The 288,358-nt window shown below is 39.7% G+C and overlaps 5 protein-coding genes and 1 non-coding gene across 9 annotated transcripts; 5 read left to right on the top strand and 1 right to left on the bottom strand.

Annotated features, from left to right (window-relative positions):
• The first annotated feature begins 1,162 nt into the window (after positions 1-1,162).
• On the top strand, positions 1,163-1,292 carry LOC136141573 (small nucleolar RNA SNORA11). Its single transcript, XR_010657748.1, has one exon. It is a non-coding gene; the product is annotated as a small nucleolar RNA SNORA11 (small nucleolar RNA).
• A 38,741-nt stretch (positions 1,293-40,033) lies between these two features.
• On the top strand, positions 40,034-66,116 carry C20H16orf87 (chromosome 20 C16orf87 homolog). 2 transcript variants are annotated; one of them, XM_065899235.1, is made up of 4 exons: positions 40,034-40,241; positions 46,299-46,395; positions 58,695-58,877; positions 65,087-66,116. In XM_065899235.1, exons 1-4 carry the CDS (start codon positions 40,176-40,178, stop codon positions 65,203-65,205), a joined length of 465 nt encoding a protein of 154 aa, XP_065755307.1. In that variant the 5' UTR covers positions 40,034-40,175; the 3' UTR covers positions 65,206-66,116. The 2 variants fall into 2 exon arrangements, with proteins under 2 accessions (XP_065755307.1, XP_065755308.1); XM_065899236.1 differs by lacking the exon at positions 58,695-58,877 and having other exon boundaries at positions 40,176-40,241; positions 65,087-65,205.
• A 47,973-nt stretch (positions 66,117-114,089) lies between these two features.
• Positions 114,090-158,074, top strand: MYLK3 (myosin light chain kinase 3). The gene is made up of 13 exons (XM_065898832.1): positions 114,090-114,560; positions 120,423-120,513; positions 121,277-121,661; positions 130,022-130,479; positions 131,890-131,995; positions 132,661-132,754; positions 133,175-133,284; positions 134,222-134,363; positions 140,772-140,842; positions 154,422-154,550; positions 155,720-155,872; positions 156,843-156,975; positions 158,015-158,074. Exons 1-13 carry the CDS (start codon positions 114,090-114,092, stop codon positions 158,072-158,074), a joined length of 2,403 nt encoding a protein of 800 aa, XP_065754904.1.
• Positions 158,075-165,429: 7,355 nt separating this feature from the next.
• ORC6 (origin recognition complex subunit 6) lies at positions 165,430-172,555 on the bottom strand. The gene is made up of 7 exons (XM_065899363.1): positions 172,475-172,555; positions 170,489-170,618; positions 169,081-169,244; positions 168,777-168,866; positions 167,473-167,585; positions 167,007-167,075; positions 165,430-165,975 (listed from the first exon to the last, which is right to left on the bottom strand). The coding sequence occupies exons 1-7, from the start codon at positions 172,537-172,539 to the stop codon at positions 165,848-165,850; spliced, it is 759 nt and encodes a 252-aa protein (XP_065755435.1). The 5' UTR covers positions 172,540-172,555; the 3' UTR covers positions 165,430-165,847.
• A 483-nt stretch (positions 172,556-173,038) lies between these two features.
• On the top strand, positions 173,039-214,591 carry VPS35 (VPS35 retromer complex component). Its single transcript, XM_065898619.1, has 17 exons — positions 173,039-173,093; positions 189,309-189,407; positions 190,732-190,828; positions 191,942-192,065; positions 192,554-192,736; positions 194,326-194,539; positions 195,407-195,490; positions 202,064-202,173; positions 204,601-204,697; positions 204,805-204,953; positions 206,398-206,605; positions 207,013-207,168; positions 209,047-209,169; positions 211,203-211,382; positions 211,890-212,129; positions 212,835-212,978; positions 213,620-214,591. The coding sequence occupies exons 1-17, from the start codon at positions 173,091-173,093 to the stop codon at positions 213,797-213,799; spliced, it is 2,391 nt and encodes a 796-aa protein (XP_065754691.1). The 5' UTR covers positions 173,039-173,090; the 3' UTR covers positions 213,800-214,591.
• Positions 214,592-226,289: 11,698 nt separating this feature from the next.
• Positions 226,290-263,969, top strand: SHCBP1 (SHC binding and spindle associated 1). 3 transcript variants are annotated; one of them, XM_065898842.1, is made up of 13 exons: positions 226,290-226,416; positions 229,929-230,096; positions 230,276-230,391; positions 231,832-232,040; positions 236,599-236,691; positions 240,278-240,511; positions 240,603-240,771; positions 241,114-241,234; positions 245,940-246,071; positions 246,746-246,864; positions 261,068-261,154; positions 261,522-261,663; positions 263,221-263,969. In XM_065898842.1, the coding sequence occupies exons 1-13, from the start codon at positions 226,308-226,310 to the stop codon at positions 263,544-263,546; spliced, it is 2,025 nt and encodes a 674-aa protein (XP_065754914.1). In that variant the 5' UTR covers positions 226,290-226,307; the 3' UTR covers positions 263,547-263,969. The 3 variants fall into 3 exon arrangements, with proteins under 3 accessions (XP_065754914.1, XP_065754915.1, XP_065754916.1); XM_065898843.1 differs by having other exon boundaries at positions 226,308-226,416; positions 229,929-229,982; positions 263,221-263,546; XM_065898844.1 differs by lacking the exon at positions 240,278-240,511 and having other exon boundaries at positions 226,308-226,416; positions 263,221-263,546.
• Positions 263,970-288,358: the final 24,389 nt, after the last annotated feature.

The raw sequence follows: 288,358 nt of genomic DNA, 5'->3' as shown, positions 1-288,358 counted from the left end.
CTGAGCATCTTTTCAGGTGCCTATTGGCCGTCTGTATATCTTCTTTGGAGAAGTGTCTAGTTAGGTCTTCTGCCCATTTATTGATTGGGTTGTTTGTTTTTTTTGATATTGAGCTGTAAGAGCTGTTTATATATTTTGGAAATTAAGCCCTTATCAGTCACATCATTTGCAAATATTTTCTCCCATTCTGTAGGTCATCTTTTCATTTTGTTTACGGTTTTCTGTGCAAAAGCTTGTAAGTTTGATTAGGTCCCATTTGTTTATTTTGCTTTTATTTCTATTGCCTTGGGAGACTGATCTAAGAAAGTGTTGCTATGATTTATGTCAGAGAATGTTCTGCCTATGTTCTCTTCTAGGAGTTTTATGGTGTCATGTCTTATATGTAAGTCTTTAAGCCATTTTGAGTTTATTTTTGTGTTTGGTGCGAGGGAGTGTTCTAACTTCATTGATTTACATGCAGCTGTCCAGCTTTCCCAACACTGCTTGCAGAAGAGACTGTCATTTCTACATTGTATATTCTTGTCTTCTTTGTCCAAGATTAATTTTAAAGACTTTTAAACAATTGAGGTGTAATTAAATGAGTGGTTACCAGTGGGGAGAAAGAAGGGGGGGGATGGGTGATATAGGGGTAGGGGATTAAGAAGTACAAACTATCATGTATAAATAAGCTACAAGGATATATTGTACAACACAGGGAATATAGCCAATATTTTATAATAACTATAAATGGAGTATAACCTTTAAAAATTTTGTATCACTGTATTATACACCTGTAGCATATAATATTGCACATCAACTATACATCAATTTTTAAAATTAAGGTATAGTTATATATTATATGCATAATTATATATTAAATACATTATTATAAATTTAATATATGACTAAGGAGAAAATTTTGCAAATGATGTGACCGACAAGGGCTCAATTTCCAAAATATACAAACAGCTCATACAACTCAATAACAGCAACAACAAAAAACACAGTTGAAAAATGGGCAGAAGACCTAAATAGACATTTCTCCAAAGAAGACATACAGATGGCCAATAGGCACATGAAAAGATGCTCATGATTACTAATTATTAGAGAAATGCAAATCAAAACTATAATGAAGTGTACCACCTCACAATGGTCCGAATGGCCATCATTAAAAAGTCTACCTGGGGTGTGCTCAGAGCACAGGGCCTGAAGAAATGGCTTCTCTGTTTACAACAAACCCAAGAGGAATCTGGGTTAATTGTGACAAGAGGCACAAAACTTGTGGCCTTCCTGTGAACAAATACCCAACACGTGTCCCCCTGCACCTCCATGTGGCTGCTGGGCAGGGCTCGATACTGGAAGGAAAGCTACAGTATTTAGTGGGGGAGTTTGCCACCTAGAGCCTATCTGGTCCACACATGGGTGGGCCATGAGTCGTCTTATAGACATAAAGGCTTTGAACCTCTCTTTTCAAGGAAAGAAAAGAAAAAGAAAAATAGATTCTATATGCCATTCTGGAAAAGGCAAAACTATGGAAACAATAAAAAGATCAGTGGTTGCCAGGAGTTTGCGGGGAGAGGGAGATGAATACACAGAGTACAGAAGTTTTTACGAGCAGTGAAAATGCTTTGAATGACATTATAATGCTGGCTATATGTCATCATACTTTTGTCCAAACCCATAGAATGTGCAACACTATTCACTTCATTAAAGTGAACCCTAAGGTGAACTGTGGACTTTGGTGATTATCTGTCAATGCAGTTCATCCTTGGTATTAAAAAAAAAAAAAGGGTGCCACTCTGTTGATAATGGCTATGCATGTGAGGGGAGAGGGTATTTGGGGGAATTTCTGTACCTTCCTGTCAATTTTGTTGTAAACCTAAAACTGCTTAAGAAAAAAAGTCTCAAAAGAATTAACACTCAGGGTAGAAGTTTTTGGCAAAACTTTTGTATACATATTATATGGTGTGTGTTGGTTGGATTGTGATGTAAAAATTTTTTTTGATCAAAAAAGTTTGCAGGCCACCATAGTTAAGTTATACTGGCAAATAAAAGCACAAATTAACCTAAAAAAATAATACAAATAATAAATGCTGGAGAGGGTGTGAAGAAAAGGAAACCCTCTTAAACTGTTGCTGGGAATGTAAATTGGTGCAGCCACTACGGAAAACAGTGTGGAGGTTCCTCAAAAACTAAAAATAGAGTTACCATATGATCCAGCAAGCCCATTTCTGAGCATATACCTAAACAAAACTATAAGTTGAAAAGATACATGCACCCCTACATTTATAGCAGCACTATTTACAATAGCCAAGACATGGAAGCAAACTAAGTATCCATCGACAGATGAATGGATAAAGAAGATGTGGTATATATATATACCATGGAATATTACTCATTCTAAAAAAGAATAAAATAATGCCATCTGCAGCAACATGGATGGACCTAGAGATTATCATACTAAGTGAAGTAAGTCAGAAGAGAAATACAAATACCATATGACATCACTTATATGTGGAATCTAAAATACAACACAAATATACATATCTACAAAAGAAAAACAGACTTACAGACATAGAAAACAAACTTTTAGTTGCCAAGGGGTAGGGGGGCTGGGGGAGGGAAGGATTGCGAGTTTGGGATTAGCAGATGCAAACTGGTATGTATAGAATGGATAAACAACAAGATCCTTCTGTAGCACAGGGAACTATATTCAATATCCTGTGATAAAACATAATGGAAGAGAATATGAGAAAGAATATATATATGTATAACTGAATCACTTTTCTGTACTGCACAAATTAACATAACATTGTAAATCAACTATACTTCAATAAAATATTTTAAAAATTAAGGTATAATTGATATAATGTTATATTAGTTTTATGTATTAGTTATAGCATATTAGTTTCAGGTGTACAATATAATGAATTGATGTTTGTATATATTGTGAAATGATCACACAATAAGTCTTTGTTTATTTATTTACAGCAGTTTTAGGTTCACAACAAAATTGAGAAGAGGGTACAGAGATTTCCCATATACCCTCTGCCCCCACACATGCATAGCCTCCCCCATATCAACATCCTCCACCAGACTGGTAAATTTGTTAAAATTGATAACCCTACATTGACACACCATTGTCATCTGAAGTCCATAGTTTACATTATGCTTCACTCTTGGTGTTGTACATTCCATGTGTGGACAAAACATGTATCCACCATTACAGTATCACTGAGTATTCTCACTGCCCTAAAAATCCTCTGTGCTTTGCCTGTTCATCCCTCCCTCCCCCTCCTCCCTGGGAACCACTGATCTTTTTACCATTTCCATAGTTTTGCCTTTTCCAGAATGTCGTATAGTTGGAATCATGCAGTGTGTAACCTTTTCAGATTGGCTTCTTTCACTTAGTAATACACATTTAAGCTTCCTCCATGTCTTTTCAGGGCTGGATAGCCTTTTTTTTTTTTTTTTTTTTAAACACTGAATAATATTCCATTTTCTGCAAGTTCCACAGTTTATTTATCCATTTACCTACAGAGGGACAGCTTGGTTTCTTCCAAGTTTTGGCAATTATGAATTAAGCTGTTGTAAACATTGTGTGCAGGTTTTTGTGTGGATATAAGTTTTCAACTCTTTCAGGTAAATATCAAGGAGCAAGATTGCTGGGTTGTAAGATAACAGTATGTTTAGTTATATAAGAAACTGCCAAACTGTCTTCCAAAGTGTCTGTGGCATTTTGCATTCCCACCAGCAATGAGAGTTCCTGTTGCTTCACATCCTTGTCAGACTTTGGTGTTGTCAGTGTTCCAGATTTTGGCCATTCTAATAAGTGTGTACGGGAATCTCATTGTTTTAGTTAGCATTTCCCTGATGACATATGATGTGGAGCATCTTTTCATATGCTTAAATGCTCTTGGTGACATGTCTTTTAAGGTCTTTGGCCCTTTAAAAAAAATTGGGTTATTTTTCTTATTGTTGAGTTGTAAGAGTTTTTTGTATATTTTGGATAGCAGTCCTTTGTCAGATATGTCTCTTGCAAATCTTTTCTCCCAGTCTGTGGCTTGGTCTTTTCATTTTCTTGAAAGTATATTTTGTAGAGCAGAAAATTTTAATTTTAATGAAACTCAGCTTATCAGTTCTTTCTTTCATGATTGTGCCTTTGGTGTCATATGTAAAAAGTAATCACCAAACCCAAAGTCATCTAGATTTTATCTTATGTTATCTTTTAGTTTATAGTTTTGTGTTTTACATTTAGGTCTGTGATCCATTTTGAGTTAATTTTTGTGAAGGATGTAAGATCTGTGTCTAGATTCCATTTGTTGTTGTTTTCATATGGGTGTCTCGTTGTTCTAACTAGACATTTGTTGAAAAGACCATCTTTGATCCATTGTATTGCCTTTGCTCCTTTGTCAAAGTTCAGTTGACTGATTTATGTGTGTCTATTTCTAGGCCCTTTATTTCTGTTCCATTGATTTATTTGTTCTTTCACCAGTATCACACTATCTTAGTTACTGTAGCTTTATAGTAAGCCTCCAACTTTGTTCTCCTCCTTACATGTTTGGTTGGCTATTCTGGGTCTTTTGTCTCTACATGTAAAGTTTAGAATCTGTTTGTCGATATCCACAAAGTAACATGACGGGCTTTTGATTGGGATTTCATTGACTCTTTAGATCAATTGGGAAGAACTGACATCTTGACAATATTGAGTCTCTTTATCCATGAACATGGAATATCCATATATTTTAGTTCTTTGATTTTGTTCATTATAGTTTTGTAGTTTTCCTAATATGGATCTTGTACAGTAAGTCCCCTACCTATGAACGAGTTCCATTCCAAGAGTGCATTCTGTTCCGAGTGCGTTTAAAAGTCTCATTTGTTCATTAAGTCCAACAGAGTTAGCCTAGGTACCCAACTAGCACAGTCAGCTATATAGTATTGTACTGTAATAGGTTGATAATACTTTTCACACAATAATACATAAAAAACAAACACAAAAAATAAAGAAAACATTTTAAATCTTACAGTACAGTACCTTGAAAAGTACAGTAGTGCAGTACAACAGCTGGGATACAGGGGCTTGTATTGAGTGAACAGGCGAGAAGAGTTGCTGGCTGGAGGAGGGAGAGGAGGGAGGAGATGGTAGAGCTGAAGGATTATAAGCAATAGGAGATGGAGGACAAGCTGCAATTTCACTCATGCCTGACGGTGATGGCACAGGTTCTGGTTCTTTGCTGGATTCAATTCTATGTACCTTCTTGAAGAAACAATCCGGTGATGTTTGGGTAGTAGCTCTTTTTTCCTTGTCATAGATGACACGATAGCACTGGATAGCATTCTGAACGGCTGCTGCAACCTTTGTGTACCATTCTACATTTGGGTCCTGTGCCTCAAAAACTAACAGTGCCTCCTCAAATAAAATCCCCTTGCCGTTTCCTGCATTGTGAATCTCTTTGGTTCTTCAGTTACTTCTTCTTCCTCTTGTCTCTCTTCATTCTTTCTCTTGGCCTCCAATTCCATCAAGTCTTCATTAGGAAGCTCCTTGTGTTGCTCAGCAAGGAGTTCAATGAAGTCGTCTTGCAGATCTCGCTCCAGCTTCGACCTCTTTGGACTCTCATCCACCTTTTCAAACCCACGAAAATCGTGAACAAACTGTGGGCAAAGATTCTTCCAAACCCCATTCATGATGATAACCGTAACCTCATGCCAAGCAAAGTTAATGTTTTTTATGGCCTTGTAGATGTTATAGTCCTTCCAAAATTGTTGCAAGGTTGTTCCTGATTCGTGTCACTCGCCTTTACCGCCTGACAAAAAGTGTGACCTAAATAATATTGCTTGAAAGTTGCTATAACTCCCTGGTCCATAGGTTGGGTGAGCGACATAGTATTTAGTGGCAGATGCACTACTTTGACGTTAGGATAAAAGTTGTCCACGAATGGGGGTTGGCCAGGAGCATTGTCAAGCAGCAAAAGAATGTTGAATGGGATGTCCTTCTCCAAGCAACATTTCACTACCTCCTGGATAAAGTGGTGGAAAAACCAGTCGTGGCAAATGGCCTGTGTAACCCAGGCTTTGGGGATACTCTTATCACACAACAGGAAGAGAGCCCTTGGCTATGTTTTTAAGGGCTCTTGGGTTCTCTGAATGATAAACTAAGAGAGGCTTCAGCTTCATATCGCCAGAAGCATTGCCACCAAACAACAGAATTAGTGTATCCTTTGTTGCTTTATAGCCTGGCATCAACTTTTCCTTCTTACTGATGTAACTTTGGTCTGGCATCCTCTTCCAGTACAGTCCTGTCTCATCCACGTTAAAAAGCTCCTCGGGTAAATATGCGCCTTCATCCATAATTTCTCAAAGCATTTCAGGAAGTTCCTGGGCAGCTACTGTATCTGCACTCGCTGCCTCACCACTTACTTTTATGTGCAGTGAAGGTTGGTTCTAGCCTTGAACTGATGAAACCAGTCATGGCTGACATTAAAAGATGTGCCCTCTGATTCTTCACTGTGTTTCTTCTTCAAGTCTTCATAAAGCCTTTTAGCTTTCTCTTGAATCAACATTAAGCTGAGTGGGACTTGACACTGATGCAGATCCTGCATCCACACACTGAGAAATTTCTGCATCTCCTCTATCACTTTACCATGCTTCTTCAATATTACTGTTGACATCACTGGCACAGCAGACTTCACATGTTCCATGATCTTGTCCTTGTTCTTTAGAATCACTGATGGTTGAACAATTCATTTTATAAGAATGAGCGTTTACCATCTTACTGCCTCGCTCCACTCTCAATTATTTTCACTTTTGTTTCCATCATTATTGCTTGGCGCTTCTTAGCAGTACCAGCTACATCACTGCTGCTTTTACACTTGCTTCTGGACATCCTGGGCTTGAAATAAAGATCCTGTACTCCTGTACTCTATACAGGACTGTAAAGTACACAAAAGCACAACCACTTGTCGAGGATGCACACACGTGACAATGTACGCCAGACAGTTGAACTAACTTACATGATTGGACATGTGAATGCACGTTCACGTCTTTGAAAGTTTGCAACTTGAAGGTTCGTACGTAGGGGACTTACTGTACATATTTTATTAGGTTTATACTTAATGAATTGCATTTTTTTGCCATGCTAATTATAAATGGTATTGTGCTTTTAATTTCAAATACCATTTGTTTATTCCTGGGATATAGGAAGGCAGTTGGCTTTTTTGCATTAACCTTGTGTCCTGTAATCTTGTTACAGTAGCTTATTTCAAGAGATTTTTCGTTGATTCATTTGGATTTCTACATAGACAATCGTGTCATCTGCAAAAAAGACAATTTTATTTATTCCTTCGTAATCAGTATGCCCTTTATTTCCTTTTCTTATTGCATTAGCTGGGACTTCCAGTATGATGTTGAAAAGGAGTGGTGAGAGGGGACATCCTTGTCTTGTTCCTGATCTTAGTAAGAATGCTTCTTGGTTCCCACCATTAAGTATTATATTACCTGTAGGTTTTTTGTAGATATCTACTATAAAGTTGAGGAAGTTCCCCTCTATTCCTTGTTTACAGAAAGCATTTATCATGAATGGGTGTTGGATTTTTGTTAAATGTTTTTTCTGCATCTACAGACATACCTTGTTTATTGCACTTTATTGTACAATACTTTGCAGATAACTGCATTTTTTACACAGTGAAGGTTTGCAGCAGCCCTGTGTTGAGCAAGTCTGTCAGTGCCATTTTTCCAACAGCATTATTTTTTAATTAAGGTATATACATTGTTTTTGTAGACATAATGGTATTACACACTTACTAAACTACAGTATAGTGTAAGCATTACTTTTATATGCACTGGGAAACAAAAAAATTCATTTAACTCACTTTATTGTTATATTCACTTTATTGTAGTAATCTAGAACTAAATCTGCACTATCTCAGAGGTATGCCTATATTGATATGATTGTGTGATTTTTCTATAGTCTGTTGATGTGATAGATTACATTATTTGATTTTTGAGTGTTGAACCAGCCTTCATACCTGAGATAAATCCCTCTTGGTTGTGGTATATGATTAGTTTTTTATATATTGTTGGATTCCATTTGCTAATATTTTGATTTTTCTCTATGGCCTGTTTTCTTTTTCATTGATTTCCTCTTTTATTATTTCCTTCCTTCTACTTGATTTTAATTTACTCTTATTTTTCCAGCTTCATGAAGAAAATTAATTTTAGACCTTTCTTTTCTAATATAAGCTTTTAAAGTTACAAATTTATCTCTGGACACTGACTAACCACATCCCACAAGTTTTGATATGTTGGGTTTTCATTATCATTTAGCTTATAATATTTTCTAATATCCCTTTTGATTTCTTCTTTGACCTGTGGGGTTTTTGTTGTTGTTGTTGTTTTTAAAGAGTAAATTCCAGTTATTTGGGGTTTTCTAGATATCTTATTTTTATTGATTTTCAGTTTAATTCTTTTGTGGTCATATGACATCTCTTGAAGATTTCAGTCTTTTAAAATCTGTAAGAATTGTTTTATGGCCCATTATATAGTCCACCTTTTTGAGTGTTCCTTGTGTACTTAAAAGGAGTATACATTCTTTCTGCTGTTGGGTGTAATATTCTATAAATTTCTATTTTGTTAAGGTGGTTGATATTGTTATGCAGATATCTTTGCTAAATTTTTTTTGTCTAGTTCTATAAATTACTGAGAGAAGTGTGCTAGAAATATCCAGTTATGATTGTGGATTTGACTGCTTCTCTTTTTAGTTCTCCCCATGTTTGTTTCATATATTTTGAAGCTCTACCATTAAGCACTTATACATTTATAATTTTGTATCTTCCTAATGTTTTGACCTTTCTGTTATTAAATGTCTCTCTTTGTCTCCAGTAAATGCTGCTTACCTTGAAATTTGCTTTGTCTGATTTTATTGCAGCCAGTTTAACCTTCTTAAACTGTTCGCATGGTTGAGTAGGAAAAACTTAAATTGTTCGCATGGTTGAGTAGGAAAAACTCACTTCTTCCTCTCCTTTACTCTTCCGTTACTACCACACTCACAACACTTCTGACAGCAGATGTGTAGGGGGTTTTCCTATACTAAGCAATTCTCTGTGACACCAGCTGGATGTCCTACAGTTTAACTCAGTTCTGACACTATCTACCTGGAGTTGCAAGTATTAGGTCCCCAGGTTATCCACAACTTCTGTCCGACTTGGCTACAAATCAGAGGTTCCTATGACCTCCATCCCCTTGGATTAGATTATTTCCTAGACCAGCTCACAAAACTCAGGGAAACACTGTGTAATAAAGGATATGATAAAGGATACAGAAGAACAGCCAGATGAAGAGATACATAGGGCACATAGGGCAAGGTCTAGGAGGGGCCTGAGCACAGGAACTTTTATCCCCATAGAGTTAGGATGTATCACTCTCCCAGTACTTAGATATGTTGACCAAACTGGAAGATCTCTGAACCCCGTACTTTTGGGATTTTTATGGAGGCTTCATCACATAGACATGATGGATCATTGACTCCATCTGGAGAATTGGGGGTTGGGCTGAAAATTCCAAATTTCTAATTCCAAATTTCTAATCATGGCTTGGTCTTTCACCTCATTAGAACAAAAGACACTCTATCACCCAGGAAATTCCAAGGGATTTAGGAACTCTGTATTAGGAACTGGGATCAATGACCAAATATTAGAACAAAACATGTTCCTAATGTTCTTATCACTTAGGAAATTACGAGGGTTTTAGAAGCTCCCTGCCAGGAACTGGTAAGGCAGGGTGGGGTAGACCAATATATTTTTTCTATTATCTTACGGTGGTGTATCTTTTTTCTTACTTTTTCCCTTTAACCTGTTAGTGTCTTTGTATTCAAAGTGTGTTTCTTTGTATTTAAAGTAAACAGCTTAGTGTTGGTTTTGCTTTGTTATCCATCTGACAATGTCTGCCCTTTGATTGGAGAATTAATCCATTCACATATGATGTAACTTACATGTTTGGATTTAATTTTGTTTTTTGCTGTTTGTTTTCTGTCTCATCAGCTTTTTATTCTTCTGTTTCTCTTGTTCTCCCTCTTTTGTCGTAATTACATGTTATTGGTACTATGTTTTAATTTCTCTATTGGCCTTTTACCTTTATTTGTTTGCTTTTGTGTGTGTGTGTGTGTGTGTGTGTGTGTGTGATTGCTCTAGGAATTACGTTATGCAGCTCTAACTTATCACAGTCTAGAGGCAATATTGGATTAGTTCAGGAAAAATATAGGAATTTTGCAACCATCTAGTTCCCTTTACTTCTCCTAGCCTTTGTGCTATAATTAGAGTGATCAGCTTATCTCCTGATAAGTTTTATTTCCTAGTTTTAGCACTGAAAGTTCTGTGTCTGGGCAAGTCCCTCAGTCCTGGGCAAATTGGAAAGGTTGGTCATTTTTGCTATTGTTATCATCTTTGTTACATCTATAAATGTTATAAACTCAACAATGCGATGTTGTACTTTTTGCTTTAAGTCAGAGGTGGGCAAAATATGGCTCTCAGGCAAAAATATGGCTCCCACACCAAATCTGGCTCCTGGCCTGTTTTTGTAGGACCCACAAGCTAAGAATGTTTTTTGCATTTTTTTTTAAGATCAAATATTTTGCATTTTTAAAGAGTTACTAAGAAAAAGGAAAAAGAAAAATATGAGACATGAACAGTTATGTGACCCATAAGCCAAAAATATTTACTAATCTGTGCAAAAAAATGTCTGCTGATGCCTTCCTTAACCAACCATATATGTCTTTAAAAGAAAATGATAGAAAAAATATATACATATATACTTATTTTAAATATGAGTAATTTGTAAAAACTGGAGAGCCCCCCCCTTTTTTAAAGGAGATGTTAGTACATTGTTTGGGGAGCAATCTTATGGACCAACCAAATCTGTATTGTGTTTTATACAAATATGGTTTATGGACAGTGGTGGAAATGTGATCAGAGAAAGATTAAACAAGAGAAATATAGTTGATGTTGTTCCAGTGCCAATAAACACTGCCAGTATATAGTATAAAAAGGATTTGGTGAGGTTTTCCAAAGTAAGGAAAACCTATTTAAACTCTAATTCTTAGCTTAAAATTAAATTTATTATGTTCTGACATAACTGACATGAGTAATTTTACTTTGGAAGAAAATATTTCAATATTTAAAACATTTTCATTTGTTCTGATTAATTGAGTAAAAGTTTAGGTTTACATTGTATGCATAGTATCTTCCAGTTTCTTCAGGTCAGAAACTATTGTAAATCCTGATCTGTTTCACCTGGCAGGAAATAATCTTTCAGGACAAAAAAATGCTTATTTTTTAATATGCTGGCTTAAAGGTGAAAAGAAAACCTAAGGACAACTAGAAGTTTTTGTCATTATAAGAGCTCAGTTTCATTTGGAGAGAGCTAATTATGCTACATACATTCTTTTGAATGTAACAAATATTATGTACATTGAAGCACATTGTTTCAATTTTTAATGTAAATTCTTAAGGGAATATTCATGAGGATTTAATCAAACTTGTTGATGATTTATTAAAAAAATTTATTTATTTATTTGGCTGCGCTGGGTCTTAGTTGCCACGTGCGGGATCTTCGTTGTGTCGTGCGGGATCTAGTTCCCTGACCGGGGATCAAACCCGGGCCCCCTGCATTGGGAGCACAGAGTCTTAACCACTGGACCACCAGGGAAGTCCCTCAAACTTGTTGATTCTTTTTTTTTTTTTTTTTTTGCGGTACTCGGGCCTCTCTCTGTTGTGGCCTCTCCCGTTGCGGAGCACAGGCTCCGGACGCGCAGGCTCAGCAGCCATGGCTCACGGGCCCAGCCGCTCCACGGCATGTGGGATCTTCCCGGACCGGGGCATGAACCCTTGTCCCCCGCATCGGCAGGCGGACTCTCAACCACTGCGCCACCAGGGAAGCCCATGTTGATTCTTAAATGTGCTATTTTCTCTTAGTAAAAAACTGAAGAAAGTAATATGTTATAGTAGAGGTTTTCTAAGTTTTTAAAGGTGAAGTTTTTTTTTCTAAACTTGATTAAGAAACAATTCTTTAAGATATAAGTTAAAAAAATCGGAAACCAGAAAGCCATGTTTTGTTTCTTACTTTTTTTTTGGACTACACAACAAATAAGAATATTAGAATATTGCATGAGTACTATGATGATTCTACAATACCTGAAGTATATTAAGTTTTTATATGTATTTTATACATAATATATAAAATCTTTAAAGTTTGAAGGAATTTTTCCATTTGAATATATTATCCTTTAAAAAATTTAGAAACATAGTTATAGAAATACTATAAACAGGAAAGAGGTAGAATATTTCAGTTTCTTTGTAAAATTCTCTGCAGACCTGTATTAAAAATGTAGTTCAGAATCATCTAAACCAGTAGTCCTGAACCAGGAGTGATTGTGTTTCCCTGGGGACATTCAGCAAAATCTGGAGACATTTTTGGTTGTCACAATTGGATGGGAAGTGCTACTGACATCTACTGGGAAGAGGCCAGGGATGCTGATAAACATCCTACTATGCAGAGGACAGCTCATCACAGCAAGTTACTGGTCACAAACAAAATAGTGCCAAAGTTGAGAAATATCCATCAACATCATTTATGCTTTTCATTTCCAAGGTGTGTCACATCTATTATTCATATAACTCAGAGTTGACCAAGTCACCTTGGTTATGAGTGTATAGTATTCAAAATTATTGCTAGCCTTCTAGCATTTAAAAAATTTTTAATAAAATCTACATAACATAAAATTTACCATTTTAACCATTTTTAAGTGTACAGGTCAATGGCATTAAGTACATTCACAGTGTTGTATAAGTATCACCACCAACCTTCTCCAGAACTTTTCTTTTTTTTTTTTTTTAACATCTTTATTGGGGTATAATTGCTTTACAATGGTGTGTTAGTTTCTGCTTCATAACAAAGTGAATCAGTTATACATATACATATGTTCCCATATCTCTTGCGTCTCCCTCCCTCCCATCCCCCCATCCCACCCCTCCAGGCAGTCACAAAGCACCAAGCTGATCTCCCTGTGCTATGCGGCTGCTTCCCACTAGCTATCTACCTTACGTTTGGTAGTGTATATATGTCCATGCCTCTCTCTCGCTTTGTCATAGCTTACCGTTCCCCCTCCCCATATCCTCAAGTCCGTTCTCTAGTAGGTCTGTGTCTTTATTCCTGTCTTACCCCTAGGTTCTTCGTGACTTTTTTTTTTTCTTAAATTCCATATATATGTGTTAGCATACAGTATTTGTCTTTCTCTTTCTGACTTACTTCACTCTGTATGACAGACTCTAGATCTATCCACCTCATTACAAATAGCTCAATTTCGTTTCTTTCTCTAGTAGGTGTCTATTCCCGTCTTACCCCTAGGTTCTTCATGACCTTTTTTTTTTCTTAGAACTTTTCTTATTATTCCAACCTGAAACTCTGTACCCTTAAACAATAACTCCCCATTCCCCACTCCCCCCAGCCCCTGGTAACCTCTGTTCTACTTTCTGTCTATGAATTTGTCTATTCTAGTTAACTCATATAAGGGAAATCATAAAATATTTGTTCTGTTTAGTATTTTTTGTGTATATGTTGTTTTAATTATTACCTTAGGGTTTTTTGGTGTGTGTTTGTATGTTTTTTGTTTTCTTATAAAGCAGATTTTTTTTTAAATTTGGAGAATGTTTTATTTGACACAGAGCAATCCCATTATGAATTATATGTCTGCTGACAGTGATTTTCAGTTCTCTTTGTAATAAAGGATTGGAATGATTTACTTATAATGTGGTTATTTTATAGCTCCTTTGAATCTAGGAAACAAAATAAAACAAGGACTTTTTCCTTGTTGTTTGTTTCCAGTTTTACTTAGAAAAATGTAAAAACAATCTACATTCAAAGAATTAATTGATGTAGTGTTCCCACAAATGATATTATTAGCAAGTGATACTTTGAATTAAAAGAAGATCCTGGAAATGCAGTGTTACAGCAAGTCATTAATATTTTTAATACAGAGTACAAATTGTAGTGTAATTAACTTGGATTAATAGTATCCAACTTGTCCAACCCATTTTACAGTTGTTTCTAGAGGAAGCTCTTTTTATAAATGAATTTGGTGGAGGTAGTAGTTGCTTGTTGTTGTTGTCTTGGAAGATAATTAGCTCAGTTGCAGGAATGTTACATTAAACATTTTCATTAAGTAATGGAAATCAACCTATTAATTGAATGTGAGTGTTTGTGTATCATTTCTCATTTAACCAAAACAGTCTTTGCTAGTTCTGAGTGAAGGCATATATGACTTTCTTGGTGATATGTTTAATTTTGAATAAATGAATTGATACCTTTGAATTTGATTTGAACAAAGATATAAACTGAAAAAATGACAAACATACCTATCTCTAGTATATTTTCCTCTTTTCAAAAATTAACATTTTTATTTGTGATTAGAAAGAACCACATGATATACTTAATAAAGTATAGACTTGGATGTATCTGGAGTAACAGTTGTGATTTAGAAGTCAGTTATCAAAGTTTTTTTCCTCTTAAATACAAGCTAGAGATCTGCTTTTTCAGTATTTTTACTGAAGAAAAAGAATTCTACCAGAATTTTAGTTAGCTTAGTGTTAATTAGTTTAGATAAAATGTTTATATTCTAGAGTATGAGGCATCTTAAAAATACATGAATGTAAAGCACTACAGCTAAGCTTTATGCAAGAAAAACGGTAGGAGAATAGACTTCTTTACATATGGAATTACAGTTTTCTGTCTGAACTTATTCTTGCTGGTATTTGAAAATCATTTCTGGTTTTTGGTGAATAATTCTTAATTCAAGGATCATCATTAGTGAGATCTTGGGGGCAGTGTCTCTTCAAAAGCTTTTTTTTTTTTTTTTGCCAGGGGTTGACATGCTAAAATATGATGAAATGCCTGAATAAGATCATGGTGGATTGTATCATATCAATATCCTGGAATTATACTCTACTTTTACAGAATCTTACTGTTGGGGGAAACTAGACAAAGTATATAAGGGCTCTCTCTGTAGTATTTCCTATAACTGCATGTGAATCTATAATTTCCTTTAAACAAGAAGCAATATGATGAAAGACCAGATTTATTTTCCCACCTGAAGAAACCATAAAAAGCAGATGAGGGCTTCCCTGGTGGCACAATGGTTGAGAGTCCGCGTGCCGATGCAGGGGATACGGGTTCGTGCCCTGGCCTGGGAAGATCCCACATGCCGCGGAGTGGCTAGGCCCGTGAGCCATGGCCGCTGAGCCTGTGCTCTGCAACGGGAGAGGCCACAACAGTGAGAGGCCTGCGTACTGCAAAAAAAAACAAAAAACAAAAAACAAAGAAATAGCTGTTGACTCTTTCACCAGTGTTCAAATAAGCCTAACATCTTTTGGGCTCTTGAAGACAACATATTCCTCATTTACAAATTTTACTTAAGCCCATTTATGCTATTACTTACAGATACCTTGAATGGAGACCCTATAACAAAATGTTCTAGAATTTGCCCAAATTGCAAAATACAGGCAGTCACATTAGTGCCCCAAAGACCTTCACTGTAGAGGCTTTAGCAACCTCTTTCTACACCTCCTGAAGTCTCTAGGCTACCCATTATGGCCATAAATTGTAAGCTTTTGATGCAAGAAACTGCTCTCCTTGATCCCATGCTATATACACCATTAGCAGTAATTGCTGGTTACATGCTGATTTTCCTGGAAATTAGAGGCTTTTATAGGCACTGAGCCCATGACGCTCCCTCCTTAGCTGCCTATTATGCCTTGGGTCATGGAAGCGGTACCCTGTAAACTCAGTACCTCATCAAGGCCTCCTTGCCAAAACAAAAGTAAACCTGAGCTCTCTGGCATATCCCACCTATAGGAGGGGTTGGTCTCCCTTGTCCTCAGTCCTTTGCCAGATGCCATAATGCTGGAGGATGTCACCCCTCTACTGGACCCTTTAGATACTTGGGGAGCCCCTTGCGATCAACTGAGTGAATACTAAAGGGAATTTGTACAGTTTTGTATGGCATCACAGTTGATGGAGCACATGGGAAAGCTGTTGTTGTTAATTCCTTAAGCAGGATGTTCCTGATCAAGGACAGGATCCAGGGGTCAGCACTACTGGCCAAACTTCACGTAATTATCTTAGCACTAGATGCTCTGGCCAACAGTTAGTTCTCTCCACATTTTTACTGACTTGGGCCACGGCCAATAGTTTGGCTGTCTGGTCTTGCCAGTGGCAGCAACAACTCCTTACCCAAGGTTGCCCCTTTGGGTAGAAAGACTTCTGGGAATCTCTTGCCTCACAAGACACCTAATATTAACCAAACATTTCTCTGCACATGCTAAAGCCACAATACAAGGCCTCATTAAGACATTCCTTATTCCTTCTGGAGTTCCATACATTATCCATAGTGACCAAGGCACTCATTTCACTTCTCAAAATACACAATGCTGAGCTGCTGAACGAGGCATTCAATGGAACTCTCCCCTTCTTTACTAGTCTCAAGCTACCAACCTCATATAGTGCCAAAATGGCTTAATTAAACAAGTTCACATTCAATTAAGTAAAATGTCGTCAGTTAAACATCAGTAGTGAATTGTAATAAAATGCCCAACTCCGTTTTTGATATTTGATTGTTAACAGCTTTGAAGCCCCAGCACTTCTTTCTCCTTCTGTCCCACATCTGGGGAAATTGATAAGAAAGCTCAGGTACTCTCTTCTTTAATGCCAGCAGAAAGTTCAAACCGTGTAAGCCACAGCTTCTCACATACAGGAACCCTCACCCCAGTCCTTTTCCCTAACTACAATAAAAACAGAGCCAATCTCCTTTCTCTGCTCTCAAGCCATTTTGGACCTCCTTGGGAGCCTTCCCTGTAAAAAGCCTTCCCTTCCCCAAAAGCCTCATTATGAAAGCCTTTACATACCCTCCAGGTGCATGGGTGGTATCATCAGGGTCAACATCTGAACCAAATTTTGGATAGGAGGTCCATTCGTCTCTGTAGGGTGAGGACAGTGGTAGAGAAAGGATATTTTTTTTCAACAAATGGTGCTGGAACAATTGGATATGCATATGCAAAAACCCAAAAAACAAAACTTTTTTCCCACTTGTTTTTATTGTGGTAAGATACACGACATAAAATTTATCTTAACCATTTTTAAGTATACGTTTTAATTTAATTAAATTTTAAACTATGAATCTTCTAGAAAATAGTAAAAAATCTTTGTGAACATGTTAGGCAAATGTTTGTTAATTACACACCAAAAGCATGATCCATAAAAGAAAAAAATGATAAATCCGACTTCATCAAAATTAAAAGTTCTGCTCTTTGAAAGCCACTGATAAGAGGACTTGTATCCGGAATAGTTAAAGGACTCTCAATGCTCAATAATAAGAAAACAATCTAATTAAAACATGGGCAAAAATTTGAATAGACACTTCACCAAAGTAGACATATAGATGACAATAAGCACATGAAAAAATGTTCAACATCATTAGTCATGAGGGATATTACCACAATGAGATCCCACTACCCCACTAGGATGGCTAAAATTAAAAACTGAACCTACCAAGTGTTGCTGAGGATGTGGAGGAACTAGAACTCTCTTATACACTGCTGGTGAGGATGTAAAATGGTACAACCACTTTGGAAAATAGTTTGGCAGTTTTCTTAGAAAGTTAAACACTTACCTACTATATAATCCAGCCAGTAGCTATTTATCCAAGAGGAAAGAAAGTGTATGTCTATACAAAGACTTGTATTTGCTACATACATAGCAGCTTTGTTTGTAATAGCTAAAAACTGGAAATACTCCATATGTACATCAGCAAGTTGATGGATAAACAAACTGTGGTATATCCTTACATGGAATAATATTTAGCAATTAACTTATTACATGCAACAATGTGGACAAATCTCAAAATAATTATGCTGAATGAAAGAGGGTAAACAAAAAAAAGAGCATGTACTTATGATTCCACTTACATAAAACTCGAAAATTCAAACTAATCCACAGTAACAGAAAGCTGATCAGTAGTTGCCTGGGGATTTTGAGGGGGGGATGTTAAGAGGGAAGGGTAGGAGGGGGGATTACAAAGGAGCATGAGGAAACTTTTGGGTCTTATGGATATATTCACTATCCTGACCGTGGTGATAGTTTCATGGGCATGTACACATATCAAAACATATCAAACTGTACCTTTTAAATATATGTAGTTTATTGTATATTATACCTTAGTGAAGTTGTTAAATGATATAATAGTTTTTTCACTTAAAAAATATGTAAAAATCATGGACTACTTCAGGTAGTAAAGAAATTTAGAAAAGAAACAGAAACCTTCAGGGCTTATGGGATTTGTTCAAGGTCTTTCCTCAAGCAGAGAATAGGAGAACCTATGTCTCAACACCTTTTCTGTAGTCTTCCATGTTCCTTTCCCTCAAACTGGCTATTGTGAATGGTCCTTTTGCTGTAATTGGCACTGACCCTCTTCCCCTCTCATGTTTGAATTCTTAGACTTATTTTCAGTTCTGTTTTATTATCAGTAATCTATTAGTGTCTAAGTCTTTTTCCTTCTTCCCTTTGAAATCTGTCAAATGTTTTTTTTTTTAATACATTCTCTCTGCCAGCACTGCAGAACGGGCTGTTGTAGAATGGGCCAAGAGCCTCTCATTCTGGGATAAATGTAATATTTTTCTAATTAATCCCTTTCTTCTCATCTAATCCATGTTGTAACTATTCTGAGATTGACATTTTAGGAAATGAATTTTGTACTTCACATTCTTCCCTTGGCCATTTACATATTGAATATTTACTATATGTGTGGAACTGTAAAGGAGAATGGGAAGGAAGTGATTCTTATCTCAAATAATTTTTGAGGAGTTGGAGTTTAAATATAAATGTGATTTCTACCTTCAAGTTACTATTGTTTAGCTGAAGAGACCACATAAACACTTGAGAAGTTTAATAAATAGTAAAATAATACTTTTTTTTCCATTTTTTTCCCCTCCAGGTACCTGTTGCATGTAAATCTTTTCCCTGTGGTTATGTATTTATTAATAGGAAACTTCTAAAAATAAAACACTCAGAGAAATCATCACCTTTTACAGGTAACCGTGAGAGTTTACCACCTTTTCATCTTTTATGTATCTATTATATAAATTTAAAATTAATTTTTGTGAGTTACAATTTTTTTTGCTGGTTAAGTTATAATATTAAAGTCTATTGAAGTATGCCTTTGGCTTTTATTGACACAGTATATCAATTTATGATGATTTGTTCTTTATCCAATTTAAATGTTAACTACTTCACAATACTGATAAACTTTGTAACAAATTTTAGTGAGAATTTTAAATTGAAAATGTTAACTGGAAGAAAGAGAACTTTGGTTTTATTATTAATATAATTTTTTAAAGTACCAGTTATTTTGTTCCATTTACTGATTTAGACTATCTAAAAACTTGCTGATTTTAATTTTATAGCTTTCTCTTTAAAGTTGACAAATCTAGATTTATTTAATAAATGTATTCAGAGAAGGTGGGTTTTCGTTATTCTTTTCTTTTTCTGTGATAAGATCAGATTTCTAACAGTGGGAGTAGATTTATCACAAAATTTATTGTGGCTAACATGTGCCAGGTACTGTGTATCTTGGGCATACAGCAAAAAATCTACTCCCAAAACAGGTTCAGTGCTATCACAGTAGAGGAAAATATATATAGGAATATACATATGGAATATATAGGAAAAATAGCAGCTAGTAATATAAGTGCTAGGTAGGAAATTAAAATAAGAAACTGTTTTGGAGGATAACTGGAAGGTGACTTTTGCTTGAGTAGTCAGTGGATGCATCTCTGAGGAAGTAATATTTTAGCTAAGATCTGAATAGATGAAAGGGCTAAACAAGAAAACCAGGGAAAAGCAGAGGGAAAAAGCAAAGGTAAAAGTTCTAAGGCTAGATTTATTCCAGGAGTGCAAAGTTGGTACTATGGGGGAGGAGAAATTTCCCCTCCTTCCCCTCTTTGTTCTTTTGTCTGGCAATTAAAATGATATAAGGCAGATTAATGGGAGAAAATCAAGTTTATTACATGTGCATGGGAATCTACATAAGTATAAAGAATTTCACAGAAGGCAAGGTGAGGTATGTATATATTCTGGACTAAGGAGAAGGCGGTAGGGGTCTGAAGCTTCAAGGGGAAGTAAGGTAATTCACAGGAAGATAGAAAGAGTTAATGTTTGGTTAACAAATGCTTGCCCAAAGCTAGTCCACAGAGAGGACTTTGATCAAATGTGCATTGCTAGGTTCCTCCCTCTACCACACCTAATACTTAACCATAGTTATCTATGGTGATACCTTCTTCCTGGGACAGGCTTCATATCTTAAATTCTTTTAGGCAGCTAAGAGGGAAGTTCAAAGGTTCTTCCTGAGTCTTTTGTGCTTTGATTGTTTTTAGCTCAAAATAATCCACGTCAAAGTGGCACACTTGGCCCCATCAGTATAATAGAAGGAAATCTATTAATATCATATGTCATATTAATAAGTATAAGGAAAACATCTCATCAGGTTATCTCTATAGTTGCTGAGAAAGTCTTTGGCAAAATTCAGTACCCATTCATAATAGAGACACTCAAGAAAGTAAGAATTGAAGAATACTTTAACTCAATAAAGTATATATCTTAGTGTTAAAGTTAGTGTTTTACTTAAATGGAAAAACACTACAGACATATCCATTAAGATCAGGAACAAGGCAAGCATCCTCACTGTCTCCACTACTGTTTAGTATTATATTACAGGTAAATTCGCCAAGGCAGTTAAATAAGAGAAATCAGTAAGAGGCATAAAAGAAGTAAAACAGGGCTTCCCTGGTGGTGCAGTGGTTGGGGGTCCGCCTGCCGATGCAGGGGACGCGGCTTCGTGCCCCGGTCCGGGAAGATCCCACGTGCTGCGGAGCGGCTGGGCCCGTGAGCCATGGCCGCTGGGCCTGCGCGTACGGAGCCTGTGCTCTGCAACGGAAAAGGCCACAGCAGTGAGAGGCCCGCGTACCGCAAAAAAAAAAAAAAAAAAAAAAAAAAAAAAGGAAATAAAACAGTAACTATTTGTAGGTCATAGTGTACATGGACCCCAGAGAATCAGTTATAAAACTAACTCAAACAGTGAAAGAATTCACTGAAGGAGCAGGATTTAAAATTAACAAACAAAAATCAGCTTTCATAATGCAGGCATACCTCATTTTATTTTGCTTCGCTTTATAGAGTCTTACAGATAACTGCATTTTTGTAAATTGAAGGTTTGTGGCAACACTGCATCAAACATGTCTTTAGGTGCCATCTTCCCAATAGCATTTGCTTACTTTGTGTCTCTGTGTCACATTTTGGTAATTTTTGCAAAATTAGAAGTGGTGCTTGAAGATGTAATTGAATTGCTGCAATCTCATGATAAAACTTTTTAACAGATGAGGAGTTTCTTTTATGGGTGAGCAGAGAAAGTGGTTTCTTGAGATGGAATCTATTCCTGGTAAAAATGCTGTGAAGATTGTTGAAATGACAACAAATAATTTAGAATATTATATAAACTTAGTTGATAAAGCAGAGGCAGGGTTTGAAAGGATTGAATCCAATTTTGAAAGAAGTTCTACTGTGAGTAAAATGCCATCAAACAGCGTTGCATGCTACAGAGAAATTGTTCATGAAAGTGTTAGGGGAACCACTGACCGAAACTGCCCTCCCTGGCCAGGCAAGATAGTAGACATTTGCGTGAATTATCTTACAACAGGAGGTCCTGGTAAGGAACGTGGAACTAACAAGCTACCACCAACCGGAAGAATTCGGGAAAGGTCAAAAGGAGAGAGGAGACTCCAGTCCATATGCCCTGCCAACCTCCCAGAATCCTTCTCACTGGAATCCATCTTGGCTGAACAATGCACATGCCACCAGGAAGGACCCTGAGTCAGAGTGATTGGCCAGAGACAACTGGGAAACTAACCCCATACCATAAAACCCGAGACTGCAAGCCATGTGACAGAGCAGTTCTCCTGGGTTCCCTTACCCTGCTGCTCTCCACCTGGGCGCCCCTTCCCAATAAAGTCTCTTGCTTTGTCAGCATGTGTGTCTCCTCGGACAATTCACTTCCAAGTATTAGACAAGAGCCCACTCTCGGGCCCTGGAAGGAGTCCCCCTTCCTGCAGCAAAAGGAAGAGTCAGTTGATGTGGCAAATTTCTTTCCTTTTTGTCTTATTTTAAGAAATTGCCACAGCCCCCCTAGCCTTCAGCAACCACCACCCTGATCAGTCAGCAGCCATCAACATCAAGGCAGGAGCCTCCACCAGCAAAAAGAGAATGACTGAAGGCTCAGATGATGGGTAGCATTTTCTAGCAATAAAGTATTTTTAAATTAAAGTATGTACATTTTTTATATATAAGGCTATTGCACACTTAATAAACTACAATATAATATAAACATAATTTTATAAACATGCACTGGGCAGCCAGAATATCTGTGTGACTTGCTTTATTGCAATATTCATTATTGCCACGGTCTGGAACCAAACCTGCAATATTTCCGAGGTATGCCTGTATACTTACAGTAAACAGAACATAATGTTAGAGAAAAGCCCATTTACAACAGCAAAATAGGAGATTAAATACTTAGGAATAAATTTAATAAGGTGCAAAACCTATACAACGAAACTTTCAAACACCCCTAAAAGATACTAAAGCAGATTTAAACAAATGGCAAGACATGAAGATGTCAATCCTCCCTAAGTTAATTTATAAAATCAATGCAACCTTAATAAAAAAATCTAAGTTATTTTTTTGAGTTAGACAGACTGATTTTAAAGTTCATATGGAAAAACAAACATGCAAAAAATAACCAGGAAAATTGTCAATTGACTTTCAGTAAGGGTCCCAAGGAAATTAAATGGGAAAGAAAATCTTTTCAACAAATAGTGTTAGTACACCCTGCTGGATATCTACATGTGAAAGAATGAAGTTGGGCCCCTATCTCACAGCATACACAAAAATTAATTCAAATTAGATCATAAGCCTAAATGTAAGAGCTAATCAAACTATAAAACTCTTCAAGGAAAACAGCAGTAAGTCCTTGTGACCTTAGGTTAGGCTGTGGTTTCTTAAATATGACACCAAAGCACAAGTGACAAAACAAAAAATAAATTGGACTATATAAAAATTTAAAACTTTTTTTGCTGCAAATGATATCATCAAGAAAGTGAAAAGACAATGCACAGAATGGGAAAAAGTATTTGTAGATCACATATCTGAGAAGGACTTGTGTCCAGAATATATAAAGACCTCTTACACCTCAATAGTGAAAAGAGACAGCCAGGACATGGAAGCAACCAAAGTGTCCATCGACAGATGAATGGATAAAGAAGATGTGGCACATACATACAATGGAATATTACTCAACCATAAAAAGGAACAAAATTGGGTCATTTGAGAGATGTGGATGGATCTACAGACTGTCATACAGGGTGAAGTAAGTCAGAAAGAGAAAAACAAATACCGTATGCTAACACATATATATGGAATCTAAAAAAAAAAAATGGTCATGAAGAACCTAGGGGCAAGATGGGAATAAAGATGCAGACCTACTAGAGAATGGAGTTGAGGACATGGGGAGAGGGAAGGGTAAGCTGGGACAAAGTGAGAGAGTGGCATGGACATATATACACTACTAAATGTAAAATAGCTAGTGGGGAGCAGCTGCATAGCACAGGGAGATCAGCTCGGTGCTTTGTGACCACCCTAGAGGGGTGGGATAGGGAGGGTGGGAGGGAGGGAGATGCAAGAGGGAAAAGATATGGGAACATATGTATATGTACAACTGATTCACTTTGTTATACAGCAGAAACTAACACACCATTGTAAAGCAATTATACTCCAATAAAGATGTTAAAAAAATAGTAATAACCCGATTTAAAAAATGGGCATTGGATTTGAATAGCATTTGTCTAGAGAAGATATATAAATGGCCAATAAGTACATGAAAAGATATTCAGCATTGGAGAAATGCAAATCAAAATCATGAGATACTATTTCACACACTGATGGTAATAACAAAAAAAGATGGCAATAATAAAAAAGACAGGAAATAACTATTGTAAAGAAAGTAGAAAATTGAAACGCTCATACACTGCTGATAGGAATGTAAAATGGTACAGCCACTTTGAAAACAGTCTGCCAGTTTCTCAAATGGTTAAACAGAGTGATCCAATGTGATCCAGCAATTCCTCTCTTAGGTATATACTTAAGAGAATTGAAAACCTATGTCTACACAAAAACTTATACATGAATCATGCTTGTACATGCTGTTATTAGCAGCATTATTCATAATAGATAAAAAAATGGAAAGATTCCTGATGTCTATTTGATGATAAACAAATGTGGTGTATCCATATAATGAGATATTATTTGGCAATGAAAAGAAAGGAAGTAACATACGTTACAACGTGAATGACTTGAAAATATATTACGTGAAAGAAGCTAGTCACAAAAGATCACATACTGTATGATTCCAACTATAGGAAACATCCACATAGGCAAATTTATAGACAGAAAATAGATTAATAGTTTAGGGCTGGGAAAGGGATAGAGAGAGAATGGGGAATAACTTAATGGGTACAGAGTTTCTCTTGTGGGAGGTGAAGCAAGAAATGTTCTAAATTAGATTCACAGCCCTGGGAATATACTAAAAACCATTGAATTACACTTTATTATTTTTTGTTCCATTTGTTTTTTTCTCAAGCCTTCCCAATAATTCCATGTGATCTGGCCAGCCATCTTCAGGATTAAATAGTCTTCTTTAAGGTAATTCTTAAATCTTGCCCTAAGTAAACAGCCTCTGAAGTTAGTGCAAAGTCTACTAGGGTTTATTTTTTTTTTCTTCCAGTTTTATTGAGATATAATTTACATACCACTGTGTAAGTTTAAGGTGTACAGCAAAATGATTTGACTTTCATACATCATGATATGATTACCTCAATAAGTTTGGTGAACATCCATCATCTCATATAGATACAAAATAAAAGAAAAAGAAAATTCCTTCTGATGAGAATTCTTAAGATTTACTCTCAACAACTTTCATATATAACATACAGCAGAGTTAATTATATTTACCATGTTGTACATCACGTCCCTAGTACTTATTTACCTTATAATTGGATATGTGTACTTTTTGTGCACTTCATCCAATTCCCCTTCCCCCCCGCCTCTGGTAACCACAAATCTGATCTCTCTTTTTTTTTTAATTTACCCCTCAAAGTCTAGAATTCTTTTCTTTTTTTTTTTAATTTTTGGCTGCGTTGGGTCTTAGTTGCGGCACGTAGGGTCTTTGTTGAGGCGTGTGGGTTCTTTTTTGTTGTGGCGGGCTCTTCGTTGTGACGCGTGGACTTCTCTCTAGTGTGGCGTGTATGTTTTCTCTCTTTAGTTGTGGCGCGCGGGCTCCAGAGTGCGTGGGCTCTGTAGTTTGCAGCATGTGGGCTCTCTCATTGAGGAATGCGAGCTCAGTAGTTTTGGCCCGTAGGCTTAGTTGCCCCGCAGCGTGTGGGATCTTAGTTCCCCGACGAGGGATGGAACGTGTGCCCCCTGTAGTGGAAGCGTGGAGTCGTAACCACTGGACCACCAGGGAATTCCCTATATTCTCAGTATTAATCTCCTGTCAGATATATGATTTGCAAATATTTTATCCCATTCTGTAGGTTGTCTTTTCACTTTCTTGATAGTGTCCTTTGATGCACAAAGTTCTTAATTTTGATGAAGCCCAATTTATCTAATTTTCATTAATTTTTATTGTTAATTGTGGTAAAATACACAACATATAAAATTTACACAAAATATAAAATTTACCACATTAACCATTTTTAAAAAACTTTTATTTATTTCGGCTGTGCCGGGTCTTAGTTGTGGCATGCTTGCGGGATCTAGTTCCCTGACCAGGGATTGAACCCCAGTCCCCCGCATTGGGAGTGCAGAGTCTTACCCACTGGACCACCAGCAAGTTCCTATCTTAACCATTTTTAAGTGTATAATTTAGTAGTAGTAAGTATATACACATCTTTGTGCAACTGATCTCTAGAACTATTTTATCTCCCAAATCTAAAACTCTATACCCATTAAAAAACAACTTGCCATTTTCCCCTCCCCCACAGCCTCTGGTAACCTCTATTTTACTTTGTATCTCTATGAATATGATTACTCTAGGTACCTCATATAAGTGGAATCATACAGTATTTGTCTTTTTGTGATTGGTTTATTTCACTTAGCATAATATCTTCAGGGTTCATTTATTTTGCAGCATGTGTCAGAATTTACTTCCTTTTTTAGGTTGAATAATATTCTACTGTGTATTTACCATATTTTGTTTATCCAGTCATTGTTTGATGGACATTTGGGTTGCTTCTACCTTTTGGCTATTGTGAATAATCCTGCTATGAATTTGGGTTTACAGATAGCTCTCTGAGACTCTGCTTTCAATTCTTTTGGATATAGTCCCAGAAGTGGAATTACTGGATCATACGGCAATTCTAGTTTTATTTATTAAAAAAAATTTTTTTTAAATAAATTTATTTATTTTTGGCTGTGTTGGGTCTTTGTTGCTGCGTGCCGGCTTTCTCTAGTTCAGTGAGTGGGGGCTACTCTTCATTGCAGTGCACAGGCTTCTCATTGTGGTGGCTTCACTTGTTGTGGAGCACAGGCTCTAGGCACGCAGGCTTCAGTAATTGTGGCACGTGGGCTCAGTAGCTGTGGCTCGCGGGCTCTAGAGCACAGGCTCAGTAGTTGTGGCACACGGGCTTAGTTGCTCCGCGGCATGTGGGATCTTCCCTGTCCAGGGCTCAAACCTGTGTCCCTTGCATTGGCAGGCAGATTCTTTTTTTTTAATTTTTATTTTATTTATTTATTTATTTTTTTTTTGAGGTATGCGGGCCTCTCACTGTTGTGGCCTCTCCGTCTCCGGGGCACAGGCTCCGGACGTGCAGGCTCAGCTGCCATGGTTCAGGGGCCATGGCTCACGGGCCCAGCCGCTCTGCAGCATGTGGGATCTTCCCGGACTTGGGCACGAACCCGTGTCCCCTGCATCGGCAGGCGGACTCTCAACCACTGCGCCACCAGGGAAGCCCGGCAGGCAGATTCTTAACCACTGTGCCACCAGGGAAGTCCTGGTAATTCTATTTTTAATTTTTTAAGGAACCAATGTACGGTTTTCCATAGCAGCTGCACCATTTTACATTCCCACCAACAGTACCCAAGGGTTCCAATTTCTCTTCATCTTTGCCAACTCTTGTTATTTTCTGTTGTTTTGTTATTGTTAACAGCCATCCTGATGGGTGTGAGGTGATATTTCATTGTGGTTTTGATTTGCATTTCCCTAATGATTAGTGATGTTGAGCATTTTTTCATATGCTTGTTGGCCATGTGTGTATGTTCGTTGGAGAAATATTTATTCAAGTCCTTTGGCATTTTTTAATCAGGTTATTTGTTTTTTGTTGTTATTGAGTTGTAAGAGTTCTTTATATCTTCTGGATATTTAACCATTTATTAGATATATGATTTTCTTCCATTATGTAGGTTGCCTTTTCACTCTGTTGATTGTGTCCTTAGCATGGAAGTTTTAAATTTTAATGTAATTCAGTTTACCTACTTTTACTTTAATTGTTGCCAAATTCAATGTCATGAAAATTTCCCCAAGGTTTTCTTCTAAGACTGGTTTAGTTTTAGTTTTTACATTTAGGTCTCTGATCCATTTTGAATTAATTTTTGTATATAGTGTGGGTTAGGGTCCAGCTTCATTCTTTTGCATGTGGATGTACAGTTTTCCCAGTACCATTTGTTGAAAAACTGTCCTTTCCCACTGAAAGGTCTTGACATGACCGTGTCAAAAAAAAAATATATATATATTTTTTGGCTGCACCATGCAGCATGCAGGATCTTAGTTCCCCACCAGGGATTGAACCTGTGCCCCCTGAAGTGGAAGCACGGAGTCTTAACCACTGGACTGCCTTGTCAAAAAATCAGTTGACCATATGTGTGAGGGTTTGTTTCTAGACTTCCTATTCCACTGGTCTTTATGTTTGTCCTTATGCCTATACCATAGTTTTAATTACTGTAGCTTTGTATTAAGTTTCAAAGTTCGGAAATGTGAGTCCTCCAGCTTTCTTCTTTTTTAAGATTATTTTGATTATTCAGGGTCCCTTGCAATTCCATATGAAAATGAGTATCTGCTTTTCCATTTCTGTGAAAAAGGCTATTGGAATTTTGATAGGGATTGTGTTGAATCTGTAGATTGTTTTGGGTAATACTGACATGTTAACAATGTTAAATCTTCCTATCCATGAACACAGTTGTCTTTTCATTCTTTAATTTCTTTCAGCAGTGTTTTCAGCATATGTCTTTTACCTTCTTTGTTAGATTTATCCCTAAGTGTTTTATTATTTTTGATGCTATTATAAATGGAATTGCTTTCTTAATTTTCTCTTCAGATTATTCATTGCTGGTGTATAAAACAAAACTGATTTTTGTTCTTGGACTCTACAACTTTGCTAAACTTGTTTATTATCTCTAGTGGCTTTCTTACGGATTCTTTGGAATTTTCTATGTATAGGACCATGTCATTTATGAATAGAGATAGTTTTACCTCTTCCTTTCCAATTTGGATGCCTTTTCTTTTCCTTGTTTAATAGCTCTGGCTAAAACTTCTAAGTACAACGTTGAATAGCAGCAGTGAAAGTGAGCATCCTTATCTTGTTCCTGATCTTAGGGGGAAAGTTTTCAGTTGTTCATCTGTGAGTATGACGTTAGCTATGGGTAAAATAGACCTTTTAATACTAGTGCAGGGACAAATGGGCAGCCATTTGGAAAATGATCTACTTTTTTCATGGAATAATGAATGATCTACTTTTAGCATTTTCCAAATGGCTACCCATTTGTCCCTGTAATATTATTTAAAAGTTCACCTTAATCTACTGCTAACATGAACTAATTCCTCTATAATCTTGGTGTAGAAAATACAGGTATTTAACTCTGACTTAAAATCCAGAAGCATTAAAAGAAAAGTGATAAATTTCACTAAATTAAATTCTTGCATGAAAAGAATCCCATAAAAAGTTTGTGGGGAAAAGTATTGACAATCTATGCCACAAAAAAGGATAATTTTTTTAGATGAGAACACTTCTATAATTCTTTTTTTTTAATTAATTTTTATTGGAGTACAGTTGATTTACAATTGTTAGTTTCTCCTGTACCGCAAAGTGAATCAGTTATACATATACATATATCCACTCTTTTTTAGATTCTTTTCCCATATAGGTCATTATAGAGTATTGAGTAGAGTTCCCAGTGCTATTGTCCTTATTAACAATATTTTTTATGTACAAAGAGGTCTTAAAAATTGAGAGAAAAAGTTATAACAACCAAGTTATAACAACCAGATATAAAAGTGAGAATTAGCCATGAGCAGACAACTCACAAAAAATAAGCCATAAACATGACTCTCAAATATATGAAAAAAAGTTCACATTCACTCATAATTAGAGAAATGCAAATTAAAACAATACCTGTCAATGGCAAAAATTTAAAAATATGACAGTATTCTTTGTTGGTGAAGCTGTGGGGAAACAGGTGCGTGCTCTCATACATTGCTGGTGAGAATAAAAATTGTTATAATTGTTGTAATTTTTTTTTTTTTTTTTTTTTTATGCGTTACGCGGGCCTCTCACTGTTGTGGCCTCTCCCGTTGCGGAGGACAGGCTCCGGACGCGCAGGCTCAGCGGCCATGGCTCACGGGCCCAGCCGCTCCGCGGCATGTGGGATCTTCCCAGACCGGGGCACGAACCCGCGTCCCCTGCATCGGCAGGCGGACTCCCAACCACTGCGCCACCAGGGAAGCCCTGTTGTAATTTTTATAATTCTCCTTCTGAAGGGAGATTTGGCAATACCTAAAAATACTACGTAGGTATTTATTTACCCAGCAAGACCATTTTTGGGAATCTACCATGAAGATATACCTCCAACAATATGAAAATACATATGCAGATATTCATTACAGCATTGTATGTAACTACAAAATACTGGACACAATCTAAATGCCTATACATAGGAAAGTAATTAAACTGTTGTGTATCCATACAGTGGAATAATGGAGCTATAAAAAAAGAATGAGGATGATCTCTATCAATGGAGATGTGGATATGGAGTGTTTTCAAGAATATACAGTTAAGTGAAAAAAGTAAAGCACAATAGTACTTATAGCATACGCCTTTTATGTAAGAAAGGAGATATAAGACAATACACATATATCTGTTAATCTGTGCAAAATCAGTACCGGCAGGTTAAACCAGAAAATGAAGTGACTGATAACCTGTAGGGGGTAGGTGGGAAAGGGGTGCAAGGAAATGGAGAGGCGGGAATTCGGTAGTAGGAATGAGGAAGGAGTGACATTGAATAGAATGGGGAAGAAAAGAACTAACCCAAGTAATTTTGAAAAATATCATCTTGACTGGATACTGTAATGTTAAAGACATAAAAGAACTGTGCATTAATGCTGTAATCTAGTCAGTAAATGTATTTCTAACAGGGGTATAGATTAGCAATTCTATCTATGCTTTATGTGTGTACTAACTGAACAAATAAATATGTTTTTAGATAATAAGAACTGGGTTTCTCATAAGGAGAGGAGGAGGCTAAAATGAACTCTGTTGGGTTAGATTGGAATCTGTGATATCACTATATGTGTGGGTTAGTATGCATACATATATTTCCTAACTCTGTCCACTGTGAGGAACTAGAAGTGATGACACCTCAGCAGTAATGAACAAACTTAGCATCCAATTTTTTATTTCTAAGGATGATTCTCCAATAAAAGGAACCAGGGCTCCTTAGAGAAGTGGTCGACTGCAGGACTTAGATGGGGTAAAGGTCCCTGGAAAATCTTTAGGTGTGCCAGATAATAACAAAATGCTTTAAAAAAAAAAAAAAAAGAAAAGGGGGAATATTGTTGAAGGAACATGGGAGCCAACCTGAAGGAGTTCCTAATGGCCAAAGCTGGAACAATTTGAGCAAAAGAAATAATGATATCATTGAATTAATAAAGTAAATATCCATGAGTCCTTACTGATATAAATTTTAAAATGGGGGGGAAGGGACAGTTCTTCCTTTATAGTAGAATTTCAATTAATAACTGTGGAAGAATTGCAGGAAGTAGAAAGCCAGCATTAGCTAAACAGTAATTATTGTTGCAGACAAGATGCACTGATGGACAGTAAAATTAGTGAGTTAAAATAAAAGTTTTGTATAGAATCTAAGTATAGTAGTTTATACAGATTCGGTTTTCTTTGATGATTGAGTTTTTATTGTTTATTTTCTCTACAGAAGTGAACAATACCATGTCTTTGAAAGATTTACGAATTTTTTTAATATGAATTTAAACTAGGACGTAGTGCAGCCACGGCAAGTAGAAACATCAATTCTGTCTTTGGAGAAGGCTCTGTTAGTGAAAGGACTATCCGATGGTGGTTTGAAAAATTTCGTTCTGGGGATCTGAGTCTGAAAAATGAGCCTCGAGGGAGACCCAAATCTGTTTTAAATGAAGATCAGTTGAGAGCCATGGTGGAAGGTAACCCCCAAACAGCAATTCGAGATCTTGCAGCAGACTTAGGAGTTTCTGCTACAACAATTTCTCGACACCTGGCTGCAATAGGAAAGGTGAAAAAATTGGACAAGTGGGTAGGTACCACACCAGTTAATGGACGATCATAAACTCAGATGGTTAGAGGTATGCTCATCTCTTTACATTTGAAAGAACAGAGACATATTTTGGAGAGGATCATAAGCTCTGATAAAAAATGAAATTGAAAGTGGTTGGGACAATGGTTGGATTTTGATGAAGTTCCCGAACATGTGTTCAATCACTGCAACCAAAAAAGGTTCTGGTAATGGTATGGTGGTCTACAAAGAGTGTTTCATTACCGCTTTTTAACCCAGGTATAACTAACAGTAGCATCTTAACTGTCAAAAAGTTGAAATTATATATCAAAAAAGGTGATCTAAAAGCACTCTGTATTGGTTAGCAGACATGGACCTATACTGTTGCATGACAACATTTGACCACAGAAATCACAAACTATCATAGAGAAGTTAACTGAATTGAACTAAGAAAATTTCCCACATTCATCATATTCACCTGACTTTTTTTCAACCAATTACCACCTTTTCTGTCATTTGGAACTCTTTTCTGAGAAACAAAACTTCCTCCAATTGAGAAGCAGTAATTGGAGGATTTGAATAAACATTAACAATGCTAAATTTTATAAATATGGTACATACCATTTAATATTTAGGGAATGCAGTTAATGCTAACAGTGCATACTTTGGTTGAATAAAGCTTTTCTTTTTCTCCAAAATATTTAACATTTTAATTTGACCCATAAAAAGGCAATTTCATGTGGTTCAACTTGATACCTTCCCGGACCCTGGCAGAATGTGAAGACTGAAAGATACCTAAGGTATGGAAAACTACAAGCTGCCCATGAGTTTTGGGCTTCTTCACTGGAGGAATGTGGAGCAACCCAGTGTATTTGTGTGAAAGATGCTTAGGAGTCAGCCATGCAAAGGTCTGGGTAAAGTGGGTTCCAGGGAAATGAGCTGCCTCATTAGAGGCTCTGGGGCTCTCAGGAAAAAAAAATTTTTTTTTAATTAATTTATTTTTGGCTGCTCTGGGTCTTCATTGCTGCATGTGGGCTTTATCTAGTTGGTGCGAGTGGAGGCTACTCTTCGTTGCAGTGGACAGGCTTCTCATTGTGGTGGCTTCTCTTGTTGTGGAGCATGGGCTCTAGGCGCGCAGGCTTCAGTAGTTGTGGCTCGCGGGCTGTAGAGCGCAGGCTCAGTAGTTGTGGCGCACGGGCTTAGTTGCTCCGCGGCATGTGGGATCTTCAAGGACCAGGGCTTGAACCCGTGTCCCCTGAATTGGCAGGCGGATTCTTAACCACTGCGCCACCAGGTAAGTCCTCTTAGAGAATATTTTTTGACTAAAGAAATGAAAGTATGTTTCTAACACTAGAAGGCATGCACACATGGCTCAGTGATGCTTTTGGGTGTTAATACTTACTCTGTCACACAGAGCCAGTCATTTCTTTCATATGTTTTCCATTCTGATTTTTTATTTTTTAAAAATGTAGGTGGTCTGTCAGAGACCATAATTAATGGCCTCTTTATGATTTTTTAACTAGATTGCAGTTACTCTTTGTGGCATTTAGGGATTAAGTTGGGATAAAGATACCAGGATGGTCCTCTTCCTGCCTCTTTCGCTCATGACAACATGCTATGTCTAATCCATGAAGGAGAGGAGAGTTAAGGAATCTTGAAAGGTTAAGAGGTGAGAGGACATCCTGGAATGGATCTTACCTGGAGGGAGAGAGAGACACAGAAAGGGAGGGAAGAAGGGAAATGGAGGGAGAGATGGAATGGAAATTCCCTAAAGTAGAATTGACTATGAGCCCAAGGATTAAGGACCATGGAATGGATTACTGCAAAAAAGAAAAAAAAAATTGTCCTTTCCTTTGGGTAGATGCAACCCTGCACTATGACACATGGCTTGGTGAGCAGAGCATAGGGTGCTTTCAGTCCTAATTTATTCCCTGGCTGGATGCCCTGGTTGGGAGTCACGTGTTCATTTACTACTCCATCTTTGGGTTTATCAAGGAATCTACAGAGTTTCTGTGGACTCTTGCTTACTCCCAGGAGAGTGAAGCTTCTGATTAGTTCAGACTGATAGGGTAAGAGGACTAAGACCGGAAGTGTGGGAAGGACTTTATTTCAAAGGCAGCACAAGGGTGAGGCTAAATAGTAACAGGGTGAGAGGCAGTGGCTTGGCCAATGGGAGAGAAAGTGGTGTTTCTGGATGGTAGTTGTTCTATGACCCATCTATCCTTCCCTCAATTCTCAGACCCCTTGTCAGACTTCCAGAGCTGGATGCTGAATTTTGGTCTAAAACAATCAGTGGATATCCTTGTCCAGCCCAAATCAGTGTTTCTGGGATGGGTAGGAAACCCAAATAGGAGAGTGAACATGATGAGACAGGAAAAGGAGCAAATATAGGATGGTGAGCTATCTTAGCCATCTTCCCTACCATCTCCAACAAGGGGTGTAGACCCAAGAGACAGAAACGGGCCCTGTGGTTCTTGTGAGGACATGGATCCAGTTGTGCCTGAAACTGGTACTACTTATCAGTGTTTTTTGGTTATGTGAGCCAGTAACCTTTTTTGCTTAAGCCATTTTGAGTTGGGTTTCTATTTGGGGAAAAAAAATTTCCTGACTGATAATGCTCCCTGAGCCTTACATTATTTAACTGTAACCTTTGCAGGGCTTGGGGAGGAAGAGGGACAATTAATGTAAAGGACAGGCACAGAGTAGATGCCCAATAAGTAGTATTTAATACTATGAGAGAAAAAGCAAAAGGAGGCAAAGCGAGGCGTAGGACACCTTTGGAGGCCCCTCTGTGTTCAGGGCAGGCCAGTGGGCTGAGTTCAGTGCTCAGCGAAGGCTGGTACCTGTCTCGTACTGTCCAGAGGTACCCAGCTGTAAAGGAGGGCTGGCTTCTTGAGTTGAGCCTGTGGCTTTCCTGCAATGAGTGTTCCCTGACCCAGTGTGTTACTGGCCTCACAGGAAGGAAAGAAAAGCTCTCTTTCAGGACAAAGATGGCATCTTCTTTGTTTGTTATTTGTATCTTTTTTTAAAAATCATAGACCGTTCCATTTTGGAAATATGGAGTATAATGTGAACAGAATCAACACAAAATGACTACATTTTCCTCATTGTGATGATCATCTCTCTGTTGCTTTGGAAAAGTAGGAACTACAGCTTTAAACTTCTAACTCTTTAATTTAGGAGCTATATTGGGTTTTCAAGAAAAATGAGAAATTTTATACACACCCAAGATCTCCCAAGCATCCCAGTGCTCTTGTTATCCTTTCCCAGAAAAGAAAGAAAAGCTTTAAAAGGTTCCTTGGTAGAAACTTTGGTTTGTTTTAGTGTCAAAATAAAGGAGTTGAGATGGAGGCTGTTACATCTCACCTCCCCTTACCCCCCAGGAACTTGGGTTGTAATTACAAAAGGGGATAAAAAATGGCTTTGAGAGAATTCCCCGATGGTCCAGTGGTTAAGACTCTGCACTTTCACTGACAAGGGTTTTGGTTCGATCCCTCGTTGGGGAACTAAGATCCCACAAGGCGAGCAGTGCGGCCACAAAAAAAAAAGAAAAAGAAAAAGGCTTTGAATAGCCATTTTGGTTTCTCAAGTACATAATACCTATATTAAAATAGTTCCTGGGGACTTCCCCAGTGGCGCAGCGGTTAAGAATCTGCCTGCCAATGCAGGGGACACAGGTTCGAGCCCTGGTCCAGGAAGATCCCACATGCCAAGGAGCAACTAAGCCCCTGCCCCACAACTACTGAGCCTGTGCTCTAGAGCCCGTGAGCCACAGCTAGTGAAGCCCATGCTCCTCAACAAGAAGCCACTGCAATGAGAAGCCTGTGCACTGCAACGAAGAGTAGCCTCCCCTCGCTGCAACTAGAGAAAGCCCATGCACAGCAACGAAGACCCAATGCAGCCAAAAATAAATAAATCAAAGGAAATTAAAAAAAAAAGTTCCTGCCTGGTCTAATTGCTTACTATGAGACTAGAGCACCTACAGCCACTTCAACAGCACACATGAGGATCTTGAGCAAAGTTAGAAGTAGCATCGAAAGCCAGTGGAAAGTGGGCTCTTCCAGCACCCATCCTCAGTATGTCAGATTCTCTCTTCCTCTTTCTTTTGGTGCTTCAGCCATAATAGCTTCCTTTCATTTCCTTTTACCTCAGTTAATTTGCCCATGCTGTTCCTTCTGGCTGAATATTTGCTACTCCTCTTTACCTCATTAACTCTACCCATCATGCATATTTCTTCCAGGAAGTCTCCACTTCCACAGGGAAGCCCCACCCTACCACAGGTCAGATCTCCTCGTCAGTGGCCTTAGAGCCCCAGAATAGTACCTTCATAATTGTGATCACTGTAGTTATATATTTATTTGTATAATAGTACGTGTTTGTATGAGATTCACAACAGCAGGAACTTTATTTTACTCACAAGATTGTATCCCCATCAAGAGCACAAGGTCCAGCACATAGTAGGTACCTAGTAAGTATTAAATGAATGAATAAGTGTCAGGGCCAGTATCATCCATTTTGTAGAAAGCCCTTGTTTTGGTAATGGTGTAAGTAAGGAATATGTTTGACAGCAGATAATTGAAAACCTAATGAAAAGTGGTTTAAAATGTAGGTCTTGTTTCCTATAATTTATGAAAAATTTCAGACATACAAAATACTTAAATTTTACAGTGGACACCTGTATGCCAACAGCCTAGATTGTACCACTGACATTTTACTATACTGTATTTGCTTTATCACTTATCTACCCACGTAGCCATCTTTTTTTATGCATTTTTTTTATGCATTTCAATATAAGTTGCAGGCATTGGCACATTTTCCCATAAATACTTCAGCATACATATCATTACTTAGATTTCAATATTTGCTTAAGGTTTTTGTTGAGATAAAATTTAAATTCAATAAAATGCCTAAATCTTAAGAGTAGTTTTCATTTTGACAAATGCCAGTACTTGTGTGACACAAACCCCTATTAAGATACAGACTATTACTATCAGCCCAGGAAGTTCCCTCATAACCCTTTTCATTTTATCCCCACCCTTATCCTCCAAGAGGCAAATGCTGCTCTGATTTTTTTCTACCATGGAATAGTTTTGCTTGTTCTAGGACTGCATATAAATGGAACTACAGTATGTGCTCTTTTGTGTAAGGCTTCTTTTACTGAGCATAATGTTTTTGAGATTCATCCATTTTGTTGTATGTATCAGTAATTTGTTCCTTTTAAAAGCTGATTCATATTCCATTAAGTGAATGTACTACAATTTGTTTATCTATTTATGTTTACCTATTGATAGACATTTGTGTGTTTTTTCCCCATTTTGGGTCCATTATGAATAAAGCTGTTATGAATATTCTTGCACAAGTCTTTTTGTGGACATATATTTTCATTTCTCCCGAATAAATACTTAAGATTGGAAATATGGGTCATAGGCTGTGTGTATATTTAGTTTTCCTAGACCTTTTTCGAAAGTAATTACAGTATTTTATACCCCCTTCCACTAACATATGATGTTATTAGTCTTTAATTTATCTATTCTAGTGGGTGTGGAGCTGAATCTTATTTTGAGCTATTTTCTGCCTTTCACATTATAGGGCATCTAGGGAGGCAGGTCACAACTGGGGTGCTACTCAACAATGAGCAACCCAGGCACTTTTTAGTTTTCTATTCATCCTTCTTAGTGGATTGATGATAATTCCATGCATGGCACCTAGGGTAGCCAGCCTCTAAGATGGCTCCCAATGATCTCTGCCTTTTGGTGTTCTTGCCCTTGTGTAATTTCCTCTCATTGAGTGTGGGCTGGACTTAGTGACTTGCTTCTAATAGAATACAGCAGAAGTGATGTGATGCCACTTCTGAGATTAAGTTATAAAAAGAATGTGGCTTCTGTCATTCTTTCTCGGATCACTCATTCTAGGGGAAGCCAGTTGCCATGTTTCGAGGCACATCTGTGAAGAGCCCATGTGATGAGGGACTGTGGCCGCCAACAATTAAATGAATGAACTTAGAAGTGGATCTCCGCCTAGCTGAACATTCAGATGAGACTGCAGAACCACATCTGTTTTAAGCCGTTAATTTTGGGGGTAATTTGTTATGAAATGATAGATAACTAATACAACACCTCATTGTCTCACTGTCATAAGATGGCTGCTTTACCTCTAGGGCCTCATATTCATGCTCCAGACAGTAAGAAAAGTGTGAAAGGCAAAGGACAAAGAGGTTTTTTGGTCATGAATCACTTCATTTTTATCAGGAACTCAGAGCCTTTCCAAAAATCTCACTTAGCAGACTTCGGTTTACATCTTATTGGCCAGAGATAACACCACATGACCCACTCCTACTTAGAAGATGGCTAGAGAGAAGGGGGGACCTGAATGAAGTTTGCATCAGACAGCTGTCAGTGCCTGCCATGTAAAGCACTTCAAAAGCCCCACAGAGATGAAGACCTCTTCCTTAACACTCACACCAGCCAAGTGCCCTTTTGGGAAGATTTCCATAAAAAGGACCCAGTCAAATGAAATTTTCAGAAAACTCCTCAGGGCCAGGATTGCTGGGCCTGGGTTCCCGATTCATGCCCTACACCATTCTCCTGGGAAAACTGAGGTACTATCTTCCTCTGCTACTTCTATTCCTCCATTTCTTTGCATTAGAAAATTCAGAGTCATCCTGAAAATGTCCATGACCGCCACTCTCTCCCAGCAAAATAGCTCCTTAAGTTTTGCTAATATTATGGCCTTCATATTTAAAAAATTCCACCCCTCTCTTTATTGTCCATCCTCTCCCCATGCCTCAGGTCTAAAACCTGAGGTATTTTTCTGGCTCAATCATTATCAACTTCAAATACAATCCTGTTACTCCCCAACTTAAAACCCTTACTGCCCCATTGAACTCAGTATGAAGTCCAAACTCCTTCCCATGGTAGCAAAGACCCTGCCTGCATAGCTGGATATGATCCACATCTCCAGCTTTAACTGTTTGCCTTGCACTTGGTGTGCTCACAAAGCTAAACTCCTGACCTCTCTGCCTTTGCTTACACTGTCTCATCTGCCTGGTGAGTTCTCACTTTTGATTGGGCAATTCCACCTGACTTACTTAGGGATTCAGTTTTGGAAATAACTCTTCTAGAAAGCCTTCTAGGACCACCAACACCCTCAACAGTGGGTCAGGTGACCTCATTAGCTGTGTACAAATCCTTTTCCCTTTTGCGGGGGTGGGGGGTCATATTAGGTTAACCTAGTAGAAAATTCAGATAGTACAATAGGATATGGAATATGTCTCCCTCCTCTTCCTGCCCTCCAGTTCCTATTACCAGTTTCTTAATGTATATGCAAGCATAAATAAATATATTTTCATATTATTTTTGCACAGTTAAACAAGGTGTACTATACTTTGTTTTTCTAGTTAATACTATTTTGGAGATCATTATATCACTTTACATACAGAACTATCATTCTTTTGAAGAACTGCAATGACATTTCGTTGTATGCATAACTTAATTTGCTCAAGCAATTTGTTGATGGACACATGGGCTGTTTCTGATTTTGTTTTGAAAAGCAGTGCTGCGAAGTGCAGCATTTTTGCACAAATCCATTTGAGCACATGGAGAGTATCTTTCCAAATTCTTAGGTATGGGATTGCAAGATCAAAGGCGAGGTGAATTTTAAATTTTGATATAACACTCTAGTCAACCGACTTATTCTTTCCAACAACAACCCAAATCCCCTGTATTCGAATGTTGGGCCGTCTACACTTCTAGACTACGTGTTTGAGGGCAGGCACCTCCTAGTATTCACATTTGTGTGGCAGAATTGGCCCTTAATACATATTTGACTTAACGAATTTTATACCTCGCAGAACCGAGTCCAGGGCTGGCATATAGCAGATTCATCAGATGTCTATTACAATTCCTCAATGATTAGACTCGCTAACATTTACTGAAGTTTATCAAACGGCAGGATCTGTGCCAAGCCCTCTGCCTCCCACCGCCTTTTTCACTCACGTTCTCCTTCCTCCGGGGGAGGGGGCGGGCTCAGCACCACGACCCGCCCTGTCTGTGCATTCGTTGGTCGAACCTGACGCCCGTTACTGCCGAGTCCCGGCCAAACCACGCCTCCACGCCGTTCGTCTGGCCCAGAGAGGGCGTGTCCATCGTCCCGCCGGACGAGCCAGTCGGTCTCCTCTCGTGAGAATCGATACGCCCTAGAGGACCGGAGCGGCGCGGGTGGGGGCGTGTCCCGCGGTCCCTCGGAGCCCGCGCACGCCGCGCCCCGCCCCCTCAGCACGCAGGCTCCGCGCGAGCTCGCGCACGCGCGCGCGCGCGCGCTCTTCAGAGCCTCACTCGGGCCTGCGGGGACCGACGGGCGGAGGCTGGGCTGCTGAAGTACGAGGGGCGGAGCCCGGGCCGCCGCCGCCGCCGCCGCTGCCGCCGCCGCCGCTACTGCCGTAGCCGCCGCTGCCACCAGAGAGGAGCATGTCTGCAACTCGAGCCAAGAAAGTGAAGATGGCCACCAAATCATGCCCCGAGTGCGACCAACAGGTGGGCGCCGGGGGCCGGACACCGCGCACACGGGCCGGTGGGGCGGGTGCGCGCGGGCGGGCGTCCGTTGCCGGCGGCCGCTGGTTGTGGAGAGGCCGCCTCGCCGGGGTCCCAGCGGCTGAGCGTGTGGGCCGGCCCTTGAGCTCTGGCCATCATGGGAGCCCGCAATCGGCCGGATAGAGCCCAGGGGTTGCCGGGGAAGCGCCCGGGGCCGCGGCCCGGCCGGTGCCCACCTGGCGGCGGTCAGACGGGCGAGTATCTTGCCCTGTGGCCAGCCGCGTGAGAGGGGGCGTGGATTTATCGTGAGCTGACGGGGCGCCCTGTTCGGACCCTCCCAGAATCGCCTGTCCGGCTCCGGTGACAGCGGCAGGAGTGTGGGGCAGCAGCCCAAGTGGACGAGTTCGGTTCCTCAGCCCCCTTCTTCCCCGAAGAGAATCCCCGATGTGTCAACTCTGAGTCTGGGCTCCTGGCTCCGAAATCCGCCTTCTGCCAAGCTGGGTTGCTTTGTTCCCGTTTCAGATGTGTACGGTGGACCCCCAAAACTGTCCCCCCGCGACCTGGGCGGATGCTTAAATGTGACAGACAGGCCCGCAGTGTAACAGTTTTAAGTTTTGGCGAAATATGGAGATTTTTTCTCTTAAATATATTTATTATATTTTTGACGTAAATAATCGTGAATCCTTTCTGTACATTGTTTTAAATGGAACGTTATTGAATGACGCCCCCATTGAAGCCCTTCCTGAGCGCTCCTCACTTGCCCCTACTCGCCGCGGTATCCACTGTAAAAATTCGGCGTTTTCTGCTTCCAGATCTTCTAAAATATATATATGTGGTTTTATGAATTTTAAATGACTGCTTTCTACACAGAATTAATGGTGTCATAGCTGTAAGTTAAAAAAATCTCATCTTACCGTTTTAGTTTAAGGATGCCTCATTTTTTACTAGAATAATAGAAGTTCCTCTAAACCTTATAATCGAATGAGTTAAGACTCGGTTAAAAGCATTAGTAAGGGCCCTATTTCACGCCAACATGCAGATCTGGGTGTGTTTTTTTCTTTTCCACTGAGAGGATTTTTTCAAAATGATTACCTCTTCTCCCTTTTTCATTCTCTCCTTTTTTTAAAATCAGGAGTAATTTGAAATGGATGAAGACTTTTTTTTTTTTTGCGGTACGCGGGCCTCTCACGGTTGTGGCCTCTCCCGTTGCGGAGCGCAGGCTCAGCGGCCATGGCTCACGGGCCCAGCCGCTCCCGCGGCATGTGGGATCTTCCCGGACCGGGGCACGAACCGGCGTCCCCTGCATCGGCAGGCGGACTCTCAACCACTGCGCCACCAGGGAAGCCCTGAAGACTTTTTTAATAAGCAGATTTTAGTGCATACTTTAAGGAGCAAGCTTAAAGGTTGATCAAATCTTTTAACAGAAAATGTTACATGTTTTATTCAGTATCTTTTATGGGCAATGATAGATATGCTGATCAGAGGAAGACTGTGCAAGGAGAATTACGGTTTATTGATTGTTTGAGTTTATTGAGTATGCATTCTAAAAACAATTTAGCCATATTTTCCAAAACAGAGTTAAATTTCCTTTCTTTTCTTTTAAAATTTTTGTTTGCGTTGGGTCTTTGTTACTGCGCGTGGGGCTTTCCCTAGTTGCGGCCAGCGGGGGCTACTCTTCATTGCGGTGCACGGGCTTCTTATTGCGGTGGCTTCTCTTGTTGTGGAGCACGGGCTCTACGCGCGAGGGCTTCAGTAGTTGTGGCTCGCGAGCTGTAGAGCGCACACACAGTAGTTGTGGTGCGCGGGCTTAGTTGCTTCGCGGCATGTGGGATCTTCCCGGACCAGGGCTCGAACCTGTGTCCCCTGAATAGGCAGGCGGATTCTTAACCACTGCGCCACCAGAGAAGTCCTAAATTTCCATTCTTACCATTAAACTAAATTTGTTAAATTCTGAAAAAGTTGGACTTTTCTATTTAAGTCTCCTTGTTGAAGATTATTTCAATATTTAAATCATTTCCATTTGTTCCGTTTAATTGTGCAGAAGTATAAGGTTTACATGGTATGCATTATGCATTCCAGTTTCTGTAGGGCATCAGTTATTGCAAATCCTGACCTTGTTGTATTTGGCATACAGTAACCTTTTGGGGAAAATAACCTGTTTTTAATATCCTTGTTAAAAAAAGAGGAAAGGATAGTAAACTTGTAGGAGTCCCTGTAACTATTCGACAAAACGTGATCAGCATTTTATTTGGAAATATCACATTCTGTTTTGTTGTTACACACACAACCTCCACTCCAGCTGCCATAACAAAATACTGTAGATTGGGTGGCTCAAACAACAGTAATTTATTTTGTCACAGTTCTGGAGGCTGGAAGTCCCAAGATCCTGGCAGAAAAGAGAGCTTTCTGGTGTCTCTTGCAGGGACACTAATGCCATCCTGAGGGCTCCACCCTCATGACCTCATCTAAACCTAATTATCTCATCTCCAAATAATACTATCACGTTGGGGGGTTGGAGCTTCAACATACGAATTTGTTGCTGGGGTGTTTTTGCGGGGTGGAGACACAATTCATTCCATAACAGGCCACAACAACATAATTTAAAATGTTGGTTTGTAGTGTTCTTTATTCTAAATACTTAAGAGAAGATAACATACATGGTGACTAATTCAAACTTTTGGTGATTCTTAAAAGCGATTTATCTTTTACTAAAAGTAACTCAATTGAAGAAAATAATAGATTAATTTTAGTTTTCTAGTTATTTGAAAGTACAGTTTCTTATAAATGAGAAAAAAATTAGAATCCAGAAAGCCATTTTTAAAAAAAGCTTTAGAATACTGCTGTTATTCTAAGTTGCCTGATGAATATTAAATTAGAATTTAGATATAGTTTATAAACATAAATATAAAATCTTTAAAGTTTGAGGAGATTGCCTCAGTTGAGTAGATTTACATAAGTTCTGTCTATGTGTAAGTTTAAAAACAGGTACAGAGATCAGCAAACAAGAAAGACCTAGATTTTCAGTTGCTTTATTACGTCCCCTTTTACATTCCCCCATTTGAAAATATAGTTCTGAAACATCTAAACCACAATACTTTTCATTTTCAACGGGTTTCACATCCACTAACTCAAGTTACTGAGCCATTTTGAGTGTAGTAGTAGTCAGGATTGTTATTATTTTTCTGGGATCTCTGGTGTATGTTTCTGTTTTTGCTTTTTTTTTTTTTTTCTTTATTACATCAGCTTTTTCCCCCTTTTAGGAAAAAATGTTAGGAAATTTTATGTGACATTTAGCAAATATGTCCGCTGTACGTAACTTTGATGCTCTTAGCAACAAAGAGTATAGATGGATTCTCTGTATTGTGGTTATTTTTGAGCTTTTTGAAGTCAGTGAAACAATATAGGGTCAGGATTTTGTTTTTTGCAGTTGTTTTTTTAAGCCTGTCTTACTTGTAAAACATGCCTACAATCTAAATACCTATTTTTCAAGGAATAAATTGATTCACAAGCCATCAGTAAACAACACTTCAAAGTTTTTTCCTTGCATTTTAAAATCCTGCAAATATAGCATTAGAACTTTCATTACTGTTGTCTTTGGCATTACAACTGAAATTTCATGGAAGTTTAGGTGTTTGTTTAAAATCCAAATTATACAATAATTTAAAGAGATTAATATAACTGAAGTTGTCTACCTCATTTAATAATTCTTTTTACAGGATCTGTATTGTGGTAGTGGTTAGTTGGGTTTTCTTCAGGGTTGGTGTGAGGGGAAGGAACTTTACATTTTCAAAAGGACCTTAGGGTGACTTAGCTCAGGCGCATGAATGTTCCTTGAGCATAAGACACTTTCATTAAGGGATGTAAATCAGCCTGTCAATTGAATTAGTCATCCCAAAGCCGAATGTACATTTCTCATCTAACTGTAGCACACTGTTAATTCTGGACATGGGTTGATATAATTTTTTTGTGTATAAGACAATTAAATTTCAATTTGTTGAGTTTCAATAGCTGAAAGAAAATGGTTGTTGAGTAGCAAAGGGTATGTTGAATAAGAACATCACGTTCTGTGTTTTTTTGGGTAGCATTAACTTAAAACAATTTATATTGCTGTGGATGCCGTTAATGATGTGTTTTAGGTATAAAGGAAATGAGTCAGTACCTTTGAGCTTGGTTTCTCTGAAGATGTGAAATTTTTAAAATGACAAAACATACCTATTTTAGGCAGATTTTACACTATTAAGAAATGTAACATTACATTTTCTGTCATGGTTTGGAAGAATCTCGTTACATTCTTTTTTTTTTTTTTTTTTTGCGGTGCGCGGGCCTCTCGCTGTTGTGGCCTCTGCTGTTAAGGAGCACAGGCTCCGGGCACGCAGGCTCAGCGGCCATGGCTCACGGGTCTAGCCGCTCTGCGGCATGTGGGATCTTCCCGGACTGGGGCACGAACCCGTGTGCCCTGCATCGGCAGGGGGACTCTCAACCACTGCGCCACCAGGGAAGCCCTCGTTACATTCTTGATAAAGCAAGCTGTTAGACATACCTGGAGTTTGATTATTTTTATAGATTCATTGTTATTTTTCATAAATACAAACTAGAATTCTTTGTTCAGTATTTTTATGCAAAGAAAAGGAATTCTGCCAGAATTCTGATTTAGCTTATTTAGATCACATATTTATATTCTAGAACATGAGGCATTCTCTACATAAATGGATGAAAGCTTTATAGTAGTGATTAAACTTTTACATAAGCAGGACAGTGGGCAAATGGAACTTATCTTACAAAGGGAATTGTAATTAGTATTCTGTGAGTACTTTTTGTTGAGATTAATTTCTGCTTTTCAGTGAATGTGCCCTGAGTCCAAGGATCATTAAGGTTAATATTAGTGAAACAATTGTGGAGGAAAAGCTAAAGCTTTTTTCAATGATTTTCAGTAATATTTGGTTTTATAAATTTATTTATTTATTATTTTTGGCTGCGTTGGGTCTTCGTTGCTGCATGCGGGCTTTCTCTAGTTGCGGTGAGCAGGGGCTACTCTTCATGGCCATGTGTGAGCTTCTCATTGCGGTGGCTTCTCTTGTTGCAGAGCACTGGCTTTAGGCGCTCGGGCTTCAGTAGTTGTGGCACACGGGTTCAGTAGTTGTGGCTTGCAGGCTCTAGAGCACAAGCTCAGTAGTTGTGGCACATGGGCTTAGTTGCTCCACGGCATGTGGGATCTTCCCAGACCAGGGCTCAAACCCATGTCCCCTGCATGGGCAGGCAGATTCTTAACCACTGTGCCACCAGGGAAGTCCCTAACATTTGGCTTTAGAAAAATATTGACAGACTTGAAATGGAGAAAGGAGACACTTGTAAAAATAGTTTACAGATTTAGAAACAGAAGCCTGAAGAGCTTGTGTTTTATCCGACGTCCTTCCTGGAGCTGAGACTGTAAGATACTAGATCTCAACTCCTGCTTTGTCCCACATTCTCTTTTGTTAGTACAACACTTTTGCCCCTCAAACGGGTTGTTGTAAACTTTTTTTTTTTCTATTGGTAGTAATCGGCATCTTACCTGCTCATGTTGGAACCTGGGTTGTTTTCAGTTCTTTACCCTTTTGAAATGTCTTGTAGATCTACCTTCTCTCCATTTCCATTCTCACTATTCCAGTGGGGCCCATAATATTATGCTGGGATTACTTTAATGATTTCCCAATCATGCCCCCTTTTCCAATTTATTCTATATAAACTGCTTTCAAACTAATATTTTAGGAAATGCTACCTTTTCCCCCATATATTTTCCTTGGCTCTGACCCTATTGTGGTTTTCTGTTGTTCACTCACATCAGCACATGTTTACCATGCATTTGCTACATTCATGGTTATTGTAGTGTGTTACTAGAATGTGAAGATTTAGAGGACACAATACCCATCTCATAATTTGTTGTCAGGAGGTGGGGTTTAAATAAATCCACGATTCCTACTTCAAGTAATTTATCATTCAGTTTAGGAGAGTACATAAACACTGAGAAGTTTAAGAACAGAAAAATAGTAATAATAAATTGTTTCTTTTTTTTGTCTACAGGTTCCTGTTGCATGTAAATCATGTCCCTGTGGTTACATATTTATTAGCAGAAAACTTTTAAATGCAAAACACCCAGAAAAATCACCATCTTCTACAGGTAATTGTGAGAGTTTACCACATTTTTAGCTTTTTGATGTAGAAATTTAAAATTAATTTTTGTGAATTTACTATTCAATTTTTGTTGAAGTTAAAAATTAAAGTCTATTGAAGTATGTGTTTGGTTTTTATTAGCTATTGGAAATCAGCTTATGACATTAGTATGCCGTTCATTCTATTTAAATGTTAACCCCCTTGTAATGCTGATAACGCTTGTAACAAATTTTCTATTTTTTATTTTTGGAGTATGGAGAGCCATTGAAGGGTTTTAAGCAAGGGAGTGACCTAATCTGATTTTTTTAAAAAAAATTTAAATGTTTACTAAAGATATAATTGACTTCCAGTAAATTGTGCATATTTAAAGTGTATGTTTGATAAGTTTTGTCATGTGTTTACACCAATCAGTCACCACAGTCAAGATAATGAACATGTCCATCATTCCCATAAGCTCTCTAGTTCCCCTTTGTAATCTTTCCATCTTGTTTCCCACTCCCCCAGATAACCACTGATCTGCTTTCTGTCACTATTTTAGAACTTTACATTATATAAATGGAATCATACAGTATGTAATCTTTATTGCCTGACTTCTTTCACTGAGCATAATTTAAGATTCGGCCATATTGTTGTGTATATCAATAAGAATTCATTCCTTTTTATTGCTTAATAGTATTCTTTGTGTGGATATGCCACAATTTGTTTATCTGTTTACTGCTTGATGGACATTTTGGTTTTTCCTCTCATAGTGCTGGTACAATGTGTAACAACTTTAAAGTAGGTTTTTGTTTTTTTTTTTAAACTGGTGACTGAAAAAATATAACCTGATTTTGGTGTGAATATAATTTTTAGATACATTGGTTATTTTTTGTAATTCCCTGATATAGAATATCTAAAAATTTTTTTGTTTGAATTTTACCTTCCCATTAATATAGACAAATTGGATTTGTTCAGCAGATATATTTATTAAGAAATGAAATGTTGTTATTTGTTCTTTGATAAAGTCAGAACTTTATATGTTCATGATCCCCAAATAAGAGTAGATTGATTGCAAGTGTATATATGAGCACCTGCTGTATGCTAGGACTGTTCTAAGCCTTGGGCCTAAAGTAATGAATGAATTTACTATCAAGGCGGGTTCACTGCTGTCATGGAGCTTAATGCATTCTTGTAGGCAGGAAATAGAGAACAGATAAACAGGGAGAATATCAACTTGTGAATAAACGCCTTGTAAGAAATTAAAATAGAGTGCTGAGGTGTGTGACTGGAAGGCTACTTTTGATTGAGTGGTTTGGAAGCTTCTCTGAGAGGTGACATTTTAGGCTGAGGCTGAATAGGAACAGGGGGGTAGTAGCCATGATAAGATCAGGAAGAAGACCATTCTTGACAGATGAAATAGCAAATGCAAAAATTTTAAGGTTGTTAAATTTTGGTATGTTTTAGGAACAAAAAGGCCAGCGTGGTTGCAGTGTAGACAGTAAAACCAGGAGAGTGTTCGATATGAGGCCAGAGGGATAAGCAGAGGCCAGATTATTTATTTAAGGCTTTGTAAACTAGAGTAAGATTTTGGTTTTTGTTCTTACAATGTGAGGAGAAACTATCCCTGGGATGTGCAATGAGGTGAGGGGAGGGTGGCATGCTCTGATTTGCCTTTTAGAAAGATCATTCTGACTTCTGTCTAGAGAATAGTTTGTGGGGTTACAAGGTGGAAGTGAGCTTTTGCAGTATGTTAACTGAGTGAGGATGCCGAGTTAAGCAAAGAATGGTTATAGTAGGAGATGATTCAAGAATTACATATATTTATGTCTGTGAGAGGTCTGTTTATCCTAGGTCTGTGGAGAGATGGGAGGAAAGCAGTTTTAATTCCATTTCTGCCTCTGAGTTTGCTCCCTTTCAACATGGTAATGGACTTACTATTAATTCATTAGCTCTTAAAGGCTGTTGCTGGATTGGTTATATAGGAGTCATCCAGAGAACTGTTAAAAATCAATTCCTCATTCTTGTTTCCTAAGAGTATGATTTGGGTATGGGAACCTTGGAATGATTCATTCAGTAGATTTGCTGGGGTGGCATGTCAACTCAGTTCTGAGGCTCCAAAATGAATAAGACATTGTCCATGCTATTAGTGGGACAATTGTGTTTATTAGTTTTTCACTCAACAAATATTTTTGAGACCCTTCTATATACCAACAATTCAGGTGAGAAATGAGGTAAGGAAGAAATGTAAATGAGGACAGAGAAAAGGGACAGATGCTACAAGTGTTAAGAATTTAGAATCATTTGAAGGAAAGGGAAGACTTTAGAATGACTTCCAGATTTCTGACTGGGATTACTGGTTAGAAAGGGAAGATAAAAGGGAAGACAAGTTTTGAGGGAAAGATGAAGAAACTATGTTTGGATATAGTTGTGAAATATCATCCGTGTGGATTTTTTTTTTTTTTTTTTTCCCAGTTGGACATACAGTCTGAAGCTCAGGGAATAGCCTCAGCCGGAGAGAAAGGTTTGAATCATCATGGTTGTTGATATCATGGAAATGGATGAGCCAGTTCTATAGAGTCTATAGGGTAGGAAGAGGAAGCAGGTTCAGGGACTGAACTCTGGCAGACTCCAATCTTAAAGGGTAGAAGTGGGTAGGGAGGTCATGTCAGCTGAGAAGAAATGTCAGCCGCAGGAGAACAGCCAACAGAGGTGGTGTTACATAAGTCAGTGTGATGAGTGAGAAGCAGTTCATTATTATTTTACGTTTAGACTTGCGACCTTGAAGTGAAGATGAAACATTGAAGCCTAGAAATCCTAGGGAGGAGGAAGAAGAACCAGCAAGACAAAGAATAGAAAGGACAGAGAAATATCAGGGATAGACTGTGCTGTAGAACAAAAGGAGGAAAGGGTTTTAAGAAGGATTAAGAGTACTGAAAGCCTGGAAATCAGTTTGGTATAGTACAGCCATGTACTATATGTTGTTATATATTATATGAAGATCTGGCTTCAGATTCAGATTCCAGTTTGGACACTCTCTAACAGGTTAATTAACCTCCAGGGGCAGCTGCTGTTTACTTGTGTTTATGTAGGTTTATAGTACCAACTTAGAGGATTGAAGTGTAGAGGAAGTGTATATGAAAATGTCTAACATAAAGAAAGCTTGGTATGTTATAGGTACTCAATAAATACTAATTTTTACAATTAAATTTCTTTTTAAAAATTTTTTCTGAAAAAAAAAAAAATTTTTTTCTGGCTGCATTGGGTCTTCATTGCTGCACACGGCCTTTGTCTAGTTGCAGCGAGCGGGAGCTACTCTTCATTGCTGTGTGCGGACTTCTTATTGTGGTGGCTTCTCGTTGTGGAACATGGGCTCTAGGCATGCGGGCTTCAGTAGTTGTGGCATGTAGGCTCAGTAGTTGCGGCATGCAGGCTCAGTAGTTGCAGCATGCACAGGCCCTAGAGTGCAGGCTCAGTAGTTGTGGCGCATGGGCTTAGTTGCTCCACGGCACGTGGGATCTTCCCGGACCAGGGCTCGAACCCATGTCCCCTGCATTGGCAGGCGGATTCTTAACCACTGCACCACCAGGGAAGTCCCCAAGGAAGACTTTTATTTGCATAATTAAACATTTAAAACAAAAAAGAAACATCTTTAAAGCTCAGATTGCACTTATCTTAAAATCAAAGCTATAAAAGATTATTTGAAATTTCAGTGGGTTGAAACCTCTTATTTAATTATTGTAACTTTGTGTGACATGCAGGAGGAAAATAATCTGTTAAGTCATAGATTTATCTAGATTTGAAATGTTGAAAACTCACATTTTGCAAATATACTAATCATCTTTATATCTTCATAACATACATGAAAATAGGGAGGTGGGACGCTAGAACAATATAGAACTTTGCTAGCTGAAAATATAGATAAATAAAATCTATTATGGAAGTTAATTTTAAATTGTAAAAATATATTAATTTCGGTGAGAGGAAAAGATGAGTGTTACAAATAAAGCTGTATTAATGCTCAGTGTTTTGTACAAGTGCATAGAATCTCAAGGCAATTAATTATTCTTTGATTGCTTTCTAAATGAGTTAGGAATGTAGTATTGTTTCTTTTATCCTTTTTAGGGGGTCAATATTAAATGGAGATAAATTTTTAAAAATTGACTATGTTGTTCATGTAGGATTTCATTTCTAAATTGAATGGTTGACTGAGAGTTTAAAAAGTAGCCTTGAGGTTGAGTCTTCATCTGTCAATTTGAAGAAATTTAAAAAAAAAGAAATTAAAGGAAATACTGTATTTCCTAAAATTGAAAGTATCTGTACTGTGGCCTAAACCTTCAGTACTGTAGTAGTAATCTATTCAAGTATTTGGTCAGTTACCAAATACTGACAGAAGCAGTTTTTGGTGAGAACAAACTCTGTTCCAAATCTTTAAATTTAGTTTTCCAAATGGGTGTTCTGGGTGGTTTAGTGACATCAAGGGTGCTATTTTGCATTTAATAACAATGGATATACCTTTAAAATTTTTTCATTATAAAAACTGTAAAGAAAAAGTAAACTGAAAATCTAACTGAGATACTAGTTTATACAAGACTTCCGCTAAAGGTAAGAAAAAGGTTTAAAGCGGTAAGAATTTTGGGGCTTTCCTGGTGGCGCAGTGTTTGAGAGTCCGCCTGCCGATACATGGGTTCGTGCCCCGGTCCAGGAAGATCCCACATGCTGTGGAGCGGCTGGGCCCGTGAGCCATGGCCGCTGAGCCTGTGCGTCCGGAGCCTGTGCTCTGCAATGGGAGAGGCCGCAACAGTGAGAGGCCCGCGTACAGCAAAAAAAAAACTGTAAGAATTTTGAATAGCTTATTAGTATTTAACTGTTAATTTCTCAGTATAAAATTTCAGAGTATAAACTTTGGGTTAAGCTTAGTCAAATAAATAACAAAATTAAATAAGTTCCATTTTTTATTGGGGGAAGGAAAAAGGGATAAAAATATTAAACCTAATTTTTAAATTATTCTCTAACAGGGAAAGGCTGATAAATAAGCAAAGTCTGTAAATGACATACTCACTTTTGTAGTTAAGGAAGAAAAATGGGGAAATGATTATCACCAGTACCTTTTAGAAACCCAAAATGATTGAACGTTAATCAGTAGTAAGTGATCCTCAACTCTGAATTACTTGACAGTGAAGATTTGGTTTTGTTATTTCAGAAAACATTGTTCCTTACATGCTAATCACTTAAAATTGCTGTACATTCATATATGGAACATAGTTTTTATTTTGCCTTTTGATGAAAAAATACATACCTTCATCTCTGTGCCTTTCTTTAAAGTTCTTAATCATATAGTTTATATAATGATAACTATATTTATCTTTAAAAGATATTTTTCATAAAATCCTCTGATTTCTTCTAATCAAGACTGATTTTAGGTCTGCTGCACAGCTGTCATGCTAAAATTTCTTTCCATTGTACTATAAGGATAATCCTACTTTTTCTTTTTTCTTTTTTTTAAAGATATTTTGATGTGGACCATTTTTAGTCTTTATTGAATTTGTTACAGTATTGCTTCTGTTTTATATTTTGGTTTTTTGGCCATGAGGTGTGTGGGATCTTAGCTCCCTGACCAGGGGTCGAACCTGCACCCACTGCTTTGGAAGGTGAAGTCTTAACCACTGGGCCGCCAGGGAAGTCCCCTACTTTTTCTTTTTTTTTAAAATTAATTTAATTTAATTAATTTATTTATTTTGCTGAGTTGGGTCTTCGTAGCTGTTCATGGGCTTTCTCTAGTTGTGAGCCGGGGCTACTCTTCATTGCAGTGCGTGGGCTTCTCATTGCAGTGGCTTCTCTTGTTGCAGAGCACAGGCTCTAGGCGTATCTCAGAGCACAGACCAGGGCTCAAACCTGCGTCGCCTGCATTGGCAGGTGGATTCTTAACCACTAGGCCACCAGGGAAATCCCAGAATTTAGTATTTTAATCGTTTTAAGTTGTACGGTTTAGTGGCATTAAGTACATTCATATCATGTGCTTAAGCATCACCACTGTCCATTTCCAGAACTCTTTTCATCTTCCCAAACTGAAACTCCATACACATAAAACAATAACTCCCCATTTTCCTCCCACTCCCCGCCCCCATCACGCCCCAGGCCACTACTATTCTTTCTGTGCTTGTGAACTTGACTACTGTAGTTACTTTCTGTAAGTGTAGTCATGCAATATTTGTCCTTTTGTGTCTGGTTTCACTTAGTATAATGTCTCCATCCACGCTGTGACGTGTCAGAATTTCCTTCCTGAATAATATTCGATTGTATGTACTTACTACATTTTGTTCATGCATTGAACAGAAGTTTTTAATTTTGATAAAATCCAAGTTGTCTATTTTTTCTTTTTTTGCCGGTACTTTTGGTGTCATATCCAAGAAATCATTGACAAATCCACTGTCTTGAAGTTTTTCCCCTAAGCATTTTATAGTTTTAGTTGTTATATTTAGATCTTCAATCCATATTGAGTTAATTCTTGTATACTGGGGTCCCCAATCCCCGGGCCGCGGACCGCTACCAGTCCATGGCCTGTTATGAACCGGACCGCAAAGTAGGAAGTGAGTGGTGGGCGAGCGAGCAAAAGCTGCTTCTGCTGCTCTCCATTGTTCGCATTACCTTCTGAACTGTCCCCCTGCCCCGCCCCTTCCCCCCCCTCCCTCGGCGCCGGGGGGGGGGGGGGGGGGGGGGGGGGGGCGGCGGGAGGGAATATTGGCTTCCAGGAAACCAGTCCCTGGTACCAAAAAGGTTGGGGACTGCTGTTGTATATGGTGTAAGATAAGGGTCCAGTTTCATTTTTTTGCCTGTGGATATCCAGTTTTCCCAATTACCACTTGTTGAAAGTACTGTTTTTTCATGGCTACTGTTATTGAAAATCATTTGACCATATATTAGAGGATTTATCTTTGGGCTATTTTATTCTATTGGTCTGTATGTCTCTGGTAAGGCAGTACTACTTTTTTTCCTTTTTTTTTGCGGTACGCGGGGATGTCACTGTTGTGGCCTCTCCTGTTGCGGAGAACAGGCTCCGGACGCACAGGCTCAGTGGCCATGGCTCACAGGCCTAACCACTCCACGGCATGTGGGATCTTCCCGGACCGGGGCACGAACCCGTGTCTCCTGCATCGGCAGGCAGACTCTCAACCACTGCGCCACCAGGGAAGCCCAGTACTACATTTTTTTGATTACTGTAGTTTTGTTAGAAAAGGTTTGAAATCAAGAAGTGTGATTCTCTGTTCTTTTCCAAGATTGTTTTGGCTATTTGGGGTCCATTGAGATTCCATATGATTTTAGGATGGAGTTTTCTATTTCTGCAAAAAAATCTTAATGATATAGTACTTTCAGAAGGTATGCTTTGAAATGTTTTAAGATTTTTTTGTTTCCTGAATTACCTTTGTTCATCATGTTTTTGTTTTTATTTTGTTTTTGGCCTTGACCAGGGATTTAACCCGGGCCACAGCAGTGAAAGCCCAGAATCCTAACCACTAGACCACTAGGGAACTCCCTGTTTTATCTTGCTCCTTCTCTCTCTCACACTTTTTATTTTCTTCAAATAGCTGGTAATCATTAATTGCCTGTTGATATTTATAAATGAAGGTCTTGGTTTATCAGTGTAGATAACTTGCATGAATATACTACACTGTTTTGAAAGTCTATTTTTTTTTTTGAAAGTCTATTTTGACATCTCTTTAGTGTACAATTGGAAGAAGCTTATTGGCAGGCTTTTAGATGTAAATTAGGTGAGCTGGGGAATGCTGTTGAAATCCATGATTGCCCAAATAAGGAAGGTTTCATTCTGGGACAGAATGTGAGATCCATTATAGTATTTCATTTTTATGAGGAACTGACTATTTTGTTTGTTTGTTTCTTCTTTCTGTGTTGTGGAGGTTCAAAGTCCCCTTGAACATCGCTTGATTCCCAAGAGCTTTACGTCTTTATGTGTTACTTTGTATACATAGGCCCAACTGTTCTGCAGTAGTTCTAGTTATTCTGATGATCACCCTGTGGCCTGCTGTTCCTTACTGTACTTTTCGTCCTGTCCTGGGAATATCTTTGGGAAGAAGAGCGATCCCTGCTATAGGAGATATTTCTTATTCTTATTTTGAATTTTAATTTTTTCTATTCTGGTTACTTAGAATCTGTCAGCTTGCCAGTTTGCTGAAATTCTGTAATTTCAGATCGTTAATAGCACCCTTTCCTGTTTCAAGCACTGCAGATTTATTTTCCTTTTTCCCTTTACCTTTTTACCCATGTCTGTGCTCATTTCAATAGGATTTTTGAGAAGATAGTGAAATAAATCATGTGTTCAGTCTGATTTTATTTATTCAGCACCACTTAACATGTGTAGGTAACGTTCGAGGTTCTGTGAATGAGACAGACAAAAGCACCCCAGCTTTCATAGAGCTTATATTTTGATGGGGAGACATATTGAGCATATAAATAAATGTAGTAGAAGTAGTAGTAGAAGAAAATTATAGAAAGACTATAGTAGTAGTAGTAGAAGATTATAGAAAGTAACTTGGGCTGGGAGACTCAGAGGGGTGACCTATAAATTGACATCTGAAGGAAATAAAGCCTGTCTCATGAAGAGCCTTGGGAAGAAAGCTCTAGGCAGAAGGATTAGCAAATGCAGAGACTCAAGGGGAGGAAGGAACTTGTTTTATTAAAAGGAAGGCATATCTGGAGAGTACTGAACAAACTGGCTAGTGGTATGAGATTAGATGGGTGAGAGGTAAATGTCAGGTCTTATAGGGGGACTTACAGTCTTTGGTCAGGAAATTTGACTTTCTTTTAAATAAAGTGAAAAGCTAATGAAAGGTTTTAGAAAGGAAGCTTATTTATACAATTTTTTTTAAAGATAATTTTGGCAGCTATTTAGGGAATGTGTTCGGTTGCCCGTAGAAGTGGGAGAAATGAAGAAATTGTGGATGTATTTTGCACGGAGTACCTATGGACTTCTATGATGATAGAAGAAACAAGCTGAGTCACAAATGACTACAAGTTATTTGGCTTTTGCAACTGGTTGGTGCTGTTTACTAGTATAATGAAGGTTGGAGGAGGGAAAATCAAGAGTTATTTTTTGGCACATCTGAAATGCTTGTGAGTCATACAAGTGAAGCTGTTAGGTAGGCAGTCTAGAGCTTTGGCAAGAAGTCAGAGCTGAAAGTAGAAATTTTGGAATGATTATAACAATAATTTTTAATGTTTTGGGTCCATGGTTTATCTGGCCTCAGGACAGAGTCCTAAGACTTTAATATTAAGAGATGGAAAAGAACCTGCAGGGAGGAAAAGACAGCAGAGGCGATAAAGAGGAATGGCTGGTGAGATGGGAGATTTGCAGAACCTGAAAATCAAGTAAAAAATTAATTTCAAGGAAAAGAGGGGGCTTCCCTGGTGGCGTAGGGGCTTCCCTGGTGGCGCAATGGTTGAGAGTCTGCCTGCCGATGCAGGTTCGTGCCCCGGTCCGCGAAGATCCCACATGCCGTGGAGCCTGCGCGTCCGGAGCCTGTGCTCCGCAACGGGAGAGGCCACAACAGTGAGAGGCCCGCGTACCGCAAAAAAAAAAAAAAAAAAAAAAATTAATTTCAAGGCAAAGAGTAGTCCTGTGTTGAATTTTTGAGAGATGGCATTAAGATGATTAAAGAGAGGTGTCTATTAGATTTGCTGACAGAGGTTTTTGTCCTTCTTGATGATCATTTTCGTTGAGTTGGGAGCTATACTGGAATGAATTGATGGGTAAATGGGAGGTGAGAAACTGAAGGCAGAAAGTACAGATACTTCGTTTTTGAGAAGTTGGCTATGAAGAAGTTTGCAGAGATGGGTGGGTAGCTGAAGGAACAAACTTATATTCAGTGTTAAACTCTAAAAGGCATACTATAAAAAGCTTTACCTGTTACTATTTCTTTCAACTTTTTTTTTGAGAAATTCTAAGCATACGCTGTCCCATCCACATCCACTCCTTCTCTTGTATATTATTTTAAAGCAAATTTCATATAATTTCAATTATAAATATTTCATTACATGTTTCTAAAAGACAGACCTTGGGACTTCCCTGGTGGTCCAGTGGTTAAGACTCCATGCCTCCAATGCAGGGGGCATGGATTTGATTCCTGGTCAGGGAACTAGGATCCCATATGCCATGCGGCACAACCAAAAAGAAATAAAATTAAAAAAAAAAAAAAAATAAAAGATAGACCTTTAAAAACTTAAGCACAATAAAAAATTAACAATAATTCCATAATATCAAATATCCAACTGGTGTTGAAATTTTCAGGTTTCTCATAAATGGTTTTTAAAAACAGATTCCAAATAAGGTCCACACGTTGCATATGACTGATATCTTTTTTGGCTCTCTCTTTATCTATTATTTTCTCTTTTATTCCTTGCAGATTATATGTTAAACTATCACTTGTCCATTTGGATTTACTGTTTGTGTCTCCATGGTGTATGTTAACACATTCTTTGAATGATTTCTCTTTTTCTTATAAATTGTAATTTGGATCTAAGGGCTTGATGAGATTTGATTTTTTTTTTTGGCAAGACTACTTAGGTAGGTATTCTATAAGGAGGCACAAAGTCTACTTATCTCTGTTTTTGTGATGTTAGCAGCTGTTGATGTTTACATTTAGTTCATTTCAAGTTGAAAATGGTAATACTCTTATTCCTTCTTCAGTTTTTTAGCCACAGTGATTCTAAAATGAGAAATCGCTCTTCATCTACCCTTTCATTACCCAGTGAGTGGTACAGTTTGAATAGAAAAGGCAGGGTAAATGCTTTATTCTTTTCCTTTATTTCACTTTTCAAAATAGTGAGTTGGTTCTTTAGGTGTTTCAGTCTATTATAGTTATTATTTTTATTGATACTCAAATTATAATAGTCAACAGGAGCCTCTTCAAGTTAGCCCTTGAGTCCTTTAACAAGATGCTGGTGATCTTAGATAACTTTCTTACAGTTTGGAATAACTAGGTATTCTTGTATTACCTGGTATATGTTAATCTGAGACCTGGAATTAACTAATTCTCCAAGGATATGGTATTTGGAAATAACTATTAATATTTTACTTAAATTTATTTTATTTTATAGTAGCCTATTAAGCATACTTAATTTATATAGCCTTTTATTTCATTTTATTTTTACTTTATTTATTTTTTGCTGCATTGGGTCTTTGCTGCTGCGCGCGGTCTTTCTCTAGTTGTGGCCAGTGGGGGCTACTCTTAGTTGCAGTGTGCAGGCTTCTCATTGCGGTGGTGTCTCTTGTGGAGCACGGGCTCTAGGCGCGTGGGCTTCAACAGTTGTGGTAGGTGGGCTCAGTAGTTGTGGCTTGTGGGCTCTAGAGCGCAGGCTTAGTAGTTGTGGTGCACGGGCTTAGTTGCTCCATGGCATGTGGGATCTTCCCAGACCAGGGCTCAAACCCATGTCCCCTGCATTGGCAGGCGGCTTCTCAACCACTGTACCACCAGGGAAGCCCTGTATAGCCTTTTAAATTGTTCTCTTTAGTTCTTGGGATATGAATTTTCTTATATGTTTTGCCCCTTTACCACCATGGTTTTAGGCATTTGGTGAATTTTCTTTCTTTCTTTTGAATTCAGGTACGTATTAAAGCAATTTTAAAAAATTGTTGTTTGTCTTATCCAACCTTTTGATCTGTTTGGAGTGAGAGGGGTGGCTCCTTGCATTAATTAAATCACCATGTTGAGTAGGGTTCCCCTATTGCTATTTATTTGGGATAAACATGCTCTTAGAATGTCAGAAATGACCTCTTCTGTGGATAAAGTGAAAACTGCTTACTTCCCTAGTATTTTTATGTTTTCCCTAGATACTTTCTGTTTGGTTTTTATTGGGAACTTTAATATAAATATTATGGCTAAGGTCAGTTTTGCTTCTGTGTATTTGACATATTTCAATCTGTAGTTTGGGTAGGGGGAAAAAGGAATGGAATATTTATTTTCCTTTTGTAATACTTCACCATTTTTAACTTGGATACAGAGAGAAGGAAAAAGGTTGCTGTGGAATTGTGTGAACTTGTAGGGGCTGAAATTAAAAGTATCAAATAAAGAAACTTGTCTTCTGTTATAAGATTCCTACTACCTCATGTGTTAATGTGGATCTGAATTCTTTTGAATTTCTTTTTTTCCTGCATGGGTGTGAGGGACATATAGATGTTATGGTTGTAGTTTTATAAAATATGCCAGGCAGCAAACTCTAGTGCTATTTAGAAAAAAAAAAGAAGAAAGCAATGAGAACATGGGCAAACAGTTCTTGCTAAGCCCTAAAATATATCACTTTTATTCATCCATACAGAAAACAAGCATGAGGCCAAGAGGAGGCGAACAGAGAGAGTTAGGCGAGAGAAGATAAATTCTACAGTAAATAAGGATTTAGAAAACAGAAAGAGGTCTCGAAGTAACAGCCATTCAGATCATATCAGACGAGGAAGAGGAAGACCTAAAAGTGCATCTGCCAAAAAACATGAGGAAGAAAGAGGTATGAGTAAATCCAAGCAGTTGTGTTTTTTTTTTTTTTTTCAGGTATTAAAGTTTTCTAACATCTAAATTAGATAGTAGTGAAGAAAGTGTTTGGTAGGCATTGAACTCCTGGACTTAAAATTCCAACTCATATTTTAGTTTGTAAAAGCATTTCCTCTCAGGTAGATGTTTGTTTTTAAAAAGTCACATAAATTTAATTCTTATTGGAAAATTAAAGGCTTAAATTAGGTAAAATTCACCTTGCTATAAACTGATGATAGTAAAGTTCAGAGATAATTTGTGTATGACATCCTGGATAAGTCTGTTAAAATAGTTATACTTTTTTAAAGGTAAATCTGAATTCTGTTAAAACTTATTTCAAACTATTATACTGTGAGTTTTAAAAATTTACTCTCAAGTGTTCTTCAGTATGAATTTTTAAATTACTCCTATTCTGTTTCCTATTTTGAGGCAGCTTTTGGATAGTAAGGTGAATTCTTCTTGGTCTAAAACATATTCATATTCTCCTTATAGATTTTCTCTTTTCTTCTGATAACTAGTGTGTCTACCAATAACTTGTTTGTAACCATCAACTAAAACTTCTCATTTTCTTTGATTTATACATCTTTTAAAAAACCTTTTATTGTGGAAAATTTAAAAGATTACACAAAAGTAAAAAGAATGGTATAATGCACCCCATATGCCCATGAATATCTTTTTTAAAGTGGGACTTTCAAGCCAGTAATTAAATGAAAAAACAAGAGAGTTGCTTTTTATAATTCTTTAAAAATCTCTCTCAAGTAAATCAACTATATTTCAATTAAAAATAAATAACAATCTTGTTAGACACCACAAAAACCTCTATTAAAATAATTTCTTCAGTGAAATGTGTTTATAACTTCTTATGTTATTTGTGAGTTATGCTTTGCTTTTTCAGGTATTCAGTCTTAGGTATTCAAATATAAATATTTTAGACATTGAGAATTTTTTACCTGTTCACCATTTCTCTCTGCTTTGTGTGCTTCTATTTGAATAAAAGTGCTACTGTTAGGGAAAATAACTTCACTGGTACAGCTTTTATCAAAGTTAAAGATTTTTTAATATTGTATGGTTAAAGGACTAAGGTTTATAATGTCTTTTGACTGTATTCTGTGAAGACTGTGCTTCTATACTCCTTAATTTCCTTGGGTAATTTTACTGCTTTTTCTCTTTCCTTCTATTATGCTGATCTTCCAGAGAGTTTGAGTTGTTTTCTCAACTTGAGGGTGCTTCTTTAACAATGGGATGATCAGAAAATATATGCTAAAGACTGTTTCAGAATGAAAACTAGGTAAAGAAAAGTCAACAGAGGGGCTTCCCTGGTGGCACAGTGGTTAAGAATCTGCCTGCCGGTTCAGGGGACACGGGTTCAAGCCCTGGTCCGGGAAGATCCCACATGCCACGGAACAACAAAGCCCGTGCACCACAACTACTGAGCCTGCGCTCTAGAGCCCGTGAGCCACATCTACTGAGTCCCACATGCCACAACTACTGAAGCCCGTGCACCTAGAGCCCATGCTCTACAACAAGAGAAGCCACCACAATGAGAAGCCTGCACACCGCAATGAAGAGTAGCACCCACTCACCACAATTAGAGAAAGCACAAGCACAGCAACGAAGACCCAATGCAGCCAAAAAATAAAATAAATACATTTAAAAAAAAGTCAACGGAGAAAAAAGAAAAGAGGGAAATACTGCTTGGCCCAGAAAACAGAACATTCTTTACAGTTGAAGTAAAGGGAATATAACCCAAAGAATGGAAAAGGAATGCTTCTAGTCAGAGGAGATGAGAGAATAGATAATGACAGTCTTTTATTTGGGGGAACAAAGGCTCTGTAGTTGTGGTAGGACTATATATGCAGGTTTGGATCTTTTATTTCATGTTAACTTGAAAAAAGTGTTTATTTGGTATAAGTTGGTTTCAGGTATTTTTAGTTTATTATAGAAAAGTTTTAAGAAAGGTATTTCTAGAGTAAGATATGCTTTAAATACAAACAGGGAGGATCTCAAGGAATTTTTGTATAATAAAATAGAATCTTTTAATGTAGGCCAGGGGCAAGGGCATTCAGCAAACTTTTTCTGTAAAGAGCCAGATAATAAATATTTTAGGCTTCGTGGGCTATAGGGTCTCTGTCATAGCTAGTCTGCTCTGTCATTGTGTCTGGAAAGCTGCCATAGAGAATACGTAAATGAATGGGCATGGCTGTGTTCCAGTAAGACTTTGTAAAAACAGGTGGGAGGCCAGATTTTGCCAATTGTATTTTACCAGTTTTGCAGGCTGTATTTTACAAACCCTTAAGGCAGACCATGTTTTCTAAATATAATACTGATAGAAAATATGAACTTTTGAAATGTCTATATATTTTAGAATAGACTTCTTTGATATGCTTCTTAGTGTTAAGTAGCTACTTAAATTCAGTATTTATTGATTCCCAGCTCATAGGGCACTTGAAGAATTTGAAGCAAGCTTTACCTTTATTCTAATAAGGAAAACCTGACAGTGTGTCTAAAAGCACATTTTTAATTGGCTTTACTGTTTCCTATGTTTTGAAAAAAATAGGAAGAATAAGGAATGAAAAGGAAATCTTTTTAGACATCTAGATAACAACATTATGATAAAAGCCAACCATTAAACTTAACAGTTTTGGATGGTTTAAAATAAGTCTTCATTTTATATGTGGGGGGTATGATTATTCTGGATATTAGTAAAGTAGGAGTGACATATTTTTTTTTTTTTTTTTACGGTACACGGGCCTCTCACTGTTGTGACTTCTCCCGTTGCAGAGCACAGGCTCCAGATGCGCAGGCTCAGCGGCCATGGCTCACAGGCCTAGCCGCTCCACGGCATGTGGGATCTTCCTGGACCAGGGCACGAACCTGTGTCCCCTGCAGCGGCAGGCGGACTCTCAACCACTGCGCCACCAGGGAAGCCCCAGGAGTGACATTTTGACTGACTGAAATATATTGGGCAATTCTGAATACCTTATTAATGAACATAGAGAGTTAATGTAGACTTCACGTTAAAGATGGTGGATTGAATAAACACATCTAGCTCTGCACCCTCCCCAAATCCTAGTAAAATGACAAAGATGAAAGGGATTTTTTTTTAAAGGGCCAAGTCCCACAAGGACAAGGAGTGGGAGAAGCAGCAAAATTCTGCAAAGTGCTAACTTCTTTAGCAGACCCAAGAAACCCAAATTGTAAACTCCTTTGAGGAAAGCTGAGAAAGAAACTGATTTTTGTTTCACATCTGCCTAAGGTCAGGAATTTTTACCTCAGTTATTGTCTGAAAGTGTAGAGGTGAAGGTGAGGCTAAAAACAAGACTATTTGAAGTCTGTGTTTTAATAGCCAGCTAGGGCTCTTTACCCTGACCTCCCCTCCCTGCAAGTTTATCCTTTGAAAGGGAAAACACAGTCTCTGGTCTAGGAAACACCAGGCATCATTGAGGGCAGGAGTACCAAATTAAGATGAGGAAGATTAGGTGAAAATTGGAGATGGTAAATACTGAGTTCTCCAGTCAGACTTTCACAGAGGAATAAAAAAATAACTTGGATATGATAAGTTTTTGCAGGGAGAAGAAAAAAGTTAAAACTACCATTAATATTCTTTGTAAGAGAAGGTATGGTAGTTATGAAAGAAAAACAAGATGATGTTTAAAAGGAATTGCAGATGTCAAAAAAGTACCTGGAAAATGAACTTTAAAACGAGAATCTCAAAATATATATATATGTATGTATATGTCTATACGATTTGCAGAAATGTAAAACTTTTAACAGAAGCCTTATAGACAAAATTGAAGAAATGTACCGGAATGTATAGCAATAGGAAAAGAGATGAAAAAATGAATAAGAAACATAAGAAATTTAGAGGACCAGTTCAAGGTCCACATCTGTAAGTAATTGGTGTTGCAGAAGAAGAACATAGAAGATGAAGTAGATGGGAAGTCATCAGTGAAATAATTCAAGTAGTTTTCCCAAACGGGAAGGACATTGAATTTCCATATTGAAATGCCTCACCAAATTCCCAGACCAATGGATGGTTAAAACTAGATATTATGCCAAAGCATATCATCATAAGTCATATCTCTCTGGTTAAAGGGAAGGTCCTTCAAGTGTTCAGAGAAAATAATCAAAGTGGTACAGTGGAATACTACCCAGCAAGGAACAAACTACTCATGTATGAACAACATCAGTGAATTTCAAAAACATGTTGAATGAAAGAAGCTAGACACAAAACAGTACGTACTATACCATGCCACTTATATGAAGTTCAAAAACAGGCAAAATAAATCTATGGTGGTAGAAAAATGGTTGCTGGTGGGGTGGGAAGGGATTGACTGGAGAGGAGCATGAGGGATTTTCTGTATCTTGATTGTGGTATGGGTCATCCAGTTGTACACTTATGATCTGTATATTTAACTGTAGTAAATTTAGCAATAACTTAAAAAATAACTGTAAAAAGTGGTATACGGTTTTCTTAACAGTGACACCAGTAGTTGGAAGACAGTATTTTGCCTTTAAAATACTAAGAGGAGGGCTTCCCTGGTGGCGCAGTGGTTGAGAATCCGCCTGCCAATGCAGGGCACACGGGTTCGTGCCCCGGTCGGGGAAGATCCCACATGTCGCGGAGCGGCTGGGCCCGTGAGCCATGGCCGCTGAGCCTGCGCGTCCGGAGCCTGTGCTCTGCAACGGGAGAGGCCACAGCAGTGAGACGCCCACGTATCGCAAAAAAAAAAAAAAAAAAAAAAACTAAGAGGAAATATTCAAGTCTTTACTCAATCACACTATTAACTAGTGTGAAGAAAGACTAAAGACACTTTCTGATATTCAGGGTCTCAAAAAATTTGCTACCCATACTCCCTTTCCCAGGAGGCTACTGCAAGATATATGACATCGGTGAAGAAGTAAACCAAGAAAGTATCCTGGACCTACGACACGGGGTCCCACTCAAGAGAGAGATGAGGAGGATCTCCAGCATGATGTTGACGAGAGATCTCCAGATGATAATTGTGCAATAGGCCTAGAAAGCAACCATTTCACATTGGAGCATAGAATTTCTTCAAGAAGATAAGATTGATACGTGTAAACATTCTGAAAGATTTATCCAACTAGGAGAGAGTTTGGGTTCAATTAACAATGAAAACTAAGCAAGTGAAAAAAAAGAATCTCTTCAGTGAAAACAGTGTACAGGAAAAGTGAAATCATTTACACAGTGAATAATGTAAACACAATATTGATCTCATCAAAATGGTAATATAACTATAATGGGAAGATGTGATAAGAAGAGTATGGTGGGGGCAAGAGACAGAAAACAATAAATCCTAATATTTCATGGTGGAAAGTCAATTAATAATGCCTATAACCAAAAATCCAAGATGTTGCATCAGATAAATATGTTACTTAGGTAAAAACCAAAAGGAATACCTGGAAAATAGTTTTATTTGAAGAGTAGGAAATGTGCATGAGGGAAAGAGGACTTCTGTTTTTTTTGTAACACGTTTTGTAAAAATAATTTGACTCTAAACTATATTCATGTTTAACTTTGATTAAAAAGTCAATACAAAACAAAAAACGAGACAAATGTGGAATCATAGTAGAGCCTGAAAAAAATCATTTGGGAGAATATATACGAAAGATGTTAATCGTGATTTTAGCTGGCTCATCAGATAATAGGTGATTTTTCTTTTTTATTTTTCTGTATTTTTCAAAGTTTCTACCATGGACTTGGATTACATTTGTAATCAGGTGGGGAAAAGTAGAAATAAATGTTGGTTATTCATATTTTCCATAGCAGGGCTAAGGTGAAGAACTTAATATATTCATAAAGGCACCATTGATGTTCAGAAGGGACCATATTTAGGGTGAGGAAATTCATTTTGATTGAAACAGCTCATGCTAGTGAGGAGAAAGAAATATTTGAGATTCTTACAGAAATGATATCAATATTAGACTGTGTGTGTAGAAATATATACAGTCTCCATTTAGTCTTAGAATTGAGTTCATGGCATTTTAGTAACTCCTTTGTGTAATTTTAAAATTCCAGTTCAGTAGCATAATACTTTATAGCAGTTAGTGTATGTTGTAGTATTATGTATTATATTTATTGTCATTTAAAGGAATACTTTAAATTAAAAAAAATACTGCATCTACTGCCTTTATATTAAAAGCTTTCCCTTTTTCTTTTAACAGAGAAACAGGAAAAGGAAATTGACATCTATGCTAACCTCTCTGATGAAAAGGCTTTCGTGTTTTCAGTCGCCTTGGCAGAAATAAATAGAAAAATTATTAATCAAAGACTTATTCTCTGATATTTGTCTGCAAAATGTGTTGAAACTTTCTTCAGGATTACATCAGCAAATTCTCAAACAGTTATGAACTCCCAGGATCATTCTGACTGCATCAATAAGGGCCATTGATTGTTTTTTTTTCTTTATCATTTAGCCTGTGGCACACTTTGGGAGCAAAGCTGCAGGCTTGGACTCTTCTGGGATTTCCTTGTTTACCAAGGAGTATTGTCAGTGTTTTGTGTTTGGGATATAGTGTATTAACCCCCACCCCCCCACCCCCCACTGAAAGAAAGAAAAAACGCTGGATGGCTTTTACAAGATTAAGGGGTAGGGTTGGGAGTGGAAGTAAGGAAACTAGAGAAATAAAATGATAGTTTGCAGGTTTGCCACCAGAGATGCAATATTTTAAATACTTTGAGAAAGAGTGACTTTTAAAAATATATATTTCAGATTTTCAGCACTAACATTGCATATTTGCAGTTCATTTAGTAAATTGGCAATTGATATTTTATTGAATGGGGAATTAATAATATAAACTGTAAATTTTGTCTTAAATTGATTTTTTTCTTGGCCTTTATTTTTATAACTTAAGGTATGAGTTATATTTTAGAAGCTACTTTCTAGTTTGGAAGTTTGGGTGCTATATGAAGAAAAACATTTAAGGATATATCATACTTCAGATATAAACACCTTGTTTTCTTGAATGTAATTTATTTATTAATTAAAAAAAATACTTTTTTGCTCTCAAGATGGTGCCTGTTAACCTAAACATAAAATATATTTATTACATGCAAAATATTTCTTAGATAGCCACTTTGAAGCAGTAATGTTCTTTCTGAATGGATGTTCATTTATACATCCTGAAAATTATTTAAATTGTTACTTAACCTCACTCTGGAGGAAAAAAATAAACCTTAATATTGAAACTAATAGATTAAATAGTTTGGTATAAGCTTTTTGTTCTAGTGAAGTTTTGTGAACTGTATTTAAATTATTAATTTTTTAGTGTTATATGATAATTGTTTATATTTGATTTATTTTATATAAATGCTTTTGCATTTTTGTATATCAATTTAATGCTTAACATATTCAAACTTGATAATGACTTCCCTTATTTTAAGTCGACTGTGGCCTCCCCGCACCCCCCTCCCCCATCTGTTTGGAAGTCCTGAAGCCTTATTAGGGAATGTAGGCAGCAGTTAGACTTAGCCCTTACTTAAGAGAACTTTCCTTTCAGTTTCAACAACAGCATTGTCAGCTTCAGAGTGCATCTCCCATTACCTCCCAGAAGAAAAGAGGTTTACCTTTTTTTCTACTTTATTTAAATGGTAGCCAGCAGAGGGAGCTTAAGAGGTTCTCTAGGTAGGATGTAGGATTTTCCTAAGAATTCCTTTTCCCTCAATCCCCATATTTACCTGCAAGTACTACTACAATTATCTTGTATGCATTTTAAAGCCCTAGTAATAAAGTTTATTCCCAGAAATGTTAATGTGATTTTATCTATGAAATATAAGAAAAGTTTAAATTTTGAGGAAAAAACTTAAGATTAATATCTAAAAATGCTTGTGAACTTAATACAGGCATACCTCCAAAATATTGTGGGTTCAGATTCAGACCCCTGCAATAAAGCAAATATTGCAGTAAAGCAAGTCACATGAATTTTTTGGTTTCCCAGTGCATATAAATGTTATGTTTATACTGTACTGTAGTTTTTTCAGTGTGCAATAGCAGTATGTCTTTAAAAAATGTATATACCTTAATTTAAAAAATACTTAATTGCTAAAAACTGCTACCCATCATCTGAGCCTTCAGCAAGTCATAATCTTTGCTGGTGGAGGGTCTTACATTGATGTTGATGCTGCTGACTGATCAGGGTGAAGGCTGGGGTGGCCGTGGCAATTTCTAAAAATAAGACAACAATGAAGTCTGCCTCAGCGACTGGCTCTTGCTTTCATAAATGATTTCTCGGTAGTATGTAATGCTGTTTGATACCATTTTACCCATAGTAGGACTTCTTTCAAAATTGGAGTCAGTCCTCTCAAACCCTGCCTTGCTTTATCAACTGAGTTTATGTAATATTCTGAATCCTGTGTTGTGATTTCAACAGTCTTCACGGCATCTTCACTAGGGGTAGAGGCCATCTCAAGAAACCACTTTCTTTACTCATTCATACAAAGCATTTGTTAAAGTTAGATCATGACATTGCAGCAATTTAGTCAGATCTTTAGCCTCCATTTCTGATTCCAGTTCTCTTGCTAGTTCCACCACATCTTTGGTTACTTCCTCCACTGAAGTCTTGAACCCCTGAAGGTCATCCATGAGGGTTGGAATCAACTTCTTCCAAACTCCTGTGTATGTTGATATTTTGGCCTCTTTCCATGAATCACAAATGTTCTTAATGGCTTCTAGAATGGTGAATCCTTTCTAGAAGGTTTTCGATTTACCCAGATCCATCAGAGGAATCACCTGTCTATGGCAGCTATAGCCTTATGAAATGTATTTCTTAATAAGGCTTGAAAGTTGAAATTACTCCTTTATCCATGGCCTGCAGAATGGATGTTATGTTAGCAGGCACAAAAACAATATTAATCTTGCTTGTACATTGCCAGGGCTCTTGGGTGACCAAGGTGCATTGTCAATGAACGTTAGTATTTTGAAAGGAATCTTATTCTGAGGAGTAGTTCTCAAGAGTGGGCTCAGTAGTAAACGATGTTGTAAACAGATGTGCTGTTATCCTGGCTTTATTTTTCCATTTATAGAGCACAGGCAGAGTAAATTTACCATAATTTTAAAGGGTCCTAAGGTTTTCAGAATGGTAAATGAGCATTGGCTTCAACTTAAAGTCACCTACTACATTAACTCCTAACAAGAGAGACTGTCCTTTGAACCTTTGATGGCAGGCATTGACTTCTCTCTAGCATGGAAGTCCTAGATGGCATCTTCCAATATAAGGCTGTTTTGTCTACATTGAAAATCTGTTGTTTAATGTAGCCATCTTCATTAATTAGACCTTCTGGATAACCTGTTACAGCTTCTGCATCAGCACATGCTGCTTGCATTTTTATTTTATGGAGACAGCTTCTTTCCATAAACCTCATGAAACAACTTCTACCTTCAAACTTTCTTCTGGAGCTCCCTCGCCTCTTGGCCTTCATAGAATTGCAGAGAGTTAGGGCCTTGCTCTGGATTATGTTTTGGCTAAATGTTGTGGCTGGTTTGATCTTCTGTCCATATGGAAGATCTTCATATCAGCCTCCATAAGGCTGTTTCTCCTCATTTATGTGTTCACTGGAGTAGCACTTTTAATTTCCTTCAAGAAGTTTTCCTTTGCATTCACAACTTGGCTAACTGGTGCAAGAGGCTTAGCTTTCAGCCTGTCTTGATTTTCGACATGCTTTCCTCACTGAGCTTAATCATTTCTAGCTTTTGATATAAAGTGAGAGACGTGACTTCCTTTCACTTGAACACTTAGAGTCCATTTAGAGGTATTAATTGACCTAATTTCAACATTGTTGTGTCCCAGTATAGGGAGGCCAGGGGAGAGGGAGGAAGACACGGAATGTCTGGTGGTGGAGCAGTCAGAATACACATATTTATTAAGGTCGTTATGTTGGCACAGTTCATGGCACCCGAAAATAATGATAATAGTAACAGCAAAGTTCACTGATTGCAGTTCACCATAACAAATATAAAAATAATGGGAAAGTTCAAAATATTGTGAGAATTACCAGAAATGACACAGAGACACAAAGTGAGCAAATGATGTTGTAAAAATTGCACCTATAGACTTGCTTGATATAGGGTTGCCGCAAGCCTTCAATTGGTAAAAAAAAAAAAAGGAAGTATCTGCGAAGCTCAATAAAATGATGTATGCCTATGCCTATGGAGGTCCCCAGGAAAGGCAAGAACAGCTTATGGAGTAGGCATCTCTTTAAGAATTATTGATGTCAGAGTCATTCCATTTAAAGCTGAAGACCCTTAGAGGAAAGTCATGTTAAAATAGTCATTGGATACAATAAGGGAGGAGACTGGTGACCAGGCTAGAGTTTGCCACTTAGAAATGTAATTGTTTCAGATGTTCAAATCATTGGCTTATTTTAAAAGTTCTTTGACAGAGGGGCAAACTAGTCTTCCCCTGTTATGTGATGTAACCTATTTAATCAATTTCTCTAAAAATCATATTTGCTGATAAATATGTATATAAACTAACTCTTTGTAAAGCTGAATTTGTCTGTGTATATTGTAGTGGTCTCAGGAAATAGTACTTTGTCACGAAATAGTACTTTGTCACTGGTGTTGAAGAAACCTTTCTTGTCAGCAGATGTCCTAAAAGCATAATTATAGTAATTTAATTAGATAATCCAAAGTTTGTTCTGCTCTAATATTTATAAGTGATACAATTATTCAAAATGTTCTAAAATGATTCCATAATTAGATTAGGTCTGTTGAAGGTATGTTCATTCTTAAATGTGAGCAAGATTAAATAAAAGTTATTTGGGGGTTGTTAGGCTAACCTATACAAATTTGTGTTTACTTACCCAATCTCATACTATTCCAAAATGTTTTGGGGGGCACTTAAGTGCTTGAGATTTGATTTTGTGTGCTTTTTTTAAAAAGTATGAACATTTCTTATATTTTTATGGGCAGGTGAAAATTATCTAAAAGTAAGGGAAATACTGCAGATTACTTCTTTGCCAATCAATGGAAATGATCACACAGCTTGAGGCAGTTTATATCATGATGAAATAAAAATTTTAAATACACATGACTTAGAAATTTAGCCAAAGTAAATTCACGTCTTTAAATTTCAGAAATACTTTAAAAAATAATGGTCGGTATGGCATGACATCTGTGTTTCTTCCTAAAAGTATTATTAGAAATGTTTTTCCTGAGATAAGAATTCCAATGGAAAACTACTTGACTTTCTAAACTGTGGTAATTGCACTTAATTCTCCAATTCTTACTGTAGAAATGTCTCAGCAATATATTTAATTTTTACTTTCCTCCCACCCAACCTGGTTGTTTATCCTTTAAATTTGGAGAAATTAAGCTCTTTACATAACTTCATACAAAAGTATTAATCAAATTTGTTTGATTCTGCATTCAAAATATGCTGAAGATACAGGTAGTCACTCACACTGCCGAATTTAATGTGTTCTTCCCTAAAACGTGTCTATTATTCTTTGAAATTCCTTTACAGTTATTATTTTGGGAATTCCTGGTGGTCCAGTGGTTAAGACTCTGTGCTTCCACTGCAGGGGGCATGAGTTCGATCCCTGGTCAGGGAACTAAGATCCCACATGCCGCCTGGCATGGCCAAGAAAGAAAAAGAAGAGAAGAAAAAAATGTTAAAAAAAAAAAAAGTTATTTCCATTCAGCCTTCTGGTTTTGGTTTGATGCCTTATTTTCTTGAAGTTTCACTAGCATTTTCTATCTTTTTAGCCTTTAAAACATTTTTTATAAACTAATCTCATTTTAATTAAACTTTTTTTTGTGTGTGGCTGGTATTTTTTTGTTTTGTTTCTCTCTTACTACTGTTATATGCCTTGTTTTTACATTTGGAGGTATATTTATAGTATCTATATGCACACACTTTTTTTGGAATGTATTCGCAGTATATTTTATTTAATTTATTTTAACATCTTTATTGGAGTATAATTGCTCTACAATGGTATGTTAGTTTCTGCTTTATAACAAAGTGAATCAGCTGTACATATACATATATCCCCATATCTCTTCCTTCTTGCGTCTCCCTTCCACCCTCCCTATGCATATACTTCTTTAAAGTTATTTTGTGCTGTTTAACCCACTTAGTTATTAGTAGTATTTATTGCTCAAAGATTACAATTACAATAATGAGTATTCTAACATACAAAACAAACTCTCTGGAATGAAAAGTATGAGAAACATAATGAAGCTCTAGGCTGGACTGGAACAATTATTCTTTTTACCACAGTCAAATATTTTCCTTTTGTATTATTAAGGAATCTATTTTATTCTCTTATTGTTGAGGCGTCCTCCCCCACCCCGCCGCCACCTCCTTAATGTTTTATTAGTTTACAATCTGTATGCCTTTTATTTCTTATCCTTGCCTTATTGTACTAGCAAGGACTTCACTCAGTACAGTGTTGAAAAAGAACAGTGAGAGAAGAAATCCTTGCCTTGATTCCAATATTGAGGGTGGGGCGTGAAATTCAGTCTTACAGCATTAAGTATGATGTTAACTATAGATTTTTGTTGCAGAATACTCCTTATCAAATTGAGGAAATTCCATCTATCACTGTGTGCTGAGGTTTGTTTTTAATCTGTTTTATTTGAGTCCAATCTTATTACATGTAAAATAAGAGGAAGGACATGTTTCCTCCTCCCATCATTTTACAGTTACATTGAACTTTCCTATGAAATGACCCTATTTTATTTTTTAATTTTTAATTTTATTGAAGTATAATTGATTTACAATGTTGTATTAGTTTCCATTATACAGCAGAGTGATTCAGTTATATATATATATATACCCTTTGTCAGATTCTTTTCCCTTATAGGTTTTTTTTTAAAATTTTTTATTGGAGTTTAGTTGATTTACAATGTTGTGTTAGTTTCAGGTGTACAGCAAAGTGAATCAGTTATACATATACATATAGCCACTACTTTTTAAAGATTTTTTTCCCATATAGGCCATTACAGAGTAGAGTTCCCTGTGCTATACAGTAGGTCCTTATTAGTTATCTGTTTTATATATGCTAGTGTGTATATGTCATTCTGAATCTCCCAATTTACCCCTCTTCCTCTTTACCCCTGGCAACCATAAGTTTTCTACATCTGTGACTCTGTTCTGTTTTGTAAATAAGTTCATTTGTACCCTTTTTAAGATTTCACATGTAAGCAATATCATATGATATTTGTCTTTGTCTGACTTACTTCACTCATTATGACAATCTTTAGGTCCATCTATGTGGCTGCAAATGGCACTATTTTGTTCTTTTTTATGGCAGAGTAGTATTCCACTGTATATATGTACCACATTTTCTTTATCCATTCGTCTGTCAATAGACATTTAAGTTGCTTCCCTGTCTTGGCTGTTGTCAATAGTGCTGCAATGAACATTCGGGTACATGCATCTTTTCGAATTATAGTTTTCTCCAGGTATATGCCCAGGAGTGGGATTGCTGGGTCATATGGTAGTCCTATTTTTAATTTTTTAAGGAACCTCCATACTGTTCTCCATAGTGGCTGTATCAATTTATATTCCCACCAACAGTGCAAGAGGGTTCCCTTTTCTCCATGCCCTCCAGCATTTGTTGTTTGTAGATTTTTTGATGATGGCCATTCTGACTGGTGTGAGGCAATACCTTATTGTAGTTTTGATTTGCATTTCTCTAATAATTAGTGATGTTGAGCATCTTTTTAAGGCTGGATACTATAAAACTCTTAGAGGAAAACAGGCAGAACACTCTCTGACATAAATCACAGTAAGACCTTTTTTGAACCACCTCCTAGAGTAATGAAAATAAAAATATATAAATGGGACATAATTAAACTTAAAAGCTTTTGCACAGCAAAGGAGACCATAAACAATGTGAAAAGACAACCCTCAGAATGGGAGAAAATATTTGCAAATGAAGCAACCAACAAGGGATTAATCTCTAAGATATACAAACAGCTCATGCAGCTCAATATCAGAAAAACAATCCAATCAAGAAATGGGTGGAAGATCTAAATAGACACATTTCTCCAAAGAAGACATACAGTTGTTTTAAAAGCACATGAAAAGAATTCCCACTTTTACTACTGCTATTCAACATTGTAATGGAGGTTTTAGCCAGAGCAACGAGACAGGAAAGAGAAAGAAACATGAAAATTGGAAAGAAGCAAAACTGTATCTATGTGCATAAAACATGATCCTATACATAGGAAATCCAAAAGAATCCACAAGAAAGCCACTATAGCTAATAGACAAACTCAGCAAATATGATCATATGACTTTTACCTTTCATTTTGTTAATGTGGTGTATCACATTGATTGATTTATAGATGTTGAATCATCCCTGCATCCCTGGAGTAAATCTCACTTGATCATGGTGTCTGTTCCTTTTAATGTACAGTTGAATTTGGTTTGCTAATATTTTGTTGAGAATTTTTGCATCTATGTTCATCAGGGATATTGGCCTTCGATTTTCTTGCAGCGTCCTCAACTTGTTTTGGTATCAGGATAATGCTGGCCTTGTAAAAATGAGTTTGAAAGTGTTCCATCCTCTTCAGTTTCTTGGAAGAGTTTGAGAAGGATTGGTATTAATTCTTTCTTAAATGTTTGGTAGAATTCACCAGTGAAGCCATCTGGTCCTAGACTTTCCTTTATTGACAGTTTTTTTTTGGTTTTTTTGTGTTTTGTTTTTTTTGCGGTACGCGGGCCTCTCACTGCTGTGGCCCCTCCCATTGCAGAGCACAGGCTCCGGACGCGCAGGCCCAGCGGCCATGGCTCACGGGCCCAGCCGCTCCGCGGCATATGGGATCTTCCCAGACCGGGGCACGAACCCGTGTCCCCTGCATCGGCAGGCAGGCGAACTCCCAACCTCTGCACCACCAGGGAAGCCCTATTGAGAGGTTTTTAATGATTCAATTTCCTACTAGTAACTTGTTTGTGCAGATTTTCTGTTTCTTCATATTCAGTCATCAAGGTTGTATGTTTCTAGGAATTTATATATTTCTTCGATGTTGTCCAATTTGTTGATTGTATAAGTATTCATAGTAGTCTCTTATGATCTGTAGCTCTGTGGTATCAGCTGTAACGTCTCCTCTATCATTTCTTTTTCTTTTTTAAATTTGAGTCCTTTCTCTTATTTCTGGGTAAGTCCAGCTAAAGGTTTGTCTATTTTGTTTATGTTTTCATAAAACCAGCTTAGTTCATTTATTTTTTCTAATGTTATTTCTTCTCTTTCATTTACTTGCACTTCAATCTTTGTTGTTTCTTTCCTTCTTCTAACTTTGGGTTTAGTTCTTTTTCTAGTTCCTTGAGGTGTAAAGTGAGGCTGTTTATTTGAGATCTTCCTTGTGTCTTAATACAGGCTTTTATTGCTATAAACTGCCCCCTTAGAACTGCTTCTGCAACATTTCATAGGTTTGATATGTTGTGCTTCAGTTTTCACTTTTTTTCATGATATTACTTGATTTCCTTTTGATTTCTTTGATCCATTGGTTGTTCAGGAGCATGTTGTTTAATCTCCACATATTTGTGGATTTTCAGCTTTTCTCTGTTAATGATTTCCACTTTTACACCATTGTGGTCAAAAAAGATACTTTGTATGATTTTAATCTTCTGAAATTTGTTAAATGTTGTTTTGTGACCTATCATGTGATCTACTCTGTAGAATGTTCAATTTCTGCTTGAGAATTATGTGTATTCTGCTACTGTTCAATGGAATGTTTTATGTTTGTTAGGTCCAGTTGGTCTAAAGTATGATCAAGTCCAACATTTACTTGTTGATTTTTCGGTCTAGATGATCTAACCATTGTTGAAAGTGGGGTATCGAAGTCCCCCTATTAAACTGTATTGTTGTCTGTTTCTCCCTTCAGATCTGATAGTATTTGCTTAATATATATTTAGGTACTCCGATTTTGAGTGCATATATATTTATAATTGTTATACCCTCTTCATGAACTGACCCTCTTAGCATCATATAATGACCGTCTTTGTCTCGTTACCATCTTTGGCCTAAAACTTATTTTTTCTGATGTTACTATAGCTACCCCTTTTCTATTTTGGTTTCCACTTGCATGGAATGCCTTTTGCCATCCCTTTACTTTGAATCTATGTGTGTTCTTGGAGCTGAGTCTTTTGTAAGCAGCATATTGTTGGCTCTTGTTTCTTAATCTATCCAGCTGCTCCATGCCTTTCAATTGGAGAAGGCAATCCATTGACATTTAGAGTAATTGATAGGTGAGACCTTGCTTAATACCATCTTATTGTTTTCTGGCTGTTTTATAGTTTCATATATTTTCTTCCTCTCTTGCTGTCTTCTTTTGTAAGTTGATGTTTTTCTGTAGTGGTAGTATGGTTTCCTTTTCTTTATCTTTTGTGTATGTATTGTAGGCTTCTGCTTTGTGGTTACCATGAGGTTTACATAAAACATCTAATAGATTTAATAGTCTATTTTAACTGTGAAAACAGTTAAACTTATATCACCTATAACATATCATATATAAAATATTCTTTTACTCCCCCCTTTTATGTTTTTGATGCCACCATTTACATATTTTAATTGTATATCCATTAACAAATTGTTGAACTTATAGTTATTTTTTTTTTTTTTTTTTGCGGTACGTGGACCTCTCACTGCTGTGGCCCCTCCCGTCGCAGAGCACAGGCTCCGGACGCGCAGGCCCAGCGACCATGGCTCACGGGCCCAGCCGCTCCGCGGCATGTGGGATCCTCCCGGACTGGGGCACAAACCCGTGTCCCCTGCATCGGCAGGCGGACTCTCAACCACTGCGCCACCAGGGAGGCTATAGTTATTTTTAATACTTTTGTCCTTTAACATTTATTCTACAGTTAAGTAGTTAGCACATCACCATTTTACAGTATTAGGGTATTCTGAATCTGTTTATTTGTTAACCTTTACCAGTGTGTTGTATGTTTTCATGTTACTAATAAGCATCCTTTTCTTTCAGCTTGAAGGACTCCTTTTAACATTTCTTGTAAGGTAGATTTAGTGGTGATGAATTCCCTCTACTTTTGATTATTAGGGAAAGTTTTAATTTTGCCTTCAGTTCTGAAGGACAGTTTTGCTGGGTTAAGTATTCTTGGTTGGCATTTTCTTTTTTTTTATTGGAGTATTGCTTTACAATGTTGTGTTAGTTTCTGCTGCACAGCAAAGTGAATCAGCCATATGCATACACACATCCCCTCCCTCTTGGACTTTCACCATCCCACCCAACTAGGCCATCACATAGCACAGAGCTGAGCTCCCTGTGCTATACAGCAGGTTCTCACTAGCTATCTATTTTACACATGGTAGTGTATTTATGTCAAACTTAATCTCCCAATTCGTCCCACCCTCCCCTTCCCACCCCGTGTCCACATGTCAGTTCTCTATGTCTGCCTTTCTATTCCTGCCCTGCAAATAGGTTCATCTGTACCATTTTTCTAGATTCCACATATGTGCATTAATATACGATATTTGTTTTTCTCTTTCTGACTTACTTCACTGTATGACAGACTCTAGGTCCATTCACATCTACACGAATGACCCAGTTTCATTTCTTTTCATGGCTGAGTAATATTCCACTATATATATGTAACACACCTTCTTCATCCATTCGTCTCTTGATGGACATTTAGGTTGTTTCCACGTCCTGGCTATTGTAAATAGTGCTGCAATGAACATTGGGGTACTTGTGTCTTTTTGAATTATGGTTTTCTCAGGGTGTATGCACAGTAGTAGGATTGATGGATCATATGATAGTTCTATTTTTAGGTTCTTAAGGAACCTCCATACTGTTCTCCACAGTGGCTGTATCAATTTACATTCCCACCAACAGTGAAAGAGGGTTTTCTTTTCTCTGCACCCTCTCCAGCATTTATTGTTTGTAGATTTTCTGATGATGGCCATTCTGACTATGAGGTGATAACCTCATTTTAGTTTTGGTCTGCATTTCTCTGAAAATTAGTGATGTTGAGCATCTTTTCATGTGCCTCTTGGCGATCTGTATGTCTTCTTTGGAGAAGTGTCTGTTTAGATCTTCTGCTCATCTTTTGATTGGGTTGTTTGTTCTTTTGATATTGAGCTGCATGGGCTGTTTGTATATTTTGGAGATCAATCCTTTGTTGTTTCGTTTGCAAATATTTTCTCCCATTCCGTGGATTGTCTTTTCGTCTTGTTTATGGTTTCCTTTGCTGTGCAAAAGCTTTTAAGTTTAATTAGGTCCCATTCACTTATTTTTGTGTTTATTTTCATTATTCTAAGAGGTGGGTCATAAAAGATCTTTCTGTGATTTTTATCAAAGAGTGTTTTTCTTATGTGTTCCTCTAAGAGTTTTATAGTGTCTGGTCTTACATTTAGGTCTCTAATACATTTTGAGATTATTTTTGTGTATGGTGTTAGTGTGCTAATTTAATTCTTTTACATGTAGCTGTCCAGTTTTCCCAGCACCACTTACTGAAGAGACTGTCTTTTCTCCATTGTATATTCTTGCCTCCTTTGTCATAGTTTAGGTGACCACAGGTGCATGGGTTTATCTCTGGGCTATCTATCCTGTACCATTGGTCTGTATTTCTGTTTTTGTGCCAGTACCATACTGTCTTGATTACCGTAGCTTTATAGTATAGTTTGAAGTTGGGGAGCCTGATTCCTCCAGCTCTGTTTTTTTCCTCAAGATTGCTTGGGCTCTTCGGGGTCTTTTGTATCTCCATACAAATTGTATACTTTTTTGTTCTAATTCTCTGAAAAATGCCATTGGTAATTTGATAGGGATTGCATTGAACCTGTAGATTGCTTTGGGCAGTATACTCATTTTCACAATATTGATTCTTCCAATCCAGAAGCATGGTATATCTCTCCATCTGTTTATGTCATCTTTGATTTCTTTCATCAGTGTTTTATAGTTTTCTGAGTACAGGTCTTTTGCCTCCTTAGGTAGGTTTATTCCTAGGTATTTTATTCTTTTCGTTGCGATGGTAAATGGGTTTGTTTTCTTAATTTCCTTTTCTGATCTTTTGTTTTTAGTGTATAGGAATGCAAGAGATTTCTGTACATTAATTTTGTATCCTGCAACCTTACCAAATTCATTAATTAGTTCTAGTAGTTTTCTGGTGGCATCTTTAGGATTTTCTATGTTTAGTATTATGTCATCTGCAAACAATGACACTTTTACTACTTTTCCAATTTGTATTCCTTTTATTGCTTTTTCTTCTCTGATTTCCATGGCTAGAACCCCAAAACTATGTTGAATGAGAATGGCGAGTGTGGACATCCATTTTTCACCATTGAGAATGATGTTTGCTGTGGGTTTGTCATATATGGCCTTTATTACTGAGGTAGGTTCCCTCTGTGCCCACTTTCTGGAGAGTTTTTATCATAAATGGGTATTGAATTTTGTCAAAAGCTTTTCCTGCATCTATTGAGATGACCATATGATTTTTATTCTTTAATTTGTTAATATGGTATATCACATTGTTTTGCGTATACTGAAGAATTTTTGCATCCCTGGGATAAATCCCGCTTGACCATAGTGTATGATCCTTTTAATGGGTTGTTGGAGTCTGTTTGCTAGTATTTTGTTGAGGAGTTTTGCATCTATGTTCATCAGTGATATTGGTTTGTATTTTCTTTTTTTGTAGTATCTTTGTCTGGTTTTGTATCAGGGTGATGGTGGCCTCAGAACAAGTTTGGAAGTGTTCCTCCCTCTGCAGTTTTTTGGAGGAGTTTGAAAAGGATAAGTGTTAACTCTTCTCTAAATATTTGATAGTATTTGCCTATGAAGCCATCTGGTCCTGGACTTTTGTTTGTTGGAAGATTTTAAATTACAGTTTCAATTTTATTACCTGTGATTGATCTGCTTATATTTTCTAATTCTTCCTGGTTCAGTCTTGGAAGGTCATACCTTTCTAAGAGTTCATCCATTTCTTCCAGGTTGTCCATTTTATTGGCATAGAGTTGCTTGTAGTAGTCTCTTAATATCCTTTGCATTTCTGTGGTGTCAGTTGTAATCTCTCCTTTTTCATTTCTAATTTTATTGATTTGAGTCCTCTCCCTTTTTTTCTTGATGAGCTTGGCTAAGGTTTATCAATTTTGTTTATCTTCTCAAAGAACCAAGTTTTAGTTGTATTGATCTTGGCTATTGTCTTCTATGTTTCTATTTCATTTATTTCTGCTCTGATCTTTATGATTTCTTTCCTTCTACTAACTTTAGGTTTTGTTTGTTCTTCTTTTTCTAGTTGCTTTAGGTATAAATTTAGATTGTTTATTTGAGAATTTTCTTGTTTCTTGAGGTGGGCTTGAATTGCTATAAACTTCTCTCTTACAACTGCTTTGCTGTGTCTGATAGGTTTTGGATGGTTGCGTTTTCATTGTCATTTGTTTCTAGGTTTTTTTGGTTTTGTTTTGTTTTTGCGGTATATGGGCCTCTCACTGTTGTGGCCTCTCCCGTTGCGGAGCACAGGCTCCAGATGCACAGGCTCAGCAGCCATGGCTCACAGACCCAGCCGCTCCGCAGCATGTGGGATCTTCCTGGACTGGGGCACGAACCTGTGTCCCCTGCATCGGCAGGTGGACTCTCAACCACTGCACCACCAGGGAAGCCCTGTTTCTAGGTATTTTTTGATTTCTTCAGTGACCTCTTGGTTATTTAGCAGTGCACTGTTTAGCCTCCATATGTTTGTGTGTTTTATAGTTTTTCTTTTTTTTTTTTCTGTAATTGATTTCTAATCTCATAGCGTTCTGGTCAGTAAAGATGCTTGATACAATTTCAGTTTTCTTAAATTTTCCAAGGCTTGATTTTTGACCCAAGATGTGATCTATTCTGGAGAACGTTCCGTGTGTACTTGAGACAAAAGTGTATCTTTCCACTTTTGGGTAGAATGTCCTATAAAAATCAATTAAATCTACCTGGTCTATTGTGTCATTTAAAGTTTCTCCTTATTATTAATTTTCTGTCTGGATGATCTTTCTGTTGGTGTAAGTGGAGTGTTAGAGTTCCTCAGTATTATTGTGCTACTGTTGTTTTCCCCTTTTATCACTGTTAGCATTTGCCTTATGTATTGAGGTGTTCCTATGTTGGGTGCGTAAATATAATTGTTATGTTTTCTTCTAGGATTGATACTTTGATCATTATGTAGTGTCCTTCCTTATCTCTTGTAACAGTCTTTTAAGTCTATTTTATCTGGTATGAATATTGCTACTCCAGCTTTCTTTTGATTTCCATTTGCATGGAATATCTTTTTCCATCCTCTCACTTTCAGTCTGTATGTGTCCCAAGGTCTGAAGTGGGTATCTCGTAGACAGCATATATAAGGGTCTTGTTTTTCTATCCATTCAGCCAGTCTGTGTCTTTTGGTTGGAGCATTTAATCCACTTACATTCAAGGTGATTATTGATGTATATGTTCCTAGTACCATTTTCTTAATTGATTTGGGCTTGTTTTTGTGGGTCTTTTCCTTCTGTTGTGTTTCCTGCTTAGAAAAATTCCTTTAGCATTTGTTGTAGAGCTGGTATGGTGGTGCTGAATTTGCATAGCTCTTGCTTGTCTAAAGCTTTTGATTTCTCCATTGAATCTGAATGAGATCCTTGTTGGGTAGAGTAATCTTGGTTGTAGGTTTTTCCCTTTCATCACTTTAAATATATCCTGCTACTCCCTTCTGGCCTATAGAGTTTCTGCTGAGAAATCATCTGATAACTTTATGGGGATTCCCTTGTATGTTATTTTCCCTTGCTGCTTTTAATATTTTTTTCTTTAAATTTAATTTTTGTTAGTTTGATTAATATGTGTCTTGGTGTGTTTCTACCAGGGTTTATCCTATATGAGAGTCTCTGCACTTCCTGCACTTGGATGGCTGTTTCCTTTCCCATGTTAGGGAAGTTTTCAAGTATAATTTCTTCAAATACTTTCTCAGACCCTTTCTTTTTCTCTTCTTATCCTGGGACCCCTATAATTCGAATGTTGATGTGTTTAATGTTGTCCCAGAGGTCTCTGAAACTGTCCTCAATTGTTTTCATTCTTTTTCCTATATTGTGCTCCATGGCAGTTATTTCCACCATTTTATCTTCCAGCTCACTTATCTGTTCTTCTGCCTCAGTTATTCTGCTATTGATTCCTTCTAGAGTGTTTTGGATCATCTATACTATCATTACTCTGAATTCTTTTTCAGGTAGGTTGCCTATTTCCTCTTCATTTATTTGGTCCTGTAGGTTTTTACCTTACTCCTTTGTCTGTAACATATTTTATTGTCTTTTCATTTTTTTTTTTTGATGGGCGGGGCTTTATTCCTGTCTTACTGGTTGCTTGCCCTGAGGTGTCCAGCACTGGAGTTTTCAGGCAGTTGGGTAGAGCTGGGTCTTGCTGCTGCTATAAGGAGCTCCAGGAGGCCTCACTCCAATTAATATTACCTGGAGTCTGAGGTTCTCTGTTAGACAAGTGGTTTGCACTCAGTGCTCCTACCACAGGAGCTCAGGCCTGACCCTAGCCTGGGAACAAGTATCCTGCAAGCCATGCAGCACAGCAATAGAAAACAAAAGGGAAAAAAAGGAGCGTACAATATCAAAGAGTAAAAAATTAGAGCAGAAGCAAGAAGAACTACAATCCTGCAGCCTGTGAAACAAAAACCACATTCACAGAAAGATAGACAAGATGAAAAGGCAGAGGGCTATGTACCAGATGAAGGAACAAGATAAAACCCCAGAAAAACAACTAAATGAAATGGAGATAGATTCTTTCCAGAAAAAGAATTCAGAATAATGATAGTGAAGATGATCCAGGACCTCGGAAAAAGAATGGAGGCAAAGATCGAGAAGATGCAAGAAATGATTAACAAAGATCTAGAAGAATTAAAGAACAAATAGAGATGAACAATACAATAACTGAAAGGAAAAATACACTAGAAGGAATCAATAGCAGAATAACTGAGGCAGACGAATGGATAAGTGACCTGGAAGACAGAAAGGTGGAATTCACTGCTGCAGATCAGAAAAAAGAATGAAAAGAAATAAAGACAGCCTAAGAGACCTCTGGGACAACATTAAACGCAACAGCATTTGCATTATAGGGGTCCCAGAAGGAGAAGAGAGAGAGAAAGGACTCTAGAAAATATTTGAAGGGATTATATTTGAAAACCTCCCTAACATGGGAAAGGAAATAGCCACCCAAGTCCAGGGAGTGCAGAGAGCCCCATACAGGATAAACCCAAGGAGAAACACACCGAGACACATAGTAATCAAAATGGCAAAAATTAAAGACAAAGAAAAATGATTGAAAGCAGCAAGGGAAAAACAACAAATAACATACAAGGGAAGTCCCATAAGGTTAACAGGTGATTTCTCAGCAGAAACTCTACAATCCAGAAGGGAGTGCCGTGATATACTTAAAGTGATGAAAGGGAAGAACCTACAACCAACATTACTCTACCCAGCAAGGATCTCATTCAGATTCAATGGAGAAATCAAAACCTTTACAGACAAGTAAAAGCTAAGAGAATTCAGCACCACCAAACCAGCTCTACAACAAATGCTGAAGGTACTTCTCTAAGTGGGAAACACAAGAGAAGAAAAGAACCTACAAAAGCTAACCCCCAAAATCAAGAAAATGGGAATAGGAACATACATATCGATAATTACCTTAAATGTGAATGGATTAAATGCACAAACCAAAAGACACAGGCTTGCTGAATGGATACAAAAACAAGACCCATATATGTGCTGTCTACAAGAGACCCACTTCAGACCTAGGGACACATACAGACTGAAAGTGAGGGGATGGAAAAAGATATTCCATGCAAATGGAAATGAAAAGAAAGCTGGAATAGCAATACTCATATCAGATAAAATAGACTTTAAAATAAAGACTGTTATAAGAGATAAGGAAGGACACTACATAATGATCAAGGGATTAAATCAAGAAGAAGATATAACAATTATAGGTATATATGCACCCAACATAGGAGCACCACAATACATAAGGCAACTGCTAATAGCTATAAAAGAGGAAATCAACAATAGCACAATAATAGTGGGGGACTTTAACTCCTCACTTACACCAATGGACAGATCATCCAAACAGAAGATAATAAAGAAACACAAGCTTTAAATGACACAATAGACCAGATAGATTTAAGTGATATTTACAGGACATTCCATCCAAAAACAGCAGATTACACTTTCTTCTCAAGTGTGCATGGAACATTCTCCATGATAGATCACACCTTGGGTCACAAATCAAGGCTCAGTAAATTTAAGAAAACTGAAAATATATCAAGCATCTTTTCTGACCACAACTCTATGAGATTAGAAATCAATTACAGGGAAAAAGACGTAAAAAACACAAACACATGGAGGCTAAACAATACGTTACTAAATAACCAAGAGATCACTAAAGAGATCAAAGAGGAAATCAGAAAACACCTAGAGACAAATGACAATGAAAACACGATGATCCAAAAACAATGGGATGCAGAAAAAGCAGTGCTAAGAGGGAAATTTATAGATATACAAGCCTACCTCAAGAAACAAGAAATACCTCAAATCAACAATCTAACCTTACACCTAAAGGAACCAGAGAAAGAAGAACAAACAAAACTCAAAGTTAGCAGAAGGAAAGAAATCATAAAGGTCAGGGCAGAAATAAATGAAATAGAAACAAAGAAAACAATAACAAAGATCAATAAAACTAAAAGTTGGTTCTTTGAAAAGATAAACAAAATTGATAAACCATTAGCCAGACTCATCAAGAAAAAGAGGGATGGGACTCAAATCAATAAAATTAGAAATGAAAAAGGAGAAGTTACAAGAGACACCACAGAAATACAAAGCATCCTAAGAGACTACTACAAGCAACTCTATGCCAGTAAAATGGACAACCTGGAAAAAATGGATGAACTGTTAGAAAGGTATAACCTTCCAAGACTGAACCAGGAAGAAATAGAAAATATGAACAGACCAATCACAAGTAATGAAATTGAAACTGTGACTAAAAATCTTCCAACAAACAAAAGTCCAGGACCAGATGGCTTCACAGGTGAATTCTATGAAACATTTAGAGAAGAGCTAACACCCCTCCTTCTCAAACTCTTCCAAAAAATTGCAGTGGAAAGAACTCCCAAACTCATTCTGTGAGGCCACCATCACCCTGATACCAAAACCAGACAAAGACACTGCAAACAAAGAAAATTACAGACCAATATCACTGGTGAATATAGATGCAAAAATCCTCACCAAAATACTAGCAAACAGAATCCAAAAACACATTAAAAGGATCATACACCATGATCAAGTGGGATTTATCCCAGAGATGCAAGGATTCTTCAATATACGCAAATCAATCAATGTGATACACCATATTAACAAATTGAAGAATAAAAACCATATGACCGTCTCAATAGATGCAGAAATAGCTTTTGACAATATTCAACATTTTATTTATGATAACAATATTTATTTATTTATGATAAAAAACTCTCCAGAAAGTGGGGATAGAGGGAACCTACTTCAACATAATAAAGGCCATGTACAACAACCCCACAGCAAACATCATTCTCAATGGTGCAAAACTGAAAGCATTTCCTCTAAGATCAGGAACAAACAAGGATGTCCACTCTCACCACTATTATTCCACATAGTTTTGGAAGTCCTGGGCACAGCAACAGAAGAAAAAGAAATAAAAGGACTACAGATTGGAAAAGAAGAAGGAAAACTGTCACTGTTTGCAGATGACGTGATACTATACATAGAGGATCCTAAAGATGCCACCAGAAAACTACTGGAGCTAATCAATGAATTTGGTAAAGTTGCAGGATACAAAATTAATGCACAGAGATCTCTTGCATTCCTATACACTAATGATGAAAAATCTGAAAGAGAAATTAGGGAAACACTCCCATTTACCATTACAACAAAAAATAAAATACCTAGGAATAAACCTACCTAGAGAGACAAAAGACCTGTATGCAGAAAACTATAAGACACTGATGAAAGAAATTAAAGATGGTACCAAGAGATGGAGACATATACCATGTTCTTTGATTGGAAGAATCAATATTGTGAAAATGAGTATACTGCCCAAAGCAATCTACAGGTTCAATGCAATCCCTATCAAATTACCAATGGCATTTTTTACAGAACCAGAACAAAAAATCTTAAAATTTGTATGGAGACACAAAAGACCCCAAATAGCCAAAGCAGTCTTGAGGGAAAAAAACGGAGCTGGAGGAATCAGACTCCCTGACTTCAGACTATACTACAAAGCTACAGTAATCAAGACAATATGGTACTGGCAGAAAACCAGAAATATAGATCAATAGAACAGGATAGAAAGCCCAGAGATAAACCCACACACCTATGGTCAACAATCTATGACAAAGGGGGCAAGGATATACAATGGAGAAAAGACAGTCTCTTCAATAAGTGGTGCTGGGAAAACTGGACAGCTACATGTAAAAGAATGAAATTAGAACACTCCCTAACACCATACACAAAAATAAACTCAAAATGGATTAGAGACCTAAATGTAAGACAGGACAGTATAAAACTCTTAGAGGAAAACTTAGGAAGAACACTCTTTGACATAAATCACAGCAAGAAATATTTTGATCCACCTCCTAGAGTAATGGAAATAAAAACAAAAATAAACAAATGGGACCTAATGAAACTTAAAAGCTTTTGCACAGCAAAGGAAACCATAAACAAGACGAAAAGACAACCCTCAGAATGGGAGAAAATAATTGCAAACGAATCATCAAAGGATTTATCTCCAAAATATATAAGCAGCTCATGCAGCTCAATATTAAAAAAAACAACACAATCCAAAATTGGGCAGAAGACCTAAATTGACATTTCTCCAGAGAAGACATACAGGTGGTGAAGAAGCATATGAAAAGCTGCTCAACATCACTTATTATTAGAGAAATGCAAGTCAAAACTACAATGAGGTATCACCTCACACCAGGTAGAATGAGCGTCATCAGGAAATCTGCAAACTGCAAATGCTGGAGAGGGTGTTGAGAAAAGGGAACCCTCTTGCACTGTTGGTGGGAATGTAAATTGATACAGCCACTATGGAGAACAGTATGGACTTTCCTTAAAGAACTAAAAATAGAATTACCATATGACCCAGCAATCCCACTACTGGGCATATACCCAGAGAAAACCATAATTCAAAAAGACACATGCACCCCAATGTTCATTGCAGCACTATTTACAATAGCCAGGTCATGGAGGCAACCTAAATGCCCATTGACAGACGAATGGTAATGAAGGTGTGGTACATATATACAGTGGAATATTACTCAGCCATAGAAAGGAACGAAATTGGGTCATTTGTAGAGACGTGGATGCATCTAGAGACTGTCATACAGAGTGACGTAAGTCAGAAAGAGAAAAGCAAATATCGTATATTAACACATATATGTGGAACCTAGAAAATGGTACAGATGAACCGGTTGGCAGAGCAGAAATTGAGACACAGAAGTAGAGAACAAACGTATGGACACCAAGGGGGAAAAGCAGCAGGGGGTTGGGGTTGGGGTGTGATGAATTGGCAGGTTGGGATTGACATGTGTACACTGATGTGTATAAAATGGATGATCAATAAGAAAATAAACAAATAAACATTAAAAAAATTTTTAAGTTTTAGGAATTAGATAAAAAATATATTAGGAAAAATAAAAATATAATTGAAAAAACTACAACAAGGTATAACAGAACCACAACAGAAAAGAGAAAGAAAAAAAAGAAAAAACAAGAGAAGGGGGAACATCCCCAAAGGAGCAGAACAGTAACAAATTATAAATAATAAAATAAAATTAGAAAAATGAAAGATTTATTAGAAAAAAGTATAATATAGATGAATCAGCAACAATGGGTTAAAACAGAACCACAACCTAAAAGAATAAAGCAAAAAAAATGCCAGAAAAGGCCTTGGCTGTGGGGGGCGGAACTTAGGCGAGGTGGGGTTTAGGGTGGGCGTGGGGACTAGGCTGAAGACCCATGCAGCTGGAAAAGGCCTTGGGGGCAGGGCCTAGGCAGGGCGACATTCAAGAGTGGGGTGGGACCTAGGCTTAGGACCTGGTGACAGGGGAAAGGCGGTTCTGAGGGGGGCCTTGGAGAGTGGAGCTCCAGAGTTTGGAGGTAAGCTGTGAGTGAGCGTTTGTGGGCGAGGTTTAGGCCCAGTGTGGTTGGAGCGGGTCTCAGAGGTGGTCTCTGAGTGTCGCTTGTAGAAGTAGGGCTCTGAGTGGGGGTGTAGGGGCAGGGCTTAGGGTCTGCAATGCTGGAGGGAGCCTCTGAAGGCACAGTATTAAGCCCAGGAGACCAAGAGGCTCCCTGGTGCCCAAGTCAGCAGGGAAAGTGTTGGCCATGCTCCCTTCCGTTCCTCCACTCTCCCAAGCATCTCCCCTTGCTGCTGAAGCGTGGATGGGTCCCACCATGTGTGGGAACTTCTACTCTCCACCCGCCACCCCCCAGGGGTGCCAGTCCTGTCCATCTAGCCTTTACTTTTGCTCCCCCTTCCCTCCCTCCCACTCCCTCAGAACCCATGCTGTTGGAGGGGACCTTGGTTGGCAGAGGATCAGGCCCGGGATCTCAGCAGGCTCCCCAGGGCCCAACTGCACAGGGGAAACGTTGACTACACTCCCTTCTGATCCTCTGACCTTCCAATGGTGCCCCCCTTTCCCCCTCTGGGAGTGTGATCCCTTCCTCTCCCCCAGCCGCCCCTCAGGGGCACTGGTCCTGTCCCCCCTCCACTTCTCCTCCCCCATCACTCCCCACCCCACAACCTACCCGGTCGCTGGGGTTTCTTCCCATCCCCTTAGGTGTCTGTGGTCCCCCACCAGTGCCTGGTAGGTGCCCTAGTTGTGCAGAGATGCGGATTCCACGTCCTCCTAGTCCACAATCTTTGGTAGTTTATTTCTTTTAGCACTTTGAATATATTAGCTCATTCTCTCCTGGGCTGTAATGTCTCTGCTGAGACATCCACTGATAGCCTTATGGGGGTTCCTTTGTATGAGAGATATTCTTTTCTCTTGCTTCTTTTTTTTTTTTGGCCATGATGTGCAGCATGCGAGGTCTTAGTTCCCTGACCAGGGATCAAATCCGTGCCCCCTGGAGTGGAAGTCTTAACCGCTGGACTGCCAGGGAAGCCCTCTCTTGCTTCTTTTAAAATTATCTCTTTGCCTTTGTTTTTAGACACTTTAAAAAAAGTAATTAATTAATTAATTTTTGGCTGTGTTGGGTCTTCATTGCTGTGCGCAGGCTTTCTCTAGTTGCAGCGAGTGGGGGCTACTCTTCATTGTGGTGTATGGGCTTCTCATTGCAGTGGCTTCTCCTTGCAGAGCAGGGTTCTAGGAACGTGGGCTTCATTAGTTGTGGCACATGGGCTCAGTAGTTGTGGCTTACAGGCTTTAGAGGGCAGGCTCAGCAGTTGCGGCACATGGGCTTAGTTGCTCTGCAGCATGTGGGATCTTCCCAGACCAGGGCTCACACCCGTGTCCCCTGCATTGGCAGGTGAATTCTTAACCACTGCACCATCAGGGAAGTCATAGACACTTTTATTACTATGTGTCTTAGAGAAAAATGTTTCGGATTGAGAGTTTGAGGCAACATATTTGCTTCATGAACTTTGATGGCCTAATCTCTCCCCGTATTTCAGAATTTCTCAGCCATTATTTATTGAAATAAGCTTTCTATTCCTTTCTCCCTAGTACACATTATTTCTTTTGATGGTGTCCCATAACTTCTGTAGGCTTTCTACACTCCTTTTCATTCTCTTTTCTTTTTGCTCTTCTGTTTGTAAAATTTCAATCAATCTGTCCTCTGGATCACCAATTCGCTCTTCTGCTTGTTCAAGTCTGCTCTTGAAGCTTTCTATTCAATTCTTTATTTCAGTCATTGTATTCTACAGCTCCAGATTTTCTGTTTGGTTCTTTTTTTATGTTTTCTATCTCTTTTTTGAGGTTCTCATTTTGTTCTTGTATTGTTTTCCTGATAGCATTAAATTTTTCATCTGTGTTCTCTTGTAGCTCTCTGAGTATTCATAGAAGAATTATTTTGAATTCTTTGTCAGGCAATTCCTGGATTTCCATTTCTTTGCAGTCAGATACTGGAATTTTACTGTATTCTTTTGATGGAGACATGTTTCCCCTGATTCTCCATGATCCCTGTAGTGTTGTATAGGTATCTGCACATTTGAAGAAGCAGTCACGTCCTCCAGACTTTACCAACTGATTTTGTTAAGGGAAGCCTTCTACCTGCTGATAGGGACCCATACTGGTTATTCTATGACCCTGATCTAGTGATGCAGAGTGCCATGTGGAAAGGTGCATGGTGGCACTGGGTCCAATGGTATATGACATCTCTTTGGCTCCAGAACATTGGGGTCCACAGTATTGACAACTGTGTGGTCCTTGGCAAGCACTGCAGGAATTCTGTGGCTTCAAGATCTTTTGGGCTCCTAAGTGGCACCTCCAAGACTGGTAGCAGGGCAGGCAGTGGTGGTGGATGGAGCCAGTGGTGTGCACATACTCGGCTGCAGGGGCCAGCTGCAGGTGCCTATGTAGTGCCAGAGGGGGCCAAAGCAGGTAGCAAGGGCTGGGGCCAATTATAGGCTCACTGGCATTTGCCAGTACCATACTGTTTTGATTACTATAGCTTTATAGTATAGCTTAAAATCAGGAAATGTGATGCCCCCTGCTTTGTTCTTCTTTCTCAGCACTTATTTGGACATTCAGGGACTTTTTTATTTCCATATAAGTTTTATCCTCCTTTCTCATCTCCCTAAGACAACAGTATGATGATTGGGACAGGCTTGAATCCCAATGAGAAAAATCTATCAGATCCTTAGAGGGGTAAGGTCCTTGCTTGAATATCTTCACTTCCATTCAGCCTTCCACCCTAGTGATAATCCCATTTGTTTGGGCATTATCTCTATCAATTGACTGTACTCCTTATGTAACCCACAATTTTCTAAGCCTTCTCTAAATCTTATGCTAGGGACATAAGCTCCTGGATTGTCCCTAACTCAACTCTCCACATTTTTTGCAGTTGACAGTGAGTGTTCACCTGATAGACCCTTCACTTGGCTGTAATATGCCCTCCACATATATCTTGGTCTGTAAAGCTTTCTAGACATCACTACTGCATGGAACTGACTAGGGAATTAACCAAGGTCATTCTTATTGGCCATGTGACCTTGAACAAGTTACTTAGTCTTCCTGAACTTCTGAGGTGGACATAAAAATTGTACCTAATTCATATAGTTGTTACAGGATTAAATGAGTTAATGTAAAGCACTTGGTGCCTGAATTGTTTTAGGTGCTTAGAGGTAGTGTGATTATGCTGTTGCTACTACTGCTGACTACTTCAGCTTTAAAACTTGCACTTGCTTGTTTCTTCATTGACATCAAGCCTTTGCCTTAGAGGTAGTGTGATTATGCTGTTGCTACTACTGCTGACTACTTCAGCTTTAAAACTTGCACTTGCTTGTTTCTTCATTGACATCAAGCCTTTGCCTACAGAGCCCTTTCTCTTTGTTCCATCACCTTTCTTTCTCAGGAGCCCCAATCCTTTGGCTGCCTGAATGTATGTTGAAGAATGGAAAATTCCTGTGGTTTTGTTGAGCTGTGCCTTCCATATCGGGGGTGGGGGCCTGAAGGGATGGGGTGCCAACCTGTTCATAACCAAAAGGCCAATAAAAGTGTCTTCCTAAATGAAATATTGAACTTCATTAAATCTAAGACATCATCAACTGTGAGCCACACCCTAATTTTATGTAATACCAAGAAAGAAATAAGCAACCTTTAGAATTTTAATTTTATACTTATTTAAAAGTTATTTTGATACAGGTCTGTGAAGGGGCATAAGAGGCTTCCCGGTCCCTAGAGAGACCCCTCCACCAGGAGGACGTACGCAGCTCATGGACCTTTCCAGACATAGATGCAGCCTCTGGGGGGAGCTGGTCCTTGTGGCATGGGCCCATGTTCAGCAGTCGGGAAAGAATGTACATGACAGGTGACTGCTGATCAGGGGGTCTCAATTAAGTGACACAGGGAGCTACACTGTGTGGGTAGAAGCCCGCAACGGCACCCAGAGAGCAACTGGTTGTCCTGAGATTCGAGAGTTGGAAATCCCAGGCATCTCAGTCAACATTAGCTCCGTGGGCAGAAAACATGGATTCCATGGCTGCTGTCTGCCATACCAGTGCCCCCAACGTCAAGTGGTATGTGAGTTACACACAGGTGTCCAGCTATGACCACATGACAGTCTCCCCAGACAACAAGACACTCATCATCCAAAGGATCAGTAGCTGCAACTCACCACTTCAGTGTGGGATAGAAATCCTCCCACAGATTATTGAGAGAAGTGAAGTAATCTTTCCGACATTGACCTATGGTGCCCCCAGTGTGCTGATCAGGAGTAAGCGCCGTAACTTCAATGGCATCCTGCCTGCTGAGATGGGCTCCCAGGTGGAGATGGAGTGTATCTCCTATTCCAGACCAGAATTCAAGTACCAGTGGATCCACAACGGCTTCCTCCTGAACTTCTCAGAGAAAAAATTACCTTCCTGAATCTGATCTGGGACCAGATGGGCAGATACAGATATCAGGAAGTCCAGCTCCAGGTGCCCTGGCACAGGACTGCTTTTAGCAAAGGTTTCACTATCTCAGGATCCTTGCTGGTATTTCTCATCATGGTGACAGCAGTGGGCGGTGTCCTCTTCTGTGCATTCCTCATTCATACCCTGATCAGACATTACTCTACCAGGGCAAATTGGGCTACATGACCACCCACCTCAGACATAGAAGACAAGACCAGATGGGCAAGGAGGGTTCCAACTCCCCCACTTCCTTATCCGACACCATGGGACCATCAGGTATGCCCCATCTCAACATTGCCAGGGACAGAGAAACGGAACAACCTATACATGCCCAATAACCGGGAATTGCTTAAATGGGATGCAGCACATGTTGAGTGAATCTGTCATTGTTAGAAACCACACTGGGGAAAGCCATTTACTGATGCAGAGAATGTTCACAACTTGTTGCCAGGTTAGAAATGCATAATGCAAACCTACATCTGATAGTATCATATTGTGAAAAGTATAGATTAGTTAATTGATATAGATGTAATATTACAGTGTGTATGTATGTATGTGTTTTCCAGTTTTATGTGTACACACACACACACACATATATATATATATACATACACACATATATATGCACCTGTGCAAAAATTGTGGAAAATATTACCTATCAACAGTGTTATCTCAATTTCCTTCTTTGCACTTTACTGTATATTCTGAAGTGTTTTTTTTTCTTCACAAAGTATATAAATTGTTCTTATTATTAGAAAACAAACTCCAATAAAGGTAAAACAGCATGAAGTTAAGAAAAAATTATTTTGACAGAGATGAGGATGGTGGTCACCAGGGGCTGGGGGTGGGGGCACTGAGAAGATGCTGTTTAAGGGTACCAACTTACAACTAGTGGATAAATAAGATCTGGAAATCTGATGCACAACATAGGGATTATAGTCCACAATACTGTATTACAAACTTCAAAATTGCTAAGAGACTAAATCTTAACTATTCTCACTATAAAAAAAGAAATTATAAATATGTGCCATGATAAAGGTGTTAGCTAGCACTACTGTAGCAACCCTATGGCAATATGTAAATGAATCAAACCAACACATTGTACAACTTAAGCTGTACAATGTTATACGTCAGTTATAGCTCCATAAAAAAGGAAAAATATATTTTGAACAACTTTTTGAAAAAGTTATTTTGGACTTATTTAGACATAGAAACGATGATAATGTGAATGGCTATGGCTGAATTCACTCACGTAAATTGATAGCCACACCATAGACTGCTGCCTGGGTGATGGTCAGACACTATTGATTGTAAGATGCACATGAACTTCAGAGATGCTGAAATGTGAAAAATGAGAAAGTACATCTCAGAGTTAATGAAAGGTATTCTGTTTCCCTTCAACCAATCTTCTAGAATGTAGAAACTTCATTTTCTTTGTATAGTCATATATCTTTGATACATGAATTTTTGTAAAATAATTTCCCTCTATTCAAGACTTCAGGTCTTCCTAGCTTTAAATCTTCCTAGCTTTAAGAGAAAATACCTTGGCTGAGGCAAGTGTTTGTTGTTGATTATCATCTCAGACAATAGTAGAGGCTCTGTGATTGAGCTACTAATTTTGTCTTTTTCATTTCATTAGATGGAAAGCAGGCTGAAAGTTATATCCCTCCTACAGAGATATATGCTGTTTGATACTTAGCCGCAATTTCGTAACACTTTAAATTTCATCTCAGTGTTGTATAAAGAACAACATTTTGGAGTCAAACAGACTTAGGTTTATATTCTGCTACTACTAGTCATGTGACTAGGTACATTACTTCACCTTCCTAGGCCTCAGTTGCCTTATCTGTAATCTCATCATAGATTAAATAAATAATATATATAAAGTGTAAAATGTTTGCCTGTAATAGCTGTCCAATAAACCGCTGTTTTGATGGAAATGATGTTCTACTGGAGAACTAAGAATATGTTCTCTGGAAAGGTGGATGTCAAACTTGGCAGCAGTGTTGCCAGAGCCTTGCCTGGAGTCAATCTGGCCTGGAAGCACTGTTTTCTTATAGGTCATTCCTCGAGAAATGGTGAGGTGACTACTTTTAGGGAAAGACAGTTAGTACTAATAAATGCCTTATTGTTCAATGGCAACATTATATTAATCTGGGAGCAAAAGGAAATGTTGCGAATGCAAAAAGAATGGTTTTGATCATTTGAGAAGGATTTTGAAACAGGAATTCTTTACTAAAGGTTAGGAATGGATAAAATTATTCATTAACTCATAAAATATGTATTGAGTACCTTCTCAATGCTAGGTGCTCTGCTAGGTCCTGGGAACACAATGCCTATGTGTTTGTTCTAGTAAAGAATGCAGAAAAGGGCCTGTCCTTGTGGAGCTTACACTGAGGGGAGGATTTAGGGATATGCAATAAAAAGTAAACAATTTTTAAGACAAGATAATTCCATAATGCTACTTAAGGTTTGGTGGTAAGGGAAGACTTCTCTGAGATGGTGCCATTTTAGCTGAAACCTGAATGACAAGGAGTGATTTTTCTTATCCTTTGTGTTCATTAAGCTTCTCATATATGTGGATTTACAGTTTTCATCAAATTTGGAAACATTTTGGCCATTATTTCTTTCCCTCTCCTTTGGAGACTGATTATACACATATTAGGCCTCCTGAAGTCCCATATCTCACTATTGCTCTCATCTTTTCTTTCTTTCTTTGCTTTTTTAGAGTCTCTCTCTCTCTCTTTTTTTTTTTTTGGTATTTCTTTTTGGATAGTTTCCATTGCTTTGTCTTCAAGTTCACTAATCTTTTCTTCTGCAACATTTAACCTGCCTTTAATTCCATCCAGTGTATCTATCATCTCAGATGTTGTAGTTTTTATTTCTAGAATTTCATTTTAAGACTTTTTAATATCTTCCATGTCTCTACTTAATACATTCTGCTTTTTCTCTAGGTTTCTGGAAACTGGAGCAATCATGGGGTTCACCTTGTTTGCTCCCCATCTCTCATGCATCACTGTCCTTTATTGCCTGATGGCTAATGTCTTGAGAACTGTTCTTTCATATGCTTTGTCCTGATTTTTAGTTGTTTCAGTTAGTAGGGTAGGGACTTCCCTGGTGGTCCAGTAGGTGGGACTTCGTATTCCCATTACATGGGGCCCGGGTTCGATCCCTGGTTGGGGAACTAGATCCTGCATGCATGCCACAACTAAGAAGTCCACATGCCACAACTAAGAGTCTGCATGCCACAACTAAGAAGTCTGCATGCCTCAACTAAAGGATACTGCATGCCGCAACTAAAATTAAAAAAAAAAACTGATAGTAGGGTAAATCCAGTCCTTACTCCATCTTGGCTGAAAGTAGGAGTGTTCTGCCTCTATTATTTACCTCATAATTTTTCTCAGGTTTTAAAATGTACAAAAAGGCCACATATTGGTTTTAACCAGTTGCTAACAATAGAAAACACTTTAGAGTCTGATTATACATGTTTTCCTGATGTGTGATAAAGCACATGCCATCTATTTGGTCTCTGAACTAATCTTTGTTCAGAATCTATTAACAACATAACCATCAAAAAGCTCTAATATTTTTCTTCTTTTTTTTTAATGAAAAAATTCCATCTGTTTTAACCAGTAAGAGAAATCTGCTTCAGAGCCTTTTGGTATTTATTATGCTATTATGGTATCACATTCCTGGGCTGAGCTGCTTGCCAGATGTAGTTATCAAACATTTTTGTGGCACTATACATGGCCCAAGGACTTTAGACGTCTTATTTTAGTTTTATGTGGGCTGAGGTGGATTTATGTTTTTTTTTAATTGTGGTTAAAGTCTATATAACAAAATTTACCATTTTAACCATTTTTAAGTGTATAATTTGTGAATGTCATAAAGTACATTCACAATGATGTATAACAATCACCACTATCTATTTCTGAAACTCTTTCATCATCCCAAAGAGACTCTGTACGTATCAAACAATAACTCCCCATCCTCTCCTCCCCCCACCTCCTGGTGATCTTTATTCTACTTTCTGTCTTTATGAATTTGCCTAGTATAGGTACCTCATATAAGTGGAATCATACATTTGTCCTTTAGTATCTGGCTTATTTCACTTAGAATAATACTTAAGGTTCATATTGTAGCATGAATGAGAATTTTATTTCTTCTTAAGGCTGAATAATATTCCCTTGTATATATATAGCACATTTTCTTTATTCATCTATTGATGGACACTTGGGTTGTTTCTACCTTTTGGCTATTGTGAATAATGCTGCTGGGAACATTAGTATAAAAGTATCTACTTTCAGTTCTTTTGGGTATGGGCCTAGGAGTGGAATTGCTGGATCATATGGTAATTTTATGTTTAATTTTTGAGAAATCACCAAACTGTTTTACATAATGACTGCACCATTTTACATTCCCACCAGCAATGCACAAAGGTGCCAATTTCTCCACACCCTTACCAACGCTTGTTTTACTTCCTCTCTTCCTTCCTCCATTTTTTTAAAAAATAGTACCCATTCTAATGGGTGTGAAGTGTTATCTCATTGTGGTTTTGATTTTTATTTCCCTAATGACTAGTGATATTGAACACTTTTTCATGTGCTTACTGGCTATTGTATATTTATTCACATCCTTTGCCCATTTTTGAATTGGGTTGTTTGGTTTTTGCAGGAGAGCTGTAAGCCCAAATCTATATGTTCTTCAAAGATCTGGGAGTTTAGGTACTCATTTGGTATTTTATATCTAACATATCTAGAAAATGTTCCACAGAAAATTTTTCCATGTTTCTATAACAGTGGTGTGACATATGTGGCAGATCTTTCTTTGTAATAGATGAAGCAGACAGTGATTCCAAGTTGCTTCCCGTGTATTTGGGCTGTTTTCAGTGTTCTCCTTTTGTTTCTACATGGCAAACTTCCAGAAAAGAATGGTTGACTAGACTAATGGAAGTGATTGTGTGTGAGACTCCCAAGGCTCCAGTTATAGACCTGTTAAACTTCACTTTTCTTTGGGTTGGAAAATTTTATCTCAGTGAAATACAAAACATAAACAAAACAAACAAAAACACCTTTACTCTTTGGTTGCTAATTAGACTTGCAGTTGAGAAATTCACTTTCTAAATTTCACACGTCATTATTGAGAGAATCTGCTTCTGCTCCAGCAAAGGCAGCTCTGACACAAGTTTGCTAGGAGCCTCTTTTAACTCAAAAGCTACAACCCGAGAGCTATATAAATTTGGTGCTAAATATATTGATAAATGTAACTAACTTCTGACCTTCATCAGGGAGCTCAGGGTTAAAAGTTTTAAGTGTGATTTTGAGGCCGTAGAAATATAAAGCACACTTAAAAATGTCAAACATGTTTGTAACAAATGAATCAGTTGAACACATCTGAACACATTTGTTTATGTCTTTTATGGTAGTGCCAGCGTTTGAGTGCAAATAAAAGGAACAATAGCAGAAACAATAGAAAAGAACTACCATTTATGGAGTACTCACTGTGTCCCAGGCACCATGCCAAATGCTTTCCATGTATGATTGTGTTTAATAATTACAAATCAGGAAAATGAAGCTCAAAGATTCAAGAAAGTTGCTCAGGTCACATACTTGGGAAGTGGCAGAGACTGGATTCAAAGCCAGGTCAGTGTGACTCCAACTTTGTAACAGAAATACAAGATCTTGTTGGATGGAGGAGAAACAGGGAAATACATTTCAAATAGCTTAATATTATTGCGACTGGCTGAAGGCAGCATAAACATCATCTAGAAAATAGTAGGAGATTTAAGTAGACAGAACTTGTTGTTTTTTTTTAACTGTGTTGGGAATGTTACATAGAAATGCAGAAAGCCAGGCTTCCCTGGTGGCGCGGTGGTTAAGAATCCATCTGCCAATGCAGGGGACACGGGTCTGAGCCCTGATCCAGGAAGATCCCACATACCACGAAGCAACTAAGCCCATGCACCACAACTACTGAGCCTGTGCTCTAGAGCCCGCAAGCCACAAATACTGAGCCCGCGTGCCTAGAGCCTGTGCTCCACAACAAGAGAAGCCACCACAATGAGAAGGCTGTGCACCACAACGAAGAGTAGCCCCTGCTCGCCGCAACTAGAGAAAGCCCGCACGCAGCAATGAAGACCCACACAGCCAAAAAAAAAAAAAAAAAAAAAGTGCAGAAAGCCAAGTGCTCATCCTAACCTTCTTGATTTATGCTGGTATCTTCTTTAAGTGTGTTGCAGTTTTTCTTTTCGTATTCAAATTTTGGATTAAAATATTTTGTTTACGTTTTGATTGGCTTTTATACTGACTATTATGCTCTCTTCATTGGCCTTACCACCACTTTCTGAACAAAATGCTAATTCAAAATTTCCTTTCCTAAGAGTTCTTACCATGCCCCTATCTTTCAACTCTAAGCCTTGACTGCTTCCCTAACCCTGTCTAATGGATTCCGTTTCTTCATCTGAGGTTTCAAAGTCTCCAGTTAATCTACCTTTGCCTATATTATAGTTCTTGGTTCTTGACAACCATACTTTTGAGACTTTTGTCTTATACTTTCTCACTTGTGGCATTTTCTGTTTTTTTTGGCTTTTTTCTACCCTGTCTTTTTGAATTTATGGGAATTCATGGCCCTTCTCTGTAGGTTGAAACCTAAAGACTGTCTCCAGAATCTCTCTTACTAGACCAATTTTCAACTTTCTAGAATGGCAAAACCAGTTGTTTCTAATTGATCAGAAATCTACTCTTGAATCAGTCAGTCATGACAAGTTGAGTAGGGACCAGAATCCCATAGTACAGACATGGCTGCTGGGAGTCTACTGACTTTATTAGGGGCTTTCCTGGAAAAGGCAGAATGTTTACTAGCCAGGTACTTATCCAAGAGGTGCCTTCTTCACTCTGTAGACCAGGACACTGGAAAAAGTTATGATATCCTTGTAAACAAGATGGAGAAACATGAGCTGAATCCTGGGGAATTGGGTGCAATTTTAAGTAACTGAACAATCAAATCCCAAGAAGGTGTACTGATGTTAGCCTGAAGGCAGGTCATTAGTGATGAGCTGAAAGGCTCTGCTCACCCTGCCCGGATTTTAACGTTTCTTTCAGTGATTCAGATGAGCTATCCCTGAAATGCAAGTTCCCACAAGAACAGAGGTTATAGGACCCTGGCTTCCTTGGTGATATCAGGGCACATTAAAAAATTGATAGCCATTTTCTGGCCACCCTCAACTCTCCTTCCTGAGCATACTACCCCTCAGTCGTGATGGGAATCCCATTAGAGCTCCCTGGGAAATGAGTGATGCAAAGATGGGAAAATGGCTGGAGTTCACTCATCCCTCCCCTCCCACTCCCAGCCTTTCCTCTATACTTTTCTCCTGGGACTCCATTTACTGAAGCTTGGACTTTCAGATTTTATCTGTTCCTTCACATTTTCTCTCTTTTTTTTTTTTTTTTTTTTTTTTTTTTTGTGGTACGCGGGCCTCTCACTGCCGTGGCCTCTCCCGTTGCGGAGCACAGGCTCCGGATGCGCAGGCCCAGCGGCCATGGCTCACGGGCCCAGACGCTCCGCGGCATGTGGGATCCTCCCGGACCGGGACACGAACCAGCGTCCCCTGCATCGGCAGGCGGACTCCCGACCACTGCGCCACCAGGGAAGCCCCACATTTTCTCTCTTTTTACCCTATGCTCTAGGAGATGTTATGATTTGTGAACATTTTATTTCTGCTATCATATTTTAAATCTCTAATTGCTTCTCTGATTATTCCTTTTTCAAATCAACATCTTCTTCACAAAAATCTTTCTTAAATCTCTTTGAGTCAAGTTTTCTTCTATTCCCTGATTATTTTTGTTTTCACTAGAATTTGTTTTTCATGTTTATATATCTTGGTCTTTCCCTTTCAAGCTGCTGGATCTGCTAATATCTTGATGATCTTTGCTTGTCTGCTCATATTTAAGAAAGAAGGTCCATGCAATTGGAGTGACATCTCTCCAGTGATAATTCTGACTGGGTGCTCTGGACATGAGGTGGGGGAGGTGAGTGGGAACTCATTTTTAGGCTGAGCCCACCTGATGGCTAGAATGAGAACTTTACTGTGAGACATGAAGTTGATGACTAAAAACCTTAGATTCTCCAATATGGAGAATTGTTTAATTTCTTTAAAGAAGAGCTATCAGGGACTTGTTTGTTTACTTTAGCCTGAGGATAAATGCCAGCTGCCTGTACTTACTGGGTATGAGGGAGGGACTGGAGGGTGGAAGCCGGTGGTGGAGAAAAGCAGGTGGGTACTGTTGATCCACCTTCAGAGCTTGCCCGGTTCTCCAGGCTAACTGGCAGCCCTCCTCTGCAGCCCTCATAGCTTGTCCTGGGCTGGCTGTCTAAGGCATCCTTTACCTGTTAAACCTCTTCCATCAACTTTCTGGCTTCCAGAAAGTTGCTAACTTGCTGGCTTCCAGATATATGCTAACTATCTCATCCCCAAGTAATACCTCCTTACTCTGTTCTCCTTTAGATATGGGTTTATTCCTTTGTGTACTTCTGTTCCTTTAGTACGAAGAGTCAAGGCAGAGAGAGCATGTCTGGTTCATTAATAAAAAGCAACAATACACATTTACTGTTTATTATCCCACAAATGATATTTCTAGCAAAAGAACTATAAATTAATGTAATGGTTACATTAAAATAAATAAATTATTTTTTATTGCTTAAAAAGTGTACAAGTAACATATAAAAACATGCTCCTTATAAAAATACAAAATCATGTAGACTATAAAGGGAAATTGGCTGTTCCCTTCTTTTTTTCCCCAATGCAATTCTGCTCTTTTCCCAGGAAGTAACTGCTGTTAATAACTAGGTATATATATCCTTGACTATTGCTAATGTATTTATATATCTGTATCTGTTTGGTTATCAAGCTGTTTGTCTTTTTTATTTAGATAGATCAAGTTTTATATGTGGTTTTGTGAATTTTAACTCGACCATATGTCTTGGATAGCTTTTCATGGCAGTAGATATAGAGCTATCATTCTTTCCCCTACCAGTTGACATCTAAGTAGTTTGTAGTTTTTCTTTTTCAGAAAGGCAAAATCTATTACTTTCCTGTTTCATTGTCCCTTAGCATTCTTTCCACTCAAACTGAGAAATCCTTGTCATACCTGTAAAGAATCCCAGTGGATTAAACGGAAAAAACCTGATGAATGAAATATAGCAAGTTGAACAGATCATAATATATGATAATATTTAGAGGTACAGTACTAAAACTTCTTTATTAAAATTCATATTATCCTACCCCAGTTAATGAATGGAACAGAATCAGATCACATTTATTTTGATCAGAGTTAAGGAGGCAAACCAGCTTGCGTGTCATCTCTCAAACGTACTAATAACAAATGCCCAGGTTTAAAACGTTCTTTTTTTTCCCTACTGTTCTTTTCCTACTATTTCCTGCCTTTTTCTTTGTTTATTCACCATGCTCTAAGCTCTTGATTTATTGCTCATTCTTTTTGTTACAGGTCTTGAAACTGGAATCAGTTTAACCTCAAGAGAATCATCAGAGTGTTAATTTCCAAATGAATCCTCTTTCTAACAATGATAAGAATATCTATGACGAAAATACACATTTTGGGGACCCGGATCCACACCTCCCCTGGAGAAAGGTCACATTCTCCACTTTTGAAGAGCAGAAATCCTTCTGCATGGCCAGTTCTGGCAGGTCCTTATGTTGTTCCACACCAAAAGGTTTTGAGAGTTCTATGCTTGGTTAGCACTGACTTTCTTGGCTCTGTGGCAGAATGACCCCTCCCGCCCCCCCCCCCAACCCAGGTTTTCACATTTCTTCATCTATAGAAACCTGGTGCTCCCTGGCCTCCCCTCTGTAAGGCTGGATCAGAACTCCAGCTTACACTCTGCTTTTAACAAATTCACCAAGCACTAAACTATGTTTAGGCACTGTTGTATTAGGCATTTCACATTCATTATCTCATTTAATCCTCAAAACAATCCCACATATTAGCTTTAGATATGGTTAAGGTACTTGCTTAAAGTCACACAGTAAGTGGTAGAGCTGGGCTTCAAACCTGGGCTTGCCTAGCACCAAAGCTTGAGCTCTGACCTCTGTGCTACACATTCACCACTCAGCCAATGAACCCTCATGAGTGCATGAGAAGAGAAACTTGAAGGCCCTTGAGTGGCTGAGAGGCTAGATGATGGCCCCCCAAAAGGTATTCACCTCCTCATCCCTGGAACCTGTGAATGTTACTTTATATGGTGAAAAAGGACTTTGCAAATGTGATTAAGTTAAGAACCTTGAGATAGGAAGATTATCCTGTACTATCCAGGTGGGATCTAAATGCAGTCACATATATCATCATAGAAGGATGGCAGGGGATCTGACACACACACAGAGGGGTTGGTAAGGCAGTGTGATCGTGGAGGAGGAGACTGCAGTGATCGGCCGCAAACCAAGAAATGCCACCTGCTACCGGAAGCTGGAAAAAGCAAGGAATGATTTTCCCCTGGAGCCTCCGGAGAAAGCACAGCCCTGCTGACACCGGGTTTGGCCCAGTGATACTGGTTTCAGACTTCTGGCCATCAGAACTGTGAGAGAATATGTTTCTGTTGTTTTAAGCCACTAAGTTTGTGGTAATTTGTTATGGCGATCACAGGTGACTTTGTGATCTCTCTAGGCCAGTTTCCTTATCTGTAAAATGAGGATATTAGTGGTAATACCTAGAATTAAAAAAAAAAGAAAAGCGCTAGCATTTACCTAGCACAAGGTAGATGCTCCACAGGGCTATTATCACTCGCAGGGTCCGAGAGGAAGATGTATGGGGTGCTTTGGGAGCACATGGGAAGGAAGGGCAATTAACCCAGCCTCTAGTTCATAAATGCACATGACCATCCAGTAAGGTTAACAAAGAAGTTGAAATTAATTAAAAATGACAGTATATGGCATTTATTGACCAAATGACAGAGAGTTCACAAAACAATCTCCACCCTTAATTTCTAAGAGTGACTGCAACCATCAGAGAAACTTTTCAGGTGGTAACTCATTACCTCGTGGATGCCCCAGCAACTTTATTTTTCTGGAGGTGATTCTGAATGGTCATTCCAGGACACATTAATTAATGAACCATAAAAATAAACACTGCAACTGGAAACTGGAAGTGTAAATTCAGTTGCCTATTAGGAATGTAATCTGTGACCATCACACTTTGTCCATAGAAATGAGCAGAGGGAAGGCTGGATTTATCTAGGGGCCTGGTTCCCAGGTATGTAAGGATTATTTCTCCCTGAGGGCTGGACTGAAGCCGGGCCAGAGAGTTTGCCTTTGAGCTGTTCCCATTTGTTCATCCAGCTCCTGAAGAGTCGTCATTGCCTTCATTATGGATTGCTCTGGGCTAGTGATGGAAGAGTTAGCAGGGTGGCCTGGAGTGGCTCTTAGCAGGCTGGTGCCAGCTGACACATGCCACTTAGGTTTCCAAGGAGCCAAGCTGTCCCCACTCACGTATGGCTGATGCACTTGTGGCTAAATGTGGTGCCACCAGGGCCCCGGGCCAGATTCAGGGCAGGAAATAGAATGCCATCTCCATCACCAGGGAAACCATGGCCTGCGTGCATGATTTAAACCAGGGCCAACAAAAAAGCTCAAAGGCAGGGTCAGAAGAGGAAGGGAGACCAGAGGGTGGCTTGCATGGATTTTGTCTTGGGTTATAACTGTTGACAAGCCACTTAGCTGCCCACATGTTTAAGTTTATCTGCATATAAGATGGAGGTAACAATATTTACGCATCTCACTGGGGACTTATGAAAACAACATTTCTGACAGACCACTCAGGATCCATGGATGGAAGGTGGTATGTAAGTGCAGATGGTAAACTTACTGTGTGTGTGTGTTTTCAGCAGGTGCATTAGGGGCATGTAGACCCTCAGGAAAACACATTTAGAGTCTGACCAAAAGCAAACAATAATAAAAGCTAACAATTTTAAGTGCATGGATTTGTCTTTGGTTTTGTGCAGGTTTGGGGGAATTGCATGTGTAATTCAGACTTCAAGACTGTTTTCAAACATTGCTGTGATTAGTAATACTTATGGCTCAAATCATTTGAGAATGCTGTGGTTGTTGATTGTTCCCAAATGTTTGCCAACTTTGCTCTAAAAAATTCCCAAGTTAATTCTCCCGTATAGTTTATGAGTTGCACGTGGAGTCTGGAACTTTTGTTCCCAAGTTGGAAGGAGGCAAAAATCTATTTAAAAAACAAAGTGCAAAGAGGAATCTGTTGCTCTATCCCCTGGAGGTCTGCTATTTCTGAGGAGTCCTGAGTCTGTTACATATACATTTGTTCTGTTCATTTAAGGTTAAGCAATTGACCTCTGACCTCCCTATAAGGTTACTAAACGCTGCTTTCTGTTAGCTGGGTTCCTGAGGGAGTCTGTCACTCTGTTCTTGGTTAATTAAACCTTTCTCTGGTGCATATTGTCTGTCTAGAATAATTCCTGTGGGTCCAGGTGAATGGTGACTATTATAGAAAAACAAACTTGTTTAATAACACAAATAATACACTTAAAAATTAGAATAATTATATAAGTGAAATATAGAAAAGAAAGATCATCTGCAATTCTCTCATGCAGAATTAACCATACTAGCATATATATATATTTTAAACAAATATGGGATTCTAATGTATGTACTTGCTGTTTTGTGACCTGCTGTTGGGCTGAAGCCTTCACCTATTGTATCTGGGTGGAACACCACAGATCCTTAGAGTGTCTGGCCTACAGTGGGGAGGGGTCCTGCTTCGGTTGTGGGCATGGGAGTGGTAGAAGGAGGGCCTCAGAGCTTCAGTCAGGACTTGCGAAAGGAGTTTCAAAGAAAGGAGTTTCAAAGCCCAAAACAAGTCTTTGGGCTTCCCTGGTGGCACAGTGGTTGGGGGTCCGCCTGCCGATGCAGGGAACGCGGGTTTGTGCCCCGGTCTGGGAAGGTCCCACATACCGCGGAGCAGCTGGGCCCGTGAGCCATGGCCGCTGAGCCTGCGTGTCAGGAGCCTGTGCTCCGCAACGGGAGAGGCCACAACAGTGAGAGGCCCGCGTACAGCAAAAAAAAAAAAAAAAAAAGACTTGTTCTCTCAGATGTCACTCCACTTCCTTAGTGCTCCCGTGTTTTGGCAACAGCGTTCATCCCAGAACTGGTGAACACTTGCTCATTTTAGCGTCCGTGCAGATGATGATCCCGTGCCCTCCTGATCCATCTGCATTCTGTTGTCAGATCCATCGGTTCCCCCTTCCTCCCTTTTCTTCATACTAACACAACTTGATTAAGGCATGGTTTATATGCAGCACAATGCACAAATCTTACAGCCTTTTGAATTGAATACTGCAAACCTGTATGCACATAGGCATGACCCAATGTAACCACCACCCGTGATATAAAACATCTCCAACATCCCAGAAGTGGCTTTGTGTCCCCTCTGAGTCAATCCCTCCTACCCCTAGGTAATCATTCTGTCCATTCTTAGACACTAATTTTATCATATTATTTCTCACCTAAAAACATTCCACAGGATTGTTGCCCCTTTATCTTGCTCCTTTGGGTCTAAATGTCCCTGCTTGACTTTCCAGGTCCACTTTCTTAAGGGTCCTGCCTGCTGAATCATTTGGGCCTCCACTGACATCTGGCCTGAGGCCAGTCTCTGCACTGTCACTTCCATCTGCCAGGCTCCACCTGGAACTTTGTTCACTCTGTGCCCTCACATTTCCCTGGCCTCCCCGAACCTCACCCATCCTTCAAGGCTCAGCCCAAGTCCTGTTTCTGGCAAGAAGTCCTTCCACTTTGCCAAAATTTTTTCCTATTTCTTTACCTGTCTCTTACACCCTGTATCGGTTGACATCAAGTGACTGAGTTTCTGCAAAGACTTGGGGCCATGGAAGGTAGACCACCCTGCCATTCCTACTTGTGATTCCCCATGACCATCCACACGTTGCAGCACACAGTTTTCCAAACCCTCCGTTCTTTTCTCACCCATTCTCTCGCATCATGGGGCTGCCCCAGGTCTGCAGCTCCCCAACCCCAGGCCCTGCTCCCTGTCTATCTCTCCCCATCTTTTCTTCCCCTTCTTGGTACTTTGCTACCCAGCTCACTAAATTGTCTCCTCCAGACCTCAGATTCCACCCCTTCTTCAGATCTGACACCAAAAATCCTGAGACCAGGCTCTCCTCAGAGGGTAGGGATAAAATGCAGGGAGAGAATTTGAGCAGATGATGATGGAATTCTTTTTTTCAGATACAAGAGGGCTGGAGACACCGGTGCATCATATAATTTTGCCCCATCCCACCCACATCCTTTGCACCCAGCAGTTAGTGGCTGTCCCGCCTTCTCTGTTGTTCCAGTGTGTTAACTTTGCTCCCACCCAGACTTCCTGAGTTTGCCATGGCACAAGCAGAGTTCTGAGCTCACAAGAGTCAGCACAATCAAGGGGTTTAAGTGAGATATTGCAGCCAAAGGGCTTAGCACAGGTCTGCTGTGGTCAGGCTCAGAGCTAATATCAAAAGCCTGCAACCCCTTCTCTGATTCCTATCAAGTCAGATGTGTTGGGGATCCCAAAGTGACTGTGATTGTGTGTGAGTGAGTGTGTGTGTGTGGTCAGAAACCCTACCTTCTACAGTGAACACAGGCCCTGGGGCCAAGACCAGCTCTGCACTGCCTCTTCCTGGGACCCTCAGTCTCTTCATGAGTAAAATAAGATTCATAATCCATGCACCTCCGATGAGTGTAAGTGAAGCACACAACAAAGCACTTTGCAGGTGGGTCCACCCTGCCAGTGTGAGCCAGTAGAAGGACAGGCAATACAATGTGTTGGCAAGAAACTGGTTGGCCTAGTTCCAACTTGCAAATAGAATTGTGTTTCTGAACTGGCAGTTGGCAAATGCAGCCCCCCAGAGACAAAATCCGGTTCTAGACAAAATGTTTCAGTTAGACTCCTTCAGTGGTAAGCAGACTCAGGAGTCTGGCTGCCTGCATTGATATACAGGTTCTTACACTGACTTTGGAAAATGGCTTCGTCATTCCAAGCCTCAGTTGACTTGTCTGTGAAATGGGGATAATGGTCTCTTCCTCTTAGAATTGTCGTGAGGGGCAAAAGTAATTTATGTGAAGATATAGCACAGTGCCTGACACATAGAAACGCTCGATGAATATTAGTGCTTTTATTATTTCCTAATAAGTGTTGCTCTGTACATGTTTAATGAATGAATAGCTGCTGGTGTGGATTTGGCTTATGAGGGTGCTTTTTGTTCTTCTCTGGTATTTTCAGGCTGATTCCATCTGACCGTGCTTGGCTGGGAACAATTTTGACTAGGTAGGTGGGAAAGGAAATGACGAAATGAAAAGGCTTCAACCAGGGCTAGGAATGCTGACTACAGAAGACCGTGAGATACTGGGAGCAAACCCACTAGCCACCTGAGAGCTACCAGAGGACTTCCCTGAGGCCCAGGCCAGCCATGCACCTGTCATTTCCCTCTCTGCTTCTTCAGAGAGGCCAACTTGACTTTGGTTTTATTCCCAAGCTCATTTCCTGGATTCATCTGGCAGGACTGTGGCTATTTTTCTGGATAGCCAGATGAGATAAGCTGTAGACGTTTTTCTACAAAAGAATAAGCAACCAATATAGTATCTGGGGGTCCCTGCCCTGTGGCCCCCTCCTCATCTCCTCAGACAACTGTCAGAGCTGAGCCTGTGGGCAGAGGCCTATTTCATGACACACACACCCTTCTGAAACCCAGAGAGCAGGGTGGAGAGTTCCATGGCCACTCTGAGGGCAACAGTTTTGTTATTTGGTCCTGCCTTTGCCTTTGACTTACTATGTGACCTTCAGAAAGTCCCTTCCCCTCTCCAGGTCTCAGACTCTCCATCTACAAAATGAGGGAGTTGACCCTTACCATCTCTGAGGTCCTCACTGTCTCTGAAACTGGCAGAGTGCTGTGAGTTATCAACCTGGGTTGGAATTCTGGCTCCACTGTTTTCTGACTTCGTGGCCTTGGGTAGGCCACTTAAGTTCTTTAGATGGATCCCCCTCTGTAAAATGGGAATGATAAATAGTAATCTACCCTATAGGGTTGTAGCAAGGTTTAAACAAGACATGTGCGGCTAAAGTGCTTAGTGCAGGATCTGCCCATGGCCAGGCTCAGCAAAGCTAGCCAATATCAAAAGCCTGCAGCCCCTTCTCTGATTCCTGTCAGCCAGGCCAGGTGAGTTGGGGCCCTGGAGTGATATGCGCGTGTTTCCGTCTGTCTGTCTGTGGACATGTGCCAGTGTATGTGGAGGGCTTGGCCTCCCCCAGGGCACTCTGGGAAGATCTGTCCAGGGAGCCTCCCTGAGGGCACCAGCTGAGTTGGAGCAGGTGTCTCATTTAGCAGAAGAGGCAGGTCATAGCCTTCCCCTCACTGCAGCATGCCTCAGTCTTTGGGGCTCTAGATATCTTCATTGTTTCCTGAGCAGTTTTCCTTGAAGAGGCAATAGCTGGTCCCTCCCAGTGTGGAGATAACTAACCAGGTTCCCAGCCAGGGTGCAAGCATCCCCTGAAGCAACCTGTTCTATTGCTACTCAGGACTTTGCTCTGTCTTGGAGGGCTGCCTGAAGGCAAGGAGCCCCAGCTCTTCTCCTGGGCCCCTGGGTTTTGAACTCAGGTCAGCTCTGTGCTAGGACTCCCTCCCTTCTTTCTTCTCTCCTTGGACCATGTGGTGTTTGTTTCACACTGGACACTCCGCTAAGTGATGCAGGAAGTAGGCCCCCAGGGAGGCAGATACCGCCCAGCAAAGCAGATAACCAAGTGAAACCTCTGGATGCCTCTGGGGCCTGGGGCAGGCTCAGTGATAAGTGGAAATGCCAGGCTTATCGCTGCAGGCCGAGTTCTAGAGAAGTTATCCTGGCCGGCCCACCTCGCTCCCAGGCCTCCGGGCAGTCGGGCATCTCCAGGCAGAGTAAACGCTGGGTTGGCACAGCCGCAGCAGCAGGACGGGGATACTGTGCCCCACTCTGGCACTTCGCAGTCCCAGCGCCAGAGGCCAGTAGCGGGCGTCGGATTACACCCAGATATTTGCGGTAAGCAGGCCGGTCTGCTTTGAAGTAGGAGCCCGAGGAAGCATTGTTAGGTTCATGGGACTAAGGGAGTCTCGGTGACAATTGTTCCCCCAATCTGGGTCGTCTTGGACCAAGAAGCTCCATCAGCAGGAAGCTTTGGTTGATGGGTACAGCCCGGGGACGGTCAGTGCAGGCCTTTCCCGACTAACATGCCGTATAGCGGGCAGAGGAGGCTGAGGGGCAGCTAACCCCGAAGTTGTCCACGTTGAAGCTTGCGAGACTTTCTGAGGTTCTGTTTCAGCTCTGGTTTCCTTCCAGGAGTAAGCGCAGCTTCATGGAGGACGCGTTTGCCCTTTCTGAGCGCACATCAGCTAATGGTGCATGCGGGGAGGTGGCTTGGGCCAGGCCAGGTGGCTGGGGGAGCTGACTCAGGACTGGGAAGACACCCCCTCATCCTTCTGTCCCCCCCCCCCGCCCCCGCACAAGGAGGGGACTGAGTACACTGCCATCCTTGTTGGCTGACCTTCTTGGGTGGGATGGGTGTGGTGAGGGGTGGTGAGTTCCAATCTCCACATTTTCATGTACTTTACCATGTGCCAGGTGCTGTGCTAAGTGTTTTACTTATCCTAATACTCAAATAGCCCTGAAGTTATTGCACTGTTATGAGCCCCTTTTACAAATGAGGAAAGCTGTGTTCGGGGAGATTAAGTTCCAGGTATGCAGCTGGTCCCTACGGGCACTTAGGTATGAAAGTAGGTAAGCACCCCTTTCCTCAAGATACATGGCCTCTGTCTCTCAGAAAACTGTCATGATGTTTGATTTTCTTAGAACAAGACCTTTCACTGCCTTGTGCTGCCACACTTGTTATAAATCTACAAACCTACACAGTCTACCGCATGTCAGTCTCCCCCTCAGATGTTGTGCCCTTGAGCTTTGCAAAACCTGCTTCCTCTCCTCTGCTCCCCAGCTGCAAACACACTGAAGTCTTTGAGCTGTTTCTCCTGGTGTTCGACTCCAATTCTCTCCTCATCAATTTTGTTCATTATCTATGGACTTCCTCTTAAGAGAAACGAAGATTTAGCTCTCTCCACTTTCCCTTCACAACTCTTGTAATACATATATCACTGTTTTAACTTAGTAAATATTTACTTTATTATGGCATAAAGTTATATAATATATATAATGTAATATTATATTATACAAATATAATTCACTGAAAATTCAATCATGTACTTTAATTTCATTCTTTCCTGAACTCTGATTTTCTCGGAGTCTCTGATTCCTTTTGTTCCCTTTTTGTCCTGTTGCCAGCATCATACTGATGGCTAACATTTGAGCACTCACTGGGTGCCAAGCTCTGTTCCAGGTGCCTTGTAAGAATTCTCCAGTGACCCTCCTGAAAACTCTATGAAGTGTGTGCATTGTTATTATGTTACAGCCCAGGAAGTACAGACTCAGAGAGGTTAAATAAACTGGCTCGTGATTTTGCCCGAAAACTGGCAGAGGCAGGAGTTAAATCCAGATGGTCTGACCCTAGGCCCCATGCTCTTAATATTTTACTACATGTCCTTAATTATATTATATTGTATACTGTTTTTTTCCCCCCTGAAGTCCTCCCTTTTGGGGATCCTCCATCTTCCTGCTTCAACTTTGGGCCTAGGTTGAAGCTGTTGTTTCCTGGAGCTCTGTTTTTTTGTTTGCTTGTTTAGTCCCTGGTTTTGCTGGTGTTTATCCTCCAAGCAGCTTCCTTGGAAAGGGGGCATACATTTTTTTACATCTTGGAAAGTCTTAAAAGTCTTTATTCTGTCTTCTGACAATGGTGCAATGTCTTCAAAATTCTAATTCTCTCTCATCTAGCATTTTACATACAACCTAACTGTCTTGCCGCATCTGGTTGTTTTTAGGATGAGAAGTCTGATGTCACTCTGATTCCAGTTCTCTGATATGTGATTTTTTTTTTCTTTTAAATTTCAGGGAGCTTTTATAATCTTCTCTTTACTCCTCTGTTCTAAAATTGCATAATGTCTGCAGTATTTCTTTGATAAATTCCTTCCCTCTTTTTTCATTTCTCCTCCTGAACTCCAGTTAATTAGATGTAGGACCAGCTGGATCCACTGTCTCTCTTTCTTATCTTTTCTCTCCATCTTCATCTTTCAGTTCTGTTTTCTGGAATATTATCTTAACCTTGTTTTCTAATCCCTATATTGGATTTTTAAATGTTAACATTCATATTTGTAAAAGACTTCCCTTTTATTCTATGTTTGTTCTTTTTCCATAACACCCTCTTCTTTTTTAATGGATGGAACAGTCTTTCACACTTTTCTGTGGTTACTAATGAGAGGCTTTTTTAAAAACTTTCCTCTGTTTCTGCCACAATTATATTTCGGTTTATTTGTTCTGAGCTACCCTTTTCATCTTGGGGGCTTTCTTTGAATACCTGGTGATCCTTTTTTTCTGTGCATATTTCAGAATACGTCACAAAAACCTGGGTGGGTGGTTGAGGCTTGTTGACTGCTTGACTTTGTTGAGGATCAGATGGGGAGCTCCCAAGGGACCCCAAAGCCAGTGCATAGAACGGTTGTATTGTGGACTGCTCCGTCTCTGCAGAAACAGATCTCTGATCTGCAGGGAGGGTGGGGAAGGAGGAGAGCCACAGCTTTGGATGGACTCCTCAGCCTTGCACTTCTGCTCCCCTCTTCCTCCACCTAGGGTCTCAGGGTCCACAGGCCTCTCTGGGGTTTTTCAGGGAAAGCTGGCTGTCACCAGAAAGACAAGGGAAGAGTCTTGGGATTCAGCACACACTGACCGCAGCCTACGGCAGAGGTCAGCCTGTGTTTTTCCGGGAGTGGATCAGCTGCCAGTCCTCAGCCAGGAAGGATGAGGTGTCATTGCACTTGCTACTCTGTGTCCATCCAGCTAGGCTGCCTTTTCTCTGTCTGCGTTCTCTTGGCTTGCTGGGTGGAATGCCTCCCCCGTCCTCTGGGCAGGCGGCATTGCCCAAAAGGAATTGCCCATGGCTCTTGCTGTGCCCTCTAAATCAGGGAGTTGGAGAGAAGCCATGCACCAGCCCTCAGAGAACCCATGTGCTCATAAACTCATGTCTTCTGGAGGCTGAGAAATGAAAGGGGTTCAAAGCTGGTTTTCCTGGCTGCTCCTTTTCACCAAAGAGACCTAAGGACGTGTCCTGTCGGCATATTCTGAGCTTTCTCCCAGAGGGTCCCAGAGCTTACTTCTGGGAATTGTCAGGGCTTCCTGCCTTCTGCTCATGTGATTGTTCTGGAAAATCTGGGCTGTAGCCTCCTCCTTCCACAATCCTCCCGGTGGTCAGCCCAGCCTCCGGCTCCTGCTGGAGCCTCCTTTATTCATTCCTTCCATACAGTTGCTTTGAATACCTATGTGCCAGGCACATTGGTGCGCTGGGGAAAAAGGCAAGCCAAACGGGCACTGTTCTGGTCTCAGGGGCCTTCAAGGTGGTTCTGTAACAGTGTATATGACGCAGCAGACATGTTTGCAGTAAACCAGCTGCCTTGCAATTACTTGTCGCTTAAGGGAGACCTGGGGCAAATACTTTTGTAATTTAAATAATTTGCTTGTGATATAAATAGGTGGTCTGGGACATTTATTTGTGTCCTTTGTGTTCATCTAGACTTTCTTTCCAGGCTTTATTAACCCGGGACCTGCCTGGATGCAAGCTACTCTGAAACTCTCTAGAGCAGCGGTCATAGTGAAGCCAAGGATTGGTGGGAACTGTCTCCCAGAGACAGCATCTGTCTCTTTCGACTGTGGGGACTTCCTTTCACAACGATTATCGGCACCTATTGTAGGACAGACGCTGTGCTGGGTGTTAGACTTCCAGAGATTTCTCTAGGCGGACACTTCCCAAAGTTTGACCCAGGGAACAGTAGTTCCACAGGGAAGTATTAAGCAGGAATTACGGAGGAAGAAGTAAGTCCCTACCCAGGTGCTGGTTTCTTTCTGTGGCAGGTGAGGTCCTGCTGAGGGTGAATCCTCAGGAGGGACTGGAGCCTGGTGTGTCCCAAATTTCTTTTTCAAGGAGAGTTTATCTGTGTGTTTTAAATCACAGTAAATGTAACAGACCAGTGCCCTTTTGAGCATGCTCTGGGCCGTTCCATCAATGACACCCAGCCCGTGCTCCCAGAAATGGGTCTGGATTTCTACATGGGCTGCTAAGGGCAGCTGTCCTGACAGAGGGCGAGTGGCAAGGGGTTTGTGGTCAAGCTGCACACTGTGTTTACTACTCAGCTACAGCTTAAGACAGCAAAACGATCCCAAGGTGTTTTTAGATGTCAGAGTTCCAGGTCAAATTTATTCTCATAATTGCTTTTATTCAGAAGGAGGGAGTTTAGGGGGATGCTAACACTCACCTCCCTGGTGCCAGCCTTCACCAGAGCTGCGCTCTCCTCAGGAGGTCCTGTGCCGGGGCCACCTTGGACAGAGTCCCTCTCTGGTCTTGTTTTCTCTCTCTGAGGGCCTGGATGCAAGTGGTGTCAGTGGACTGTTCTGCGGCAGCCTTGGGCTCTGTGGTGCCCCCTCACACCCCACCTTAGTGTCAGCCTGAGCATGTCCTTTTGTCTGGTATATTTATTGTGGCTTCCGTAAAAGTTTCATTTGAACCAAGTGTTTCTGAGGCTAAAATATTTGGAAACCACAGGAAACGCAGGCCCCCTTGCTCTCTGGGGCCTTACTGTGCCTGTTTCAGTTTAGAGACTGGGTGCCTGATGCCTGTGTAGACATCCTTGGGGAAGAAGGGTGTCACTGGCAAATGGTCCCCAGAGGGCTCTGCAAGGAACATGACCTGAGGGATGATACTTGGCCACTGTTCCTCACTTCTATTTTTAGGTACAAGTGACTAGTGACTGGGGGCCCCACGTGGGGAAGGACCTGCTGATTCACCCCAGAGCAGACTAAACACCTTTGGGGCATCAGCAAAGTAGGGGAACCAAAATTTTGTTTTTAATTTGCAGAAGCATCAAATTTTTTCATCATGGCAAAATCAGAACTTTGTTGAATGGCCTCACATTTCCTTCTGTTTTGGTCTAGCTTCTTATTGTGAATTGGATGCGTATGTGATGGGTGGGACCCATCTGCTTCTCAGTGCTTTGGACCTCTAAAGCCCTTACTCTGCCCTGGTATCCCTGAGGCCCCCTCGTAGAGTCCAGTTATCAGGTCGTTACCTAAAGGATCCCTTTTCTTCTAACCTTTAGTTTCAGCTACAAGAACTCTGCCTGCCCTGGGCAGATTCTTAACATATTTGCCCATCAACAGCCTCTCAGAGAGGAATGTTAAATGCTGCAGTGATGTCAAAGGGGCCCCCAAGGGGAAGGGCCTGGGCCAAGCCCAGCCTGTCACTCATGGCCACGGCAGGGTGGGAGATAAGCAAAGGCAACGGCTGGGAGAGAGTCTGGTCTTCTGGGCGCCCTGAACAACCCAGGTGAACCTTAGCTAGAGAACAATGAACTTCCAGACACCGCTGCCCAAGTGAAAGCAAGAGGTCAGCAGCTCTTCTGATTCCTCACCCTTGGCAATCTTCATCAGGATGTCAGGAGCCCCCAAGGAGAGTTTGCCGGGGTTGCCAGGGCTGGGCAAGGCCTGCTTAACCACCATGGACCAAAAGCTTAACGTGCTGGATGAGAAGGTTGACAAACTCTTAAATTTCCAAGAAGACGTCATGGAGAAACTGCAATGTGTGTACCGAGGCATGGGCCACCTGGAGCAAGGCCTGCACCGGCTGGAGGCCTCCCGTATTCTGGGCCCAGCTGGGGCCGACTGCACTCCCCCCGCTGACATGCAGGCTGGGTGGCCGGAGGTCCTGGAACTGGTGAGGGCCGGGCGGCAGGATGTCGCCCAGCAGGGCGCCAGGCTAGAAGCCCTCTTCCGGATGGTGGTGGCTGTGGACAAGGCCATAGCTTTGTTGGGGGCTGTGCTCCAGAACTCGAAGGTGGTGGATTTTATCATGCAAGGGAGTGTCCCCTGGAGGAAGGGAAGTCTGGCCGATGGCCCTGCGGAGGTTGGTTCCTGCTGCCCTGCCCCGGTGCCCTTCTGGCTGGAAGGGAGGCTCGGGTCCCTGGTGGGGAGACCAGACAGGAAGCTAGTCCTAGGAGAGCTGGAGGGCTGTTGTCCCCTCTTGTGCCTCCTGTGTGACCTGTTGATGGGAACATGGAGAGATGGAAACTTAAAGACCATAGGTGGGTTTCCAGACAGGGCAGGACAGGTGGATTTCCCCCAGGGAAAGGGAGAGGCAGTGCCTCTGTGGGGCCCTGGGCTGTGCAGGGAACCTAGAAGTGGGGGACAAATGAGCCATTAGGGAGAGGAGGGCAGTTACACTTCTTTGACATCCCAGGAACTTCTTTTCTCCTTACACCTGGGGTAGGAGAGAAGTGGGGAGTGCTCAGTTTACCCTGACAGAGCCCCCTTCAGAAACCCAAACCTCCCTCCCTTCCTGTCCCCAGCCTTGTGCTCTGTCCTCGAGTGGGCGGAGTGTGCAGCTGCCTGTGGGGAGATGAGTGTTGACAGTGACCCATGGGGGACACAGGCAGGGGACACAGGCGGGAGCCGGAGCCTGGGGGTGGAGTGTGGCATTTCTGGGAGCGGCTGTTCCCAAGGGTTGCATAATCAGACCCACTGGCTAATGAAAGCTTGGCTGGTGTGTGTGTGTGTGGTGTGTGTAGAGGCAACACTGGGAACAGCAGGGTAAGCCACCTAGCAACACTCACATGGCCTGGAGCCACCCTTTCAGATCTCTGCAGCTTCCCCCCAGCATGAAGTCTGTGCTTAAACTCTGTCAGCGACTGAGGCTTTCAGAGGCAAGGCTGCAGGAGTTTGCCTTCCCTCCCCTCCCCAGCCAGGCCAGAACTCGCCCTGCAGATCCCTTCGCTCCCTGCCCAGCTGCTTCTCCAGAGCTGGCCCCTCCCACCCCAGCTCCCTGCTTTCTGCACCTCCCCTGAAAGTCAGGCCTGCAGGGGAGATGTGACCTTCTGCTCTTGACAATGATAACCAACCTCAGCTTTAAAACAGAAAATAAATATAATTTATGCTCATGGTAAGAAAACATTCTCCCTCCTACTGCATCCCCCCAGTCCCCGGGACAGCCCTCCTCCCCAGACAATCATAGGAACCAGTCTCCTGTGAAACCTTCCAGATAGAGTCTGTTTATCTACAAGCACATTGGTATACACACCACCCTCTTTGTTTTGCTTTGTTTTAACTCAAATATTACTCACATTGTACTGGCCTGGATTTTTTCTAACTTAATATATTTGGGGCATTGTTTCATATTTATAGCTAGAAAGCTTCCTCGTTGTTGTTAAGTTGCAGAGAGCTCTCTTTTTGAGGATGTGTCTTAATTTGCTAATCAGTCCCATATCATTGTTTGTTTATATTGTTTCTCATTTTTAGCTATTATAGATAATGATGCAGTGACTAACCATGGAAGTGTGAGTTTATCTATATGACACACTCCTAGAAGTGGCAGTGCTAAGCCAAAGGGTAAATTTATACAATAAATGAAGCCAAACCAACCTTCAAAGGAGTTATTCTAATTCAATAACGTATGGGAATGCTTGTTGCCCCATTTTTGCTAACAAAGCATATGATCCAGTTTTTGACTCTTTGCCTGTCTGGCGGATGAAAACATCTTATTATGCATGTGTATTTTAAAAAATATTTTAGTACAAAAAATGTCAAACATTTATAAAAATAGAGATTAGTACAATGAACCCTGTGAGCCCATAACTGGAGGCTGATGTTTCCCACCCACTTCCCTCTTTCCAGATTATTTTGAGGAAAATCTGAGATAATGGATTATTTCTTCCATAAGCATTTCAGCAAATATATCTAAACCATAAGGGCTCTTTTAAAAAACATTATCATGATCTAAAATGTGAATGGTAACTTGATATTACCAGTCAACGTTCAAATGTCCCTGATCGGCTTATGCCTTATTTATTTATTTTTATCATTTGTTTATTTGAGTTAAAATCCAAATAAGGCAATTGGTCATATGCCCCTTAAAGCTAACTTTTTTAAAAAAATTCTTAAAATTAAAAAAAAAACTTTTTATTGTGAAAAATTTCAAACATAACCAAAAGTAGACAGAATGATATATCTCATTGTAGTTTTAATTTGCTCATGCCCTTTTCCCTCTATTTCTTTTTTTTGCCTTTTTCTTGATTTGTAAGAATTCTTCATATATTAGTGAAATCAGCTGTCATACGTGTTGCAGATATTTAGGCATTTCTGGATAGGGTGAAGTCATGGAACTTTCTGTTTTCTGAGTTCTTGCCATAGTTCTTGCCTGTGATTGATCTGGCACGTGATTGATCTCTCTTCTGGTGTTTAATACACATCCCAGTAACTATGTTACTAGATCTAGTACTAAATCTAGAACTAAGGGCTAGATCTAGTCTCCCAGGCAGGCTGTCAGCTCCTTGCTGACTGTGAGGCCTCTGCTTCCCTCTGTGTGCTGGCAGGGCTGGCCATTAGACAGCTGTGACCGAGCCCCAGCTATTTAACACACTGTCCATGCTGAAAGCAGTGCCCTGTGGAGACTTTCTGGAGATCCTCTTTGTATTTCCTAGGAGAGTAGGGGCATAGCAATTTGTGGAATTGAATTCAGCCTTAGCAGTGGCTGCCAGGACTTCGGGAAGCTCCTCCTCAGGTCTGGAGTGCCCAGTGGCACTTCGTTTGGTTGTGACAATGAATCAGATTATTGCTGGAAGCCACGTGCTCTCTCGTGGACAGGGTTAGGCTCAGCCAGGATGCGCAGAATCACAGTCAACCTGCTCAGAAGGCATCGGTCCTCCAGATGCCTAGGCATTTGGGGTCTATCCTTTTTCCTCTGGATGCATCGGACAAGGCAGGAACCAAAAGTTTGAGCCTTGAAGTCAAAACCCAGCTCTGCATGTGTGTGTGTTTGTATGTGTGTGAGTGTGTGTGTGTGCGCGCACGCACGCCTCTCTCCACCAAAGAGAAAGGGAGGGAGAAGACAGTCTGAGCCCCACAAGGTCTACCAAAGGACAGTCTGTTCAAGTCTTTCTCTACTGATGGGTGAAACAGGAGGCAGCGTGGTAATGCTTTCAGTTCCCCCAACTACGGGGGTGGTAGGGCAGAGTCTGTAGAAAGAGACCAAAGGAGAGGTCTCTGCAGAGCAGGGCATCCGGGTCACATTGATGATGCTGGTGATAACCATGATGACAGCAGCTAGCACTTATTTATGAAGTGTTTCCATGTGTTATGTTGTTACCATTAAGAGGGCAAAGCTTACTGTCCTGGAATCCCAAAGACATGAGCAGAAAACAGGACTGAGAGAAGGGGGCACAGCATAGGAAAAACAGTGGAACCAACCTGGAACCAAGCAGAACCCTATGTGCCACCCCCCACCCCCACTCCAGTGCAAAGGCCCCTCCACATCCCCTGCCTCTTGTTTGTGGAAAAGCTGAAGTCTCCCAGGCCTCCCCGAGCCACAAAAGAGCAGGCCAAAGCAGCTAATGATTAGGACAACAGAGTCACAGACTTAGTGTCTGATGCACATTCCTGAGTTGTTTTACAGGTACTGTGACTGCCGCCAGAGGGAAAAAGCTAACTACATGTTGACCAGACTGCAGCCATGACTTAGCTCCATCTTGAGCAGCACTGAATCTATGGCTGGCAAAATTTCAAGAACTGGCCTCAAGAGAATGGGATGCTATTGCTCATAATAATCTATATCTTTGTGGGCATCAACATAATTGTAGCTTCTTCTGCCCGTATATGTAAATGGGCAACTACACTTGACAGCAAAGAGATGCTACAGACCCATGCCGACATCTTCCACTCTAAGAATACAGCGCCCTACGTCAGCACGAAGTAGTTACAGAAGACGGACTTTTGCCCATAATCCCATAGAAATGGAATGATGTTCTGACAAGTGGGGATTTGTAAGCAGCTTTTGGCAGGAAAGAGCTCTTTGCAGGAGGCCCCTTTTGTCTTGTCGCTAACCTTAAACCAGGCACCCCCATGCTCTACTCATCTCTGGCCCAAGTGCAACTTTCAAATATTTTGATCACACGATACCTTGCCTAACGTGTCAGTTCTTTCTGTAGATCAAAGAAGTAGAAATGGAGAATAAGTAACTAACAGAAGACCAGATCTCTTCCCTAGCTTCCCCTTCAGTAATCTCACAAACTGTGTGAACAAACTGTGAACAAGATAGCATCAACAAGCCTGCACGACAAGCCTGCATACACTGGGGGATGGCGACAACTCTGATTAACTGAGATTACTTCACTCTTTCCCTTTAAAAACTTTCACGGCTGAGCAGATTCTTTGGAGGCGGTTTTGGGGGGACGCTGAGTCCACCCTCTCCCCAGATTGCCAGCATTCTGATTAAAAGCAACTTTCCTTTCTACCAACATTTGCCTCTCTCAAGTATTGCATTTTGAGGAAAAAGCAGCTGGACCTGATTTGGTAGCAAATGTAACCTCCATCCTTAGTGTCAGGGAGACATGCAAGAGAGGTGAGCACTATGGTGGGAATTGCTCCAGCTGATTTTTGCCACATGGGCCTGGAATTCCCAGATCTTCCGATTTTCTTTTTCAAGAGAAGCTGGGAACCTAGAATTTTTTCTAATCAGTTTTATTAAGGTATAATTGACATACAATAAGCTGCACATACACACACTAAGTGTGCACAATTTAAGTATACAGTTCAACAAATGTATACACCCTAATAGCCACCACCACAATCAAAATGTAGAACAATTCTAAATGGAACTTAGAATTTTGATGGAAAAATCTCCTAGATTTAAAATGGTGGTAACAAATTTAAAAATTTTAAATTCTATGCAAGCCAGAAAAAATGCGAGCTCTTTTTGGACTCTGGCCTCCTGGTTGGGGCCTCTGTGGCCAAGGCAGGAGAAAGGGCCTTCAGTCTCTGGCCTGAGACCAGACCCACTTCTGTGACAAGTGCCAGGAGGAATCTTAGGGGCCATATCAGTCAAAGGCTCTGAAATACCAGGGGGGCCCAGCAAGGGTCAGGCCACCTAGAAATATTTGCATTTGGAAATACTGAGTGCTCTGGACGATTTCAGGGGCACGAGCATATGCACTGGACTGGTGTGGACCATTCAGTTCAGGAAGACCTGCCGAGAGCCTCACTGGGTGGGCTCCGAGTGTCCTTACATGATCTGCTCTGTCTCAGACAACACAAAATCATCCGAGCTATTGAGCACTTACCATGTGCTGGGAGCACTTCTCAGGAAATTCCATAAATTAACTCCCCCAATCCTCCCGCTAGCTCTACGAGTAGGTAATATTATTCTTCCCATTTTACAGATGAGGAAAGTGAGACGCAGAGAAGTTAAGGATCTTGGCCAAGTGGTGAAGGTGGGGTTTAAACTCAGTGAGTCTGGTTCAAGGGTCCTGTACTGCAAAGAGGCAACCTTGGGATCCACCCACCTAGCTCCCAAGCAGACATTATTAATTGATAGTGGCACTCTCCCCCTGCAAGCATAGGTTTATCTGACCTTAGTATCCAACTCAAGCCAACACTGTAAAAGACATGACCGATTGATCTAAATTGACACCTTAAATTAATTTTCCATGCCTTGTCTAGTATTTTCAGGTCTGGTCTGTTTAGATCACCCTGTCGGGGGCTAGGTCTGCCCCTTACCTGCACTATGGTGACCCATTAGAAAGGACTTGGTGATCTTGGGAAAGCCTCAGCATTCTTATCTCTAAAATGACAATAGTAATATGTACCCTCTAGTATTACTCTGAGACTAAGAAATAACCTAAGTTCTTCTATTTCAAGCACAGGGTAGGTGCTCAACAAATGTTTGTGGCCTGAACGATGATGTTGATGATGATGCTAGTTTTTATGGTTATTCTTTTAGAACAAAGAGCGAGTGGAAGAGAAAGGAGCAAAACCAAAGCACGCGCTGAGCACCAGAGGCGTGCAAGCCGAGCTCAAGGGGCCTTGGGAAGGTGAGTGGGGCCCCGTTGGCTTTATCCCACCTGCACACCTAATTTCAGAATAAAAATACCACCACCACCACCACCAATATGATTACTGAAAAACTGCTGAAACGTATTCTTCCTCTTTTTTTTTTGCAGTTCTTTTTGTCTTTATGCTTATTCCATTCTGTATTGCTCTTTATTTCACTTTGCTTTAAATTTTTATGGATTGCTTTTTTTAAGCACTTGGTCAACTTTAAATTTTTTTAAGCTAATTTTCTTTTATAATCTTGTATAATAGTTACATGGTTCCAAAGTCGAATTGACAAAACAAGGTATATTAAGAGAAGTTCTATGCATGTTCCCTGCATCCTATTTTCTCCCCTGCATATGTAACTATGTAAAAAAGTTTTTGTCTTATCTTTCCTTTGAGATCCAGTCTCTTTAGACCACATTGTAAGTGGTTATACACACACATATGCATGCTCACATACACACACCTTCCTTCTTAGACAAACAGAAGCATACCACACACTTTTCATCCTTGCTTTTCTCCACCGTATATCCTGAGATCACTCCATAGCCGCATATGGAGATATTCGTTTCTCCTTTTTTATGCCTGGGTGGCCCTGGTTTAGTCAATCAACTCTCTCCTGATGGTCACTTGCATTATTTCCAGTCTGTCTATTATAAACATGGTGCACTGAATGGCCTTCTACATATTTTTCAGGATACCTTTGGGATAGGTTCTTCTAAATAGGAGAGCATTTTTATCCTGCTTATTTTCCTATAGAGAGCCAGAAGGTGGACCTGCCAGAGGGGACAGTGGAGAGGTTGCCCCCCATCAGTGCTTCAGGGATAGGAGCTGACCTCCTTACCCAGGCAGAGACCTCACCAGGGCAGGGAGACGGAGTTCCTGGCCCAGCCCAGGTACGCCCAGAGGTGGAAGCCAAAGCTCCTGTAACATCCAGCGAGAACCCCAGGACGGGCCTGGAATTGTCTGTGGTGTCTGAAAGGGTCAGTGAGGCTCCCACCGGCCAGGAGGCTGCATCGGGTGCAGGACGAGGAACATCATCCAGTAGACCTGACCCTCGGCTCTCGGAGGAGGGCATGAGGCTGACTCCAGCACTGCCAGCCCAGGCCAATTCAGCTCACGGTGGTGGAGAAACACCTCCAAGGTAAGGGATGTGCCTCCAAGCTGGGCAAGGGAAGGCATTAACTGCAGCTCCTGGGCTGCTAAGGGGCCAGCTGCTCCTGTTTGAGTGTCCACTGTGTGTGCAGCTCTGGCTAGCCTCGAGACAAGAAGACAGGAGAAGGCCGAGACCCTGCTTTCAGAAGCTGAGAGCACTGGTTCTTACCTGGCACCCATTAGAATTACTGGAAGGAATTTTTTAGATACGAATGCCCAGAGGTTCTGATTTATTCAGTCTGGAGTGATGCTCAAGCATCGTTTTTTTGTTTATTTGTTTGTTTTTAAAGCTCCCCAGGTGAGTCCCATGTGGAACAAGACTGAGAGCAATAGTAGTAGCTATAATAATACTTAAAAGTGTTCACCAGGTGCCAGTCGTTGGCTGAGCATTTCACAGACATCATCTCGTTTTATTCTCACAACCTCCCCAGGAGGCAAGTGTGGTTGGTGTCCCCAGTTTACTCATGATGAAACAGGGTCAGGTTGCCCAGGGCCACACAGCTAGGGATTCATAGAGCTGGAATCTGAATCCAGGTGTTTGTTTGTTTATTACGGAAGTATAGTTGATCTACAATATTATATTAATTTCAGATATACAGCATAAGGATCAGAAGTTTTATAGTTTATACTCCATTAAAAGTTATTATAAGATAATGACTATAATTCCCTGGGTTATACAATATATCCTTGTTGTTGATCTAGTTTATACATGGTAGGTGTACCCTAATGAGCAACTCCCCACTTCACTCTCCCCACTGGTAACCAGTAGTTTGTTCTCTGTATCTATGAGTCTGTTTCTGTTTTGCTATATACCTTCATTTGTATTATTTTTTAGATTTCACATATAAGTGATATCATACAGTAATTCTTTCTCTGTCTGACTTATTTCACTAAGCATAATATGCTCTAGTTGTATCCATGTTGCCGCAAATGGCAGAATTTCATTCTTTTTTATGGCTGAATAATATTCCATTATCTGTATATACCATGTCTTCTTTATCCATTCATCTGTTGATGGACACTTGGGTTGCTTCCATATCTTGGCTATTGTAAATAGTGCTGCTATGAACATTGGGGCACATGTATCTTTTTAAATAAATGATTTTGTTTTTTTTCTGGATATATACCCAAGATTGGAATTACTGAGTCATATGGTAGTTCTGTTTTTAGTTTTTTGAGGCACCTCAATACTGTTTTTCATAGTCACTGCACCAATTTACATTCCCACCAACAGTGTACAAAGGTTCCTTTTTCTCCACATCCTTGCCAACATTTGTTATTTGTAGTCTTTTTTTTTTTTTGGCTGTGTTGGGTCTTCGTTGCTGCATGCAGGCTTTCTCTAGTTGTGGCAAGTGAGGGCTACTCTTTGCTGCAGTGTGCGGGCTTCTCATTGTGGTGGCTTCTCTTGTTGTGGAGCATGGGCGCTAGGCTTGCAGGCTTCAGTAGTTGCAGCATGGGGGCTCAATAGTTGTGGCATGCGGGCCCTAGAGCGTGTGGGCGTCAGTAGTTGCGGCTCATGGGCTCAGTAGTTGTGGCTCACGGGCTCTAGAGTGCAGGCTTAGTAGCTGTGGTGCACAGGCTTAGTTGCTTCACAGCATGTGGGATCTTCCTGGACCAGGGATCGAACCCGTGTACCTGGCACTGGCAGGTGGATTCTTAACCACTGTGCCACTGGGGAAGTCCCTATTTGTAGTCTTTTTGATGATAGCTGTTCTGACAGGTGTGAGGTGATATCTCATTGTTGTTTTGATTTGCATTTCTCTAATAATTAGCAATGTTGAGCATCTTTTCATGTGCTTTTTGGCCGCCTGTATGTCTTCTTTGGAGAAATGTCTATTCAGGTCTTCTGCCCATTTTTTCATTGGCTTGTTTGTTTTTTTCATATTGAACTATATGGGCTGTTTATATATTTTGGATATTAACCCCTTGTTGGTCATGTCATCTGCAAATATTTTCTCCTGTTCAGTAGGTTGTCTTTTTATTTTCTCAATGTCTTTTCATTTTTCTTTGCTGTGAAAAAGCTTTTAAGTTTAATTAGGCCCTGTTTGTTTGTTTGCTTTTATTTCTTTCGACTTAGGAGACAGATACAAAAAAAACAGTTGATATGATTTACATCATAGGCTGTTCTGACTGAACATTCTTTTCCAGGAGTTTTATGGTTTGGGGTCTTATATTTAGGTCTTTAATCCATTTTGGTTTTTTTTTTTTTATTATATGGTATGAGAAAGTAGTCCAGTTTGATTCTTTTGCATGTAGCTGTTCAGTTTTCCCAACAGTGTTTATCAAAGAGGCTGTCTTTTCCCCGTTGTATATTCTTGCCTCCTTTGTCATAGATTAATTGACCATAGGTGTATGCGTTTATTTCTGGGCTCTCTGTTCTGTTCCATTGATCTATGTGTCTGTTTTCTGTGCCAGTACCATGATGTTTTGATTACTGTAGCTTTGTAATATAACCTGAAGTCTGGGAGGGTGATACCTCCAGCTTTGTTCTTTTTTACCAAGATTGCTTTGGCACTTTGAGGTCTTTTGTGGTTCGATATGAACTTTAGGATTATTTGTTCTCATTCTGAAAAAATGTCATGGGTATTTTTATAAAGATTGCATTAAATCTGTAGATTGCTTTGGGTACAATATTAATTCTTCCAATCCAAGAGCATGGGATATCTTTCCATTTCTTTATATCATCTTCAATTTCCTTCATCAATGTTTTATAGTTTTCAGTCTATAGGTCTTTCACCTCCTTTGTTAAGTTCCTTCTTAGGCATTTTTAAAATGTGATTTTAAAAGGGATTGTTTTTTACTTTCTCTTTCTGATAGTTTAACATTAGTGTATAGAAAAGCAACAGATTTCTGTATACTAATCTAGTGTCTTGCAATTTCATTTAATTTATTAGTTTTTATAGTTTATTTGCTTTATAGTTTTATCTGTTTTATTGTTTATTTGTTTTATAGTTTTCAGGTGGAGACTTTAGGGTTTTCTATTTAAAGTATCATGTCATCTGCAAATAGTGACAGTTTAACATCTTTCCTTCCAATCTGGATGCCTTTTATTTCTTTTTCTTGTCTGATTGCCGTGGCTAGGTCTTCCAATATTATGTTAAATACAAGTGGAAAGAGTGGGATCCTTGCCTTGTTCCTGAATTTAGAGGAAAGGCTTTTAGCTTTTCACCATTGAGTGTGATGTTAGCTGTGAGTTTGTCATAAGTGACCTTTATTATGTTGAGATGTGTTCTCTCTATACCTACTTTGATGATAGCTTTTTATAATGAGTGGATGTTGAAGTTTGTCAAATGTTTTTTAGGCATCTATTGAGATGATCATGTGATTTTTATCCTTCCCTTTGTTAGTATGATGTATCACATTGATTGATTTACAAATATTGAAACATCCTTGGGTCCCTGGAATAAATCCCACTTGATCGTGGTGTACGATCCTTTTTATATATTGTTGGATTTAGTTTGCTAATATTTTGTTGAGGATTTTTGCATCTATTTTCATCAAAGATACTGGCCTATAGTTTGCTTTTGTTGTAGTGTCTTTTTCTGATTTTGGTATTAGGGTAACGGTGGCCTCATAGAATGCATTTGGGAGTGTTCCATCCTCTTCAAGTTTTTGGACTAGTTTGAAAAGGATAAGCACTAGTTCTTTTTTATAGAACACAAAAAAGAATTACCCTGTGAAGCTGTCTAACCCTGGACTTTTGTTTGCTGGGAGTTTTTTTTAAAATTACAAATTCAGTTTCACTACTAGTGATCAGTCTGTTCAAATTGTCTGTTTGTTCTTGATTCAGTCTTGGCAGGTTGTATGTTTCTAGAAATTTGTTCTAGGTTGTCCAATTTGTTCACATATAGCTGTTCATAGTATTCTTTTATGATTTTTTGTAGTTCTGTGGTATTGTTTGTTATTTACCCTCTTTCATTTCTTTTCTTGTTTGTTTTTAATTGAAGTATAGTTGATTTACAATGTTGTGTTACTTTCTGCTGTACAGCAAAGTGATTCAGTTATACATATATATACATTCTTTTTTTTTTTTTTTTTTTTTTTTTTGCCGTACGTGGGCCTCTCTCTGTTGTGGCCTTTCCCGTTGCGGAGCACAGGCTCCGGACGCGCAGGCTCAGCGGCCATGACTCACGGGCCCAGCCGCTCCGCGGCATGTGGGATCTTCCCGGACCGGGGCAAGAACCCGCATCCCCTGCATCGGCAGGCGGACTCTCAACCACTGCGCCACCAGGGAAGCCCTATACATTCTTTTTTAAAATATTCTTTTCCACTATGGCTTATCATAGGATAGTGAATATAGTTCTCTGTGCTCTACCTTGTCCTCTTTCATTTCTTATTTTGTTTATTTGGGTCCTCTCTCCTTTCTTCTTGATTAGTGTGGTTAAAGGTTTATCACTTTTGTTTGTCTTTTCAAAAAACCACCTCTTGGTTTCCTTGATATTTTCTATTGTGTTTTGATCTCTATTGTATTTATTTCCTCTTTAATATTTATTTTTTCTTTCCTTCTGCTGACTTTGGGCCTTCTTTGTTCTTCTTTAGGTGGTAATTCCTTTAGGTGGTAGTTTAGGTTGCTTGATGTTTTTCTTGTTTCTTGAGGAAAGCCGGTACTGCTATCAGCTTCCCTCTTAGAACTGCTTTTACTGCATCCCATAGGTTTTGGAGTGTTGTGTTTCCATTTTCATTTGTCTCAAGGTATTTTCTGATTTCCTCTTTGATTTCATCATTGACACATTGGTTTTTTAGTAGCATGTTGTTTAGTCTCCACGTGTCTGTTCTTGTTCCATTTTTCTTTCTATAATTGATTTCTGATTTCATACCACTGTAGCTGGAAAAAATGCTTGATATAAGAATCAAACACATTCAGGATTTCTCTGGTGGTGCAGTGGTTACGAATCTGCCTGCCAATGCAGGGGACATGGGTTCGAGCCCTGGTCTGGGAAGAACCCACATGCCACTAAGCCTGTGTGCCACAACTACTGAGCTTGTGCTCTAGAGCCCATGAGCCACAACTATTGAAACCCACGTGCCTAGAACCTGTGCTCCATAACAAGTGAAGCCACTGCAATAAGAGAAGCCACCGCAATGAGAAGCTTGCGTGCTGCAATGAAGAGTAGCCCCCACTCGCTGCAACTAGAGAAAGCCTGCACACAGCAACGAAGACCCAACACAGCCATAAATAAATACACATTCTTTTCAAGTACACATGGAATGTTCTCCAGGATAGATCACATGCTAGGCCACAAAACAATTCTCAAAAAATTTAAGAGGCTGGATCTAGGTTTTTGGACTCCAGAATCTGTGCCCCTAACCACTGCACCATCCTGTTTTTTCAGGTCAGCATTTAGTTAAGTCTTAAATACTATGATGGGGAGAGAATGATGGGTGTTCAGAGGTGGGAGGTTGGTATGGGCTGAATCAATCCAGGGGCTTTCAGAAAGATTATGCTTGGAGCTCTGGAAGTGGACTTGGAGCTCTAAGGACTCAGTCTCAGGACCTGCCCTCAGCAGACATGGTGCAGGAAAAGGAAGAACCAGAACTGCTGACTGTCAGGTCCTACCTAGCCCTGTGTTTTCCAGCAGTGTTCTCCAGGGGCAGGGCATCCTGGCTCCAGGCAGCCCACTGAAGGGCACTCTGCTTCCTGGGCCTTTCTCTAAAGGGACTTGTGCCCTTCTGCACCTGCCCTTGGCTGTCCTGATCTATAACTGAGTCCCCCAAGGCCTGGCTCAGGGAGAGGAGCTGGTGTCTGTGTATGCTGTGGTGGCTGGCAGGGAAGCCCAGTCCTTTTTCTGCCTTCGTTCTGGAAGGAAATATGAGTCCCCAGGAGACCTAAACAGCTGGAGGGAGGGATTCCTGGCAGGCATCCTTGGATCCTGGCCAAGGCTCTAAATGTGGAATCTAGGGTGGGGATGAACTTTCCATGAACTTGTTAGGGGCCCTAAAAGAATTCTGGGAGAGGCGGAAAGGTCTGTGTGTCAGTTTCAACCCTGAGTTGAATTTCAGACACAGACTGGGCTCAGGAAATGGGGCGATCACTGCCTACCCTCCATCACCTAGCACATGGGTATATCTTGAGAAAAATGGATTTGAACTCGAGCATTGGCTGTGATTGGCAGTGGCTGCCTGTGTAGAGGATCCTTGGGCCCTTGCTGGACTTGGTGGAACAGAGTGCTGCAATCAATTAGCAATGCCTGCCCTGGGTGTGCTGCGCAGGAAGTGGGGAAGCCTTAGACACTCAGAGTGGCATGGGAATGCATGGCAGTACCTTGGGGTCATCCCATGCCCCCAGGTATGAAGACCAAGAGGAACTCAATGGCTGTTGGCCTTCTTAGCTGGCTACCTGGCTACCTGGATATTCTTCCAGAAACTGGCTTCCTGCAGTTTCCCATGTCCCTTGGTTAAGGCAAGGGCTGAGCTGGGCTTGGATGCCACCCTTCCCATCCTACCCTGTCATCACCAACCCATACTTGCTCCTGAGGGAGTGTCGGGGGACTTTTGCTGCCTCCCACCCAAGGCTTAGCTGTGAACAGGCTGCCGAACCAGGTGCATTCAGAAGTAGGCACTGCTCTCAGAGGACCTGCAGCAACTCAGAGGAGGGGCCTGGGCCTCCAGCTGCTAGGGAAAGCCTTAATTTAAAAAAAAAATGTGGTTAAAAACTCATAACATAAAATTTACCATCTTAACCATTTTCAAGTGTATAGTGTAGTTGTGTTAAGTATATTCATATTGCTGTGACACAGATCTCCAGAACTTTTTTGTCTTGTGAATCTGAAACTCTGTTACCATCAAACACCTCCCCCCCAGATCATGGTAACCACCTTTCTACTTTCTGTCTCTATGAATTTGACTATTGTAAGTCCTTCATATAATTCATTCTCCATATATGTGGAATCAGTCTTTCTGTCACTGGCTTATTTCACTTAGCATAAAGTTCTCAAGGTTCATCCAGGTCAGAACTTCCTTCCTTTTTAAGGATGAATAATATTCCATTGTATGTATATGCCACATTTTTTTATCCATTCATCCATCACTGGACACTTGGGTTGCTTCCACATTTGGCTGTTGTGAATAATGCTGCTGTGAACATGGCTGTGCAAATCTCTTTGAGATTCTGCTTTCAATTCTTTTGGATATATTTCCAGAAGTGAGATTGCTGGATCATATGGTAGTTCTATTTTTACATTTTTTAGGAACCGCCATACTGATTTCCACAGTAGCTGCACCATTTTAGGCTTCACTGTTTGAACCTCCTGCATTTGTACTTTCATTTCTTAGTCGACTCTCAGTACATTTGTGAGGTGTTACTGTCCCCGTTTGACAGAAGAGGTTGCTGAGGCTAGAATTGCCCAAACCCAGCCCTGTTCAGCAACATGTGGCAGAACTACGGCCAGGATGGAGGCCGCCTGGCTCCCTCCTGAGACTCAGTCCACCCCAGGCACTCACCCCCTCACCCCTGCCCCAACACTCATAGACCTCGGCAGTGGGGTAGTGAAGGGCAGTCAGAGGGCAACTCTGAGAGGGTCTGAAGCTCCCAGGATCAGGGTCCTTCCCTCTGAATGTCAGGGCTTAGAAGGCCTTCCTGACCTCCAGCTGGCTTCCAAAACCACAATGCTGCTTGGTCTGGGTAACAAAGGTGGATGCAGTGGGCCCAGTGGCATGGCCCAGTGGCGTGGCCCATTGACATGGCCCAGTGGCGCAGGGGGGCCTGTAGGGAGGCAGAGAGTTTCCTCAGCTGTGTAAGCATGCAGGCCCAGCACAGCCAGGACTGTTTTATTCAGGAGAAACAGAAAGTCCAGACTCTTATGAGCAATTCCCTGATTTTGCTAAAATGTGTCTGACCTGAAGCTTCAGTGTGATGTTTGACTTGGTTCACCCTTCTTTTCTTTTAATGGAAGGGAAACTGAGGCCCAAAGAAGGGAGGGAAGAGCCCAGGTCTCCTGCCTCCCGGCCACATTCCTCCTGGAGCAGAAGCACATTCCCAAGGGGCCACAGAGACAGCTGGTGCCCACCTCCCCACTCCTCCCAAGCCCCATCCACCACAGGTTGCTTCAAGTCTTTCCTGGATGCTGATCCAGTGGAATCCTGAGAGCTGGTGGCACCGTATGTCACTGAAGCCAGTCTCTCCCCTGGTGTCCTGTCTGGGTAGAGAGGGACAGGGGATGGAATCTGCTGGTTTCAACCGCAAGCTAACTCTTACTATTATAACAACCCAAAGGGCCCGTTTTAACAGATGAGAAAACTGAGGCTAAGAGGCCATGGTCAGTGAATGGCAGCAGCAGGCATTTGAACCCAGGTCTGTTCTGACTCAGGTTCTTGCTTTTAACCTCAGGGCCACATTTCTCTCTGCCCCAGGATCTCCATCCATGTGCAGGAGACAGACATCCCTGGGGAGCTACTTGTGACACGAGGCGGCAGCCTCAGAACCACGCCCCCTGCAGAGGCTCTAGCAGCTGCCCATCCAGGTGAGCAGGACTCACCTGGGCCCAGGTGCTACCCCCAAGCCCCTGGGACTGAGTCAGGAAAACATATCCCAAAAGGAGCCGGGGTGTTTTCCCCACCGTGGAAGCGGAGCAGCGACTGCGGAGCAAAGGCCAAAGAGAAACAGGGATCTGGGCCTGAGCCCGCCATGACACCAAGCAGGGCCTGGAGGGACAAGGGAGCCGATGCCAGGACCCCAGGCCTGCAGCAGGACACAGGCCCAGGAGCAGGGGACCCTGAGCCTGGAAAAGACTGCACAGCCAGGGGCACGAGCAGAGCCGAAGCAGGAAGGAGAACACCCCCAGGAGCTGAGGCGGGCAGCCTGTTTCTGGGTAAGTGAGGGCATTGCTATGTGCCCCGAGGTGAGTGAGTTTGAAAGGCCTACTCTGGGAGGCCTCCCTGAAGCTTCCAGGGAGAGAGAATGTGGGTGTTGGGGAGTCGAAGACTGGGAACAGCCTGCCAGCACATCCCAGGGCTGGAGACCAAGGCACGGAGATGCAGCGGGCTGAGCTCATGTTGGCTCTCGCCATTGGAGAGGAGGGAACCCATGGGGCTCAACTCGGATTTCTCAAAGCCACCTGCCTGCCCGATACTATTGGTATCTTTCTGGATTGAGACAGGGAAGGCTCCTGCTAAAAGGCAAATCCATTAACTGGTATATATAACCCACTATCAGCCATTTGCACTCAGGGGGCTGACTCTCATCCAGGATCGGGAAGGGGCTGCTGACCTGCTTTCTGTCCCAATGGTGGTGGGAGGCATCCTTGTGTTCCTGTGACCCAAAGGGCCTCAACTCCTCCAGCCCTTAGGGCCACACCCTCGTTGGTCTGAGCCCTCATCCCATATGGCTGCTGGAAGGCCACCATTTGCTGACTCCCTGTCCCAGAATTTCTGGATGTCCCTGAGGAAGGGCTGAGCGTTCTGCAGGTCATCCTGGTGCCCCTTGCCAGTTCCGGGCTCCACGGTTGCCATGTGCTGTGCTCTGACTTCTCTGGCTGCTTCCTCTCCCCTTGTATGACCTGGTCCAGATGTGGACATAAGGCCTACCTTAATTCCTGAAACACAGCTGAGAGCAGGCTGTGACTTTAGAGTCTTTTCTGAGACTTGAGATGGTGATAAAGCCAATGTTAGCTGAGGACTCCCTGTGAGCCGAGCCTCGGGCATTTGTGGTGGCGTTTACCCTCACAGGCCTGTGGAGTGGAGACACGTGAAACACAGGAGGGGCTGAGAAGCACGTTTAAGGTCACAAGGTCAGTGCTGACAGAGCCAGGATCTGACGGTTGGGCTCCAGAACAGAAGGCAGTTACTTTGCAGTGAAGGAGACTTCAGACTGGAATTCTAGATGTGGATTCTCTGTGACACACCCAGGCTTTCCGGGGGCCCAGGAAACAACACAATCATGCAAATGTTACCCCCTTGTAGTCTAGGGCTTGGGCTCCCCTTTGCAGACACAAAAAAGGTACACAATATGCTCTCAAAGCAAATTCAGTCTTCTACTTTGGGGAGCAGAAAGTGACTTGTGAGACAAACTAAGAGAAAATAGAAGTATTTCCCCTGCTCTGGGTCCAGGGTTGCGGAGGTCATGGAGCTGTTCCTGGAACATTCTGAGTACTCCCTCGATAAGCCCCCAACAAACTGGCAGAAGCCGTTTTTGAACCAAGTGTGTCTGGGACTGGGGGTGGGGGGAGCTGAGAGGTGGGGACGGCATGAAGGAGGCTCACAGGCTGCTGTCTCCCGAACAGACGACAGTCCAGCCCCGCCAGCCCCCTTCGAGCATCGGGTGGTGAGTGTCAGGGAGACCTCGACCTCAGCGGGCTACACAGTGTGCCAGCACGAAGTCCTGGGAGGGTAAGCTGGCCTTCTGCCTTGATGGAGGGGCGGGGCAACTGGACAGCTGGGTGCCGCTGGTGGTTCTCAGGAACTGATTGATGGAGCCACCGCCAGGAGTGGGATGTCCCGCACAGCATGAGAGTGGGCGGAGGGCTCACAAAGAGTGGGTGAGGAGATATCCGCGGAGTGCAGGAGGGCCCGCATGGTGTGAGTGAGATGAAGTGTAGGGTGCAGGAGGGCCCACAGTGCGGGCCTGGGACCCATGTACTGGAGGTGGCACGGGAGCTGACATGGGGTGTGGTAAGAGGGATGTCCTCTAGGGTGCAGGACTGCCTGGGTGGTGTGGGTGGAGAGAACACCCCCTGGGGTGCAGGGTGGCCTAGGTGGTGTGGGTGACAGGGACACCGCCTGGGGTGCAGGATGGGCTGGGTTCTGTGGGTTGGGGGCACACCCTCTGGGGTGCAGGATGGCCCACACATATGGGGTGAAGAAGCTCTTTTCCACGTTCAGAGCCCGTGGGTGTGCGGGTGGTGACTGATAACTCTGGGGTGCAGGATAATCCCTGTGGTGTGTGTGGAGCAGAGGTAGGACCAGAAAGCCCAGGGTCCAGGATGGGTCTGACCCACCACATGCTGGGTGTGCTTCTGGGGCTCTGAGACTGCTCCGTCATCGTATCTCTGTAGGGGCCGGTTTGGCCAGGTCCACAGATGCATGGAGAAGGCCACAGGCCTCTCGCTGGCGGCCAAGATCATCAAAGTGAAGAGTGCCAAGGACCGGGTGAGGTTTTTGCCCCAGGCCAGTGGGTGTCCCGGACCAAGCTCAGGATTCCTTCACTTCCCCCTGGGCCACCGTGGGCCCCACACTGCACCAGGCCCCTCCACTCTGAGCAGGAAACCTAGCCACCTTTCCTGCCTCTTTTCCATGACTCCCACACTCCAGTCAGCAGGTCACCTTGCACCCTGGGCAACAGGTCCTCCTAGACCTCCAGGGTTCCTTTTTGGGCTTCAGGTTTCCTATCTGTGAAATGGGCGGGCCCTTGCTGCTGTAAGAAGCTGGTGTGGGTGGTGAGTTGAGGAAAGCTGGTGTGAGAACAGGAAATGAGGATGCAGGGTGGGGGTGTGTGTGTCTTGGGAAGGGCAGCTGACTTCTCTTCCTGACCCATTTCTTGGAAACTCTTCTCCCCTTTGGCTCCACAAGGAGGATGTGAAGAACGAGATCAACATCATGAACCAGCTCAGCCATGTGAACCTGATCCAGCTCTACGATGCCTTTGAGAGCAAGAACAGCTTTACCCTTGTCATGGAGTAGTGAGCATGGGAGGCGGGGCCAGGGCTCGGGGTGGGGCTGGGAGCTGAGATTCCAGCAAAACTCTCCCTTTCCTTCCCCTCTCAGTGACATCCAGGGAAAGGCATCACCTCCTCTGCCTGACCTCCAACATAGAGCACAGAGGACAAAGCCATTTGTCACAAACCAGAAGCCAGTGAACCTGATTTGACCTACAGATATTGTTTTGGCCTACAAAATTTTTAGTAATTTTGATTTAGTTGTTAACTAAATTTAGTTGTTAGTTGGAAATTGGGAAATTTCACATTAAAACCTAGATGTCTAGCTTTCCTTGCAAATATAAAAGATCTAGTAATGCTGGATCTACATTTCCAGTTGGAAGTGGTGTGATGGAGCTCATAGTAACTGACCTTTGTAGACGGGGCAATCAAACTCCCATTTGCTACAGTCCCTATCACTTCCAGCTACCCATGACGTTGAGGCCAGGGGCTCAGGGGACATTTATTATTGTGCTTGTGTTGCTATTTTCCTTCTGGTAGGACTGAGGATAGTGAAATATTTGTCATGTCAGTTTTCTATAAAAAGTGGAAAAAGAAGTTAGACTAAGGGCTATGTGTTCTAAGAAAAGTTTTGTCTTACATCTGGTCTGATTTAGGCTTCTTGCCATGTAGGTACTAATTGGCCCCTGTAGGCCAATGAGTTTACAACCTTGGCCTAGAGTATCAAGAGTGAGTATCCAGAGTGAGCCTGGATGATCAACACTGCAGATAAGCCCCAGTCTCCCATTTGGCCCATCACTTCCTTTTTACCACCCATACTCTGAGCTGGGAATGGACAAGAGCAAAGGTCCCCGTAAAACCCCAGATGGCAGTGGCACCCTTGGGCTCACCTGGTGATGAGTGGACCAGTCTTCTGAGAGCCTTTCTCAGTCAGTGCTTGCCTCTTCCTTTGCCTTGGCAGTGTGGATGGGGGTGAGCTCTTTGACCGGATCACAGAAGAGAAGTACCACCTGACTGAACTGGATGTGGTGTTGTTCACCAAGCAGGTCTGCGAGGGTGTGCAATACCTCCATCAGCAGTACGTCCTGCACTTGGACCTCAAGGTCAGGCTCCGCCCTGGGCACGTGGTGGTTGGGTGCCCCGGTTCCTGAGTCTCTGCTGCTCTCTCATCTTTGAGAGCTCTGTCAGCACCCAATCCTGGCTTCCATTCCTTGCTCTGCCATTGCCTACTTCTGGAGTCTAGGGCAGGCCAAGTCTCTGAGCCTCAGTTCCTCCATCTGTGACATGTGGAAAATAAGTACCTCATTAAGTGTTCTTTGACGGTCAAATGATACAGTGACTTTTTTCTATAAAAAAATCTCTAAGATTAGTTTTTAAAAACTAAAATAGAAACATGCATGTGGTAACAAATATAGACAATATAGAAATGTATGAAATGCACAGTGAAAGTTCTTCCCACTCAGCCTCTGTGCTGAGAGGTCTTCTGTATTAGCAATTTGGCATGACAAACACACACACACACAAGGGATCATACTATACATCTCGTTTTTAAACTTGCCCTTTATAGTTAACAGTACACTGTAGACATCTTTTCTCATTCTCTTTAAGAGCCATGGTATAGTCCATTGAATGAATGCATTACAGCTTCTTTTGTCTACTTGACAAAAAGTAAGCACATGGTAGCCATTCTTTTCTTTCTTTTTTGTACATGGGTTTATTTCTGGGATGTCTGTTCTGTTCCACTGATCTACATGTCTGCCTTTTTATGCCTATATTATACTATTTTGATTAGTGTAGCTTAGTTACAGTTTGAGATCAGGAAGTGCGATGCCTCCAATTTTTTAGATTCTACTTATAACTGAGATCATACAGTAAGTGTCTTTCTCTGTCTGATTTATTTCACTTTGCATAATGCCGTCAAGTTCCATCTTGTCACAAATGGCAGAATTTCCTTTCCTTTTCTTTTTTTTTTTTGACTGTGCCATGTGGCATCTTCGTTCTCCAACCAGGGATCAAACCTGTGTCCCCTGAAGTGGAAGTGTGGAGTCTTGATCACTGGACTGCCAGGGAAGCCCCACATTTGACTATTAAGCACTTGAAATATAACTAGTGTGAGTGAGGAACTGAATTTTAAATTTTATTAATTTAAATCTAAAAATTGACATGATTAAATTATTGAAAAACATTAAGTATATTTGGAACAATTTCAATATGTTAATTTGTTTTTCAAAAACTATCAATTTCATGAAATCTAAATACAAATAATTCATGAGATCTAAATACATCTAAAGTATTTCTGATGAAAATTTAGTGTCTGATTTGAGATGTGCTGTAAATGTAAAATGCACACTGGACTTCAAAGGCAATATGATAAAATAATGGAAAATGTTTCATCGATATTTTTTATTTTGATAACCTATTGAAATGGTAGTGTTTTTGATATATCAGGCCAGAGAAAATTATTATTAAAATTAAGTTTTAGAAAATACTTTGAGATGAATGAAAATGAGAACACAACATGCCAAGACGTATGGGGGTGCATCTAAACTAGGAATGAAATTTGTAGCTGCAAACACTTATATATTAAAAAGAACATCTCAAACCAATAATCTAACATTCCATCTTAAGAAACTAGAAAAAGAAGAGCAAGCTAAACTCAAAGCAAGCAGAGGATACAAATAAGAAAGGTTAGAGCAGAAATAATTGAAACAGAGAACAGAGAAACAGTAGAGAAAATCAATGAAACCAAAAGTTGGTTCTTTGAAAAGATCAATAAATTGACAAATCTTTAGCTATATTGAACTAGAGAGAAGACTCAAATTACTAAAATGAATGGAATGAAAGAGGGGGCATCACTACCAGCCTTACAGAAATAAAAAAAGATTATAAGGGAATGTTATGAAAAATTGTATGCCAGTAAATTAGATAATGTAGATAAAATGGAAGAATTCCCCCAAAAGACACAAACTTCTGAAAACTCACTCAAAAGGAATAGAAAATCTGAATAGACTTATAACAAGTAAAACAATCAAATTGGTGTAAAAAACTACCCACAAAGAAAAGCCTAGGCCCATGTGCCTTCACTGGTGAATTCTACCAAATGTTTAAAGAATTAATACCAATCCTTCACAAACTGTTCCAAAAATTAGAAGAGAATAAAGCACTTCCTCACTCATTTTATGAGACCAGACTTACCCTGATTCCAAAACCAGGCAGACATCACTTCTTGTGATGAAACTACAGACGAATATCCCTTGTGAATATAGATGTAAAAATTCTCAAAAAAAAATTAGTAAACTGAATATAGCAACATTTAAAAAGGGTTATACAGGGCTTCCCTGGTGGCGCAGTGGTTGAGAGTCCGCCTGCTGATGCAGGGGACAGGGGTTTGTGCCCCGGTCCAGGAAGAGCCCACATGCTGCGGAGCGGCTGGGCCTGTGAGCCATGGCCACTGGGCCTTCGCGTCCGGAGCCTGTGCTCCGCAACGGGAGAGGCCACAACAGTGAGAGGCCCATGTACCGCAAAAAAAAAAAAGAATTATACACATCACAAAGTGGGATTTGTCCCAAGAGTGCAAGGTTGGTTTAACATATGAAAAATCAATCAATGTAATATGCCATATTAAAAGAATAAAGGACAACATCACATGATCATTTTAGTAGCTAGAAAAATCACTTGACAAAATCAAACAACTTTTCATGGTGAAAACACTAAACAAATTAGGTATAGAAGAGAACTCCTTAACCTGATAAAGGTCATCTATGAAAAACACACAGCTAATTTTAAACTTAATGATAAAATGTTGAATGTTTACCTTTTAACATCAGAAACAAGACACGGGTGTATATTCTTGCCATTTCTATTAAACATTGTACTTGTGGTTCTAACCAGGGCAATTAGGCAAGAGAATAAATAAAAGACACCCAGATTGGAGAGGAAGAAGTAAAATTCTATTCACAGATGACATGATTTTGATATAGAAAATCCTAAGGAGGGTGGAGGGAAACTATTAGAACTAATAAATTAGTTCAGCAATGTTGTAGGATGTAAGATGTAAAAATCAATTGTATTTCCATACATTAGCAGTTGACATTCTGTAAATAAAATTAAGAAAACTATTTCCTTTACAGTAGCATCAGAACGAATAAAATACTTAGAAATGAATTTGACCAAAGATGTATAAGCCTTATATTCTGAAAACTATGAAACATTGTTGAAAGAAATTAAAGATGGCATAAGTAAATGGAAAGACATCCCATATTCATAGATCAGAAAACTTAATATTGTTAAGATGGCAATACTCTCCAAAATGATCTGTATGTTCAGTGCAATCCTATCAAAATCACAGCTGGCTTCTTTGCAGAAATTAATGATCTAATCCTAAAATTCAGATGGAAATTTATGGGACCCAGAATAGCAAAAACAATCTTGAAAAAGAAGGACAAATTTGGAGGACTCACATTTCCCAACTTCAAAACTTACTACTAAGCTACAGAAATCAAAACTGTGTTATGATGTAAGGACAGACAGACAGATCAATGGAATACAATTGAGAGTCCAGAATTAAACCCTTATATTTGTGGTCAATAGATTTTTGAAAAAAGTGCCATGACAATTCAATGGGCAAAGAATAGTCTTTTCAACAAATGGTGCTGGGACACCATGCTTGATATCCACATGAAAGTTGAACCCCTACCTCATAATATATACAAATATTAACTCAAAATGGATATAGACCTAAATGTAAGAGCTAAAACTATAAAGTTCTTAGAAGAAAGCATAGGAGTATATTATATATGAATCAAAAGCTCAAACTAGAAGAGCAAAGTTGATAAATTACACTTCATCAAAATTAGAAACCGTTATGTTTCGAAGGACACCATAATGAAAATGAAATAACAGCCCACAGAATGGGAGAAAATATTTTCAAATCATATGTCTGATAAAGGACTTGTATCTAGGATATATAAAGAACTCTTACAACTCATTTAGAAAGACAAATTTGAAAATGGGCAAAGGATTTGAATAGACATTTATCCAATGAGGATATAAAAATGGCCAATAAGCACATGAAAAGATTTTTAACATCATTAGTCAAAAGACAAATGTAAATCAAAAGTACAATGAGATACTATTTCACACCCATTGGATTAGCTAAAATAAAAATGGCAGACAAGAAGTGTTACTAGGATTTGGAGAAATTGGAACTCTCGTACATTGCTGGTGGGATTGTAAAGTTGTGCATCCACTTTAGAAAACAATTTGGCAGTTCCTATAATGTTAGACAAAGAGTTATCATATGACCCAGCAATTTCACTTCTAGGCATATACTCAAGAATTGAAAACACAAGTCAACACAAAAACTTGTACACAAATGTCCTTAGCAGCATTATGCATAATAGCCAAAAAGTAGAAACAACCCCAATGTTTACTAACTGATGAATAGATAAACAAAATGTGGTAGGTACTGTCCTTACAATGAATATTATTCAGCCATGAAAAGGAACCAAGTATTGGTACATGGATGAACCTTGAAAATATTATGCTGACTGAAAGAAATCAGATGCAAAAGGTCACATATTTATGATTCATATGATTCCATTTATATGAAATGACCAGAACAGGCAAATCTACAGAGACAGAAAATACATTAGTGATTGCCAGGAGTTGTGGGTGAGGAGGATGGAGAGTGACTGCTGATGAATATGGGTTTTTTTTTTTTTGAAGTGCTGAAAATGTTCTAAAATTAGATAGTGGTGAACTATCTACTGAAAACCACTGAATTGTACACTTGAAAATGGTAATTTTTTTATGATCTCATGTTTTATTATTTATTTATTATTTATGTTTATTATTTATATTTCAAAATTTTAGGAAAATTAAGTTCACCTATTTCTTTTTACTTATTTAATGTGGCTATTAGAAAATTTTGAATTATATATGTAGCTTACATTATATTTCTATTGGACAGTGTTGTTCTAGACCTTACAAAGAAGACATGAAGATTTTTTTATTAGTTTTATTTATTTATTAGAATTTTAAAATTAATTAATTTATTTTTGGCTGCGTTGGGTCTTCGTTGCTGCATGCGGGCTGTCTCTGGTTGTGGCAAGTGGGGGCTACACTTCCTTGTGGTGCGCGGGATTCTCATTGCAGTGGCTTCTCTTGCTGCGGAGCATGGGCTCCAGGTGCATGGGCTTCAGTAGTTGTGGCAGGTGGTCTCAGTAGTTGTGGCTCACGGGCTCTAGAGCACAGGCTCAGTAGTTGTGGCGCACAGGCCCAGTTGCTCTGCAGCATGTGGGATCGTCCCTGACCAGGGCTCGAACCCGTGTCCCCTGCATCGGCAGGCGGATTCTTAACCACTGCACCACCAGCGAAGTCCCAAGACATGAAGATTTTTAATCATCGATTTCTTGAACCTATCTGAGGAATTTCACAACCGCTTTGTAACGTAAATAGCAATAAAAGCTTCTGTTAGGAGAAATAGTACCTGACATTTGCTTCATAAGCTGGAAAGTTTTTAATGCATACTATGTCATTTGATCTTCCCACCCTCCCAGGAGGAAGGCAGGAAGAGGTTATTATTCCCATTTTACAGATGGAGACACTGAGTTTCCGGAATGGGAAAGTACTCATCTAGGGCTAGGGACCCTGGTAATGGACCCCTGGACCTCAGGCACTGGTCTTAGGTCTCTAGATCCTTTATACCATAAGCCCTCCATCTGCCCTCCACCCCTACCCCTATCCAGATTTGTCTGGCACAAGCAACGAGAATCGTTCCAGTCTCCCTCAGGGCCTCCAAGCTGATCTGAAACAGTTAAGAGAAGCATGTCAAGTCCAGCACCTCCATCCCATGGGTCACAGCTGTAACCACAAAATGGCAGGTTGACATTTTGCAGCTCTGATCTCCTTGACCAAGCTACTGCAGATTTGGTCCCACCCCTGAGATTCTGATGTAATCAGGTCAGGGTTGGGGCCTGGGTGTTGGGACTTTTGAGGACTTCCCTGATGGTTCTAGTGTGCAGCCAAGGTTTGGAGCCGCCACCCCAAGCCAATGGTCACAAACAATCAGCTTGTGGGCCAAATCCGCATCCCAGACATGTCGTGTTTGACTCCTATACGTGATGAATGCATGCTTAAATTGGATTAAGTTGTCAACATTTAAAAGCACGGAAGTTTTACTTAAACCTGGATTTCTGGCTTCCCTTGAGGGCTGAGGAACTCTGGAGACTGGGCCTGCATTCCTGTGTGGTGGCCAGTGGCTGGAGCTGAGCAGTGGCTGCCCCTTTACACAGGGCAGGAGTTCTCCAGTTCCCCACCGTCCATACCACTCCTTATTGTCTCACACTAGCCCACATCATTTATTTTCAATATCTATCCATCTCTATAGGGCTGCCCTGTAGGACTTTCCCTTGCAGGCTGGGAAACTGAGGCCTATTGACAAATAAGTGTGGGAACTCAGACCTTCTTAGCTGTTGATTAAGCTATGCTAACTTCTCTTTCTTTCCCAGCCTGAGAACATACTGTGTGTCAATCAGACGGGACACCAAATTAAGATCATTGACTTCGGGCTGGCCAGAAGGTAAGGGAGTTTTATTTCGGTGGTTTGACAGAGCTCCTTGGAAACTCTTGGTGGCTCTCTTGGACATGGTTACCTACAACTCAGCCAATTTTTGAGTTTTGGGACTGATAGGAGAAAGCTCTCTCACTGAGGCTGGCAGCCTTCACAAAGACTGCGTAGAGAGGCCTCGTTACTACTGCAGGGGGCGGCTTTGTGCGGCGGGCTCTGCTTCTCCTTAAAAGGCTGTGGGATTAACAGTATTTCAAACCACCTGTGTGAACAGAGAGGAGAGTGATAAAGGGGGTCACTGAATGGGGGTGCTGGGAAGCTCCTTCTATTCATCCCGCAGGCCTCCTGGGGCCAAGATGTACTGGGCTGTGTGATACATTCATCACCAACACTGCCCTCCAGAAAATGACTAGGTTAAATAGGATGGTGCCATGGGTAAGTGGTTCTGGGCACTCAGGACTGGGTTAGATCTTGGTAAAAGGGTGGTACAATGCAGTGCCCGCTGATATGGGCAATAATGAAGTTTAAATGAGATAATACATCAACAGTGGAGACCCATTCTATGAGGGTGATTAGGTTCTCAAGTTTCAGTGCATAAAGTGAATATCACATATAATTTAAAAAACATCTTAAAGTCCCTTATAAAGCCTAGTGACGTATAGTTTTACTGTTGGATCCTCATGCTTGATGAACACCGTGTCTCTGCAGGGCTCTTGCCCATGGCGTGCACAACCAGTGGTGTGGCTGTAGCAGACCCTTGGCATTGGGGAGGGCATCCACAGTCTGTGAAGATGGCAATAAATGTATGTTCATCCTCCAGGCTTCCTCCAGAATTCTATTTCCACCAAGAATGACATTTCTCTGAGAATCACATACTTTCTAGATATGTCTTCACACCACGGCTTCAAATCTTGAAATGTTCTTACTCTCATGGTCATTTTCCACACAGACGTTGTTTTTGTCACTTTCGGAGCCTTGCAGCATCTACCACTCCATCCACAAGGGGGGAAAGGAGCACTTCATCCCCATGGTGGCAGAGCCGTGCCTGAGCTCAGCCTCTGGCGTCCAGCCCTGGCCTCCCAGAGGGGGCGTTCAAACCCACAATGGTGGTCTTCCTAGGTCACTTCCCCACTGGTTGGAGAGGTAAATGTCACCTCTTTGCAGGTGTGAAAGGTACATTTTCAGGGCCCCACATGATGGATGGGAGGCTAAGTGTGGTATTGGAGCAACGGCAGAGGGAAGTTCTTACCACCGCGCTGTACTTTCAGGGTCCACACTACACAGCGTACTGCATTTCATGAACAGTCCCAAATCCCCCAACCCAGATGCCTAAAAATCACACCCAATCCATAATGTAAAAAAATTGCTTAATATTTTCCCAAATAATGTTGTATAAAATTGGGATGCATCCTATACACTTGCACACCTTATGCACCAGGGCGTGTTTCTCAACCTATTTTTCATGTCTCCACCTGCCCCACAAAGAGCCTTTTTAACCATTTCTTTCCTAATCCCTCGGTCCCTTCCTCATGAAATGTAATGCCACAGGTGTATTGTGGATCTGTTTATGTGCTGAGGCCCTTTGGAGAGCCGCAGACCGTTGTAATAGCTAAGATTTTTTTGCCCTTCCCCCAAGAACCACTGTTCCCTCACTGTGGGGCAATATATTCTTCATCCAGACCTCACACACTAGTGTATGCAGGACCCTACCAAATGCCGGGTGACCAATTGCCAAATGAGGATTTACAGTGACACACTGTGAATTCAGAGCAAGAAGTAACCACCTGAGGTTCCTGGAGTCTGGGAAGTCTCTGGGCAGCCGGAAGAGACGAATGGACAGGGTTTTGTTACCTGCAGGCAGTAGTGTGCTGGTAAATGTTTAACAACCTGCTGCAGCTGGGGCATGAGAGGAGGTGGGGTTGATTTGTAACCTTTGCTAACTTTGGCTGATTTCAAGCTACCAACATGACGTCACTGAGTGCAGAGTTGGGAGGAGACGTGCACCATTGGCTCTCATGCACCTGTGAGAACCGGCTCCAGCACGACTCTGCGTGGAGGGGGACAGGAGGGATAGTGTCAGTTAGGGACCAAGAATAGGATGCACACTGCGCATGAGCAGGCTGGCCTGGGGAAGGCAGGAGCTGTGGATGGGACTGGGGAAGGAAGACACAGTAGAAGGTGAGGGCACTAATGGGGCATCCTGAGTAGGGAGGCTCAGATGTTGGAATGGTATCCAATAGGCCATTGAGTCTCAGATGGTGGGAGGTGAAAAGGGTTGTAGGCCAATTTACCGAAAATCGATTAGTCAAAATCTATTCCCAATACACACTACTATATACAAAATAGATAACCAATAAGGGCCAACTGTATAGCACAGGGAACTATAGTCAATATTTTGTAATAACCTATAATGGAAAAGAATCTAAAAAGGAATATATATATATATATAAAACCGAACCACTTTGCTTTACACCTGAAACAAGCACAACATTGTAAATCTATATTTCAATAAAAATTTTAAAAAATCTATTCCAAACTGTCAGTCAAATTTGTTAATCTGGTTAAGGGCATTAATGGCAATAATTTTGCCCGTGGGAGCAGAGGTAGAGGGCGAGTTCAAGAAAATATACACAGGGAGCCATATTTTTAATTTTAATTTTAATTTTTAAATTTTTTGGCCGCACGGCATGTGGGATCTTAGTTCCCTGACCAGGGATTGAACCTGCACCCCCTGCATTGGGAGCACGGAGTCTTACCTACAGGACCACCAGGGAACTCCCAGGGAGCCGTATTTAAGAGAAAGCCACCCATGAAAAACTGCTGGGCACTGGAGAAGTATAGGTGTCAGAAAACGTGGTACTCAGGAAATTGCACTTAGTGGAACTGGGCTGACAGGTTCACAGTTTCTGGCTGTGAGATGAAAGGAAAACATCAAAAGCATCCTCAATAGTCTGGCAAACTGGTCATTCAGCAAAAAGATTCTTTGGCAAATTGGTTTTTGACAAATTGGCCTGCTTCCTGGGAAGTGTGTCCTTCTAAAAGGAGGGATCTGTGGGGGGAATGTGCAGTTTGAGAGAGCATGCTTTATGCTCCGGAATAGTTAAATGTTTGTAAAGAGGGAGGAAATGACAAATTTTCCCCATAACACGAACTATAGAAAGTACAGTTGTATTTCTGGGTGGGACTATGAGAAGGCGCTGAGATTCTGAGTGCAGGTATGACCCCCAGTAGAGTAGGGCCATACAAACCTTCAGAGACTCTGACATCTAGCAAGAGGGACCAGTTTTTTTGTTTTTTGGTTTTTTTTTGCGGTACACGGGCCTCTCACTGCTGCGGCCTCTCCCATCGTGGAGCACAGGCTCCAGCCGCGCAGGCTCAGCGGCCATGGCTCACGGGCCGAGCCACTCCGCGGCACGTGGGATCTTCCCAGACCGGGGCACGAACCTGCGACCCCTGCATCGGCAGGCGGACTCCCAACCACTGCACCACCAGGGTAGCCCAAGAGGGACCAGTTTTACACCAGGCTGGGTGGTGAGAGTCATCAGTGGGTCTAAGTAGGGACATGTCAAGGGGTCGAGAATGGAGACAGAATGGGAAGTATCTTGTTTAATTATCTTGGTCTCCAGAATGTTGGGTGCAGGGATGAGCCTCCTGACTCCCAGTCCAGTGCTCAGATTGGAATCTAAGCCCATTTCATCAGATCCTTTGGCAGGGCAAGGAGTTGCCTATCTCAAACCTTATGAGGCTGCAACCTCACATGTGACCTTATGATCACAGAGGGCCTCACGCTGGGAATCTGGAGAGGGGCGTCTTAGTGGATATTTTGACACAGCTTTGGGGTGGATGGATCAGTTAACTATTGCTACAGTACTGTTGTATAACAAATCACCCCCAAATGCAGTGACTTAAAACACCAATTGTTTATTTTCCTCCACACATTTTCGAGTCAGCTGGGGAATTAGTATGCTGGACCCAACTTATACTAGCTCACGATAAGGAATCTTGTAAGCCAGTTGTTAAACATGGCCATTATTAAAAATTAAATTGTATAAGCTTACAATTAAAGAAATTATTTTAAAACAAAGATGTTACCTTTTAAAAAGTTAACACTTCCTCATTATTTTACTACATTTCACAGTTATTTACGTTCCTGGGTTTGTTTACGCCGATTGTTATCTATATGGTGGAAAGACTGTAGAACGGTGTGCTATTGCCGATCTCTTCCCAACTCTTCATTCAGTGACATGGTGATGGTACTTTTAAATCAGACACGGTGAAATCAGTATTTACACGATTGGCAAATACTACAAATCAAAACTTAAAAGAAAATCAGATAGCTGGTTATTAAACTTTTACCCACAGACCACTGGTTGGGAGTCACTGATCTAGGCTGAATTGAACTGGGCTTGGATGCAGGTCAGTGAGGACAGGTCTGTTCCAGGTGTGTCTCATTCTCTTCTCATGGTGATGGCCGAGGAGCAAGAGGCACGCTCCTACAGCCTAGCTTGGAATTGGCCCACCATCATGTCCACCCACATTCCACTGGCCAAAGCAGCTCATGTGACCAAGCTCACCATCAATGGGATGGGGCAATATATGCCATCTCTAATGGAAGACACTACAAAGTCACATGATACAGGATGTGGCTGTGGGGCAGATGAAGCAGTGGAAACCGGAATGCATCCTGGGAAAGGGACATCCAGGGGCTGAGAGCCTGGACCTTCTCTCCTCAAGGGGAAGCCTGTTCCTCTCAGTTTGGCTCCTTGGCCCTGAGGCTCCAGTCGGGTGCCAGTGCAGGGGACGAACAGACTGCCAGAGGAAGGCTCTAACTCTCCTCCCCTCCCTGACTTCCCGCCACAACTCAGCCACCAAGGTGATCTTTGTTGCTCTTTCACTGGATGAGTATGGTCTGTGTTGGCTCAGGGTCTGCATTTGCCTGACTCTCAGCAAATTTGGAAAAGAAGAGACTGTATTTTGAAAACACACATCCCTGATTTAAGGGAATCAGGCACATTGGCAGGATATTTATTTTATTCTTCTCTATTTCTCAATTGCCTCATCTGTAAAATGGGGACAATAAACTTACCTACTTCATAGGGTTGTTGTGAGGATGAAAAGTTTATATAAGTAAAACTTTTAGCATGGTATCTGGCGAATAGGAAGTGCCCATTAATTTTTTTAAATTAACACTTCATTTTTTAGAGGAGTTTTAGGTGCACATCAAAATTGGGGGGAAGGAACAGGGATTTCCCATTTATCCCCTGTCCCCACAATGCAAAGCCTCCCCTCATCACCATTGATAAGCCTACATTGACACATCATAATCACCCAAAGTCCACAGTTTAAATTTAGGTTCACTCTTGGTGTTGTACATTCTATGGGTTTGGATAAATGTATGATGACATGTATTCATCATTATAGTATCATACAAAGTATTTTCACTGCCCTAAAAAGCCTCTGTGCTTCACCTGTTTATTTCTCCCTCCTCCCTAATCCCTGGCAACCACGGATCTTTTTACTCTCTCCACAGTTTTGCCTTCTCCAGAATGTCATATATTTGGAATCATACAGTATGTAGCCTTTTCAGACTGGCTTCTTTCACTTAGCAATATGCTTTTTTTTAAACTTTTTATTTTATATTGGAGTATAGTTGATTAACAATTGTGTTAGTTTTAGGTGTTTTAGGTGTACGTTTTGCTGTACACCTAAAGATATCTATACACCTATATAGGTGTATAGGTACACCTATATGATTCAGTTATACATATAGGTGTATCTATTCTTTTTCAAATTTTTTTCCCATTTAGGTTGTTACATAATATTGAGCAGAGTTCCCTGTGCTATACAGCAGGCCCTTGTTGGTTATCCATTTTATTTATTTATTTTTATTGGAGTATAATTTCTTTACAATGTTGTGTTAGCTTCTGCTGTACAGTGCAGTGAATCAGTTAATGTATACATATATCCCTTTCCTCTTGGACCTCCCTCCCCCCAGCCGCCCCACTCATCTAGAACATCACAGAGCACCAAGTTGATCTCCCTGTGCTATACAGCATGTTCCCACTAGCTATCTATTTTACACGTGGTAGTGTATTTATGTCAAACCTAATCTCCCAATTCATCCCACCCTCCCCTTCCCCACCGTGACCACACATCCATTCTCTACGTCTGCCTTTCTATTCCTGCCCTGCAAATAGGCTCATCTGTACCATTTTTCTACATTCCACATATATGCATTAATATACGATATTTGTTTTTCTCCTTCTGACTTACTTCACTCTGTATGACAGTCTCTAGGTCCATCCACATCTTTACAAATGACCCAATTTCATTTCTTTTTGTGGCTGAGTAATATTCCATTATATATATGTTCCACATCTTTTTTTTTTTTTGGTGTGTGCGGTGCGCGGGCCTCTCACTGTTGTGGCCTCTCCCGTTGCGGAGCACAGGCTCCGGACGCGCAGGCTCAGCGGCCATGGCTCACGGGCCCAGCCACTCCACGGCATGTGGGATCTTCCCGGACCGGGGCACGAACCCGTGTTCCCTGCATCGGCAGGCAGACTCTCAACAACTGTGCCACCAGGGAAACCCCACATCTTCTTTATCCACTCCTCTGTTGATGGACATTTAGGTTGTTTCCAGGTCCTGGCTATTGTAAATAGTGCTGCAATGAACATTGGGATACATGTGTCTTTTTGAATTATGGTTTTCTCAGGGTATATGCCCAGTAGTGGGATTGCTGCATCGAATGGTAGTTCTAGTTTTAGTTTTTTAAGGAACCTCCATACTGTTCTCCACAGTGGCTGTATCAATTTACATTCCCACCAACAGTGCAAGAGTGTTCCCTTTTCTCTGCACCCTCTCCAGCATTTACTGTTTGTAGATTTTAAAAGTTCTTCCATGTCTTTTCATGGATTGATGATTCTTTTTTTATCACTGAATTTAATTATTTATTTTTTAAAAATTATTTTATTTATTTTTTTATACAGTAGGTTCTTATTAGTCATCCATTTTATACATGTCAGTGTATACATGTCAATCTCAATCTCCCAATTCATCACACCACAACCCACACACCCCGCTGCTTTCCTCCCTTGGTGTCAATACGTTTGTTCTCTACTTCTGTGTCTCAATTTCTGCCCTGCAAACTGGTATATCTGTACCATTTTCTAGGTTCCACATATATGCGTTAATATACGATATTTGTTTTTCTCTTTCTGACTTAACTTCACTCCATATGACAGTCTCTAGATGCATCCACGTCTCTACAAATGACCCACTTTTGCTACTTTTTATGGCTGAGTAATATTCCATTGTATATATGTACCACATCTTCTTTATCCATTCATCTGTCGATGGGCATTTAGATTGTTTCCATGACCTGGCTATTGTAAATAGTGCTGCAATGAACATTGGAGTGTATACGTCTCTTGAATTATGGTTTTCTCTGGGTATATGCCTAGCAGTGGGATTACTGGGTCATATGGTAATTCTATTTTTAGCTTTTTAAGGAACGTCCATACTGTTCTCCATAGTGGCTGTATCAATCTACATTCCCACCAACAGTGCAAGAGGGTTCCCTTTTCTGCACACCCTCTCCAGCATTTGTTGTTTGTAGATTTTCTGATGATGCCCATTCTAACTGGTGTGAGGTGATACCTCATTGTAGTTTTGATTTGCATTTCTCTAATGATTAGTGATGTTGAGCAGATTTTCACGTGCTTCTTGGCCATCTGTATGTCTTCTTTGGAGAAATGTCTATTTTGGTCTTCTCATTTTTAGATTGGGTTATTTTTGTTTGTTTGTTAGTTTTTGTGGTACGCGGGCCTCTCACTGTCGTGGCCTCTCCCGTTGCAGAGCACAGGCTCTGGACGCGCAGGACCAGCGGCCATGGCTCACAGGCCTAGCCGCTCCGCGGCATGTGGGATCTTCCCGGACCGGGGCACGAACCCGTGTCCCCTGCCTCGGCAGGTGGACTCTCAACCACTGTGCCACCAGGGAAGCCCTGTTTGTTTTTTTAATATTGAGCTGCATGAGCTGTTTATATATTTTGGAGATTAATTCTTTGTCCGATGATTCATTTGCAAATATTTTCTCTCATTCTGAGGGTTGTCTTGTTGTCTTATTTATGGTTTCCTTTGCTGTGCAAATGCTTTTAAGTTTCATTAGGTCCTATTTGTTTATTTTTGTTTTTATTTCTGTTATTGTAGGAGGTGGATCAAAAAAGATCTTGCTGTGATTTACGTCAGAGTGTTTTTCCTATGTTTTCCTCTAAGAGTTTTATAGTGCCCGGTCTTACATTTAGGTCTCTAATCCATTTTGAGTTTATTTTTGCGTATGGTGTTAGGGAGTGTTCTAATTTCATTCTTCTACATGCAGCTGTCCAGTTTTCCCAGCACCACTTATTGAAGAGACTGTCTTTTCTCCATTGTATATCCTTGCCCCCTTTGTCATAGACCATAGGTGCATGGGTTTATCTCTGGGCTTTCTATCTTGTTCCATTGATCTATATTTCTGTTTTTGTGCCAGTACCATATTGTCTTGATTACTGTAGCTTTGTGGTATAGTCTGAAGTCAGGGAATCTGATTCCTCCAGCTCCGTTTTTTTCCCTCAAGACTGCTTTTGTTATTTGGGGTCTTTTCTGTCTCCATACAAATTTTAAGATTTTTTGCTCTAGTTCTGTATAAAAATGCCGTTGGTAGGTTGATAAGGATTGCATTGAATCTGTTGATTGATTTGGGTAGTATAGTCATTTTCATAATATTGATTCGTCTAATCCAAGAACATGGTATATCTCTTCATCTGTCGGTATCATCTTTAATTTCTTTCAACAGTGTCTTATAGTTTTCTGCATACAGGTCTTTGGTCTCCCTCGGTAGGTTTATTCCTAGGTATTCTATTCTTTTTGTTGCAGTGGTAAATGGGAGTGTTTCCTTAATTTCTCTTTCAGATTTTTCATCATTAGTGTATAGGAATACAAGAGATTTCTGTGCATTAATTTTCTATCCTGCAACTTTATGAAATTCATTGATTAGCTCTAGTAGTTTCCTGGTAGTATCTTTAGGATTCTCTATGTATACTATCATGTCATCTGCAAACAGTGACAGTTTTCCTTCTTCTTTTCCAATCTGTAGTCCTTTTATTTCTTTTTCTTCTCTGTTGCTGTGCCCAGGACTTCCAAAACTATGTGGAATAATAGTGGTGAGAGTGGACATCCTTGTCTTGCTCCTGATCTTAGAGGAAATGCTTTCAGTTTTTCACCATTGAGAATGATGTTTGCTGTGGGTTTGTCATATATGGCCTTTATTATGTTGAAGTAAGTTCCCTCTATGCCCAGTTTCTGGAGAGTTTTTATCATAAACAGGTGTTGAATCTTGTCAAAAGCTATTTCTGCATCTACTGAGATGATCATATGGTTTTTATTCTTCAATTTGTTAATATGGTGTATCACAATTGTTTGATTTGCGTATATTGAAAGATCCTTGCATCTCTGGCATAAATCCCACTTGATCATGGTGTATGATCCTTTTAATGTGTTTTTGGATTCTGTTTGCTAGTATTTTGTTGAGGATTTTTGCATCTATATTCATCAGTGATATTGGTCTGTAATTTTCTTTTTTTGCAGTATCTTTGTCTGATTTTGGTATCAGGGTGATGGTGGCCTCATAGAATGAGTTTGGGAATGTTCCTTCCACCTCAATTTTTTGAAAGAGTTGGAGAAGGATGGGTGTTAGCTCTTCTCTAAATGTTTCATAGAATTCACCTGTGAAGCCATCTGGTCCTGGACTTTTGTTTGTTGGAAGATTTTTAGTCACAGTTTCAATTTCATTACTTGTGATTGGTCTGTTCATATTTTCAGTTGCTTCCAGGTTCTGTCTCAGAAGGTTATACCTTTCTAACAATTTGTCCATTTCTTCCAGATTGTCCATTGTATTGGCATAGAGTTGCTTGTAGTAGTCTCTTAGGACGCTTTGTATTTTGGCGCTGTCTGTTGTAACTTCTCCTTTTTCATTTCTAATTTTATTGATTTGAGTCCCCTCCCTCTTTTTCTTGATGAGTCTGGCTAATGGTTTATCAATTTTGTTTGTCTTCTCAAAGAACCAGCTTTTAGTTTTATTGATCTTTGCTGTTGTTTTCTTTGTTTCTATTTCATTTATTTCTGCTCTAATCTTTATGATTTCCTCCCTTCTGCTAACTTTGAGTTTTGTTTGTTCCTTCTCTAGTTTAGGTGTAACATTTAGGTGTAACCTAGATTGTTTATTTGAGATTTTTCTTGTTTCTTGAGGTAGGCTTGTATAGCTATAAACTTCCCTCTTAGTACTGCTTTTGCTGCATCCCATAGGTTTGGATCATGTTTTCATTGTCATTTGTCTCTAGGTATTTTTTATTTCCTCTTTGATTTCTTCAGTGATTTCTTGGTTATTTAGTAACGTATTGTTTAGCCTCCATGTGTTTGTGTTTTTCACATTCTTTTCCCTGTAATTGATTTCTATTCTCATAGCGTTATGGTCAGAAAACATTCTTGATATGATTTCAATTTACTTAAATTTACTGAGGCTTGATTTGTGACCCAGGATGTGATATATCCTGGTTAATGTTCCATGTACACTTGAGAAGAAAGTGTAATCTGCTGTTTTTGGATGGAATGTCCTATAAATATCAATTAAATCTATCTGGTCTATTATGGCATTTAAAGCTTGTGTTTCCTATTAATTTTCTGTTTGGATGATCTGTCCATTGGTGTAAATAAGGTGTTAAAGTCCCCCACTATTATTGTGTTACTGTTGATTTCCTCTTTTATAGCTGTTAGCAATTGCCTTACATATTGAGGTGCTCCTATGTTGGGTGCATATATATTTATAATTGTTATATCTTCTTCTTAGATTGATCCCTTGATCATTATGTAGTGTCCTTCCTTGTCTCTTGTAACATTCTTCATTTTAAAGTCTATTTTATCTGATGAGTATTGCTACTCCAGATTTCTTTTGATTTCCATTTGCATGGAATATCTTTTTCCATCCCCTCACTTTCAGTCTGTATGTGTCCCTAGGTCTGAAGTGGGTCTCTTGTAGACAACATATATATGGGTCTTGTTTTTGTATCCATTCAGCCAGTCTGTGTCTTTTGGTTGGAACATTTAATCCATTCACGTGTAAGGTAATTATCGATATGTATGTTCCTATTACCATTTTCTTAATTGTTTTGGGTTTGTTTTTGTAGGTTCTTTTCTTCTCTTGTGTTTCCCACGTAGAGAAGTTCCTTTAGCATTTTTTGTAGAGCTGATTTCATGGTGCTGAATTCTCTTATCTTTTGCTTGTCTGTAAAGCTTTTGATTTCTCCGTCAAATCTGAATGAGATCCTTCCTGGGTAGAGTAGGTTCTTCCCTTTCATCACTTTAAGTATATCATGCCACTCCCTTCTGGCTTGTAGAGTTTCTGCTGAGAAATCAGCTGTTAACCTTATGAGAGTTCCCTTGTATGTTGTTGTTTTTCCCTTGCTGCTTTCAATAATTTTTGTTTGTCTTTAATTTTTGCCAATTTGATTGCTATGTGTCTTGGCATGTTTCTCCTTGGGTTTATCCTGTATGGAACTCTTTGAGCTTCCTGGTCTTGGGTGGCTATTTCCTTTCCCATGTTAGGGAAGTTTTTGACTATAATCTCTTCAAATATTTTCTCGGGTCCTTTCTCTCTCTCTTCTCCTTCTGGGACCCCTATAATGCGAATGTTGTTGCATTTAATGTTGTTCCAGAGGTCTCTTAGGCTATCTTCATTAGTTTTCATTCTTTTTTCTTTATTCTGTTCCACAGCAGTGAATTCCACCATTCTGTCTTCCAGGTCACTTATCCGTTCTTCTGCCTCAGTTATTCTGCTATTGATTCCTTCTAGTGTAGTTTTCATTTCAGTTATTGTATTGTTTATCTCTGTTTGTTTGTTCTTTAATTCTTCTAGATCTTTATTAAACATATCTTGCATCTTCTCGATCTCTGCCTCCATTCTTTTTCTGAGGTCCTGGATCATCTTCACTATCATTATTCTGAATTCTTTTTCTGGAAGATTGCCTATGTCCACTTCACTGAGTTGTTTTTCTGGGGTTTTATCTTGTTCCTTCAGCTGGTGCATAGCCCTCTGCCTCTTCATCTTGTCTTTCTTTCTGTGAATCTCTTTTTTATCTTTTTAAGTGTTGAATACTATTCCATTTTCTAGATGTACCATACTTTATATTATCCATTCTCCAACTGAAGGACATCTTTTTTGCTGCCCATTAAATTTCAGCTAGAGGTTTTCTTCTTTTTCAAGATTGATTCTAAAAACCAACTTTCTCCAACCCCTTCCCCATACAGCCATCAATTCTCTTCCTAGCCTTTCTTAAACTTCATGTCCAGAATACTTTTTCTAGATCTTTTTGTAATTGTGTAAAATACACATAACATAAAATTTGCCATGTTAGCAATTTTGAAGATTAGTTACAGTAGTCTTTAGATATGTTCATATTGTTGTGCAACCAATCTCCAGAGCTTTTTTTGCCTTGCAAAACTGAAACTCTGTACCCAGTAAATAACTACCCCTCATTTTCCTCCTGCCTTCAGCCCCTGGAAACCAGCATCCTACCTTCTGTCTCTGAATTAACTACACTGGGAACCTCATATAAGTGGAATCATACAGTATTTGCCTTTTTGTGACTGGCTTATTTCACTTATTGTAATGTCTTCAGAGTTCATCCATATTACAACATGTGTCAGAATTTCCTTTCTTTTTAAGGCTGAATAATATCATATTGTATGTATATACCACATTTTGTTTATCCATTCATCTGCTGATGGACACTTGGGTTGCTTCCACCTTTTGGCTATTCTGAATAATGCTGCTATGAACATGGGTGTATAAATATCTCTTCAAGACTCTGCTTTTAATTCTTTTGGATATATACCCAGAAGTAGGATTCCTGGATCATATGGTAGTTCTTTAAAAAAATTTTTTGAAGAACTGCCATACTGTTTTCCATAGCAGCTGCTCCCTTTTACATTCCTACTGACAAGGTTCTAATTTCTTCACATCCTAGCCAACACTTACAATTTTCTATTTTTTTCTGATGGTGTGAGGTAATGTCTCATTGTGGTTTTGATTTGCATTTCACTGATGATCAGTGATGTTGAGCATTTTGCCTCTTTCTATAACTCCTATCGTCTTCCCTTTAACTATGATGCACAATAGAGCCGTCCTCCCCACACAGCTTCTACACAGGTTGTTTTTGCTCATCCGTGTGACTGCAGGCCAGTCACATAAGATATATTGATCTTCCCTCTTTTTGATTAAGATATATTGATCTTCCCTCTTTTTCAGATTGTAAATACCTGGAGAAGGAGGAGGACTGTGGTTTTCTTATTCTCCACAGTGACTTAGGAAAGTCTGCATTTAGGGCCTGGGTGTGTGATGATTTCCCAGTAAACCACGTGTGGTGGGATGTGATGTCCAGAAAACATGGCTGACAGCAAGGGTTGGGGAGTGTTTAGCGGCCCCCAAGGAATTAGCCGGGCATCCACAACTTCTCTCGGGGCTCACTCTCATTGTCCTCTGCACCCCTCCTCCCCAGGTACAAGCCTCGGGAGAAGCTGAAGGTGAACTTTGGCACTCCCGAGTTCCTGGCCCCAGAAGTCGTCAATTACGAGTTTGTCTCATTCCCAACGGACATGTGGAGTGTGGGAGTCATAACCTACATGCTGTGAGTGCCCAGGGGCCTCACACCCCACTGGGAATGGGGGCCATTTGTCTTAGTTTGGGTATCCTTAGAAGCAGCAAGAACTTGAGGGCAAGGAGTTTATTGGGGACGCATCCCTAAGAAAAGCCAACAGAGAAGTGGGGAAGTGAAATGGGGAAGGAAGGCAGCCAGTAATGTGTGTGTGGTGGAGTCAGTAACCACTGTGGGCACCTGGAGTTTAATCCTGCAGGGAACTGGGGGCCACTGTGGGACACCCACTCAGAGCTAGGCCAGCTAGTGGGGGAGGGAGTTGGGGTATTAATACACCGACTCTAATCAGTTGTTGCTAGTGGGCTGGTCCCAGAGTTATTAATTCCCTGAAACTTCTGGGTGGATAAATCAGCTTCCACTGGAGAGAAAGCCCTCTGGCAAAGAAATGCGGGTGCTGTGGTGCAAGTGGGACTGGAGTGCATTGAAGAGGTAAGGAGAGGGGAGGGCAGGGCAGGGCACAGCTCCTGCATCTTCTAACTTTGTCCTTCTGCTCTGCACTCCCTGTTTTCTGTGGGCTGAGGAAGCAGAGTTAGGATGGGCTGAGAGGAGATCTGTGCACAGATTAAATGTCCTCCTCTCTCTCCAACTGTGGACATCCCTCAGAGGCCCAACAAAATCAAGCTTTGCTCCCAGTCTTATTATTACAGTTTAACTGTTTCCCCACACTTTGTGTGTGTGCTACACCAGGTTGGGGAATATTGTGGCTCAAGGCCAGCCAGTGAAGTTGTCTCATCTCTCTGCCCTCCTCTAGAGGAGCCTAATAAAGCCAGTTTTCCTTTGGCCCCTGAGGCCTGGGTAGTCTCAGAGACATGCCAAGCTATCTTAATATTCAGTCAAATGTACCTGATAAATGGGCATATTGGGTTGGATCCCAATTTACTCTTTAATTCAGGGTAAGGGGGAATGTGGTGAGCATGATAGGGGACTTATTCCACCACTCTTCCTGTCATCAGTTTTTCAGTGCTTCCACTTTATTGAGCGTACTGGACTTCTCCTGTGGAGAGGCAATGGGGGTGCTTTTCTTTTGAACCCTCTTGGTTCTGGTTAGTTCTGCTTGATCTTGTAAGAGTCTTCTCTGTATTGTCGATGTGTGTTGGCAGGTATAGCTTCCACATACTGACAGTCCTTTCTCTCCTCTGTAGGCTCAGTGGTTTGTCGCCGTTTCTAGGGGAAACAGATGCAGAGACCATGAATTTCATTGTGAACTGTAGTTGGGATTTTGATGCTGACACTTTTGAAGGGCTGTCAGAGGAGGCCAAGGACTTTGTCTCCCGGTTGCTGGTCAAAGAGAAGAGGTACCCTTTATTGCTTGTCACCCATGATCCATCCTGATGGTGACCATCCATTTGGGTGCTGTGGAAATCAGGCTGGTGCTAGGCAGGGCTGCTGAAGCGAATGGTCCTTTCTCCCTGTAGACCGATTCTGTTCAGGATTTCTTAGTCTGCTACTTCTTTGGGGAAAAAAAAAGAAAAGGTAGCAGGGAAAGGGACAAAGGAAGTCAGTTAAGAAACAAGCAACTAGGAGCATAAAATCTAGACAAGAGTTTTAGAAAAGACCATATTTACAAATAAGGCCTATTTCCAAGTTATTGCTTTTCATAGGCTAATGTTGAAAAAAAGTTGAGATATGCAGTTGTTATTCCCCAGAATAAAAGACAGAAAACCTTATTTCTTGGTGACGAAGACCTACTTCGTTTTCAGTAGCTATATCAAGGTTATGGGTTGGACCACTGAGTTTTCCAATACTCAGACATATGGGAATAACTACAAGTGGTGGGGCCCAAGATCTGGGCTCTGAGACAGCTCTCGTTCCCTGGCCTTGACTGTTTTGTTTCTTCCTTATTGTGAAAAGTTATGTGAGAGGAAATATATTTCTAATTCAGATGAACAAGTTGACATTATTCTCTGTGAAGAAAGATGAGCTTCTTTCAAGGCTCATGCTCTTTTATTTCTTAAGAGCAATTCCAGGCACAGCTGGCCCTCCTACTGTCCTACCTTGATTCCCCAGCTCTCTCTGGGAGGTGGTGATTAATCACTAGGACACATACCCTCAATAGAGGGCAGGGAACATTTTGCTGACGACATTCTTGCACTTTTAAGGATGGGAATTTTAGGTAGTAGGAGGTCTTTTTTTAGCACGTGGCATGAATCTGCCTATATGATTAATCTGTTCCACTGACTCAGCTTCCTACCGATTAAACAGATTTTGGATAGCCAGAAAAATGCAACCCCAACTAAAAGTCTCACCTGCTGTTTGATTTCACAGCTGCAGAATGAGTGCCACACAGTGCCTGAAACATGAGTGGTTGAATAACTTGCCTGCCAAAGCTTCTAAATCGAAAGTTCGTCTCAAATCCCAACTATTGCTGCAGAAATACATGGCTCAGAGGAAATGGAAGGTATCTGTTTCTCTTTTAGTAAAAGCAGCATTTGTTTTCTTAAAATGTCCTTTGAAAGAAGGGTACTAAGTTTTTACTTACGTTTTGATTCTAAATAGATTATTTAGGGGGAAAAATGTCTCACGTAAAAAACCTGTTACCTTCGCAACAGAAGAGGCCACAACAGTGAGAGGCCCGCGTACCGCAAAAATACAAAAACAAACAAAAAAACCTGTTACCTTGATTAAAAAATGCCACAGACCGAAAGTGACTGGCATAAAAATAGCTTTCAATTCATACTTATGTGAACGCTTGAAGTGACAGAATGAAGTCTGAGCGTGTGTTCTCAATGAACATCGCAGTGCAGCGCTCAGAACTAATGCCCGTAGCTTGAGGATGATTCCTCCACATTTTAGAAAAAGGGCCCAGGAAAGCCCTATTAGGCTTTAAAAGCTTTATAATTTTGTTTACAACAGAACGCTTTGGAACCATGGACATAGAATGTCTCTCAAAAACAATTGTCCTCCAGGGAAGTGACTTTCCAACATTTTGATATTGGCTTAGATCTTCAATAAAAAACAAAACCAAAATGCTTTACCCAGAGAGCCAGTATACAAGTACACGTATACTCGCACACATGTGAAACAAAAATACTGCGACATTTGCTCCACAGAGTGTGATGCACTCTGATATTTTCTATTCTATGATATTTAGTTTCATTTAAAAAAAGTTGTTAGTCATGCCCCACCAATTTGATTTCATGACCCACTGGTGGGTTGTGAGTTACAATTTGAAAAATACCATTCTAGGGTGCTCCATTTTTCACTTGAAAAGGGTGGGATAACATATTTGCTCACTTCAAACTTGCTTTAAACATGCCCCTGAAAGTCATGTGACTGTTTTACTATAATTGTGCTAGAATCTTCTTTTCCCCTTTAGTTATCAATTTTAAACAAACCCAAGTGGCTAAACTTAAGCAAGTCCTTTTATTGTTTCTTCTTAAAGTAATTGATCTATAAATATGCCTTTTTCCCTTCCTTTTTTCTCTCCTTACCTTAAGAAACACTTCTACGTGGTGACTGCTGCCAACAGATTAAGGAAATTTCCACCTTGTCCCTAATCCTCAACTCTGCTGCTCCCATGGGCCCAGAAATTACTGAGACTTGTGGTGAAGTCATGACTGAAGATTTTTAATAATCTGGCCTTCTACTTATTTTGTAAAAAAAGTTTATGGCTGTTGCCTTCCTTGTGGATGAAAAGTGGCTGTAAAGAGACTGACCTAAGAACTTTTTTCTGCCTTATAAGATCAGTTGAAATGCTGGGATTACTTTTCAAGTGTACCTACTTTTGATGATAAGTGTAGGCATGCTTTAGGTAGGTAGGAAAGCTTCTACTTTGCATATGTCAAATTTAATGTCTAAGCTTACTCTGATTAAAGAACCCAGTGGACTATCACGCAGGGCATGTTAGTATTACCTCCTCCAGTGCAAAGAATTCCTAGCATTTTGACTTGCTCAGGTGTGAGCTGACATTTTGTACTACATTTGTTGCTCTAGTGTGAAGCAATGTGGATTTAGGGCAGAGATCCTCAAACTTGTTTTAACGTGTGCTCCCTTTTGAGAATCAAAACATGCATCCTTTAATATTCTTTGAAATTTCAAAATGTACTGACTGTCATGGCGGTATCAGAGCAATGATAGCTTTGAATATGCTTTTAAAATCTGTACATACTTCTACCCTCTCCTAATTCTGCCCTGTCCTGACATTGGCAGTCTCCCTCCTGATCTCTCTTCCACAGTTATGAATCTATGGTCTAGTAAGTCTGGGAACTGATATGTAATATGTGAAAGAGAGATAAGAATGTAATGATGTTCAGCTTTCTGAGAGAAACACAGAAATGATGCATCAAGAGAAAACAAATGAAAACTGCTCTCCTACTGTTTTATCAGGTATATACCCATCACTTAACTAACTTCAAGAAATTATTAACAAGGAGTACTTTATTATTCAAAAGGAAACAATCCTTTTAATTTCCTTAGTTGTAAGGAAGTTTTTGTGCTATTCTCATGACCTTCCTGGGCCAGAAGTTTTTAGTTACTTTTAATTTTTAATTAGCCATGCAACAGTTTCACAGCCTTTCAGGACTTTTGTCCCATAATAAAGACTTTTTTTATTGTGGGGAGAGAGGCAGAAGATGGAGATATTAATCCTCCTGCTGCATTTCTTCGGTTATAACTTTCCTCTGGAACACTAACCCCTGTTGGGAAGCTAAGATTTTCAGTATCAGCACATCTAGGCCTGCTCCAAGCTTGTCAGCTTGTGGATGAATATCAGAAGAGATGGCTGCTGGAAACCTCCCTTTCATGGGCCAGTAACAGTGATTTGGTAAAATGCTTTATTTTTAAGGTGTTCTGAAGGCAGCCTCCAGAAGGAGCTATAGAGGATATCTATAGTTCTATCTATAGTATGGTGATTCTTCCCTTCCATGGGACTTCACATTCTTGGGGGAATGCTATAAATCTTCTCCCCAGAAAAATGTAGTTAGTTATCCTGATCTAGAGCACCACTCCCTCATAGAAATATAATATGAGCCATATACATAATTTAAAATTTTCTGATAGCTTCTCTAAAAATACCCTGGTAAAATTAATTTTAATAATTTATTTAACATATCAAAACCTATTTTAATATGTAATCAATATAAAAATTATTGATTTTTTTTCATACTAAGTCTCCAAAATCTGGTGTGTATTTTACACTTAAAATACATGCCAGTTCAGATTCTAGATTTTTATCAGACATACAATTTGTATTTATATTTCATAAAATTTACTGTGGAAAAATATAGTCACATATTCAAGTTGTTCAAGCATCTTAAATATTTTCTAGTATTTTTATGATTAATTAAAATGAAATAAAATTAGAAATACAGTTGCATTAGCCACATTTTAAGTGCTTAATAGCCACATATGGTTAGTGGCTTCTATATAAGACAGGGCAGATCCAGAGAAAATCCGATAGCTATCAAATTTTAATTTTTCCCCCTATATGCTGTTATTCTCTACCTAGAGAAACTTTTCAACAAAGTTCCTTTGAGGGATTTGTTTAGGCCAGGCCCACACAAGTGAGAGGTACTGCAGAAGTTAGCTTCCCTTATTTGAAAGGCGAGGGAGCTTTTACGAAACTTTAATTTTCTGGATATTTTTAGTTCTCTGCTGGTGTGTACTTGAAAATTTTTTAGATTGCAACTTTGCTAGCATTAACTATTTCAAATGGGACTTTTTAATTTGAATGAACAGTCATTGAAAACTTCTGGGAAATCAATGATACTCCAATATAAAATAAAAATTAAATTTAAAAAAATGAAAGAAAACTGCTGGGCAGAGGACCTCTGAAAGGTAGTCAGGACCCACTTTTTTCACCTAGCAGATTTGGTGAGGGTGTGGGGAAAATGGAATTTTTCACTTTTGATGAATATGTATCCAAATAAAAGTCATGCCCATACTTTCACCCGGCAATTACATTTCTAGAAATTTATCCCTCAGCAATACTTGAACAAGCGGGCAGAGATGTATGCAAAGTGACCTTTACTGTAGCAAAATGGCCCATATAGGTTGAAAACAACCTATATGTGCCTATCAGCAAGGGTTTAAATTTTGCCACATACATATGGGAGGTTACCTTGTAGCCAGTAAAGATAGATCTTGATGTACTGAGTTTTATTATGAAAAAAATTATAGAACATATATATGGTATTATCCCATTTATAGAGAGACATGCTTATATGTGCATTAAACTTTTCTAGGTTATGCAAGAAAGTTAACAGTGTGGTGTAGAAAGTGGGTGATGGGGAGAGAGGGAATTCTACTTTTCACTTTATTACTTTCTAAATCATTTGAATTTTTTTTTAACAATGAGCATGTATTGCTTTTAAAATTAAAAATTAGCAACCACTGTCAAGTGCGGACCTTGTCTTGACCCTGATTTGAGCAAATAAACGATAAAAAGATATTTCAGAGACATCCAGGGAAATTTAATTCTAAATTGCATATTTGGGCTTCCTTGGTGGTGCAGTGGTTAAGAATCTGCCTGCCAATGCAGGGGACACGGGTTCGAGCCCTGGTCTGGGAAGATCCCACATGCCGCGGAGCAACTAAGCCCGTGCGCCACAACTACTGAAGCCCATATGCCTAGAGCCTGTGCTCCGCAACAAGAGAAGCCACCGCGATCAGAAGCCCATGCACTGCAATGACAAGTAGCCCCCACTCACCTCAACTAAAGAAAGCCCGCGCGCAGCAACGAAGACCCGATGCAGCCAAAACTAACTAAATAAATTTTTTTAAAATTGCATATCTGATGATAGAATTTCTATTAATATTGTGACGTATGATAATGGTAATGTGGCCATAATGTGGGTTAAATGACTTCAGGAAAAAGGGAGATACAGTTAAGCAAGTGTGGCAAAATCTTAACTGTTGGGTTTGGGTAGTCAGTATGGGGTAGCATAATATTGTCTTCTAGTAAAGAGGTATATATTTGTTGTATACATTTGAAAACTTTCATGATAAAACATTTTTTAATCAGTTAAATAAGCCAAGAGGAGCTGTTAAAGAAATCAGCTTCCAGAAAGTCTTTACAACAGTACTGAAGTATGGACCCACTAAGTAGTAAGCTTCCATAGCTGGAGTATGAATGTGTTGGAAAATCATGAAGGATTCCTGCCCTAGGAGGGCATTTGGACAAGATTGCTTTAAGGCAATTCCCCTACCCCACAACTAGTTTAAAAAATAACGAAGTACCTACTACATTCCAGATAATCAAGATTATTACCATCACCTGCTTTCAGGGCATAGAAGAAAAAGTCACAAACAGTACTTATTTATTCTCATGAAATCACCAGTGAAAAGGCAATCTTAAGAATGAGAGAAAATATTTGCAATAATTTTTTAATAGGGGGTTAATATTTACACTATATAAAGAACAACTCAACAACAAAAAACCCATTAAAAAAATGGGTGAAGGACTTGAACTGACATTTTCCCAAATGGCAAACAAGCACATGAAAAAGTGCTCACTAATCATTAGAGGAATGCAAATCAAAACCACAATGAGATACCACCTCACACCCATTTAGGATGGCTACTAACAAAAAAAAACAGAAAATACGTGTTGGCCAGGATGTGGAGAAATTGGAACCCTTGTGCACTGTTGGTGGGAATGTAATATGATGCAGTTATTATGGAAAACAGTATGGTGGTTCCTCAAAATTTAAAAACAGAATTATTAAATGTCACTTCCAGGTAAATGCCCAAAATAATAGAAAGCAGGATCTCCAAGAGACACATAACTATACACGTCTATAGCAGCACTATTCACAATAGCCAAGAGGTAAAAGCAACCTAAATGTTCATTGACAGATATGGATAAAGTGTGGTATATCCACACAATGGAAAATTATTCAGACTTAAAAAGGAAAGAAATTCTGACACATGCCACAATATAGATGAACCTCAAGGACATTATGCCAAGTGAAAAAAAGTAAAAAAAAAATACCATATGATTCCACTTAGATGAAGTATCTAGCTAGAATAGTTAAAATTCAGACGGAGGTAGAATGGTGGCTGCCAGAGGCTGGGGGAGGGAGGAATGGGAGTTGTTTAATGGGTTTCATGGGTAGAGTCAGCTTTGCAAGATGAAGGGTTCTGGAGATCACATAACAATGTGAATGTACTTAACACTAGTGAACCGTACTCTTAAAAATTGTTAAGATAGTGAATTTTATATTTACCACACTTTTTAAAAAAAGTGAATGTGCTTTAATTTTACCTGGTGATGAATAGATTGCTTTGACCCAAAAGTAGAATCTGAATCTTGGTACCCAAATCAAATTATATACCTTCTTAAAATAAATGAGGAAAAGACTCACATCCATTTTAGATCAAAGTAATAATAGAAGCACTATTTAGTGAATGTCTTCTAAGTGTCACACACTTTACAAATATTACCTTTAATTCTCACAAGGTAGATAATATTTCCATTTTATAAACAAGGAAACTGAAGCTCATTAAGGTTGTAATATTTCCTCAGGGTATAAGTGGCAGAGTCAGAGTTTAAATGCAAGTGCATGTGGTTCCAAAGCTCACGTTCATTCCCCTCTACCACATGGCTGTGGGACATTATGCATGTGTGGGATCATTTGATTACAGCATTTCTCTAACCTTAGCTTGCTAAATGTCTAGAATTAAAAGGGGCAGGGAAAGAAAATCACTCCCTTAGTTACTCCTGTTCTATGCAGCAGGTATTATACCTTATTTACAGCAGATAGAAGGCAACCACTATTATTGATTCCATTCTGATTAGGCTTTAAAAATTTGGATGCAATCACTTTATTGCATTCTTCATGGAAATATTTAATTAGATCATGTATTCTTTATTTTTGAAAGTTAATAAACTTTATTTTTTAGAGTTTTTAGGTTCATAGCAAAATTGAGCAGGAAGGACAGAGATTTCCGCTATGCCCTCTGTACCTGCCCATACCGCCTCATCCACAACCTCCTCCACTATTGACATCACCCGCTACAGTGGGTGTATTTACTACGGCTGATGAAACTACAATGACACATTGTTATCACCCAAAGTCCATTGCTAACATTAGGGTTCACTCTTGGTATTGCACATTCTGTGGGTTTTGATGAATGTATAATGATATATATCCACCATTGTAATATCATACAGAATAGTTTCACTGCCCTAAAAATCCTTTATGCTCTGCCTATTCATCTCTGCCCCCACCCCAACCCCTGGAGACCACTGATCTTTTTACTGTCTCCATAGTTTTTTCCTTTTTCATAGTGTCATATACTTGGAGCCATAAGGCCTTTTCATATTGGCTTCTTTCACTTAGAAGTACGCATTTAAATGTCCTCCATGTCTTTTCATGATGTGATAGCTCATTTCCTTTTAGTGCTGAATAATATTCCATGGTCTGGATGTACTACAGTTTATCCATTCACCTACTGAAAGACATCTTGGTTGCTTCTAAATTTTGGCAATTATGAATAAAGGTGCAATAAGTATCAATGTGTAGGTTTTTGCAGACATAAGTTTTCAACTCATTTAAGCAAGTACCAAGGAGCGTGATTACTGGATTACATGGTAAGAGTATGTTTAGTTTCGTAAGAAGCTCCCAAACTGTCTTCCAAGTCGCTGTAACATTATGCCTTCCCACAAGCAACAAATGAGAGTTCCTGTTGTTCCACATCCTTGCCAACATTGTTCTTCTCCTTCAATATCGACTTGTTGTTCTGGGTCTTTTAATTTTCATATAAACTTTAGTCTGTTGATGTCCACAAAATGCTGGGACTTTGATTGGAATTGTGTTGAATCTGTACATCAAGTTGGGAAGAACTAACATCTCAACAATATTGAGCCTTTCTATCCATGAACATGCAATCTCTCCATGCATTTTATTCTCCTTAGATATGTTGATATCTTATTGGAGTTCTGAAGTTAGCTTTGTAGTAGATCATGTATTCTTAATTTTGGTTAAAATCATGTCTGACATGATGCCTCAGAGCCCCTAGCAACTTATCTTTCCAGGCCCTTTTCCATAGTTTTAAAGTAAGTATTTAGTAAGGTTACATTTTTCAGTATGTGGATATCAAAGAAAATAAACCTTGGGCTCTTTTTTAAAGTATAATTGACTTACAATATTATATAAATTTCAGGTGTACAATATAGTGATTTGATATTTCTACACATTATGATCACCAGTCTAGCTATCATATCACAGTGACTACATATTATTGACCATATTCCCTATGCTGTACATTACATCCCCATGATATTTATTTTATAACTGGTAGTTTGTACTCCTTAATCTCCCTCACCTATTTCACTCATCCCCCCCTACCCACCTCCCCTCTGGCAACCACCAATTTGTTGTTTGTTTTGTCCATTCGTGTTTTGTTTTTAGATTCCACATGAGATCATACGGTATTTGTATTTCTGTCTGACTTATTTCACTTAGCATAATACCCTCTAGGTCTATCCATGTTGTCACACTTTAGTCTGTTTCTTAATTTTTTAATATGATGCTAATATATAATTATATTAGCATGAGACCTCTATGTGTTTCTTTCTGTATTTTAATACTTACTAAATACTTATACCAGGAGCTGTACTAAATGCTTTACATGTAATAGCTCAGATACTCCTCCAAATTATTCTATGAGGTAGACATTATTTTTATTCCTACCAATTGATTTGGCATAAAGAAGCTAATTAATTTGCTCAAGGTTTCACAGGTGGTAAATGGCTGAGCAGTGTTTTAAACCCAGAAAGTCTGATTCAAGAGTTTGTGCTCTGGGGAGCAGTATGGTTCAGTGTTCAGCAACCTGGGCTTTTTTCCTGCTAGAGTAGATGGCTTTTGGCATACCACAGATTCTCCCAAACTGATAACAACTGCACCTTGAATGCATATAAAAATAATATTTATTAACTTAGGTTGTACTATATATTTAGTCAAACCAAGAGATCAACACAAAAACTTAAAATCTTTAGACTCCATTCAGCTTGAATTTCATATTCTGGATAGGACAGGAGACTGTCTTTGCTTAAAATAAAACAAGAAGGCAAAATGGTTTCAATGACATTTTGTAGGAGAGAGCAGACCTGTGGAGAGCCAAGGCTGAGCCAACCAGGCACTGTGGCTTATCTAATGAATTTGCTGCCCATGTGAGAGCCACCCTGCTCAGCCCCAATGCTGGTTTCTTTGCTATTAAGGATAGGATTCTTGTTATAAAAGTTCAAACAAATTTCCAAAGCCCTCACATCTTCCTTGAGGTGGCAGATGCACTGCTGGTTTGCAGTACAGGTGGTCCGGAAGCTGAAATCACTCTGTTGTAGCCTTTTGTGCTTTGGCAGCATTTTCCAAAATTTTCCTTTTCCACTGTTCATAATCCTCTGTCAGATCTTCATCTTTTTGCGGTTTATGTGGGATCTCTACTACATTCTCTATTTCTATGAGAGAAAAAAAAATTTTGTTTCAAAATCCTTATGTTTACAAATGAGTAAGAAAGAAGCTTGTTTACTTTAAAACGTCTATCTTAATTAAGGTAATAGGGAATAAGATACCAAAATGAGAAGTGGAAACAGAAGTTAACACATCAGTTTTTCGCTCTCCCTTACACTCCAAGCATTCCAAGACATCTTGATGATAGCTAACATTTATCAAGCCCTGAATCCAGCACTTTTTAGTTGTATTATCTCATTCAAACCTCACCACAATTATGTGAAATGGGTGCTAATATTAATCACATTTTATAGATTAGGAAGTTGAGGCTCACAGAAATTGTCACTTTCCTAAAATCACAGAACCACTCGGTGGTAAAGCAGGATTTGAACCTCAGCAGTTTGCCTTCAGATGTATTCTTAATTACATGATACTTCTGTAAACTACTGCTTGGAAAACTGGTCTTATCAAATGATTAACTTCCAGGATTTAGTTAAAATCTGATTTTTTTTTAAATTGAAGTATAGTTGATTTACAATGTTGTGTTAGTTTCTGGTGTACAGCAAAGTGATTCAGTTATACATATATGTATATTCTTTTTCATACTCTTTTCCATTATGGTTTATCACAGGATACTGAATATAGTTCCCTGTGCTACAGTAGGACCTTGCTGTTTATCCTTCGTATATATAATAGTTTGTATCTGATAGTCCCAAACTCCCAATCGAACCCTCCTCCTTGGCAACAAGTCTGTTCTCTATGTCTGTGAGTCTGTTTCTGTTTCGTAGATAAGTTCATTTGTGTCATATTTTAGATTCCACATACAAGTGATATCATATGGTATTTGTCTTTCTATTTCTGACTTATTTCACTTAGTATGATAATCTCTAGATCCATCCATGTTGCTGCAAATATAAAATCTGACTCTTGTCAAGGCAAGCTGCTAAAGCAGCAAAGGGCTGTTCACTGCATTAAACCCACTGTACACTAATCCCATTGTACTAATTTCAATGTTCATCCGGTGTTAATAATGCTTCACCCGTTGCTGAAGGTTCAACCACTGTCTTCTTTTTCTTCCATGGTGGAGTAGCTGAATCTCCAGGCTCTCCTTTAGGGGAAAAAAAAAGTATTATCAGAGTTAATTTTTCTCCTATTTTCAATTTTAGTTTTGGGGCTTATTTTGGATCACAAATAAAAACCAGATACCTTGATTGACCAAATACTAAGATAAGGAGAAGGCAAATGATCTTGCCCTTCTCTTTTCTTTGGCTTTTCCTGTCAGATTTCAGAACAGAGAATCTATTTTCTAGGTATGAATTTACAGAATCACAGGGTTGGTTTTTTTTGTTTTTGTTTTTTAGTTATTAAGCTATTTTATTTGAAAAATAGAAAAGAACAGTAATTTTCTCAGTAAAAACCAATCTTGTCTACAGATAGACAAGAATATGTATTTCAGAGACGTTCTTTCAAATGACACGTTCTTGCAACATGGAATGAATACTCACTGTCGATCTGCTGCCCAATCTTCTCTAACTGTTTACAGAGTCGATCAAACATGGCTTTTTTTACACCGGATGTGGCTGCCATTTTATTTCTGTCCACCTTTAGCTTTAGAATCCTACAAAAGAATTTGATAACTTACTGTTCTTAAGATCAGTATTGTTATCTTCTTTGGCCAACCAGTTATCAACTTATTTCCTTTCCACTAAGGCTTTATGAAGAGCCCCCAACTGTTTAATTTTCCCTTTATTTCAAACATATATCATTAGCTAAAACCATGCAAACTTACCTTTTAAAGTTATTTATTTAGTTATTTATTGTGCTGCGAGAGTTAAAATGCACACGGGGTCTGTTACATAACAAATAGGGCACATAAAAACATTTGCTATAGTACTTCATGCTTTATAGAACTCTTTCTTATACATCTCAGATGTTAACTTGTTAAATGACAATTACAGCATTTTAAAGTGTTTTACTCACTTTAAACACTTATGATGCTTATATTTATATGACTACAAGAATATAAACCACCCTCCCCTCCAAAAACCCCCTCCCTAATAACACTTCACAACAACCACTAATGAAAAATACAAAACAAACTTATTTAAAATAACAGACCCATTCAAACCTTTCTTTGTTCAGTGAAATGTGCTTTCAAAAGTGAGGTTGTCAATACTGCTTTCTACCATAACAGCCATACTCCCTCCACACATACATATACCTTTGTTGAAATAAAGGGACTATTTCTATTCACTAATAGTAGCTAAGGGAGCCAAACACACCAAAATTAGTGGTTCAATAGTAAGAAACCTATTCTTTAAGCACCAGCTACAATTTGTTTTCTAATGAGTTTTCCAGTAAGATAAAACAAGACAACTTTAGACACAGATAACAATTACTAATATTTCCAGGGTAAAATTTCAGTATACACACAGATAACCCCAAAGATTCAAATTAAGAATTTATCATTGAAAAGTTTTATAAATTACTTGAAAAAGAGTTGCAATCAGTACTTAAAAAAATGTGACTGTAAAATCACAACTAAGCACTGTTTTAATGATAGGTTTCATGACTTAGCGTACATATACATATATGTGGCTGTCACTTGGCAAGTGGGCTTTGGGCAACACTAGTTCCTAGTTGTCAGGTCCATCGTGGGATAAATTGAGAATCGGGTCACTTGGCCACTATTAAGGTTATTTAGGAAAATATGCTCTGAGTTGAAATCAACTAAATTAGAAGTATTCTTTGGCAACGAGAAATTTATTTATAAATTATAGACTTTTCTGAATGTTCAAAGGACACTTACTTGCATGCTGAAAGTAGTGCAGCAGTGGTGAAAAGTGGCCTGGATAAGTCAAGATCCACTTGCTGTGTTTGTGGAAGACTGGACTCATAGCTAAGTGAAAGCAGTGTTTGCAGAGTTATTTGTTAGAAAATATTATTTCAAAGAAACTGAAAATGCAAATCAGAACTTACAAACTATTTAAATGTATAAGATACGTATTCTGTCACTTCAGCATATTAGTTATTTTTTAAGATGGAAAATTACCATGACATTGGATATTTCTGCTTTATGTATCAGTATCGATTTTCAGTTATATGCCTCATACCTTTGCAGTATCTTTGAAGCCATGTTCACCGCTTCTGTACAGCTAAACTGTACAGCTAGGTCTCTTATTCCAATATTCGAGTTCAGGCCCAGTAAACACTCAAAAGATTTAAGACAACTCTGATATATCTTCTTGTTCAAACCAGAAAGTTTAATTAAATATTCCTTTGAAAGGAAAAACAGATGAATCATAAAAATCGTAAGTGCTGTATATTAGTGCCTTTAACACTTGTTTAATAAGTCAACTTTTCAATATTAATTAATTCTGTGGCAAGTCACTCTACCTAAAGGTTTAGCTTCACTTAGTCAAAAATCAGTAATCATATCAGGCAAGTTAAGTACCGCTGGCAAGAAGCTCATACTATAGAAAGGCAGTCATGCATGTGTGCAGATAATTTAAAATACAACATAGTGTTACCACAGCCAAGCTGTGAATTAAAAAACACAGGAGATGCATATATGGTTATTTGCTTTAACAAAGGTGCCAATGTGCAATTCACTGGAAAAACAAAGGAGGGAAGTAGTGGGAGTGAGGTGGGGAGGGAGAGTGTGTGTGAAAGGGAGATAAGAGGGAAACTGGGAGAGAAACAGGAGGATCAACCACTGAGGGACACCAACTCTGCTTGGGAAAGGAAAGCTTAATAAAGGATGTAACAGCAAGGCAGGGTCATTTTAAGACAAACAGGAGCTTGCTAGAAAAGCATTCCAGGTTAAAAAAAAAAAGGCATTGCATTTACAAAGTCAGTCATTAAGATGCATGGTCTGTTAAGTGAATAGTGTAGCTTGAGGTTAGTAGGGTTCAAGAAGGGCTGGAGAGTTTGATGGTAATGGGGAGCCAACCCATGGGGAGCCAATGGTGTTTTTAATGCCACCATTTTTATCAGTGTACCATTATGTGACAGGCACTGTGTTAACAGTGTTACATATAGTACATTGTTTCCTCCTTACAATTATCCAGTGAAATGGATACCTTTATCCCCATTTGATGGATGAGGAAACTAGAGACTCACAGAGTTAGTAACCGGAGGTGTTGAGATTTGGTCTCAACATGTGAGTCTTGCCATAGCTTGGCTCTCAACCACTGTGACACTGGAAGAAAAATAATACATGGGTTTTAAAGTATGTGATTTAGGAGAATGATGCTAGTGGCAGTGTGGAAGACAGCCTTGTGTGAAGAAAAAGGTGCTCAGGAAAACTAGGTAGTAAAGAATAGAGAGAATGTTGCAAAAAATTTTTTTTCTCAAACCCTACAAAATGATTCTAAAGTTCATCTAGAATAACATACGAGAATAGCCAGTAAAATTCTAAAACACGGAGTTTTGATGGGGGCTAGTCCAACCAGAGATGAAAACATGGTTAAACTTCAGTGTTGCACCAGATTATTCAGACATTCAGTGGGACCTACTTACCCTGTCCAAGGGGCACTTCATGCAGGAAGCTGCAAGGTCCAGGAACATGACTGCATTGCTGGTTTCTGTGGTTCGTGCCGCCAGGCCAATACACTTCACATGGGACAGTCGCAAGTACTCCTCTGCTTTCCTGAGCAACACATTCACTAAAACTCTTTCCCAGAAGTTTGCCCAATACTTTGGTAAACAATGAATTCAGCCTGGCGGACTTCACTCCGACCCTAATTCCTATGCAAGTTTATTTGGGGCTGGGAATGAAACTCACATCTTTTGGGGGAGGACAGGGTTCTACAAAACAGAACAAACCCTCTGACTCCAGACATCACTGTGCTCAAGTACTTTCAAGCAAAAGTAAGTTCCTGAAATCCTCCCAAAAAGGCCAACCCTTCTTTCAGCCTTCCATTACTGGAACAAGCATGAACTGTGACACAGGCAGGCAAGTGAGACCAGGGTTCCTGCTTCCTCTAAATCTGTGGTTCTTGGGACTTCCCTGGTGGTGCAGTGATTAAGAATCCACCTGCCAATGCAGGGTACACGGGTCCGATATCTGGTCCAGGAATATCCCACATGCCGCGGAGCAACTAAGGCCCTGCGTCACAGCTACTGAGCCTGCGCTCTAGAGCCCACGCGCCGAGAGGCCATGCTCTTCAACAAGAGAAGCCACTGCAATGAGAAGCCCGCGCACCGCAACTATGAGTAGCCCCCACTCGCCGAAACTAGAGGAAGCCGGCGCACAGCAACGAAGACCCAACGCAGCCATACGTACATACATACATACATAAATAAATAAAAATAAATCTGTGGTTCTCAAACTTTAGTGTACATGACAGTCACCTTGGGGCTTGTGAAAAGATTGCTGGTCCCAGCCCGAGTTTCTGATCAGTAGGCCTACAGTGGGGCCTAAAAATGTGCACTTCTACCAAGTTCCAAGGAGATACTGATACTGCTGGTCCAGGAACCACACTTTGAGAACCACTGTTCTAAATGATTACGAGTCCAGGAGGTGTTCCTTTCCTTCCCTTCCATCACCTAACTGACAGTCCAAGCACCCAGGCTAGCCCTGCCCTCCCAGTTTAACTACAATACTTTCTTTCTTTCTTTCTTTCTTTTAACATTTATTTACTTATCGGCTGTGTTGGGTCGTCGTTGCTAAACGCGGGCTTTCTCTTGCGGCGAGCGGGGGCTACTCTTCCTTGCAGTGCGCAGGCTTCTCATTGCGGTGGCTTCTCTTGTTGCGGAGCACAGGCTCTAGGCACACGGGCTTCAGTAGTTGTGGCACGCGGGCTCTGTAGTTGTGGCTCACGGGCTCTAGAGTGCAGGCTCAGTAATTGCGGTGTACAGGCTTAGCTGCTCCGCGGCATGTGGGATCTTCCCGGACCAGGGCTCGACCTGTGTCCCCTGCATTGGCAGACGGATTCTTCACCACTGCACCACCAGGGAAGCCCCAATACTTTATTTCTAACCCTGGATCATGCAAAAGTCCTTCCCATCTCCGGGGTTTTGCACAGGCTGCTGTCCCTGCTTGGGCCCTCTTCGCACATCTTCCCGTGGTGGCACCTCCTATAAATCGGGTCTCAGCGCCAGTGGCACCCCCCCCATCCGAGGCTTTCTCGCAAGTTTCTTTTAAACTAAAGGCTGCAGAGAAGCTGCGCTCCGCTCCATCCCCAGCGGCTCCGCACACCACCCCATTCCACTTCCTGCGTAGTCGTTGCCACCATAGACATTGCCCTCCATGAGGTCTCCACCTCGTCTGTCTGCCTCTGCCGTAAACGCACTCTCAATAAGTTTCAGGGAAACGACCCAAGCTCTCCGCTTCTCTCCCTTTCCCACCACCGTGCATCCCACAGTGCTAGCTGTTCCCAGGGGCGTCTACACTCGCCCCTCCGGCCTGCTCACAAAGCCCACTGTCGGGAGGTTTTTCTTAAGGTAGGGCCTAAATCCCTTCTGAGGGCGCAGGGCCGCTGGGATGCGCCCGACCGAACTCACCTCAGCACCTCCGGCTCGGCGATGCCCAGGCGCGGGGCTAAACGCCGGATCAGACCAGGTTCCATGGCGCGGACAAAGACTACACCCGCAAACAGAGGCAACGCGACGAAACCCGCGCGCGGATGTCTCGCCAGCCAGTGAGGGCCGGGACCCACCCCCCCGCTGCATCTAGATTGGTTGGGACAAGAAGTTGCGACTACCCCGTAAACCAATCCTGGTCTTCCTCTTGAGCGTGCGCTCTGCGAGTACACGCGCCAAGGCATAAAGTGAATGTGCTCCGGCAGCTCCCACTCCTTTTATTCCTCCCTTTTAGGCAGACTTAAACGCTGCCTTAGGCTCTTGCTGTCTCCTTCCTGCAGCCGAGGGATTTCCCCCTACTCCGCACTGTCCCGCCACACACTATGGCGAGATTGGCTGGCGCCTAGGTTCCTCAGTCCAGCGTGAAGTGACAAGGACCAATAAATACGCGAGACTTGGAGGGCCAATCTAGGAGCTGCCTGCAGCGTCCGAAGGCGGAGCTAGAGGGGGCGGGGCTTGGAGGGGCTGCAGAGTCACCTGACCGCGGGAGGCTCCGCGCGGGGTGGGTGCTGTTAGCTGCAGGCTTAGGGGAATCGCCATGGTGAGTGCTGAGGGGCCGCGGGCCCCGGGCCAACCCTTCTCCCAGCACCTGCTCACTCCCACCGCCTTGGAGCCTTGCAGGAGGAGTCGGGGCCCCGCAGCCGGGTCGGGGCTAATACCAGCCCGGCTTGGCCTGCGGGGTGGGCGACAGGCCGGGGAAGGCCGCAGGCGGGGCGATCCGGGCTCGGGTGGGCGGGGGTGTTTGGCCGCGGCCGTTACTCTTTGAGGAGGTGTCTCCGCCCATTAGCTCTGGGGGTCCGTGAGGGCCTGCGGCCCCTCTGAGTGGAGTCGGCCACCGCCCGCCTTGATGGGATCCAGAGTGCCGGGTCTGGGCGTCTGGCTGGAACGGGAGCGTGCGGAGGGCCTGAGGCTCAGAGGTGGCGTTGGGATCCGCCCAGAGGCTGCTCCCTTGCTGGCGGTTCCACCTTTGTGCCTGGTAGTGCTTTCTTATCCCTTCCTTGTGCAAGAAATACCTTCCGGAGGGGCCTTAATGGTGCCCGGGCCTTCTTCGGCCTCATAGCCCCCTTCGATTGCAGTGTGTGTCAGAATTCTAGGGACTCGCTTACGTGAATTTCCTGGAAGGACTCATGCTCTCTGATATCTACTAATTCTGAGAGACGGAAAGGAGACTGCTTGTTTCCTTTAACACTTGTTCGTTGGGCGTCCTGGCTCTCTTACTGACCTCCCCATTGATGAAATCCAAGTGTTTTACTTCCTGGAAGTAGGCATACTCCTTAGCGCCTCTCCGTGCTGGCAGCAAATCGTGGTGTGGCTGTTGGCTGGTGAACTTGAACTTCCTCAAAATGTGAATCCTTGTGTCTAGTTTCCACAAAGGCAAGTTGTCACTTGCATTTTATTAGCGTTTGACATAGTCTGCACAGTATGAATAATGTTTTTGGATGTTGGTGTACAGTATGTCAGTTTTATCTCACTATTTACTTTACGTAGACAGGCTTCTGAAAACCTGTAAGCCTGGAAACAGGGGTCGCTTTAAATGTGTTAATGCCAGAAAGCAGAATGTTTGACATATATTACTTTCATATAATATGATGCCATACAAGGTGATTTTGCTTATTTCTCAGAATTTTTAGTTGGGAATTGATATGAGAACGGTACAAAAATTAAACTAGGATATCTCTGTTTCTCAACATTTATGGATTGACATTTATAGTGTTTTGTAATCAAAGCAGTTACTTGAGGATCTACTATACATCCAGATTCTGTGCTTGATGAACCAGTTTGGAGCAGTGAGTCAGACACACAGTCCTGTTCTCATGAATTTTATTGGGAAAGAAAACTTGAGTAGCAGTCTTGTCACAGCCACTGTCTCTGTGACTTGGGCAAGTCACTCATTCTTCTTTGAGTCTCCTTTTTGCATCTGAAAACAAATGTTGTCTCTTTGGCCCTTCCCAATCCTAAAATTCTAGGATCCAGTTCAGTTCATCATGCATCTTGTGTGCCTTCTATGTCATGGACTGTGCTGGGCACTGGGAACATAGTCCTTGCTTTCAAAGAACTTAAGGGTCTAGCAGGGAAGACTTGCTTGTGGCACTTAATGGAATACAGTCTGAGGATCGCTTTGCTAGCACTGTCAACTCAGTGTTGTGGGGCCCTGGAGGGAGAGACAGTTCTGCCTGAGGAGCTTGGGAAAGACTACAGGAAGTAAATGTTAATTTTGATTCTGAGGAAGGTGAACAGAAATTCCCCAGGTGGAGAAGAAAGTGTATTGCTAGTAGATAAAGCTGGGAGAAGTGAATGCTCATGGTGTGTGCCATCATAGGATTCCTGGGGAAATTTATTGGTAAATTAAGGTGGAGACACTTTGGTATTAAAATACATGTTTGGACGTTCCCATCCCTTCATCATCCTTAGTTCTCCCTACTTCAATTGCTATTTTGTGTCTTATCATCATTTTTAAAACAGTACTTTCATTAACATAATGAAATTCTGTATCTTTGTGAGACTGGTTATTTTCACTTTACAGTTGCTTTGCATCGCGTTGTTAGATTACATCTGTAGCATGAGTGGAGAGATTGACAAATAAGTTTCTAGGATCGTTGGAGATAATTGCTGATATCTAAGGGGGATATAATAATAATGGTAACACTTATGTGAAGTGCTTATTACTAAGTGCTAAGCACTTTTCAAGCTTTATCTGTGTCACTTCACTTATTACTCATAACGGTGATGTAAGTACTCTTATTAACCTTGTTTGCTACAAGAAGAAGTGAAAGCACATTGTTTGAATGGAGAATAGTTTTATAAGTGATATGTTCATAGTGACCTTTGTTTTCTCTGCACCTTTTTAAAAAAATAAATTTATTTATTTAATTTTGGCTGCGTTGGGTCTTCATTGCTGCCCACGGGCTTTTTCTAGTTACGGTGAGCGGGGGCTACTCTTTGTTGTGGTGCATGGGCTTCTCATTACGTGGCTTCTCTTGTTGCAGAGCATGGGCTCTAGGCGCGCGGGCTTCAGTAGTTTGTGGCCCATGGGCTTAGTTGCTCCGCGGCATGTGGGATCTTCCTGGACCAGGGCTCGAACCGTCCCCTGCATTGGCAGGCAGCTTCTTAACCACTGCACCACCTCTCTGCACCTTTTAACTGTGTAGACTTGGGAGGGCTGTTTGGCTTGAGTCTCAAGCTAAAATGGGCCTGATCACAAATGTTAATTTGATCTTGACTCTGTAGTGTTTCCATTTTTCTCTGATGCATGTAGCTGCTATGTACAGAGTCATCTGTAAACAGAGAACCACTTTCATGAGTGAGGAATCATTGGTTACCTGGCTTGTGTTCAATGAGAGCGTGTTCACGTTATACCTGACACTACTCGCAATGTGACACTTCCCAGGAAGGGCATCTAGATGCTCCTTTAGAATAGCCATTTGGGGACTTCCCTGGTGGTGCAGTGGTGAAGAATCCGCCTGCCAATGCAGGGGACACGGGTTCAAGCCCTGGTACGGGAAGATCCCACATGCCGCAGAGCAACTAAACCCGTGTGGCACAACTACTGAGCCCATGTGCCACAACTAGTGAAACCCGCGCACGTAGAGCCCGTGCTCCGCAACAAGAGAAGCCGCCGCAATGAGAAGCCCGTGCACTGCAACGAAGAGTAGCCCCTGCTCGTCACAACTAGAGAAAGCCCACACACAGCAATGAAGACCCAATGAAGCCAAATAAATAAATAAGTACAGTAGAATAGCCGTTTGTATAATAACTACATTGTCTTACAAGTAATATGTAAAAATACATTAATATAGCTTTATCTCTTCATTTGTAGCCTACTAATAAGTCTGTAATTTTCTACATTGTGTATATATATGTTTCTATTAATTTTAAACCCCATTGATACAAAATAGAAAAATTTTGCCAATTTGTTTACAGATTACTGAATCTGGTCATTTCTATACAAGTATTTTTGAATTGCTTGTAATCTCTTTTTTTTTTTTAAGTGAAATCACCTTTTATTCTTATATTCTGCACTTGATGCACTTGGTGCTCAGTAGGTTGAATCAAAAATGATTTTCTTTTTTTTTTTTAACATCTTTATTGGGGTATAATTGCTTTACAATGGTGTGTTAATGTTTTATAACAAAGTGAATCAGTTATACATATACATATGTTCCCATATCTCTTCCCTCTTGCGTCTCCCTCCCTCCCACCCTCCCTATCCCAACCCTCCAGGCGGTCAGAAAGCACCTAGCTGATATCCCTGTGCCATGCAGCTACTTCCCACTAGCTATCTACCTTACGTTTGTTAGTGTATATATGTCCACGCCTCTCAATCGCCCTGTCACAGCTCACCCTTCCCCCTCCCCATATCCTCAAGTCCGTTCTCCAGTAGGTCTGTGTCTTTAATCCTGTCTTACCCCTAGGTTCTTCGTGACATTTTTTTTTCTTAAATTCCATATATATGTGTTAGCATACGGTATTTGTCTTTGTCTTTCTGACTTACTTCACTCTGTATGACAGACTCTAGGTCTATCCACCTCATTACAAGTAGCTCAATTTCGTTTCTTTTTATGGCTGAGTAATATTCCATTGTATATATCTGCTATATCTTCTTTATCCATTCATCCGATGATGGGCATTTAGGTTGTTTCCATCTCCGGGCTATTGTAAATAGAGCTGCAATGAACATTTTGGTACATGACTCTTTTTGAATTTTAGTTTTCTCAGGGTATATGCCCAGTAGTGGGATTGCTGGGTCATATGGCAGTTCTATTTGTAGTTTTTTAAGGAACCTCCATACTGTTCTCCATAGTGGCTGAACCAATTCACATTCCCACCAGCAGTGCAAGAGTGTTCCCTTTTCTCCACACCCTCTCCAGCATTTATTGTTTCTAGACTTTTTGATGATGGCCATTCTGACTGGTGTGAGATGATATCTCATTGTAGTTTTGATTTGCATTTCTCTAATGATTAATGATGTTGAGCATTCTTTCATGTGTTTGTTGGCAGTCTGTATATCTTCTTTGGAGAAATGTCTATTTAGGTCTTCTGCCCGTTTTTTGATTGGGTTGTTTGTTTTTTTGTTATTGACCTGCATGAGCTGCTTGTAAATTTTGGAAATTAATCCTTTGTCAGTTGCTTCATTTGCAAATATTTTCTCCCATTCTGAGGGTTGTCTTTTGGTTTTGTTTATGGTTTCCTTTGTTGTGCAAAAGCTTTGAAGTTTCATTAGGACCCATTTGTTTATTTTTGTTTTTATTTCCATTTCTCTAGGAGGTGGGTCAAAAAGGATCTTGCTGTGATTTATGTCAGAGTGTTCTGCCTATGTTTTTCTCTAAGAGCTTGATAGTTTCTGGCCTTACATTTAGGTCTTTAATCCATTTTGAGCTTATTTTTGTGTATGGTGTTAGGGAGTGATCTAATCTCATACTTTTACATGTACCTGTCCAGTTCTCCCAGCACACTTATTGAAGAGGCTGTCCGTTCTCCACTGTACATTCCTGCTATCTTTATCAAAGATAAGGTGTCCATATGTGCATGGGTTTATCTCTGGGCTTTCTATCCTGTTCCATTGATCTATCTTTCTGTTTTTATGCCAGTACCATACTGTCTTGATTACTGTAGCTTTGTAGTATAGTCTGAAGTCAGGGAGCCTGATTCCTCCAGCTCCGTATTTCGTTCTCAAGATTGCTTTGGCTATTGGGGTCTTTTGTGTTTCCATACAAATTGTGAAATTTTTTGTTCTTGTTCTGTGAAAAAATGCCAGTGGTAGTTTGATAGGGATTGCATTGAATCTGTAGATTGCTTTGGGTAGTAGAGTCATTTTCACAATGTTCATTCTTCCAATCCAAGAACATGGTATATCTCTCCATCTAGTTGTATCATCTTTAATTTCTTTCATCAGTGTCTTATAATTTTCTGCATACAGGTCTTTTGTCTCCTTAGGTAGGTTTATTCCTAGATATTTTATTCTTTTTGTTGCAGTGGTAAATGGGAGTGTTTTCTGGATTTCACTTTCAGATTTTTCATCATTAGTATATAGGAATGCCAGAGATTTCTGTGCATTAATTTTGTATCCTGCTACTTTACCAAATTCACTGATTAGCTCTAGTAGTTTTCTGGTAGCATCTTTAGGATTCTCTATGTATAGTATTATGTCATCTGCAAACAGTGACAGCTTTACTTCTTTTCTGATTTAGATTCCTTTTATTTCCTTTTCTTCTCTGATTGCTGTGTCTAAAATTTCCAAAACTATGTTGAATAAGAGTGGTGAGAGTGGGCAACCTTCCTGATCTTAGTGGAAATGCTTTCAGTTTTTCACCACTGAGGATGATGTTGGCTGTGGGCTTGTCATATATGTCCTTTATTATGTTGAGGAAAGTTCCCTCTATGCCTACTTTCTGCAGGGTTTTTATCATAAATGGGTGTTGAATTTTGTCAAAAGCTTTCTCTGCATCTATTGAGATGATATATGGTTTTTCTCCTTCAATTTGTTAATATGGTTTATCACATTGATAGATTTGCGTATATTGAAGAATCCTTGCATTCCTGGAATAAACCCCACCTGATCATGGTGTATGATCCTTTTAATATGCTGTTGGATTCTGTTTGCTACTATTTTGTTGAGGATTTTTGCATCTATGTTCATCAGTGATATTGGCCTGTAGTTTTCTTTCTTTGTGACATCCTTGTCTGGTTTTGGTATCAAGGTGATGGTGGCCCCGTAGAAGGAATTTGGGAGTGTTCCTCCCTCTGCTATATTTAGGAAGAGTTTGAGAAGGATAGGTGTTAGCTCTTCTCTAAATGTTTGGTAGAATTCGGCTGTGAAGCCATCTGGTCCTGGGCTTTTGTTTGTTGGAAGATTTTTAATCACAGTTTCAATTTCAGTGCTTGTGATTGGTCTGTTCATATTTTCTATTTCTTCCTGATTCAGTCTCGGCAGGTTGTGCATTTCTAAGAATTTGTCTATTTCTTCCAGGTTTTCCATTTTATTGGCATAGAGTTGCTTGTAGTAATCTCTCATGATCTTTTGTATTTCTGCAGTGTCAGTTATTACTTCTCTTTTTCATTTCTAATTCTATTGATTTGAGTCTTCTCCCTTTTTTTCTTGATGAGTCTGGCTAATGGTTTATCTATTTTGTTAATCTTCTCAAAGAACCAGCTTTTAGTTTTATTGATCTTTGCTATTGTTTCGTTCATTTCTTTTTCATTTATTTCTGATATGATTTTTATGATTTCTTTCCTTCTGCTAACTTTGGGGTTTTTTGTTTTTCTTTCTCTAATTGCTTAGGTGCAAGGTTTGGTTGTTTATTTGAGATGTTTCCTGCTTCTTAAGGTGGGTTGTATTGCTATAAACTTCCCTCTTAGAACTGCTTTTGCTGCATCCCATAGGTTTTGGGTCGTTGTGTCTCCATTGTCATTTGTTTCTAGGTATTCTTTTATTTCCTCTTTGATTTCTTCAGTGATCACTTCGTTATTAAGTAGTGTATTGTTTAGCCTCCATGTTTTTGTATTTTTTACAGATCTTTTCCTGTAATTGATATCTAGTCTCATGGCGTTGTGGTCGGAAAAGATACTTGATACAATTTCAATTTTCTTAAATTTACCAGTGCTTATTTTGTGACCCAAGATATGATGTATCCTGGAGAATGTTCCATGAGCACTTGAGAAAAATGTGTATTCTGTTGTTTTTGGATGGAGTGTCCTATAAATATCAATTAAGTCCATCTTGTTTAATGTGTCATTTAAAGCTTGTGTTTCCTTACTTATTTTCATTTTGGATGATCTGTCCATTGGTGAAAGTGGGATGTTGAAGTCCTGTACTATGAATGTGTTACTGTCGATTTCCCCTTTTATGGCTGTTATTTTTTGCCTTATGTATTGAGGTGCTCCTATGTTGGGTGCATAAATATTTACAATTGTTATATCTTCTTCTTGGATTGATCCCTTGATCATTATGTAGTATCCTTCTTTGTCTCTTCTAATAGTCTTTATTTTAAAGTCTATTTTGTCTGATATGAGAATTGCTACTCCAGCTTTCTTTTGGTTTCCATTTGCATGAAATATCTTTTTCCATCCCCTTACTTTCAGTCTGTATGTGTCTCTAGGTCTGAAGTGGGTCTCTTGTAGACAGCATATATATGGGTCTTGTTTTTGTATCCATTCAGCCAATCTGTGTCTTTTGGTGGGAGCATTTAGTCCATTTACATTTAAGGTAATTATCGATATTTATGTTCCTATTCCCATTTTCTAAATTGTTTTGGGTGCGTTATTATAGGTCTTTTCCTTCTCTTGTGTTTCTTGTCTAGAGAAGTTCCTTTAGCATTTGTTGTAAAGCTGGTTTGGTGGTGCTGAACTCTCTCAGCTTTTTGCTTGTCTGTAAAGGTTTTAATTTCTCCATCGAATCTGAATGAGATCCTTGCTGGGTAGAGTAATCTTGGTTGCAGGTTTTTCTTCTTCATCACTTTCAGTATGTCCTGCCGCTCCCTTCTGGCTTGCAGAATTTCTGCTGAAAGATCAGCTGTTAACCTTATGGGGATTCCCTTGTGTGTTATTTGTTGTTTTTCCCTTGCTGCTTTTAATATGCTTTCTTTGTATTTAATTTTTGACAGTTTGATTAATATGTGTCTTGGCATATTTCTCCTTAGATTTATCCTGTATGGGACTGTCTGTGCTTCCTGGACTGAACTATTTCCTTTCCCATATTAGGGAAGTTTTCAACTATAATCTCTTCAAATATTTTCTCAGTCCCTTTCTTTTTCTCTTCTTCTTCTGGAACCCCTATAATTCGAATGTTGGTGCGTTTAATGTTGTCCCAGAGGTCTCTGAGACTGTCCTCAGTTCTTTTCATTCTTTTTTCTTTATTCTGTTCTGCAGTAGTTATTTCCACTATTTTATCTTCCAGGTCACTTATCCGTTCTTCTGCCTCAATTATTCTGCTATTGATCCCATCTAGAGTATTTTTCATTTCACCTATTGTGTTGTTCATCGTTGCTTGTTTCATCTTTATTTCTTCTAGGTCCTTGTTAAATGTTTCTTGCATTTTGTCCATCCTATTTCCAAGATTTTGGATCATCTCTACTATCATTATTCTGAATTCTTTTTCAGGTAGACTGCCTATTTCCTCTTCATTTGTTAGGTCTGCTGCATTTTTATCTTGCTCCTTCATCTGCTGTGTGTTTTTCTGTCTTCTCTTTTTGCTTATCTTACTGTGTTTGGGTTCTTTTTTCAGGCTGCAGGTTCGTAGTTCCTGTTGTTTTTTGTTTTTTTTTTTTTTGCGGTACGCGGGCGTCTCACTGCTGTGGCCTCTCCCGGTGTGGAGCACAGGCTCTGGACGCGCAGGCTCAGCAGCCATGGCTCACGGGCCCAGCCGCTCCACGGCATGTGGGATCCTCCCGGACTGGGGCACGAACGCATGTCCCCTGCATCGGCAGGCAGACTCTCAACCACTGCGCCACCAGGGAAGCCTGTTCCTGTTGTTTTTGATGTCTGTCTCCAGTGGCTAAGGTTGGTTCAGTGGGTTGTGTAGGCTTCCTGGTGGAGGGGATTAGTGCCTGTGTTGTGGTGGATAAGGTTGGATCTTGTCTCTCTAGTTGGCAGGTCCACACCTGGTGGTGTGTTTTGGGGTGTCTGTGGACTTATTATGATTTTAGGCAGCCTCTCTGGTAATGGGTGGGGTTGTGTTCCTGTTTTGCTAGTTGTTTGGCATAGGTTGTCCAGCACTGTAGCTTGCTGGTCGTTGAGTGAAGCTGGGTGCTGGTGTTAAGATGGAGGTCTCTTGGAGATTTTCGCTGTTTGATATTATGTGGAGCTGGGAGGTCTCTTGTTGACCAGTGTCCTAAAGTTGGCTCTCCCACTTCAGAGGCAGAGCCCTGACTCCTGGCAGGAGCAGCAAGAGCCTTTCATCCACACGGCTCAGAATAAAAGGGAGAAAAAGTAGAGAGAATTAGTAGAAGTAGGAAGAAAGAAAGAAAGAAAGGAGGGAAGGAAGGAAGGAAGAAAGAAGAAAAGAAGGAAAGAAATGGAGGGAGGGAGGGAGGGAGGAGGGAAGGAAGGAAGGAAGGAAGGAAAAAAGACAGAAAGAAGATACAGTAACGTAAAATAAAGTATAATAAAGTTATTGAGTTAAAAAATAATTATTTAGAAAAAAAAAGGGGGGACGGATAGAATCTTAGGACAAATGGTGGAACCAAAGCTATACAGACAAAATCTTACACAGAAGCATACACATACACCCTCACAAAAAGAGGTAAAGGGGAAAAAGTCATGAATCTTGCTCTCAAAGTCCACCTCCTCAATTTGGGATGATTCGTTGTCTAAAGGAGGGAAGGAAGGAAGGAAGGAAGGAAGGAAAGAAAGAAGGTAAAGTATAATAGTTATTAAAATTAATTATTAAGAAAAAAATAAAAAAAAAACAAAACAATGGATGGATAGAACCCTAGGACAAATGGTGGAAGCAAAGCTATACAGACAAGATTTCACAAAGAAGCATACACATACACATTCACAAAAAGAGGAAAAGGGGAAAAAATCATAGATCTTGCTTCGAAGTCCACCTCCTCAATTTGGGATGATTTGTTGTCTATTCATGTATTCCACAGATGCAGGGTACATCACGTTTATTGTGGAGCTTTAATCCGCTGTTTCTGAGGCTGCTGGGAGAGATTTCCCTTTCTCTTTGTTCTCACAGCTCACAGGGGCTCAGCTTTGGATTTGGCCCCGCCTCTGCGTGTAGGTCGCTGGAGGGCGTCTGTTTTTTGCTGAGACAGGACGGGGTTAAAGGAGCCGCTGATTCGTGGGCTCTGGCGCACTCAGGCTGGAGGGAGGGAGGGGCACAGCGTGCGGGGCGGGCCTGCGGTGGCAGAGGCCGGTGTGACGTTGCACCAGCCTGAGGCCCGCTGTGCGTTCTCCCTGGGAAGTTGTCCCTGGATCCCGGGAACCTGGCAGTGGCGGGCTGCACAGGCTCCGCGGAAGAGGGGTGTGGAGAGTGACCTGTGCTCGTACACAGGCCCCTTGGTGGCGGCAGCAGCAGCCTTAGCGTCTCCCGCCCGTCTCTGGGGTCCGTGCTTTTAGCTGCAGCTTGCGCCCGTCTCTGGGGTCTGCGCTTTTAGCCGCGGCTCACACCCGTCTCTGGGGTCCACGCTTTTAGCTGCGGCTCGCGGTCTCTGGGGTTCGTGCTTTTAGCCGCGGCTCGCGCCTGTCTCTGGAGTTCCTTTAAGCAGCGCTCTTAAACCCTTCTCCTCGCGCACCAGGAAACAAAGAGGGAAGAAAAAGTCTCTTGCCTCTTCGGCAGGTGCAGACTTTTCCCCGGACTCCCTCCCGGCTAGCCGTGGTGCACTAACCCCTTCAGGCTGTGTTCAAGCCGCCAACCCCAGTCCTCTCCCTGCGCTCCGACCGAAGCCCGAGCCTCAGCTTGCAGGCCCGCCTTCCCCGGCGGGTGAGCAGACAAGCCTCTCGGGCTGGTGAGTGCTGGTCAGCACCGATCCTCTGTGCGGGAATCTCTCTGCTTTGCCCTCCGCACCCCTGTTGCTATGCTCTCCTCCGCGGCCCCGAAGCTTTCCCCCTCCACCACCCGCAGTCTCTGCCCATGAAGGGGCTTCCTAGTGTGTGGAAACCTTTCCTCCTTCACAGCTCCCTCCCACTGGTGCAGGTGCCATTCCTATTCTTTTGTCTCTGCTTTTTCTTATTTTTCTTTCGCCCTACCCAGGTACTTGGGGAGTTTCTTGCCTTTTGGGAGGTCTGAGGTCTTCTGCCAGCATTCAGTAGGTGTTCTGTAGGAGTTGTTCCACTTGTAGATGTATTTCTGGTGTATCTGTGGGGAGGAAGGTAATCTCCGCGTCTTACTCTTCTGCCATCTTCCCAGCACCCCACCGCTTGTAATCTGTTTATAACCACAGTTTTATTTGCTATATAATTATACACAATAGCCAAAAGGTAGAAGCAACCCAAATATCTATCAACAGACGAACAGATAAACAGAATGGTATATACACATGATGAAGTATTTAGCCTTAAAAAGAAGGAAATTTTGACATATGCTACAGCATGGATGAGCCTTGAAGATATTATGCCAAGTGAAATAAGCTGGACGCAAAAGGGCAATATTGTATTATTCCACTTATATGAGATTAAACTCCTAGAGAGAAGTCAAACTCCTAGAGAAAAAAAGTTAAGTGGTGGTTGCCTGGAGTGCAAGTCGGCGGATGGGGAGTTACTATTTAATGGGCACAGAATTTCCTTTTGGAAAGGTGAAAAAGTTCTGGAAATAGATGGTGGCAGTTGCTGTAAAACGATGTAAATGTGCTTAATGCTACCGAACCGCACACTTAAAAATGGTTAAAATGGCAAATTTTATGTTATATATGTTTTAACCACACTAAAAATTATAAAAATTTCCTGATTTATCTCTAAGTTGGCCATCTGAATCTAGTGAAATCCATTGATTCTAATAATTGTTAAATCTATTGCATCCAGAGTTTAGAGCCAGAAAACCCAAACCATAGCTTGGTCTTCCTGAAGTTTTCAGATGGCTAGACCGTGATGAACAGTGAATTTCATGAAGTCAGAATCCTTAAATGCTGATGTTCTCCTTGCCAGCATTTTACACTAATAGTTCTGTTGTATAAATTAGTGTTCAGTTTAAAAGATACATAACTTTTTCTCTGAAATTTATATATGTTTATGAAGAAGTATGGTCACAGGGAAACTCAGTTTACTAGAGTTTGCCACAGGAAAAGATAGAGAGATGCTTGGCATTGCTTATTATTTAATTAATTTCTTTCCTCTTTCCAAAATTAGACCAAGAAAGTATTCTATTTTTATGAATGATTCTAGTTCAGAAGTGGGTTTTATGTGCTTTTTGTTAATCTCGAAATTAAGTGTTGTTTTGATTGTCTTTGATAATGGAGCAGACCAGATTTAACTTTCATGTTTATAAGTAAGTGCTTGCCTTCCATCTTCCTAGTTCATTGTGTAAGAGGCATTCTATCTCTAGTCATTTTTCTTTTTTATTAAGGTAGAATTTACATAAAATTGACCATTTTAAAGCAAACAATTCAGTGACATTTCGTACATTAACAGTGTTGTATGACTACCATCTCTGTCTAGTTTCAAAGCATTTTTATCACCCGAAAAGGAAACCCTGTACTCATTAAGCAGTTACTCATCCACTCTCCCTCCTGGTAACCACCAGTCTGCTTTTTGTTTCTGTGGATGATTTACCTATTCTGGATGCAAGCTTACTTCGTTTTATTGTGCTTTTGCTTTACTGCATTTTTTTTTTTTTTTTTAACAAATTGAAGGTTTGTGGCAACCCTGCAGCTAGAAGGTCTTTTGGCGCCATTTCTCCAACAGCATTTGCTTACTTTGTGTCACATTTTGGTAATTCTTGGAATATTTCAAACTTTTTCATTATTATATTTGTTCTGGTGATTAGTGATCTTTGATATTACAATTGTAATTGTTGTGGGGTGACACAAACTGTGCCTATATGAATGGGCAAACTTAATTGATAAATGTGTGTATTCTGACTGCCCCCCGACTGGCTGTTCCCCGTTACTCTCCCTCTCCTTGAGCCTCCCTATTCCCTGAGATATAACAATATTGAAATTAGGCCAATTAATAGCCCTACAGTGGCCTCTAAGTGTTCAAGTGAAAGGAAGGGTTGCACGTTCTCACTGTAAATCAAAAGCTAGAAATGATTAAGCTCGGTGAGGAAGGCATGTCAAAAGCTCAGCCTCTTGCACCAGTTAGCCAAGCTGGGAATGGAAAGGAAAAGTTCTTGAAGGAAATTAAAAGTCCTACTCCAGTGAACACATGAATGATAAGAAGGCACAACAGCCTTATGGTTGATACGCAGAAAGTTTTAGTGGTCTGGATAGATGATCAGACCAGCCACCACATTTCCTTAAGCCAAAGCCTAATCCATAGCAAGGCCCTCTCTTCAGTTCTTTGAAGGCTTAGAGAGGTTAAGGAAGCTGCAGAAGAAAAGTTTGAAGCTCGCAGAGGTTGTTTCATGGAAAGAAGCCATTTCTGTACCATAAAAATGCAAGGTGAAGCTGCAAATGGTGATGTAGAAGCTGTAATAAGTTATCCAGAAGGTCTAGATAAGACAATGAATGATGGTGGCTACACTAAACAACAGATTTTCAATGTAGACAAAACTCTCACAGCTAGAGAGGAGAAGTCAATGTCTGGCTTCAAGAACAGGCTGACCCTCTTGTTAGGGGCTAATGCAGCTGATGGCTTTAAGTTGAAGCTGATGCTCATTTACCGTTCCTAAAATCCTAGGGTCCTTGTGAATTATGGGCCTGTGCCCATAAATGGAAAAACAAAGCTTGGATGACAGCACATCAGTTTACAACATAATTTACTTAATGTTTTAAGCTCACTGTTGAGACCTAGTGCTCAGGAAAAAAGGATTCCTTCCAAAATATTAATGCTCATTGACAATGCACCTGGTCACCCAAGAGCTCTGATGGAGATGTACAGTGAGATTAATACTGTTTTCATGCCAGCTAACACAACATCCATTCTGTAGCCGACAGATCAAGGAGTTATTTTGAATTTCAAGTCTTGTTATTTAAGAAATATATTTCATAAGGCTATAGCTGCCATAGTTAGTGATTCCTTTGATGGATCTGGATAAAGTAAAGCCATTAAGAATATTTGTGATTCATGGGAAGAGGTCAAAATATCAACATACACAGGAGTTTGGAGGAAGTTGATTCTAATCCTCATGGATGACCTTGACTGGTTTAAGACTTCAGTGGAGGAAGTAACTGAAGATGTGGTAGAAATAGCAAGAAAACTAGAATTAGAAGTAGAGCCTGAAGATGTGCCTGAATTGCTGTAATATCATGATCAAACTAACAGATGAGGAGATGAATAAAGAACGTGGTTTCTGGAGATGGAATCTACTCCTGGCGAAGATACTGTGAAGATTGTTGAAATGACAATAAAGGAATTAGAATATTACATAAACTTAGTTGATAAAGCAGGGCAGGGTTTGAAAGAACTAACTCCAATTTTGAAAGAAGTCCTGCTATGGGTAAAATGGTATCAAACAGCATTACATGCTACCGAGAAATCATTCATGAAAGGAAGAGCCAGTCGCTGAGGCAGACTTCATTGTCGTCTTATTTTAAGCAGTTGCCACGGCCACCCCAGCCTTCACCCTGATCAGTCAGTAGCATCAACATCAATGTAAGACCCTCCACCAGCATAAAGAAAATGACTGAAGGCTCAGATGATGGGTAGCAGTTTTTAGCAATAAGTTTTTGTTTTTCGGTGTGTGGGCCTCTCACTGTTGTGGCCTCTCCTGTTGCGGAGCACAGGCTCCAGGCGTGCAGGCTCAGCGGCCATGGCTCACAGGCCTAGCCGCTCCGTGGCATGTGGGATCTTCCCGGACCGGGGCATGAACCCGTGTCCCCTGCATCGGCAGGCAGACTCTCAACCACTGCGCCACCAGGGAAGCCCCAATAAGTTATTTTTAAATTAAGGTATATACATTGTTTACTTAGACATAATGCTATTGCACACTTAATAGACTACAGTACAGTGTAAACATAACTTTTGTACACGCTATGAAACCAAAAAGTTTGTGTGACTCACTTTATTGCAATATTTGCTTTATTGCTGTGGTCTGGAACTGAACATGCAGTATCTCTGAGGTATGCCTGTATTTCGTATCAGTGGAGTCATACAATATGTGGTCTTCCGTGTCTGGTTTCTTTCACTTAGCATAATGTTTTCTAGGTTAGTTCACGTAGCATGTATCAATACTTCACTCCTTATGATTGAGTAATATTCCTTATATGTATATAACACAATTTGTTTATCCACTCATCTGTTGGTCTTTTAGTCATTTTTTATTAAAAACATAATCTAAAACCAGCTTATTCATTCATACAGTGAACATTTATGAAGCATCCATTATGTGTCAGGCAATGTGTTGGGTCCCAAGGATGTAAAAATGGCCATCATTTATAATTATAATGTGATACCTGCTGTAGTAGAGGTGTAACACAGTGTTTATACAACATAAGGGGTGGAGTGGTTAACACTGCTTGACAGGTGGATCTAATTCATCTTGCAAGCAGATTTTTCTGATGGCAAAGAGAAGACTATATAGATGTATTTCGTTCATTATAACTGTAGATCTCCATATTTGAAATGATAAGGTAGGTTCTTGAGGAGAGTACTCTTTATGGTGTTCTACTGCAGCTCACTGACAATAATTTTAGCTATTTTATTTCTAAGCTGTTTAGTCCCTCGTTATATATTACCTAAGGGGATAAGTGTTCTCATGAACTAGTTCCTTGGTCTGCCTAAGAATAGACTAAGATGCAGATGAGAGGCTTTTAGAGATTTGGGTTAGACTATACTTACCACCACAGATTGGTTATGTTCCAGTTGAATTCAGAGTGTATTAGCAGAACATAGGCAGATAAACATAGATAAACTACCACCTTATATTTCTTTGAAGCCAACCTGCTACAGGAATGTTGAGTCAGTTTCTGAGAAGAAGAAATTCTCTGTACATACTACTTTTCTCCTTCAGCAATCTTACGCTGTTAACTTCAGTGATGGCACAGCTCTCTGTTCAGTTGTCAAAAATTGATAAATTAGTTTGACATGTAGAACTGGAATGAGTCTTATATGAAAGCCTTGGAAATATAAAGTATGGTGGGAAATATAGAAAGAACAGATTTACTAGAAGAGAGTGCTAATGAGACATTAATGGGAGGTTTCTAAAAAAATTTTTCAGCCTACAACACAGCAGTCACCTCAGGATGAGCAGGAAAAGCTCTTGGATGAAGCCATACAGGCTGTGAAGGTCCAGTCATTCCAGATGAAGAGATGCCTGGTAAGAAGGACAATTGCAGTCTGTGTATTCCTAAGAACACATATGCAGTGTTCTCTAAAGTTGTATAGCACTACTGCTTCTGGTAAATCTAATCTTCAGTCCCACTTCCCTCAAGCACTGCTTGGAGCAGTTTCAACAGATAGCCCTATTGAAATATTTACTTACCATTATATTTATGTTTTGAGATTGTCTGTCTTCCCTACCAGAATGTAAGCTCCATGAGGACAAGAGATCCTGACTCCTATTTACATGTCACTATATTATCACCATACCCTATCTCACCTGAATTACTAGCCTCATTAGTTCTGTACCTCAGAACTGAGGAGTACTTGACAGTACTTGACAGTACTTGCTTGATAAATATTGGTTGAACAAGTGGATTTAAATGCTTTCAACTTGAATTATTCAGCTTTCCCCCCCTATCTTGAAGGATTTTATTTCTGTCCTGAATAGATACATTTTTTTCAGGAACTACCTTAAAAATCAGACCTATTTATATATTTTCATATTCTGAAAGGGTAGGAGATTATCTGTGTAGAAACTATAAATTCTCTGGATTAAAATTTAAGAAATGGAACCAAATAGGCTGGTACTTCAAGTTGTAAGTTGCTGTGTTGATGATGATAATAATATCTTGCCTTTGTAAAGTATCTTAGAGTTTCTAAAGCTTAGTAATATGCTCTTTTAACCAATTGTATCTACTGTATTGCTTTTCTCTCAAACCAATTTGTAAAAACAAAACTCTTGGAATGGAGAAAATGGGTGAGCATGGAGCTTGCTATTGCTTGCTTCTGTCTCTTTCTGTGTATGAATAGTGTTTCCTGTATCTAAAGGAATTGTCTGCATTTATGTGTTAAGTGGGCCACATGGACATTGTGAGGAGGAAAGCATAATTAAAGGAGTAGTCATTCCAGACATCTCTGAAGAGTATTTAACCTATGACCAAACCATTGTCAGAATAGTATCTTGCTTCAAAAGGATCAGTATGCCAGTTTTCTTTATTGCAGGTAAAATATGAATTGGTGGAGTTACAGTTTCAGTGTTGCTAGGGGTTGTAAAGACGAGTTATTGCCAGGAAGCTTGCAGCCCTAGATAAATTAGATTTGCTAAGCTTTGCAGCCCTGGTGAGGAGCTATGTTTCTTATTCTTTTCAGTAAACAGAAGGCAGGGTGAAACTAAACTTGATTTTTATGCGATTAAAATACTTTAGGTGCTGTATACTTATAAAACCGTGTAACAGATCCTTGGTGAAAGAGTTTATATAACCAAGTTAAATGTTTATTTAAATTAAGCATTCTCACCAATTCTCTTGGTATTTCTGTAGGACAAAAACAAGCTTATGGATGCTCTGAAACATGCTTCTAATATGCTTGGTGAACTTCGGACTTCTATGTTATCACCAAAGAGCTACTATGAACTTTGTATCTTTTGAATGTTGAAGAATGAACATTTTGATCATACTTTTTTCTCGATAAGGCCATATTTTGTTTGTTCCTTAAGTTTTTCTGAAGTTGTGTTATTGTCTTAACCAAATAGTACTCCTCCATGCAAATGTGCTCAGTGAGAAAAAGAAAAACTTAGTATCAGAAACCCTTTTTCTATGCGTAAATTTCAAGTGGGTTGTTGTTACATCTCAATTTTCAGACTCTCATGAAGGTTATTGAAAGTATTAGACAATTAGTTCTTTTTGCTTGTTTGTTTTTTAATTTGTTTTGGGCTGTGCTGGGTCTTCGTTGCTGTGCGCGGACTTTATTTGCGGTGAGCGGGGGCTACTCTTCGTTGCGGTGCGCAGGCTTCTCATTGCAGTGGCTTCTCTTGTTGCATAGCACAGGCTCTAGGCTTGCGGGCTTCAGTAGTTGTAGCACACTGGCTCAGTAGTTGTGGCTCGCAGGCTCTAGAGCACAGGCTCAGTAGTTGTGGCACACAGGCTTAGTTCCTCTGCGGCATGTGGGATCTTCCCGGACCAGGGCTCAAACCTGTGTCCCCTGTTTTGGCAGGCGGATTCTTAACTACTGCGCCACCAGAGAAGTCCCTAGGCAGTTGGTTCTTTAATGCTAAGATTTTGTAATGCAGGACTCTGATATGGAAAGGAAATCAATGCTTTGCCATTTCAAAACCCTTTAGTAGTCTGACAGGCAATCTTGTTTTTGTTGCCTTGCTTTACCAGACATCTTTTAAAACCCTCATTTTAAAGTAGGGAAAGCCCAGAAGAAATTCTCTCTTTACTTAATTTAAAAATGCTCTCATACATGACTAACATTTAAGAAATTTGCCCAATACAGTAGTTCCCTGGTGGCCTAGTGATTACGATTCTAGTTTTTCACTGCCATGGCCCAGTTTCAGTCCCTTGTTGGGGAACTAAGATCCCACAAGCTGCGTGGTGTGGCCAAAAAATAAAAAAATAAATTAAATAAAGAAATGGCAATATCAAAAAAAAGAAAAACAGAAATTTGCCCAATAATTTAATGACTCCAACAAGTTGCAGAGTATTGCTTAGGTTGACTTAGCTTTGAATCCTTAATGATAATTAAAAGATATGGCTATTTCTGATGAACTGCACTACTTGGAAGTTTACCTGACAGATGAGTTTGCTAAAGGAAGAAAAGTGGCAGATCTCTATGAACTTGTACAGTATGCTGGAAACATTATCCCAAGGCTGTAAGTTATTAAGACTGTGAGGGCTTTTATATCTGCATTTCCCACTTTATGTTATATCCCTTAAAATCAGCAGCTTTTTTAAACCAAGTTTAAGGTTATTTAATTTCTTAACGAATAGAGGTTAACATTCCGACAGTGATTAAGGTTTTAGAGTAAAATTAGTTTTACTTTTTATAGATTATTGAGGAACTTTGGAAATAGGAAAAATGGACATATTTTGTTTAATTTCTTGACTACTAGAAAAATTAATATAATGACAATTATAAGAGACCTAATGTGTTTAAAGGTGATGATATATATATAAAAATGGAGGGGTGTCAGTAAACAGTTATATTTTAAATCAAACGATATTTTCTTCATTGTGCAGGAGAAAACCTGCTCCCTGTCTTGTTTTTTTAATGTTTGTATATGCTATGTTTGAATATAATCAAATTCTTGACTTGAGTATTTTATATTTCTAATCTAATGTTGCCTCATAATTCTTCTAGTTATCTGTTGATCACAGTTGGAGTTGTATATGTCAAGTCATTTCCTCAATCCAGGAAAGATATTCTGAAAGATTTGGTAGAAATGTGCCGAGGTGTGCAGCACCCCTTGAGAGGTCTATTTCTTCGAAATTATCTACTTCAGTGTACCAGAAACATCTTACCTGATGAAGGAGAGCCAACAGAGTAAGTGCTTTTCTTTCTTGATTTAATTGTAGTATTTTTTTGTTGTAAAACATACAAAAAGTATAGAAGAGTATATAGAAGAAAATAAATATCAATAATTTTCCTGCCCAGAGTCAGCCACTGGTAGTATTTTTTTTCTTCTTTTTTGTTTTGTGGTACGCGGGCTTCTCACTGTTGTGGCCTCTCCCGTTGCGGAGCACAGGCTCTGGACGCACAGGCTCAGCGGCCATGGCTCACGGGCCCAGCCGCTCCGCGGCATGTGGGACTGGGCCACGAACCCATGTCCCCTGCATCGTCAGGCGGACTCTCAACCACTGTGCCACCAGGGAATCCCCACTGGTAGCATTTTGTGTATAGATTTCCTTTGAGACACAGAACTCCTCAGTATATGTGATGTGATACAAAATGTACTGTTATGAAAATTATGTGTGGATTATTAGTACCTGCTTTTTTCATGCAACATAATTGAGAGCATTTTTTTCATTCCATCAGATATTCTTTGAAAATGTGACTTTTTAAATGAGTTACATTTTGAAAATGGTATTTGTGATAAAATAATGAAATATGCTTAACTTTTTCTATGAGCTAGCCAGTTTTCATATTGTTTCTTGAATGTCTGTCAGTTTTTATAATTTGTCAACTTCTAGTTACCCCAGAGTATTAGTGATTTCAATTATCTGTGCACACAAATTAGATACTAACTCCAAAACAGAAAGCAAAAAGCCATTCAGAGAGAGCCCTATCTCTTATGTGAGCAGTATTCCAGCATCCGAGTCCATTGTGCTTTTATCCCACAAAAAGGGTAGATGGTCAGCCTGCTGTGGTCTCATCCAACTGGGTGAACTATTCATGAGACACGTTCCCTTGATTGAGGAACTTAATTCCCTTTTTCTAAAGTTTATTCATTTATTTCTAATGTGTATATTTTAGTGGTTTTTAGTATATCTGCATCATTTCCTTTTCAAAAGAAAAACTTTAATAAAAATTTAACCAATGCACAAGACAAAAAGTTTAAATGGTTTAGAAAAGACAAAAATTTAATGGTGTAGAGAAGATGGTGAGGTTATTTGCTTTATTATGATTTGACTCAGTTTTGAGCATTTAATTAGGCAATAAGCAAAAAATTTTGAAAACTCCTAAGTTCACCTTCTTAGGAGATGTAAAAATAAGGAGGAAATACTTGGTATCTTCCCTTGCAGAGCTTACAAAGCTTATACTCCAATTGAAAACATAAAATATTCAACAATAAAATGATGAGATAACAGTGACACTTGTAAGTGTCAACTTTTTTAGGCCTTTTGAATTAATGGAATACAATTCAAAGAACAAGTTTAGTTGGCCCAGGAAAGGGAGTGGTGGGGGAAGCGTTTTGTCCCTTTACACTTGAACTGTGTCCTCTCCCTGATGTTTTTTTCTCTTGAGTCTGTTCCCTTTGAAATTGAGCACTGAGCCAGTGAGGTTTAAAGTGTCTTTCATAAAGCATTTGGTGTATTAAAGAGGTAAGAAGGAAATGCACAAAGAAGAGGAATAGTAGTAATTTTTCCTATAATTTAAATACTGTATATAAAGATTTTTCCATTTCTTTGCAGTGAAGAAACAACTGGTGATATCAGTGATTCCATGGATTTTGTACTACTCAACTTTGCAGAAATGAACAAGCTCTGGGTTCGAATGCAGCATCAGGGACATAGCCGAGATAGAGAAAAAAGAGAACGAGAAAGACAAGAACTAAGGATTTTAGTGGGAACAAATTTGGTGCGCCTCAGTCAGTTGGAAGGTGTAAATGTGGAACGTTATAAACAGGTTTATATCTTTTTACTTTTCATCTTTTCTTATGTCGTGAGATGTAAATTGAAGTCTGATTTTTAAAATTGAAATATTTTTAAAAATAATATTACACTGAAAACCATTGACAATCAAAGAAGACTTAAATAAACTAAAAGATATATATTTTGAGTCTGTGCTTGTGGATTAGAAGACTCAATGTTATCAAGATACCAATTTTCTTTAAATTGAGATTTAGTATATTTTAACTATTGGTTTTGTAAGTCATATAGTTTGCAGCTACTAAATTCTGCCAATGTAGTGCAAAAGCAGGGAAATACAATGTGGAAACAATTTACAAAAATGGGCATTAAACTAGGTTTGCTGACCCCTAGAAGAGATGATCCAGAACAGACCTACATGTATATAATCAACTATTGTTGATAAGGGTGCAAAGGCAACCTTTCAACAAGTGATTCTGCAACAATTGGACATCTGTATGCAAACAAAGCCTCTAAACTGCAACCCATTTTCATGTAGAGAAACTAAAAAAAAAATGATCAAAGTCATAAGTGTGAAATTTGCAACTATGAAACTTTTAGAAGAAAACACGAAGGAAATCTTTGTAACCTTGAATTACATAAAGCTTTCCTAGGACACAAAAAGGACAAACCATAAAAGAAAAAAAACTGATGACATGGACTTTGGCTTTTATGAAATAGAAACCCAGAATTTTTTATTTAAAAATTCTGTAAAATTTCAAAGTTTAGTCTAGAAATGATATATATGTCAGAAAAATCTAAAATATGACTTTTAAACTAATAGCTCAAATGTGTTATTAGAGGAATTACTTAGGATTTTGAAAATAATTTTTTAACTCCTAAAAATTTTTTTTTCTCTTTTCAGATTGTTTTGACTGGCATATTGGAGCAAGTTGTGAATTGCAGGGATGCTTTGGCTCAAGAATATCTCATGGAGTGTATTATTCAGGTAAGTGAGAACATTTCAGGGTATTAAAGAACTCATTTTATATTTCATTAATTTTCATTGTTTTGGAAAAAAATCTTGATTGAAGAGAAATTAAGGTTTCCTGAATAAATCCCTTTCTCCTATTAATGTAACAACTTGGTCTTTATATTGATGTCTTTTTCTCCCAAAAATGTAGAAAAGATTAACATCCAAGTTTTCTAGGTATCGTTAGTTTTAGTTTAATTGTAGCTGTACTTTTGAATTGGTTCAAGATGGCAGAGTAGAAGGGCTTGCGCTCACTCCCTTTTGCGACAGCACCAGAATCACAACTCACTGCTGAACGATCATTGACAGGAAGCCACTGGAACTCACCAAAAAATATACCCCACATCCAAAGACTCCTGCTGCAATGAGACAGTAGGAGGGGCACAATCATGATAAAATCAATCCCGTAACCACTGGGTGGGCGACTCACAAACTGGAGAACAATTATACCTCAAAAGTCCACCCACTGGAGTGAAGGTTCTGAGCCCCGCCTCAGGCTTCCCAACCTGGGGGTCTGCCAAAGTGAGGAGAAATCCCCAGAGAATCAGACTTTGAAGGCCAGTGGGGTTTGATTGCAGGACTGACAGGAATGGGGGGAACAGAGACTGTACTCTCGGAGGGCACACACAAAGTAGTGTGTGCACCAGGACCAAGGGGGAAGGAGCAGACACCACAGGAGACTGAACCAGACCTACCTGATAGTGTTGGAAGGTCTCCTACAGAGGCAGGGGGCGGCTGTGGCTCACTGCGGGGACAAGGACACTGGCAGCAGAAGTTCTGGGAGTTACTTCTTGGTGTGAGTCCTCCCAGAGTCCGCCATTAGCCCCACCAAAGAGCCTTGTAGGCTCCAGTGTTGGATTGCCTCAGGCAAAACAACCAACAGGGAGGGAACTCAGCCTCACCCATCAGCAGACAAGCATATTAAACTTTTCCTGAGTTCTGCCTACCAGAGCAACACCCAGCTTTACCCACCATTAGTCCCTCCCAACAGGAAGCTTGCACAAGCCTCTTAGCCTCATCCACCAGAGGGCAGACAGCAGAAGCAAGAAGAACTACAGGCTTGCAGCCTGCTGAATGAAAACCACAATCGCAGAAAGATAGACAAAATGAAAAGGCAGAGGACTATGTCCCAGATGAAGGAACAGGATAAAACCCTGGAAAAACAACTAAATGAAGTGGAGATAGGCAACCTTCCAGAAAAAGAATTCCGAATAATGACACTGAAGATGATCCAGGACCTCGGAAAAAGAGTGGAGGAAAAGATTGAGAAGATGCAAGAAATGTTTAACAAATACATAGAAGAATTAATGAACAAACAAACAGATGAACAATACAATAACTGAAATGAAAAATACACTAGAAGAAATCAATAGCAGAATAACTGAGGCAAAGAAGAATGGGTAAGTGACCTGGAAGAAGGAATGGTAGAAATCATTGCGGTGACAGAGAATAAAGAAAAAAGAATGAAAAGAAATGAAGACAGCCTAAGAGACCTCTGGGACAACATTCAACGCACCAACATTGGCATTATAGGAGTCCCAGAAGGAGAAGAGAGAAAGAAAGGACCCAAGAAAATATTTGAAGAGATTGTAGTCGAAAGCTTCCCTAACATGGGAAAGAAAATAGCCACCCAAGTCCAGGAAGCACAGAGAGTCCCAGGCAAGATAAACCCAAGGAGAAACACGTTGAGACGCATAGTAATCAAATTGACAAAGATAAAGACAAAGAAAAATTATTAAAAGCAACAAGGGAAAAATGACAAATAACATACAGGGGAACTCCCATAAAGTTAACAGCTGATTTCTCAGCAGAAACTCTGCAAGCCAGAAGGGAATGGCATGATATATTTAAAGTGATGAAAGGGAAGAACCTACAACACAGAATACTCTACCCAGCAAGGATGTCATTCAGATTTGATGGAGAAATCAAAAGCTTTACAAACAAGCAAAAGCTAAGAGAACTCAGCACCACCAAACCAGCTCTACAATAAATGCTAAAGAAACTTCTCTAAGTGGGAAACACAAGAGTAGAAAAGGACCTACAAAAACAAACCCAAAACAATTAAGAAAATGGTAATAGGAACATACATATCGATAGTTACCTTAAATGTAAATGGGTTAAATGCTGCAACCATAAGACACAGACTGGCTGACTGGATACAAAAACAAGACCCTTATATATGCTGTCTACAAGAGACCCACTTCAGACCTAGGGACATATACAGACAGAAAGGAGGGGATCGAAAAAGATATTCCATGCAAATGGAAATCAAAAGAAACTGGAGTAGCAATACTCATATCAGATAAGATAGATTTAAAAATAAAGACTGTTACAAGAGATAAGGAAGGATACTACGTTAATGATCAAAGGATCAATCCAAGAAGAAAACATAACAATTATAAATATTTATGCACCTAACATAGGAGTACCTCAATACATAAGGCAAATGCTAACAGTGATAAAAGCGGAAATCAACAGTAACACAGTAATACTGGTGGACTTTAACACCTCACTTACACCAATAGAGAGATCATCCAGACAGAAAATAAATAATAAACACAAGCTTTAAATGACACAATAGACCAGATAGACTTAATTGATTTTTATAGGACATTCTACCCAAAAGTGGAAGAATAGACTTTTGTCTCAAGTACACAAGGAACGTTCTCCAGAATAGATCACATCTTGGGTCAAAAATCAAGCCTTGGGAAATTTAAGAAGACTGAAATTGTATCAAGTATCTTTACTGACCACAACGCTATGAGATTAGAAATCAATTACAGGAAAAAAAAACCTATAAAGCACACAAACACATGGAGGCTAAATAGTGCACTGCTAAATAACCAAGAGATCACTGAAGAAATCAAAGAAGAAATTTAAAAATACCTAGAAACAACTGACAATGAAAACACAGTGATCCAAAACCTATGGGACACAGCAAAAGGAGTTCTAAGAGGGAAGTTTACAGCAATTCAAGCCCACCTCAAGAAACAAGAAAATTCTCAAATAATCTAACCTTACACCTAAAGCAACTAGAAAAAGAAGAACAAACAAAACCCAAAGTTAGTAGAAGGAAAGAAATCATAAAGATCAGAGCAGAAATAAATGAAATAGAAACAACGAAAACAATAACAAAGATCTATAAAACTAAAAGCTGGTTCTTTGAGAAGATAAACAAAATTGATAAACCTTTAGCCAGGCTCATCATGAGAAAGAGGGAGAGGACTCAAATCAATAGAATTAGAAGTGAAAAGGAGAAGTTAACAATGGAAACCACAGAAATATAAAGCATTGTAAGAGACTACTACAAGCAACTCTATGCCAATAAAGTAGACAACCTGGAAGAAATGGACAAATTCTTAGAAAAATATAACCTTCCAAGACTGAACCAGGAAGAAATAGAAATTATAAACAGACCAATCACAAGTAATGAAATTGAAACTGTGATTAAAATCTTCCAACAAACAGAAGTTCAGGACCATATGGCTTCACAGGTGAATTCTGTCAAACATTTAGAGAAGAACTAACACCCAGTCTTCTCAAACTCTTAATATTGCAGAGGAAGGAACACTCCCAAACTCATTCTACAAGACCACCCTCACCCTGATATCAAAACCAGACAAAGATACTACAAAAAAAGAAAATTACAGACCAATGTCACTGATGAATATAGATGCAAAAATCCTCAACAAAATACTAGCAAACAGAATCCAGTAACACATTAAAAGGCTCATACACCATGATCAACTAGGATTTATCCCAGGGATGCAAGGATTCTACAATATATGCAAATCAATCAATGTGACACACCATATTAACAAATTGAAGGATAAAAACGATACGGTTATCTCAATAGATGCCACAAAAGCTTTTGACACAAGTCAACACCCATTTATGATAAAAACTCTTCAGAAGGTGGGCATAGAGGGAACCTACCTCAACATAATAAAGGCCATATATGACAAACCCACAACAAACATCATTCTCAATGGTGAAAAACTGAAAGCATTTCCTCTAAGATCAGGAACAATATAAGGATGTCCACTCTCGCCACTGTTATTCAACATAGTTTTGGAAGTCCTAGACACGGCAATCCAAGAAGAAAAAGGAATACAAATTGGAAAGGAAAAGGTTAAACTGTCTCTGCAGGTGACATGATACTGTACGTAGAAAATCCTAAAGATGCCACCAGGAAACTACTAGAGGTAATCAATGAATTTGGTAAAGTTGCCAGATACAAAATTAATACACAGAAATCTCTTGCATTCCTATACACTAACAACAAAAGATCAGAAAAAGAAATTAAGGAAATAATCCCATTCACCATTGCAACAAAAAGAATAAAATACCTAGGAATAAACTTACCTAAGGAGGTATAAGACTATAAGACACTGATGAAAGAAACCAAAGGTGACACAAACAGATGGAGAGATATACATGTTCTTGAATTGGAAGAATCAATATTGTGAAAATGACTACTACGTAAAGCAATCTACAGATTCAATGCAACCCCTATCAAATTACCAATGGCATTTTTTACAGAACTAGAACAAAAAGACTTAAAATTTGTATGGATATACAAAAGACCCCAAATAGCCAAAACAATCTTGAGAAAAAAAAAATGGAATTGAAGGAATGAGACTCCCTGACTTCCAAGTATACTACAAAGCTACAGTAGTCAAGACAATTTGGTACTGGCACAAAAACAAAAAAATCAATGGAACAGGACAGAAAGCCCAGAGATAAACCCATGCACATATGGTCACCTTATATTTGATAAAGGAGGCAAAAATATACAATGGAGAAAAGACAGTCTCTTCAATAAGTGGTGCTGGGAATACTGGACAGCTACATGTAAAAGAATAAAATTAGAACACTTCCTAACACCATACACAAAAATAAACTCAAAATGGATTAAAGATCTAAATGTAGGACTGGACACTATAAAACTCTTAGAGGAAAACACAAGAACACTCTTTGACATAAATCACAGCAAGATCCTTTTTGACCCACCTCCTAGAGTAATGGAAATGAAAACAAATAAACAAATGGGACCTAATGAAACTTAGCAGCTTTTGCACAGCAAAGGAAACTATACACAAGACAAAAAGACAACCCTTGGAATGGGAGAATATATTTGCAAAGAAATCAGCAAACAAGGATTAATCTCCCAAATACATAAACAGCTCGTGCAGCTCAATATCAAAAACACAACCCAATCAAAAAATGGACGGAAGACCTAAATAGACATTTCTCCAAAGAAGACATACAGATGGCCAAGAGGCACATGAAAAGCTGCTCAACATTACTAATTATTAGAGAAATGCAAATCAAAACCACAATGAGGTATCACCTTACACTGGTTAGAATGACCATCATCAGAAAATCTACAAACAATAAGTGCTGGAGAAGGTGTGGAGAAAAGGGAACCCTCTTGCACTGTTGGTGGGAATGTAAATTGATACAGCCACTATGGAGAACAGTATGGAAGTTCCTTAAAAAGCTAAAAATAGAATTACCATATGACCCAGCAATACCACTACTGGCATATACCCAGAGAAAACCATAATTCAAAAAGACACATGCACCCAAATGTTCATTGCACACTATTTACAATAGCCAGGTCATGGAAGCAACCTAAATTCCCATTGACAGACGAATGAATAAAGATGTGGTACATATATACAATGGAATATTACTCAGCCGTACAAAGGAATGAAATTGGGTCATTCGTAGAGACGTGGATGGACCTAGAGACTGTCATACAGAATGAAGTAAGTCAGAAAGAGAAAAACAAATATTGTCTATTCATGCATATATGTGTAATCTAGAAAAATGGTACAGATGAACTGGTTTGCAAGGCAGAAACGGAGACACAGATGCAGAGGACAAACGTATGGACACTAAATGGGGGAAGCAGGGGTGTGGGGTTGTGGTGGTGGGATGAATTGGGAGATTGGGACTGACATACATACACTAATGTGTATAAAATAGATAACTAATAAGAACCTGCTATATAGCACAGGAAGCTTTAGTTCGCTGTACAGTGGAAACTAACACAACAGTGTAAAACAACTATACCACAATTAAAAAAAGAAAAAAGGGAAATAAAATAAAGACAGAGTTGTTAACACTACCAGATGGGCCATATTGGAAGCTGATGCAAAGGAAAAATACTGATCTTCCTTAACTTAAAATTTTGATAGTTTGGTTTGTCATTTTTTGGCATTACTGAGTCTCATTTTTCTTACCTTGAAATGGGACTAACAGAGATCCTTATAAAATTGTCAGGAGCATTAAATAAATAAATATAAACCTGGAAAAAAAATTGTAGGTGTACTTTGGTTAATAGAATATTTCTTTCTGGGGTTATGTTTAGAGAGGCTTAAAAGTGATGTATTTGAATTTGGTTTTATAAGATTAAAATGATTTTTTCCCCCCACAAATATGAACTTTAAATACTAAGTCCAGAATATTGTGTGAAATGCTTTTTCTAATTGATCTTTACTATTTGGTTTTAATAATAATTGAGTATTATTTGATTTTCAGGTTTTCCCTGACGAATTCCACCTTCAAACTTTGAATCCTTTTCTTCGGGCCTGTGCTGAGTTACACCAAAATGTAAATGTGAAAAACATAATCATTGCTTTAATTGATAGGTAAGAATTTCCAACACTGGAGGGCAGATGTTCTGACTTGGGAATAATGAATTTAAAACATTTTTGTGAATTCTTTTTTTCTGTTCCATCTTTATTAATATTTTTGATGTAGTTACACTAGTTCTGTAAGTCTGAGTACTTACTAAGTGCTTGTCTAGCTTACGCATGAAATAAGTTTAGCTCTTAATTGTACAGGGGTCATGAAGGTAATATATTTTAATCTATGCATTTAATTGGCATTTAAAGACATTATACAGACCTAAGATGTTAGTCATAAATCCAGATTTTATAATTCCAAAGATCACTGAAGAGCAAAACTTGTTTTTTACCATGATGAAAGTATCTTGGGCTTCCCTGGTGGCACAGTGGTTAAGAATCCACCTGCCAATGCAGGGGACACAGGTTTGATCACTAGTCCAGGAAGATCCCACGTGCCATGGAGCAACTAAGCCTGTGCACCACAACTACTGAGCCTGTGCTCTAGAGCCTGTGAGACACAACTGCTGGGCCCACGTGCCACAACTACTGAATCCCACGTGCCTAGAGCCCGTGCTCCGCAACAAGAGAAGCCACCACAATGAGAAGCCCGCACACCACAACGAAGAATAGCCCCCGCTCGCCGCAACTAAAGAAAGCCCGCGTGCAGCAATGAAGACCCAACACAGCCAAAAATAAATTAATTATAAAAAAAAGAAAGTTATCTTTCAGTGGGAACCAGTTTGATCTGGAGTCTTCTTTATCAAGTAGCCATAAATATAGATGATTAAGAATGTTCAGGTAGGGCTTCCCTGGTGGCGCACTGGTTGAGAGTCCGCCTGCCGATGCAGGGGACACGGGTTCGTGCCCCGGTCCGGGAGGATCCCACATGCCGCGCAGCGGCTGGGCCCGTGAGCCATGGCCGCTGAGCCTGTGCGTCCGGAGCCTGTGCTCCGCAACGGGAGAGGCCACAACAGTGGAAGGCCCTCGTACCGCAAAAAACCAAAAAAAAGGACGTTCAGGTAATCACTGCATCATCACATGTTTTTAAAGAAGAATTTTCAAGTATTAAAAATGTTAGTAAATCCTCTTTAAGTTTGACTTCTTTAGCCTTTGGTCTTCGTTAAAAGTATAAAACTTGGCCTTCAATAATAGCTTTAATGAGTGCATGCTGGGTGCTAGTACATAGTATGTGTCCTGCTTGTGAGCATACACTCATTGACATTATGAAACCAGAAACCCAAGGGTAGATTTATTTCTGCAAATACTTTTTATTATATTTTAAATATCTAAGTTATTAGTTTTAAAGTCTGAGAATTTATATAGCAGAATTCTTCAAATTATCTTGTCAGTCCTGGACATTAAGAATTATAAGTTACTTGGCCATGCTCTTTTTTTTTTTTTTTTAAACATTTCTCTTTTTTTATTAATTTATTTTATTTTTTGCCTGCACTATGTGTTAGTTGTGGCATGTGGGATTTTCATTGAGGCATGCGGGATCTTTTGTTGTGGCACTCAGGCTTCTTTCTAGTTGTGGTATGCGGGTTTTCTCTCTGTAGTTGTGGCATGCAGGCTTCTTTCTAGTTGTGGTACACGGGTTTTCTCTCGTTGTGGCATGTGGGCTCCAAGGCGCATGTGCTCTGTAGTTTGTGGCACACAGGCTCTCTGGTTGAGGTGTGTGAGTTCAGTAGTTGTGGCCTGGAGGCTTAATTCCCCCGCAGCATTTGGGATCTTAGTTCCCCAACCAGGGATCCCACCCGCATTCCCTGCACTGTTAAGTGGATTCTTTACCACTGCACCACCAGTAAAGTCCTCTATTTGGGCATACTCTTAATGGAAGCTAATAACTGGATTTTCCTATGTTGGGTGTATTGTCACTTAACCGTTTCTGTCAGTAGTGGTTCTTCTGTGCATAACAAAATGTGCGTCTAGTTGTAACCATGATAAACACTTAGTGATAATGGAACAGACGTTATTTTGTATAGTTTAAGATGTGGTAAAAAGTTAGCTTTACTACTTTTAGAATTAGTTGTGTTTTAAACTTTTCAGTAGTAAAAATGCAGTGTCTTAAAAGAGTCTAGGCGCTTTTTATGTTTAAAAGGTTATTTTTTATAATCATGGCTGTTGAATACGTTTATCACCTTTAATACATTTCTATCCATATCTACTTAATTAATTTGGCAGAATTGGCCTGTCGAAAATTTGTTGTGTATGGTATAAAGTAAGAATACAGTGAAATAAGGCATCATTGGTAAAACTGTTTCATTAAAAATGAATTGAGGGAATGGTCAGCTACGTTCCCTGTCCTTCTTAAAAATCTCTTTAGGAGAAAGGTTCTAGGAGAAATACACTTGGAGAAAATACAGAACAGCATAAAGAATAAAATGTCATCCATGATCCCACTACCCAGATCCCTATATCCTTTTAAATAAAGATTATTTTCTTTTTTAGATTAGCTTTATTTGCTCACCGTGAAGATGGACCTGGAATTCCAACAGATATTAAACTTTTTGACATATTTTCACAGCAGGTGGCTACAGTAATACAGGTTTGTATGGCTTTGTTCCTAAGTTCTCAAAACTTTCAAACTTCTCAGGTGGTAGTTCCTCTTCTAATTGTTTAAAATAAATTCCATGGTTTTTCTGAACATTCCAGTCGAGACAAGACATGCCTTCGGAGGACGTTGTATCTTTACAAGTCTCTCTCATTAATCTCGCTATGAAGTGTTATCCTGATCGTGTGGACTATGTTGATAAAGTTCTAGAAACAACAGTGGAGATATTTAATAAGCTCAACCTTGAACAGTAAGTAAAAGTTAAACATTTTTGTAAAAACCTTTGTAAAGCACTTTTTTGTCCCAGATTTATTTTTCTTTTGCAATTCCTTTTTGAAATGTTAGCGTTCATCTTGTTTTAAGTATTTGTTAGATCGACATGCTTGGTACTAATCAGGGCAGAAAGTGGCAACCAACTGCTTGGCTGTGTACATTGATCAAGTAGTGGCACTCATAGATCATAGCAGTCTTCAGGGACCAGTGTCTCCAATTCAGACCCCTTTGTATATATGGGTGAGTTAGTTTTTAAACTGGTAAGGAAACTATTTATATCAAGCAGTATTTCCATGAGAAGTGGTTTCCTACAGATAAGTAAGATGTGAAAAAATTAGGGAGGCATGTATGTATTTAAGGTGTGGAAATTAATTGGTTTAAATTTTTCTCTATTTTGAGCTTTGATTTTGATACCATCAAGGATAGTATAATATTCTGTTGTCTACTTGCATCTTCTTCAACTATGCTGTCCTGGACCTGTTGCATCCTCTAGTGGCCACTGTGGGCAGTTCTGATCCCTTTATGTTTTCCCAGCAGTCCTCTTACTGTCCCATCCTTCACTGCTTCTGAACATGTGGTCAATTTGGGACCCTCCTTGCCCTATACCCTTCCTTGCCCAATCTAGGCCCCTCCTTGCCCCTCCTTGCCGTATATATATAGGCCCCTATATATACACTCGCGTAATCTTTCCGCTTTCCATCTCTCCTCCAGTGGTTTAGTTAACATCTGGAAGATTTCTTTTTCTTTTACCTCTTTTTATTCCTCCTTTTTCTTTTTGTCACTCCCATTTTTTGTGAACTCAAAAACATTCCAGATCTTGAATAAGTGATGTATCTATATCTTCCCCCACTAAGTGAGTTTTAAAGTAAAATTAGACAAAATAAAAAATTAGAAATCCCAACCTCTAAAGGTCTTATAAATGCCTGGATATTCTTCAGCCCCCACGGAATGTTCCTAATTTCATCCTGCTTTTCCTTAGTCATCAACATCTGATGCAGAAGAAATAATTTATGTATTTTTCTATTTTGTTGAATTGCTATTTTTGCATGGCTTTGTCACCCTGAATGTACCGTACTTACTGGCTGCCCTAGAAACCTAACTACCACTTAAAATACTTCCCTTAGAAATACCACATTCTAGACAGGCATTTTAACTCCAGGTATACAACCTGTTTATGAATTGGAGACTAGCATAACTTATTGTATCAATAGGACATTAATAGATGAATAAATGTGCTTAGAAAGACATCTGATAAACCTCTCTTGGAAGTCATTGGGGTGTTTTGGGGTGGTGTGATTCACTTGACCCATTTCCTTTAATATTATAAATGAAAAATTTCAAATTTTTGTGAATCAAGTGCTGTCTGTGTATATAAGAAGTTAATTTCATTCACTAAAGGGCTGCTGTTTTTCTTTTTGCAGTATTGCTACCAGTAGTGCAGTTTCAAAGGAGCTCACCAGACTTTTGAAGATACCTGTTGACACTTACAACAATATTTTAACAGTCTTGAAATTAAAACATTTTCACCCACTCTTTGAGTACTTTGACTATGAGTCCAGAAAAAGCATGAGTTGTTATGTGCTTAGTAATGTTCTGGATTATAACACAGAAATTGTCTCTCAAGACCAGGTAAGAGAATACCCACATGCTTTATTAGAAAAACAGAGACAATGTAGTTATGGTTTTAGACCTTGAGACAAACACATGAGATGGGCGGGGAGGGTAATTTACTACGAAAAAAAAGTTACAAGTAGCTTATTCATTATATAAATGAGATAATTGGGGATGTATAAAGAAGAAATTATAAAATAACTATAACCCACCAGGAAGAGAGGTCCATTGATTAACTATTGATTAACATTTGGTGCGTCTCTTTCTAAATGTTTATATGTGTACCAACATGCATATACTTTCATACAGAAGAAGGAATTATGTTGTTGATACTATTTCATAACTACACAACTAGAAATGCTTTTGTCAGTGGCATTATATGCTGATTGTTTCACCCCAGTGGGTTTCTGTCTCTCATGATACAGGTGGATTCCATAATGAATTTGGTATCCACGTTGATTCAGGATCAGCCAGATCAACCTGTAGAAGACCCTGACCCAGAGGACTTTGCTGATGAGCAGAGCCTTGTGGGCAGATTCATTCATCTTCTACGGTCTGAGGACCCTGATCAGCAGTACTTGGTATGAGTTAACTCTTACTATACCCCTTCAACAACTTCTAATGAAGTCATGTGTAGATGTGTCTCAAATGGTCTAATCCAGCTTGTGGTATTAAAAGGTTTTGAAAGAATTGAAACTGAATAAGAGATTAACTGAACTTTATGATTAAATGCATAATTGTTTGTAAACTTCTGGAGCTTATGAAGAACAAGTTGGTTGCTGTCATTTCTTTTGAAGACTTCTTAAGAATTTTAGAAAAGCCTATCTTCCTTTAGTTGGGTGTCCTATAATCAGTCTCTGTCCATTTTCTTTTTGAACTGTGTGTTACTTGTAGAATTGTTCATTTGTTTTTCATAATAAACTTTTAAAGTATGAGTAAAATCCTTATATTCAACTGTGTATATGTTTCCAAGGTTTGCAAATAGAAGTTGTTTGTGTTTGCCACATGGAAAATGTGTGAAGACTTTAAAATTAAAATTGCCTTTTTCTTAACCCCCTTTTCCTGGAAAAAAACAATCAGATGAGATTCTCCCTTTCTTTGTCCTTAGTCCTCAATAAACCTTTGTGAAATGAATAAAACATGTTGCCTGAATAGGAGTATTGGTGACTGATACTGGACAATTTATGTTTATGAAAGGTAGCACATATGGCTGCCTAATTATCGTTTGGGCAAAGTAGTTTAACCATTGTTGGATGCATGAGGCTAAGTGTTAGTAATGAAGAACACCTTTATTTGAGGATGAGTCCTGACTTTCTTCCTGTGTTGACTTTGTCATAGTTGACACTCTCGTACTTCTTCATAGCCATTGTGAAAAAGAAGCTGATTTCTTTTGGTAGTGCGATAGTCTTCAACTTGGCTTAGTGTCAGATAATCTGTGCACTGTGTGTGATCTATACCTAGTGGCTGGCTCCATTGTTCAGATGTTTTAACTGATTCCCTTATGTTTCTGTGTCACATGGCCTATGTGTGTTTTCATTTTTTGTTGTATACCAAATGTAGTAGTTAGGAAGTATGCTTTCCACCTGTGGCCAGTTGGTTATGCCATGTACAGAAACACCTTTAAGGTGAGGATCATTAGCTGTGACTTCCCCAAGGGGGAATGCATTCTCTTCCTATCCATCTATGACTGTCAGAGAAATTTACAAAACCTGAATATGTCACACACTGTGACACACATATTAAGTTATTTCATGAATTCTTGTGTTTTTTTTTCTGAAACAACCAGACATTTGTTTACTAATGGCTCTTTTTTAAAGTGTGTTACCATTTCCCTTGACTTAAATGGTCTTAATGTTTTTCTGAAGTAGGAGGTGTGATATACCAGCAATATGCATATTTTTTGTATCATAATAATAGCGAATATTTTGAGTACATGCCTTGTGTTAGTACTGGTAACACTTTACATCTGTTACTTGATCTTCCCAGCAACCTTAAGAGAAATATACTGCCCCATTTTTCAAATGAAACTTACAGCTAAGAGAAGGTAAATATTAATGTGCCCAGGGTCACACAGATAGTAAGTGTTAGAATCTACTTCTAACTGTATCTGTCTTCAGAGCCTGTGCTCTTTATCATCACAGTATACTTCTCAAATGTGTATATGAACATGTATTTATATCTGCCCCTGACTAGCTATGTAACTTTGGGCAAGTTATACAACCTCTCTGAACCTCAGTCTTCCCCATTTGTGAAATGGGTTTAGTATTTGTCTCTAGGGTGATTGTGATGACTCGGCAAGATAAGAAATGTAAAAGTATACCATGAAGTCTGGTATATCATATATATTCAAAAAATGGTAGCAATCATGATGATTAGAGCTCCCATTTAATTTTATAAGTGATTAATTATAGTTTCTATAATTACAGAAAAGATGAATGGGTTTTGTTTGTTTTGGTCAGATTTTAAACACAGCACGAAAACATTTTGGAGCTGGTGGAAATCAGCGGATTCGCTTCACACTGCCACCTTTGGTATTTGCAGCTTACCAGCTGGCTTTTCGCTACAAAGAGAATTCTAAAGTGGTGGGTTTACTTTTAAGTATGTCACTAATTTTTTCCCTTTTTCCTCTGTGTATGTGTTTTAGTTTATCATTATAGAAAATTTCAAACATATACAAATAGATAATGGTGTAATAAAATCCCAGTTTCAATAACTCTCAATTCATTACTCATCCTGTGTTATACTTAAGTATCACTGTTGACAATAGTGATGTTGGTAGATAAGATTACATACTAGTTGAGGAATCACATAAAAAACACTTAGAAATGAAAGATTAAAACAGTTTAAATTTATGTTAGAAGTTTTTCCTGTGTCTAAAGATCACTTGTGAGACATCTATAAGTTTATTACAAAATGGCTCAGAATGCTTTAGTTTCTCAAGAACGATTTTATTTTCTTGGGAGTCTTTATGATGTACTAATTCTGAAGTGATATAATAATCTTATTCAGAGGTTGCAGTACATAACAAGTAAGATCTAATTCATGTTAGCTTTGCCTAATGAAAGGGCCCAGCGTTGCATAATTGCTGCTCTCTAAAAGCCTGTAATTGAATAATTTTATGAGTTGTGTACATTTTTTAATGAGCTTAGTCCTTTTACAAACAGGATTATGGCTAAGTCTTCAGTGGTGTACTTTTGTAGAAAATATCCTAATCTGGGAGTTCCCTGGCCATCCAGTGGTTAGGACTCTGCTTTCACTGCCGAGGGCCCAGGTTGCATCCCTAATTGGGGAACTAAAATCCCACAAGCCTCACGGCGCAGCGAAAAAAAAAGACCCTAACCTAACGTACCTGAAAGTTGGACAGTCAGGTTTATATTAAGGAACAAACACCATAAACTTTATTTTCTAATAATGGAGAAACAAGGTATATTCAGTAGACTTACCAGTATGACATAGCATGCCTTTGGCCAGTTTTTATGAGGCCAGCCTCTCATAGTTCCTTTTTCCCAATATTTTATGGATAGGTGTTTGTGAATGTAACAATAAAAAAAGCAACGAGCATTTACTTACTATGTGCCGTACACTGTGCCAAGGAGTATAAACTTGGATTATTGCATTTAGTCCTTGTAAAAGTCTGTGACTATTATCCTCTCTTAAAAGTGAAAAGAATCAATTGCATTAATAAGAAATTTGGATGGTCAAACATGGATAAAATATTTAACCTCACTACTAATTGTAACAGTGAACCTTTTTAGAAATCAAACTGGTAAAGAAAAAAGAAAAATAAGGTTCAGCAATGGCCGTGGTGTGATGAGAATTCATTCTCATCTAGTAATGGTGGGAATGTGAATTACTACAGTCTTTCTAGAAAACTCTGGCAGTGTGTAACTAGAGCCTTAAAAAACCCAGTATTTCCACTTCTGAATTTATACTAAAGAAAAAATTAGGGATTCAATAAAGCTTTGTGTTTACAGACCATTTGTTATATTACATTTATTTCCAAAAGGAAGTAGTTAAGTAAATTATGCTATATCCAGTTTGTGGAATATTTTCTAATGATTAAAATGATTTTAAATAACTTTAGTATCATGAGGAAAATTATGACAAAATAAGTGAAAGAAAAGAAGTTGAATACATGCAGCATGAGCCCAATTTAATTCTTCAGTAGGTACTTTAAAGTAGAAAACCATACACAGAGGATCCCAGTTACATTATATTTGCATAGAAAAAAGAAAGGAAGACATTAACATTAGAATGTTATCAGTGATTATTGCTGGGTGGTAGATTTAGGGATGGTTTCAATTTTTAAAAAATTCTTTTGTGTATTTTCCTAATTTTGTCCAATTTGGGAATATGTTGCTTTTTCTGATGGAAAAAAACAAATACCAAGTATATAAAAATTACAAAGCCAGTGACTTCAAATGGATGTTTTGAGAAGACATCCTGCTTGATTTCCTTGTGTACTCCACAGATGAGACAGAAGATAGCAGGAAAACTGTGAACTCAATTTTAACACTTTTCCTGTTTGTTCTATAGACATTTTATATAAAAAGAATATTCTTAAGAAAGTTAATCTTGAACTTAAAGTAATTTAAACTATTTTTTTTTGTTTTAGGATGACAAATGGGAAAAGAAATGCCAGAAGATTTTTTCATTTGCTCACCAGACTATCAGTGCTTTGATCAAAGCAGAGCTGGCAGAATTACCCTTAAGACTTTTTCTTCAGGGCGCTCTAGCTGCTGGAGAAATTGGTTTTGAAAATCATGAAACAGTAGCATATGAATTTATGTCCCAGGTGTGATCTGCTCTCTTTCTGGGATGTTTAATACGTTTGCTCTGTTCAGTCACCTGTCTGTAGTTAGTGGTGGTGGTGCACATGGATTTACTCTTCACTGAATTTATAACTACCCCTTTCTCACCATCTTGATGGGAAATACTATGCTTCTTAACACTATAGTTTTATTGACTGGTTTGGAGCAGGAAAATTGATCAGTTATTGGGTGCTAATGAGATTGAAGATTTTCCAGTGGGTCATGGTAAAAACTGTTTCATGGGGGAAAAAAATTCCTTTGTTATTCATTTTGGGAACCCTGGATTAAACAAAAGTTAAAACAAGTTTCTTTGTTGCAACTTGTCAGCAACTTTGTCTTGTGCCTCTCCAAGCGAGGGCACTGCGTATTCTGATCTGAACCATATTCTGATCTGAATGACTCACAGGATGGGGCTTTGATGGGAAATACTTTGGAAAATGCTCTAGTAGATGGTTGGTCCCTAAAGGTCACTTCTGCTTTGTGTGTACCAGGCATTTTCTCTGTATGAAGATGAAATCAGTGATTCCAAAGCACAGCTGGCTGCCATCACCTTGATCATTGGTACTTTTGAGAGGATGAAGTGCTTCAGTGAAGAAAATCATGAACCCTTGAGGACTCAGTGTGCTCTTGCTGCATCCAAACTTCTGAAGAAACCTGATCAGGGCCGAGCTGTGAGCACCTGTGCACATCTCTTCTGGTCTGGCAGAAACACAGACAAAAATGGGGAGGAGGTAAGGTGGGAGGTCATTCCTAACCAACAGTGTTAGAGGAGAGGGGATCATTGATAGGGAACGGCTGCTGGGGCCTTTTGCCTTGGAGGTGAAACGTGCAGTGCTTGGAAACCTGACAAAGAATATTGCTTTGTTTTGTTAAAAGAAACGAAATGGACAGTAACATATAGAGTTACATCCTGTGGTGAAGCCTCCACTTTGAGGATTTTGTAACGTAGCAAGTTTGTACCACTATCTTTAAAAAATATACAAAATACATAAATATAAAACATTTAACATATAAATATATAAAACAAATAATATATTTGTTTTAAAATATAGCTTTGTGGGCTTCCCTGGTGGTGCAGTGGTTGAGAGTCCGCTTGCCGATGCAGGGGACATGCGTTCGTGCCCCGGTCCGGGAAGATCCCACATGCCGTGGAGCAGCTGGGCCCGTGAGCAATGGCCACTGAGCCTGTGCGTCCGGAACCTGTGCTCCGCAACGGGAGAGGCCACAACAGTGGGAGGCCTGCGTACCGCAAAAATAAATAAATAATATAAATAATAAAATATAGCTGTGTACTTTAAAAAATGAAGAGAATTTAAATTGGTTTTGTCCTTTTAAAATATGAAAGAGCCACTGTAGTGTGTTTATTTCTTTGTGTGAAATGGGACATTTGTGATTCATTAATCTCTTTAATACTCCCCTCACTCCCTTTATTCTAGCTTCACGGAGGCAAGAGGGTAATGGAATGCCTAAAGAAAGCTCTAAAAATAGCAAATCAGTGCATGGACCCCTCTTTACAAGTGCAACTTTTTATAGAAATTCTGAACAGATATATCTATTTTTATGAAAAGGAAAATGATGCGGTAAGTGAATAATAAATTGCTGTTAGTGAACTATTTTCCTTTCCTACTCTTAGATTTGATACATACAAAAGTTTATCATCCTGATACTTTTCTTTTTTGTTTACAAGGGTCAGAGTTTGGAGAATCTACCTAGTGGTCTCTTTCATTCTCCAAAATTCTTCTCTGTCTATATAGATGCATCTTACAGAAGAGCTTATTATGTGCAAGAAAATTCTTATCTCTTTTGTTTATGAATATTTTATAAAATAGTCACTCTCCGTTTAAAAAATAAAAAATAATTTACAAATGCTGAATAGTAGGCTGATTTGTCATCCCATAAAAGTGTAGAATAATTCCCAAATAAAGGATGGATCAATATTTGTAGGTTAAGTAAAATTTTGCTTTGGTTCTTTTACTGGTTTATGATTTTCTGTATTTCCATTAAGTTTTTTTTTTTTCAGTTGTTGTTTTGGATGAATGTCCAATAGTTGTTGCTCAAACCAGAAATCATGTTCTCATCTCTTTTTTCTTTTTTTTTTCTTTGTTTTCATAATCTGGTAACTGCTGAGAGTAACACAAGCTCCTCAAAACATTTTTATTAAATTACATTATTTTTTGTGTGTGTGTGGTACATGCTTGATGGTAACATTGTTTTTTTGTAGGTCACGATTCAGGTTTTGAATCAGCTTATCCAAAAGATTCGAGAAGACCTCCCAAATCTTGAGTCCAGTGAAGAAACAGAGCAGATTAACAAACATTTTCATAACACACTGGAGCATTTGCGCTTGAGGCGGGAATCACCGGAATCTGAGGGGCCAATTTACGAGGGTCTCATCCTTTAGAAAGGAGCCAGGCTCACCATCCTCCTTTCCATGTACATCCAGTAAGGGTTTTATTATACTAGGCTTCCCTTCCATAGATTGTGCCTTTCAGAAATGCTGAGGTAGGTTTCCCATTTCTTACCTGTGGTGTGTTTTACCCAGTACCTCCAGACAACTCACCTTCAAGACCTTAATAAAATTATTCACTTCATAAGTGTTCAGGTCTGTCTGATCACCCTAAGTAGCATGATTGATCTGCTATTTTAAATTCCTGTGATCTGTTTAAAAAAAAAACGAACAAAAAAAGCCAAAAAAACCCCACTTATCTCTGTGACTAATGAAGCTCTCCTTCCTTTTTTTCTGTTTTGTTTCATTGTTGAGTGTGTAATTTCCTTCATTACTTGGGAGTACTAACCAGAAAGTGTCTGTCTCTCTGTTCTGAGATTAATTTAGAGGAAAGGAATACTGTTTGTGAAATTCAGCTTGGGCTTCTCCTGAAATGCAAGATAAGGCCATGTGTAATATTTTCCCTAAAATTAGAGTATATTAATGCATGTTTGAGAATTTTAAAGCACCATGGTCTAAACCAGAAGCTATATTTTGCATATTTGGACTCAGCCATCCATTAAGAACTTAGGTTGTCCACTGGACATATTTATCAAAATAATTTTGTTCTAAATAGTATAAAATAGAAAATTTGTGATCTATATAATTTATGTATAACCTTCATTGTTGTAAATTTAGGGGGAAATGCATCATACAATTATGATTTTTTTTTCACCAGTGAAACAATAAAAGTTGCTATTAACAATTTTGGACCTTCTTCCTTTCATACTACCTTAATTCATAAAAGGAACTAGTAGAATATATGGAGTTTATTGTATATTCTCAACGTTCACAACACTCACTTGTTCAACTGTTCACTTGTTTTAAACACTTATTGAGCAGGACACCATCTACTCTTTTAGTCATATTTACTCATTTGCTTTCTTCAGCCTTACTCTTCTTTCCTAGGAATGATACCTCCACATAAACTCCCAAAAGCCTCCCACCTATATCAGTTATCTATTGTGTGACAAATTATCCCAAAACTCAGTGTCTTAAAACAGACATTTATCTCACAGTTCTCTGGATCAGCAATTTGGGAGTTTAGCTGGGAATAAAATGGATTGATAGGATAGTGTGTGCAAATTTGGTAAAATTACATAAGCTTGAGCCACAATGATTTTAAACCTTAAATAGGATACATCCACAGGAGATGGGTGTTACAAAACGCTTTTTGTCAACTATTTTTACCTTCCTACACATCCCCTGGACCAATGATTTTCAAGCTTTATCAAACATACAAATCACATGAGGGTCTTGGTAAAGTGCAGATTCTGGAATTCACCAGGTCCGGGGTGGGGCCCAAGAGTGTATATTTCGAATAAACCCCCAGGTACACCCCCCCCACACACAACATATTGCCAGTCCAGGGACCACACTGAATAACAATGCCCTAGATGGAAATTCCATAGACGTTGTTTTCGTAAATAAATTTTATTTATTTATTTATTTATGGCTGTGTTGGATCTTCGCTGCTGCTCACGGGCCCTCCCTAGTTGCTGCGAGCGGGGGCCATTCCTTGCTGCGGTGCGCGGGCTTATTGCAGTGGCCTCTCTTGGTTGCGGAGCACAGGCTCCAGGTGCACAGGCCTAGTATTTGCGGCACTTGGGCTCAGTTGTGGCACACGGGCTTAGTTACTCCGCAGCATGTGGGAATCTTCCCGGACCAGGGATTGAACCTATGTGCCCTGCATTGGCAGGCGGACTCCCAAGCACTATGCTACCAGGGAAGTCCCCACAGGCAACATTTTAACAGTACTTGGAATAACTTATTTCACTTGTTTCTTAGATGGTTCTCACGTTTCCTTGTGGCAAACACTAAGAAGGGGGTGACAGTGGCCTAGAGAAGTGTTTGTGACTGTCTATCCTTGAGTATAGGGGCTTAGGCAATCCAGTACAGGAGGCATTTCTGTCATGTGTACTATATGACAGTGGATCTTGGCTTTCCCAGGGCACAGCAATTTAATGAATGCTTTTTGGAAACTCAAGTGTTAGAGCAAGTCGGTACAGAATAGTTAGCTGAAATCAGCTACAGGAGCCAGACGGACATCTCATAGAGTAGTGGACATCAATCCCATGACAGGCAGCTCAGAGGATCATGAGCAAAATGTAGGGGGCGCACGTGGGATCTTCCCGGACCAGGGATCAAACCCGTTTCCCCTGCATTGGCAGGCAGATTCTTAACCACTGTGCCACCAGGCAAGTCCTGGAATGTTATCTTTTAAGGAGTTGTCTTGTTAATTCTAGGAGAATGTTGCTCTTTATGGTTGAGCAGGTATTTCTGCCAAGGGGGGAGGTTTGGTCAATGCATAATGCAGATACACAATGCGCAGTAGGAGGCAGTGAGGAGGCCAAAGGACAGGAAAATATATGTAAATTTTTTCTTGTCTCGCTATAAGATATGAATTTTATTTCACAATACTCATGTCCTGATTTGCTTATTGATGAATGCTATAAACGTTTATTGTGCACTGATTATGTGCCAGATACTGAGCAATGCACTAGGAGTTAGTGATAAGAAAGCAAACATGTTTCTTGCTCGCATGGAGCTACTGTTTAAAAGGGAGAAAGGAATAACAGAGAAGTGTAAATTGTGATAAATCTTATATAGGAAAAATGCAGGAGACTATAAAGTCAGTATTACTTTGATATCAAAACCAGACAAAGGCATCACAAGAAAAGAAACCTACAGAAAATGTCTTATAAATATGGATGCAAAGATCCTCAACAAAATACTAGCAAATTGAATCCAGCAGTACATAACATGGATAACACCATGGCCAAGTGAGGTTTATCCCAGGGATGCAAGATTGGTTTAATATTTTAAAATCATTAATGTAATACACCACTTCAATAGAATAAAGGACAAAAGCCACATGATTATCTCAAGACATAGGAAAAGCATTTGAGAAAGTTCAACACCCCTTCTTGATAAACACTCAGTAAAATACAAATAGAAGGCAACTTCCTCAGCCTGATAAAGTCAGGAAAAATCCACAGGTAAGATTATACTTAGTGGTAGAAGAATGGATGCTTTCTCCCTAAGATCAGGAACAAGACATAGATGTTAGCTCTTGCAATTTCTTCTCCTTTTTCATTTCTAATTCTATTGATTTGAGTCTTCTCCCTTTTTTTCTTGATGAGTCTGGCTAATGGTTTATCAATTTTGTTTATCTTCTCAAAGAACCAGCTTTTAGTTTTATTGATCTTTGCTATTGTTTCCTTCATTTCTTTTTCATTTATTTCTGATCTGATTTTTATGAGTTTTTTCCTTCTGCTAACTTGGGGGTTTTTTTGTTCTTCTTCCTCTAATTGCTTTAGGTGCAAGGTTAGGTTGTTTATTCGAGATGTTTCCTGTTTCTTAAGGTAGGATTGTATTGCTATAAACTTCCCTCTTAGAACTGCTTTTGCTGCATCCCATAGATTTTGGGTCATCGTGTCTCCATTGTCATTTGTTTCTAGGTATTTTTTAATTTCCTCTTTGATTTCTTCAGTGATCACTTCGTTATTAAAGTAGTGTATTGTTTAGCCTCCATGTTTTTGTATTTTTTACAGATCTTTTCCTGTAATTGATATCTAGTCTCATGGCGTTGTGGTCGGAAAAGATACTTGATACAATTTCAATTTTCTTAAATTTACCAAGGCTTGATCTGTGACCCAAGATATGATCTATCCTGGAGAATGTTCCATGAGCACTAGAGAAAAATGTGTATTCTGTTGTTTTTGGATGGAGTGTCCTATAAATATCAATTAAGTCCATCTTGTTTAATGTATCACTTAAAGCTTGTGTTTCCTTATTTATTTTCATTTTGGATGATCTGTCCATTGGTGAAAGTGGGGTGTTAAAGTCCCCTACTATGAATGTGTTACTGTCGATTTCCCCTTTTATGGCTGTTAGTATTTGCCTTATGTATTGAGGTGCTCCTATGTTGGGTGCATAAATATTTACAATTGTTATATCATCTTCTTGGATCGATCCCTTGATCATTATGTAGTGTCCTTCTTTGTCTCTTCTAATAGTCTTTATTTTTTTTTTTTTTTATTTTTTTTTTTTTTGTTTGTTTGTTTTTTTGCGGTACGCAGGCCTCTCACTGTCGTGGCCTCTCCCGTCGCGGAGCACAGGCTCCAGACGCGCAGGCTCAGCGACCATGGCTCACGGGCCCAGCCGCTCCGCGGCACGTGGGATCTTCCCGGACTGGGGCACGAACCTGTGTCCCCTGCAACGGCAGGCGGATTCCCAACCACTGCGCCACCAGGGAAGTCCCTAATAGTCTTTATTTTAAAGTCTATTTTGTCTGATATGAGAATTGCTACTCCAGCTTTCTTTTGGTTTCCATTTGCATGAAATATCTTTTTCCATCCCCTTACTTTCCGTATGTATGTGTCTCTAGGTTTGAAGTGGGTCTCTTGTACACAGCAAATATATGGGTCTTGTTTTTGTATCCATTCAGCCAATCTGTGTCTTTTGGTGGGAGCATTGAATCCATTTACATTTAAGGTAATTATCGATATGTATGTTCCTATTCCCATTTTCCATATTATTTTGGGTTCATTATTGTAGGTCTTTTCCTTCTCTTGTGTTCCTTGCCTAGAGAAGTTCCTTTAGCAGTTGATGTACAGCTGGTTTGGTGGTGCTGAACTCTCTCAGCGTTTGCTTGTCTGTAAAGGTTTTAATTTCTCCATCAAATCTGAATGAGATCCTTGCTGGGTAGAGTAATCTTGGTTGTAGGTTTTTCTCCTTCATCACTTTAAATATGTCCTGCCAGTCCCTTCTGGCTTGCAGAATTTCTGCTGAAAGATCAGCTGTTAACCTTATGGGGATTCCCTTGTGTGTTATTTGTTGTTTTTCCCTTGCTGCTTTTAATATGTTTCCTTTGTATTTAATTTTTGACAGTTTGATTAATATGTGTCTTCGTGTATTTCTCCTTGTATTTATCCTGTATGGGACTCTCTGTGCTTCCTGGACTTGATTAACTATTTCCTTTCCCATATTAGGGAAGTTTTCAACTATAATCTCTTCAAATATTTTCTCAGTCCCTTTCTTTTTTTCTTCTTCTTCTGGAATCCCTATAATTCAAATGTTGGTGCGTTTAATGTTGTCCCAGAGGTCTCTGAGACTGTCCTCAGTTCTTTTCATTCTTTTTTCTTTATTCTGGTCTGCAGTAGTTATTTCCACTATTTTATCTTCCAGGTCACTTATCCATTCTTCTGCCTCAGTTATTCTGCTATTGATCCCATCTAGAGTATTTTTCATTTCATTTATTGTGTTGTTTATCATTGTTTGTTTCATCTTTAGTTCTTCTAGGTCCTTGTTAAATGTTTCTTGCATTTTGTCTATTCTATTTCCAAGATTTTGGATCATCTTTACTCTCATTATTCTGAATTCTTTTTCAGGTAGACTGCCTATTTCCTCTTCATTTGTTAGGTTTGGTGGGTTTTTATCTTGTTCCTTCATCTGCTGTGTGTTTTTCTGTCTTCTCATTTTGCTTATCTTACTGTGTTTGGGGTCTCCTTTTTTCAGGCTGCAGGTTCGTAGTTCCTGTTGTTTCTGGTGTCTGTCCCCAGTGGCTAAGGTTGGTTCAGTGGGTTGTGTAGGCTTCCTGGTGGAGGGGACTAGTGCCTGTGTTCTAGTGGATGAGGCTGGATCTTGTATTTCTGGTGGGCAGGTCCACGTCTGATTGTGTGTTTTGAGGTGTCTGTGGACTTATGATTTTAGGCAGCCTCTCTGCTAATGGGTGGGGTTGTGTTCCCTGTCTTGCTAGTTGTTTGGCATAGGATGTTCAGCACTGTAGCTTGCTGGTCGTTGAGTGAAGCTGGGTGCTGGTGTTGAGATGGAGATCTCTGGGAGATTTTCGCTGTTTGATATTATGTGGAGCTGGGAGGTCTCATGTGGACCAGTGACCTGAAGTTGGCTCTCCCACCTCAGAGGCACAGCACTGACTCCTGGCTGCAGCACCAAGAGCCTTTCGTCCACACGGCTCAGAATAAAAGGGAGAAAAAGTAGAAAGAAAGAATTAGTAGAAGTAGAAAGAAAGAACGAAAGAAAGGAAGGAGAGAAGGAGAGGGGAGGGAGGGAGGAAGGAAGGAAGGAAGGAGGGAAGGAAGGAAAAAAAAGAAAGAAGATGAAGTAAAATAAAGTAAGATAGAATATAATAAAGTTATTAAAATTAAAAAATATTTATTAAGAGAAAAAAACAGACGGATAGAACCCTAGGACAAATGGTGGAAGCAAAGCTATACAGACAAAATCTCACACAGAAGCATACACATACACAGTCACAAAAAAAGGAAAAGGGGAAAAAATCATAAATCTTGCTCTCGAAGTCCACCTCCTTAATTAGGGATGATTTGTTATCTATTCATGTATTCCACAGATGCAGGGTACCTCAAATTGATTGTGGAGTTTTAAACCGCTGCTTCTGAGGCTGCTGGGAGAGATTTCCCTTTCTCTTTGTTCTCACAGCTCCTAGAGGCTTAGCTTTGGATTTGGCCCCGTCTCTGCGTGTAGGTCGCCGGAGGGCGTCTGTTCTTCGCTCAGACAGGACGTGGTTAAAGGAGCAGCTGGTTCGGGGGCTCTGGCTCACTCAGGCCGGGGGGAGGGAGGGGTATGGAGTGCGGGGCGAGCCTGCGGCGGCAGAGGCCAGCTTGACGTTGCACCAGCCTGAGGCGCGCCATGCGTTCTCCCGGGGGAGTTGTCCCTGGATCCCGGGACCCTGGCAGTGGCGGGCTGCACAGGCTCCCTGGAAGGGGGGTGTGGATAGTGACCTGTGCTCACACACAGGCTTCTTGGTGGCAGCAGCAGCAGCCTTAGCGTCTCATGCCTGTCTCTGGGGTCCGCGCTGTTAGCCGCGGCTCGTGCCTGTCTCTGGAGCTCCTTTAAGCGGCGCTCTTAATCCTCTCTCCTCGCGCACCAGAAAACAAAGAGGGAAGAAAAAGTCTCTTGCCTCTTTGGCAGGTCCAGACTTTTCCCCAGACTCCCTTCCGGCCAGCCGTGGCGCACTAACCCGCTGGAGGCTGTGTTCACGCCGCCAACCCCAGTCCACTTCCGGCGCTCCGACCGAAGCTCGAGCCTCAGCTCCCAGCCTCGCCCGCCCCGGTGGGAGAGCAGACAAGCTTCTCGGGCTGGTGAGTGCCGGTTGGCACCCATCCTTTGTGCGGGAATCTCTCCACTTTGCCCCCCGCACCCTGTTACTGTGCTCTCCTCCGCGGCCCTGAAGCTTTCCCCTTCCGCCACCCGCAGTCACCGCCGGCGAAGGAGCTTCTAGTGTGTGGAAACATTTCCTCCTTCACAGCTCCCTCCCACTGGTGCAAGTCCTGTCCCTATCCTTTTGTCTTTGTTTATTCTTTTTTCTTTTGCCCTACCCAGGTACATGGGGGGTTTCTTGCCTTTTGGGAGGTATGAGGTCTTCTGCCAGCGTTCAGTAGGTGTTCTGTAGAAGTTTTTCCACGTGTAGATGTAATTCTGGTGTATCTGTGGGGAGGAAGGTGATCTCCGCGTCTTACTCTGCCGCCATCTTCCCGGAAGCCCCAGCTCTTGCCATTTCTATTCAACATTGTACTGGAGGTTCTTCTAGCCAGAGCAGTTAGGCAAGAAAAAGAAATAAAAGGCATTCAGAATGAAAAAGAAGAAGTAAAACAATTTCTATTTGCAGATGACATGATCTTATCAAGGAAATGCAAATTTAAGGCATAATGAGATAGCACTATATACCTACTAAAGTGGCCAAATTAAAAACAAAAAACACATGTTGGTGAGGATGTGGAACAACTGGAACCCTCATTTATTGCTGGTAGTAATGGAAAATGGTATAGCCACTTGTAATAGAGTTCTCTATTAACTGAAATATATATACATATATACACATACATATGTATGTATATATACATACATATGTATGTGTATATATGTATATATACATACATATATATATGTATGATGTATATATGTATGTATGTGTGTGTGTATATATATATATATATACACACACACACACACACACACACACACACACACACACACACACAGGTCCTAAGATCTGCAGGGTGAGTCAGTAAGCTGGAGACCTAGGAGAGCTCATGGTAGTTCCACAGTCCAATTCCAGAGGCCTGAGAACCAGGAGAGCTGATGGTATAGTTTCAGCCCAAAGACCAGCAGGCTTGAGATCAAGGAAGAGCAAATGTTTCAGTTCTGTCTTATCCTGAAGGTTTTAGCCCAGTACCCCTGCAAAGAGGGCCCTGCCTAGGATTCCCTCTAATTGGTGGCATTTATCCCAAGTCTGACTACACTCACTGGGTATTCTCTTGTTTAATATGCCTCTCCCCTGCTGGACCATGAGCTCCGTGAGGTAAGAGTTAGGTTTATTTGTTCTCTTCTAATCCCTGGAGCCTCGCACAAGGCCCAGAGGCTCTAGAGGAAACTGGCTGAAAGGACTTCTCAGTGCTTTACCAAGTGCTAAAGATTTATTTTGAAAGTTTAAGCTTCCCTCTAGTGGAAAATACAAGCCAAAATTCGAGCCTAGCTTTTATTCTTTGTTTTTGTCAATGAGAGCCCCAGACTCTCAGACCAGAGAAGCAGAGACCTAGCATCTCTTCTCTCCCTGCCGTGGAGTAGACATCGTGGGCTACCTGCCCACCCTGGGCCCTCGTGGAGCTCCCCACAACTGCTGATGGAGGTACAGGCCTCCCCCAGTGGGACCCCTCCCAGGATCTGGGGGCTCTCCCCACCCTTCTCTGATGTTCAGAATTTGCACTGTCTTTGTCCTTGTCTGTGCTCAGAAACCCATTCGTATGGATGTGGGAACACATTCTAAAGCAGGACAATGGGGGCCATGCTGGGCTTCTCTCCCCCACGGGTCAAAGTCCTGAGCTGCACACTTTAGAGAGTGCTTCTGTCCTGGGGAAACTGGTGGGCTGGTTTGGGGGCAGAGGGCCCCCAATACAGGCCGCATTCCCTGACCCTGACTTTGGTTATGGTAATAATGTTGAATCTGTGGTTCTGGGTAGGGGGTCTCTGGGCAGCAGCAGCAGCAGAAATGGCCCAGATCTGGCCATTTGACTCTAAACCTGAGCCTTTGGCTAATGGCATCATAAAATTGCACTATGTATAAAAGGAGCAGTATCAATTTAGTTTGTTCCTTTACTAAGTGAAGTTTAGTAGTAGTTACCAGCAGTACAAAGATGAATCTGACATGGTACTTGTCTTCAAAGAACCACAGCCTCTGACGCAATGTCACAAGTAGACTAGGCCTCAGAAGTTGCAAACTGGTGGTCTACAGATATGTTTTATTTGGCTGGCACAGTGTTTAAGTTGTGAAAAATTGGTTGCCAATCTTTTTTTTTCTTAATTAACATTTTAAAAAAATTAATTAATTAATTTATTCTCGGCTGCACTAGGTCTTCGTTGCTGCATGTGGGCTTCTCACTGAACGTGGCTTCTCTTGTTACGGAGCACGAGCTCTAGGCATGCGGGCTTCAGTAGTTGTGGCTCGGGCTTTAGAGCACAGACTCACTAGTTGTGGCACATGGGCTTAGTTGCTCTGCGGCATGTGGGATCCCCCTGGACCAGGGCTCGAACCTGTGTCCCCTACATTGGCAGACAGATTCTTAACCACTGCACCACCAGAGAAGACCCGGTTGCCAATCTTTTAATATGGGAAATTTCTTATAAAAATCTAGACTTCTGGCTTCAGTTGGAAAACCAACATGGCAACATGGGATCCATACCCATCACTTCTCACGGGACTCGCACCAGTGCCCACTTCTCTCCTTCTGTCACCCGCCTGGCCATTCCGGGCACTGCATTGAGACCCCTGTGCTAGGAATAGCAAGAGGGGAGCAATTAATTCTGGAAGCAGGTGAGAGAGTGGGTGAGTCCTCTCAGGTGCGGTGACTTCCCAGGTGCCATCTCGACAGCCTGCATGGGAGATGGTGGTGGCCACAGGGGCTGTGGCAGGGAGGGTGGGATGAGATGAGAGCCTTATGAGCTGGAGGATGGGCAGCACTTGGCTTTGCAGCATTCAGGAACGTGAATCATGAATGAGAGCTCCAGGTCAAGTTTTCCAGCAGGAGATGAAACTGAAATAGCTGCAGGAGAGAACTCAGGTCTGAAGATCTCTGTATCAAACATGAATTATGTTACTTGAGGACTGGGGATCTTGTTGAAACGCAGATTCTAGTCCAGCAGATCTGGGGGTAGGGGAGGGACTCTGCATTTCTAACAAGCTCCTGGTCCCTGGACTGTACTTTGAGCAGCTGGGGCTTAGAACAGAGGTTGTGATCCTAGTGGGCTGTGGGCCAAATTTGGCCTGGGAAATAAGGTTTTTCTGGGTTGTATAGTATTTACATTAAAAAAAAAGTTGCTAACAGCTTAAAATCAGGCATTTTCACATAAAAGTCTGAATCTGTCTTCACCACTCATCATTCTCTATTACATCACTGAATTTTATTTTATTTTATTATTTTTCATAATTGAATCTTGCTTGTTAATTGATTTTTTACTTGTTCATTGTGCATCTCCACTAGGCTGTGAATTCCATGTGGGCAGGACCTTGTCTGCTTGTTTGCCCCTGCTTCCCTTGAGCCTAGAACAAAGTCTGGCACACAGTCTATACTCTCTATATTTATTATTTGTCAAGTGAACTAGCACATCTGCTTTCCTGTGTGCTCACAGTGAGTGCCACTGTCCACACTTGGCCTTCTTCACTCACTTCTGTTACCTCCTGATGAAGGTGGACTCAGGAAAATGCCCTTGGGAGTCCCCTAGGTTTAGGGGATCTGAGAAGGAGGAAGAAGAATGAAGGCAGGAAGGAGAACCAGAAGAGTGAAGGACCAGAAGAGAGAAGGCCTGGAGGCCAGGGGAGGAAGGACTATGGAAGGGGATGCTGGGCTGTCAGTGCTGCAGTGGGTGGAGGGCGATGGGAGCGAGGGAGGGCAGGCTTCTGGAGGAAGCTACTGGCCGTTGAGAAAGCAGGAGAGGAAAGGCACTACCCCAGAGCAATTTGGTGCTATCCAGAAAGTGTGGAGGCAGTATCTCAAGATTGCAGTTGGGCTTTGGGAAGTTTTTAGGGGAGGGCAGTAAGTTTCGAGCCCCTGTGTAGACAGAGTATAAGGACCTAGTGGTGAGAAAGAGAGTGAAGATATAAAAAGGACTGGGAATAATGGGTGCCACCCCACCTAAGGCAGGTGGAAGGCTGTGATGGGCTGCAGATGGAGGGATTGGAAAGGAAGAATTAAAAAACCCTTTCCTTAGGATAAGGGGGAGGGGGCAGGAAAAGCAAACTCCCAAGAAATGTGTGCTCCTAAAAGGTCTCCACTTAGGGGAAAACTCTTAAAAACTTTCCATATAATCCATGCAAGCATAGTTTGGAAATGTATCCAGTTTAATAAGTGATTTGCCCTTAATATCATTTCAGCTGTGAGGGATCTGAGAGACTTTAGCCCAAGGTTTTCCTTTAAGGCAGTAAGTGGAAATGTCTTCCGTGTGATAACTGTCATGACCAGGCTCTTGTCTTTCTGTGGGACTCATCTTCCTGGTGTTCTGGTAACCTCTGCTGTTGCCAGCCATCTCAGGTCTGACTAGTCATGGCCTGGCAGAGCCATTAAAATGTGGATTCAGGAATTTGGCTGGTTTTTAATACTGGCACTGCTGGGTTAAATTGGGCATTTCTTAATTTCTTGGTGACTCCATGTCGTCACCTGTAAAATGGGAATAACAATAATATTTCCTGTCTCATAGGATGGTTTTTGAAGATTGAATAAGTTACTGCAGATAAAATATGCAGGGGTGTCTTGCACACAGTACTTAACAAATGTTAGCTATTATCATTGGAGGTTATAGTTGTTGATTAATAAATGTAGGTAAAACATACTTTTACATTCTAAATATTATTTGACATTCTTTGAAAATATCCTCTGTGTGTAGGTAGTGAATGAAAGAGGGGGAGAGAGAGAAAAAGCGAGAGAGCAACTGATTTTTGGTGGTGAAAAGTTTGGAGCCATCTAGGCCAATATACTATTAGAACTGAACATGCTCTTCTGAGAGGTGAAGTGACTTGCCCAAGGTAATACCAGTAGTAATGGAAGAAACAAGTCTAAATACTATGTTTTTTGAATCTCAAGCCAGTGCCTTTTCCGCTCTACCTCACTTCCAGGTATGGCTTGTTAGTTTTTCGGAACTCATCCCAAATTATGTCCTAATTCAACTTTGTCCAAGTTCGTCCCAGTAAACAAAAAGAGCAAGAGCTTGGACGAGAAGAGCAGTCCTTCCGGCCAGTAGATGGCGCTCAGGCACTGCAACCGGGGTGGGTGGAGGCTGAAGGGGCCGCAAACTTTCCTTTAATTGGTCAAACAGCCTCGGCCCACTATCCAATCAGAAGCGGCTGCTTCATCGCATTACTGGGCCGGGCGGCCGCCCGCGGAAATTTGAAATGGCTGACGGGCTGCTGGCTGGTGGTGGGTTGGGGTCGGAGGCGATGGCGCGGGACCATGAGCGCACCGGCTGGGCTGCGGAAGAGGAGCCGGCGCCCCTCGGGAAAGGTGAGCACCCGTCGTGACGGGCCGGCGGAGCCGCCGCCTGCGACAGACCGTGTCGGCAGCGCGGGGGGCGTCGGGACTCTCCGAGGGCGCTTGGGGCGCAGGCCTTCCGGACCTTGCAGGCCAGGGTGGCGGCGGTGGCTGGGCGACGCCCCTACGTCGAAGTCAGGAGGTACCTAGGGCAACTCCCCCCGCCCAATCTGGCCTCAGTTTCCTCGAGCCAGGAGGGAACTGGGCCGGGCTGGGAATTCCTACTCTTGCTGTCTGGGTGGGCCCCCCGGGCTTTGTGCACGCGTTTGTGAGTCCAGAGTGGGCGCATTTTTAAAATTTGCATCTCAAAGGAGATCACGTACCATACTTCCCTTTACCGAAAGAGAAGAAACTTGAACGCTTGGCCTAGTTGGCTGCATCTAAGCCTGCACTGAGCATTGAGGGCCGGTGACATGCCCAAGGATAGGGGAGCCAATTTGGGACAGAGTCTAAAAGTAGAACCCAGGTCTAATTCTCAGTCCTTTCTACCTCTTCATGGAGACTCCGTTTTTTCCCCCTGATATTTTAAGGTGGTTTTACTTTAACATTTTCAGTTGTATTGTGTAGTGGAAAGAGTCCTGGAGAAGTGAGAGAACATAGGTGTGACTTAACTCCTCTACCAACCACTCTTGTGAACTGGCAACAGTCACTTGGCTTCAGTTTGCCCATCTGGAAAACAGGTAGTGGTGCTACGGAGTGGTGAAGATGAAGTGAAATGATGTGTGAAAAGAAATACTTTCAAATTGGATCTAAAGAATTGTGCTGAAGTAAGGTGTTCTTTTTAATTGTAAGACACACATAACAAAATTTACCATCTTAACCATTTTTAAGTGTACAGTTCAGTGGTATTAAACACATTCACATTGTTGTGTAGCCATCACCACCCTCTGTTACCATGGTTCTTTTCATCTTGTGAACTGAAACTCTATACCTATTGAATAATAAACCCCCAATCACCCCTCCCCCCAGCTCCTGGCAACCACCTTTATACTTTGTCTTTATGATATGATTTTGACTAAGTACCTCATATCAGTGGAATTGCACAGTATTTGTCTTTCTGTGACTGGCTTACTTCACGCAGTATAATGTTCATCCAACACTTGTAATTTCCTTCTTTTTTTTTTTTTTTTTTTTTTTTTTTTTTGCCGTACGCTGGCCTCTCACTATTGTGGCCTCTCCCGTTGTGGAGCACAGGCTCCGGACGCGCAGGCTCAGCGGCCATGGCTCACGGGCCCAGCCACTCCGTGGCATGTGGGATCCTCCCGGACCGGGGTACGAACCCGTGTCCCCTGCATTGGCAGGCAGACTCTCAACCACTGCGCCACCAGGGAAGCCCTCCTTCCTTTTTAAAGCTAAATAATTTTAGCTATTGTGAATAATGCTGCTATGAACATCGGTGTACAAATATCTCTTGGAGACCCTGCTTTCAGTTCTTTTGGAAATTGCTGGGTTGTCATATGGTAATTCTATTTAAAAACTTTTGAGGAATCACCATACTGTTTTCTGCGGTGGCTGAACCGTTTTACATGCCTACCCACAGTGCACAAGGGTTCCTGTTTCCCCATATCCTCGCCAACACTTGTTTTCTTTCTTTCTTTTTTTTTTTTGCGGTACGTGGGCCTCTCACTGTTGTGGCCTCTCCCGTTGTGGAGCACAGGCTCCGGACGCGCAGGCTCAGCGGCCATGGCTCATGGGGCCCAGCCGCTCTGCGGCATGTGGGATCTTCCTGGACCAGGGCACGAACCTGTGTCCCCTGCATTGGCAGGCGGACTCTCAACCACTGCGCCACCAGGGAAGCCCAACACTTGTTTTCTTGATAGTTTTTCTTGTTGTTTTTTGGATAATAGTCACCTAATGTGTGTGAGATGATGGTATTATTTCTTTAACAAACATTTATGTTATGTGGTGGGTACTGTTGTAAGTGATTAACATATAGTTTATTCTCTTAATTTTATTGAAGTTGGCATATGTTTTCATCTTCCTTTAGGTACAGAGAGATTGTTACACAGCAGGTGAGGTATTGATGTCCTTCTGAGGCTCAGGTGCATTGATAATCTGTAAGCAGGAAGCCCTTCACTACACCTTGGTCACTTTGTTGCCATGTCCAAACTTGTACTGCTTGCTGCACGACAGGCCAATGAATTGAGAGACGAGTTGTTGGGGCAAGGAATAGAGACTTTATTTGGAAATCCAGCTGACTAAGAAGATGGTGGAATAGAGTCCCAAAGAACCATCTTGCCAAAGTTAGAATTCAGGCTTCTTTTATACTAAAAGGGGAGAGGTTGTGGCTGGTTGTTGCAAATTTCTTGGTGTCAGAATCCTTTGTTCTTGCATCTATCCAGGTAGGTCAGGTCAGGATGTTCCTGTAAACCTACAACAAGACAAATGTTATTCTCTGTTTAGCAACTTTTTATCTCTATATGAGTGGAAAAGTGTTATACCTTTAAAGGTCAGAGCTTTGAGAAGGGGCTAGCCTGTGTATTTCAGGCTACAGGCAACATTCTTGTATCAAAAGCAATAGGATACAAAGGGTAAAGTACAAGAAACAGATCCAGTATGGAGTCAGATTTGTTCTTCCCTATTACAGTCTGTGGGGTCACATAATTCTGGTGGCCTGAACAGGGGCAGAGAAGTGGAAGGAGGGAGAAAAGGAAGGAGAAATATAAGAGGTAAGGGAAGAGAAAGACTGCTGCTAGTAATTGTCTCAGATACCCTTCCTGAGACCACAGGAAAGAACTTTGCCAGTCTAAATGCTACCCTCAGCATTTATTTAGTAGTCGTTTTGTCTATTAAAAACATCGTATTGCACAGAATTAGATATGTCACTGGCCCAATCACGCCTTGTGAAACATAATTACATACAGCCCAAACCTAATGCAATTAGCATTTTCTAATCCTTTCCTTAGACACAGGCATTGAAATTAGTCAGATGGAACCTAGAAGCTTTGGTGAAGTAAACCTTATGCATTATTAACAATCTCTCATCCCTGTTTATTGAGGGGCATTGACAAGCTGATATTGTAGAAATTAGAGGGAGGTTTCAGTTTGTTTGAGATGGAGTATAGGAAATCAGCTCCGTATTTAATGCAGCTTTATGGAATTGTTTTGGAAAAAAATGACTGTAAGCTATGTGACCATTATAACTTGCTAGCTCTAGTAATAATCATAGCCGTGTCCTCTGAAGGAGAGCTTGGGTGATTCCCACTTAATTAAAAACAACTCTCTTCCTCACAGAAGAGCAACAAAAACCTAACCCATGAAGGATTTTAAGTCCTTATTGTTTTGAAGTAGAACTTGGATCTTGAGATATTTTTAACTTTAGAAAACTGTTTTTTTCTGACAATGATAGAGGTAAGTAAAGCATTATACCCAAATCCTTGTTTTTATTTGTTTGGAATTTCTAAGCAAGTATATGAAAATAGAAGCAGTTTATAAGCACTGGAAGTGTCTGGGATAGTTGAGCCTGCCTATTTTTGTTCTCTTAGGTTTGTTTGAAGATGAAGATTCATGCAGTGATTGTAGCAATCATGATAAACCAGGTACTAGTTTACAAAGTTTTGTGCCAGAAGGAAAAACTCATTTCCCAGAAATGTTCCAGACAAGTCATCTTTTGTTCTATGAGCGATTCAGAGCTTATCAAGATTACATTTTAGGTGAGTAGGTCCTCTTTTTTGCTTCTTTTGTCTTTTAATTTATATATATTCAGTAGATGGTCTCAGTTCCTCAGACTGCTTGCTGTTTGTTGGTTCTGAGAAAGTAGATTTGAGTGGTTTTATTAACTTCTCTCTCCTTTATGCAGCCCCAATTCTTATTGTGTTTAATTTTTTTGTAGCTGACTGTAAGGCCTCTGAGGTAAAAGAATTCACAGCTGAGTTCTTAGAGAAGGTCCTTGAACCATCTGGATGGCGGGCAGTCTGGCACACTAATGTGTTCAAGGTGCTGGTTGAGGTAAATTTAATTCTGTTATTAAGACATTTATCTCTAGCTAAAAACACTTTCCCTCAGACTGTTGTAGCCACAGTGCTTATTTTTAATTAAGGTTTATGAGCTGATTGAAAATAGCATGTTTTTTACATCTAACTGCCACGGTGTATGAAGTGTTCCACAAATTTTAAAGGAAACTGAGGAGGAGCTACCTGGGAATTGAGGTGGTTTAAGCTTCAGTGTCCTTTAAAAAGGGGAAATGGATTAGAAACCTATGAAGTGAGGGAGGTATTTGAGACCGTTTAAAAAACAAAGAGGCCTAATTATAAAGTCAGTGGGGTTTGAATTGATTTTTTACCTTCTTAGTTGTAGCCCATTAAAGTAGCTCAAACCAAGCGGGCATTTTAAAACTAGCCTATTTTTTGCCTGAAAAAGTTGTAGGTATGTGGTTAACCTCTTGATGTTCCATTGCAGAAAGTAAAAACAATCTTATATTTCAACTGACTGGGCCTTTTACATTAAATTTGCACTCTAATTACAGCTGTGAATTTTTCTCAGTGTGTGTTAACAGGACCACAACACCCGCCACCCCCCCCCCCACCCTGCTCCGTTAAAGTAAAATGGTAAACCAGGGAGTGTGAATGAATACAAGTTGTGGCTGCAGCCCCTTTAGAAAATGACATCATATGCTGCAGTGACTATATATGAGGCAATGGTTTGCAAGCAGCTGTTCCTCGTGGATTTTTAAATTTTGGGTTATGCTAATGTCTTTGGTTGCAGTTCAGGCCTATTAATTTGATTATGATAGTAGCTCCCTTCCCCCAACACATCTCAATTCTCTAAAAGCAGTCCAAGTCATTGTTTTAAAAGAGAAATGCGCCAGCCATTCCTCTGCTTAAAAACCTCTAATGCATTGCATTTACCAAAGGCCTGTGCTGGCTTTATGGCTTCTCATTGTGCTGGATAACATGTAAAAGCCAAGCTCCTTCCAATGCCCTTCCTGTCCTGATCTTGCCTCTCTCTCACCTAACCTCCTGCTGCCCATACCTCATTTCCTTCCTGTGGTTCCAGCAAGAAACACTGCTTCTCTGCCAGCTGCCAAGCTTGTCTCTGCCCCAGGGCCTTTTGCATCTTTCCTGCTCTTCACACGGCTGCTTCCTTTTCATCCTTTTTATCGCAGTTCAGAAGTGACTTCCCCTACCCTCCCAGTAAAACCAGACCACCACCCCTGCTACTTATTCTCTGTCACATACTTGTTGCCATCTTGTTTGTTTATTTGTCCTCTCAATTACGATGTCAGCTCCATGCGGGTACAAGCCAAGCCTGTCTTGTTTATCCTTTATGTTACGGAAGAAGGCTCCCCACTCCCATTTCATGCTTTAAAAAAATCAGGCTGTAAGTAGTGTTTTAGATGTATCTTAATTTTGATTTGCATATGTTAAGTCACATTATTTTAAATTTCAGATCACAGATGTGGACTTTGCAGCCTTGAAGGCAGTGGTGAGGCTTGCTGACCCATACCTCTGTGAATCTCAAGTCAGCACTTTTACTTTGGAGTGTATGAAAGAGCTCCTTGATTTGAAGGAACACCAGTTGCCCCTGCAGGAGCTGTGGGTGGTATTTGATGATTCTGGAGCGTTTGACCAGACAGCACTTGCAATTGAGCATATCAGGTAGGAAAAAAGGTTGATAAAAGTAACCTTGTGGCCAAAAACTTTGGATGAAATGCAGTAATTCTGGTCTGTATTATACCTAGATTTAAAACTCAAACTGTAAACTTGGTCACTGCAATATTTAAAAATATCCAAAGACAGTGGAAACTTTTTAAAATTAAAAAAATGTTTTCAATGTTCAAAATTTTCAATTTGAGGTAATTTCAGACTTACAGAAAATTTGAGAAAAGTAGTACTAGGGATTCCTGTATAGCCTTCTCTCAGTGTCCCCAAATGTTAACAAAAGATAGGGGACTTTAAAATTTGGTTTGTATATATTTAGAAACTGTCTTAAAAGTTCTGGATGCTAAGGCTATAGTTGATGTACTTGAACATAAGAGGAAAGGAAAGAAGGTAAAGAAGGTGGTATACCATCACTTGTGCACTGATAAGCCTGACATACAGTGTTTTCAAGGATATGTCTGGCCAAAGAATGTGTTTTGTCAGGCCACTTCCAGGATCCTTAGGGGGTATGTGCATGCCTTTCAACCTTTTTTGGCTTAGTCGGTTTCCACTTCCATTAATAGGTATGCTTCTTTTAGTTTTTCAGATAACTTTTTTGTCAGATAGTTCCGAATACAGATAGTTCTTTTGAATCTTCTTTTTATAAGTATATTTACTAAGGAAGGCTTATTTTTGGCTAATTAAATATGGACTTAGGGGCTTCCCTGGTGGCGCAGTGGTTGAGAGTCCGCCTGCCGATGCAGGGGACACGGGTTTGTGCCCCGGTCCGGGAGGATCCCACATGCTGCGGAGCGGCTAGGCCCGTGAGCCGTGGCCACTGAGCCTGCGCATCCGGAGCCTGTGCTCCGCAATGGGAGAGGCCACAGCAGTGAGAGGCCCGCGTACCGCCAGAAAAAAAAAAAAAGGACTTATATTCCTCCATGAACTGGAAGATTGGATAATATAAAGGTCATGTTAATAATGTTGCTTGGTGTTTTGTAGTTCAAAAAGTACTTTCCAGTTTCTATACCGTTAGTGAGTGAACCTGGTTTTGCTGAGCTTAATTTGATACTCTACAAAGAAGCAGAGTGTCTTGGGCCCTGCTTCTGACATTTCATAGAAAATTTCAAATTGTATGCAAGGACATTGGACTTGCATACAATGCAAGGACTGTAGGTATTCCATATTAGGCCAAACAATATAAATCTAAAGAACTGGCTTATGTCTAGAACCAAAATAACTCTCTTATGTTTCTCTAACTTAAAAAATCTGTCAGTTGAGGCATATGAAGGTAAAGGGATAATTGATGAGTTTAGGAAATTAGGAATCAGGGAGCTAATCTCTTATGGGTATAGAAGTTGATAGAAAGACGAGTATCTGGAATTAGTAATAGTATTATTTGAAGGCGAGCCTGGCTAAATTATTCTTTATTTTGAGGTGAGGGTTCAGATTCTGGTCAGTGTCCAGAAAAGGTCAAATTATGAGGGTTTTCATTTGTTCATTTTATTCAGTAAGTATTTCAGTGCCAGGTCCTGAGCTGAGGGTGAGATTTGACTGGTGCACAAAACAGACACAATCACCATCACCAGGGAGACATCAGTCTAAAGGTGGGAGATGAACCTTGATGAAATAATCACATAAAGATATGTGTACAATTGGAAACTGCAGTGAGTGCTGTGAGGGATTACAGAGTGTTCTAAGACTAGGTCAGGTTGCTGTAATACGGTTATTTCCTGAGGAAATGGTATTTGAACTTGGGTCTGAAGGGTTGGCTAGGTGAAAGTGGTTGTGGCAGTTTAGGGGAGGGAACAGGTTCAGGAACTCAGTGAGTTTAAGGAGCCGGAGGGCCAACATGGTTAGAACATAGACAGTAATGGAAGAGACTTGGAAACCAGCTTAGAGGTTGTCAAGGGTCCGAAGATGCAGGGATTTGTCAGCCAATGGACAATTTTTGTCTTTAAGAGCAGTGGGAAACCGCTGAAGGGTTTTCAATCAAGGATGAATATGATCAGCTTTGTGTTTTAAAAGGTTTGTTCTGGCTGCTGTGTAGAAAGTAAATGGAGGGGGAAGGGGTAGAGAGATCAGTTAAGAGGCAGAGTGGACTAGGGTGGAGATATGGAGAGTACAGATTAGGCTTATTGAGAAAGTAGGATGGCTAACTAAGACTTGGTGGTAGAGTGGATATGGAAGAAGTCAAGGCTGACTCCCAAGTTTCTGTATTGAGAGAATAAACACCGGAGGAGGTGCAGATGTGAATGAAATGTGAATGCCTGGTACTGAACTGGTGAGGATATTTGAGCTGGGTCATGAAGTGTAAATATAAGCTTACCAGGTGGAAAAGGTGGAAGGCAGTCTGACCAGCATGTCACAGCGGCTTTGAAAGAGCTTGTGAAATTGGTAGTTTGCACACAGGGTCTCTGAGGCAAGAGAGGTGCTCTAGAGGTGGACTGTGAGTCCATGTAATATCACCAAGCTCAGGAATTTGGACTTTGTTCTGAGGACAGCAAGGAGCCAGCAGAGTTTTTTGGTTGAGTAAAGGCATGCTCAGGTTTGTTTTTTTTTTGGTTTGTTTTTGAGAGATGGACTCTAGAGGGTGAAGAGAATGACAGTCTAATCTATAAGAATTAAGAGATGGCTTCATTTTCACTGCTCCTTCCTTTTCAACTTTTTGACAGTTATATCGTCTGTACTTCCTGGCGTTCCACTAATGCTTCTACTCCTACAGTACCATTGAAATTGTGCTTAAGGTCACTCATATTCTCATATCCAGTCGTCACTCCTCTGATCTCATCTTACCTTCACCTTTTGGTCACATTCTAATTATTTGATCATTCCTACCTTCTTAACATACTCTACTCTCTTCCAGTTTCTGGGACACCACTTTATGATAGTGTGTCATGGGCTTGCTTTCTTAAATAATCTTGGCCAGCTCTTTCCTCTCGTGCTCAAACTTTAGAATGTTGAAGTTACCCAGGGCTCAGGCCTAGGCTATCTACACTTCTCTCTCTCTAGTCAGCTTTGAAAGCACATTAGAATCTCCTGGAAATTTTCTTTATAGGAGTATTCCAACTACTACATGAAGAAAGAATGATAAGATGAGAATATCAGTATTTTGCAACCCATAATAAAGTAGAGGTTTCAGGCAGTGATCATCAATGGCTGCTACAGCCATTGGTGAAAACCTGATAGGGAACTTTGTGGCAGATAAATCAGGCTGACAATATCTGAATCCACTGATCATTCTTAAGCTCAACATCAAAAGAGATGACCAGGTATCATGTGCTTGGTGATGAAGCTACATTATACCTCCCTTGAAGTATTCTTGCCAAAAAGTCTTTCCTAAAGACGATCAAGTCCCTAGTCCTTACTATCAGTTTACTAGAAATAAAGGAAACAGAAGGACATGTTAACTGACCCCATGGGGAAGCAATCAGTAAAATTCAGAGTGTGGGAAACTATTAAATAAATTGCAAGGTGAAAAAGAGGGATGGATAATCTATAGAGTAAAAGTGATTTAATTAAATTCAATGGCTGACCCTTGTTTGGACCCTGATGAGCAAGCCAACTGTAAAACAACAACAGCAACAACAAAAGAGATAATTAGGGAAAACTGAACACTGACTGGATACTTGGTTATTAAGGAATTAAAACTTTTTTTGTATAAAGATTTATTTTAGAGGCACATACTGAAAATTTATGAGTGATATGATATGTCAGAAATTTGCTTTAAAATGATCCAGTGTCAGGATGGTGGGGGTAGGAGAGCAGAGAAGTAAGTGGGTGGAGTAGAGGTGAAATAAGATTGCCTGTGAGTTGATAATTGTTGAAGCTGGTGATGGATACATAGTATTCATGTTTTCATGTTTGCTCTTGTATATGTTTGAAATTTTCCATGATGAAAAATTTGTTAAATCACTTTGGGGAGCTTTAAAAAAATATGGATCCTGCACCCTCCCTCCCCCATCCTCCACCCAAGAGATTCTGGTTTATTGGTCTGGAATAGGGTTGAAAATCAATTTTTAAAAGCTTCCCAGGGGACTCTAATGGGCAGCTAGGGTTGAGAACTACTGCTTTATTTTATGTCCCTGGATGATCTCACCTATTGCTCTAATGCCATCAATATGCTGACAACTTCCAGATTTATGTCTCTAGCCCTGACCTTTTCCTTGAGCTCTGGTCTTGTATATTTATCTGCACTCTTGACATCATCCATTTGGAGTTCAAATAGGCATCTCAACCTGAACATGGTGAAAACAGAACTCTTTATTTTCAACCCTAAACTTGTTTCTCTCCCAGTCTTTTCTATCTTAACAAATGGCACTACTTTCCACCAAGTTACAGATGGTCAATAAATAGTTCATCTGATAAAAAGAAGGTCCTAATAGAATCAATGGTGTAGAAAACTTCTTTAGCCAATCCAAAGAAGTTCATGTGTGACCCATGACTATCAAATCTAGCAAATATTCAATCTTCTCTACCATACTTGATAGACTTGTTTTGATTTACTCTTATTCCTCCAAAACCCTAACATTTTAAGCCAGTGATTGAATTTGAGTGATACTAATTTCCTTTCCAGGTTTTTCTATCAGAACATTTGGAGGAGTTGGGATGAAGAAGAAGAGGATGAGTATGATTATTTTGTTAGATGTGTTGAACCTCGATTGAGATTGTAAGTATTTATTAGTGGCCTTGTACATGTTGGAAAAAATAGCTATTTGTGATTTAATTTCACCTGTGTTTTGTATATACTGTATATATACTCCTACAGATAGAAACAGACTGATATACAAATAGTATAACCCACTGACAAGTTATTAAATAAAAATTGTACAGGTGCAGAGAAACCTACTTTTAGTGTTTATAAACCTACTTGTAGTGTTTTTAGAATCTAAAAGCAGAGAATTCAAGAACATGTAAATTAACAGCTCACTCTTGTAAATTTGAATAAAACTTAATTGAGCTAATATGTTAAAAAGAAACAACCCGTTACTAAACTCAATAAAAACAATTGAAGAACAGTGAAATTAATTGAATTATAGAAGACTTTTTTTTTCTTGAGTACTTTTAAAGACATGGCTTTACTCTTAAGTTCTTACAGGAAAACAGGCTAAACAGACTTACCTCAGGATGTTTTGTCAAGTTCTTTTCCTTAAATCTTATTTGATAAATAGATGAAAATACTAAATAGTTAATATTGATGGTGAATAAAAATTTCCAAAATACCTAAATACATTCTACTGACTTATCATATTTTGGTAGGGAAAAACCCTTCCATTTAAAAAATACCCCAAATTAACCATGCAACCCAAATAGTTGTCCTGCACTGACTTTGTTAAATGTGGCTTCCACTAGATGGTGCTATAAGACCAGGTAACTTTTTGGTACTTGTGCATAGTAATTTAATACGCAGTGCTGCAATAAGAATAAAATTAGACCTTGCAGGCCAAAAAAAGAAAAAAAAATTGTAGAAGGTAATTTTTTTCCCTGTGTGAAAGATGATTTGGTTACATAAGATAAGGCAGTAACCCTTTACATTTCTGTATAACCAATTTGATTTAGTAAGTTTCTCTTCATTTAAACAGTAAATCATAAGTAAAAAATACGTGAGAAGTCTGGTTAAGGTTGGTTCTACCTGGTTTAGAATTATGTATGTCTGATTTCAGCTTTTCATAAATTGGCTGTGATTTCTATTTAGCCTTTCCAATTTTTCCATTATGCATTTCCTGTTTTCTCATAGTGTATTCAGTAAAATGCCAGAATTTCAATAAGCTTGCATATTTTCTAGTTTTGATATACTTGCTTTTAAAGAGCAATGATTGGTTTTGATTGAAGGGAAATGTAATGGTGGATGAATATCATGTATCTGGCAAATTTGATCTTTACTTGGAAAATAACTGTATTCCGATTTGACAGTCTTACATGTTCAAACAACAAGAAATGATTTACATACATATCTTATACATCACTGGCAGATGGGAAAGCATAAGGGAGGAATTGTTTTCAGTTATGGAGAAGAAACTATGGTACTTGATGGGGAAACTGGAATGTTATCAAATATAGGCAGACTCTTTAAAAGGTCCCTAGGCTAAGACAGGAGTAGAGCTATTCACAGGCAAGAGTTAAAGGGAATCAAACCATATTGTCTTGATTTTGCACTGTGAAGTAAATATTTTTCCTTTCTAATTCAAAACACTCTGCTTCAGAGCTTATGGGTCTGAGACGCAGATGTTGGTTCATTACTTTCAGACTATGAAGTATCACTATAATGAGAAGAAATAAGCTGATTGGCATGGATATTGGAAATGCTAAGAAACTAATTTTAAAATTTGAGTCTTAATCTTTGTAACTTAGTAGATCTGATCAAGCAGTCAGTGGTTGGGCCCCCAATTTCCTGTTTGCAAAGTGGATTTCTAGAATATCTTTAAATGAGTATGGATTAACCAAAGCAGACAAAATCCTTGCTTTTCAAGCTTCACCTAATTCATTTACTTGAAAAGTGGAAAAAATATTTTCTATTCATCTTAAATACTATTTAAATGTTCACTGTAACTTGATGTAAATTTGTTTAGGTCTTATTTAGAGCGTGACGAAGTTAAGAAGACATTATCTAAGGCAATCGTACTCAACCTTGGCTGCACATTAGGATTCCCAGGGAACTTTAAAAAATACCCCTCTACTTTTAGAGACTAATTTAATTGGTCTGGATGGGGACCTGATCATCTGTATTTTTAAAAGTTCCCCAGTGATTCTAATAAGCAGCCAAGGTTAAGAAGCTCTGGCCTAAGTCAGTATGCTTTTAACTGAGAAATAAAGCAATTATTTTAAAATGACAGGTAATGACAATAATATTGCAGTTTACTTTCAGATCCATTAATTTCATATCCATTAACTTGATTGTACCTTCATAAATTATTGTATCTAGAAGTACTTTTTGTTCTGTCTATATATTTGAGAAGGTTTATAAATTAATAATAAACTTTAAGTGCCAACACAGTTGTCCAATACAAGGTTATTTTGTTTTAATCACTCTCTGGTTAGTAATAACAGCTTTATTTTTTTCTCAGAATCTCAAAGGCTTATGTTTTTGAAATACTCTAATAATCTTCCTGAGGGAATATTCAGCAAATTCTGCTCCATAGTGCTTTATTTATTTATTTAATATTTTGTTTATTTATTTGGCTGCACTGGGTCTTAGTTGCGGCATGTTAGAACTTTAGTTGCAGCATGCGAACTCTTAGTTGCGGCATGTGGGGTCTAGTTCCCTGACCAGGGATCAAACCCGGGCCCCCTGCATTGGGAGTGTGGAGTCTTAACCACTGAACCATCAGGGAAGTCCCCTCCATAGTGCTTTAAATGCAGGGAAGGGGGACTTCCCTGGTAGTCCAGTGGTTAAGAATCTGCCTTTTAATGCAGGGGATGTGATTTCAATCCCTGGTCGGGGAACTAAGATCCCACATACCGTGGGGCAACTAAGCCAGTGTGCCACAACTACCATGCCCATGTGCCACAGCTAGAGAGCCCGCGTGCCACAACTACTGAGCCCGCGCGCTCTGGAGCCCGTGTTCCACAACTAGAGAGCCCATGTGCTGCAACTACTGAGCTCGCGCACTCTAGAGCCCCTGCGCCACAAATAGAGAGAAGCCTGCGCACTGCAACGAAAGGCCCATGCACTGCAACAAAAGATCCCACATACCGCAACGAAGATCCCGTGTGCCTCAACTAAGACCTGATGCAGCCAAATAAATTAAAAAAAAAACACTAAACTAAATTAAAAATAAATAAGTATAGGGAAGGACTAGATGATTTGAATCATTTAAAATTTTTGATCCTATAAATGTAATCTTAAACATTGTTATGAAACTACTTGGGATACTATCCTCACCACTCCTACCTCCAGGTTGCCCTCTGCCACCCACTTATTAAGATTTTGAATCTAATATATGAGAAAATAATTTCTTGTTAAGTAATGGTTACAAATTGTGCAACATGAACTCTCAGTGTTTCAAAAACACAAATGCTTGGATCTAAGGAAAAAAAAAATAGCAACTCCTCAAAAGAGAAAAGTTAGTGACCTTAATGAAGTGGTCCTTAAAGCTTTCAATAGCTTTCACCTACTCAGTAAGACTTAACATGTTCCTGAGTTACATACTATGAAACACTTTTCTTATGGGGTCTTTGAGGACTAAATGGGTGTCTTAATGATGGGAAAATGTGTCTGAAAGGCAGTGGGTTTCAATTTGCTTTTAAACTTTCAGGCATTATGACATTCTTGAAGACCGAGTTCCTTCAGGACTTATTGTTGACTATCAAAATCTGTTGACTCAATGTGAGGAGAGTTACAGGAAATTTTTAAATCTGAGAAGCAGTTTGTCAAATTGTAACTCTGATTCTGAGCAGGAAAACATCTCCATGGTGGAAGGGTTAAAATTGTATTCAGAGATTGAACAGTTGAAACAAAAGCTAAAACTCATTGAGAATCCTTTGTTGAGGTATGTGTATCTTTGTTCTTCCCAACTAGTTGGCATCTTTTCTAACCAGCTATGTTACTGAGAACTGACAGGTCTGTTTGGTTTCTTTAAGATATGTGTTTGGTTATCAGAAGAATTCTAATATACAAGCAAAAGGCATCCGTCCCAGTGGCCAGAAGGTCACCCATGTGGTCTCCTCCACCATGACGACTGGTCTGCTGCAGTCCCTGGTCAGGGATAAGCTTTGTCCAGAGCCTTGTAAGGAAGAAATAGAAATTCAGGTAAAAGGAGAGTTTCTTGCTCCAGGTGGCTTTTTTTTCTTCAGATTCACCCCAGGCTTTCCTGAATTCTACAAACAGTCTTTAGGAGTTTCCCAGAGCTGGTTTTCTGTGAAATGGAAAGCAGTGAGAGCACCGCCTTTCTGCAGTATTAGTCAGTTATCAACCATGCACTGAGCTCAGTGCAGTAGCAAAGGAGGCACTGAGCACAGTGCAGTAGCAAGGGAGATACCTACATACGCAGTTTTGGCTCCCTTTTGAAAATGAAACATGAAGGCACCTGGAGTAATACTCAGGTTGCATTTGAGGGGTATATATTTGCAATATGTTGTTGTTGTTTTCTAGTTCCATAGTGATCCGTTGTCTGCTATAAATGCCTGCTATGAGGGCGACACTGTTATTGTTTGTCCTGGCCGTTACGTGGTACATGGTACGTTCTCCATCGCTGACTCCATTGAGTTAGAAGGTGAGTATGGAAGATCATACAACCAAACTCTCGTGCATGATACGCTTAAGATAACAGTAAATCACTGGTCTTGTTGAAGCTCCAAGAATTTGATTTCGACCTATTTGATTTCAAATGAGTTGCCTTGAAACATTAAGGGTTTTTGGAGTGTACAGGTTATTGACTCAGTGTTTGAGCAACATGAGGTGTGATTCTTTGTGGCATTATAAATGTTGGGAAGACAAAAACATAGAGAAAAAAAGACCATTAGGAAGAAGTATAATTCCAGATTATAGGTGGTTGGTAAAAAGGAAATTCATTATTAGAATTAAAAAAAATATTCCAAGCAATATTTTTTAATTTGTTGCTTCCTCTTATTTCATATATGTTGTGGACATATTGGTGCTTTTTTTTTTTTAAATTTAGCTTACTTTTGTGAAAGGTATAGGTACAACTTGAAATTAGATGCAAAATCTTTATCTTAATTCTTTAAAAGCTTGTTGAATGTCACAAATTCTAAAGTGTACTTTTGAGAACATTAATGTTGAAAGAGTCTTTTAAAAATAACTTTATTTATTTATTTAATTTTTGGCTGCGTGTTGGGTCTTCGTTGCTGGGCGCGGGCTTTCTCTAGTTGTGGTGAGCGGGGGCTACTCTTCGTTGCCGTGCGAGGGCTTCTCATTGCAGTGGCTTCTCTTGTGCAGCACGGACTCTAGGCGCATGGGCTTCAACAGTTGTGGTAGGTGTGCTCAGTAGTTGTGGCTCGTGAACTCCAGAGCTCAGCCTCAGTAGCTGTGGCGCTCGGGCTTAATTGCTCCGTGGCATGTGGGATCTTCCCAGACCAGGGATCAAACCCGTGTCCCCTGCATTGGCAGGCGGATTCTTAACCACTGCACCACCAGGGAAGTCCTAAAAATAACTTTTTAGGAGTTGAAATCTTATTGTACATTTAGAGTGATTCCTAAATTTAGGTTACTTTACAGTAGTTCACCTTGGTCCTTTGTATTTGCATAGCGTGTCAAATTTAGATGCACCTGTTCAACTATTTACCAGAAGAGCTTCAAGTTAGCAATAAAGCTTGTCATGCAAAAAATCATATATCATTTTGGGACTGGAGCAGCTGTTCACAAACTGCTTAAGCTATGTTCTTTAATTTTTTCTTTTCGAGAGTTCTTAATGGAAGCAAGGCTGGGAATTTAATTTCCTGCTGTTCACTAGTACACCACCTCATCCCCTTTTTTGTTTTATGTGTGTAATTTTTGTTCTTTTTCCTCTCCAGTATTTGATATATAATAGATGTGTGTTTATAAACATCTGCAGGATAAAGCACTGCAATAAAAACACTTCATTCTTTTGGCATAGTGCAAACAGCATTGCTATTACAGATTATATGGTGGATAAGCATTCTTCCTAGATTGTTGAGGAAATTATAATGTGATTGCCAACATGTCATAAATAAACATAGAATTCTGATAGTTAAGTGTAAGAATGACTGTAAATTTATGAACAGAGGGCATTTCTGAGAATTTGGGGAATCAGATGATATCTCTAGTCTGAATATATGGAGTACTTGTTCACGAGTAAGATTAAAGCTTATCTGATAGCTTTTCTGATCTATAGCTGACACTTACAACAAGAGATATATATCGAGTATCTGCTATTTGCAGGGTATTAACAGTACTTATAATAGGATTTTTCTTTCTTGTTTAGAAAATCCATTCAGTTAGGCGAGGGCTTTGTGTTTTAAACTGCTAAGATTATGTAACTTGTTTATGTAATAACTTGTTTATATAATGTAATATGGCCATCCTTTTTATATTTTTAATTTTTCACATGATAGAAAGCCATAGCTATTATAAAAATGTGCAAAGTACAGGTAGACACATAAAAAGAATCAGGGAAGGACTTTCCTGGTGGTGCAGTGGTTAAGAATCCGCCTGCCAATGCAGGGGACATGGGTTCAATCCCTGGTCCGGGAAGATCCCACATACCATGGAGCAACTAAGACCATGCACCACAACTACTGAGCCTGCGCTCTAGGGCCTGCAAGCCACAGCTACTGAGCCCGTGTGCCGCAACTACTGAAGCCCACGCACCTACAGCCCGTGCTCTTCAACAAGAGAGGCCACCGCAGTGAGAAGCCCGTGCACCACAACGAAGAGTAGACCCCGCTCGCCTCAACTAGAGAAAGCCCATGCGCAGCAATGAAGACCCAATGCAGCCAAAAATAAATATATAAATTAAAAAAAAAAAAAAAGAATCGGGAAAGAAATTTACTCACAATCTAATCATCCAGAATCCACCACTGGTAGCATTCCTGTGTGTGGAGTCCTCTTGCATTCTCTAGTGTCCCCAAAGGCTTGTCTGTACTCTTCAAGTGTAGAAAACTTTAGTGACTTTGCCTGTTTAATGTTGTCACTGCTTTCATTTACTCAAGCAAAGACTCAACTTTAGACAGTGAGAGTTATTTCTTAAAGCTTTGTCTATGTGATTCTGTTTTATGATAAAAGTCAGGCAGGGTTTTCTAGTTTTCTGATACTCCAGTTTTTCATAAACCCATTCAGAGGTCTGACCTGTATTATTCGTTTGATTAAGATTTGTAGATCCCACTACTGGGCATATACCCTGAGAAAACCATAATTCAAGAAGAGTCATGTACCAAAATGTTCATTGCAGCTCTATTTACAATAGCCAGGACATGGAAACAACCTAAGTGCCCATCATCGGATGAATGGATAAAGAAGATGTGGCACATATATACAACGGAATATTACTCAGCCATAAAAAGAAACGAAATTGAGCTATTTGTAATGAGGTGGATAGACCTAGAGTCTGTCATACAGAGTGAAGTAAGTCAGAAAGACAAAGACAAATACCGTATGCTAACACATATATATGGAATTTAAGAAAAAAAAAATGTCACGAAGAACCTAGGGGTAAGACAGGAATAAAGACACAGACCTACTGGAGAACGGACTTGAGGATATGGGGAGGGGGAAGGGTGAGCTGTGACAGGGCGATTGAGAGGCGTGGACATATATACACTAACAAACGTAAGGTAGATAGCTAGTGGGAAGCAGCCGCAGGGCACACGGATATCGGCTCGGTGCTTTGTGACCGCCTGGAGGGGTGGGATAGGGAGGGTGGGATAGGGAGGGTGGGAGGGAGGGAGACGCAAGAGGGAAGAGATATGGGAACATATGTATATGTATAATTGATTCACTTTGTTATAAAGCAGAAACTAACACACCATTGTAAAGCAATTATACCCCAATAAAGATGTTAAAAAAAAAAAAAAGATTTGTAGAGAACAAAGTTTTTTATTGGTTAACAAGGTAGACCTATCTTTCCAATAGCTAAAACTGTTCTAAGTCAGTTTGTCAGATTTTGTCAATCTGTTTAAGAGAATATAAAATTTAGAAAATCTTGAGAAATGCCTAGGCTTTTTCAAACCTAATTACAATAGAATAATAGAATCTTAGAGTTGGGAAATAAAAAACTTGTAGGGCTAAACGCTTCAAAGCCCTCTGACCCAGCTGTGAGTACTTAGATTATTACTATTTTTTTAAACTTATTTATTTATTATTATTTTTTAACATCTTTATTGGAGTATAATTGCTCTACAATGGTGTGTTAGTTTCTGCTTTATAACAAAGTGAATCAGCTATATGTATACATATATCCCCATATCTCCTCCCTCTTGCATCTCCCTCCCACCCTCCCTATCCCACCCCTCTAGGTGGTCACAAAGCACCGAGCTGGTGTCTCTGTGCTATGCAGCTGCTTCCCACTAACTATCGATTTTACATTTGGTAGTGTATATATGTCCATGCCACTCTCTCACTTGGTCCCAGCTTACCCTTCCCCCTCCTCCCCATGTCCTCAAGTCCATCCTCTATGTCTGCATCTTTATTTCTGTCCTGCCCCTGGGTTCTTCAGAAGCTTTGTTTTTTTTTTTTAGATTTCATATATATGTGTTAGCATCCATATTTGTTTTTCTCTTTCTGACTTACTTCACTCTGTATGACAGACTCTAGGTCCATACACCTCACTACAAATGACTCAATTTCGTTTCTTTTTATGGCTGAGTAATAGTCCATTATATATATGTGCCACATCTTTATCCATTCATCTGTCAGTGGACACTTAGGTTGCTTCCATGTCCTGGCTATTGTAAATAGTGCTGCAATGAACATTGCGGTACATGACTCTTTTTGAATTATGGTTTTCTCAGGGTATATGCCCAGTAATGGGATTGCTAGGTCATATGGTAGTTCTATTTTTAGTTTTTTAAGGAACTTCCATACTGTTCTCCATAGTGGCTGTATCAATTTACATTCCCACCAGCAGTGCAAGAGTGTTCATTTTTCTCCACACCCTCTCCAGCATTTATTGTTTATAGATTTTTTGATGATGGCCATTCTGTTAGTTTTTTTTAATAGCAGTTTTGTAAGTGACTTTAGTGCTGAAACTGGTATGAGATGGTTGATAGGGGGTAGTCTTCCTCATATGCAAGCAAATTGAGGAGTTATTATTAAAAATTGTACACCTTTGTAAAAATTAAGCAAGATATGTGGAGAGATAATTAGATTTTATTTAAATGTAACTGGATTAACTGGTCTCAGATATCATTTGGAGTCATTTGAAATAGAGGAATCTATCATAGAAATTTTGTGTTTAGACATTTCCCCTCACCTATCTTAAATGTTCTTGCTCTTTTCCTTAGGATATGGTCTACCAGATGATATTGTGATAGAAAAGAGAGGCAAAGGAGACACTTTTGTGGATTGTACGGGTGCGGATATTAAAATCTCAAGCATAAAATTTGTTCAGCATGATGCTGTGGAAGGAATCTTAAGTAAATATCTGAATATTTCATTTATTATTTGTTCCAGACTTTGAAGGAAAACTGTACTTTCCCTGGAAGATAGAATTTAATAAAATACCACTCTTGAGTAGTATGCAAGGCGGATTAATTATTTATGTACATAGCTTGACAACTGAGGAAGCTTACTCTAAAGTGAAAAATAGTTCAATGTATTCTTGAAAATTTGTTAGTTTAATATTTGTTTCTGTGTGATCATTTTTTTTCTTTTAAAACATTCCAGTATTGTGGTCTGTGTTCTTTGTATTTGATTTAGCCCTGGACTCAAACCAGCTATCTTCACATTGTGATAGTATTTATTTCCTGGGATTTGTATCCCTTATTTTGAATTGGGCCTCCTTTTCTTCTCTCTTCTAAGATAGTCATGAAAGTTACTTTCTGATATTTTTTTTGTAATGAGAAGTGTTTTTTAACTTGATTTTGCATTTCTGAGGGCAAGTCATTCTTTTTTAAGAATGCTGCTTTTAGATTTTATCAATAGAAAATAACTCAAAATAGTCATTGTTTTATAAATTATGAATTCATAATTCCAGTAACAGAGTTTAAATGAGAAATATTTAGACTGTATCTAATATCAGCTCTAGGCCATTTCTACTATTGGAAAAGACACATTACTTAAAGTATTTGATTGCATGTTTTCATCATAGTTATTCACCGTGGCAAGACTACATTGGAAAACTGTGTTTTGCAGTGTGAAACTACAGGAGTCACAGTACGAACATCAGCAGAATTTTTAATGAAGAACTCAGATTTATATGGTGCCAAGGTATGATAATCTCTTATGGGAAGTAGTTTAAGTTCTAAATAAGTAAATAAAATGTCCTGGGACAAGATGTAAATGCATACTCCTGTTCTCTTTCTTCAAAGAAGTTCAGATACTTCCGTGTGCTAAGTCAGCGAGACTCAACTGTATAAAATTCTTCTTATTTAGCATTTTCAAAACAGAGATTAGGAAAAAAATAATAAATCTCACAGTTTCTCTGTCATACCTTTAAAAGAGGTTAGACCCTTTAAGTTGTAACTATGTAAACGATGTTGTAGCAACTGAGGCTGGGTTGATTTTTTTAAATTAAATTTTTACTTTGAGATTGTAGATTCACATTCTGTTGTAAGAAGTAATACAGAGGTAGTCTGTATGTGTATCCTTTACCAGTTTCCTCTAATTGTAACATCTTCCAAAACTATAGTACAGTATCACAACCAGGATAAGATTGATTCAGTCAAGTTGAATATTTCCATCACTACAAGGATCCTCCATGTTGCCCTTTAAAGCCATATCTAGGTGCCTCTCCTTCTGACCTCATTAATCACAGGCAAACGCTAATCTGTTCTCCATTTCTGTTATTTCATCATTTCAAGAATGTTATATAAATAGAATCATACAATATACAACCTTTTGGAATTGGCTTTTTTCACTCAGCACAGTTCTCTGGAGCTTCACCCAGGTTGTTGCACGTATCAATAGGTTGTTCTTTTTTATTGCTAAGTAGTATTCCATGTATGGTTGTTCCACAGTTTAACTGTTCACTTGTTGAAGGACATCTGGATTGTTTCCAGTTTTTGGCTTTTGTAAATAAAACTGCTATAAACATTGGTGTACAGGTTTTTGTGCAAACATCGTTTTCATTTCTCTGGGGTAAATGCCTAGGAATGCAGTTGCAGGGCACGTGGTTAGTTGCATGCTTACTTTCTTTAAGAAACTGCCAAACTTTTCCAGAGTAGTTGCACCAGTTTACATTCCCACTAGCAATGTTTGAGTGATCCAGTTTCTCCATATCCTAAGCAGCACTTGGTATTTTCACTACTTTTTAATTTTAGCCATTCTGATAGGTGTGTGGTTTTAATTTGCATTTCCCTAGTGGTTAATGATGTTGAACATTTTTCATATGCTTATTTGCCATCCTTATCTTCAGTGAAATGTGTATTCATGACTTTTGTCCATTTTCTAATTGGATTGTTTGTTCTTTTTTACTATAGAGTTTTAAGAGTTCTTTATAAATTCTAGATATGAATCCCTAATTGGGTATGTCATTTACAGATACCTTATGCTAGTTTGTAGCTTGTTTTTTCATCATTTTCACATGGGCTTTTGCAGAGCAAAGGTTTAAAATTTGATGAAGCCCAATTTATCAGTTTTTCCTTTTATGTGTAAGAATTCTTTGTCTAACCCTAGGGTGCAAAGATTTTCTCCTTTTTTTTTTTTTTTCCAGTTTTATCGTTTACATTTTACATTTAAGGTCATGAACCATTTTTGAGTTAATTTTGGTATAAGGTGAGTTTTAGGTCAAAGTTCATTTATTTGCTTATGGATGTCCAGTGGTAACTGCACCATTTCTTGAAAAGTCTATCCTTAAATAAATTGGTTTTGTATTTTTATAGTTTTTTTTTTTTTTTTTTTTTGCGGTACGTGGGCCTCTCACTGCTGTGGCCTCTCCTGCTGCAGAGCACAGGCCCCGGACGCACAGGCCCAGCGGCCATGACCAACGGGCCCAGCCGCTCCGCGGCATGTGGGATCCTCCTGGACTGGGGCACGAACCCGTGTCCCCTGCATCGGCAGGCAGACTCCCAACCACTGCGCCACCAGGGAAGCCCTGTTTTTGTATTTTTATCAGAAATAATTTGGGTATGTTTTTGTGGGCCAATTTCTGGGTTCTCTGGTAGAATAATTCCTCCCACTCTCACTTGTCTTTTTTTTTGTTTCAGCTATTCTAGTTCCTTTGCCTTTCAATATAAATTCTAGAAATATCTTGTTCGTATCTACAAAAAGTCTTGCTAAGATTTTAATAGGACTTTCAATAAACCTATATATCAATTTGGGGAGAATGGACATCTTTTTTTACGTTGAGTCTTCCAATCTGTGAACATGGTATGTCTCTCCATTTATTTAGATCTTTGATTTTTTTCATCAGCATTGTGTAGTTTCAACGTACAAGTCTTATATATGTTTTTGTGGATTTGTACCTAAACATTTCATTGTAAGTGATATTATATTTTTAATTTATTGTGCTTATTGCTAGTATATTGAGATACAGTTGATTTTTGTATGTTTGTTTATATTCTGTGACCTTGCTGAACCTTCTTATTAGTTCTAGGAGTGTTTTTATAGATTTCATGGGATTTTTCTATGTAGACAGTCATGTCATCTACAAATAGAGACAGTCTGTTTACCTTTGGTTTCCTTTTCTTGCCTTATGGCACTGACTAGAACTTCCAGCGTTTGTGTTGAATAAGAGTGGTGAGAGTAGATATCCTTACCTTGGTCTTGATATTGGGGGACTGTATTCAGTATTGTACTGTTAAGTATAAGGTGTTTTTTGCTTTTTTAAGAATTAAAAAAAAATCCTTTTTCAGCTTTATTGAGGTGTAATTGACAGAAACTTTATATATTTAAGGTGTCCAATGTGATGATTTCATATAAATATACATTATGAAATGATCATCACAGTCAAGCATTCATTACCTCACATCATTACCTTTTTTTTAATTCCCCATCCGCTCTTCCCTCTGGCAACCACCTGTTTGTTCTCTGCATATATGACTTTGTTTCTGTTTTGTTTGTTCGTTTGTTTTGTTTTTTAGATTCTACATATAAGTGAAATCATACACTATTTGTCTTTCTCTAACTTATTTCACTTCGCATAATACTGTCTAGGTCCATCTTAGTCGTCGCAAATGGCAAGATTTCATTCTTTTTTATGGCCAAGTAATATTCCATTTGTGTGTGTGTGTGACACTACATCTTCTTTATCCATTCATCTGTTGTTAGGCACTTAGGTTGCTTCCATATCTTGGCTATTGTAAATAATGCTGAAACGAACATACATTTTTTTGAGGTACGTATATTTTTTTGAATTAGTGTTTTCGTATTCTCATATAAATACCCAGGTATGGAATTGCTGGATTGTATGGTAGTTCTGTTTTTAATTTATAGAGGACTCTCCTTACTGTTTTCCATAGTGGCTGCACCAACTTACATTCCTACCAACGGTGTACTACAATTTCCTTTTCTCCACATCCTTGCAACACTTACTGCTTATTGTCTTTTTGTTAATAGCCATTCTAACAGGTGTGAGGTGATATCTGATTGTGATTTTGATTTGCATTTCCCTGTTGATTAGTTATGCTGAGCACCTTTTCATGTGCATGTTGACCATCTCTATGTCTTCTTTGGTAAAATGTCTTATTAGGATCCATTTTTAAATCCGGTTGTTTTGTTTTGTTTTTATGTTGAGCTGTATGAGTTCTTTGTATATTTTGGATATTAACCCCTTATCTGATATATTGTTAGCAAATATCTTCTCCCATTCAGTAGGCAGCCTTTTTGTTTTCTTGATAATTTCCTTTGCTATGCAAAAGCTTTTCAGTTTGATGTAGTCCCATTTCTTTATTTTTGCTTTTTCCCTTGCCTTAGGAGACATATCTAAAAAATATTGCTCAGACCAATGTAAAAAGAGGGCACTGGCATTGTTTTCTTCCAGAAGTAGTCTAGTTTGATTCTTTTGTGTGTAGATGTCCAGTTCTCCCAACACCATCTGTTAAAGAGGCTATCTTTTCTCCATTGTATATTCTTGCCTCTTTTTATTGTAGATTAATTGTTCAGATGGTGGGGTTCATTTATGGTCTCTCTATTTGTACCATTGATCTATGTGTCTGTTGTGCCAGTACCATACTGTTTTGATCACTGTAGCTTTGTAGTATAGTTTGAGGTCAGGGAGCTTGTTTTGTTGTTCTTTCTCAAGATTGTTTTGGCTATTTGGGGTCCTTTGTTTTTCCATACAAATTTTAGAATTATTCTAGTTCTGTGGAAAACGCCATTGGTATTTTGATAGGAATTGCTTTGAATCTGTAGAGTGCCTTGAGTAGTATGATCATTTTAAAAGTATTCTTCCAATCCATGAGCACAGTATATCTTTCCATCTGTTTGTGTCATCTTCAATTTCTTTTATCAGTTTTTTAAGTTTTCTAAGTATAGGTCTTTTTTTTTTTTTTTTTTTGTTGGCTGCACTATGCATCATGCAGGATCTTAGTTCCCTGACCAGGGATTGAATCCATGCCCCTTGCAGTGGACGCGTAGAGTCTTGACCACTGGACCACCAGGGAAGTCCCATAAATATAGGTCTTTCACCTCCTTAGTTAGATTTATTCCTAGGTATTCTTTTTGATGTGATTGTAAATGGGATAGTTTTCTTAATTTCTCTTTCTGATAGTTGTTACTGTATGGAAATGTAACAGATTTCTGTATGTTAATTTTGTATCCTGCAATTTTACCAAATTCATTGATGAGTTCTAGTAGTTTTTCGGTGGCATCTATAGGATTTTCTATGGATAGTATCATGTCATCTGAAAACAGTGATGGTTTTACTTCTTCTTTTCCAATTTGGATTTCTTTTATTTCTTGTCTGATTGCTGGGGCTAAGACTTTCAATACTATGATGAATAAAAATGGCAAGAGTGGGCATCCTAGTCATGTTTTCCTGATCTTAGAGAAAATGCTTTCAGCTTTTCACCACTGAGTATGGTGTTAGCTGTGGGCTTGCCATATATGTCATTCATTATATTAAGGTATATTCCACCAATGGACACTTTGTTGAGAGTTTTTATCATAAATGGATATTGAATTTTGTCCAAAGTTTTCTCTGCATCAACTGAGATGATCAAATGATTTTTTATTCTTTCATTTGTTAATGTGTTGTATCATGTTGATTAATTTGTGGATATTGAGCTATCCTTGTATCCCTGAGATTAATCCCACTTAATCATGGTGTATGATCCTTTTAATGTATCATTGGATTCTGTTTGCTAATATTTTTTTGAGGATTTTTGCATCTATGACTGTCAAGAATATTGGCCTGTAATTTTTTTTGTTTTTTTGTGGTATCTTATTCTGATTCTGATATCAAGGTGATGCTGGCCTCATAGAATGAGTTTCTGAGTGTGCCTCTTCAATTTTTTGGGATAGTTTAGGAAGGATAGGTGTTAACTCTTCTTTAAATGTTTGGTAGAATTCACCTGTGAAGCTGTCTGGTCCTGGACTTTCGTTTGTTGGGAGCTCTTTTATTACTGATTTAATTTCATTACTGGTAATTGATCTATTCGTATTTTCTATTTATTCCTGTTTTGGTCTTGGGAGACTACACTTCTAGGGTTTTATCCATTTTTTCTAGGTTGTCTATCTTATTGCCATATAATTGTTCCTTGTAGTCTTATGTGGTCCTTTGTATTTCTGTGGTGTCAGTTGTAACTTGTCCTCTTTCATTTCTGATTTTATTTGGGCTTTCTTTTTTCTTTGTGAGTCTGGCTAAAGGTTCATCAATTTTGTTTATCTTTTCAACGAACTAGCTCTTAATTACATTGATCTTTTCTATTGCATTTTAGTCTCTATTTCATTTATTTGTGCTCTGATCTTTATTATTTATTTCCTTGTCCTAACTTTGAATTTTGTTTTTTTTCTAGTTCCTTTAGGTTTAAGGTTATTGTTTATTTCAGATTTTTTCTTGTTTTCTGAGGTAGGTTTGTATCACTATAAACTTCCCTCTTGGAATTGTTTTTGCTGCATCCCATAGATTTTGGATCATTGTGTTTCTATTTTCATCTGTCTCTAGGTATTTTTTTATTTCTTTGATTTCTTCAGTGACTCATTGTTTGTTTAGTAGCATATTGTTTAGCCTCTACATGTTTGTGTTTTTTGCATTTTTTTTCTTGTAGTTGATTTCTAGTCTCATACCATTGTGATCAGAGAAGATGCTTGATAGGATTTCAGTTTTCTAAATTTTTGAGATTTGTTTTGTGGCCTGTAGAATTGTCCATGTGCAGTTGAAAAGAATGTGTTTTCTGCTGCTTTTGGATGGAATGTTCTCTATGTATCTATTAAGTCCATCTGACCAGTGTTTCCTTATTGATTTTCTGTCTGGATGATGTATCCATTGATGGGGTGTTAAGTACCCTACTATTATTGTGTTACTGTCAATTTCTTACTTTAAATTCTCCAAATGTGTCAGTGCTTACATATTTACAATTGAATTATCTCCTTGTTGGATCTATCCCTTTATCTTTATATAATGTCCTTTGTTGTCTCTTATTACAGTTTTTGTTTTTTTTTTTTTTTTTTTTTTTTGCGGTACGCAGGCCTCTAGCTGTTGTGGCCTCTCCTGTTGCGGAGCACAGGCTCCAGACGCGCAGGCTCAGCGGCCATGGCTCACAGGCCCAGCCGCGCCGCGGCATGTGGGATCTTCCCGGACCGGGACACGAACCCGTGTCCCCTGCATCGGCAGGCGAACTCTCAACCACTGCGCCACCAGGGAAGCCCCAGTTTTTGTTTTAAAGTCTATTTTGTCTGATATAAGTATTGCTATCCCAGCTTTCTTTTCATTTACATTTGCATGGAGTACCTTTTTTCATTCCCTCACTTTCAGTCTGTGTGTCTTTAGATCTGAAGTGAGTTTCCTATAGGCAGTATATATACGGGTCTTGTTTTTGTATCCATTCAACCACTCTATGTCTTTTAATTGGAATGTTTAGTCCATTTACATTTAAAGTAGTTATTGATAGATATGTACTTATTGTGATTTTGTTAGTTGTTTGGGGGTTGTTTTTGCAGTTCTTTATTGTTCCTTTCTTTTCTTTTGTTCTCTTCCCTTGTGATTTGGTGACTATCTTTAGTGTTATGTTTGGATTCCTTTCTCTTTTTTGTGTGTGTATCTATTATAGATTTTTGATTTGTGGTTATCATGAGATTTACATATAGCAATCTTTATGTATGTGTGATTATTTTAAGTTGCTGGTCTCCGAATTTCAAACACATTTTAACTCCCCTCCCCCTACAGTTACTGTTTTTTTGACATCATATTTTACATCTTTTTGTTTTGTATATCCCTTAACTACTTATTGCAGATATAGATGATTTTACTATTTTTTTCTTTTAATCTTCCTACTAGCTTTGTACATGGTTGATTTACTACCTTTACTGTATAATTGTCTTTATCAATGAGCTTCTTCTTTTCATAATTTTCATGTTTCTAGTTGTGGCCTTTTCTTTTTTGCTTAGAGAATTTCCTTTGACATTTCTTGCAAAACTGGCTTGGTGGTGCTGAATGCTTTTAGCTTTTGCTGTCTATAAAACTTTTGATCTCTCCATCAAATCTGAATGAAAGCCTTGCCAGTTAAAGTATTCTTTTTTTTTTTTCCAACATATTGTATAATTCATTTTATGTGAAATGTCCAGGACAGCCACATCTATATGGATAGAAAGTAGAGTAGTGATTGCCTAGGGCTGGGAGTAAGGTGGGGAAGAGGGGATTGGGGTAATAACTGAAGGATACAGGGTCTCTTTCTAAGTTGATGAAAATGTTTTAACATTGACTGTGGTAATGGTTACACAACTCTGAATATACTAAAAACCATTGAATGGTACATTAAACTTAAGTGGGTGAATTGCATGGTATGTGAGTTGTATCTCAGTAAGAAGGGAATGATGTAGCCAGGATGGTGGGAAGAATCCTTTGGGCTCCAGCTTTCTCCTTGACCCTCTCTATCCTCACTGTCCCTACAGGGTGTCTTCCTTCCCACCACGTTCCAGTCCAGGAGTGTCTTGATCTGTCCCTGGCCATCCCTGTTGCCTTTCTCTTCTTTTGGGTGGACCATGAAGTATTCTGGCCTTTCATTAGCTGCTGTCTGATATCAGGATTTCTTCTTTTTTGATTATTGAAGTATAGTTGATATATGATACCTTGTTAGTTTCAGCTATACAGCAAAATGATTCATTTTTATATCTGTATATTTTTTCAGATTATTTTACACAGGTGGAGTATTCTTGATTTTAGGTTTTTCCCTTTTATCACTTTAAATATATTGTACCCTTTGGCTTTCAGAGTTTCTGCTGAAAAGTCAGCTGATAGCCTTATGGGAGTTCCCTTGTACATAAGTTGATGCTCTTCCCTTGCTGTTTTTAATATTCTATTTATATTTAATTTTTGCCATTTTAATTATAATGTGTCTTGATATGGTCCCTCTTTGGTTTGATCCTATTTGGGACTCTCTCTGCTTCCTGGACCTGGATTTCTGTTTCCCAGGTTAGGGAAATTTTCAGCTTTTATGTCTTCAAGCATGTTCTCTATGCCTTTCTCTCTTTGTTCTCCTTCTGGGATTCTTATAATGTGAATGTTGTCCTACAGGCCACTTAAACTGTCCTCATTTCTTTTTATTCTTTTTCTGTGTTCAGCTTCAGTGATTTCTACCTCTCTGTCTTTCAGCTAGCTGATTTGTTCCTCTGTATCATTTAATCTACTATTGATTTCTTCTAGTGTATTTTTCAGTTCAGTTATTGTATTTCATCTCTGTTTGGTTCTTCTTTATATTTTCTAAGTCTTTGTTAAACTTCTCTTTATGCTCATCCAGGTTTCTCCAGAGTTCTTTGATCATCTTTTGAGCATTACCTTGAACTCTTTATCAGGTGGATTGTCTATCACCACTTCACTTAGTTCTTGTGGGGTTTTTATCTTGTTCCTTCTATTGGAACATGATCCTCTGTCACCTCATTTTGCCTAATTCCTGTTTGTGGGTTGCCTACCCTGGGGGTATAGGTCTTGACTGTACTGGGTGTCTGCCCCTCCTATATCTGTCTCATTGCAGTTCCTTCTTTATAACTTTAATTGTGGGAAATATTTTCTGCTAGTCATCAGGTTGTTCTCATTGATAGTCACTCTGGTAAATAGTTTAATTTTGGTGTGCCTGTTGGGGGAGGTTCTCAGGGTCTTCCTACTTTGCCATATTTGCCACCGGTAAAAGGTTAACTGTAGGTTTTTTGTAAATATTCTTTATCAAACTAAGGAAGTTCCCCTTTATTTCTGTTTTCTGAGAATTTTTATAATAAATTTGTTTCGGCTTTTGTCAGATGCTTTTTTCCTGCATCAATTTTTGGTGGATTACAAGTGATTGATTTTCAAATTTTGAACCATCCTTGCATCCCTGGAATAAGCCTCATTTGGTCATAGTATATAATTCTTTATATATTGCTGAATTGTATTTGCTAATATTTTCTTAGGAATTTATATGTCTATATTCGTGAGAGATATTGGTCTGAAGTTTTCCTTATTTGTACTGTCTTTGTCTGGTTTTGTTATCAGAGTAATGCTAGCTTCATGAAATGAATTTGGAAGTATTCCCTCTTCTGTTTTCTGGAAGTGATTGTATAGAATTGGTGTTAATTCTTCTTTAAGCGTTTGGTAGATTTCTCCAGTGAAATCATCTGGGCCTGGAGATTTCTTTTTTGGGAGTTTAAAAATTATGGATTAAATTTCCTTAATAATTATAGGGCTATTCAATGACTTATTTCATGTTGGGTGAATTAATGGATGCACTCATAGGGTATAGAGCCCTTGTGACCAGGACCCAGTCAGTGGTGAAGGGCTTTCCTATTTGACAGTGATGGCAGCAGGCTCCTGGCACACCTGCTACATGCACCATGTTGCATGCAGGGGTGTTGCTTGCACACCCCGCCCCCCATCCTCTTAGGCCTCACACCAGCCTGGGGATTCAGGTGGACCATTTCTTCTTCTAAGTTGTCAAATGTATAGAGCTGTTTGTGGTGTTCCCTGATTCTTTAGATGTTTGCAGGGCCTGTGGTGATATCCCCTGTTTCATTCTTGATATTAGTAGTTTGTGTAGCCTCTCTCTCTCTTTTTTTCCTTTTTTCCTTGCGAATCTTGCTGAAGGTTTGTCAGTTTCATTGAAGTGTTTTCAAAGTGCCAACTCTGTTTCATTGATTTTCACTATTCTGTTTTCAATTTTATTTATTTTTGCTCTTGTCTTTATTATTTCCTTCCTTCTGTTTACACTGGGTTTATCTTGCTCTTTCTCTAGGTTCTTTGGGTGAGAGCTTAGATTGTTGATTTGAGACTTTTCTCTTTTCAGATGTATGCTTTTAATGCTATAAATTTCCCTCTTGGCACTGATTTAGCAAATTTTGATAGGTTGTATTTTCATTTTTGACCCATGCAGTATTTAGAAGTGTGCTATTTTGCTTCCAAGTATTTGGAGTTTTACTATTATCTTTTGTTGTTGATTTCTAGTTTGATTCCATTGTGGTCAAAAAACACACTGTATGACTTCAGTTTTTAAAATTTTGTTGAGGTTTGTTTTGATGGCACAGGATATGGTCTGTCTTGGTATATGTTCCATAGGCCCTTGAAAGGAAATGTGTATTTTGCTGTTATTGAGTATAAATGTCAACTAGATTGGGTTGGTTGATAATGTTTTTGAGTTCTTCTATATTCTTTCTGATTTTCTGTCTAGTTGTTTCAATTTTTGAGAGATGGATTGTTAAAGTCTCTTACTATAATTTAGGATTTGTCTTTCTCCTTTCAGTCCTATTAGTTTTTGCTACACATATTTTGTAGTTCTGTTATTTGGTGCATATCCATTTGGTATTGCTTCTTTTTTTTTTGGTAAACCAACCTATTTATCATTATATAATGTTACTGTCTATCTTTGGTAATTTCTTTTGCTTTGAATTCTACTTTATCTGATATTGATAGAGCCACACCTGCTTTCCTTTGATTAAAGTTTGCACGGTATATCTATTTTTTTCAAGATTTTTTGGATGTGGATCATTTTTTAAGTCCTTATCGAATTTGTTACAATATTGCTTCTATTTTATGTTTTGGTTTTTTGGCCGCGAGGCATGTGGGATCTTAGCTCCCTGACCAGGGATTGAACCCACACCCCCTGCATTGGAAGGTGAAGTCTTACCCACTGGACCAGCAGGAAAGTCCCTGCATGGTATATCTTTTTCCATACTTTTATTTTCATCCTGTCTTTATTGTTCTGTTTGAAGTGAATTGTAGACAGCACATAGTTGGATCTTGTTTTTTAATCCACTTTGCCAGCCTTTGTCATTTAATTGGTGTATTTAGACCACTTACATTTAGTGTAATTATTGTTGTTAAGTCTTCATTCTGCCATTTTATTTTTTGTTTTCTATTCTGTTTTTCTTTTTAATTTTTTTGCCATCCTGTAGGTTACCTGAACATTTTTTAGAATTCCATTTGTTTTTGAGTATATCTCTTTGTATAGTTTTTTAAGTGGTTGCTCTAGGTATTGCATTATATGTATAACTTACCACAGTTTACTGATGTTATCTCACCAGTTTGAGTGAACTGCTAACGTCTCCTTCCCATCCCCTGTCTGTAATATAATTATCTTCAATATTTCCTTTTCAAACTTCTAGACACATTAGACCACATTAGACAGTTTTATGTTTAATTATGATGTATCTTGAAATGGATTTCTTTGAGCTTATCCCATTTGGGGTTTTCTCAGCTTCTTAAGTCTGTAGGCTTAATGTCTCTTGCCAAATTTGGGAATCTTTAGCTATTTCTTCTTTGAATTTTTTTTTAGCTTCACACATCCTCTCTTCTTCTAGGACTCTGATGACACAAATTTTGGATCTTTTGTTATTGTCCCATAGGTCCCTGAGGTTCGGTTCACTTTTCTTTTTCAGACTGTTTTCTCTCTGTTGTTCAGACTGGATAATTTCTATTGTTCTGTCTTCTGTTTCACTAATTCTTTCCTCTGTTCTTACCTTTCTGCTGTTGTGCCCATTCACTGAGCTTTTTATTTCAGTTATGGTATTTCTCAGTTCTGAAATTTCCATTTGGTTCTTTTATCTTCAATTTCTTTGATGAGACTTTCTATTTTCTTGTTCAGCCTGCTATTGATATTTTTCATTTAAGTATATTCATAATTGCTCATTAAAGCAATTGGCTGCCTTAAAATCCTTGTTAGCTAATTCCATCATCTCTGACATCTTGGTTTTGATTTTTACTGATTATCTTATTAAGTTTGATATCTTCTTGGCACTTGGTATGAGAAGTGATTTTCCACTGAAACCTGGACGTTTTGTATTATACTATGAGAATCTGCATCTTCTATTTTAGCTGGTTTTCTCTTACCCTTGTTACTGTCAGGTGGAGGTAGAAGTCCAAGTTCCCCATTTGGCCTCCACTGACATCCAAGTTGAGTGGGGAAGCTCCTTACTGCTGGGTTGGGGTGAGAATTCCAGCTTCTTACTGACTCCACTGATGCTCTGGCACATGGCAGTGGTCTTGTTACTACCGGCAATGGTGAAATTCTTACACCCTCCACTGGGCCTGCTCTGACACCACTCCAGTAGAGAAGGGGTGTGGCACCTTGTTATTATCAGTTGGAGATACAAGTGCAGGTCCCATATGTAGTCTCCACAAGTGGGAGGGCCTTGTTACTAGCTGGTGGGGATGAAAATCCTTGGCCTTAACTGAAAATCCCAGTGTGGGTGTGGGGGTGCCTAGTCATAGCCTCAAGAGGGTGGAAGTCTAGGCTCCCCTTGGCACTTGCCAGCATGGGTGGGGGTTGGCCAGTTTTTTTCCTGTGGTGTTTGGATAGAATAGAGTTGTTACTGTTTCAAAGTTTTCTAGGCTTGCCTGGTTCTTTGGCTAAAGAGAGCAGCTTTTAGGGAGGCATTTCTGGTCTGGCATTTATGGATTGCCAGCTTCTTTAGCTTCATGTCTGGGAATATAAGGCAAAAAGAATACCCAGGAAATACACCAGTGTGTTGGTGTCATTCCTCAGGTGTTGAGGTGTCTAGCTGGTCTGCCTTTTCAATCATCTTATGTTTGTTTTATATATGATGTCCATGGTTTTTACTTGTACCATTATCTTAGAAGTGGCAGCCTCTTCACTTTCTCTTTAGTTACTGAATATCTGTTCAGCTTCATAGCATACTTTGAACATGATTGTCCCATTTACTAAGTGGCTGTGGCTTAAATTATTCTTCTCTTTTTTACATGATTCCTGATAATTTGATATTTAATTTTAACTATTTCGTTGTGTATGTATTTTTAATGTTATTGCCCCTAAATCTTTTTTTGTATATAGCTATAAACTGAAAATCTTAGCCAAAGGGCCATTTCCCAGATCTTTTGACCACTCTACAGAGAGTTAGGTTTGTGTGTAGTGACCATCCGACTACATAAACCCATCCCACTACTAAAACGTAATCCCTAAAGGGGAAAGTAATAATAAATTTTTACTTTTTATTTGTTTTCTCATGGCACACTCCTATTCCTAGGAAAACAGCTTAACATACATGCAATAGATGTGTCATAAATGGTTAATAGCAACTCTTCTTCATCTAGGATATTGTGTATGAAATTATTCCAAAAATGAATTTTTAAATAATCATAGGGGTTTGAGCCGAACCATTTTTACTTACTAAAGTGCCTAGCATGGCATCAGGAAATCATTCCTATTATTGTTAATTTTTTTGTTGGTACCATGTGGTACCAAGGGACAATGTGAGAGCATTGGGCAATGCATGGATTGTTCTGGTTACTCTGTAGGTATAAACAGGACACTTGAATTGGTTACTAATTTAACATGTGTGTAGTAGTGGGGACCATTAATTATTTTAATTCATGGAAGTGATTTTCAAGTTAGGTTGGGATATTTTTAAACTGGTGTGCTTTTAAAAATATAGCGCCTTATTTCTATCTACAGCTTTACAATATTTTACTAGATTTGAACACTGTTCTCCAACTAACTGAGTATTTCTGAGAGAATGGTCATTTTTAATAAGTATATCTTTCAACATAATTGTTAACTGACTTTTTTTTGGCAGAATCAGAAAACTGATTTGTCCCAGATGAAAGAGAGTGAAATAGTAATCAAGTGTTGAAACTCTTAGCCATTGTTTGTGTGTGTGTGTGTGTGTGTGTGTGTGTGTGTGTGTGTGTGTGCGTGTGGTATTTGAAAGTAATAAATGATAGACAACTTGCTGGAAATGAAGCAAATGGAAATGTTGATTAGAAATACCTAATAAAACTTTCTATAAAATACTTTGTATTTGCACTGCATTAAAGTCTAAGAAGTGACAAACCTTCTTTTATAGTCTTGCCTATTTTAAACTGATTGTCATTACCTTAAAATGTAACTTGTAGGGTGCAGGTATAGAAATATATCCCGGGAGTAAGTGCACCCTGAGTGACAATGGGATCCATCACTGCAAGGAAGGGATCCTCATTAAGGTGAGCACCTGCTGAGACACCCTCTTTCCAAAGGTCAGAATGGTTTTACCTAAGAAATAATTATGTTTTATTAAATTCCCATGTTGTTCCTGTTGTTTTCTGGTTTTGAAAAGCATAAACAGTATGTAAATTTTAATAATATAAATAGTTGGTGGTTGAAAGTCTCTTGTGAGAATACTTTGTTATCTGTAGATCTGCAGAAATGACAAAGGAATGCTGTGTCACTCAGAGCTCAGATTGTGCTACCACGTATTAATAAGCATAGCTTTCTATTTTATTTTTAGAATAGCCTGAAAAAAGTGAATGTGACAGTTGTGGCAGTGTTGAATGTGACAGTTCCTTAAAATATTTGTTTTCAATGTCTCAGGACTTCTTAGATGAACATTATGACATTCCCAAAATAACCATGGTGAATAATGTCATACATAATAATGAAGGTTATGGTGTTGTCTTGGTGAAACCTACAATTTTCTCTGACCTGCAAGAAAATGCCCAAGATGAAACTGAAGGTATGGTATATTTAGTAATTTTCAAAATAAAAACCAGACCTAATTTATTGTATTTCAGCATTAAACTCTGATTAAAGATCTTAATCTTCTTATCCTCTTTAAAAAAGATAACTAGCATATGCTTAGGCATGGAGATAGAGAAACTCGATAAAGCTATAACATTATGGAATATTGGAGTGAAAGAAACTTTCAAGGTCAACTAGTCAGCTGGTCAAAGCCTTTGATGTGTGGTTTCTGTGGTCCTGCAGTTCCCTTCTTACCATGCTTGGCTTTCTGTAAATTTATAGAATAAGGATGGGCATATGATAGCAATGGTGGCTCTTGCTGGCATTTGTTAAGGATGGAGGCAGAAAAATGAATGTGCCAGGTTGAAGGCTGCATTTTACTGGAGGGGATCATGGAGTTCACCTCTAGTTTTTATTTGTAAAAGTAAATACCTCCCTGTCAGCTGTCTTTCTTGGCAGCAAAGCTGATCTAACACAGTGGGAAGTTTATGAATTTCAAGCCGTGACCCAGATTACTATGAAATCTCAGTCATGGAGAAGGATTGTGCATTGGCATGGGTGAGGAAAGTTTAAAGGATGATGAGTAGTCCTTGTCATCCTTCAGGATCCACTCCAGCTATCTGGTAGTTCTTTTTCTCCTCACAGTTCTGTAGGTCAGAAGTTATGGTGAGCTTGGCTGGGTTATCTGCTTAGGGTCTCACAGGGTGAAAGAGGTATCAGCTGGGCAGGGCCCTTATCTGAAAGCTCTGGGGCGAGAATCTGCTTCCAAATTCCTTTATGTTGTTGGCAGAATCAATTTCCTTGAGGTCATAAGACAGAGGTCTCTACTTTTTTTGTTGGCTGTTGGCTGAGGATTGCTCTCAGCTCGTAGGGACCACTCTTGGGTCCTTACCCCATAACCCCCTCCATTTCAGTAATAGAAGACCTCCCTCAAAGCAGATCTCTCATGCTTCAAATCTTTTTCATGCTCTGAATCTCTATGCTTTTCTCTTCTTCATCCAGCCAGGGAAAACATTGCTATTAAAGGGTTCATATGATTAGGTTACGTATACCTGAGTTATCAACTGATTAGTAACCTTAATTACATCTGCAAGGTCCTTTTGCCATTTAACAGTTATGAAAGTAACACCAAGTGGCAGATGGCCCTGCATCACGGGGCCATCTAGAATTCTGCCATCACAGACAGTCACTTATAAAGCTGCTAGATTGGGAGTTCCTTTAGGGAAAAGAGCAGTTTTATTTATCTTTGCATCTAGCTTCTAATACAGGGCTTAGTAAATATCCAGGAGGGGTCTGTTGCGTAGATGAGATCTAGGATAAAAAGAGAAAATTCAAAATTGGTAATCTTGTATTAGGGTCAGGAGACCTTGAAGACTAAGACACCTGCTTGTTGAGATACTTATGGCAGAGAGTTTGTGAAGTCCAGTCAGATGACAGCTGGAATCCTTAACAGAAAAAACTTGAAAGCTCTGATAGACTGTAGAAATACATGTTTTAGTTGGATTAGTTTGTATATTTAACCCTATTTGTTATAATTTGTTTGTTTCTTCAGAAAATAAAACATTTAAAGTTCAGACAAGTGGAGAGGCAGATGTAGCTGAAAGAGTGGATCTAGAAGAGCTGATTGAATGTGCAACTGGTAAAATGGAGCTTTACGCGAGAGCTGACCTTTCTGAGCAAGTCGAAGGCAATTGTGAAATTGTAAATGAACTAGTTGCTGCCTCCACACAAAAAGGCCAGTTGAAGAAGAAAAGGTTGAGTGAACTGGGGATCACACAAGCTGATGACAACTTAATGTCACAGGAGATGTTTGTTTCAATTGTGGGGAACCAGTTCAAGTGGAATGGGAAGGGGAGTTTTGGCACATTTCTCTTCTGACCACTGTGATGTAAACAGATAGCAAAATATTGGATTTTGCACATGCTGCACCCAAGAATCACTGCTGCTATCATACTTTGCTTCATGTCTATATTTTGTATCTGATATATTCGATTGGGTTTGAGTGAAACAGATTTATTTCTTGTCTGCAGGTGTTGCACATAAAACACTCTTTTTATAAAGAAGCTCATAAAAACATAAAATAGAAAATATTTCGAGATTTCTTATCTAGAAAGTCTTGCTTTTTCAAACACATAGTTCTCATATTAAGTCTATTAATAACTTTCTAGTATAAATACACTTTAGCACTTCAAAGAGGAGGAACAAAGGCAGGGAATGCAAGATGAGCACACAAAAACGCAATAGGCATCAATGTGCAGTATTCTTATAGTTGTCTTTTTAATCCCAGTTATAGTGAGTCTGATATCTATGCTTTATTTGCATAATACTTGTCTTAAAAGCTTTTATGATTGGGAGGTTATCTCCCTTATCAGGCTTATTATTGAGAATCTGAGTGGGAATGCCTTTTTATGTTGAACTATGTAATCATCAAAACAGTAATAGCATAGCAGGTTTGAAACAGAAATGAAACGTGTTATTCAGAGCCAATGCATACATAGAGCATTTTCACTACTGCTGAATATGAGTGATTAAAAAGAAGGTGCTTTTCTTTCACCAGCAGTATTCTGATCAAATTTCTTACATAGTCAAAATGATTACCTATACAACCTGTATCAGCTCCGTGTTCTTGATATCATATTGTAAAATACAGCTTTTAAAAGTATTTATGTTTTTAAAAAGTATATGTGACATTAAAATTCCTACTGATTAAAATTATAATGATGAAATAATAAATTGAATCTTGGTATATTTTTCCAACTGCATTATGGGCCATAGTGCCTGTGTAGCATGTGTGATCCTTTGAAATACATACAATATTTTGATATCTTTTTAGTGTTTCAGAGTATTAAAATTTTTCCCCAGTCAAGTCATTTCTTAAATTTGAATAAATTATAATTTTATTTTTCAGATGCTACTAAATGTGGAAGGATTTATGTTAGATTTTTTTGTTTGACCATTGAAAGGCATTTTTCTTTTACTCTTGAAATCCTGTTGCAAAAGTAATGCTAATTAATTCTGCATCAACTTGAGCCAAATACTTATTTAAAAACCATTTATTCAACTTTAAAAAATCAAATTGGTTTTCCAATTAAATTTCCTTTTTATCTTAGATTTTAGACTTTGTATATTCTCTTGTAACTTGCTAGAGTATCAAGAGAATGACAAGTAACTAGGTAAGTTACTTATTGTTCCTTATTATAGGATGATGGTTTTTCAGATTTCATTTCTATCTTAGTTTAAATCTAATCTTACATTAATTTTTATTCAAATTATAAACTATTAGTGAATAGGCCTAGTGTATTCTTATTTAAGTCACATAGAGTACTTTTGCTTATTGGGGAGAGTTGAGCATCTCAGATGACTTAGTTCATGGAGTATAGAGAGAGCCCTGGAGGGATGTGGATTTGACAGTTGAGGTGAAAACACTGACATGGAAAAAATATTTACTTGAGTTTTAAGTATTAACGTATAGTAAAATCTGCTCTTCTGGGTCGTGTGACTTGTTTACATAGGGCTTGTCTATTACAAGATTATAAAAATATTTTATATTATCTTCTAGTACAAGTAGGCTTGTTTAAATTCACATTTCTAATCCATCTGTAATTTGGTTTTATGTGTGATATGGTGTAGAACTCTTTTTCTCTAAATGGTTAGCAAGTTCTCTTGATATTGTCTATTGAATAGTTCATTTTTTCCCCACTTAATTGGAATCGTGCTGAATTCCCGTGTTTGCCTACAGTTGACCCTCTGGCTTAAAAACTTCTGTCTGATAATCTCCAGCTAAATGTATATTCTGTTACTAGGATCCAGCTCACTAGCACTCAATCACATTTGACTAGAAAAAATGTTTTCTAGCCATCCTGCATTGTAGTAAGTTGTTTTTCCTCCTAGTGACTTGAGGAAAATGTAGCCTCACTTCCATTCCATTCTTATTTTTCAAAACCTTCTTGGCTATTGAGCTGCTTTTTTCTTTTTTTATTACCATTTATCAGCTTTTTTGATATAATAAAAAATCATCAATTTTAAGTCTACAATTCTGAGTCTTGACAAATATATATAGTTGTGTAACTACTACCACAAACACAATATTGAAAATTTTTATCATCTTTAAAAGTTCTCATTTTTCTTTGCAGTCAATCCCCCCCTCCCCAACCTTGGACCCTGGCAACCTCTGATCTGCTTTCAGTCACCATAGTTTTGCCTTTTCTAGAACTACATATAAAAAGAATGACTCATTATATAGTCTTTTGTGTCCATCTTCTTAAGCTTAGTATAATGCTTTAAAAATACATCTCTGTTGTTTCCTGTGTCAGTAGTAGTTTGTTTTTATTGCTGAGTAGTTTTCCATTGTGTGGATATTGAGTATTGTGTATTCATTCACCCATTGATGGGCCACATGGGTTGTTTGTAGTATTTGATTATTATGAATAAAGTTGCTAAGAATATTTGGGTAAAGGTTTTTGTCTGAACATATTGTTTTTATTTCTCTGGTGGTAAATACCTGTGAGTGGGATTGCTGAGCTGTATAGTAAGTGCACATTTTACTTTATTAGAAAGTTCCAAATTGTCTTCCAAAGTGTCTATCCCATTTTGCTTTCCTACCAGCAGTGTATGAGAATTCTAGTTGCTCTACATCCTTGGTAACACTTGATATTGTCATTCTTTTAAATTTTAAGTATTCTAATGGATGTGCAGTGATAGCTCACTGTGTTTTCAATTTTCATTTCTCGTATGATTAATGATGTTTAGCATCTTTTCATGTGTTATTTGCCATTTCTATATCTTTGGTGAAGTGTCTATTCAAATCTTTAGCCTATATTAGTCCCCCCAAATCAGGTTGTTGTATTGAGTTGTAAAGTTTGTGTGTATTTTTTTTTAAAATTCTGGGTGCGAGTTTTTAATCAAATATATGTTTTGCAAATATTTCCTTTCTGCCTGTGGCTTGGGTTTTAATTTCTTAACAGTACCATTTAAGCAGCAGAAGTTTAAATTTTGATCAAGTCCAGTTTATCAATTTTTTTTTATGGCTTGTGCTTTTTATGTCTTATCTGAAAATCTTGTTTTCTCTTTTCCTACCTTCTTTTGGATTGAGGGTTTTAATTTATTTTAAATGGATCCATTTTACCTCTACCCTTGACTTATTATATATACATACATATATATATATATAATATATATTATATATATTATATATTTTATAGTTTTGCTTCAGGGCAGTAGTTCTCAACCAGAAGCAAGTTTGGTCCCCTACCCCCATCCCAAAAGGACATTTGCCAAAGTCTAGAGACATTTTTGGTTGTCACAACTGGGAGTGAGGTGCTAATGGTATTAGGTAGAGGCCAGGGATGCCACTAAACATCTTAGAATGCACAGGACTACCCTCACATCTGGAATGACATTTTGGCCAAAAATGTCAATTGTGCCAAGATTGGCTCCTGCTCCACGTCAGGGCTTGGCAACTTTTTCTGTAAAGAATCAGAGTAAATATTTTATGCTTTTTATGACACACATGGTCTCATATTTCCTTCTACCCACCCCGTTCCAAAATGTAAAAAAATTCTTAGCTTCTGAACTGTACAAAAATAAGTAGCAAGATGGATTTGGCCTGAATTTGCTGACCCCTGCTCTAGAGTTTACAATAGACATAAACTACCTTCAAATATTTTATCATCTTATATGTAAGGTCCATTTTCCCTTCTATCCTTTGTACTATTGTTGTCAAACATGTTACTCTAACATATGTTATAAGCCCCTCAATATTTTACGTCATTTTTGCCTTAAACTATTAGCCTTCAGAAAGATTTTAAAATGTATCTTTTATGTTTATTAACGTATGGACCATTTCTGGTACTCTTCATTCTTCATTGTATAGATCCAAATTTCTATTTGGTATCATTCCACCTGAATAACTTTCTGTATCATTTCTTTTGGTATAGGTCTGCTGACAATGAATTCTTCTAGATTTCGTTAGTCTGAAAATGCCTTTATTTTGTCTTCAAGTTTGAAAGATGACTTTTTGCTGCTTAGAGAATTCTGAATTGACCGTGTATCTCAGTATTTAAAGATGTTGTTCCACTGTCATTTTGCTTACATAGTTTCTGGCAAGCAGCCAGTTTTTAAGATTTTATCTCTAGTTATCAGCAGTTTCATTATCCTGTATATTTGTATGGATTTCTTTGTTTATTCTGCATGGAGTTCATTGTACTTCTTCATTGTGTGAGTTTATTTTTTCAGATGATTTTTCTGTTCTACTCTCTCTCATCTCTTTCCTTGACTCTAATTACATGCATGTTACTCTGGGGTTTTTTTGTCCCTAAGGTCACTGATGCATTATTCATTTTTCAGTTTTCTGTTTATGTGTTTCAGTTTGGATAGTTTCTATTGCTATGTCTTCAAGTTTACTAAAATTTTCTTCCGCACAGTTTAAACTGCTGTTAATCTCACCCAATGAATTGTTCATTTCAGATATTATATTTTTTAAATCCCAAGATGGTTTTTTGCAGGGACTCTTTATAACATCTTTCCTTTCTCTCTTCAACATGATTGTATTTACTTCTACTTCCTTGATCATATAGGACATATTTATAATACCTATTGTAATATCCTTATTGTAAGCACCTCTGTTGCTTCTGTGTCTGTTTCTATTGATTGATTTTTCTCTTGGTTATGTGTCATATTTTCCTGTTTCTTTGCTGGCTGCTTATTTCTTTTTGTTTGTTTGTTTGTTTTTTGCAGTACGCGGGCCTCTCACTGTTGTGGTCTCTCCTGTTGCGGAGCACAGGCTCTGGACACATAGGCTCAGTGGCCATGGTTCATGGGCCTAGCCGCTTCGCAGCATGTGGGATCTTCCCAGACCGGGGCACTAACCCGTGTCCCCTGCATTGGCAGGCAGACTCTCAACCACTGCGCCACCAGGGAAGCCCTGGCTGCTTATTTCTGATTGGATGCTAGTCATCATGAATTTTATGTTATTGCTGTAATTTGTTTTAGTCCTTTAAAATGTTGGGTTTTTTTTTTTTCCTGGAATGCAGTTACTTGGAATCAGTTGAATCCTTTCAATGTTTGCTCTTAAGCTCTGTTTGAGCAGCCTATAGTCTAGGGCTAATTTATACCTCCCTTCCCCTTTCTAGAAATCTATCTGGTGCCCCATGTATTTTGAGGTCTTTTCACTCTGGCTGGTAGGAGTGAAGTTTTTCCTGCTCGTTCTTTTCTGGTGACCCTTTCCACAGCCTTGCACAGTTTCTTCTCACACATATGCAGGTTGGTACTCAACCAGTACTCAAGGAGACCCACTGCAGGTTTCTGAAGCTCTCTTTCTGTGCATCTCCCTTCTCTAGTACTCTGCATTGCAAATTCTGGGTGCCTTGGCCTCTAAACTCAAATTTCTGTTTCCTTACCTTAGTGAATCAACTGTGCTCTGTTCCCCCTCCCTGTACTGAAGCCTGGAAACTGCCTCCAGGCAGTAAGCTGCTATAATTTTGTTTCCCTTCTCAGGTATCACAGTACTGTGTTACCTGTTGTCTGATGTCAGGAAAACCATTGTCTCGTGTTTTGTCCAGTTTTCTAGTTATTTAAGGCAGGAGGGTAATTCTGAAACTTGTTAGTCAGTCTTGACTAGAAGTGAAATTCTTCTTGAATGCTCCAGGTTGGAACCATTTCCAAAGGAAATGGGTGTCTCTATGTTAGAACCAGTTGGTAACCAGGTCAAATTTCTGAGTTTCTCTAGCTTATTTCTGTTGAAATCTTTACTAGACTGGTTGGTATTTGACCATAAAAACATGTTTGGCACATTTAAATAAAGGGGAGTGTGGGTGGGGTGGTGTCACAGGCCATTAACTTTTTCGGTTGAACACATTCACATTCTAGAATCTTAGCCAACCCTAATTTGGTTTGCTCACATCCAAAATTAGGAGTTTTCTGCATTCAGACTTATTTGTGTGGGTGAGGTCAAGGCTGATTGGTAAATAGAATCCTGTCTTATTAAGAAGCATGTGTGAGCTTACCATGCATGCATGCTTTTGGAGTCCAGCTTTTACTGCCTTCAGGCCAGGTGGGCTGACAACTTTCTCACTGAAATAATCTTGGTGTATAGCTCTTTAAAGGCCATTTTGAATCAAATTGGACCAATTTAGCAAGCAATTAAAAACTAATTAGAATCTTTGCATTATTTTCATGTGAAGCATAATGCATTGCAGTTACTTGTGAATGTTCTTGCAAAATCAAGTATCCCTAATTTATAGTTGGTCCTTGAGCTAGAGGCAGCTTTCCTAGGTGATAGCTGGTGATATTTTCCATCAAGACTTTTAGGAATTCACATACTGTTTTATTTTAGATTGCTCAAAAACTTTCTGAAGGTGTTAGTCATATTAACATTAATGTGGCTTTTGGTACATTAATAAAATGCTCCTGCACTTAGCTTTTCTTCAGTGCTTACAAGGTACCAAATGAGCTGTAAGGAAGATGAGCAGACAGTTTAACACTTTCTAAAGTAATATTAAGCTTTATAGCACTAGAAATCTATTTAATTCCCTTTCATTGCTTCTAAAATGCATTTCAAATCTCTTGTCATTGGTAAAATGCTCAGAGACATTGGAGAGTTATTTTTGACTTGGTGTCTATATCTAAAATTTGCTAGTGAGACAAATCCTCTCCAGTGCTAGAGGAAATTAACATTTTGGCTTTTCAACATAGTTATCGATTAGGTTAGAGTTTACAGTTCCCTGGAGGCTTTCAATTTTATGGGTTTAGAAAGGCTAACAGATTTCATACTCCTTGGTTTTGGAAAGTCACATTGTCTTGGTCACAGAGTTTTCCTCTAAACCCAATTTTCTGTTCTTTTAAATAACCATTTTGTTAAGCCAAGTCTCTGTAATTCCGTATTACATAGATGTTGTCCCTTAATTTGAAAAGCAGAATCAATGGCTGTAATTCTCTTTTTAATCAGTGAAAAACGCATTTGTCTAGGCTGTAATTGACTATTCAGCAATTGATAAGGGAAGGTTCTGGCTCTGTGGAATGTAATACCTAATTTGCTGATGGCATTATGCTGGGATGAGGGGAGAGAGCAAATGTGCTCTGCAGAACACTGCCACTTAAAAGCTTTTCTGGAGGGGAGGCTGATATGCACTAGTAATGTTAGATAAGTGCTTACACTATGAAATCAACTGCATAATGTCACATGGAAAGATCTGAGAATATTAAAGCAAATATTGACAATAGTAAAGCCAAGTCATTTTTTCCAAGACAGAAATGTTGGTCTACAGGTATTTTTCTGTAACATGTGTTAGGGCATCTAGGTACTTGAGGAAAGAGATTGGGTCTTTTCTGCATCCAATTTTTGAAGATGTTAAGGATGTAGGAAATGGCAGGAGTATAGGAGGCTCTCAGAAGATACTATTTTAGAGATCATGGAAATGTATGAATATCTCATGTTTATCCAGCCCTTTTGCTTCTAGAGAGTCTAAGGGTAATTTCCACAGGACATGGAGGTGAAATTATTTCAAGTTCAGCACTCATGGTGTTGGTTGTGAATGCATGTGAGTCTGAGTCTTCCGGTATTGCCCAGCCATTTCTAGAGACCAAGCATGTAGGGTCATTATTTCAGCCCCTTTATGTTTCTTTTTCCATGCCGGCTCTGTAAGATAACAAGGCTAGAGTACTAGAGGATGATTCTCAGCACTTAGCTGCACATTAGAGTCACTTGGTGCACTTAAAAAAAAAAAAAACCTTATGGGGGACGTCCCTGGTGGCACAGTGGTTAAGAATCTGCCTGCCAATGCAGGGGACACGGGTTCGATCCCTGGTCCAGGAAGATCCCACATGCCACGGTGCATCTAAGCCCGTGAGCCACAACTACTGAGCCCGCGTGCCACAACCACTGAAGCCCACGCGCCTAGAGCCCGTGCTCCACAACAAGAGAAGCCACTGCAATGAGAAGTCCTCTCACTGCATCAGAGAGTAGACCCTGCTCGCCGCAACTAGAGAAAGCCCATGTACAGCAATGAAGACCCAACACAGCCAAAAATAATATAAATAAATTAATTAATTAATTTAAAAAAACCACCTTATGCATAGGCACCCCCACCCTCTCAAGATTCTGAAGTAACTGGTCTAAATCAGTTCCGGCATAAATAATTTAAAAGAAAACATCTGTTACATTACTGCCTGGTGGTCATGTATGCAAGAAAGCCCAGAACTCTAAATGTCTAGAGTCGTGTGAAAATTCCTTTTTCTTGACTTCTGCCACCAACTACCCATGTGACCTTGAACATCTGAATAACCCACCTGAACGTTTTCTGACTTGAGAAATGGGAATAATACAGCTTTGCTGACGTGCTTTAAGTTAATTTCAGAAGCGTTCCTTAATGTCCAAGTCTCTTAGCTAAGTATTAATATGATAATGTCTTGAGTATTCATCCAGTGACGTATATGGAGAGTGCTGTATGTAAGGCATCCTGCTGGGCATTGTGGGAGAGTGAAGGATGTGTAAGATCCAGCTCCTGCACTCAAGGAACTTGGGTAGGTGGGGAAACACCTAGAAAGAAGTCCCATAGAATCTCACACTGTGGCAAATGATCAATCAAGGTATATAGAGAAGAGAGCGCTGTAGACTGGGTGGTAGGTTGACCAACTCATCCGGTTTAACAGCGACTTTCCTGGTTCTAGAAATGAAAGTTCCATGTCCTCGGAAAGCCTGCTGTCATCCTACAGTGTTTAAGGCTTAGCAGTGATTGGAGTGTGTCCTGGAGGGGCATTTTAGGTGGTGGCAAAAATAATAATTGCCTCTCTACTAATTCTCAACATACACCCCTGTTACAACCCAGCAATTTTTTCCCAGCTATATAGAACCACAAGAAATGGGTTCATAACAGTGTTACCAACCAGGGTTCTTGGGCTTCCTTAATCAACAGAAATTGATAAGGGACCAGACAAGGGTTTACTGGGGTCCCTGCTGCAGCAGGGGGTAGTAAAAACAAGTAACCTGTTTCCTTGCTCACTCCTGAGGGGGGGCAAGCTCATTTCTTATATGGGGTCGAGGGTAGGGGCAAGTCCAGGGGCGGGCCAGAAGGATGGCTTAGGTGGTTTGCCCACCCCTTTGGTGGTGGTGTGTGCAGGGGCATGCTAAAACCTGCTTTTGCTCCCAACGCCCTGCTTTTGCTCCCAACACCCTGCTTTTGCTCCTGGCTTTTCAGAAGTGGCGGTTGGTCTTTTTGGTCTTTTTGTATCTTATTGTCCCATAATTTGCCCCTACTGGGCATGCAGGCAGTTACTTTTAGTCCCTTATAATTTCTTTGTATTCTGTTGCTCAAGGAGATGTTTGTCCACGTGCAAGCACTGCAGCACAGGGTCCCAGGTCCCAGCCTGTCTCAGCAGCATGGCTCATACTAAGCCCCAAATTGCAGACAACCCAAATGTCTACCAACAGGAGAATGGATAGGTAATTGTGGTATTTTCACAACCCAGACTAGTGCATACAACATGGGTGAATTTCTCAGATATAATGTTGGGTGAAAGAAGCCAGACATATAAAGTAGCAGAATCTATATGATTCTATTTATAGGAAGCTTGAAGGCAAACCTATTTTATATGATAGAAGAAAGAGCAACTGATTACCTCTAGTAGGGGGCTATTTAGAAGGGAATTTGAGGGAGAACTGGTATGCTGGAGAGATTCCTTCTCTTGATCTGGTTAGTAGTTACATTGGATATATGTGTGTTTGTGTGTGTGTGTGTGTGTGTTCATTCAAACTTCATCTAGGATTTGTGCACTTTACTAAACATGGTTTCTCAAAAAAATTTTTTTCTTTTTTAAAAAATTTATTCTTTTTTTATACAGCAGTTTCTTATTAGTTATCTATTTTATACATATTAGTGTATATATGTTAATCCCAATCTCCCAATTATTCCACCACCATCACTGCCCGCCCCCACTTTCCTCCTCTGGTGTCCATACGTTTGTTCTCTACATCTGTGTCTCTAATTTTGCCTTGCAAACCGGTTCATCTGTACCATTTTTCTAGATTCCACATATATGCATTAATATATGATATTTGTTTTTCTCTTTCTGACTTACTTCACTCTGTATGACAGTCTTTATGTCCATCCACATCTCTACAAATAACCCAATTTCATTCCTTTTTATGGCTGAGTAATATTCCATTGTATATATGCATCACATCTTCTTTATCCATTCGTCTGTTGATGGGCATTTAGGTTGCTGCCTTGACCTGGCTATTGTAAATAGTATTTCAATGAACATTGGGGTGTATGCGTCTTTTTGAATTATGGTTTTCTCTGGGTATATGCCCAATAGTGGGATTTCTGGGTCATATGGTAATTCTATATTTAGTTTTTTAAGGAACCTCCATACTGTTCTCCATAGTGGCTGTATCAATTTACATTCCCACCAATAGTGCAAGAGGGTTCCCTTTTCTCCACATCCTCTCCAGCATTTGTTGTTTGTAGATTTTCTGACGATGCCCATTCTAACTGGTGTGAGGTGATACCTCGTTGTAATTTTGATTTGCATTTCTCTAGTAATTAGTGATGTTGAGCAGCTTTTCATGTGCCTTTTGGCCATCTGTATGTCTTCTTTGGAGAAATGTCTGTTTAGGTCTCCTGCCCATTTTTTAATTGGGTTTTTTTTTTTTTTTAATATTGAGCTGCATGAGCTGTTTATATATTTTGGAGATTAATCCTTTGTCCTTTGATTCGTTTGCAAATATTTTCTCCCATTCTGAGGGTTGTCTTTTCGTCTTGTTTATAGTTTTCTTTGCTGTGCAAACGCTTTTAAGTTTCATTAGGTCCCATTTGTTTAGTTTTGTTTTTATTTCCATTACTCTAGGAGGTGGGTCAAAAAAGATCTTGCTGTGATTTATGTCAAAGAGTGTTCTTCCTAGGGGCTTCCCTGGTGGTACAGTGCTTAAGAATCTGCCTGCCAATGCAGGGGACATGGGTTCAGGTCCGGGAAGAGCCCACATGCCGCGGAGCAATGAAGCCAGTGCACCACAACTACTGAGCCTGTGCTCTAGAGCCTGTGAGCCACAACTACTAAACCCACATGCAACAACTACTGAAGCCTGCGCACCTAGTGCCCATGCTTTGCAACAAGAGAAGCCACCGCAATGAGAAGCCCGCACACCACAACGAAGAGTAGCCCCCGCTCGCTGCAACTAGAGAAAGCCCGCACACAGCAACGAAGACCCAACACAATCCAAACTAAAAGTAAATAAATTTATTATTTTTTAAAAGTGTTCTTAGGTTTTCCTCTAAGAGTTTCATAGTGTCTGGTCTTACATTTAGGCCTTTAATCCATTTTGAGTTTATTTTTGTGTATGGTGTTAGGAAGTGTTCTAGTTTCATTCTTTTACATGTAGTTGTCTAGTTTTCCCAGCACCACTTATTGAAGGGACTGTCATTTCTCCATTGTATATCCTTGCCTCCTTTGTCATAGATTAGTTGACCATAGGTGTGTGGGTTTATCTCTGGGCTTTCTATCCTGTTCCATTGATCTATATTTCTGTTTTTGTGCCAGTACCATATTTTCTTGATTACTGTAGCTCTGTAGTATAATCTGAAGTCAGGGAGTCTGATTCCTGCAGCTCCATTTTTTTCCATCAAGATTGCTTTGGCTATTCAGGGTCTTTTTTGTCTCCATACAAAATTTTAAGATTTTTTATTCTAGCTCTGTAAAAAATGCCATTGGTAATTTGATAGGGATTGCATTGAATCTGTAGATTGCTTTGGGTAGTATAGTCATTTTCACAATATTAATTCTTCCAATTCAAGAATATGACAATCTTTCAATCTGTTTGTGTCATCTTTGCTTTCTTTCATCAGTGTCTTATAGTTTTCTGAGTACAGGTCTTTTAACTCCTTAGGTAGGTTTATTCCTAGGTATTTTATTCTTTTTGTTGCAATGGTGAATGGGATTGTTTCCTTAATTTCTCTTTCTGATCTTTCGTTGTTAGTGTATAGGGATGCAAGTGATTTCTGTGCATTAATTTTGTATCCTGAAACTTTACCACATTCATTGATTAGCTATAGTACTTTTCTGGTGGCATCTTTAGGATTATCTATGTATAGTATTATGTCATCTGCAAACAGTGACAGTTTTACTTCTTCTTTTCCAATTTGTATTCCTTTTATTTCTTTTTCTTCTCTGATTGCCATGGCTAGGACTTCCAAAACTATGTTGTATAACAGTGGTGAGAGTGGACATCCTTGATTTTAGAGGAAATGCTTTCAGTTTTTCACCATTGAGAATGATGTTTGCTGTGGATTTGTCATATATGGCCTTTATTATGTTGAGGTAGATTCCCTCTATGCCCACTTTCTGAGGGTTTTTATCATAAATGGGTGTTGAATTTTGTTGAAAGCTTTTTCTGTATCTATTGAGATGATCGTATGTTTTTTATTCTTCAATTTGTTAATATGGTGTTTCACATTGATTGATTTATGTATATTGAAGAATCCTTGCATCCCTGGGATAAATCCCACTTGATTGTGGTGTATGACCCTTTTAATGTGTTACTGGATTCTGTTTACTAGCATTTTGTTGAGTATTTTTGCATCTATATTCATCAGTGATATAGGTCTGTAATTTTCTATTTTTGTAGTATCTTTGTCTGGTTTTGGTATCAGGGTGATGGTGGCCTCATAGAATGAGTTTGGGAGTGTTCCTTCCTCTGCAATTTTTTGGATGAGTTTGAGAAGGATGGGTGTTAATTCTTCTCTAAATGTTTGATAGAATTCACCTGTGAAGCCATCTGGTTCTGGACTTTTGTTTGTTGGGAGTTTTTTAACCACAGTTTCAATTTCATTACTTGTAATTGGTCTGTTCATATTTTCTATTTCTTCCTGGTTCAGTCTTAGAAGTTTCTAAGAATTTGTCCATTTCTTCCAGGTTGTCCATTTTATTGGCATAGAGTTGCTTGTAGTAGTCTCTTATGATGCTTTGTATTTCTGGGGTGTCCGTTGTAACTTCTTTTTCATTTCTAATTTTATTGATTTGAGTCCTCTCCCTCTTTTTCTTGATGAGTCTGGCTAAGATGAGAAGACTCATCTTCTCAAAAAACCAACTTTTAGTTTTATTGATCCTTGCTGTTGTTTTCTTTGTTTCTATTTCATTTATTTCTGCTCTGATCTTTATGATTTCTTTCCTTCTACCAACTTTGGGTTTTGTTTGTTCTTCTTTCTCTAGCTCCTTTAGGTGTAAGGTTAAATTGTTTATTTGAGATTTTTCTTGTTTCTTGAGGTAGGATTGTATTGCTATAACCTTCCCTCCTAGAACTGCTTTTGCCGTGTTCCATAGGTTTTGGATAGTCGTGTTTTCTTTGTCATTTGTCTCTAGGTATTTTTTGATTTCCTCTTTGATTTCTCCCATGGTTTCTAGGTTATTTAGTAATGTATTGTTTAGCCTCCATGTGTTTTTCTTTTACATTTTTTCCCTGTAATTGATTTCTAATCTCATAGTCTTGTGGTTGGAAAAGACGCTTGATATGATTTCAATTTTCTTAAATTTACTGAGGCTTGATTTATGACCCAGGATGTGATCTTTCCTGGAGAAAGTTCCATGTGCACTTGAGAAGAAAGTGTAATCTGCTGTTTTCGGATGGAATGTCCTATAAATAGCAATTAAATCTATCTGATCTATTGTGTCATTTAAAGCTTGTGTTTCCTTATTAATTTTCTGCCTGGTTGATCTGTCCACTGGTGTAAGTCAGGTGTTAAAGTCCCCCACTATTGTTGTGCTACTGTCGATTTCCTCTTTTTTTTTTTTTTTTGCGGTACACAGGCCTCTCACTGTTGTGGCCTCTCCAATTGTGGAGCACAGGCTCCGGGTGCACAGGCTCAGCGGCCATGGCTTACGTGCCCAGCTGCTCCACGGCATGTGGGATCTTCCCGGACCAGAGCACGAACCCGCGTCCCCTGCATTGGTAGATGGACTCTCAACCACTGCGCCACCAGGGAAGCCCCAGATTTCCTCTTTTTTAGGTGTTAGCATTTGCTTTATGTATTGTGGTGCTCCTATGTTGGGTTCTTCTTGGATTGGTCCCTTGATCATTATATAGTGTCCTTCTTTGTCTTTTGTAATAGTCATTATTTTAAATCTATTTTATCTGATATGAGTATTGCTTCTCCAGTTTTCTTTTGATTTCCATTTGCATGGAATATCTTTCCATCCCCTCACTTTCAGTCTGTATGTGTCCCTAGGTCTGAAGTGGGTCTCTTTTAGACAGCATATATATGGGTCTTGTTTTTGTATCCATTCAGCGAGCCTGTGTCTTTTTGGTTGCAGTATTTTATCCATTCACATTTAAGGTAATTATTGATATGTATGTTCCTATTACCATTTTCTAAATTGTTTCGGGTTTGTTTTTGTAGGTCTTTTTCTTCTCTTGTGTTTCCCACTCAGAGAAGTTCCTTTAGCCTTTGTTGTAGAGCTGGCTTGGTGGTGCTGAATTCTCTTAGCTTTTGTTTGTCTTTAAAGCTTTTGATTTCTCCATCAAATCTGAATGAGATCTTTGCTGGGTGGAATAATCTTGGTTGTAGGTTCTTCCCTTTCATCACTTTAAATATATCATGCCACTCCCTTCTGGCTTGTAGAGTTTCTGCTGAGAAATCAGCTGTTAACCTTATGGGAGTTCCCTTGTATGTTATTTGTCGTTTTTCCCTTGTTGCTTTTAATAATTTTTCTTTGTCTTTACTTTTTGTCAATTTGATTACTATGTGTCTTGGTGTGTTTCTCCTTGGGTTTATCCTGCCTGGGACTCTCTGTGCTTCCTGGACTTGGGTGGCTATTTCCTTTCCCATGTTAAGGAAGTTTTCAACTATAATCTCTTCAAATATTTTCTCGGGTCCTTTCTCTCTCTCTTCTCCTTCTACGACCCCTATAATGTGAATATTGGTGTGTTTAATGTTGTCCCAGAAGTCTCTTAGGCTGTCTTCATTTCTTTTCATTCTTTTTTCTTTATTCTCTCTTGCAACGTGAATTCCACCATTGTGTCTTCCAGGTCACTTATCCGTTGTTCTGCCTCAGTTATTCTGCTATTGATTCCTTTCAGTGTATTTTTCATTTGCGTTATTGTATTGTTCATCTGTTTGTTTTTTCTTTAATTTTTCTGGGTGTTTTTTCTTTAATTCTTCTAGGTCTTTGTCAAACATTTCTTGCATCTTTTCGATCTTTGCCTCCATTCTTTTTCTGAGGTCCTGGGTCATCTTTACTCTCATTATTCTGAATTCTTTCTCTGTAAGGTTGCCTATCTCCAGTTCATTTAGTTGTTTTTCTGGGGTTTTATCTTGTTCCTTCATCTGGTACATAGCTCTCTGTCTTTTCTTCTTGTCTATCTTTCTGTGAATGTGGTTTTTGTTCCACAGGCTTCAGGACTGTAGTTCTTGCTTCTGCTGTCTGCCCTCTGGTGGATGAGGCTATCTAAGATGCTTGTGCAAGCTTCTTGATGGGAGGGACTGCTGGTGGGCAGAGCTCAATAAAACTTTAATCTGCTTGTCTGCTGATGGGTGGGGCTGAGTTCCCTCCCTGTTGGTTATTTGTCCTGCGGTGACCCAGCGCAGAGCCCACAGTCTCCTTGGTGGGGTTAATGTCAGACTCCAGGAGGGCTCATGCCAAGGAGTATTTCCTAGAACTTCTGCTGCCAGTCTCCTTGTCCCCACCGTGAACCACAGCTTCCCCCTGCCTCTGCAGGAGACCCTCCAACACTAGCAGGTAGGTCTGGTTCAATCCCCTCTGGGGTCACTGTTCCTTCCCCCTGAGTTCTGATGTGCATACGACTTTGTGTGTGCCCTCCAAGAGTGGAGTCTCTGTTTCTCCCAGTCCTGTTGAAGTCCTGCAATCAAATCCCTTGAGCCTTCAAAGTCTAATTCTCTGGGGATTCCTCCTTTTGTTGCTGGACCCCCAGGTTGGGAAGCCTGACATGGGGCTCAGAACCTTCACTCCAATGGGTGGACTTCTGTGGTATAATTGTTCTCCAGTTTGTGAGTCACCCACCCAGCGGTTATGGGATTTGATTTTACTGTGATTGTGTCCCTCCTACCATCTCAGTGCAGCTTCTCCTTTGTCTCTGGATGTGGGGTATCTGTTTTGGTGAGTTCCAGTGTCTTCCTGTCGATGATTGTTCAGCAGTTAGTTGTGATTCTGGTGCTCTCGCAAGAGGGAGTGAATGAACGTCCTTCTACTACGCCATCTTGAACCAACTCCGAAAAAGATTTTTTTAATAGTACAATTTATTGAGCACTGCCTATGTGCCCTGCAGTGTGTTAAGCATTATAATCCTCACAGGAATCCTGCCTGGTGTGAGTATTGGCCACTTTAAGCATTCGGCCCAGAAATGGTAAGGGGATTTCTCTTAACCACTAAGAAAATATTTCTCAAAGGGTGTTTCAAGAAATAGCAGTTCTGCAGGTGTTGTCTGCAAAAAGAGCTTGTAGTGAAGTAAGTTTGGAGAGCGTTTAAAGGGGTTCCGTGTATCCCTTTACTGCAGGATTAGTATGCCATTGTGCACTGTGAATTCCCAAACGGTAGAAGTAGGGGAAGGGGATAGAGTAGGCAAAATTTCTCAAACTTACTTGATCACAGATATTTTGGTGGGGGAGGAGAAGAATGTTACAGGAGCTTTGGAAACCCTTCCTTCTGCCACTTAAGCAAGGGCCCTTCCTGGGACAGTTTTCTGGCTGCAGTGCTAGGCTGTGTAGGGAAGCAGTAAGAAAGCCAACAGTTAATTTGGGGTTGGGCTATTGAGGGCTTTGAACACGAGGCAAAAGATGATGAACACAGGACACTGATGTTGAAAGTACTCTGAGACTTATGGACACAATGACTTGGAGGGGAGAGGTAGGGCTTTAATTAGGAAGCTTCACTGTGGTCTTGGGGTGAGTCAAAAAGGCCCCAAGCTGAAGACTATATCGTAGTGAGGGCATAATTTATAGCGTTTGAGCTGGAGAGTCTAAGATGTCAAGTCAATAATCGCTTTCTAAGAAATGTTTCACTTTTAATTTCAAAAGTCATGCAGGTCCTGTTATATCTTAAGTTACTACGTTGGTGATTTTTTATTTTGAGTCTTGACTGTTTTCATTACCATTTAACCTATTCTCAAAGTCACCAGTTTTCTTACGAAATGGGCCCATGAGCTTGTTGCAGAGCTCCCATCCCCTGGGCAGGGATGGTGGTTTTAAATGTAGTAGAGCAGATAGAAAAGGTGTCAGGAGGATTTGGGGCAAATCTTGCCTTATTGCCCACACTGAAGAGCAAGGGCGTTTGGGGGCCAGGATGAGGGACACCTGTGCAGTGTTCCTGTGGCTTTTCCTGAGGTGACTCTTAATTAGCAAACTCACCTTCCGAGCTGCTGGGTTACAAACTTGGCCCTCTGGGAAGGTTATGAAGAATAGAACTCATGGTTTGTAGTGGGAAACAATTTAGCCTGGTGGGAGGAATGGAGGATTTGGGGGCAGAAGTTCTGGACCTCAGACCTGGATTTTCTGCTTCCTGGCCATGTGGCCTTGGGCAAATCTTTTCGCATTTCCCAGTTTCTCGCACCTGTGAAATGGGATTAATGGTTCCTGTCCTGCCTCTTTTACACATTCACTAGCATACGATGCAACACCTGTGCCAGGGCTCTCTCCTCTTCCACGTTACAGTTAACCTCTTGATTGATTCTAAACCTTTTCTTTCTCCCTCTTTTCTTTTGGGCAGTTAAGTGCCTGTAATTTAGTTACTAATGATGGTGGTATCCAGTCCTCAATAAATGTTGGCTGGCATTAATTATGTTCTAGGAGCTGAGGGAAGAACTACCATGTTGGCTTGTGGGACAATTGTTAGTTTCTTCATCTGTGAGTCTGGGCCAGTGAATCTCGGGGATGTTAGGCTGCCTGCTATGGGTCACACAAGTGAAAGTCAAGCCCAGAGCAGGCTGACTCCAGAGACTGAACTTTTGACCCTGTTATTGGCTTTATTGTGCCAGACCTGAGTGTATGAAGGCAACTTAGGGTATGAGAAGGAGCTAGAGCAATGACCCCATACCCCACCTAGGGGCTAAGTGGACAAGCCAATTGGGACTCCTCTTTTTTTTTTTCTATTTTTTTCCTTTTTAAAAAAATTATGGTATAGTTGATTTACCACATTATATAAGTTTCAGGTGTACAACATAGTGATTCACAATTTTTAAAGGTTATCCTCCATTTATAATTATTATAAAGTATTGGCTATATTCTCTGTGTTGTACAATATATTCTTATAGCTTTATTTAAACATAATAGTTTGAACCTCCTAATTACTTACCCCTAAATTGTCCCTCCCCCTTCCCTCTCCCCAGTGGTAACCACTAATTTGTTCTCCGTATCTGTGAGTCTGTTTCTTTTTGTTATACTCACTAATTTCTTTTCTTTTTTAGATTCCACATATAAGTGATATCATACGGTATTTGTCTTTCTCTGTCTGACTTATTTCACTTAGCATAATATCCTCCAAGTCCATCCATGTTGTTGCAAATGGCAAGGTTTCATTCTTTTTTATGGCTGAGTAGTATTCCATTATATATATATATATATATATATATATATATATATATATATCCCACATCTTCTTTATCCATTCATTTGTTGATGGACACTTACATTGTCCCAATACCTTGGGTATTGTAAATTGTGCTGCTATGGAGACATTGGGGTACATATATCTTTTTGAATTAATGTTTTCGTTTTCCTCAGATATATACCCTGGCGTGAGATTGCTGGATCATATGGTAGTTCTATTTTTAGTTTTTTGAGGAAGCTCCATACTATTTTCCACAGTGGCTGCACCAACTTACATTCCCACCAACAGTGAAAGAGGGTTCCCTTTTCTCCACATCCTCGCCAACATTTGTTATTTGTGGTCTTTTTGATGATGGCCAGTCTGATAGGTGTGAGGTGACATCTCATCGTGATTTTGATTTGCATTTCTCGGATGATTAGCGATGTTGAGCACCTTTTCACATACCCGTTGGCCATCTGTATGTCTTCTTTGGTAAAATGTCTATTCAGGTCTTCTGCCAAGTTTTTAGTCGGGTTGTTTGTTTTTGAGCTGTTTATGTATTTTAGATATTAATCCCTTATCAGTCACATCATTTGCAAATATTTTCTACCACTCAGTAGGTTGTCTTTTTGTCTTGTTATTGGTTTCCTTTGCTGTGCAAAAGCTTTTAAGTTTAATTAGGTCCCATTTGTTCATTTTTGCTTTTGTTTCCTTTGCCTTAGGAGACAGATCCCCCCAAAATATTGCTACTATTTATGCAATTGGGACTCCTGTTTATCACACCATTCTCTGTTCCAAGTCATGTCACCAGCTTATTCTTAGGAAAGTCACATGGGGGCGGGCCTAAGTCTGAGTTTTCTGCTAAGGGTGAAAGCTCAGAAGACCAAGGCATAGTGGGCTGAAAAAGCTGCTTTGCTGCTTTTCACCTTTAGGAAAAGTTTCTAGGGGTCTGTTTTTGAAACCATTGGAAAACCCTGCAATCCCTGGGGAGGTGGAACAGGACTCTGCACCTGGCATGGAGGTTTAGAAGGACAGAAATGGAACAATGAATTGGAAGTTGCTGAGTCCAGCTGGCAGCTGTAAGGCTTCTTTTTGCCCAAGAAACAGTACAAGAGATAGTCCAGAGGGGGCCTGGAGCTTACCTCTGCCAGTTAGGGCCTTGTATTGGGGTAACTCTGTCTTGCTCCCATATATTAAAAAATTCCTTCTTGGGGAGAAGCAATTTCCTAATTTAGATTTTTTTAAACATCTTTATTGAAGTATAATTGCTTTACATTGTTTTGTTAGTTTCTGTTGTATAACAAAGTGAATCATCTATATGTATATATATATATCCCCATATCCCCTCCCTCTTGCGTCCTAATTTAGATTTTGTAATAATAAGGAAATCTCTCAGTTGGGGCTGCAGATATTAGGAGAGTGAACAGACTGACCCAATTTATTTCTTAAAAAGGTTGCAAAGATGAAATTGATGGAATGAACAGCCCAATTGTCTCAGTCCTATTTCCAAGTTTTTGTTTTTTATTAAAAAGCAAGAGAGGAGAAATGTGGTTAGATATTAAAAAACAAAAACAAAACTGAAGCCCTAAATTTACTAAGTCCAAAATCAAAATAGAAGATAAATGAGCAATGACCTCCAGCCTGGAATGATCCCACCTAGATGGAGGGAGAAGTGAGCCACAGAGGTCAGTGTCCAAGTTGTGAGCTGGGCTCACCCCTCCTGCCACCTGCTGTGTGAGGTCTCTTGGGCCTGGGGGGATGTGTGAGGTAGTATTTTATATGGGGGGAGAGGAGGAGGAGCTGAGAATGTGCTAGTTCAGCATTTCTTAGTTTGATCTTCATAATATTCCACTATCTTGCTGTTTACAGGTATTCTTTTTTTTTTTTTTTCTTTCTCAGATGTTGAACCATCCTTGCATCCCTGGAATAAATATCACTTGATCATGCTTTATGATCCTTTTATTTATTTATTTACTTTTTACATCTTTATTGGAGTATAATTGCTTTACAATGATGTGTTAGTTTCTGCTTTATAACAAAGTGAATCAGTTATACATATACATATGTTCCCATATCTCTTCCCTCTTGCGTCTCCCTCCCTCCCACCCTCCCTATCCCACCCCTCCAGGCGGTCACAAAGCACCGAGCTGATCTCCCTGTGCTATGCGGCTGCTTCCCACTAGCTATCTACCTTATGTTTGGTAGTGTATATATGTCCATGCCACTCTCTCACTTTGTCACAGCTTACCCTTCCCCCTCCCCATATCCTCAAGTCCATTCTCTAGTAGGTCTGTGTCTTTATTCCTGTCTTACTGCTAGGTTCTTCATGACATTTTTTTTTCTTAAATTCCATATATATGTGTTAGCATATGGTATTTGTCTTTCTCTTTCTGACCTACTTCACTCTGTATTACAGACTCTAGGTCTATCCACCTCATTACAAATAGCTCAATTTCGTTTCTTTTTATGGCTGAGTAATATTCCATTGCATATATGTGCCACATCTTCTTTATCCATTCATCCGATGATGGACACTTAGGTTGTTTCCATCTCAGGGCTATTGTAAATAGAGCTGCGATGAACATTTTGGTACATGACTCTTTTTGAATTATGGTTTTCTCAGGGTATATGCCCAGTAGTGGAATTGCTGGGTCATATGGTAGTTCTATTTGTAGTTTTTTAAGGAACCTCCATACTGTACAGGTATTCTTTGTAGCAAAAAATAGGTAAGTAAATTTAAACATGCCTTTCAGATGTTAATGACTCTGAGAGGTCCCACAGAAAAGTGCTTGTAAAACTTCCAGAGAAGAATGTATGCAGCGTTTCCACTAGCTCTTTTTCAGAATTCCTGTCAACACGTTCCAGCACATCAGTGTCACTAACAGCAGCAGAAAGCATGAAATCACTGGCCAGCATTTACTGAACACTTACTATGTGCCTGGTACCGTGCTAAGCATTTTCCTCTCTTTTCTCATTAAGCCTTTGAGATAATGTGAGGATTGTTTCCTTACAAACCAGAGGTAACAATGGTACCTACCTGCAGGACTGTTAAGAAATTTCTCCAAGATTACACAGCTGATGATGTCCCAAGATCTGAACTCAGAAAATAGTGCCTGGCATTTGGCTGTGCCACACGTCCCCAGCTATCAGACTCTAAACCCTCATTTCCTGAGGTCACTTGGGCAAGAGTCCCTTCCTTACAGCCTGACAGAGCAGCTAACTTTCTGCATGTGGTCATTATTCCCTGGGGAGATGTTATAGCCGAGGGCCCTTGGGACCAGTAGCCACACACAAGTCTTCACTGAGCCCGAGCCCTGTTCTACTCTAGCCCTGATGGTGTTGCTGTGGGTTGGCAAGAGGGGAAATGTTGAGACAGGCTGGGATCTGGGACTCTTTGCTGCAGCTGCAGTGCTTGCACCTGGACAAATGTCTCCTTGAGCAAAAAAATACAAAGAAAGTATAAAGGACTAAAAATAACTGCATGCATGCACAGTTGGGGCAAATTTTGGACAAGATACAAAAATACCAACCCCCCCCCCAAAAAAAAACAAAAAAAATCCAATCCAACTGCCACTTCTGAAGAGCCGGGAGCAAAAACTGGGTGTCAGGAGCAAAAGCAGGGTACTGCGCATGCCCCCTGCACACAGCACCAGCAAAGGGGTGGGCAAAACACCTAAGCCACCCCTTGGGCCTGACCCCTGGACATGCTCCTATCCTCACCCCATATAAGGAACCAGCTCGCATCCTGTCCAGGAGCAAGAAAAGAAACCTGTTATTTGTTTTGGCCCCCTGCTGCTGCAGCAGGGGCCTCAATAAAGCCTTGCCTGAATTTCTTATCTGGCCTCTAATCAATTTCTATTGATTGGGAAGGCCAAGAACCCTGGTCAGTATCAATATGGCTGTAAATTCAACCATCTTTAGTAACAAGAAGCCCTTTTCTGGCTTGCAGAAGACATCCAAGATGGTTGGGAAGTTTGCAGGTCTAGCTACAGAGTTCCCTAGAAGAGTTCTTGTTGCCAAGCCCCTCCCAAGGTCAGAGACCCACTTCACAAGGGCTGTTTGGGGTAAGCCAGGGGGAAAATAACAACACCTTTGAAGAGTGCTGAACTTGGCTCTAACTGAGCTCTTCCTGTTGATTAGAACCTATTTGCATTCATTTTCCAGCAGAAGGAAAATGCTTCTCTGCTTCCTCAGATGGCACAGAGCATGAGAGGAGGGCTGCATGTGCTGCTGAGTTTGCTGTTTGGGCAAAATTAGCCAAGGTACATTAGGCAAAGGAAGAAAGGACCTGAGACCTTGGGAGGCTCATAGGTCCTCTCCTCTTGGAAGCAGTGGTCTTGGTGGGTTGGTTAGCACTAGCAGGGTGGAGTGGGTAGGAAGAGAGAGACTATTTGGGAAGATGAAAGGCTGTTTTGTAGTGGTACATCTGCTCCCATCAAAGTGCTCAGAAAGCTTTTGAAAGCATTGACTCACTAAGTCTCCCTGTCTTGGTCTCCTTGACTGGAAAGCCACTCTCCCAGGCCCCATTAGGCAGCCCATCTCGAGGTGGTGGTCATTCTTTATTACTGTGGGCCGTGGCTATGGTGCCACGGGTCTGGCGGGGTTCTGACTCCAGAGAGTTTTTGAAATCCCTCATTCCCAAGGGATGTATTTTTAAATTCTCCAGGAGTGTTTTTGAGTTCAAGGTTGGTTGTTTGCTTGTTTACTTGGCCATCACTAATGAGTTGCTTGAACATTGCACTGAACCTTGAGCATGGCTCCAAACCCATCTTCTAAGTGTTTTCTCTACATTTGATCTCCCCATTGTCTGTGCGTGGATTTGAGAAGAAGATGGGAAGGAGAAGACAGTCTGCGCTCTGTGTCATCACCTGCTGAGACTGCTTTCTTGAATGAGTGGTCACGCATGAGATCCTGGGCAGTACCCTCCCCCAGAATCAGCATGGTTGTCTCCACATGTGTGTTAAGATCACATGGTAAAATGCCCTGATTTTGCTAAGGGGAAATATCCCTCCCTCTCACATTGGATGCTGCCTTGGATGGTCATTGTTGGTTTCCTGTTCTTTTCTGGCCAAGAGGTAGACTGGTGATGCAAGCTCAGGTTATAAAACAGAACCTGGACTTTTTTTCTGACAGTTTTTCAAACATTGTTATTATCATGTTAAAGATAAGCTATATTCCAAAATGTGTAGCTACATTCCAAATCATGTCAAGGATTTTACTTTGTTAATTTGGATGAGATCATGGGTTGTGGGCATAATTCAAAGTGTCTAGACTTCTAGGACCAAATGTGGTCTGAGATTGACGTATACAAGGACATGGGAAACAAAAAATTAAATTGCAACAAAAGAAATGAAGATGCAAAGTAATGAGTGTTTTACTGTGTGAAAAGGCACATATGCAGAAAAGAGTCATAGTGCTTCCTCTGTGGAGGGCTCAGCCCTATAAAACAGAGTCCATTGTTGGTCTGTGGAAATGTCCCCAGAGTCAGGCCAGGAAGGCGGCATTGCTTCTCGACCTGCTTCTGAGGTAGGGGACCTTGAGTTATTCCTGGTTCTGCCAAGTTGTCTGGGCCCAACCACTTAACTTTTTTCTATAAAATGGGAATATCATTGGCCTATTTCCTGTGAGTTTGGGAAGCCCTTCCTAGAGATTGCTACACACACCCAGCCAAACTCCCAAGAACTTGGTTCCTGAGCAGAGTGGCTGAAGAATGAAAATGGTGGGAATTTGCTCATTCCAAGGGTGGTGCTTAATCCAGGTCCCTGCTCCTGGATCTCTGGGGCTGCTCTGGTTCTGTCCCTCAGACAGCTCTGTCTTAGCCAACAGAAAGGAGTTTCCTGGAAGGCTATGTGGTAGGAGGTCCAAAGACTCGGAACCTGTTTCTGCTGCATGTAGTCACTGGCGCACTTTCTCTTGATACCCTCTTTCTTGCTGGTTACATCTATGCACACAACTTCAAATATAATCTTTATGCAGAAAGCTTGGAGCCGTGTCTCCAGCTCTGAACTTTCTCCTAGCACAGCAGGAAGAATAGCTCTGCAGGGATGTGATGTTATTAGCAAAAGAACCAAATTCCCACTGCCCTGAGAGCCTACCTTCCTGTCCTAGCCACCCATCTCCTGGCTCCCTCTGTCCTAATCCCATCCATTCTGTCCTGAACTATC

Source organism: Phocoena phocoena, chromosome 20, assembly GCF_963924675.1.
Source record: "Phocoena phocoena chromosome 20, mPhoPho1.1, whole genome shotgun sequence".
NCBI classification, from domain to species: domain Eukaryota; kingdom Metazoa; phylum Chordata; class Mammalia; order Artiodactyla; family Phocoenidae; genus Phocoena; species Phocoena phocoena.
Note: the sequence above shows the minus strand (reverse complement) of the source record. Positions and strands in the feature narration are given on the sequence as shown.

Excerpts from the sequence above, each read along its gene's own strand:
- VPS35 (XM_065898619.1), top strand. Across the intron at positions 206,606-207,012 it reads AAATTGTCTCTCAAGACCAG|GTGGATTCCATAATGAATTT; the intron begins GTAAGAGAATAC and ends CTCATGATACAG. Across the intron at positions 212,979-213,619 it reads ATGAAAAGGAAAATGATGCG|GTCACGATTCAGGTTTTGAA; the intron begins GTAAGTGAATAA and ends GTTTTTTTGTAG.
- C20H16orf87 (XM_065899235.1), top strand. The coding sequence starts at position 40,176 with ATGTCTGCAACTCGAGCCAAGAAAGTGAAGATGGCCACCAAATCATGC. Across the intron at positions 40,242-46,298 it reads GCCCCGAGTGCGACCAACAG|GTTCCTGTTGCATGTAAATC; the intron begins GTGGGCGCCGGG and ends TTTTGTCTACAG. Across the intron at positions 46,396-58,694 it reads AAAATCACCATCTTCTACAG|AAAACAAGCATGAGGCCAAG; the intron begins GTAATTGTGAGA and ends TCATCCATACAG.
- ORC6 (XM_065899363.1), bottom strand. The coding sequence starts at position 172,539 with ATGGAACCTGGTCTGATCCGGCGTTTAGCCCCGCGCCTGGGCATCGCC. Across the intron at positions 170,619-172,474 it reads GCCGAGCCGGAGGTGCTGAG|GAAAGCAGAGGAGTACTTGC; the intron begins GTGAGTTCGGTC and ends TGTGTTGCTCAG. Across the intron at positions 168,867-169,080 it reads GCTTCAAAGATACTGCAAAG|CTATGAGTCCAGTCTTCCAC; the intron begins GTATGAGGCATA and ends GCTTTCACTTAG.
- MYLK3 (XM_065898832.1), top strand. The coding sequence starts at position 114,090 with ATGTCAGGAGCCCCCAAGGAGAGTTTGCCGGGGTTGCCAGGGCTGGGC. Across the intron at positions 114,561-120,422 it reads TGGCCGATGGCCCTGCGGAG|AACAAAGAGCGAGTGGAAGA; the intron begins GTTGGTTCCTGC and ends TTATTCTTTTAG. Across the intron at positions 120,514-121,276 it reads GCTCAAGGGGCCTTGGGAAG|AGAGCCAGAAGGTGGACCTG; the intron begins GTGAGTGGGGCC and ends ATTTTCCTATAG.
- SHCBP1 (XM_065898842.1), top strand. The coding sequence starts at position 226,308 with ATGGCTGACGGGCTGCTGGCTGGTGGTGGGTTGGGGTCGGAGGCGATG. Across the intron at positions 236,692-240,277 it reads GTTGAACCTCGATTGAGATT|GCATTATGACATTCTTGAAG; the intron begins GTAAGTATTTAT and ends TTAAACTTTCAG. Across the intron at positions 261,155-261,521 it reads AGGAAGGGATCCTCATTAAG|GACTTCTTAGATGAACATTA; the intron begins GTGAGCACCTGC and ends TCAATGTCTCAG.